The 288358-nt window shown below is 41.6% G+C and overlaps 3 protein-coding genes and 1 pseudogene across 13 annotated transcripts; 3 read left to right on the top strand and 1 right to left on the bottom strand.

Moving 5' to 3' along the window:
• Window positions 1-18140: 18140 nt before the first annotated feature.
• Window positions 18141-28479, bottom strand: CKAP4 (cytoskeleton associated protein 4). The gene is made up of 2 exons (XM_030939924.1): window positions 27704-28479; window positions 18141-20600 (listed from the first exon to the last, which is right to left on the bottom strand). The coding sequence occupies exons 1-2, from the start codon at window positions 28166-28168 to the stop codon at window positions 19275-19277; spliced, it is 1791 nt and encodes a 596-aa protein (XP_030795784.1). The 5' UTR covers window positions 28169-28479; the 3' UTR covers window positions 18141-19274.
• A 55575-nt stretch (window positions 28480-84054) lies between these two features.
• TCP11L2 (t-complex 11 like 2) lies at window positions 84055-126493 on the top strand. 10 transcript variants are annotated; one of them, XM_010367516.2, is made up of 12 exons: window positions 84118-84260; window positions 85405-85543; window positions 88638-88726; window positions 90531-90722; window positions 93823-93958; window positions 97493-97613; window positions 100345-100565; window positions 102371-102507; window positions 114848-115035; window positions 115239-115420; window positions 119979-120151; window positions 125743-126478. In XM_010367516.2, the coding sequence occupies exons 4-12, from the start codon at window positions 90566-90568 to the stop codon at window positions 125985-125987; spliced, it is 1560 nt and encodes a 519-aa protein (XP_010365818.1). In that variant the 5' UTR covers window positions 84118-84260; window positions 85405-85543; window positions 88638-88726; window positions 90531-90565; the 3' UTR covers window positions 125988-126478. The 10 variants fall into 10 exon arrangements, 9 of the variants coding, with proteins under 9 accessions (XP_010365817.1, XP_010365821.1, XP_010365818.1 ...); XR_004059764.1 differs by lacking the exon at window positions 84118-84260 and adding an exon at window positions 125312-125524 and having other exon boundaries at window positions 84268-85543; window positions 125743-125880; XM_030939920.1 differs by lacking the exon at window positions 84118-84260 and adding an exon at window positions 84268-84572.
• A 16954-nt stretch (window positions 126494-143447) lies between these two features.
• POLR3B (RNA polymerase III subunit B) lies at window positions 143448-287657 on the top strand. The gene is made up of 28 exons (XM_010367520.2): window positions 143448-143736; window positions 149721-149753; window positions 152424-152480; window positions 152566-152630; window positions 155508-155583; window positions 155818-155918; window positions 161762-161853; window positions 163683-163800; window positions 165427-165535; window positions 178344-178466; window positions 185010-185129; window positions 189988-190122; window positions 212849-213010; window positions 216252-216452; window positions 218301-218463; window positions 219702-219855; window positions 223031-223105; window positions 223650-223748; window positions 230741-230868; window positions 238633-238842; window positions 241258-241416; window positions 243375-243492; window positions 247609-247751; window positions 273589-273692; window positions 274280-274446; window positions 278793-278906; window positions 281555-281728; window positions 286881-287657. Exons 1-28 carry the CDS (start codon window positions 143665-143667, stop codon window positions 287008-287010), a joined length of 3402 nt encoding a protein of 1133 aa, XP_010365822.2. The 5' UTR covers window positions 143448-143664; the 3' UTR covers window positions 287011-287657.
• On the top strand, window positions 201602-202382 carry LOC104665628 (annotated as a pseudogene). Its single transcript, XR_748434.2, has one exon. The product of XR_748434.2 is annotated as a translationally-controlled tumor protein pseudogene (transcript).
• Window positions 287658-288358: the final 701 nt, after the last annotated feature.

Raw genomic sequence — 288358 nt, 5'->3', positions numbered from 1 at the left:
TCAAGTCTTGCTGTTACTTTATTGAGCAGGACCAGAGCAGTTTTGTTTGAGGCTAATTTTCCCTACATCTGAGTCCTCTGCCTAATGTACTGTGAAGTATGAGGTTTTGAGGTTTACACTTTTGCTGATGGGAACAGAATCCTAACCCTATGTGAGCTCTGAGAATTATGGCCTCTCATTCTTTGTTCGTTTGTTTGTTTGTTTTTGACACAGTCTTACTGTCACCCAGGCTGGAGTGCAGTGGTGAGATCCTGGCTCACTGCAACCTCCACCTCCCGGGTTCAAGTGATTCTCTTGCTTCAGCCTCTCAAGTAGCTGGGATTACAGGTGCATGCCACCATGCCCAGCTAATTTTTGTACTTTTAGTAGAGACAGGGTTTCACCATGTTGGCCAGGCTGGTCTTGAACTCCTAACTTCAAGTGATCTGCCTGCCTCAGCCTCCCAAAGTGCTGGGATTACAGGCATGAGCCACTGCGCCCAGCCTCTCATCCTTTTAAGTAGTTCTTTCTCCAGCCTCAGATAATTCTCTAAAACACATGTGCTGATGGGTACTTTATTGAAGATTGGAGGGAGACCATCTGCAGATCTCAGAGTTCTATCTCCTCTGCAGTTCTCTGTCTTGTAACCTCTAGCCATGTTGGCCTCACCAGGCTCCTGGCTTTGCCTCTTCAACTCAGGAAGACTACCAGAATCCACCTGGGATCTCCCTCCCTGCACCACAGCCTGGGTTGCCCAACTCTCCTCAGTTGGGCAACATATTCCTTTCCGGGCAACAAGCTAGGGCAGCTGTAGGACTCATTTCATTTGCTTCTCTTCTCTCAAGGATCGCTGTCCTTCATTGCCTAGTGATCAGTATCTTGAGAATCATTGTTTCATATATTTGATCCAATTTCTTAGTTTTTTCAGATGAGTGGATAAATCCAGTACTGTTATTCCACCTTGGCCAGAAGCAGAAGTCAAAATAATGAGTTTTTCATTTATTTTCTTCCGGAATTTTCTGGCATACACTCGTCTCTGTTACATATATATATATATTTAAACAAATCTTTACTGGGTGCTTGCTATGTGCCAGGCACTATAGTAGTGCTGGGGATAGAGTTCTCATCAAGACAGACACAACTTACAGCCTAGAAGATGAACTAGGCATACACATAACTATATAATTACCTTAGTTCATCAAATCTAAGATGCTTGCTCGTAAGTTGCACCATTAGTTTATATACCACTAAAAAAAACACTACCAATGACACTTCTGAGATGCCTTCAATTGTAAGATGCATCCCAACTTCAGAGATATTAGGTGTTTAGAAACATATACACATATCAGAAAGTCAAGGAAATACAGTAATAATTAATTGCAATTTTGATAAGAGCTGAGACAGAGAAATCCAAAATGCTAGCAGGCTATGTATTAGAAGAACCTGACTTAGCCTGGAGAATGAAGGAAGCCTTATTCACATACAGCATTTCAGCTGAGATCAAAAAGATGACCTGGTGTTAGCCAAGTGAAGGTGGTATTCTAGGCAGAGGGACTAGGTTGTGCCAAGATGCCAAGGTGGTAAGCAATTTTGCATTGGTGGGGAACTGAAAGTGTTTCTAGTATAAACTGAGGGACTGCAATGTGATTTTGAACTTTAACCTCAAAGCAACACAAGCCAGATTATAAACAAAGGAGTGATATACAGTCACGTATCACTTAACAATGGAGACACATCCTGAGAAATGTGATGTGTGGTTAAGTGATTTTGTCATTGTGAGAATATCACAGAGTTCATGCACAAACCTAGACAGCATAGCCTACTACACACCCAGGCTATATGTTACGGTCCATTGCTCCCAGACTACACCTATACAGCATGGGACTGTCCTGAATACTGTAGGCAATTGTAACAGAATGGGAAGTATTTCTGTATCAACATATCTCAACATATAAAAGGTACAGTAAAATATGGTATTATAATCCTGTAGGATCAACATCGTATATGCAGTCCATCACGGACTGAAATGTCATTAGGTGGCGCATGACCATAAGTAAATTTGTCCTGTTGAAACATCACTCCTGCTTCTGTGTGACGGGTGGACTGGGAGAAGCACAGACACTGGTTAAGAGGCAATTACAAGAGTCTGGGAAAGAGAGAATGATGGTTTGGACAAGAGTCATGACAGTGGATATCAGGAAAAGTTCTCAGGAAATATTTATAGACATGCAGCAATGGGATGACTGCCTGTGGACACTAAGGGAGAGGGAGGCGCAAGGACTCATGCTTCTGACATGAGAAATTAGATAGATGGAAAAGCCGTTTACTCCGATATGGTTCAATGGAGAAGGAGAAAGTTTCAGAGGAGTGGTCAATGAGCTCATTTGGAGCACAGTGAATTTAATAAGCTTGACCACTCATGGGTTTTTGTTGCAATCCACACAAAACACTCCTGAACATTGCCACCTCAACCCTAAATGCTGTTTCTTCAGTTTCAGTGTAAATAACTTCTGATCATCTCTGTGCCACAAAGATTCAAAGCTGTAGTCTGAGAGTGTGTAATTGGCTAAGAACTAGAAGAGATAATATCTGTACCCCCTCCCTAAAACAGAAAGGGTGTTTTAATGATGGAGAGTCCACTGAAGGATCTTTAAGCAAGCCTTGGAAGGATATCCAGTGGCTTACAACCAAGCCCTTAGGACTGGTGAAGGAAGAGATGCCTGCACAGCTCCCAGGAGGAAGTGGTCATCAGAAAGACTAGAGACCCAGGCACTGAAGTTATTCAGGCAGGAGGGAGGCGAAGTTCAGGTGAAAGCAGTCTGGTGTGAATGGTACTAGTGGCATCACCACACCTGGACATTTGCCACCTCAACCCTGGAGCCTCAATGTCTTCAGTTTCAGTATAAATAACCTCTGATCATCTCTGCCCCACAAAGGCTAGAAGATCCAGTCTGAGAGCACGTAATTGGCCGAGAACTAGAAGAGAGGATAGCTGAGCCCTTTCCCCCAAAGAGAAGGGGGGGGTTCTAATGACAGAGATCTGCTGACGGATCTTGGAATATCCAGGTAGAAATGACAAGTAGGCATTTGACCAGTGCTAGACTGGAACTCAGAAGAAAGGTCTGGACTGGAGATCAAACCTTAAGGTCCTCAGCCTGCGTAGGTAACCTGCATAATGTAGGCACAGATGGCATCACACAGGAGGAAAACATATAGAGCAAGAAGAGAGAACAGCTCACCTCCAAGCCCTTAGGTCTAGTGGAGAAAGAGAAGTCTGCACAGCTAGCAAGAGGAAGTGGCCAAGAAAGGAAGAAGAAAACCAGGAGCATGAAGTAGCAAGGACACCAAGGGAGGGAGTGGGCACCTGCAGTGAGCACGGATGAGAGGCTAAGCGAGATGGGAACAGGAAGACCTTGGATCTTGAAAACTACCGGCGACTTCAGCAAGAATCATCTTCATGACAAAGAGCAGAGTTCATGATACAGGGGATTGAAGAGTGAAGATGAGGACAGGTGACTCCTTGGAGCGTTTGTCTGTGGAGGGAAGGTAAGGGGAGAGATGGCACTGGAGCTTTTTTTTTCTTTTGTTTTGTTTTTCGATTTTCCAGAATAGGAGAGAGGCAAACATGTTTAAGACTGGACTGGATAAAGCCAGGAGAGGAGAGGTTGAAGAGACAGGAGAGGAGGAAGAGGATTGAAAGTATCTCCTTCTGGGTGGTTGGGGCCATTCATTCAACAAGTATCACTGAACCCTTAGCTACATGCTTGGGCATGATAGCACAGTGGTTCAGAGTACAACCTCTGGGCCAGGCACAGTGGCTCATGCCTGTAATCCCAGCACGTTGGGAGGCCAAGGCATGGATCACCTGAAATCAGGAGCTCGAGACCAGCCTGCCCAACATGGTAAAACCCCATCTCTACTAAAAATACAAAAATTAGCCAGGCGTGGTGGCGCATGCCTGTAATTTCAGCTGCTCGGGAGGCTGAGGCACGAGAATCACTTGAACCCGGGAGGCAGAGGTTGCCGTGAGCCAAGATCGCACTACTGCACTCTAGCCTGGGTGACAGAGTGAGACTCTGTCTCAAAAATAAAAAGTACATAGCCTCTGGAATGTCTGCATCTTGACTGGCTCTTACTAGCTAAGTGACCTGGTCAAGTCACATAAGCCATACGAAACTCAATTTCCTCAGCCGTAAATGGAACTAGTAATACAACCTGCTTCACACACTTGTGAGGGATAAATGAGTTAAACATGAAAATAATAATGGTAAACATTTGATGAGCACTTACTATGTGCTTATGATTTAGTTGTTTCAGACAGGTGGGTAATTCCAGTCCCTGTTACTCTACCTGGCCAGAAACAGAAGTAGAGATTTTTTTTTTTTTTAATGTATTTTCTTCTGAGATTTTTTTTGTCAGGATACATCAATCTGTGTAATACAGACATACACGTATATATTCAACAAGTCTTTGTTAGGTGCCTAATAATAATGCTCTAAGACTTTACAGATTTACTTCTCACAAATACTCTGAGGTAGGTACTATTATAATCACCTCATTTTCCAGGTGGGGAACTGAGGCAATAAGTTTAAGTGTTTGCCCCAAGTCACACACCCAGGTGGTCTAGCTTCAGAGCCTAAGTTTCTAGCCACGAGGCTATCCTGCCCCCACCAGCTCCAGGAATAAGTCCAAGGGTAATACCAGGACAGCGGATAAGAGGGCCACAACTACGGATGCAGGAATAGTCTGAAAAATGGGAAGTGTGGTAGGAGGACCCTGAAAAAGTCTCACCTACCCTATCCAGCTCTCACACTTCTGGTGCTGGCTTTGTGGTGCTGGGTGATTCTAGCAGGATCAGAGGCCAGTGGAGAAATAAATACCCAGAACCATCAAAAATACCCATTTGTCTGTTAATGATAAGCCTTTAGACCTTCAGAGCACCCACTGAAATGACTCCAATGGAAAGAGACTCCGCGCAGAGTCAGATGCTGGGGGGTGAGGGGACCGCCGATGGGGTTTCTGAAGGCATGTTCGGTGGCTGCCTGAGCAGAGCCAGAAAGGATTCGCCTGCTGACTTCACTTTTTCTCTCTGCCAAGGAGCACCCAAGGCCACCACAGACTCTGCATCAAGCCATTTCTGGAAGGCAGTTCCATCAAGAAAGAGAATAGGCTCTGCTATTACAAAATGCAGAGACGGGCAAACCACCAGTGTGTGCTGTCTGTAACTTTAATTGTTTCTTTGGGATTAAGCACTCCTCCAACAAGGGCCGGAGCAGGCTATAATATCATGCTGGATTCCAGTCGACTTGGGGTGGTTTGACAGGCTGCCCAACCTGAGCATGTGACCCCAGGGGAGGGAGCTGTTTTAAGACTTCCTCCTGCTGGACTCGCTTAGAGAGGTTTGAGCCCCCCAACAAAAGAAACTTCCCAGCCTCACTCACCTCCTCCCCCAGACCTTGCTTCTGGTTTCTTCCTTCTATAACCCACTTGGAATTCTTGGCTGAATCATTCCAATTCTCTCCTGATGGGATCGCAGAATGTCAGAGCTAGAAGAGGCCGTCAGGAAAAATTGGGCCAAGCTTCTTAATGGCAGGTCCCAGCTACTTCCAAGCAGTCTGGACTAGAACGCTCATCCACTGCAGCTGCTCCCTCCCGGGCCGCTGCACTACAGTGCCCTCTTCTGGGAGTGGGTGGAAATTACCTCTGAGTGACATCGGATTTTCAGGACTGTATTGTGGCTCCGACACCTCCTCGGCATAGACTTTCTCTGCAGAGGGGTTCTAGGGGTTGAGTGTGCAGGCTGCCTCTCTGCAGATTTTACTCCCTCTCTCCTGTGCCCCTCCTTATCTCAGCAAGCCCTGGTTCCTTCCCGTGAAGGCTAGGAGGAAAGTAGCCATCTGCAGAATAATGCGAAGAGGGCCTGCCATGGTGGGCTTTAGTTCTTGGCCAGAAGAGCCTCTGTTCTTGGTAAGAGAAGCCAAATTGCACAAGAAAACCCAAAGATCTTCTTTGATGTGCAAAGCCATGAAGTCACAGGCCTTAAAAGAGGTCGACAAAGAGCCCAAAGTTTCCATCAGGTTGACAATTTCCATGTAATTCATCTCACTCACTGCAAGGATCAAAACACCAAATGCTTCCAGGAGCCAGACAGGAGGCCTAAATGAATGGAGAAGCAGACACAAGTGAGTGGTGGGAAATGTGAGAATCTAGAGGCCACAGGCCCACCTGAAGGCACTCACAATCAAAATTCCAAGCTCAGCAGGGCGCAGTGGCTCATGCCTGTAATCCCAACACTTTGGCAGGCCGAGGTGCAAGGATTACTTAATCTCAGGAGTTTGATACCAGCCTAGGTAACATAGTGAGACCCCTGTCTCTATGAAAAAATCAAAACATGAGCCAGGTGTGGTGGTGTGCATCTGTGGTCCCAGCTACAAGGGAGGCTGAAGCGGGAGGATCACTTGAGCCTGGGGGTTCAAGGCTGCAAGTGAGCTATGACCATGCCACTGCACTCCAGCCTGGGCAATGCAGTGAGACCCTGCCAAAAAAAAATTCTAAACTCAACTTTTGCAGGCCAACTATAGGAGGGCTCATTTCACAAGCCCGGCATTTCAAATTCGCTGCATTTAGTCAATTTCTAAGCACTTCTATTGAGCACTGCACTGTCATGGCCACTGTCCTAAGATGTAGTAAGCCTCACAACAACCCTATGAAGTCGGCACTGTCGTTAGCATCGTTTGCATTTATAGGTGGGGAGACCGAGGCAGGGAGCACTTAAGTGACTTTCCCAATGTCAGACAGAACATGCCGTGGCTGGGAACTCAAATAGTAAGGCTCAAGAACCCAATTTATTCAATTGTTTATTTATTTATTTATTTATTTATTTATTTTATTTATTTATTTTTTTGAGACAGGGTCTCACTTGGGCTAGAGTGCAGTGCTGCCATCACGGGTCACTGCAGCCTCAACTTCCCATGCTCAAACAATCCAGCCTCAACTTCCCATGCTCAAGCAATCCAGCCTCGACTTCCCATGCTCAAGCAATCCTCCCACCTCAGCCTCCTGAATAGCTGGGTCTACAGACGTGCACCACCACACCTGGCTAATTTTTATAATTTTTGTAGACATGGGGTTTTGCCATGTTGCCCAGGCTGGTCTCAAACTCCTGGGCTCAAGCAATCCACCTGCCTTGGCCTCCCAAAGTGCTGGGATTACAGGCACAAGCCACTCCACCCGGCCAGAACCCAGTTTCTTAACCACCAGCATTATATACACAATGCAAGTACATAGTTGTATCCTGGGACATTATGGGAATCTGATTTTATTACTATGGGAAAGGGAGTATGGTTTTATGGACAAAAAGCAGGCTTTGTTAGAGACAAACAGAGTCTGAGTCCTACTGCTACCACAGACTGTGTTCTCCCAGAGCAAATTAATGACCATTTCTTAGCTGCAGTGGCTGATCAGTAAATCAGAGACAACCATTTTTACTCCCTGGGATAATCGTCAGGATAAGTGAGATGATAAATGTGTTCCACCTAAGGCATGACATCAAACACAAAACACAATTATGGGTGGCTATTATTTAAGTTAAGGACTAAGCATCCAACATTGGACTTGCCTGATTTAAAGGGTGCCACCTGCACTTCTTTTTTTTTTTTTTAGTAGAGTCTCGCTCTGTTTCCCAGGCCAGAGGGCAGTGGTGTGATCTCGGCTCACTGCAACCTCCACCTCCCAGGTTCAAGTGATTCTCCCGAGTAGCTGGGATGAGAGTGCCACCACGCCAAGCTAATTTTTTGCATTTTTAGTAGAGATGGGGTTTCACCATGTTAGCCAGGATAGTCTCGATCTCCTGACCTCGTGATCCGCCCGCCTCAACCTCCCAAAGTGCTGGGATTACAGGCGTGAGCCACTGCGCACTTCTTAACTAGCCGGACGTAGGAACAATGAAGGTCTTTAGGTATCTAAATTTCTAACAAAAGATTCGTATTAAACAAAACTCTTTATTATTATCTAAGTTTTCAAAAGAGGCTAATTAGTAGGATAGTATACATATTACAAAAGCATTCATGTCACAGACAAATAAACACATAGATCTTTTAAATAGTGGATTTTCCTGGTATTTTTAATGATACAATTGGATTTTATCCCTTTTCTGAAACAAGTGCTAAAAATGAAGAAATCATTCCTGTGATCCCTGACTCAGACACTAGATGGTGATAAATTCACACTTCAATTATGTTCCCTGGGTTCCTACTGACAGTCAGACCGATTTGGGGCTATTCCCCAGCTGAAAGTTCAGGGGCTTGACCTGCTTTGGATTTTTTACTGGTGCATCCCGGCATCTCCTGAAAGTGAAGTCTTCAAGTGAGGTTATCCAAGATGTCAGCCCGGCCCGGCCAACTCTCCCCATTTCACCCCAATAAATGAGAAAACATTAATTGTGACCCAATGTGTGCCAGCCCCCATGGGAGCCACGAATAGACCCTTGAGTAAGACAGAAGCCACCCTGGCCCCTAGAGATCTGCTCACCATCTAGTCCTTTTTCCCTTAGGCCTCCTCCTGCCCACCCGAGGCTCCAAAAGAATCTTGTGCAATGGCTAAAGTCAAGGAAAGTTAGATCTGGAAGAGAACATGAAGATGACTTTATCTCTCCTCGCTTTTCAGATAGGAAAACAGATGGAGGCCCAGAGAAAGAAAGTGAATTATCCCAGGCAGCATAGCCTAGCAGGCCAGCATTAGCATCAGAGTCCTGATTCCAGGTCACTCACTTCCTCCATCCCTGCTGTTCTTGCCACCCCACATGGGAACTCCCTCCTGGAGTGCAAACCAAGATCATACCAGTGAATGGAAGAAAACAAAATAGATCTAGGTTTCTGAGTTTCCATGAAGGACTCTGGGGGACAGGATGCGTCCTAACACCAGCAACCACACCCAACTGGTAATGCCTCTTTCAACACAACATCACTAGGTATTTGAACACAGATGGGCTGGGATTTCCCCACAGGCCCGTGACCCAACAGGTATTGCTCCTGAGTGTTCGCTGCCACCCGCGGAGGCTTGCACAGCAAGGCCAGGCTGCCACACCCCTTCCTGCCAAGAGTGGGTTTGACTGCCTACAGCAACTCAACTGCCCTGAGTTTTCGCTTACTTCTGAGCATTTTGGATCTGTGCTTAGGCCTGGAGTGGAGCCACAACAAATTGTGGGTGATAAGAGAAGAAATTAGCCCCTGTCTTCTTAGCCAGTTAGTGTTTGAGCTTGGGTGAACAACTTTCTGTCTCTGAGGCCCAGCCTCCCCATCTGTAAAACAACAGAATTAGATTAGAGCCTCCTCTCAGCCTTAGCTTTCTAAGGCCTGTCACACGGCTATTTAGCAATCATTACTATGAAAAGTAATTAATCATGCGTAAATGCAGCGCTTCATGTAATATATGTAGGCATCATTTGTTTTCTGATCTGTACTAGTTCTAACTATTAAAAGTATAAGCTTTTCTCTATGTGTTTCTTCCCCTTTAAAAAAAAAAAAGTTTAATTACAAAATATTTCTGACCTATGAAAAGATATCAGGAATATGGGGAGGCCAGGTATGGTGGCTCACACCTGTAATCCCAGCACTTTGGGAGGCCAAGGTAGGTGATCACTTAAGCCCAGGAATGCAAGACCAGCATGGGCAACAAGGCAAGATCTTGTCTCTACAAAAACACAAAAATTAGCCAGGTGTGGTGGTGCACGCCTGTTAGTCCCAGCTACTACTTGGGAGGCTGCAGCAGGAGAATCACTTGAGCCAGGGAGGTAGAGGCTACAGTGAGCCAAGATCAGCTACTGCACTGCATTCTGGGTGTATATATGTCACATATATGTACCATCTTCCCATATTTTTTTATTTTTCTGAACAGAGCAAGACATTGTTCAAAAAATTTTTTTTAATGGGGAGATGGATGTATATGTGATACACAAACATAGCAAAGTGTTCATTATAGTCTAAGTAGTAGATATATGAGTGTCTGCTGGACAATTCTTTCAACTTTGCTGTTTGAATTTTCAAAATAAAATATTGAAAGGAGAAAAAAAGTATTACGAATGATATCATGAATACTTAGGTAGCACCCACTCAGCCTAAGAAATCAAATTAATCTGAATTTGGATATTCAGTCTCCTAGTCACTTCTTGGTACTTTTACTACAATATATAGTATTATTTTACATGGTAAAAATGTCTTAGTTTTAAGAATTAAGGAATTTCTGATGTATCACACTGTGTATTTTGTCTGCAGCTTTTTTTTTCACTTGGCATTTCAGTTGTGAGATTCATCCCCAAGATATGTGAGATTAGGATTTCTTCCTTTTTGTTGTCATTTTGAGGTCTATTGCATGAACAAGTCATAGTGGATTTACTGATCTTGTAGCTACTTTCTCAATGTTTCCACTTTTCTTTCTTTGTAAGCAGCGCTGCTGTGCCCATTCTCTCCACGGCTCCATGTCGCCTTGTGCATGGAAAAGGAGGCACAGTGGTGTTCAGGTGCTCTGTGGAGAAACACATGGCCCCTAGCACAGGTGACCCAGGTGTTCAAACTATGTCCTCAGGAACCTGTATTTCGCCAACTCTTGGTTCTGTTTTCTTCTCTGCTGGCCTCATTCTCAGTGGCCTCTGCACATGTGGTGGCCTTTAGCAGCCCTGAGCATTTATACGGCCAGCCTGGCAGTCCTGGTGGGCAGAAGGCATCCCTTTCCAGAAAGTTCCAACAATAGTCAAGGGACCGCATGGCGACCTGTGTTCCTCCTGCACAAGTCAGACCAGATTTCTGATTGGCCAAACCTGGGTCATGCACTCAGCCCAGTCAGTCTCATAGAAGCCAAATGGACTTGGGAGTGGGGAAAGGGTGATTCCCTAACAGAAAACAGAGAAGTGGTCACCAAACGAAGGAGGACTGGATGCTGGGCAGGCAACAACAACACATGTCCAGGACCCAGCAGTCCTCATGTGGTCCCTTGACCGCTGCACAGGTCACCATGCATCTGATTATGGTGCCATTTACATGTCTGTGTCCCCTTTTCAGCTGGGAACCACTCAAAGAGGGAGACCTCATCTTTAATCTCATCTCCCCTGAGCAAATGCAGCTCAGTACCCGGTTTATAATAAATGACAGTGGGAGGAATCAATCCCCTGACCAAACACATCCTGAAGAGGGGGAAGGGCAATTCAACCTTCTGCCTCTGAGCTTTTAGTTCCTCCCTCTGCGAACCAAGTCAGAGGGGTAAGACGAAGAAAACATCCACTACACCTCACCCTCTCTTTTTCTCTCTGAGTTACTGACCATCAGGACAAATGCATTGTCCAGTTCAGAAGTCCATATGTTCTCAAACAGCTGCTCTTTATTGAACACCTACTATGTCCCACACATTTTGTTTACATATGGCAGGGCAAGATTCATTCAGATAGGAATGTTTCCAGCCTTCTGTGAATATGCTGGACACAACTGTACACCTTAATAGGGTGAATTTTATGGTATGTGACTTTTATCTCAGTAAAGCTGTCATTTTTTAAAAGAAATACCAAGTCTTATATGATTTCATCTCTATAAAATTCAAAAATGGGCAAAGTAGTCTACGGTGATAGCAGTCAGAATAGTGGTTAGGTTAGAGGATATTGACTGAGGGAGCCCCTGAGGTGCTGGAAAAGTTAAATATCTTGATCTGGTGGTGAGTACATGGAGATATTGTGTGCAGAAATTCATTCAGTCGTAGATTTCAGATGTGTGTGCCTTAAAGCACCAACGTTATACCTTAACAAAAAGTAGTCCCAAACAATGATGTCTTTTTAAGTGAAGAAAAGAAACCAGTTCTAGAGCAGTACAAAATTTTAATGGTTTACCATTAAAATGTAATGGTTTGCCATTACTATTTTTTTTTTTTTTTTTCCGAGACAGAGTCTCGCTCTGTCGCCCAGGCTGGAGTGCAGTGGCATGATCTCAGCTCACTGCAAGCTCCGCCTCCTGGGTTCACGCCATTCTCCTGCCTCAGCTGCCCAAGTAGCTGGGACTACAGGCGCCACCATGCCCAGCTAATTTTTTTTGTATTTTTAGTAGAGACGGGGTTTCACCGTGTTGGCCAGGATGGTCTCGATCTCCTGACCTTGTGATCTGCCCGCCTCGGCCTCCCAAAGTGCTAGGATTACAGGCATGAGCCACCGTGCTCGGCCCTGCCATTACTTTTAATGCAAAAAAAGCGATTACTTTTGATCCAACCTAATAACTCAAGCTATAGGGTTCTAAACCTGGCTACCCCACTTACTAGCTATAACTAGGAAGTACTTTGTCCAAGTTACTGAATCACTCTGTACCTCAGTTTCCCCATCAGTAAAATGGAGTGGCTAATAGTACCTACCCTTAGGACTATTATGATGATTGAATGAGATAATCTTTGTAAAACCTCTAGAGCAGTGTCTGGCACATAGTAAATGCTCAATAAACTTTAGTTTTTTTCTGTTATTATTGATGTGGGCCAAGCACAATGATCTCTGTGGATACAGAGATGAAAGAGCCTTATTCTCACGTGGAACACACCAGAAGCAAGCGGTTATGATACAGACAGAGGAACACTTTGACAAGAAGCCTGGAGTGTGGGCTCTCATGGGAGGAGCTCCCAAATTCAGCCTGTGGTTTGGGTTGAGGGATGCAGGGAACGTGCACAGGCACCAAGAGTGACAGAATCAGGGGCTGCATAAGGGGTGGTTAAGCAAATCAGGGCAGCTACAGAGTTCACAGAAGAGGAGGCTGGAGGGCAGGAAGACAGAGCAATGGAAAAGCTCCTTCTTGGCCACAACCTAGAGCCAGGCTGCTCCTGAGGCCAAGGGGAGAGCTGAGGGATTTAGTGGGGAGGGGACACAGGCAGATTTGCTTTTGAGAAAGAGAATGCTGGTCACCGTGGAGGATTTCCTGAATGGGAGCCAGGCTAGAGACAGGGAGACCAGTTAGGAGGTTGTACCCATTCCTCAAGCATATACTGCAGTCTGCATAATACATTGTCCCGTCTGTTTCTGAATGTCTCCTCCCCGCTGCATCATGAGCACCAGGAAGGCAGGAACCATATCTGTAAAGTCATCTCCTTAGTCTGGCAAAGTGTGTGTGCTCTGTGAATATTGTTGAATGGATACTGAGTGCATGGACTGCATTTCTGATCTCAGTTGACCAGCAGAGAGCACCGTGGGGAGAGGCTGCTGCTGGAACCCAAAAGGCTGGGAGGAGGGGACAGAGGTGGATGTGTCAAGGCTTCAACCCTAGGAAATGAGGAGGGAGGGGAAAGGGGAGAAACAGAGAAACAACGGATGACTCCTGAGCTTCTGACTTAAGCAGGGAAGGGGTCAACTGTGCCATTTACTTTGAGGGGAAACAACTTCAGTTTGGATCCCAGTGAGATTTCCGGGGGTGTGGCGGGTGCAGCAAGGTGTCCAGATGTTATTGGAAAAACAGATGAGTAGTTCAGAGGTATGGTCTAAACTAGGCAGAGGGATTTAGGAATTATTATTATCTAGGTGGCAAATTACATGAATGCATATAAAAGTCTAGAAAATGCCTGCATCGTTTTGGCATCTATGTTGAAATAAAAAGTGATTTAATGCATTCATTCATGCCCATCCTTGTTATGAAAAAAAATTTGAGATGGCACTCATAAATACACTTTTTATATTTCTTTTTAGGCTATAGCTTCTGGCTTTTTATATTTCTTTTTAGGCTATGGCTTCATTTTTTTCCCTCTAGGTAGAAATAAACACACCTGGCACCACAGAATTTTAGTCTTACTCTCTAATTCTAGCCTAGTGGTTCTCAAAGTGTAACCCCCTGACCAGCAGCATCAGAATTACCTGGAGCTTGTTACAGATGCAAATTCTTGGGTCTCTCCCCAGACCTCCTGACTTGGAAATTCTGGGACCTGCAATCAGTGTTTTGTTTTGTTTTTTGGTGGTTTTGTTTTGTTTTATGTTTTTTTTTGGAGATGGAGTCTCGCTCTCTTGCCCAGGCTGGAGTACAGTGGTATGATCTTGGCTCACTGCAACCTCTGTCTCCTGGGTTCAAGCAATTCTCTTGCCTCAACCTCCCAAATAGCTGAGAATACAGGCACGTGTCCCCATGCCCGGCTAATTTTTTTTTTTTTTTTTGTAGAGACAGGGTTTCACCGTGTTAGACAGGATGGTCTCGATCTCCTGACTTTGTGATCTACCCGCCTTGGCCTCCCAAAGTGCTAGGATTACAGGCATGAGCCACCATGCCCAGCCCAGTGTTTTCACAAGGTTTCAAGGTGACTCTGATACGTGTTACAATGCGAGAGTCACTAGTCTGGCCCAATGCCATCATTTTGCAGATAAGGAACATGCGACACAGAGAAATTAAAAGATGTACTTGCCTGACATCACACATTGGCCGTAACAGGACATGATCCAGACATCTGAAGAAAGACTAAGATCAAGCTACACAGCCTAAATAGAGGTAGCTACCTTCACTGCAGTGGTGATATCAGGAAGAAATGATGTCTTCAAGGGGTTGACTCTGCAAAGCCATCTCAAATCACTCAACTTCTTAGGTGTCTGCTGAAAGCCAGGCGCTATGTCAGTCTCAGAAGTAAGGCATGGGCATTGCTGGAAACCATGAAGGACAGCACATTTTCTTTATCAAAAAATGTCTCACCCATAGGAGGCCTTCTGTATGAGTTAGGGTCCCATCAGGAAACAGAAATTAAGTAATTGAATTAGGGGAATTTCAGCATGCAGAATTGTGACCTAGTGTGGTGAACTACTCAAGCCACTGGTCTCCTGGGCCTTTCCTTTCCTTACCATTACTCCCTATTCGTTTTCCTCCTCCCTCTCTGATCATTCTTTCATGGGTTCCTTTCCTTCACATCTCCTTTAAGTTATCTAAGCAATCTCATCCACTTCCTTAATTTAATAATAAGTATGGATGAGTAATTCTGAAAGCAGGCCTCTCAACTGAGCTCCAGACCTGGCCAGCCTATGGGCTCTGTCTGTACAGACCACATGAGCACAAGTCACCTTCTTATATCCTCTCCCAATCTGGGAGGGCCATTGTCTTGGAGGCTTCTCCCTTCCTCACCCCACAGGCATTCAGCAGCATCTAACCTGGCACATCTCTGACATCCATCTGCAACCCTCATCCTCAGGGCACATCGGACCCAGCCTGGACCACTACTTCCCAATGTCCACCTGCCCTCCTCTTGCTCTCCTCCAATCCTGCCAATGCAGGGGCACTCTAAAACCCAGTTCTGACCATGGTTACTTCCCCCGCCCCACTTAAACCCTTTTGTTTATTCCTCATAGTTCAGATCCAAAGTCTCAGGGATGACACGCAAGGCCTCCAGGTCCTGGCCCCATCAGCCCTCTGACCCCATCTCCACCCCACTGCCTACCTCTGCTTCCTCTATTCCAACAGCAAGAACTGTGCTCAGCCTCTCAACTCTCCTGACCGCTTCAAACCCAGTACCTTTTGCCTGGTACCTGACAACCCTACTTTTAGAACTGGGTTCAAGTTTTACCACCTCTTTATGTAGACACTTCTTTAAAACAAATCATACACACACACCAATTTTTGAGCTCACAAGGAAGGATAATTTCAAAATATGTAATCACTGGTAAAGTGTGGGCACCCACCCATCAGAACAAATGCAGGCCCTGGAGCTGGAGCAGAGTCTCATGGTCTCTGCTATACTAGAATATTAACCTATTAGATGTTGGGTTGTAAAGAGGTATAGTGGTCCAGAGAGAGGACATGCAGGGGGCTCAGGGCAGAAGCTCTTCACCAACTAGGACAAAAGTATTTCAATATTTTAACCTTTGGTATGATCCGTGCATGCATGATCACTGATGCACTTATGATGTGCCAGATTCTGTGCTAAGCTAACCCCTCTCAACACGCTACCTCATTGAGTCCTCACAACCACGCTGTACCATCACATCATTTTCATCACCACCACCGTCATCATCTCCATCTCCACCATCATCTCTATTAACACCATCACCATTCTAAGTGACTTGCCCAAGGCCACACTGTCAGTGGTATAGTAGTCTCCTCACCAGGGTGCTGTCAGTCCTGCCTGAGAAGTTTCACTGCAGCCTCTTATCCTGGTGCTGGATCTGCAATTCAACCAACATGTTCAGTAATTTGTATATATTATTTGTTCAAAGGGCAGAACAACCTGTTTCCTGAAGGTTCCCATTACTCATGAAAGCATTCCAAGGTACTTCCCCTATGCCTTCAAAAACCCATTCCAACCACCTCTAGACCAACCATGGCACTACTGGCCACTCCTTCCTCTTGGCCCAATACACCCAACTATAGCACATATGTTTATTTATAATACCTACCATTTTACATGACTGTCATCCCCACTGGGCTAGTCCTGTACATTTTAATTCACTGATACTTAGCAAAATGCCTGGCTATCGGCCCAATAAATGTTTGTTGAATGAATGAACACTATTGAATGAATGAACAAGACTGAGCTGCATTATTTGGTTTAAGAACTCTAACTGCCCCACCACCAGAAATACGTGAATTCCTAATATATTCCTTTTATTTATTTTCACCACTTGAATTTACATTTATCAGACACTTGTCAATGTTTTCATTTATAATATTAATGAGAATCTATTAAACCACTCCATAGTCAGAAATTAGCAACCGCAGAAATGATGGCAGGAGAAAGAGCAAGAACACACTCAATGCAACCAATTGGCCTGAGAAGGAAATGAATTTAATTTTTTCCATGCATGCGACTTTACGCTGTTCTGCACCCTCCCCAAGTGGGTGAAAGGAGCCATTTAAAGCACACATGTCAATACCTAAGACTTTAAAATAAAAAGTAAAATGGTTTTGAAATAAAAATAGAAATGATTTACAGAGCCTGTCCTGATTTGCTGACGGCTTTGGGGAAAACTTCCAGCTCCGAGTTGTGAAGCTTTGAGGGATCCAGAGTGCCTGACAGCAATCCAGAGATGAGGGGCCCTTCAGCCTGAAAGGGGGACAACAAGCCACAGGGCCTCAGGTCCTAGCCACCCTCTACTCCCTAGGTGGGAAAGAAGAAATCTCTTGCAGCCCCGGGCTCTGGAACAGGACAGATGTTCCACAGGCCAAATGGACCTGCACTGGTGTCAGTGGATGGTAGAGGATGCTGTCCCAGTTAAAGCAAGGATGAGGTACAAAGCTTAGCCCTGCCATTTCCTAATGAATGATCTTGTATGAAGCTTCTCAGCCTGCTGTCCCTCTGTGAAATATAGTCCTACCTCAGGGGACTATAAGGAGGAATAACAGGTTATTACACATGCTGCGCACGAGACCTGGCACACAGGTACTCAATAAACAGCATGTGGTTTTTATTGGGTGGAGGGTGGAAGGCAATCCAGGGAAGAAAACACGCCCAGGTGTGCACTAGGGCTGAAGGTCACTCAGATGGTCTGAGACACTGGTTCTCAACCGTGGCTGGACATCAGAATCAGAGAGGGAGCCTTTGAAATACTAGTGCTGGCTGGGTACGGTGGCTCACGCCTGTAATCCCAGCACTTTGGGAGGCCAAGGCGGGCGGATCACAAGGTCAGGAGATTGAGACCATCCTGGTTAACACGGTGAAACCCCGTCTCTACCAAAAATACAAAAAAAAGTAGCCGGGCATGGTGGCCGGTGCCTGTATTCCCAGCTACTCAGGAGGCTGAGGCAGAATGGCCAGAACCCGGGAGGCGGAGCTTGCAGTGAGCTGAGATTGCACCACTGCACTCTAGCCTGGATGACAGAGTGAGACTCTGTCTCAAAAAAAAAAAAAAAAAAAATGCCAGTGCCAGACTCTTTATGCCTATTCAATCGGCATCTGTTGGGGCAGGGCCCAGGCATTTTTTAAAGCTCCCAGGAAGATTCTAACAAGTAGTGAGGGTTGAGGTCCTATGCTTGAAGCTAAGAGCTGGAGACAAGTAATCATTGAACACACTTGCTAACAGTCCATCAAAGGAGGCCCCCAGCTCAAGAGTGAGGCCATCTTGGTTTCAGAATTAAAAGAAAAAACAGCTTTAAAATAGTAAACTTACCTATTTGCTAATTGTTTATACCACATGCTAAAAAAACACATCATAATTACGAAATTCTCAGAATGCAACCACTCTGGAAAAGTCATAACAAAGCTCAAGTGTTTATTAAGAATTAAAAATACTGTAAATAAGCCATACAGTTCATTTCACAGTAAACTAAACAAAACCTTTTTTTTTTTTGTACTTTTCAGGTTTTTTTTTTTTTTTTTTTTCAATTTTTTTGGAAGGGCAAGACAGCCATTAAAGAACAATACAGCTCAGAGGGAAGGGAGATACAGCAAACAATTACAGAAACGCAGTATGCACGCTTCTTGCTGACAGACAGGGCTGCCCAGGCAGCAAACCTCTTCATGGACATCATGTTAAAATAAAAGGACTTGGCCTACATTCCCCAGGGAGAACCCCCATTCCACTGTGGACAGCTCTCCTAACGCATTTTTTGGAAGTACCCAAGGACTCCCCTTTCTGGGAGTCTAAACCTCTGTGTTCCTTGGTGACCTCCCAAGAGAGAACACGGGCTGGCAGCGGGGACAGAGGACTGGTGTAGTGCTTCACATTCAGAACCGTCTGGATGCTTTGCATAGTTACCTCTGATATCATAAGATGCGTCAGGAAGAGAAATGACACACACACCACAGGGGAAGGCGGCCCTCAAGCAGCGGATTCCTTTCAAAGAAAGACCCAGGGGCTTCTCCCCTCCTCATTCAGAGCTGACAGCTATGAGCTTTAACCGGTTCAAAGTGGAAGACAAGTGAGAGATATCTCAAAAATTTTGGCCAGAAGTACAAAAAAAAAAAAAAAAAAAGTAAAATTAATTATCCTTAAAGACAACTGGAAATAAAAGTGTCCCCCAAAACCACCTTTTTTTACTTGAAATCTGCCAGCCAGACAGGATTTCTGAGGTTAATCTGCTTCTGTTAATCCTCAGTTGAAGCCTTTATCATTTTTCTCTGACTAGAGACATCCATGAAAAGCCACCTGTTATTCACAGCGGCTGCGCTTCAGGAAACTAACCAAACTCTGAAGCAGAGAACTTAAAACATTGTCAATAAATTAACTGGGCACGAAAATACAATGCCTTGGTGTTCAGGTGGTGACAACTGCTCTTTAAGAGGGGACAAGAAATTGGGGGCTGGGGGACACATGGGAGAAAACCACACATTTTTTGGTCATGAGAAATTGGACTTTAAATCCGTGCCCTGTACACACAACTCATTTAGACCTTTTCGTGAATCTTCTCCACTTTCACGAACAACCTATCCAGATCATTCCTCAGGTCATCTAGTAAACCCTTGGCTGATTCCAGGTTGTTCTCGTTGCTTTCTATTTTGACCGAGTATGCAACCAAACTGTCCACGGCAGTCCTGAGCATTTTCAAGTCTGCCTCCACTTGGCTGACTGAGGCTTTCAGGTTGTCTAAAGAAGAAAGTCTGTCCAGGAAGTCCTGAGGAGGCAGACGGGCGGCCTGGGCTTGGTCCTGACTGAGCAGCGTGTGCACCTGCTCCTGTACTTTCTGGAGTGATTCCACGGTGCTGGGGAGCTCACCCACACTCCTCTTCAGCTCCTCCACGTCGCCGTAGAGCACCAGCTGGGCCTCACCCAGGCTCCGCACCGTGCTGGCCAGGCCATCCTGGTCTGCCTCTGAGGACCCCAGGCCTTCCAGGCGCCCCTGCAGGGCGGCCAGGCGCTGCTCATGCTCCTGGCTCTTGGACAGGAGGGACTCCAGGCTCTCGGTCTGACGCGCAGAAGCCACCTGCATGGAGAGCACCCCATCCTCCACGTGCTGGAGCCTGGAGTCCAGTCCCTGACTCTTTTGCTGGAGCGCCTCAAAGGCTTCCGAGTGTCTGAAGCCTCCATCTTCCTTCGGCCTGTGGGAATCGGACTTCAGCTGGCGGAGCTCTTCCTCCAGTCTCCGGATCTCCTCCGGGAGGCGGGAGACGGACTCCTCGGACCTGAGAAGCTTCTCCGTGAGGGCCTGCAGGGCGAGCCGCTCCGTGTCGGCCGCCTCCTTGAAAGCCTGCTGCTCCTGCTTGAGGCTCACCAGCTCGCGGACCTCGGTGTAGACGTCGGACTCCATAGTCTGAAGGGTGCTTCTCAGGGCCTCCATGTCCCACTCTCTGGACTTGGCTGAGGTCTGTATCTCCTTCACAGCTTCCTTCAAGGCTTTCAAATCCTGCTTGTGCCCCTCGGATTCTTCCAGGGAGGCAACCTTTGCCTTCACATCGTTGATCTCCTTCTGGCTCCTCTTCTGGACTTCTGTGAAGATGGCGATGTTGTCGTTGATGGATTTGGTGAGCTCTGTCAGTCGCTCCTCCACCGTGTTCTCCAGGGATGTGAAGTCCCGCTCCCGGGCGTCCTTCACCACATGGATCCCATCCGAGAGGTCTTTGAGAATCTCATTCTGGAGTTTCTGCAGCACTTCACTGATCCGGCTGACCTCACTCTCCCCTTGCTTCACAGCTTTCTCTGTGAGGTCTTGTTTATGTTGGGAGCTTCTCAAGATGGACTCAAAAGTTCCAAATGTGGCTTGCAAAGACTGCACCTGTAATCAAAATCCAGACGTTAATTGCTGAGAAGACCTGATGAGTTTCACATGATAGAACTTTTTTTGTCTGTCCAGCTTCCAGGTCCTGTTTTTTCCAGAATGGCACCACAATTTTCCTTTGGAGAAACATCCTTCCACACATAGTCCATATGGTTTTGACGACCAACCCTAGGGCCCCCTTCTAGTGCTCCAGGGACGATTTATAACTCAGGCCTGACTAATCAGGCTGGACAGCACAATGATTAATAACATGGGTTTTAGCCTGATGTGGCACATGGTGCCACTTTTAATACTTTGTTGCAAAAAAAAAACAGAGAAAAGACAGAAAACAAAAACCTGACTCTGTCAAGTCCCTTGGTCTAACCATCACGCAGGAGAGACATGTCATGAGGATGCAATCAGCCGAACCCACAATGTGAAAAATTCTACAGGATAAAGAACCAGGATCTTCAACAACTAAGTGGTATTTTAAAAGAAGGAAAGACAGGAAACTTACAGGCCGAAAGAAATTTAGGAAAATTTTCAATCAAATGTAATGTGTGGATCTTACATAGATCCTGATTTGAACAAACCAACTGTTAAAAAAGACATCTTTGAGCTGGGCCTAGTGGTGTCCACCTGTAGTCCCAGCTACTTGGGAAGCTAAGGTGACAGGTTGCCTTGAGCCCAGGAGTTCAAGTCCAGCCTGGGCAACAGAGTGAGGTCCTGTGTCTAAAACAACACAAAAATTTAAAAATAAATAATTTTTTAAAGCCATTTTTGAAATAATCTAGGAACTGTGATTCTGGACTGGGTGTCAGATGATACTCAAGAAATACTGTAAACTTTGTTAGGTATGATATGCTGTGTTCTGTTAAAACAAACGGAAAGGAATAGAAAGGGAAGGAAAGGAAAGGAACCCTTATCAGTTGGAAATAAATCCTAAAATGCTTCGGGTAAACTAAGAATGTCAGCCAGGGATTCATTTTAAAACTAATTCCTAATTCACTATCCCCTGGATCTGCCAGGACAACACAGGCTCTTCAGAGGCCCTAGAGCTGAACTGCCAACATTTTCTGAAGCCCTGGACCCACTTCTGCCCAGTAAATTTTCTGGCTTCAGGACAGGAAAGCCTCTCTGCTTATGCTATGGCCATTCAACAGCAACAGCATCTGGAGAACAAGGGAGACCAGGTTAGGCACCCATAGGGCAAGAGAGTGGTTCAGAATCAGACTTCTAACTCCAGCCAAAAAAAAAAAAAGGCAGATGGCAGGGGTGCTGATGGAATGAAAAAAGAATGGCAAAACATCAGTAATTCTTGAAACTGGGGTTCATTATATTGCTCTTTTTTTGTTTATGCTTGAACACTGCCATGATAAAAAGTTAAAAAATAAAAAGAATCAGTCCACTGGCACGGACTCTTGAGCCAGACTGCCTAGGTTCAAATCCTAGCTTGAACACTTAATTCACTTAATTCACACTGCAGTGTGATCTCAGGGAAGTTATTTAGCCTATCTGTACCTTGGTTTCCTCAGTTGAAGGATAGGAAAACAGTACCAGACTCATATGATTGTCTGTATGAGGATTAAGTGAATTAATAATATATCAAATACTTAAACTGTGCCCAGAACATAGTGAACGCTCAATACATGGCAGCTATCATCATCGTGATTTCTCGTTTCTTCTAAAGTACCTGGTGAGTATGCAGATTCCTAGAACTATCCTCAGCCCAATGCCAAAAGGCAGGAGGATAAACTGAAACGGAATGTGAACAGCACACCTCGGCTCTTGTGCCAGCCCCACCAGTAACCAGCTCTGTAAGCACGAAGAGTCACATTCACTTTCCAAGTCCCAAGCTCATCATCCAGTAGCAAATAAGTCTCTAAAGTGTTGTCTAGCTCCATCGGTCTGTTTTAAGGCAGATTAGAATAAGGTTCTCAGGGGCTCCAGAATACTAGACAATTTCCCTGCCCAACCAAATACAACCCAAGTCTTAAAGGACACTCTGTGAAAGTACTGGAGAGAGCCCATCTTTGAAACTAGGTTACTAAATCACAGTGTCTGCCTGTTCTAAGCATAGCCCTCAGAACAGAGGTGTGAGCAGGTGAGCACGGTACCTTCAACATGGCAGGCTTTCATCCAGTGTTTTTTGATGGAATCACAAAATGAAGAAGTTCAAGCAAAGCCTGATGAGCTGGCCCATGTCTCCTCTGATCCCTGCCAGCCCTGACCTGGGCTGGCTCTTCACAAATGGTTAGGAAGGAGACTAGAACAGAAATTATACCTAACCCCCAACACTATAAAAAGAACATGGTGTTCCCCTACTGAGGGTACTATGAGTTGTGCATCCTTATGTGAAAATAACTCATTATAATCAATATGCATAGGAAATATCTGTTCCCCCAACAAATGTGGGATGCCCACTAAGTGGTGGGCAGCGGGCAAGATGCCAGAGATGAAATAATGGTTAGGATCCTTGCCCTCAAGGTTACACCATAGGGTGGGGGGACTGGGTGTTAGCAGTGGTTGACATTCAACCGGGCACTTACGATGGACCAATAACTATACAAAGGACTTCAGACACATTTCAGACACATCATCTCATTACACCCTCATTATCATCTCATGAGTTGGTGGCTCCCAATGATCTCCGTTTTACTAATGAGGAAACTGGTAAGTGGTAGGCTCAAATGTCAAAATCCCAAAATGCTTGATTTCAGAACCTGAGCTCTTAACCACTATGTGATATGCTCAGACAGGGGCAATGACTTCCAAGTGCCCTGAGTACCTGGAAGAGAGGCTGCCAATTCCTGATGCCCTGACTCCTTAGGCAGAGAATCTAGACAAGAAAACAAAGAAATACGAACAGGGAACTCACTCTTCCACAAATAGGTCCTCGTCTCATTAAACTGTCCCTACCAGGCCTAAGCCTACCACCACCATTCTTTTTTTTTTTTTTTTTTTTTTTTTTTTTTTTTTTTTTTTGAGATGGAGTCTAGCTCTGTCGCCCAGGCTGGAGTGCAGTGGTGCAATCTTGGCTTGCTGCAAGCTCTGCCTCATGGGTTCACACCATTCTCCTGCCTAAGCCTCCCGAGTAGCTGGGACAACAGGCACCCGCCACCACGCCTGGCTAGTTTTTTATATTTTTTTTAGTAGAGACGGGGTTTCACCGTGTTAGCCAGGATGGTCTCGATCTCTTGACCTCGTGATCCACCCACCTCAGCCTCCCAAAGTGCTGGGATTACAGGCGTGAGCCACCGCGCCCAGCCTACCATTCTTTATATCACGCTGGATCTGCCAGGGCAACACAGGCTCTTCAGAAGGTCTAGAGATGAACTGCCAACACTTTGTGAAGCCCAGGACTCACTTGTACCTGCTGAATCCTCTGGGTAAGGACAGGCCAGCCTCTCTGCCTGTGCTACAGTCATTCAGAAGATTTGAGCCATTCTCCAATAACAAGAATATCCGGAGGACAAGAGACAGGTGGGCACCCAACTCCAGCTACACCACTTATGGTCTGTGTGTGACCTTGAATGAGTGACACAGCCAGTCCTCAGCCGCCCCATCTGCAAAATGGTGCTACTAAATGATACCTGCCTCAGAGGGTGGCTGGAAGAACAGAAATCATGACTATAAAGCATTTAATAGCATGGCTGACTGACAGTGAACACTAATTATGAATACTGTAAGTATACTTCCCTGCTATGAACCAAACTCCACTCCCCAATAAGTCACCAAGAGTTATAAAGGGGTTCAAACTTAGGATGTCAGAGAACCAAACACAACTGGTTCCTCAATGCAAAATAATTATTTCCTGGTCAGCCCAAAGATGCAGACAGAGTGGCCACATTCTGTGGCAAATCCTAACACTGTTCTGGCCATGTTCTGAGTCTCAAGTCAATGAAACATTTATTGGGCACCTACTATGTACTAGGCTAAATAGTGGAGTGGTTAGTAGTGTTCTAGGAGTTAGACAACAGTTTGGATCCTAGCCCAGCCACTTACTCGCTATATAACCGCTCAGCCACTTAGCCTCACTTAGTCACTTTTCTCCTCTGTCAAAGAGGGCTGATAATAGTTCTTACCTCTTGGGGCTGTTGTGAGTCAGGAGATGATGCATTTTCAAATGCTTTGCATAGTGCCTGGCACGTAATAAGTGCACCACAAATATGACACATTAAATTATAGTTTTATTACACTACTAAATTAAAAGAAAAGTGGTCAGCCAGGTGCAGTGGCTCACATCTGTAGTCCCAGCACTTTGAGAGGCCAAGGCAGGAGGACCGCTTGAGCCCAGGAGTTTGAGACCAACCTGAGCAACACGGCAAGACCCTGACTCTACCAAAAATTTAAAAAATAAATAGCTGGACGTGCTTGTGTGTGCCTCTGGTCCCAGCTACTTGTGAGACTGAGGCAAGAGGAATACTTGAGGCCAGGAGCTCAAGGCTGCAGTGAGCTATGATCACACCACTATGCCCCAGCCTGGTGACACAGCGAGACCCTGTCTCTACGAAATATAAAATATGAAATAAAAAAAACAGAAGTCACTATTTCAACGATTTTAGAGCCATGAGGATTCTTAAAAGTCTGGATGGAGCCCTCTTCTCATTGTGTGGAAGGGAAAACTGAGCCCCAAAGAAGAAAGTGATCTATATACATAGCTGTGATGGAGACGAGGCGAAGAAGCAAAAAGAAGAGACTAAGGGAGGGGCAGGGAGAAGCACAGAGAATTAACCTGGATTCAAGACCTTCCCTATTTTGGCCTCAACTTCCAACGTCCCCTCTCTCACAATTTCCTAAATGTAACTCCGCCACTGGCACGGTAGCCACCTCCTCTCTCTCAAACATGCTCAAAAGAGTGCCCCTGCCACGGTGTTCGTCACACTTCTTCTCTCAACATTTATCGATCACCGGCTAGATGGCTGGTACTACCCTGGCCACCAGGATACAGGCGAAATTCCACACCCTCCCTCTTCTGAACTTTCATGGGAGTTACCCTCGACTGACACCTCCTTATGTGCTGTGCTGCACAAGTGATTCGTGTCTTTTGCTCCTTCTTACCCTCCCACAAAGCCTACACAGAGCCACGCAACTGTCAGACTTTAATAAATATTATGATTGATTAGTAAGTAGGTGGATAAAAGAGAAGAAACAGAGGCTAGTGATTATACTCCAGCAGTATGTCTATTTTTTAAGAATGGTTTGACATTCAGGATAGGCAAAGCAGCACTGCCTACTTAATTCCCTTAGAAAAGTCACCTCCCTTGGCCTGCAGCGTTTAGCAGGCTGACTCATTCCAGTTGTTCTGCCAGTCTTTTTTTTTTTTTTTTTTTTTTTTTTTTTTGAGACGGAGTCTCGCTCTATGGTTCAGGCTGGGGTGCACTGGCAGGATCTCTGCTCACTGCAACCTCTGCCTCCTGGGTTCAAGTAATTCTCCTGCCTCAGCCTCCTGAGTAGCTGGGACTACAGGCATGCGTCACCACGCCCCGCTAATTTTGGTATTTTTAGTAGACACGGGGTTTCACCATGTTGGCCAGGCTGCTCTCAAACTTCTGACCTCAGGTGATCCGCCCGCCTCGGCCTCCTAAAGCGCCGGGATTACAGGAATGAGCCACCACGCCCGGCCGTGCTCTGCCAGTCTTAAGAGGAAACTCCTAGCCCTGCACACTCAACAAAAGCAGAGAGCAACTTGGCAGGACAGACAGCATGCTGGGAAGAGGAGGCAGCGGCTCCGGGATCAGAAGTGGCGCGATTTTTTGTTTCAGTCTTGCAACCAACTTTCATTGAGCAATGACATAGTGAGGAGCGAATGAGAGAAAAGGGGCCGTACTTGGTATGGAAAAACCACAGAACGGCGGAAGCTAAGCACCTTCGCCTTGAGAGTTGGGTCCGTCCATACCTGAAATGAACCCCTGTGGACCCTTAACGAACAGGGCAGTGGACTAGACATTTGCATGTGTCTGCCACTCACCAGCTGGGGACTTTGTCAACTCACTGCTCTGTCTAAACCTCAATGTTCTGCTCTGGAAAATGAAATCAAAACTGTTAGTCCTCCCTCTCTCCCAGGGTGGCTATAAAAATTAGGTAATATGTGAGTAAGCATTCTAAACACCATATAAATGTGGCTACAAGTATTATTCACCAGTATGATCCAGTATTTTTGGCCCTTCCCTTCCCCTAAAACTGAACTAGGGCCGGGCGCAGTGGCTCACACCTGTAATCCAAGCATTCTGGGAGGCCGAGGCAGGCGGATCACTTGAGGTCAGAAGTTCGAAACCAGCCTGGCCAACATGGTGAAACCTTGTCTCTACTACTACTAAAAAATCAGCCAGACGTGGTGGCACATGCCTGTAATCCTGTAATCCCAGCTACTCAGGAGGCTGAAGGAGGAGAATCACTAGAACCTGGGAGGCAGAGGTTGCAGTGAGCTGAGATCGTACCACTGCACTCCAGCCTGGACGCCAGAGCCACACTCCCTCTCAAAAGAAAACCCAAAAAAAGCTGAAGTAGGACTACGACAAAGGCCTACCTGGGCAGGCTGGTCCAATACAGGACAAGGGACCTAAAGATAGATGGTATTTCATTTCATTCATTCATACTCATTTGCAAATGAGTAAGAATGCCAGTTCCGGGTCTATTAAAAACCCCGCTGGGATGTCTCCCACAGCCAGAGCTGAGGTGGGGCCTTGCCTGAGGCTTCCAGGGATGCGCTGGCTTCCCTTCCAACCTCCTTTTCAGACAACTCTGCCCATTCAGCGGTTCCTAATCCAGAAAGAATGGGCTCCCCGGAGCCTGCCGGCTTCCTTACAGGTCACCGCTAATGCCCTGTGACAGGCCCTTGGCCCACCCTGCCAGGCAAGCCTGGCCATCCTCGCGGCGGCCCATCCCTCGGGGCCGATTCCTCCGCAGCCATTAACAAAGGGGGTCTGGGGACTGCCTCAGAACTAGGGGGCCGCATGGAGGGGGTGTCTAGGCCAGGGCCCGCCAAGGAGGAGCGACCGGCTCCCGCCTCGGGGCCTGGGCAGACAGCGCTAGGGGCCGGTCAGGAAGCACGAAGGGGCCCGGCCGTGGGTCCGGAGGCCGCAGTCGATGGGGACAGTGGGGGGTCCGGGGGTACCCACCTTCTGCTCGACGCCCTGCAAGCCCTGGCCCAGCTCCTCCCTTTGCCGGGAGAAGTCCTGGTGGCTGCGCCTGACCTGCTGGACCTCCTCCAGGACGTGGTGGACGCACCAGCCCGAGAAAGCGGCCGCCGCCACCAGGGCGAGGTAGAAGAGAAAGTTGAGCGCCCTGCCGAGCCTGCGCGAGCAGGACGCCGAGGACGAGGCGGCGGCGGCCGAGGAGGAGGACGAGGAGGAGGACTTGCCGCCGCCGCCGCCGCCGCGGTGGCCGCCCTTGCCATGCGCCTGGTTCTGCGGGTGCTGCTGCGGGTGCTGCTGCGGGTGCGGCGCGGGCGGCGGCGGCTGCTGCGGCGCCGGAGGCGGCTTCTTCGCCACGTCATCCGCGCCGCCCGACGGGTGGGCACCCTTCTCCGAGGGGCTTGCGGCGCCGTGGCCGCCCTTGGAGCCCCTTTGTTTGGCCGAGGGCATGGCGGGCGCGGCGGCGGCTCAGGCCGCGGGCTGGGAGGCGAGCGAGCGCGGCGCGCGGCCCGGGAAACTTGCTGGGGCTCCCCCGGGACTGGGCGAGCGGCACGCGGGCGCTACTGGCGTCGGAGCGGCCGAGAGGACGCGCGGCCGGGGAAGGAGGCCGGGCCGAGGAGGCGGGAGGAGGGGGCCTGCCTCCGCCGCTGCGGCGCCGACCCCGCCTCCCGGTAAGGGAGGCCGAGCGAGCCGAGCCGGGAGAGCCTGCCACGCACGCCGGCCCGGCGGCCCCTCCTCCCCGTCGCCACGACCCCGGAGAGGGAGGGCCGGGCGGGGTCTACGGGGGCCGGGAAGCCGGCGCGGGGGCGGCCGGGCGCGGGGCGGGGCCCGGCGGGGTCTGCGGAGACTGCGGCGGGCGCCGATGTGGCCGCGAGGGGCGAGCAGAGGAGAGGAGCGGAGGGGAGGGGAGGGGAGGGGAGGGGAAGCGGCTGAGGTGGGGCTGGCGGCCGGGCGGGTTCCATGCAGGACGGGGATGGAGGGCCAGGTCGACCCCAGCCGGGGCGTGCGGGCCAGCAGGGTCGACGGGGGCCGGGGATGGGCGGCCAGGCGAGGTCAGAGGGACGAAAGCCGGGGGTGACCCTGCGCCGCGGGCTAAGCGCGACCCCCTCCCTTCCCGACCTGTGCGGAGAGGAGAGAATGAAGGGGGGCGCCCAAGGAGCCCTGGCCCCGGGAGTGGGAGTCAGCGGATGGGAACAGATCGCCCTTCCTTTCCGCCGGGAATTGGGGGAATCCCCCTGCTTTCACCCTCCCAGCCCGCCATGAGGTTGGGCTTTGTCCTTTGCCTTGGGTTTGAAGGCGGAGGCACAAAGGGCTGTCCAAAATCCAGCCAGCTTCGGAGGCATGTTTGGTGCGAGTTAGCAAAGATTCTCGACTGCGGTAAGTCTGTTCAAGGGGACGCATTCACCGAGCGTCCCCGTTAGCCAAGTTAGCCTGCTGTGGCCAGCTCTTTACTTTTTCCCCCCGAAGTCCCTTCAGCTCTGTTTTCCCTTTGGGGGTCATGAAGTTTGTCCACGGCCCCTACTCCGGGCAGCCTGTGGGATGGGTGCTGCAGAGCCAGCAGCAGCCGCACAGAAAGAGGCAGATCAGGGTTGTCACCCCTACTTTTGTAAAAGGAAATCTAGTATTGCCAGGCTGTGTGCTTAGCGACTCACATATGTTCTCGAAACCTCACAAAAGCCCTGTGAGGTGGAAATTATTTTACCCATTTTGTAGGAAGGAAATTGAGACTAAGTAAGCCGGCTTCGGATTGGCCCAAGGTCACATATAGTCATCATTCGAACCTCACTCAGTCCGCTTCTTTCTGAAGTCTATGCAGCTGAATCACTTCAGAATGGGAAGGAAACGGGAGCCCAGGGAAGTTAAGCAACTTGCCCACTCACTAAGTCTAGTAGGTGCCGGGGCAGGGACAGAACTCACTCAATTCCACTGCTTTCCCCAGTTCCTGGTGAGTGGTGTGTGCCTGGCCCGTGTGCACCTGGCACTGTGTGTGGTAGGAATGATGTTTCTTCTGTCTGTAACCTCCTCCCAGTTCTGTTAACAAAGACAAAACCATGCCCTGCCCTTAAAGCCTATAGGGTTCAAATGCCACCTCTTTGGTGGTACTTTCCCTATAACACCACTTGATACCTCTCATGGGACTTAGCAAGTAATTTCAACGAGAGGCATATATGTTGGTTCAATATAGCAAACCTTTGTTGAAGGCCCACTAAGTGCCAGGTATGTCTCCCCTCCTTGAGGACTGGAAGCAACCATAGTTTGTATTTCTCCTTCTTTCTCGCTTTATAAGTCACTACTAAAAGCCTCTAGTGAATGAACGAACACTTGTGTGCCTGCCCTCAAGGAGCCTGCATTACACTTGGAGAAATATACAAAAACCTGTTAAGGGCTAACTTAGGTTAATTGGGAATATAAATGTAAAGAGATTTGGAAAGCAAACCATTGGGCTGTACATGGGCAGGCTTTGGGGGCAGAAAGACCTTGAGCAATGCCTTGAAGAATGATTTGCATATGAGGAGAGCAGGGAGGATATTTCTGTGGCGGAAATGGGGTGAGCCCAGGACACCTGTTGGACATGAGGGTGTGTTCTACATGTAGAGAAGAAAGAGATGAACTGGGTGGAGCGGGTCCAGATTGCAGAAGGCTGTAAAAGCCAAGCTGGCAGATAGAAGAATCGCTATTAGTGTGGGAGGACAGAGTAAATTATAGCAGGTTCTGGACTAGAAATACAACCATCTGCCCCAGTCAGAGAGGAACATACCTACTTCAGCTAAATACCAGGAGCTATTGTAGGGGCGTCCTGGTTCAACAGGGCATAGGTCTCTGACCTGTGGGGCGGGGAGACAGCAGAGGAAATCAGAAGACTCACTCATCCCAAGAACCTTGTTTAAAAACTATTCAGCTAAGTTTGGGTTGTGTTGTTAAAATCTCTAGTGCACAAAAAGAGGTTATCTCCCTTCAAGCAGTTCTCCATGTTAGGGGCAGAGGCAGTAATAACTGGTAAAGCAGCTTGCTGCCAAGATCTGGCCTTGGAAGCAAGAGCCCTACTCCTTACTCCTTTAGTGCTACCACCAAAGTGTGTGACCTTGAGAAGTATCCCTAAACTCCTCTCTAGATTTCAGAGTCACCCTTTCTGTAAGTGCATCTTTAAGGACCTTTCTTATTATTAATCTGTTTCTTAGAGAAATAGTCATCTGATACTTATCAAAAATAATTCAGTGATATTTAAATTCTTAAAAATTGATCCAGGCCAAGTACAGTGCCTCACACCTATAATCCCAACTATGTGAGGCCAAGCCAGGAAGATCACTTGAGGCCAGGAGTTCAAGACCAGCCTGGATAACAGCAAGACCACAACTCGACCAAAAATAAAAATAAAAATTAGCTGGATGTGGTGGCACTCAGGAGGCTGAGACAGGAGGATCGCTTGAGCCGAGGAGTTCAAGGTTATAGTCAGCTATGATGACACCACTGTACTCCAGCCTGGGCAACAGAGCAAGACCCTGTCTCAGGAAGAAAAAAAAAAACACCCACACTGTAGGTCAGATATGAGAATGGACAGTTGCTCAATTTTTGCCTCTACTGAGCACTGAATGAATGGAGAGTAGGATGAGGGGACTGTTAGTATTTTCAGCATTTCCCTCTCTTTCTTTTCCTCTGGGAGATAGTACATATAATGGTTAAGACATAGGCTATAGAATAGACTGACTTGGGTTCCAATTCAGCTCCATGACTGACTTTGGAGTGTGATCTCTCTGAACCTCAGTATCTTCAGCTATAAGACAGGAATAATTGCTACCTCACTGGGCCAGGGTCGGTGGCTCAGTGAGGTAGTCCTCCCCAAATCCCAGGACTTGGGGAGGCCGAGGCAGGTGGATTACTTGAGCCCAGGAGTTCAAAACCAGCCTGGGCAACATGGCAAAACCCTGTCCCTACAAAAAATACAAAAACAAATCATCCAGGCATGGTGGAGTGTGACTGTAGTCCCAGCTACTTGGGGAGCTGAGGCGAGAGGATCACTTGGGCCTGGAAAGTCAAGGCTGCAGTGAGCCCTGTTCACTATTGCACTCCAGCCTAGGTGATAGAAAGACCCTGTCTCAAAAAAAAAAAAAAAAAAAAAAAACCTTGCTGTTATGACGATTAGACGAGAGACACCATATGATACTGGGCATGTGGCAATGCTTAGTGAATATTGGACAGCTAATACAATTTGCAGAGTCACTGAGGGAAAGTATAGCTTCACAGAGCTGCTGTGTCCAGATTCCAACGATTTTCTTTCATCATTATTTCTTGGGGCTCCCAGGACCATATGTGGCTTACAAACCACAGGCTAGGATGTGTTTAACGTTAAAAGCAAGCAGTGTGTTTCTCTGAAGTGTGGCTCCACCATGGTGTTCAGTTACACCCAGAGGAGGAGGCTGGTGGGCAGTCATGGAAGCACCTATTCCAGGGCAGGAAGGGATCAACAGCTCTTCCTGGAGACTTCCATTCTCCTACCTCAGTTTCTGAGCACAGCATGCCTCTAGGGGAGTTTCTTTTCTGCTTTTCCTCCCGGTTTTGTCTCCTCTATCCCTTTTCCTTGCTAAAGTGTGTTGGACGGTCAGGAATGTGGGCGGAGAAGAGGGAGAGCTGGAGACATCTCTTCCTTTCATCCAGCTTGTGTAAAAATGCCTTGGAACTCCCTCGTACCACATGCACCATAAATTACAAGGTCAAGCTTTGTAAGCCTGCAGCCCTCTTGGCTTTCTGCATGTTGGTTAGAATGCCTAAATAGAAAGCCCCCATTAATGTTGATTGCCTCTTCTCTGTTCCAGGTTGGCAAGGCCCCCAGTGGCCAAGGCATGAGCCTGGATGCCCTGCAAACTGAGTACGTGTTAGGGATAGGGGCCATTCTTTATAGTTTGGCTCTGGAGAGCTAGGACCACTTTTCCCAGCCTCAGGGGTGCACATCCTCAGGAGCTCCCTACTTCCAGATGTTGTACCTCCATGCAGAAGAGGAAGGGCCCAGCTGGGGCACCTCTTGGTTGAGGAATGAGTATGTGACATTTTCGTGTGGGTACATTTTGATGCTACTTTAAAAATAGGCCGAGCACAGTGGCTCACACCTGTAATTCCAGCACTTCGAGAGGCTGAGAGAGGTGGATCACCTGAGGTCAGGAGTTCGAGATCAGCCTGGCCAACATGAAGAAACCCTGCCTCTACTAAAAATACAAAAAATTAGCTGGGTGTGGTGGCACACACCTGTAATTCCAGCTACTCGGGAGGCTGAGGCAGGAGAATCGCTTGAATCTGGGAGGCGGAGGTTGCAGTGAGCCAAGATCACGCTACTACACTCCAGCCTACACTCGTATGATGAGGAGGAGGATAATGGTGGTGATTATGACAATGGTGACAGTGGGGATGGTCTCGCTCTGTCACAATCAGTCAATCAATACATAAACACCTTTCTAGTTGTTTTTGCAGTCCTAAGATAAGTGCTCAGTAGCATCCCTGCCCTTCTCATGTGAACTTGAGGGAGGGGTAAGACCCAGAGATGGCGTGGGGACGGGATAAGGAAGGCCTACTGTTCATATTACTTGCGAACATAAAATGGTTTTACATTTTGATGCCACTTCATTAAATTGACTGAACGATACGAACTGACCTTACACCCTCCTTTAAATTCCGGCTAACACATCCATGTGCTCAGGTGGTATCCGTTGATAATGCCCATGAAAATATTTTGTAAACTACAGGGTGCTAAACAATTGCTTACTTGTATTTTCTGTGGGGCACAGTTTGGCGCTATATACAAAGCAGCGAAGTCTCTACAAGAATGATGACGACTACAGTGAGCACAAAATAAAGTCTTTGGGGTGTTTTTTTTTTTTTTTTTAGGAAACAGGGTCTCGCTCTGTCACCCACGCTGGAGTGCAATGGTGCATAATCTCAGCTCACTGCATAATCTCAGCTCACTGCAACCTCCGCCCCCTGGGTTCAAGTGATTCTCCTGCCTCACCCTCCTGAGTAGCTGAGATTACAGGCCTGTGCCACCACACCCGGCTAAATTTTTTGTATTTTTAATAGAAATGGGGTTACATCATGTTAGCCAGGCTGGTCTTGAACTCCTGGCCTCATATGATCCTCCTGCATCAGCCTTCCAAAGTGCTGGCATTACAGGCGTGAGTGACTGCTCCTGGTACAAAATAAATGCCTAATAAAATAATACTAAAATTAATAGCAAACTTTTGTTGGGTCTTGCTTATGTGTGGTCATTGTACTAAGCACTCTGCATATGTTTTTAAACTTATTTTTTATTTCCATAGGTTTTTGGGTAACAGGTGGTATTTGGTTATGAATAAGTTCTTTAGTGGTGATTTCTGAAATTGTGGTGCACCCATTATATCTTTTAAACTTCACAACAGCCCTGTGAAGGACTTACTCTTCTCCCCATTTTACCGATGATAAAACAGAAGGGAAGCATAGAACAGTTAAGAAACCTGTCCTAGTTCCCGCAGCTAATAAGTGGTAAAACCAGGATTTGAACCCAGGTGGACTGACTCCAGAGCCCGTGCTCTTAGGCACCATTTAGCTGCTTACAATCCTAGCAGGCCCAGCCAGGGCTGAAATGGGTAAATAATGGTCACTGGGTGGCTAAGGATGGAGAAATCTTCTTGTCCAGAGTTGGAATGGAAATCAGACAGCTCAGTCCGAGGTGCCCTAACAGTCACTGAAGGTCATTCATTTTCAAGTTAATGAGTTAGAATTTCACTCACCAACCAAAACTTCACTGGCCAAAGGGATCTGGGGCCTCGTCCAGCTGGCATGAGTGATGTTAAATTTGGTGGTCTGGAAGGTGAGTGGCCTCCAGTGTTCTCTCTGGAGGAAGGGAAGCCTTCATGTGCATAAGTTTCACTCCTGTGGAGAAGAGGGACCTTTTTAGTTTGAGTGGGAGCCATAAGTGTAACCCTTGATGGTCAATGGTAAAGGTCTTGAGGCTAAGAGGTTGGTTGGAACCCGGGTCTAAGGAAGTCAAGACCAGGGCTTCTGTGAACTTGGCTTCGCTATAGGATTATAGAATCAGGGAGAGCTAGTTCAAATCTTGGCTCTTGCCACTTACGTGACCTTGAGCAAAATACTTCACTTTAGTGAGTCCCAGTTGTTATGGAAGATAACAATAGTACCTACTTTACAGGTACAATATGAGCATAAAATTGATTTTCTCCTCAACATCTGCTCACAGTCTTCCACATCCCAGCACATGCCAGTTCCATCTGTTCAGCTGCTCGGGAATCATGCTTGACTTGTCTCTTTCTCTCACTCCTGTTCCATATTTAATGCAGTATATTAGAAAATCCTGCTGGCTTTATCTTCAAAATATATCTAGCATCTCCCACTTCTCATGACCTCCACAGCTATTCCATTGATTCCAGCCACCAGCAGCTCACACTTGGGTTACTGAAATAAGCTAGACTGGCCTCTCTGCTGAAGTATTTGTCACCCTGTCTTTTGTTTTCAGCACAAAAGCCAAAGTGACTCCATTAGAATATAAGTCAGATCATGTTGCACCTCTTTCCAAAATCCTCTGATGACTTTCCAAGTCAATGAGAGTAAAGGCCAGAGTTTTTACAATGACCTGGTCCCCATGTTCTGCCCCCTGCTGCTTCTCTGATCTCATCCACTGTTACTCCTAGCTGTCATCCAGCCACGCTAGCCTCCTTTTTCCTCCTCACATGCCAGGCATGTTGCTGCCTGGGGGCCTTTATAATTTTGTTCCTGGCCTTTGCACCACCCCCCGCCAAGGTATCTATGTGGGGCCTCCTTCCCTTCCTCAATTCAAATGTCACCTCTAGATGAGCCTTCTTTAACCATCCCAAATAAAAATGGCAACTGCCCAACCCCAGAAACTTCTTTCCCTGCTTTATTTTTCTCGCCAGTATTAATTTTACTTTGACATACTACATAGTTCCTTGTAGTATGTCAGATTCTACAAGGACACATGTAGTATGTCAAAGGAAAATAAATGTCAATCCTTGTAGTATTGTGAATTCTCACTTGTGGAATTAGGCTAATGAGAAGAGACAGACATAGACATATTGTCTGTCTCTTCTCATTAGCCTAATTCCACAAGTGAGAATTTTATTTAGCTCACCCCTGTATCCTTTGTGCCCAGAAAAATGTCTGATGTATAGTAGGAGCCCAGTAAATGTTAGGAATATCACATCATAAAAATTTAGGTAGGGCCTTCTTTTTCATAAGACAACCACAAGGAAGAAGACTGGAAGCAAGGAACCCAGTGAGGAATGACCTCGGACAGCTTCGATATGATGAGGAGGAGGACGATGATGGTGGTGATTATGATGGAAATGGTGATGGTGATGATGACAATGGTGATAGTGGGGATGGGTATGGTGATGACGATGGCAATATGAGGATGATGATGGGATGGCAAGGATGATGACGGTGAAGACAATGATCACTATAATGACAGAATTTGATCACTAACTGTTCAGCTGCAGGGGAGGTGCAATGACACAGGCCCTTGTGATCTTTAACATTTAGTGAGCATTACTTTATGCCAAACACTATGCCAGGAGCTTTACACGCATTACCTCCTTTCATCCTCAGCGAATCTTTGATGTAGGCACCACAGTAGTATTGATCCAGTTTGCTGATGAGGGTGGACAGCTTATCCAAGGTGACCCAGCTTGAGAATGATAGGGGACAGAGTAGAATCCAGGCAGTTAATGCTAAAGCCTACACTCTCAACTAGCATACGAACAGGTAAGAGATAAGAACAGAAGGCCTAGTGTGATAAAGTGACAAAGCCAATATTATTCAGTCTTCAGATAAAATCCAGATTCTTACTAAGCATCATGAATCTCAAACTGTGAAGGGCAAGGCAGGGCCATATCTCAACCTGACACTGGTATTTCACCTCTGCAACTGTTCCCTCTCACCATGCTGTTGATGGACATGAGTCATCCCTTAGGTATGCTATAGGCAGAAAAAAAAATTACGAGGAACACTGCCTTAACATGACATTGAAAAAAAATCCCTTTCTCAATCCTTCTCTCTCTAGCCTCATTTCCCCCCAAGTCCCTTCCTACTATACATTTAGCCAGACTGAGCTTTCCTGCAATTGCCCTAATTTGCCATATTCTCTTAGGAACTCAGCTTCCTTGACCCTTTCCCTGCCTTCACCCCCAGCCTGGATAAGGTGTCCCTTCCTGGTACCTCTCCAACTCCCAGATGGGTCATGACACTTATCACAATGTATTGTAATTGCCTGTTTACCTACTGTCATCCACACTGGAACTTGCAGAGCAGAGACTGATCTGTTCCTTTTTTATCCCAACACTTTGCCTAGATTGTTGCCTAGATATGTTTCATAGGCACTCAACATATGATGGGTGGGTGGATGGATGGATGTGGGTAGGTGGATGGATGGATGGATGGGTGGATGGATAGATGTGGATGGGTGGATGGATGGATGTGGATGGATGGATGGATGTGGATGGATGGATGGATGGATGGATGGATTATATATTAGTTTGCTAGCACTCCCATAACAAAATACCACAGGCTGGGTGGCTTACACAACAGAAATTTATTTTCTCACAGTTCTAGAGTCTAGAAGTGAAAAATCAAGATATCTATCAGCAGGTGTGGTTGCTTCTAAGGGCTCTCTCCTTGGCTTCCACCTTCTCACTGTGTCCTCACATGGTCTTTCACCTCTGCAGATGCATCCTTGCTGTCTCTCTGTATGTCCAAATTTCTGCTTCTCATAAGGGTATCAGTCAAATTGGATTAGGGTTCACCCTAAAGACCTAATTTTAAGTTACCCCTTTAGCTATACATTTAGCCAGACTGACACTTCCTGCAGTTGCCCTAATTTGCCATATTCTCTTTGGAACTCACCTTCCTTGACCCTTTTCCTGCCTTCATCCCCAACCTGGATAAGGTGTCCCATCCTGGTACATCCCCAGCTCCCAGATGTGTCATGGTACTTATCACAATGTATTGTAATTGTGTTTACTGCTGTTTGCTTACTATCATCCACACTAGAACTTTCAGGGCAGAGACCAATCTGTTCCTTTTTTGTCCCAATATGAGGCACTTTGCCTAGATTGTTGCCTAGATATATTGCATATGCACTCAATATATGATAGATGAATGGCTAGATGTTTAGATGGATGGACAGATGGATGGATGGATGGATGGATACTATCTTTAATGATACTATCTCCAAATGCAGTCACATTATTACGTACCAGAGGGCTTCATCGTAAGGAATTTGGGGGTATACAATTCAGGCCATAACTGGTGAATGGGTAGATACGACTTAGAATGCTAGGCTTCTGGAGGAGGTGGAGCAAGATGGTGGAACAGAGGCCTCTGCTGATTGTCTTCCCCACAGGAACACCAAATCTGGCAACTAGCCACCCAAAACAGCACCTTCATAGGAACCAAAACTAAGGGGAGCACTCACAGTACCTGGTTTTAACTTCATTTACTGAAAGAGGCACTAAAGAAGGTAGAAAAGTTAGTCTTGAATTGTTGACTCCGTCTCTCCCTATTCCCCGGCAGTGCCCTTGTGGTGTGGAGAGAGAATCTGTGCACTTGAGGGAGGGGCAGCACAGCAATTAGGGAATTTTGCATTGGAACACAGTGCTGCCAACAATGGGCAGAAATCAGTTGATGCCCATGGAGGGAGCATATAGACAAGCCCCAGCCAGAGGGGACTCACCCACCTCAGTGGTCAGAACCTGAGTTCCAGCAAGTTTCGCGACCATGGGCCCAAGTGATGTGGGGTTCAAAATAAACTTGAAAAGCAGTCTAGGCCACAAGGACTGCAACTCCTAGGCAAGTCCTAGTGCTGTGCTGGGCTCAGAGACAGTGGACTTGGGGGACACGTGACCTAGTAAGACACCAGCTGGGGCAGCTAAAGGAGTGCTTGTGTCATCCCTCCCTAAATCCCAGGCAGCACAGCTTGCAGCTCCAAAAGAGAACTTCCTTCCGCTTGAGGAGAGAAGAGGTTAAAGTAAAGAGGACTTTGTTTTGCAACTTGGATACCAGCTCAGCCACAGTAAGACAGGGCACCAGGCAGAGTCATGAGGCCCCCATTTCAGGCTCTAGCTCCAAATAGCACACTCTGGACCAGAAAGGAACCTGCCACCTTGAAGGAAAGGACTCAGTCCTGGCAGGATTCATCACCTGCTGACAACAGAGCCCTTGGGCCCTGAATAATCAGCAGCAGTAACCAAGTAGTGCACACCGTGGGTCTTGGGTGAGACTCAGGGACACGCTGGCTTCCAGAGTGACCCATCATATTCATAGTTGTGGTGCCTATGAGGAGAGGTGCCTTCTACTTGAGAAAAGAAGAGGGAAAAATAAATGGGACTTTGTCTTGTAGTTTAGGTACTAGGCCAGCCATAGTGGGGAAGAGCACCAACCAGGCTCTTAGGGTCCACAAGTCCAGGCCTTGGCTCTTAGACAGCATTTCTGGGCCTACTCTGAACCAGAGGGGACCCCATTGCCCTGAAGGGTGAGTCCCATGCCTGGCAGCATTCACCACAAGCTGACTGAAGAGCCCAAGGGCCTTAATGAACAACGCTGGTGCCCTGCAGTAATCCCCATGGGTCTGTGGTGGTGGTGACATGGGGAGAGACTTCTCTGCCTGGGGAAAAGGGAAAGAGGAGTGGGAGGGACTTTGTCTTGAAGTTTTGGTGTCAGCTTAGCGACAAAACAATAGAGCACACCAGGTAGATTTCTAGGGTTTCCAACTCTAGGCTCTGGCTCCCGCACAGCATCTGTGGACCTTTCTGGGCCCCAGGGGAACTTGGCACTGTGCTGGTTTCAGGTCTGACCCAGCACAGTCCTAGTGGTGGTGGCCACGGGGGTGCTCGTGTCACCCTTACTCCAGGTCCAGGCAGCTCAGCACAGAGGGAAACAGACTCTATTTCCTTGGGAGAAAGTAGTGGAAGAGAACAAAAGCCTCTGCCTAGTAATTCAAAGAATTCTTCTAGATCTTATCTAAGACCACCAAAGTGGTACCTCTATGAGTCTGCAAGAATTACAGTAATACTGAGCTTGGAGTGCCCCGTAATGCAGTTATGGCTGCAGTGACCAAAAACTTAGATCACAAGACCCTGATCCCTTTGATTATCTGGAAAGCCTTCCCAAGAAAGATGGGTACAAACAAGCTCAGGCTGTAAAGACTACGATAAATCCCTAACTCTTAATGCCCACACACTGACAACTTTTTTTTTTTTTAGACAGAGTTTCACTCTTCTTGCCTAGCCTGGAGTGCAATGGTGTGATCTCGGCTCACCACAACCTCTGCCTCCTAGGTTTAAGTGATTCTCCTGCCTCAGCCTCCCGAGTAGCTGGGATTACAGGCATGTGTCACTATGCCCAGCTAATTTTGTATTTTTAGTAGAGACAGGGTTTCTCCATGTTGGTCAGGCTGGTCTCGAACTCCCCACCTAAGGTGATCCGCCCTCCTCGGCCTCCCAAAGTGCTGGAATTACAGGCATAAGCAACTACATCTGGCTCACACTGACAAATGTTTACAAGCATCAAGACCATCCAGGAAAGCATTACTGACCTCACAAAATATACTAAATTAGGCACCAGGGGCCAACCCTGGAAAGATAGAAGTATGAAACCTTTCACAGAGAGAATTCAAAATAGCTGTTTTGAGGAAACTCAAAGAAATTCAAGATAACACAGAGAATGAATTCAGACTCCTATAAGATAAAGTTAACAAAGAAATTAAAATAATTAAAAAGACTCAAACAGAAATTTTGGAGTTGAAAAATATAACTGACGGCCGGGCGCGGTGGCTCAAGCCTGTAATCCCAGCACTTTGGGAGGCCGAGACGGGCGGATCACAAGGTCAGGAGATCGAGACCATCCTGGCGAACACAGTGAAACCCCGTCTCTACTAAAAATACAAAAACTAGCCGGGCGAGGTGGCGGGCGCCTGTAGTCCCAGCTACTCGGGAGGCTGAGGCAGGAGAATGGCGGGAACCCGGGAGGCGGAGCTTGCAGTGAGCTGAGATCCGGCCACTGCACTCCAGCCTGGGTGACAGAGCAAGACTCCGCCTCCAAAAAAAAAAAAAAAAAAAAAAAAAGAAAAATACAACTGACATAATGGAGACTGCATCAGAGTCTCTTAATGGCAGCATTGATCAAGCAGAAAAAAGAATTAGTGAGATTGAAGACAGGCTATTTGAAAAGACACAGCCGGAGGAGACAAAAGAAAAAAGAATAAAAAGGAGTGAAACATGCTGACAAGATCTAGAAAATAGCCTCAAAGGGGCAAATCTCAGAAGTATCGGCCTTAACGAGGAGATAGAGAGAGAGATGGGGTAGAAAGTGTATTCAAAGGGATAACAATAGAGAACTTCCCCAACCTAGAGAAAGATATCAATATTGAAATACAAGAAGGTTATAGAACAGTAATCAGATTTAACCCAAATAAGACGACCTCAAGGCATTTAATAATCAAACTCCCAAAGGTCAAGGATAAAGAAAGGATCTTAAAATCAGCAAGAGACAGGAAACAAATAACATACAATGGAGTTTCATTATGTCTGGCAGCAGACTTTTCAGTGGAAACCAGGAGAGTGGCATGACATCTTTAAAGTGCTGAAGGAAAAAAACTTTTATCCTAGTATAATTTATCCTGTGAAAATATCCTTCAAACATGAAGAAGAAATAAGGAGCTTCCAGAAAAACAAAAGCTGAGGCATTTCATCAATACCAAGCCTGTCCTACAAGAAATGCTAAAAAGAGTTATTCAATCTGAAAGAAAAGGATGCTAATGAGCAACAGAAATCATCTGAAGGTACAAAACTCATTGGTTATAGTCAGGTCATAGAAAAACACAGAATATCGCAACACTGTAATTACTGTGTGGAAATTCATATCATAAGTAAATGAATCAATAAAAAATACAACTTTTCAAGACAGTAAAATAAGGTATAATTCAAACAACACAAAGTTAAAAAGCGGGGAGAAAAAATTAAAGCATAGAGCTGTTAGGAGTTTTTTTGCTTGTTTGTGTATGCAATCACTGTTAAGCTGTCATCAGTTTAAAATGATGAGTTATATTTTTTGCATACCTTATGGTAACATCAAATCTAAAAATATAAAATGGTTACACAAAAAATAAAAAGAAATTAAAAGATACCACCAGATAAAATCAACTTCACTAAAGAGAAGACAGGAAAGAATGAAGAGAAGACCACAAAACAACCGGAAACAAATGACAGGAATAAGCTTTTATTTATCAAGGGTAACATTGAATGTAAATAGACTAAATTGACCAATAAAAAGACATAGAGTAGCTGAATAGATTTGAAAAAACAATCTATTGCCTATAAGAAACACCCTACACCTATAAAGACATATATAGACTGAAAATAAAGGGATGAAAAAATTATTGTATGCCAGTGGAAACCAAAAAAAAAATAGTAGCAGCAATACTTACATCAGACAAAATAGATTTCAAGGCAAAAGCTGTAAAAACAGACAAAAAAGTTCATTATATAATGATAAAAGGGTCAATTCAGCAAGAGGATATAACAATTGTAACTATATATGCACCCCACACTGGAGCACCTAGATATACAAAGAAAATATTATTAGAGCCAAAGAGAGAGAGAGAGACCTCAATAAAATAATAGCTGGAGGCTTCAACGCCCCATTTTCAGCATCGAACAGATCATCCAGACAGAAAAGTAACAAAGAAACGTTGGACTTAATCTGCACTATAGACCACATGGATCTAACAAATATTTACAGAACTTTTCATCCAAAGGCCATAGAATACATATTCTACTCCTCAGCACATGGATCATTCTCAAAGACAGGCCACATGTTAAGCCACAAAAGAAGTCTCAAAACATTCCAAAAAAATGAAATAATATCAAATATCTTCTCTGACCACAATGGAATAGAACTGGAAGTCGATAACAAGAGAAATTTTAGAAACTATACAAACACCTTAAAATTAAACAACATGCTCCTGAATAACCAGTGGGTCAATGACGAGATTAAGATCGAAACTTAAAAATTTTTTGGAACAAATAATAATGGAAACACAACATACCAAAACCTATGGGATATGGTGAAAGCAATACTAAGAGAGATTTTATTATCATAAGTGTCTACATCAATCAAAATAGAAGAGAAACTTCAAATAAACAACCTAACGATGCATCTTAAAGAACTAGAACAGCAAGAAGAGTAAACCTAAAGCTAGTGGATGAAAAAAACGAATAATACTGGTCAGAGCAGAAATAAATGAAATTGAAACGAAGAAAGTAATACAAAAGATGAACAAAATGAAAAAGTTGGTTTTTTGAAAAGATGAACAGAATTAGCAAGCCTTTAGCCAGAGTAAGATAAAAAAAGAGAAAACCCAGATAGATAAAACCACAGATGAAAATGGAGACATTACAACCAATGCTGCAGAAATTTAAATAATTTTTAGAAGCAACTGTGAGCAATTATATGTCAATAAATTGGAAAAGCTAGAAGAAATGAATAAATTATCAGACATGTTCAACCTACCAAAATTGAACCATGAAGAAATCCAAAACCTGAACAGACCAATAATAAGTAACAGGATCAAAGCCATAATAAAAAATCTCCAAAGAAAAGCCTGAGACCTAATGGCTTCATTGCTGAATTTTACCAAACATTTGAAGAACTAATACCAATCCTACTCAAATTATTCAAAAAATAGAGGTGGAAAAAATACTTTTGAACTCATTTTACAAGGCCAGTATTACCCTCATTCCAAAACCAAACACATAAAAAAAAAAAAAAAAAAAAAAACTACAGGTTAATATCTCTGATGAACATTAATGTAAAAATCCTTAACAAAATACTAGCAAATCAAATTCAACAACACATTAAAAAGATAATTCATTATGACCAAGTGGGATTTATCACAGGGATGCAAGGATGGTTCAGCATACAAAAATCAATCAGTGTGATACATCAAATCAACAGAATGAAGGATAATAACTATATGACTCTTTTAATTGATGCCAAAAAAATTGATAAAATTCAACATCCTGTCATGATAAAAAACCCTCAAAAAATTGGGTATAGAGGGAACATACCTCAACATAATAAAAGTCACATACTGTAGGCCCACAGCTAGTATCATACTGAATGGGGAAAAACTGAAAGCCTTTCCTCTAAGATCTGGAACAAAACAAGGATGCTTACTTTTACCACTGTTATTCAACATAGAACTGGAAGTCCTAGCTAGAGCAATCAGACAAGATAAATAAATAAAGGGCATCTAAATTGGAAAGGAAAAAGTCAAATTTTCTTTATTTGCAGATGATATGATCTTACATTTGAAAAAACATAAAGACTCCACCAAAAAACTGTTAGAACTGATAAACAAATTCAGTAAAGTTGCAGGATACAAAATCAATATATAGGTCAGCCACAGTGGCTCATGCCTATAATCCCAGCACTTTGGGAGGCCAAGGTGGGCTGATCACCTGAGGTCAGGATTTCAAGACCAGCCTGGCCAACATGGCAAAACCACATCTCTACTAAAAAATACAAAAATTAGCCAGGCATGATGGAGGGCACCTGTAATCCCAGCTACTGGGGAGGCTGAGGCAGGAAGAATTGCTTGAACCTGGAAGGCGGAAGTTGCAGTGAGCCAAGACTGTCCACTGCACCCCACCCTGGGTGACAGAGCGAGACTCTGTCTCAAAAACAAACAAACAAACAAAATAAAACAAACAAAAGCATAAAACAAAATCAATGTATAAAAATAAATAGCATTTTTATATGCCAACAGCGAGCAATCTGAAAAAGAAATTGAGAAAGCAATCCTATTTACATTAGCTATGAATACAAGTAAATACCTAGGAATTAACCAAGATTTCTACTGTGAAAACTATTAAATATTGGTGAAAGAAATTGAGGAGGACATACATACAAAATGGATAGATATTCCATGTTCCTGGATTGGAAGAATAAATATTGTTAAAATCTCCATACCATCCAAAGCAATTTACAGATTCAGTGCAATCCCTATCAAAATACCAATGACATTATTCACAGAAATAGAAAAAAAAAATCCTGAAATTTATATGGAACCATGAAAGACCCAAAATAGTCAAAGCTATCCTGAGCAAAAAGAACAAAAGTGGATGAATCACATTACCTGACTTCAAATTACACTACAAAACTATAGTTACCAAAACAGCATGGTACTTGCATAAAAACAGACACATAGACCAATGGAACAGAATACAGAACCCAGAAACTAATCCATACATCTATAGTGAACTCATTTTTGACAAAGGTGCCAAGAACATACATTGGCGAAAGGACAGTCTCTTCAATAAATGGTGCTGGGAAAACTGAATGTCCTTATGCAGAAGACTGAAACTAGATCCCTCTCTCTCACCATATACAAAAATCAAATCAAAATGGATTAAAAACTTAAATTTAAGACCTCAAACTATGAAACTACTATAATAAAACATTGAGGGAACTCTTCTGGACAATGGACTGGGTAAACATTTCTTGAGTAATACCCCACAAGCATAGGCAATCAAAGCAAAAGTGAACAAATGGGATCACATCAAGTTTAAAAGCTTCTGCACAGCAAAGGAAACAATCACTAAAGTGAGGAGACAACCCTAGAATTGGTGAAAGTATTTCTAAACTATCCATCTGACAAGAGATTAATAACCAGAATATATAAGGAGCTCAAACAACTCTTTAAGAAAAAATCTAATAATCTGATTTTAAAATCGGCAAAAGATCTGAATAGACATTTTGCAAAAGGAGACATACAAATGGCAAACAGCTATATGAAAAGTTGCTCAACATCATTGATCATCAGAGAAATGCAAATCAAAACTATAATGGGATAGCATCTCACCCTGGTTAAAATGGCTTCCATCCAAAAGACAGTCAATAACAAAGGCTGGCAAGGATGTGGGGAAAAGGGAAGCCTCATACACCTTTGATGGAAATGGAAATTAGTACAACCCTACGGAGGACAGTTTGGAGGTTCCTCAAAAAACTAAAAATAGAGATGCCATATGATCCAGCAATCCTACTACTGGGTATACACCCAAAAGAAAGGAAATTAGTATATCAAAGAGATATCTGCACTCCCATGTGTGTTGCAGCACTGTTCACAATAGCTAAGATTTAGAAGCAACCTAAAAGCCCATCAAGAGATGAATGGATAAAGAAAATGTGTTATTTATATACAATGGAGTACTATTTAGACATAAAAAGGAATGTGATCTTGTCATTTGCAACAACATGGATAGATCTAGAGGTCATTATGTTAAGTAAAATAAGCCAGGCACAAAAAGGCAAACTTGGCATTTTCTCACTTACTTGTGGAAGCTAAAAATTAAAACTATTGAACTCATGGAGATACATGGTTACTAGAGGCTGGGAAGGGTATGGGATGGTGGGTGGGTGAGTAAGGGGGAAGTGGAGATGGTCAATGGTATGTTAGTCTGTTCTTACATTGCTGTAAAGAAATACCTGAGACTGAGTAATTTATAGGAAAAGAGGTTTAATTGGCTTATGGTTCTGCAGGCCACACAGGAAGCATAGTGCTGGCATCTGCTTCTAGGGAAGCCTCAGGAAGCTTACAATCATGGCAGAAGGTGAAGGGGGAGCAGGTATCTCACATAGCAGGAACAGGAGCAAGAGACAGTTGTGGGAAGATGCCACACATTTAAACAACCAGATCTTGTGAGTACTCACTTGCTACTGCAAGGACAGCACCAAGACATGAGGGATCTGCCCCGATAAGCCAAAACACCTCACACGAGGTTCCACCCCCAACATTGTGGATTACATTTCAACATGAGATTTGAGTAGGGACAAATATCCACACTACATCAAATGGGTACCAAAAAACAGTTTGAAAGAATGAATAAAACCTAGTATTTGATAGCACAATAGGGTGACTATGGTCAATAATAATTTAATTGTACATTGTAAAATAACTAAAAGAGTATGATTGGATTGTTTGTAACACAAAGCATAAATGCTTGAGGTGATGGATACCCCATTCCCCATGATGTGATTATGACACATGTCATGCCTGTATGAAAATATCTCATATACCCCATAAATATATATGCCTACTATGCACCCACGAAAATTAAAAATAAGAAAAATATTTATGAATGCTAGAGTTCTGATTCTCAGCATCCTGCATTGTCAGGCTTTTTTTTTTTTTTTTTTTTTTTTTTTTGAGATGTAGTCTCGCTCTGTTGCCCAGCCTGGAGTGCAGTGGGGGCAATCTCAGCTCATTTCAACCTCCATCCCCCGGGTTCAAGCAATTCTTCTACCTCAGCCTCCTGAGTAGCTGGGATTACAGGCATGCGCCACCATGCCTGCCTAATTTTTGTATTTCTAATAGAGATGGGGTTTCACCATGTTGGCCAGGCTGGTCTCGAACTGCTGACCTCGTGATCCATCTGTATCAGCCTCCCACAGTGCTGGGATTACAGGTGTGAGCCACTGTGCCCAGCCCAGAGTACCCATTCTTTAGGTGGACAGAATGTTGGGAAAGTCTCAAAGCTTTGAAAGTGGTTAGTAGAAGTGGGTATTATACACAAATGCAATGTTCTATGATAGGTTCAGATAATACATTATAAACATATGTTGCTAATTTAACCAAGAAAATAGAAGAGATGCACGGACATGATTGATTTCTAAATGAGTAGGATGAAAAAATAGCTGTAGAAGCCCTATTTCATCCTGCCCTTGCCTTGCTCAGGGATCTGCCATATCTCCTTATTAGAATCAAACCGTAATGGCCAGGAGTGTGTGTGGGGTTAGGGTTGGAAGTGTGGAAACTATGCCTCTTCACCCACCCAGGATTCTACTCACCCCACCACTCCCTGCCCTGCAGCCACGTGCAAGCCTTTGTCCATTGTTCAAGCTCTTCTCCCTAGTCCTACAACCTGTAAGTCCCAGTGGTCTCCTTCTCTAGAGGAATATAGTCCCTGACTACCCCTCCCTGTCCAACTAGTGCCCCCATCATTTGGATTCCTTATAATGGAGAAGAATTTTAAGGATACAGATTATCTCTGATGCCATCTAGAAGAGTTAGGAGGTGTGTGGCTCTGGTAAGTTATCCAACTTCTCTAAGCCTCAGTTTCCTCATTTATAAAGTAGGATAACTCTTAACAGTATTTATGGGAAGCAGTAAATACGAAAAAGGCCATTATAACTGTAGGTTACATATATAGTTATCATCAATACGTGCCAACAAAATAAGTCCATTCTCTCTCTAACTCAGAGGCTATCTGGGTATTTTCAACTGTAGAAAAACAAAGAGAGCATCTGTAAACTAGGGATTATAGTACCCACATCCTAGGGTTGTGGTAAGGTTTCAGTGACACGATATCAGCAAAGCACCCAGCATTGTCTATTTCAGGAGAATGGAGATTATTGTGTAGTTAGTTTGGTATCTTATCCTCAACAGGCCTTAGGCCTCTGGAGGGAACAACCTTGTCTGCCTTGTTCACTGCACTATCCTGGTGCTAATTGTTGGGTGGAGCACATAACTAAAACTAAGAAAGAATGTCTTTTATTCAATTCATGGAACAAATTTGAGCATCAGACCTAGGCCAAGGGACTACAGAAGCGAACAAAGCAGTCCAAAGTCCCTGCCCTCATGGAGCTCTCAGGCTAGCAAGGGAGACAGACAATAGTGCATTAGTAAAAGTCAGCATGGCCTGGCATGGTGGCTCACACCTGTAATCTCAGCACTTTGGGAAACTGAGGTGGGTGGATCACCTCAAGACAGGAGTTTGAGACCAGCTTGGCCAACATGGTGAAAACCCCATCTCTACTAAAAATACAAAAATCAGCCGGGTGTGGTGGCATGCGCCTGTAGTCCCAGCTACTCTACTCGGGAGGCTGAGGCAGGAGAATCGCTTGAACACAGGAGGTGGAGATTACAGTGAGCCAAGATTGTGCCACTGCACTCTGGAGATCACGGCACTGCACTCCAGCCTGGGCGACAGAGTGAGACTCCATCAAAAAAAACAAAAAAGTTAAAGGCAGCATCCTAGATACAGTAGTACTAAGTGCTAAAAGGAAAAAGTGAAGTGGAGAAATGGGAACAGAAAGGGCCTGGAATTGGGACAGGGGTTATAATTTTAGATTAAGTGTTCAGGGACCTCACTGAGAAGATGACATTGGAGGAAAGACCTGAAGGAGTGAGGAGCCAGCCAAGCAAATACATGGAAGAAGAGCCTTCCAGGCAGAACAAAAGAGCAAATGCAAAGGCCCTGAGGTGCATCCAAGAAACAGAAAGGAGGCCAGGAGAGCTGGTGCAAGCGAGCAATTCATTCAGCAAGTATTTATGTTGCCCTAACTGTTTATTGAATTAACAGATAAATTAGCACAATGCCCAGCACCTAATCAGCTCTTAGCACATGTGTGTTACCACTATTATCTCTGTATCTCTCTCATCACCATCACCATCACCCAGTACCCAGCACAAGACCTGCCACCTAGTAACAGCCCAGAAGCTTCTTAGTAAACTGAATCTCACTGTCCTGTGGAGGCTGCTGTCCCTAACCATTACCACTTGGTTATCCTTTGAGATTTAGCTGCATTGGAAGCTTACTATTTCCTTACATTGGGCTTTTTGCTCTAAAAAGTCATCAGGTCTTAAAGTGGTACCAGAATTGTACATAAATGCAGTAGTGTATTTATTTAGTTTAATTCCTCTACCTTCAAAATGATAGAGTCTAGTGTTTGGACTCTGACTTCCAATCAGTCCCCTGGATCCCTTCATTGTACAGGTCCATGACCAGGAGGATCCCTCGAGGGAAGGGCAAGTGCACCAGGCCCAGCATCCCCATGGCTTTGGAGTATCATGCAGGACCCAGCAGCCAGAATGAGGAGCTTGCTGTTTAAAATGCAGATTCACCTCTGAAGGGATTCTGCCAAAAAGAAGGTAGTTGAGAACGAGGGAACCAGAGCTCACCAGGAAACTTTCAACCACAGTGACATTGCAATAACTCAGTAGACATATCTAGGATGCTTAAGTCCTCACTTATCATTGTTCATAGGTTCTTGGAAATTGCAACTTTAAGCAAAATAACATATAACAAAACCAATTTGACCATAGGCTAATTGATATAAACAAGAGTTAAGTTTCCACACCCTATTCTGGTCACAAAAGTATCACCAAACAGGCCAGGCGTGGTGGCTCATGTGAGCCTGTAATCCCAGCAATTTGGGAGGCCAAGGCGGGCAGATTACCTGAGGTCAGGAGTTAGAGACCAGCCCAGCCAACATACTGAAACCCCATCTCTACTAAAAATACAAAAATTAGCTGGATGTGTTGGCATGCACTTGCAGTTCCAGCTACTTGGGAAGCTAAGGTAGGAGAATTGCTTGAACCAGGGAGGCAGAGGTTGCAGTGAGCCAAGATCATGCCACTGCACTCCAGCCTGGGCGACAGAGCAAGACTCTCTCAAAAAAAAAAAAAAAAAAAAAAGTGTCACCAAACTTCTAAAGACCAAAACACTTATCATAGTAAACACTGAAATACATGTGAGCTACACATACATTTAAGAAAGATTAATAAAAACAAGAAAGATAATTATTTACCCAATTATTCTAGTTCAAGGTTGTAGGTGGCAGAAGCCTCTCCCAGCAGCTCAGGGTACAAGACCGGAAACCACCTTGGACAGGATGCCATTTCATCACAGGGCACACTCACATGCACACCCATGCCCACACTCACTCATACTGGGACCATTGAGACATGCCAGTGAAACAGACTTGCAATCTTTGGGAGGAAACCAAAGTACCCAGAGAAAACCCACGCAGACATGGAGAGAACCTGCAAACTCCATACCAACAGTGGCCCAGCTGGGAATCCATTGTTTTTTTTTTCATCAACTTTAAACAATACCACATTGAATGAAAAGACATTATTCAAGACCTGCTGTACATGAAAGAGATTGAGAGTTGCTAAAGAACTCCCTTCTGAGCCTCTGCCAGCTGGGAGATTTCAAGTCTTAGACAGGAGACTCCTTGGTGAAGTAAGGTAATCTTGTACTTTTCTCACAGTGAGAAAGTCAGACTTAAGACTCTCTTGTTTCAATAAGCCTAGGTCTCCTCGTTCTTTCTGCAAGTGGAAAAAATGCCATCGGCAGTGCATGGTGGCTCACGCCTGTAATCCCAGCACTTTGGGAGGCTAAGGCGAGTGGATCACCTGAGGTCAGGAGTTTGATACTAGCCTAGCCAAACACAGTGAAACCCCGTCTCTACTGAAAATACAAAAAATTAGCCAGGCGTGGTGGCAGGAGCCTGTAATCCTAGCTACTGGGGAGGCTGAGGCTGGAGAGTCACTTGAACAGCCACAGGAGGCTGAGGTTGCAGTGAGCCGAGATCGCGCCATTGCACTACAGCCTGGGCCACAAGAGCGAAATTCCATCTCTCACACACACACACAAAAAGCCATCCTCTCTTGATCTATTTCTCTGACATCCAGTAAAAGCAGAGCAGAAGAGAACCCTCCATTCTTAGGAGGCTTTCAGTTCAGCTGCAAATTGTCTCAATGTGTTCATCCTCTGCAGCTCAAGCCCCACCATTGCCCAGGGACTTCCACAACACCCATTCTAAATCTGGGCTTTTGTGATCTGTGTATCAAGCAGAAGGGCTCTCCTTCCACTGTTCCAAAGTAACCTCTCATTGTTCCCAAATACACCTCCCTCTCCATTTATTGGGCAGGCTGGTTGTCTCTTTCTGTCCCTCTGGTACCTCACCAGTTCCCATCCTCTGGGATGAATGAGCTCTTTCCTCCTCTCCACCCAACCGAATGCCACTCTGAAGAAGAGAAAACTGGCTTTGGAGTGAGAAAGACATTGTTCTCATCTTAGAGAAAAATAAAGCTGAGTCAGAGTGTCTTCACAATTAGCCTAAAGTCACACAGCTTGTCCCTATCAAGAGTCAAGGTTTGAGACCATGCGTGTCTGATTTTAAATCTTTCTCCCTTTCTTCCAGTCACGGTACCTCTTGGTTAGGTGACCTCCAAGGAATGCTGATTAGTACCCAATCCCAAAATAAATATTTGGTATCAATTTATAATACAGGGAGGCATGGGAAATTGGTTTAAAATTATTACTGTATAGAGGCCAGTTCTAAAGTAGTTGTCAAACAGAAGTGACATCAATAAATATTTGTCAAATCACTGAATGAATATCAATGATACAAAGTTAAGGAGGGTGGATCTCCTGAGAAGGAATGGTATTTTCCATCTTCAAGAAAGGAGATTATTTGCTCTGAAAACAGATTTGAATGAGGAATTTTCTTTTATAAAAATGACTATGGCTGTGTTATTTTCATAACAGCTGACCTTGGTTCCCAGGCTAAGCTTCCCAGGGGCTAGGATTATCTTTGCAACTGAGCTGAGGTGCCTTGTAGTGGAGCCAAGTTTTGCCTTTGTCAAGCTATGAAGGCAAGGCCTTTGGGAGATTCAAAGCTTCTCTCCATTTCTCTAAGGAAGAAGAGTTCCTCTCTTAAAAGGCACAACCTCTTTGAAGGTTTTGGAAACCTCTGGGATTAAAAGACAACTTGGATCTCTTTCCATTTATCAATTTGACATGTATTCGCATGTTTTCTCTGGAAATGTCTTACATTAGTTCATCCCAAAGGCAACTATGAGGCAGGTCTGGCATAGACCAAAGGCTCATTCAAGAGGAAGAAGGCAGAATTCATTCATGCATCAGGTGCTGAGCCAGGTATTTTTATACTCGACTTCCCATTGACTCATCACAACCGGTTAAGCAGATATTATTAATTTTGTTCAAGGTGAGAAAAAGAAAGAAAAAAACAAGACTCTGAGAGAAGACCTGCAAGCTGGATAACATAGCCTGACATTGGTAAAAATATGATCGAAACCTCTATCTGCTTGAGCCCAAAGTCCATGCTTTTTCAGCTGTGCCCTCAACTAGATTCAGCTTGGCATCGCTATCTCTCTCAATCTGTTCCCTACTTATCAGACTAGCTTTATCTCCCACAGTTTCCCACATTAGTGGTGCCTGGGAAGCTTTTAAAAAACAGATGAGTTGGCTGGGCACGGTGGCTCACGCCTGTAATCCCAGTACTTTGGGAGGCCAAAGCAGGCGGATCACAAGGTCAGGAGTTCAAAACCAGCCTGACTAACATGGTGAAACCCTGTCTCTACTAAAAATACAAAAATTAGCCAGGCGTGGCGGCACGTGCCTGTAATCCCAGCTACTCAGGAGACTGAGGCAGGAAAATCACTTGAACTCAGGAGGCAGAACTTGCAGTGAGCTGAGATCACGCCACTGTGTTCCAGCCTGGGTGACAGAGTGAGACTCTGTCTAAAATAATAATAATAATAATAATAACAATAAATACACAAATAAATAACAGATGAGTTGGCCAGCAGTGGTGGCTCACGCCTGTAATCCCAGAACTTTGGGAGTCTGAGGCAGGAAGATCACTTGAGCCCAGGAATTCGAGACCAGCCTGAACACCATGGCAAAACCCTATCTCTACAAGCAATACAAAAAATTAGCTGGGCGTGGTGGCTCACACACCTGTAGTCACAGCTACTAGGGAGGCTGAGGTAGGAGAATCACCTGAGCCTGGGAAGTCGAAGCTGCAGTGAACAGTAATCGTGCCACTGTACTCCAGCCTGGGTGTCGGAGTGAGACCCTGTTTCAAAAAGATAAATAAATGAGTCCCAGTTCTACACTGAACCTCCTAATGGTAGAGCCCAGGCGTAAGGATGTCTTTAGAGCTCCCCAGTCAACAGGTTTGTCCATCCTTGGTTAAGAATCACTATAACATATGGACCTTTTATTCCAGACAAACTCTGCCTGCATTAATGCCTTGTGTGTATGCATTTCCTTGCCATTTCCCTTACCAGATTATCTAAACTGAGCAACTCCAATTGCCCTTCAACAACCCCCATCTCACTCTCCACTGATCAACGTTCTGTCTATTGTCATCTGTTCAAATCAATGAAAAAAGGTACAGTTCAGTAAGTGTTCAATGTTTGGAAAAAATAACCAGTGTAGATGCTCAGCTCACCCCATACACTATGATAAATTATAAATAAATTAAATAATTGAACACAAAAGTTTCATGACTAGGAAAATCAGAAATAACAAAAATGAATCATATCTTAAAATTTTGCTGAGGAAATGAAATTTCTAAGCATGGAAGAAAAATATTTTATTAAAAGGGGAAAGTAGGTCAGATTCAACCACATAAAAATGTAAAACTACTGTATGGAAGAATAAAAACAGCTTATAAGAAAAATATTCATTGTGAATATGACAAGCAAGACTTAGTATATTATTTTCTAAACAGGCCATACAAATAGAGGGTAAGTACCCTAAACATGGGAATGCTGTCTGCCTTGGTTACTATTATATTTTCTGCATCTATAAATGCTTGACCTATAACAGCAAATGAGTACATATTTGTTGAATAAAGAGATTTAAAAATAACTTGTCCATAAGGTAAATGAACAAAAGATCCAAACATTCACAAGAGAAGAAATACAATTACTTCACATTTAGGAACATATTGCTAACCTCACTTGTGATGTAAGAAATGAAAGTAGGCCAGACATGGTGGCTCCCTCATGCCTGCAATCCCAGCACTTTGGGAGGCCAAGGTGGGCGGATCACTTGAGGCCAGAAGTTCAACACCAGCCTGGCCAACATGGTGAAATCCCATCTCTGTGCAAAAGAAAACAAAAATTAGCCAGGCATGGTGGTGCATGCCTGTAGTCCCAACTACTCAGGAGTCTAAGGCAGGAGAATCACTTGAACCTGGGATGCAGACATTGCAGTGAGCAGAGATCACACCACTGTACTCTACCCGGGCAACAGAGTGAGACTCCATCAAAAAAAGAAAGAAGGAAGGAAGGAAGGGAGGGAGGGAGGGAGGGAGGGAGGGAGGAGAAGGAAGGAAGGAAGGAAGGAAGGAAGGAAGGAAGGAAGGAAGGAAGGAAGGAAGGAAGGAAGGAAGGAGAGAAAGAAAAGAAAAGAAAGAGAGAAGTACTTAAAATACCAATAGATTATTATTTTTGCCTATGAAATTAGCTGAGATCAAAAACAATAAAGAAAACGCCTGTAATCCCAGCACTTTGGGAGGCTGTGGTGGCAGCATGGCTTGAGCCCAGGAGTTCAAGGCTATAGTGAGCTATTATCTCACCGTGGCACTCCAGCCTGGGTGACAGAGTGAGACGATATCTCAAAAATAGAAAAGAAAACTGTGACATATAATGCCAAAACACAGGTGAAACAGCTCCTTCTATCCTTGATTCGGCCACTCTGGAGACTAGCAGAAATGGGAACGAGGTTCTGATGGCATTGAGATGGTCACTGTAATGGGAATTAGTGGTTTTTTCCCCGACCAGCAACCCTCCCTCCCCACCTCCTGACAGATCCTATGATCCTCAGGCAGTGCACCTACCCTCTGACCCCAGGGCAGCATACACAATTAAAGACTGACCAACCCAGCACTGGGATTTTTCAAACCAGCACCGAAGCCCTCCTTCTTCTCTGGTTGGCAATTGGTGAGGATGTAACTCTGGCAGTTGCTGGCACCCACGTCTCTTGAAACATGGAGAGAATGGATCTCTAGTCGGGAAAAACTAGGTTGGTTTGCAGACAGAACCCTACTGGCTTTCGTTTCCCTTGTTCTCTTCCTTCCTGAGGTCACATTCTGTGTCCCTGCTCTTTCTACATGTTGCAGAAGTGAGTGAATCATTTTCCTCTTTTTTACATTTTTCATTGAGTGTGGTAGAGTGGGCTTCTCTGGCTTGCAACAGCCTATTGTTAAATGTTCAGGAATTTTGTTAACTGAATATTAAATGGTTGGGAGCTTGAAATCAGCTCTGGTGGAAGTATTTACTCTCAGTCTACCGATGGGCGTTTCCAGCCCATGGAACTCTGCAAACACTACCCACTACAAATCAGGCCTTTTTTTTTCCCCCTGGCAAGTGAGTTGTTAAATATTTACTAACTTTCCTTAAGGTAACTGGGCTGCAGTTCTGTCACCAACAATCCAGAGTATTTTGGACGATGCAGCCAGAGATCCTGAGAACACCTAAATCCCACCTGAGACTTTCATTATCTTTAGTTTTCACAAATGAAGAAACATCCTCTAGGCAGTCCCAAAGGGAGGTGACACCCAAAGGGAGTCTTATTGTTAGCTGGGCTTTAGGCCCCAAACCCCAAAGCAAAATTCTGGTGCATGAAACTGTTCTGCACAGCCAAGGCTAGATATATAAAGGTTCAACTTCTCCCCTAACCTGAATCTTGGGTGGGCCGTTTTGCAGAGAAAAATGACACAGTGCACATTTATCAGAGCTGTATGCAATGAAGCCACAGAGAAAGAGACCTCAGCAGAAAGTGCATTTGCCTCTGAGCTTAGCAAGGATCTACCCAGGCAGGAGTCAGGCCTGCTTGCTGCATGGGAGAAAAGAGAGCCAAGGAAACGCCCAGGCTTCCTTTAGGGGTCCATGTTCTGGGTCAGTTTTCATCTGGGAATGCATTCAACAGATTGGCAGAAAAAGGAGACACTGTATTGTCTCCAGACTTCTTTCTGCTCAGTGACCCTGCCCACAGTAAAGGTAACCCAACAAGTGCCTGGGCCTCTGGTTAATCATATTCCTCCTCTTCCTCTTCCTCTTCCTTCACTTGGAAATGAAGAAAGAACAAAGGGGCTCAGAGAAGCAACAGGAGATAAAAGTCCCTTCTCCACATGCCTTCAGAATTATTTTGGCAACACTATGAACATTAAAATTGTCCATACTTCTTTATTTCTGGAAATCATTTCTAAAGGAATAATACAAAATAAAGGAAAATGTTTATGCACAGACTCGTTTGTTACTGAGGTTTTTAGACTAGGAAAAAAGTTGGAATCCACACAAAGGTCTAACAATAGGAGAATGATTAAGTAAATTACAATATATTAACTCAATGTAATGCATTGCAGTCATGAAAAATGTTTTGTAAAGGTTGTAATAAGATGAAAAATTCTTATGTTATCTAAATAAAAATTAGGATATAAATTTTGTATTCAGAATGACAGGTAACACAAAAAGGAAAGAAAGGCAAACTAGGCATTGACTGAAAACTGGAAAAAGATACTCAAAAATGTTAACTGTGGTTTTCTTCTTTGGGCGGTAGAACTATTGATGCCTTTCAGTTCTGCTTTTCTCCATGTTTTGCAAGTGGTGTTCAATAAACTTACATAAAAATGGATACCATTTTACTGAGCATGTACTACGTGCCAGGCCTTATGCTAGACACTTTTCATAGATTATTTTGTTTAACTCTCCCAGCAAGCTGGGTACAATGGCACATACCTGTAATCCCAGCTACTTTGGAGGCTGAGGCAGGAGGATCACTTGAGGCCAGGAGTTTGATGCTGCAGTGCATGATGATCTCACCTGTGAATGGCTACTGCACACCAGCCTGGGCAACAGAGTGAGAAGCTCTCTCTAAAAAAAAAAAAAAAAAATTAATCTCATAGCAACCCCATGAGTTGGATACTTTCATTATCTCCAGTTAACAAATGAGGCTCAGCGAGCTTAAGTAACTTGGCTAAAATCACACAGCTGATTAGTAGAGGAGCCAGGATTTAACAGCTGATCTGTTTGATTTCAGAACCAAAGCCTATTATCCACCCATCCCTCCCAACAAGAGAAAAAAATAGGTAAGTAATTTACATATGATTTTACATATAAAGAATTACATCTTAAAGAAAAAATAAACTTAAGCAGTAGATCCATCCTTCAAGGCTGGTTCTTGGGTGAGAACTTCTGCTCCTGTCCCTAAACCCTTGTGCTCCTGTTTGCTCCCTTCATTCATTCTTACATTGTCCTGTGTTGCTGACTCTCTTTTCTTATATATAGGATTTAGGCTATCAAATAACCAGAAAGCCTGAGGGTTTCCCAACAGACTAAATGGAACCTTTGTTGGCCAAGGTGATCCCAAAGAAACCTGAAAAACTAGTTAAGGCCATGACAAGAAGGTGGGGTTAGACGTGCCTGCTATACCCTCCTCCCTTTGGAGTTTAGGCCCAACTGACCAGCATTAACATTAAAATAGAGATCATAAAATAGAGAACTGACTGAAACAAACTCTTTGTAGGAGCAAGATACCCAGCTCCAACCTGACTCTGGCATAGCATCACATGACAGATAGCAGGCCCTGAAGGACATTAAAGTGTTTTACCCCAAAATATATTTCTTTGACATATTTTGGAATGGCCCTGCAAAGCAATCTCCAGTAGGAGAAATTGGCATTCTGTAGAGAATCTCCTTCCCTTACTAGTTCTTTACTTGAGAATCTGACACCTTTTAAGGTCCAATAAGAGACATTTATCATCTGTTATTTCGGAAACCTATTACTTAGAGGTTTCATCTACATGACAAGAATTTGGCTTCTACAACCCCCCTTATCTTAACTCAAGCATTTCTTCAGGCCAACTTCAACTCTTCAGGCATAGCTTAACTCTTTCAACCAATTGCCAATCAGAAAATCTTTAATCTACCTATGATCTGGAAGTCGCTCCACTTTCAAGATCTTCAAGATGTCCTGCCTTTCCAGGCTGAATCAATGTATACCTTACATATATTGATTTATGGCTTTGCCTGTAGCTTCTATCTCTCTAAAAATGTATAAAACCAAACTGTAACCCAACCATCTTTGGCACATATTCTCAGGATCTCCTAAGGCTGTCATGGGCCATAGGCCTCATATTTGGCTCAGAATAAACCTTTTCAAATATTTTATGGAGTCTGGCTTTTTTTTTTTATCAACAGTGGGAAGGGCATCTTCCCCTCACTCTATTCTTTCTACTTTCTTTTACACCCTTTCCTTCCTGTTGTATACTAGATGTCAGCGGCAATCTTACTACATCATATATAAAATGAGCTAGAAAATTCCAAATTCATGTCCTAGGCGGATGTTTAAATGCCTTACCGAAGACTTCCTCCAAATGCCCCACCCAAGACTTCCTCCAAATGCCCCAGGAGCTTGCTTTTTTATTTTCTTATAGCTTCTTCTGCTTCCAACGCCTAACACTCTACCAAGCTACTTCATTCATGAAAAGTCTCGTCTTTCTGTCTCTGACCCAGACGAAAACTCAACCCCTTCCTTGGTTTCTGTGGAAAGCCCACACTTACAAGGTAATTTGCATGTGCAGAATTTACTGAAGACATTGGAGGCCCAAGGAGGGGTTTACTCTGCTGAAATTCAAAGAACTTCAACATGAACTTTGACATCTTTGTAAAAACGAAATGAAACAAAACAAAACTCTTTGGCCACCCGGCCCTGAAGATGTATTAGGGCCACTTTGCTCTATGTAGTATCTCACTGGATCCCCACTCTCCCTCCCTCCCTGTGGTCTCCCCTGACCTTGCTGCTATACTTGAACTCCAAATTCTCTCCACTCTGCACAGCCATTCAGCTCACGCAAGCCCCAACCTCTAGACTCAGCTCCTAACCCTCCCAGGTGCCCAGTTGAATAAAAAGAGCTTTCACTGAAGTAGAACATACTCTTCTTACAAGGCAGCTGTTTGTGGATGGCAAACATTTTTATCTTTTTCTGTTATACTTAAATATATAAACTTAATTGAGACTCTTCTTTGTGCCAGATACTAGTGATATTCAAAAGTGAAAAGTACGCAAGCAACAATCCTTAAGAATGTAAACCTTAAGTTCCTTAGGAACTTGCAGCTTATGAAACAAGTAACCCCATGCCAGGTCACTGATGCTATAATAGAGACAGGGCAAATAACATGGGGCTCAAGGGGATGGGACAGCCTGTAGATTGGAACCTCTTAGAAATTCGAGAGACTGACATGCAGCTGTCTTGATTTCCTTTCTTTAGCCATGTGTTCAGCTGGTGTTCCTCATGTCTCCCTTTCAAAAGCTTCATTCTGGGTGTAGCTGCTGATGCAGGATTCTTCTTGGCTCCTTTCCTGGACTCGAAGCAGGGGGTACCTGGTCTACTAAGCCCACCATGCTCAGCCCCTTGCAGGAGGGAGCACATGAGGGAGTGAGTGTGGGGTTCGGCCAGCCACTCTGAGCACCAACACAGGAGCAAGCTTTGTGCAGGGCCAGTGCCCAGACCAGGCAGGTTACCCCAAGGGGAATGTGGCGATACCCAGGCTGGGATGCCTGCAACCCCAAAACCCCAGAGGGGGTGTTAGTGGGATAATTAGCTCTTTCAATTCTGCCATCCACAGCCTGACAGACGGCGGCATGTTAGTAGCTCAGTCGGCCCCTGGCCCCATCTCATGGGGTGGCTGTCCTCCGCCAGGGAGGGCAAAGGGCCACTGTGACCACCTTTCTGGGTATTTGCTCTTGGTGGGTCCTGAGCTCTTGTCTAGCATCCAAGAAAAATGAGGTCATGCTGATGATTGAAGGGTAATGATAGCAGATAATTTTATTGAGCAACAAAAACAGCTCTCAGCAGAGAGAGAGCTGGAGAGGGGATGAGAAGATAAGGTCATATTCCCTGAAGTCAGGTCGTCTCTTCCCCAAAGTCAGGTTGTCTGTGTCATTGTGGCCGAATCTGGGGTTTTTATAGGCACAGGATGGGGGTGAGACAGGCCGTAGGTAGTATTGGAAAAGGCAACATTTGATTGGTTAAAAGGCATTATTCAGAAAGAACCAATTGGGAAAGAGCAGACAAACAGGAATAGAAGTTCTTACTCTGGGCCATGGGTTTCAGGCTGTTTTTTTGGCTTGAAGGTAGGGTTTCACTGGGGACCCACCCCTGTTTCCCTAGAATTTGTCTGCCTTCTGCTCCTGTTACTGCCATGATTCTTTCCACTGCGTTATGTAATATACAGCATTTATGAATGACACTATCCCCAATAACACTAACTTGACAATAACTCCAATTTGAAACGTGTAAAACAGTAGGTCTGCACTACCTCTGAACCATCCTGCGGGGTACCATGAGCATCTGCAAGATCATTTGGTGGTTTGAGCAACAGAGGATATTGAGGGTTCTACAAAGAAAGCCAAAATATGCTAAGATGCTCAGTAAAGTCCATTTCAACCTCAGTTTCCTGTTCCTGTTTTTTTTGTTGTTGTTGTTTCCTCAAAACCAAATGCACACCAGAGCTTTTCTTTCAGAGTCTTTACAAATAAATGGGGGTAAGGGAGAGATCTCTGTTATCACAGAGGATGTTGCCTGCCTTAACAATGGTTTCAACAGTTCCTTTACAAAATGCTGTGACTGTGCTGTTTTTCACCGACCAGCTTGAATTTTGAGCATGCAGCAATTTGGTTGTCAAGACAATCAAACTGTCTTGTCATAGAAGCTCTAATATTTGTAGAGTACATACTACATGCTAGTTGTTGCGCTGACTGGTTAAATATAATATCAATTTAAACCTCAAAATGAACCTATGCAGTAAATGATATGTCAGATTTCTAAAAGAAGAAAATGGAAGCTCTTGCATTTTCTAGAATTACATATAAATAGAACCATTCATTGTGTACTATTTTGGGCCTTGCTTCTTGATGAATTCAAAAATGAATTTGCCCAAGATTGCACAGCTGATAAGTAAAAGAGCTGGAATTTGAAGCCAGGTTCATTTGAGTCTAAACTCATGATATCTCTCAAACGTAATAATCTATGGAAATAAAAATTGCATTGGTTTTGAGGTTATTTCTAATAATTTGAAGCCAGATGTTAAAATCAAATGTTTTATCTTTTAATGATATGATCAAGATTTGCCTTCACCTTAGCATAATACACTGCTAGTAAGTTTAAAGTTCAAATTGTAGTTATTGATGTCCTCTGGGTTGAGATATTTTAAATTGTTGTTTTTAAATATAAAAGAGATATATGTGCATTGTAAAATGCTATAACTTTATGGAAGTATAAAGCAAAATGCAAATGTCAATAGCCCACAAAAATTTGAATAGACACTTAACCAAAGAAGATCTATGGATGGCAAATAAGCATATGAAAAAACTGTACATCATCGTCAGTCATTAAAGAAATAAAACTTTCCCATTAGAAGACCTAAAATTTAAAAGTCTGATCATGTCAGATATTGGCAAGTATATAGAAAAACTGGAATACTCATATACGGCTACTGGGATGTAAAATGGTACAACTGCTTTGAAAAACAGCCTGGCAGCTTCTTAAAAAATTAAATACATACCTGCCATATGACCTAGCCATTCCACTCCTGGGTACATATTTACACAAGATAAATCAAAACGTGCAAATGCAAAGACTGGTACACAAATGTGCAGAGCAGCATTATTCATAATAGCCCCAAACCCTCAACAATCCAAACGTCCATCAGCAGATAAATGGAAAAGCAAATTGTGATACAACCATACAATGTAATGCAATTTAGCAACTAAAATGAATTAATTATTTATACCCTTAACAATGTGGATGAACCTCAAATTAATATTGCTGAATGAAAGACACAAGGCCAAAAATAGTACACATTGAATGATTCTATTTATACATAGCTCTAGAAAATGCAAACTGTTAGTGACAGAAAGCAGACCAGTGGCTGCCAGGGGATGGAGGACAGAAAAGAATGATAGGGAGGGTTTTCAAGGACAGTAAAGACACCTTTGGGGGTGATGGATATATTCATTATTGTGATTGTGGCAATGGTTTCACAGGTGTGTATATTTGTCAAAATGTATATTAAACCGCACACTTTAAATATATCCAGCATACTGTATGTCAACTATATTTTGACGAGATTCAACACACACGTGCACACACACACACAGCAAAGGACTAAATGCTTATGTTCCCCAAAAATGTGTATGTTGAATTCCTAACCCCCAGGTGATATCTGGAGTTGGGACCTTTGGGAAATAATTAGGTCAAGAGGATGGAGTCCTCATGAGTGGGATTAGTGCCCTTATAAAAGAGACTCATCAGCCCTTCTGCTATGTGAGGACACCACACGCAGGTGCCCTCTATGAACCAGGAAGTTGCCCTCACTGGATACCAAATCTTGGACTCCTCAGCCTCCAGAACTGTGACAAATAAGCTTCTAGCATTTATAAGTCACTAATATTCTGATATTTTGTTCTAGCAGCTCAAACAGACCAGGACAAATACACACACACACACACACACACACACTCAATGGCTCCAAAATCCTCTCCAACAGTTACCACTGATATCAATATTATGATCATCTTTCTAGACATTTACGCTACAGGGATCATAATGTACACAGTATTTTATAACTTGCTTTTGTCACTTGGACTTGTTTTCATCTGTATACGTACAGATCTACCTCGCTGGAACCTGGGAATTCAGTGCGTGAATGCTTTGTCATATTTAGTGGGTCCTCTATTTGTGAACCTTTAGGTGGCTTCTTGTTTGTGCTTCACTATGGATCTTTCCAGAGTTATGAACACCGATCTAAGAAGCTTCCTACTTATGCATCAGTCCCATGCTGGCGCTTTCTCCTACCCTATCCTTCCTCCTCACCCCAGCAGCCTGCAACCGAGCTGTCCTGGCCTACTTGCTCCACCTGGTGGTTAATGTGAGATACTACCTAGGTTTAGTATTTTTCTCTCTCCAGTCTCTTGGTCTCCAGTTTGCCCTTCTCAAATCCATCTTGTCCCTGGCAGCCGGAGTGATCTTTCTAAATACAGATCTGATCTCCTCACTCTCATGATGAAAACGCATCACCTAAAACAAACATAAACCTCTAAGCAGAGTATGCAAAGCAGGAATATTTTGACCCTTGCCCACCTCTCCAGCCTCAATTTTCTCCTCCTAGCACTTTGTACCCTAGCAATACATAACCAATCGCAGTTCGTTAAACACACAGTGCTGCTTCCTACATCCATATATTTGTACCTGTTGTTTTCTTTTCTTTAGATTTTTTCTGGTAAAAACTGGGAAACCTGCCACACAAATTGTAAAAGAGCTGTAACACCGCCACCTGCTATTTTCTCTCTCTGGAGTGTCACTCTGCCCACTCCCATTCCATGTTTGCCAGGCAAACTCCTATTCAGGTTTTAGAACCCTACTTAGCAGACCCCCCACCTCCTCTCTGCAGTTTTGCCTTTTCCCTCACATGGAGTTGATCACTCTTCTCTTCCTACTGTACCTCTAATACCAAACCTATAACATTTGATTATAATTATCTGTTTATATGTTTGTCTCCTGTACTAACTGGCTGCCTCCCTGAACCCCATCACTAAACCTGAGGACCAGAACTGTCTCTTGGTCATTATCCTCTCTCCAGCATCTTCCACAGTGCCCAGAACACAGTAAAGTAAGGTTTAATAAGCAGATACTGAAAGAAAAAGAGCTAACTACATCCACAGTCTCAAGGGTGTGGTACTGTGTGCTTCTTTTTTCCATGTTTATAGGGCCTGCCAGAGTTAGGAATGCTGTGGTCAAGGCACAAAGTTCAGGGGCTGAGACCAGTCAAAGGAAGCACACACTTTTTTTTTTTCAGATGGAGTTTCACTCTTGTTGTTGCCCAGGCTGGAGTACAATGACATGATCTCGGCTCACGGCAACCTCTGCCTCCCGGGTTCAAGCGATTCTCCTGCCTCAGCCTCCAGAGTAGCTGGGATTACAGGCATGTGCCACCACGCCTGGCTAATTTTTTATTTTTAGTAGAGACGGGGTTTTTCCATATTGGTCAGGCTGGTCTTGAACTCCCGACCTCAAGTGATCGCCCACCTCAGTCTCCCAAAGTGCTGGGATTACAGGCATGAGCCACTGTGCCCGGCCAGGAACCACACACTCTTTAATCTTAATCTTGATCAAATACATTTTCAAGTAACATCCACCACTTGGACAAACCTGAAGGTCATTTGAACCACCCTGAACCTGGTATTCCTCAATGAGTGGTTGGGGAACAAATGACAAAGGGGTTTGGTTTGCAGCTTACAGTCTTGTTCCTTTGGGGTCCATAAGGATATTGTTCCAATAAATGGAGAGTTTCCTTTTATCGAATTCCCCAGGGGAGAAATTGTAGGATCATGGTGACCCTCCTTTTTCCTCATTTGGGATCCAAAGGAAGATATTTCACCCTTTCACTCTTTCATTCAACAAACATTGAGTGTCAGACACTTTTCTAGGCACTTGGAATCCATTAGTGAACAAAACAATGATCTCTGCACTCATGGAACTTAATTCTAATGAAAATAAACAATACAGTACTAATAAACAGAATAAGTAAATACATTGCATCATATGCTAGAAGACAAGTGTTGGGAAAAAAAGAAAACATCGAGCAGGTTAGGGGGCTCTGTCTATAAAGAGATGCACATAAAAACGTTCAAGCGAGCAGAATCCCAGTTGAACTTCCTGGTTGAATCCTGCACTTCCGACTATGTGAGGTGATTTCCTCACTGTGGAAGCCAGTTTAGACTGGATTTCTGTTCCTTGAAGCTGAAAGTACCCTGACTAAACTGGGAGAGCCACCTTGGCATGCCTTCCTTAAGAGCAGTCTTTGTCGGCTGGGCGCGGTGGCTCAAGCCTGTAATCCCAGCACTTTGGGAGGCCGAGACGGGCGGATCACGAGGTCAGGAGATCAAGACCATCCTGGCTAACACGGTGAAACCCCGTCTCTACTAAAAAAATACAAAAAACTAGCCAGGCGACGTGGCGGGAGCCTGTAGCCCCAGCTACTGGGGAGGCTGAGGCAGGAGAATGGCGTAAACCCAGGAGGCGGAGCTTGCAGTGAGCTGAGATCCAGCCACTGCACTCCAGCCTGGGCGGCAGAGCGAGACTCCGTCTCAAAAAAAAAAAAAAAAAAAAAAAAAGAAGAGCAGTCGTTGTCATCCAGTCATCCCATCTGTTCCCTTGGCAAGGAAAAATAATTACAAGGAGATGCCAGAGTCTTCGTTTTCATTTGAGGGTTTTCCTGAGAGCCTCTGATGACACTATATTCTTTGTCACATACCAATCAATTATTTCCACTCCAGCTAATCTCCTTTTCATTGTCAAGCACGAGAGTCAGAAAGCTGCACCTCAAAGTGCACCCCCAGGATGGGATTCAAGAGGATCAACATGCAACTGCTGTTCAAGGGCATGCTCTGTCCACAGGGACAAGGCCACCTGCACAACCCCAGCTCAACCACCCTCATCTCCAGCCTGAATCGCTGCCACATCTTTCCAACTGGTCTCCTCACAGCAGCCAAGGTGATTCTTTTAAAAGAGTTATCACATCCTGTCATTTCCCTCCAATAATTTCCCATCACTTACAGACACCGCATGATCTGGCCCTGGGTTAGCTCCAGCTTCTCCTGCCAAACTTCTTCCTTACTCGCCATGCTTCAGTGACACTTGCCCGTGCTGGTTCCTTTAGGATGCCAGCTTCTTCCATTCCAGCCTTTGCACCTGCCATTCCTGCTACCTAGAACATTCTTTCACCAGACATCTGCAGGCTAACGCCCTCGCTTTGTTTAGATTTCTGCTCAAATGTAACTTCAGCGTTGCAGCCTTACCTGACCAAGCTACCTAAAATAGGCCCCCAAGCCCCTCTCTGTTGTCATAGTATTTGTCATATATGAAATTATCACGTGGATCAATTTCTTGGTTTCTCTGCCACCTGCCTCCCCTACTAAAATGTGAGCTCCCTGAGGACAAGAACTTTTCCTGTGTTGATCACTCTTGGGTTCTCCAGATTTAAGCACTGCTTGGCACCTAATAGGTGCTCAATAAATATTTTCTGAATGAATTGATGACAACCTGACAGACTCCACCTCACTCCATGGCCTAGCGAGGACATTCACACACAGACACACACCCTTTTAAAGCCTCTTCTTCCTTTTCTCCGCTCCTCTAATTCTCATATCTTTGGGAAAGCCTTGCTTCCAACTAACCTTTTCAGTCCCCTGATTTAAATATGTGTGTGTGTATATATATACGTTTATATATTTTTTATTTTTTTATTTTATTTTATATTATATATATATATATATATTTGGAGACGGAGTCTCGCTCTGTCGCTCAGGCTGGAGTGCAGTGGCACAATCTCAGCTCACTGCAAGCTCCGCCTCCTGGGTTCATGCCATTCTCCTGCCTCAGTCTCCCGAGTAGCTGGGACTACAGGCGCCTGCCAACACACCCGGCTAATTTTTTTTTTTTTTTTTTTTTGTATTTTTAGTAGAGACGGGGTTTCACTGTATTAGCCAGGATGGTCTCAATCTCCTGACCTCGTGATCCTCCCGCCTCGGCCTCCCAAAGTGCTGGGATTACAGGCGTGAGCCACCATGCCTGGCCTATAATATATATTTTATAGTATATTTTTATACATAATATATATACACACAATATATACACACACACATATATATAATTTTTCACAAAGCCATGTCTGATTAATAATCTGATAACTGCCAAAGTTCTTGGGCTAGACACTAACAGTGCTGTCTTCAGGAGGCTAAACTATGTTAGAACTGATTAAGGAAGACATCACGACGCTCCAAGCATAAGCAAATAGGAGTGAATACAGGGTCAGGGAGAGGACTGACTTCCCACTTCTGCACTGAGCCCAGCACAAGTTTTGGAAGCTATGGAAGTATCCAGAGATTGTCTGCCATGAGTCTTGGCTGTCCTGTTGCTCATAGTGGCAGAGGTGTCTAAGCATCTCTATGCACAGCAAACCTGTACATGCGAGAATCCAAGTAAGAGAGGACAAACAAGGTTAATGGCATGCAGTGTTTGTAAACTCAGAGGCATGCATGAGTGCTCAGAACTAACTGCGGGATGCTTTAAAGAAGACTAATTTCCAGCAATACAGCTAGTACGCACTCATGCCATCATAATTTGAATACAAAAAGGAAGTATGACCTCATTTTATACTCCCAAGGTTGTGTGGACTGAGACCAGGAGTAAAACATGAGTTGAAAATCTGAGTTAGATGTAAAAATGAACCAGGTAAATTAACTATCAAAATCATGGATGGGATCAAAGAGTCTTTAGTAAATGTACCTCCAAATTCTCCTGCTATGCTCTTATTTTTCTTTTCTTCAGTTTGCTTTCCCCTCAAACATCAACATGCTGAAGAAGTTCTTTCAAAAAACTATACTCACTGTTTTTCAGGTTTGTTTAATTACTGGCATTGCATCTTTTTTTTTTTTTTTTCATTGCAACTATTTGGTATTTCTTTTTTTTTTTTTTTTTTTTTTTTTTTTTTTTTTTTTTTTGAGATGGAGTCTCACTCTGTCGCTCAGGTTGAAGTGCAGTGGTGCTATCTCAGCTCACTGCAACCTCCACCTCCCAGGTTCAAGCAATTCTCTTGCCTCAGCCTCCTGAGCAGCTGGGATTACAGGCACACACCACCATGCCCGGACAATTTTTGTATTTTTCGTAGAGACGGGGTTTCACTATGTTTGGCAGGCTGGTCTCGAACTCCTGACCTCATGATTCACCTGCCTCAGCCTCCCAAAGTGCTGGGATTACAGGTGTGAGCCACCACGCCCAACTTAACTATTTGGTATTTCAAAGACATTGTTGCTTGAATCATGTTTTATGAGCCACCTAAGGAACTAAGTTTCCTATGTGTAACCAGGTATTCTTGCCAAGAATCCCTGAAAATTACTGGGACATCGTTTGTTTATAAATCATAAATTGGGCTGGGCATGATGGCTCACGCCTGTGATCTCAACATTTTGGGAGGTTGAGGTGGGTGGATCACTTGAGGCCAGGAGTTCAAAACCAGCCCAGCCAACATGGTAAAACCCTGTCTCTACTAAAAATACAAAAATCAGCCAGGCATGGTGGCAGGCACCTGTAATTCCAGCTACTCAGGAGGCTGAGGGAGGAGCATTGCTTGAACCCGGGGGGGCAGAGGTTGTAGTAAGCCAAGATCGTGCCACTACATTCCAGCCTGGGCAACAAAGAGAGATGCCATCTAAAAAAAAAAAAAAATCATAAATTGTTCAACAGTGGGTTGCTTTTTTTCAGTGCTGATATTGACTATACACAAAATGATCTTGATTCATCCGCTTGCTGTGGCCCAGAAATTTCTGCTTTTGCAGAAGAGAAAATAAGATAGATAAGGGGCTAGGAAGGGTGACTGAGAATGAGGCTACAACCTGTAATCCTTCACAGGTCTGTTTAGAACAATAGCATCAATCTTCTCCAGAAAAGTGGCTGCTGGTGGGAAGGCAACCATGATAAAGACTATTAATTCTGACCTGTGGCTTCATGTGGTTTCAGAGCATTTGGAGATCATCTCTTTGAACTGTTCCAACCTGCCTTGAACCAAATATTATCTGGTTAATAAAGAAATAGCAAATTAGTCAAATGTGCATTGCGGGGGGTATGTGTTGGGAGGTAGGTTTCTTCCTTTAACTGACTTTCTTTGAAGACCTACGAGGCCAAATCACTGCTGGAAGAACTAAAGGTTGGGCTGAGGGGTGATTACAGAGGTGAGTGAAATTCGGTCCCTGCCTTCCAGACATAAAAATCTAAAGGAGGAACACACATGAATAGAAATAAACAAACTCAAAAAGGATGTTCTCGGTAGCACTTAAGGTCACTTTCACACCTGAGATTGTATTATCCTATTCTATTTATCCATTCAACAAACATGTATTCAGGTCACCCAGAGGAAATTGAAACGGAGGTCTGTGGGGAGTACAGAGAGGGGCATAATTACTTCCAAAGGTGGAGCCGTGGAAGGTTATGATGCAGGTAGCGTGGTAGCATCTGAGCTGAATCTTAAATGGCAAGTAGAAATTTGGGAGACAGATGGATTTATGGGGTGAAAGATACTGCAAGAAAAGGGTAGTGTGTAAGTAAAACCAGGACCCCAAATTTAGGAATCCATGAGTGTATTAGCATTCCTAAAGTATGCCAAATATGGTGGGGTTTTGTGGTACGTAGTCCTTCCTAATCTGTGGCGGATACATTCCAAGACCCCTAATGGATGCCTGAAACCATGGATGGCACCAAACCCTATACAGACTATGTTTTTTCCTGTACATACATACCTATGATAAAGTTTAATTTATAAATTAGACACAGTAAAAGATTGACAATAATAACCAGTGATCAAATAGAATAATTATAACAATATGTGAGGATCACTACTCTTGTGCTTTGGGGCCATTACTAAATAAAATAAAGGTCACTTGAACACAAGCACTGCAATACTGTCACAGTCAATCTAATGGGTTACTGAGTGACTCACGGGTAGTGTATACAGTATGGATATGCTAGACAAAGGGATGATTCATGTTCTGGTCAGGTCGGAGCAAGATGGGGCGAGATTTCATCATGCTTCTCAGAACGGCACACAATTTAAAACTTATGAATTGCTTATTTCTGGAATTTTCCATTCAATAGTTTCAGACTGCGGTTGACAGTAAGTAACTGAAACCTTGTAAAGCGAAACCACAGATAAGGGGGAGCTGCTGTAGTTTTAAAGCATGTCTGCAAATTCTTTGACACTTCCTACAAAAGGTAGAGAATCTAATGCCCCTCCCTTCGAAAATGAGCCGACTCTAATGACAGGCTTCTAACTAAGAGAATGTAATGGAAATGCCACTTCACGGCTTCTGAAGCCAGGCTAGGAAAGGTGATAGAACTTCTACCTGGCATGCTCTCTCATGACATGTGCTTTGGGAACCCATGTGTGAGAATTCCCGCTACCCTGGAGCTACCCGGCTGGAGAGACCATGTGGAAAGGCCACATAGCAAGATGCAGAGATGCCCCAGAGGCCCAACTACTGGAGTCTTCCCAGCGTCAACCACCACATACAAGTGTGGAGATTTTCCAGTGACTCTTACTCTCCACTTTCAAGTCTTCTAGTTTAGGTGCCAGACATTGTGGGGCAGAGATAAGCCTTCCCTGCTGAATCCTGTTCAAATTCCTGATACACAAGAATCTGTGAGCATAATGAAAGGTTGTTTTGTGCCACTAAGTTTTGGGACTAATTTGTTACGCAATCATAATAACTAGAGAAAGCTTGCTAGAAGACAAGGTAGAAAGAATTGGTTGCTTCCCCATCAATGAAGGCCTTGAAGTTTAGGTTTTACTTGGGAGTAATGGGGAGCCACTGATGGTTTTTGAGTAGGTGTGTGACATGACGACATACGATGAGAGGAGGAAGAGAGCAAGATATGGAGTCCATGATCCAGGGAAGTGGTATGGACGCAGAAGCATTGGTCTCTGTGGCTTTCTCTCATCTCTTTGGGAAATCCTGGGAAATATGAAAACAGAAGCATGGTGGGCAGGAATATCTAAGATCTACCAAGGTATAAGACCACTGCTTCAGGACCTGAATATTAGACCAAAAGCTAGTTTTCTCTTTTCTTCCTCCCTTTTTTTCTTTTTTGAAACAGAGTCTTGCTCTATCACGCAGGCTGAAGTGCAGTGGCACGATCTTGGCTCACTGCAGCCTCCACCTCCTGGGTGCAAGTGATTCTCCTGCCTCAGCTTCCCGAGTATCTGGGGTTACAGGCATGAGCCACCATGCCCAGCTAATTTTTTTTGTAGTTTTATTAGTGACAGGGTTTCACTATGTTGGCCAGGCTGGTCTCAAACTCCTGACCTCAAGTGATCTGCCTGCCTCGGTCTCCCAAAGTGTTGGGATTACAGGCGTGAGCCACTGCGCCTGGCCTTTTTTCCCCTCGTTTTCAATGGGATTAAGAAAAAAATTGATTGGTGAGACTTATACAAGAAGAAATCAACTAAATAATGTGAAATGTATCATCACTCTTGCTCTTTAAGTCTGGCTTTTCCCCGCTAGGTACACACTGCCACTTCTCACCTCTTTGAGTTTTGTCATTCTGTCCCCTTACCTAGAACACTCTGACTCCCTTTCTTCTTCTAGCTAACTCACCCCTCAAGACTCAGCTTTGGGGTAGCTCATTCATTTATTTATTTACAAAATATTTACGAAGAACCAAATTTTGTACCAGATACCACACTGGGCACTAGAAAGGCAGTCATGAAGAAAATTCCCTATCTGCACAGGGTCCAGTGGGATGAACAGATGTAACCAGATATATAAAGGAAATAGTGATGGTATCGATTTTATTGGTACAATTTTATCCAGGACGCCCAGGTACAGTGGCTCACCTCTGTAATCCCAGCACTTTGAAAGGCTTGAGGCAGAAGAATCACTTGAGCTCAGCAGTTCGAGACCAGCCTGGGCAACAAAGCAAGACCGGGTCTCTACAAAACTAAACTAAACAAAAATAAAATAAATTAGCTGGACACAGTGGCATGTACCTGTAGTCCCGGCTTCTCAAGAGGCCAAGACAGGAGGATATCTTGAGCCCAGGAGTTCAAGATTGCAGTGAGCTATGATCGTGCCACTGCACTCCAGCCTGCGTGACAGAACGAGACCATGTCACACACAAAAAAAATGAATCTGGAGTCCCAAGAAAGTGAGTGAAAATCCATCCATCACTTCCCTCCTATTTCACTGGCCAGAATCCAGTAAATCCGGTAGTATGTCAATATCTAACCATAAGGGAGGCTATGTGACCAGCAGGTAAAGGAAGTAGATAAGTCACTCTCTGGCTCATAGCCTACATATGTTCGTTTCATTTTACTTTCACAGGATTCCCAATTAGTTAGGCCTGATCATTCTCATTTTATAGATAAGATAATTCAGACTTTGAAAGGTTAAGCAGCTTGCCTAAAATCCTTCAGTATTTAGGAAGGTTGATTTTTATAAAATAAATCTACCGTCTTTCCACTGCCTGTATGCTATTTTTCCTAACCCTGCAACTATTCCCCAAAAGAAATGTTTATATTGTTATGAGTCTTTGTAAATAATTATACAGTCATGCACCTCATAACTGTTTCAGTCAACGGTGGACTGTATATGTGTGATGGTGGTCCCATGAGATTACAGTCAGCTGCCCTAAATACATGTACCATAATTTATCTTTTACACCATATTTTTTCTGTACTTTTTCCATGTTTAGATATGTTTAGACACAGAAATACTTGCCATAGTGTTACTACAAGTCCCTGCAATATTCAGTATGGTAACACGCTGTACAGGTTTGTAACCTAGAAGCAATAGATTAGACCATCCTGCCTAGGTGTGTAGCAGGCTATGCCACCTGAGTTTGTGTAAGTACACTCTATGATGTTTGCACAAGGACCTAATGATGCCTTTCTCAGAGTGTATCCTGATTATTAAACAACTGTGACTGTAATTGTTTGAAACACTGCTTAATCACCGTACTTTGCAAAATTCTGGGTAGTCCTAAATGATTCTTCATCTTTCTTGGTTTGCCTGGGGTTTGTTTCAGCTTATCGCGTCTCCAGAAAAACTATCTAGATTTTCCTCAAGAGCCTCTGCGGTCATATAACTTTTGATTTTCTTTAGATGGACAGAAAGATCCCTTTGTAATTTAAGCAGAGATAAGGGAATATATTTGCTTCTTAATTTTCACGATTAGCTCTCTGACTGCTCTACCTTGTCTATTTCCTGGTTTTCAGGCGAAGCAGAAAGAAAGAAAAAAGGAAAAAGAAAGTTATAGTCAAAGTTTGTCAGAGTTAATTTCCCTCCTAATCAGTGATTGTCCCTGCCGACTAACTTCCTGCACTCCCAGCCAGTATTTAGAAGTGCACCTTTAATGTCCTCTTACCAATCAGTATATACAGCACTGAGAAACTACTATGTCACAGGCACTGTGCAAAAGAACATAGATTAATTTAAAGATGGATATAGGCCTGGCACCGTGGCTCCCACCTGTAATCCCAGCACTTTGGGAGGCCAAGGTGGACAGATCACCTGAGGTCGGGAGTTCGAGACCAACCTGGCCAATATGGGGAAACCCCATCTGTACTAAAAATACAAAAAATTAGCCAGGTGTGGTTGTGGGCGCCTGTAATCGCAGCTACTCTGGAGGCTGAGGCAGGAGAATCACTTGAACCTGGGAGGTAGAGGTTGCAGTGAGCCAAGATCATGCCATTGCACTCCAGCCTGGACACAACAGAGTGAGACTCTGTCTCAAATTAAAAAAAAAAATAAATGAATAAATAAAAAATAAAGAAAGAAAGATGGATATAAAGAGTTATCGTCTGAAAAAGGGTTTGGGGCAAACATAAGCAAGCATTGCTCACTGTAGGATCCAATGCACAGGCAGAAGTATCTCCTGTTCTCATTACCCACGACCAAGAGGTGCATTTGGGTTAGGGCATAGCTGCATGTGCCTCAGAGCTGTGCTCCAGAAGAGGAACTCCCATGCCTGTATTTTCCCCTTTTATGGAGCAAGTATGAGAATGACCTTGTCCAAAAGAGACATTGTGATGTCAGCCATCAGGTAGCCTGAGAATAAGAGGCAGCTATTGAGGGGAGTGTTGGTAAACACTACCTGCCCAGCATCTGGAGACTTTAGGTGCTCAGGAGAAGTTTAATTTTTGCACAACCCCTCCTGCTAAAAGGAAAAACAAAAAAAAACCCAAAAAAACCTGAAACCCTTGTTAGTCCAAAGTCAGGCAATTTGAGCCTCTGAGTTCAGCCTTTAAACAGTTAAGTTGCTTGTGTTCATGAGTAGAAGACATTCCTTGTACCCAAGGAACTATCTAGATTTTCCTCACAGTCTAAAGTGAGTGACTTTCATGTCCTCCAATAATCACAGGACATGTGTGACACATGCTGCACATTTAAAAGCTTTCCTGAGGTCTGCTTTTTTTTGTATCTAGTCATGCATAGCAGATTTCACAGGTGAAAACAATGCTAAGGGCCCTACTTCTCTTCATGGAGATGGCAAAAATGCTTAAAGAACTAGATGATTCATGTATGAAGTAGGCTACATATAAGAGAGGTGGGCTTGTGGCATTCAAATTCAAAGTCCACCTGTGGGCTGAAGGCCACTCATTGCAATGCCCTCTACACCAAGCTTATGGTTGAGCTCTGGGCTCCTGAAGAAATTGCGCAGAACCGTCTATGTAGATTTACAAAGTGAATTGAGTTCCTCACTTCATTTGGCAAGAATGGTGAATTTCCCACAGTTAGCATGTACCTGTGGTTCCAAAGTGAACTATCTGCTGCCATTTTTGAAAATTATAAAAGCAACACTGAAGCAGTTTAAATCAATCCAGATTTTTAGCTAAGCAGTTCAAATTTTCTTCCTTATCAGTTAAGCTCATATCAGCCTTATTTTTCAACCATGAATTTTACCTAAATACTGATTTAGAGGCCTGAGTCTGCTTTATTGAGATCACTTGAGAACTTCTTGTCCATGTCTCTGCTTGGCTACTCCTTTCTCTAAGAAGCCTACCTGGTGCTTGTCAGTTCTGGATTACATGCTCCTTCTACGTGGCCCCCTGGATTGACTTCTATTTGTCAAAATATAATTTTCAACAAGTTAAAAACATGACTTATACGAAATAGATCAAACACAGGCTTAAAAAAATATTTATTTCATCAATTAAAGAATTAGCCAGTAAAATGGTAAAGTTGACTTAAGGAGCATTTGAGAAATAGGGGTTTATATATCCCATCAAGAAATGCATTTTTAAAAATCTTACAATAAGATTTGTATCTTACTAGGTTAGATACAAAATTGGTTAATTTCTTACAAGGTAATAAATAGTAAGATTTTATCTTTTCTATAGAACAGAAATGATTTTACTTGTATTAGAAATGGACAAGAATAATTGGCACTGTTATCAATTTTTTGGTGTTTTGTTTTGTTTTGGGTTTTGGGTTTTGGTGTTTTGACCCACCGTCTCTGTCACCCAGGCTAAAGTGAGGTGCCATGATGATAGCTCACCGTAGCCTCGAACTCCTGGGCTCAAGAGACCCTCCCGCTCTAGCCTCCTAATTAGCTGGGACTACAGCCACATGCCACCATGCCCAGCTAATTTTTGTATTTTTTTTGTAGATACAGGATCTCTCTGTTACCCAGGCTGGTTGCCAACTCCTAGCCTCAAGCAATCTGCCCATCTTGGCCTCTCAAAGTGCTGGGATGACAGGCATGAGCCACTACACGGGGCCTTTGTTATCAGTTTTTAATTAAGTAACATTTGCCTTTACAAAGTTCTGAAATATCCGAACCAATAATGAATAGTAAGTCCAACAAAGGTACACAGTCCTAGATAATGCATGAATCCTTGCATGAGTCTGCTACTACACAGCACTACACAGCACCCTACTAAAAGGACATCCATCAGTCCCTTTTGCCTATTTCCAAGCCTTCGGATAACGTTTGGATAATTATCCAAGTTTTTGGATCATTGTTCTTAACACTATATAATGTTATATTATTTTCCTGAATGGATCCTGACTTACTGGCCTAATGAGTGGAGAATAGTAATCCTCATATTGACATATAAATACCGGGTGATGTGTTAGGCTCACTTGTTAGCTAAATAAATGACTCTCGTACCACTAACTTATTGGATTCAAATTTGCTCTTTGGCAGAATTTTAAATTATCACATGTCACAGACCTTTAAGTTGCCTAGGACCTGTCGAAGCTGTAAATATTAAATCATTAAAATAACTAGTATAATAACAGTAGTTACAGTTTGTTGATCCATACAATGTCCCTGGCACTCTGCTCAACTCTTCATATACATTATTCCTTTTAATTCTCCCACGGGTTATGGGGTATTTGTTCTAGGCAAGGTTCTTAGTGGCAAATAATACACCCTAGTCTGACTAGACCAGAAGGGTCTCCGTAGCTCATGGAACTGAGACCAGAGGGTCTTGGTAGCTCATGGAAGTAGCTAGTGAGTGACTCTAACATATTTTAAACTGAAGACCCAAGCTTGGGAAAGAACTAAAGGAAGCCAAGTATACCTAAGACCATGCTAAGGATGCCATAGCTGGTGTCATCAGCATTGGGCACCACCACTGTAGCTCTGTGAATCACTCTTACCTACCTGTGGTGGTCAGCATCTGATAGAACATGCGTAGGTCCCATGCCCATGCTACAGCCGCCGGGGTCTGGGAAGACAGAATGCCTTTCCAGCTCCAGCAGTAAAGTATGAATGAGATTAGCATATCATCCCCTCTCTGGCTTCTATAATAAATAACAATTTACCATTCGGGAAGCTGGATCACCAAAATGACAAATGGCTCCCACAACATTATTATCCCCGTTTTATGCCTGTAGGGATAAGGACATATGTATAATGAGTGGTGGAACTCAGTTGTCAACCCTCTGGTCTGTCTGAACCCAAAGCCCACCCTCTTTCCACCATACCACATTTCCTCATTATATACAATTATTTTGTACCTCAGTTGATTCTTTGAAAATTTTGATCTATGTAATGCTTGTAACTTTTAAAAAGCCATTTTTTAAAATGTCCATGTATAATCACAGAGGTTTTCCTTTAAATAAAGAATTTAGCTTGAGCATTAAAATTTATTTGTATAATTATACCGAGCTTTTTTTTTTTTTTTTTTTTTTTTTGAGGCTGAGTTTCACTCTGTCGCCCAGGCCAAAGTGTAGTGGTGCAATCTTGGCTCACTGCAGCCTCTGCCTCCCTGGTTCTCCTGCCTCAACCTCCCGAGTAGCTGGGACTACAGGAGTGTGCCACCATGCCTGGCTAATTTTTTGTATTTTTAATAGAGATGGGGTTTCACCATGTTGACCAGGCTGGTCTTAAACTCCTGACCTCAGGTGATCCGCCCACCTTGGCCTCCCAAAACGCTGGTAGTGTAGGAATGAGCCACTGCTCCTGGCCTATACTGAGCTTTTCAGGAACTTACTGATAATGTACATGCAGATGTACATGTACCATAAATAATGGCATTGCCTGGGATCGCTCTGAGGGAATTGGCCAGAAACATTTCGTGTGTGTGTGTGTGTGTGTGTGTGGTGAATATATATCTATGTAAACAGCTTTGTATTTTTGTATAAAGCAGCATTCCATTCTTGCTTTCTGGAAGGCACAGCCACCCCAGTATCTGGTCCAGGCACCCTTCAAGAGTAATGGAATGCGATTATAAATACTTTGGGCACTTAGTTGGTACACAGCTGGTATGCTTGTTGACATGTTGTTATGGAAATTAGATAATTATGCCAATGGGTAATACTTTGCATGTGACACTGCACGTGTGTATGTGTGTATTTGCGGAGAGAAGCCATGAAGTGAGTTCTTCTGGTTTCTATTCTTGACCTGCCAACTGAGTGAGTCACTGCTGAGTATCTCTTTAGTCAACATAAACCCTTAGTGCCCTAGTATACGACCTTCCTGTAGAATGCCCAGGAGCTCAGGTAAAAGCTACTGTACAGGCATCTGAATGTTCAGAGCTCTCAATTTTTTATCTTCAAAAGGTATGGCTGGATGTGGTGGCTCATGCCTGTAATCCCAGCACTTTGGGAGGCCAAGGGGCAGATCACTTGAGGTCAGGAGTTCGAGACCAACCTGGCCAACATGGTGAAACCCCATCTCTACTAAAAATACAAAATGTTAGCCAGGTGTGATGGCACACATCTGTGATTCCAGCCGCTCAGGAGGCTGAGGCAAGAGAATCACTTGAGCTCAGGAGGCAGAGGTTGCAGTGAGCCGAGATCATGCCACTGAACTGCAATCTGGCTGACCGAGTGAGATTCTGCCTCAAAAAAAAAAAAAAACAGAAAAGGTAGTGTAATTATTTAAGTCCCATATCACTTTGAGAAAGGACATTTGTCCAGTTTATCATCAAAGAAAGGGAAGGTTTTATAGGTCAGAGTTTGGGGCAAAAACATGTTTAAAATGAAAGCAAACTGCATGCACTTTGGCTATGGAAGAATAGGGCTTGAGGAAAAGAACTTAAAAAGTAAGGATCAATATTCCCCCACCCAGCATTAATAATTTTGACCTATCATAGTGAGGGACTTTTTGAAAATCTGTTCTTTTATATACTTTATATGAAAAGCTCCATTTGTTGTCATGGCTTTCTTAAATATGAATAAAAAAGAGATGGGAAATTTGCTTATTGTGCAGTATCATAGCCTATCTTCACTAAGGTATATTTAGGAGGACATACAGTGATAAGAGTAGTTGCATTGTATGGCAGTGTGAAATAGACTAGTGATATATGAATGACATTCTCATTGCAAAAGAAATAAGCTGTTTGAATGAATACGGAATAAACAAGGAACTAACTTGCCTAAGTAGCCTCCTAAACAGTTCAGTTTCTTTTTAGTCCATTTCTATGTATTTCATATATGCAGAATGCATATGTGCTGTCTCTAGTGTAAGCTCTCACTAGCATAAATCATGTCACTCCATAAGCAGTGTTCTGCAACTCATGTTTTCATGTTGAATCGTGTATCTAAAGAGTCACATTTCTTAATCCTTCCTTTATGTCTTCTGGAGATTGCATCTTATTTTAGTAGCTCTTCCTCATGCCCATTTGGCTATTTCATTTTATTTTAAAACTGAGGGCCTAAGTGTTCATCCATGAACACTTTAGCAAAGCAATCATTTAGAAAATGGTTGATTGCCTGCTGGCCTGGAGGTGGGCTAAAGAGAGTGACTGGCTTGGTCAGAGGTCTGAGCCATCACCTGTTTGGCCTCCCATAGGTGCTCCTTTGAGCTTCAACTCTCTTTGGCCCCTCCCACTTCCTGCCCCAGCGTTGTCTTCACTGCTTGTTCTCATTCTCTTTGTGCTTCCCAGGGGACAACAGTGGTGCTCAGGTAAGAGGAAGGGGCCCGGGGGGGATGTAGGGATTACTAAGAATATTTGTCTTTTTAGTATGTGACAGGGTCAGGGACTGGGCAGTGCCTAAATGTGAAAGTACAGGCAATTGAAATGAGAAATAACTGCTAATTTTTTTACTAATTCGGTTCAGTGGAGTCAAAAGAAAACTGGTTTTGGTGCTTTGGAAAATTGTTCAAGCATCAGTTAATAGTCAAAACTGGTCGATTGCCTAGATCTACCTTATCTTCCAAATAAAAGTATATAGAACAAAAAAATTTGCCTAAAAGGTGTGGTTAATTTTTTTTAATAGACCTTATTTTTAGAGCTCACAGTAGAACTGAGTAGGAGGTATGCAGTTAATTTTTGAACATTCAGGGCCTAATTCTCTAGTATGTGTATTAGCTAAATTCATTTTCTTCTTTTTGCTTTCTATCGTATTTTCCTCCTCACTGATTTTTGGCCTTTCTGTAGCACCTGAAGATGAACAGGGGAGAGAAAAAAGTGGGATTCCTTTAAAAAAAAATTAATTTAATTTTTAGTTTTTAATTTTTTTTGAGACAAAATCTCGCTGTGTTGCCCAGGCTGGAGTGCAATGGTGCAATCTCAGCTCACTGCAACCTCCGCCTCCCAGGTTCAAGCAATTCTCCTGCCTCAGCCTCTCAAGTAGCTGGGATTACAGGTGTGTGCCACCATGCCCAACTAACTTTTTGTATTTTTAGTAGAGACAAGGTTTTGCCATGTTGGTCAGGCTGGTCTCAAACTCCTGACCTCAAGTGATCCTCCTGCCTCAGCCTCCCAAACTGCTGGGATTACAGGTGTGAACCACCATGCCCAGCCATTATTTTTGAGACTGAGTTTCACTCTTGTTGCCCAGGCTGGAGTGCAATGGCACAATCTCGGCTCACTGCAACTTCTGCCTCCAGGGTTCTAGTGATTTTCCTGCCTCAGCCTCCCAAGTAGTTGGGATTACAGGTATGCACCACCATGCCTGGCTAATTTTTTGTATTTAGTAGAGACGGGGTTTCACCATGTTGGTCAGACTGGTCTCGAACTCATGACTTCAGATGATCCACCCACCTCAGCCTCCCAAAGTGCTGAGATTACAGGCATGAGCCACCATGCCCGGCCCATTTTTTTGTTTTGTTTTGTTTTTTCAATTACAATGGACTCACATCTTACATGAGGGATTAGGCTCTTAAGGAAGACCACGAGGTCAAAGTGCAGTGAAAATTACTCTTGAAAATTTTTTAATGAGCCATAAGACCTAGGATACACCAAGTTTTTGTTGTTTTTGTTTGTTTGGGGCTATTTCTTTTCTTCCAGCATTGAAACAGACATAAGTTTCTTCAACTGAGCACTGGTTGAAATAATTGATCGGCACTTAGGGGCAGGAAAATAAGTGTCTTTAACCACTAGACTCATATTCTGTGTGGGGAGATCAGGACCAGTTATACAATTTGCCAGGTCCAGTGCAAAATGAAAATGCAAGGCCCCTCTTTCAAAAAGCACAATATTAAGAATCTCAACATAACAGCAGCAAAGTGTTAAACCAAGCACAGGGCTCTTCCAAGGGTGGGACCTTGTGCGACTGCCCAGACTGCACGCCCATGAAGCCAGCCGTGGGAAAGAAGTTTGGAACATAATGAGAAGCTCAGAAACTCTGATCAACACAGGAAGAGAAGCCTCAAACTCCCATGGAGAGAAATAGGGGACAAGATCACTGGAAGTAATTCAGTTATTCTCTTGTGTTCCTCATATTCTGTCCTAGATGAGTCCCGTATAGCTAAATTTGCATTACATTAAATCAGTACAAGATGCAACTCCACTAGAAAAGTTATAAGGCTGAGAGGTTGCAAATCCAACTGTAAGTACATTTTTGGATTTTGGGCCATGATTTATTATAATTTAAAACTCAGATTTCAAATGTGTAAAAAGAAAATGAGTATTTCTATTTCTTCATAGAACAAAAATTTTGATCTGCCCTTAGTCTTTTGCCAAGAGTGATAGACCACATTTGGTCTACCGTGTAATTTATAGGGAGAAAACAAACTGTATTACTGTCAGTTCTCCAAGTGGTTCAAAAAAGGTAAGTTGGAAAAACTACGTGTAATAATATGTCTTCTTCAAATAAAATGCTACTTGTTTTACTTGCTAAAGAGGTTGCCTTTTCAGACTTTGGGTTGTTTGTTTGTTTGTTTGTTTGTTCTCAGAAAGTCATGAACATAACCTGAGCAGGGAAGATTTTATGTTATGACTGTCTGAGCCCTCTGAGCAACAATGTGATACAAGGCTCATTTTTGAGGGAACTGCTTTATATTTTACAGCACTCCATTTTTTCAGTGTTGTTTTTGTTTTGAAATAGAGTCTTGCTCTGTCGGCCAGGCTGGAGTGCAGTGGCGTGATCTTGGCTCACTGCAACCTCCACCTCCCAGGTTCAAACGATTCTCCTGCCTCAGCCTCTACAGTAGCTGGGATTACAGGCGCATGCCACCACACCCAGCTAATTTTTTGTATTTTTAGTAGAGACGGGATTTCACCATGTTAGCCAGGATGGTTCATCTCCTGACCTTGTGATCCACCCGCCTCGGCCTCCCAAAGTGCTTGGATTACAGGCCTGAGCCACCACACCTGGCCCAAAGTGCTTTTATACACAAGTCAGGCCAAGGGCAGTTGGTCAGGTAATTCACCAAAGGGTTTTCAGATAGCAAGTTATTGAACATTAAAGTAACAGAAGATAGTATTTCCAGCATCATTTCTTATCTCAGCTTGGGTTTCTGATGTTACCCCCACCACTTCCACATCAAGGCTTGTACCCCAGCACATGTTGAAACTTGCTTTGACAAAAGCTGCTTCCTGGTGGCTTTGAGAGCTACGTATCTGAACTTCAAAAGAAGTGTCATGCCTAAGGTCAGGCAGCTGGTCACTCAGGTATAAGGGACAACTACCCTGACTCATGGTCACCTGCTTCAACTTATGTCATAGCACAAAACAATACTTAAATCCTTACAAAGCTAACAAAGGAAGTAATGTTGCCATGTGTCATTGTCACAGAGTTACCAGAAGTTTGGGGGATTTGGGTGTTCATCTTTCTATTGTGGAGCTTTTAAGGTGGTGATGGCAGTTGTGTGGTGGCTGTCATTTGGCAAGAATTGAAATTGGAGGCTTCTGTCATCCTGATTATTTATCCAACAAATGACATAAACAAGGGTATGTTTGTAGGGAAGAACTCCGGTGGGGACAGCACCTTCTATTTAATCTCTGAACCTGTATTATTAGGTTGTATATTTTAGGAGAAGAGAGGAAAGTGGCAAAAGGAGGCACAGATACAAATTTATACAGATCACCAGCTAAGTTTGGCCACAGTGGTTTGCCAAATAGTTTCAATAGCTAATACTTATTGAGTGCTTATTGTGTACCCAGCTAAGCACTTCACAAGCTTTATTTCACTTTATCCTCACAATAACCCAATGAAATAGCTATCATTGTTATCCCCAGAGACCACGATCTCATGATAGTGAATGTCAGAGCCAGGATTGGAAAAACAGAGAAGTCTGTGTTGTAATTACTAAACAACTGACTTTCTACCCTGCTTTAAAATGTTGCCTGTTGTTTGTTGTTGTTGCTGTTGTTGTTGTTTTTGAACGGTGGTGGCCAATTTGCCTCCATAATCCAGACATAATTTCGGCACTAAACAGAAATACTTTAGTCTATACAAACTTCATGTAAGTAGCTCCTGCATGAAACTATTTCCCAAGTAATACAGCACCGATTTACACCTGGCAGAGGGCATGGTTTTGATGTGAGCAGTTGGGGGAAGCTTGTTTCTCTACACCCTCAAGCACGCCCACAGCAGGAGCTGAGCAGCAGGCCAGACGGCACAGAGCCCTCCTGGGACTGGTTATTTACATTAACCAAGGTCGAAATTTCTCCAGGAGATAGGTGCTGCCAAGAACCCCAGAGGAAGTAAGACGCTTTATCTTTTGCACGCACACCAAGTCTTCAGAGGGCCTGGATGGGTGTGACTCCCAGGAGCTAATAGTCCTGTGCAGGTGCAAATCTGAACCCGTGTTTATGTGGAGGTGTAGACGCAACTGGAGAAGACGCGATTAGTCGCTGACGTCCGTGGGAAAGCCCAGCAGCAGCGTTGTTAGTTGGGTTGTCTCTGTAAGTCTGGACAGTGTTGTGGTGGGCACCCAGTTTGGATCGCCCCGTCTAGACAGGGGTGTACGGGCACTCAATGTTCCACGCGCGGCTGGGAGCTCGCAGTGCAGTCCACGCCGGTGCCCCCGAAACCCCAGGTGATCCGTTCCGCGCTCCGCTGGAGGTTCGGCCGGCGGCTTCTCCCCGCCCCCAGAGCCCCTGCTTGGCCCCCCTACCCCAGCACCCCCGCATGGCCCCGCCCCCAGTGCACCGTCAAGCCCCGCCCCCAACGCCCGGCGCTCCCGTCGGTGCGGCGGCCTCAGTTCCGTAAACACTGCTCTCCCCGCCCCCGGCAGCCCGGACCGCACCACTTGCCGGGCGGGGAGACCGTGCCGTCTCCCATCCGAAACACCCTCCCATCCGAGCTATCCTCAGCCTCTCTGGTTTAAACATGACGAAGACTGTTTCTCTAATAGGTTCAGTCTGTGAGCGCTCGGCTATCGGAGCCTGCAGGGCCCTGGATCCCCTTGCCCCGTCGCGCCGTCGTCCCCTCGCTATCCGGTTTTGTGATGGCCGCGCCGTGGCTGCCTCCCTAGAGTCCCTCAGGGCCCTTTAAATACCGCGTTGCGGCGGGGACGCTGGGGTTGGGGGGGGTTGTTGGACTGGTGAGTTTTCGAGGTGATAGTGCTGTGCTCGGTGAGGGGACGCCCAGAGAGCCCTCACGCGGGATCACTCCGTCGCCGTTCTCCTCTTGTCTACGTGCTGGACCCGGTGCGTATCCTTCACGGGGAAGGCGTTGCCGGCTCGGAGGTGACCGGCCGGGGCCAACGGAGGGGACACTGCTGCAGCCTGAAGGCTCCTCCGCCCTATCTCGGAACTCCATGCTGGGACGGCGTGGCAGGGGCCATCAAGCTCGTCTCCTAGTTCTTGTCTCACCACTCCACGTCCCCTTGTTTGACCTCGAACTGCCGTCCCGCGTGGGAGCGGGGAGCGGGGCACCGAGTGGCCGCCCCGCGTGTCGGGGTGGACACAGACTTCGGGTCCTGGAGGCCGCTTCGCCGCTGTTTAAATCCTGCTGGACAGGTACCAGCGGCATCCGGCCATCAGGCACCCCCTTTCCCCGCACCCCCCGGCCGGGCTGGAGTGGGGAACTGAGCCAGGGTAGAGGCCGGGCGGGCCCGGCAGCGTGTGTTTGGAGCTTGTTGCCGTGGTTTCCCCGGCACTTGGCTTTGCCTCCGCCGTCCCCTCCCCCAAGGGTTTGTTTTGACAGGAAACGTGGTGCTGCTGGAGGGGAGGGGCGGCCAGAGGACGTGGGCGAGGTCGTGCAGACTGCTGCTGCGTCCCCTTGCTGGGACCTTTGGTTAAGGGGAAGAGGTGGAGAAATGCCGATTGGGCCTGGGCTGGAACGCTGAACCCTCAGGGGTTGCTTGTGCTTCCCAAAGCTGCTACTGTAGGTGGCACCAGTGGGGGTAATAGCAATGATTTAAGGTGGCACATGGATGAACATAGCTACTTGTTTTCGTTACTATTAAGAAAATCTGTTCCATTAAGTAAGCAGTTTCACAATGACAAAGTTTCCTTTTAAAATAAATACATTTAAATGCAAAAATCTAGCTAAGATAAAGAGACACGGTTAGTAAATTATAGTATAGGTAAGGAGGGAGATGTAGAAATAGTCATAAAGAGTGGTACTCAAATGACTGCAGTTTGGGAAAATCTTACATGGTTGTCCTGCTACCTTAACTGTGAAGAAACTGAACAAGTTGTCCTTGTCCCCAGTGGGTGTCTCAGCACCCATGGTCACCAGCCCAGTCAGGGACCTTGCTCTTCTTACCTGCCAACGGATAATGAGTTTATCTCAGTGGTTCCCACTTGAGGAGGCTCCCTTCTGTGGTCCTTTTCCTTTCTTCTCTAGGGATTTCATGCATCACCCTGACAGCCAGTGGAAGTTGCCTGATTTGAAGAGGCCCAGGGCCGAAGACACCCAGTCATGTGTGGAAGCAGCTTCAATGCCATTTTGTGAGAGGTTGAGGGCCCCAGAGGGGGAAGCACAGGTATTAACAGAAAACAGACCAGCAAGTGTGGGAGGAGTGCTTTCAAATATGAAAAGTGCCTAGGAATCCTTCTCCCTGATGCTGTAATGCCATGTGTAACGTGAACATCTGCTTTGTAGACAGTGACTGGCTTGTTGACTTTTATCTAGCTCTTTGTTGGTTCTAACTTGATGAAGACCAGTATTGTCTAGATGAATGGTGTAGGCCCCTATCCCTCTGCTCCATGGTTTTTGCTTTGCTGTGGATGAATAACTTTATTCTGCTCTATGGTTTTTGCTTTGCTGTGGATGAATAACTTTAGCACTGCTATTTGAGACTGATTCTAAAGCAGCATTTTGCAGAAGATGGAAATTTTTCACATCATCTGCAACTTTTTTCTTCAGAGCCCAGACTTAGTCCTCTGACTCCCTTCCCTTTACTACACATATGCGAAGGCTTGTCCTTGCATCTGACCTTGATCTGGTCTTAAAGGATGGTACCCACTAGATGTTTCTTGAAGTTTCTTTTTTGCATGAGCTAACCTTAACTGGATGGGTTCCATTCCTCAAGGCCCTGCTGGAGTGAATATTTCACTCCAAAATGTTTATGACTGTAAGCAGTTAACCTTTTTGCTAAAGTGGGGTTTAACTAGGGATTTTGTGGTGCATAAAGAATGGCTCCCTCCTAGAGGATTTTCTATCACTGTAGCGGGGTGGTGGAGAATTGTTTTGGGTGACGAACTCCTTCAGTGATGCCCTTCACAGAATGGCACTTGAGCAGCCATACCAGGATAAGATCAGCTTGCTACCACGTGTGCAAGGGTCCACATGGTGATGGGTAGATCGATTTGGCAGTGGGAGTGGAAAGAGTGAGCAGCACACCAAATTTTCTCCAGCCATCCTGGAGTGGTAGAGAGCATGGGTTTCAGGGATCTGCTTCCTGGATTTGAGTTGTGCCTCTACACTGCTGTGAACCACTGGGCAAGTAATGCAACCTCTCTGGGCCTCAGGATCTTACGATAAAATTGGGATAATAATGATACCTTAGCTAACAAGGTTATAATGAGGATTCAAGGAGATAAAATATATAAAGAACGTATCAGAGAGCAGTTATTGATTGCTTATTATTGAGGTAGTAATAAGCACTCAGTGACTGTTAGCTGTAATTGTTATTATTTGCTACACGTGAGTTTCTTTAAGCTCCTGGAACTGTGGGTCTTTGCTAGTTTGAATTTTCGGTGTCTTGCAAATGCATTGAAGTAGGCACTGGGAATTGGAGAGGAGAGTCACAGCTTCCACCAGCAGCTTAAAATCTAGTGGGAGACAGATATGCACACAAGTGTAGTACTGTAAGTGACTGCATAATGGGAATATGAGTAATGTGAGTGAGGCAGAAAAGAAGGAAAACTCAAGGTGTCTTATGAATAGGAGTATGGCGTAATTAGTTCATGCAACTATATTCATTGAGCTCCTGCTCTAGCCCAGGCAGTGTTCGAAGCTCTAGCTGGCTCATTTAGATGCAGTGAGTGTAGCTATCAGGGAAGGTTACTTCGAAGTTGGTGACATTAAATTTCAAATCTGAATGACAACGGGGAGCCAACCGCAAGGAGATCAGGGAGAGGAACATTTAAAGGGGAGAGAATAGCAGGTGTGAGTGCCCTGAAATAGGAAGTTTGGCGTGTCTGAGGAACCCAAAGAAGATCATGAGGGGTTAGTGGGAGAGCACTACAGAATGAGGTGGGCAGAGTTAAGATCATAGAGGGTCGTAAACCATGGCCCAGAGACTTAGGAAAAGGGAACCCACCTAGGGATGAACTCTTAAAAAGGATTATCTGTTTTGCCTGTTCTGGAGGGCTCTGGCCTATTTCCTGTTTGATTATTTAGGCACTGTTCAAGAAGGACATCAGGACAAGTTTGACTGTCTAGAGGAGTTCTTGTAATAGAGTGGTATTTAAGCTATCGCAGCGGTGGGCACAATCAAAATTTCAAAACTGCAAGAGGTTGGACTGTTCTGAATTTGAATCTTGAAGTTTCAGTTCAGCCCATCATCTTTTAATCTTTTTTTTGGAAATACTTTCAAACTTACAGATAAAGTTTTGAGAATAATACAAGGAATACCCTGTTGTGCACCTTTTGCTCAGATGCGCCTGTTAGCATTTTGCCCTATGTGCGTTATTATTTTTTCTCTTTCTCTTTCATTTGAATCGTTTGGGAAAAAGTTGTATTATGTCATGGCCCTTTATTCCTAAATAGAAAAGCACAGTGCGTTTCACCTTCAGTATATTTAACATTGGACAATAGACAATAGATTCAAATATTGTTAACAGTGTTATTGATTGACCGATACTGTCCTTTACAGCATTTTTGCTTCAGTACTGGATCCACTCTAGGATCACCTATTGCACTCAGTTATCAAGTATTTTTTTTTTTTTTTTTTCATCTGGAACATATTCTCAACCTTTCCTTGTTTTTTATGACATTACGTTTTCGGAACTTGTAACTTCTTTTGTAAGAATAAAATAATAGTTGACATCCGTCAGGCACTTACTAGGAGCTTAAGCACTTGACAGATACTATTTCAGTTAATCTTCACAACACTTCTACAAGGTGGATACTATTATTGTCTCCATTTTACAAATGGTAAGTTCTCTGTTTTTAGTCAGTAAATAATCAAGAGGAGCCAGGATTGAGAACCCAGTCCACCTAGCTCCAGAGGCAATGTTCTTAACGACTTCAGTGACGTGTATTATCATCAGTGTATCTTTGCAATCCTGAACCAGTGCAGAACTATTTGCAGATAGAGTTGCTGCAGAAAGGAAATAAGGAAGTAAAGCTGGACACAAGCTGAGGAATCACAAGCAAATTAAAAACCAATCTCCTCTCTATCTATAGTGAAATACAGCACTGGCCCCTTCAAATCCTTGTACCCATTCACACCTCTTGAATGTCAGTAGTCTTACTACCATTCATTTATTCAACAATAAATATTTGAATGCTTGCTGCATTCCAGTGATTGGTCTCAGAAGAAATGACATAATATTGTATTTATTATCACAAAGTGATGGAATAATACAATAAAAATGTGAATATGACAGTACTTAATTTTCTTTGAATAGTGACCTGCTATCGTGTTGGAGGCTTTGCTTGGAGTCATCTTCAGTCTTTTCTGTTGACTTTACCTTTGACCACTGATTAAATTCTCCAGGTATGATGAGATGTGATGTTTCTGAAACGTTGTTTGATTTACTTGTGAGTTGCAGTGGCAAAAGTTAGGTAGATCTAAGTTTGCATAAGGCGTATTACCTTTCTTAAAGAAACAGCCTGGTTTCATAATCATCAGTCTAAGGGAGAATCCAAAATAGTTTTTAAAGTAGTCTAAATATCCTCAGTGCCTTTTGAATCAAGTAGCTTTGTCCCCAGGTGACTTACTTGGAAACTCAAGACCGAGAAAGGTAAGAGCAGGTATGAAGGAACTTGCGGAAGAACATTCACACAGTGATGGGCCATTCACTCTTGGCTTTTGTCTGTCCAACAAGTGCCAAGAGTTCTGTTCCATGTTAACTACCAGCCTTGTTTGTCTGTTGAAGAACATGGTGTTATCCTGACCTAAAACTGTTCTTCCTTCCAGAGTGTTGAAGTCCTGAGGCAATGATATTAACAAGAAAAAGCAAATAATAGAAAACATTTGTATACTGTTTACTGTGTCAGTGACTGCTCCAAACACTCTGCATGTATTGAGTACCTGAAATCTCACACCAACCCTATGAATTAGGTATTCTTCATAAGCCTGTATGAGGAAACAGACAATTTTTTAATAGAGTAATAATGGACATTTTGGCTTCAAATACAGGCTTCTGCTTGGATACACTAAGGCCCAGTTGTAATGTGGAGGCATATACCCACTAAACAAGAGTTTCTAAACATTTTGAAGCTTTTAAATTTTCCATTGCAGCCCCTGTGTCAGGAACTCTACCTCCAGTGAATTGCTGGAAGAAAGTATAGTTGCAAGTATAGTTACACATTATTAAGCATGCCTGGCAGAAGCACATTTAATTTCCCAGAACTTCTAGTGATGCCTCATGGAACTCTGGGTTTGGAGCATCTTATATTCCTAGCTGAGGGAAACCTTGTAACTGGCCCAACCTCTCACAAAAGTGTGCATAAAGTCACACGGCACATTAATGACGAACCCAGGTCACAAACCCTGGACTCCTGACTCCCAATTATTTTAATCTTTGCACTTTTCTGCCTTGTTAAATACAATTAAGAAACCAAGTGTGCTATCCAGCTAAAGTAGAAAAATGAAATGGACAGTTAAAACTCTTAAGCTAGTTCATAAATTCTCATGGCTGGAAGCTCTTATTCACTTTCACTTGGAAAAGCAGCCAGAGCTCATTTGAGGCAACTGTAGTAGAGAAAAATTAAGAGCAGAGCATGCATAGCACAGTTGTTATATTACAGGGGAATAACTGGGGGAAAAAGAAACGACTTCAAGTGGAAACAAACTTTAAGATATTCAAATAAGAGCATGACAAGGAACTGGGAATTTTGACGTTTAATAAGATAGGCTTAAGCAGTAAATTCTCTGCTCTAGGGCTTGGGCTTTGGCAGTACCAGGCTGGTGAACGTGTCGTGATATCAGCTTGCAAATGTTCTGGTTGAAGCTTACCAAATGAGATTCAGGGATTCTGATTTAGCTGACACTGAATGAATACTTGTCATATACTTGGCACTGGTCGTGGACAAGACACAATCTCTGCTTTATTAAGGAGATTCAGAAGTAGCCATGGGAAGAAAATAACAAGGGACTAATATACAAGGAACTAAGTACTCACCTGGAGATGTAGGAGATGTGCTGCAGACATCCCAAGAGGAGTGCTATTCACTTTGGCTAAAAGCAAGGCCTCCTGGAGAAGGTAGCATTTGCAAGAAATGCCAACAGTGGGACATCAAATGTTGGCAAAGAGAGAAAGCAAACTAGAACATTGATGCAGGGTCTCTTTGTGCAGGTGCTACCTTTTTACCCACACTTCAGTGACACAAAATGCCCTTCAATGGCGAGAAGCAGTGTGTGGGAGAGGACCAGCCAAGCGATTCTGATTCTTCCCGGTTTTCCGAAAGCATGGCTTCGCTCAGTGACTATGAGTGCTCCAGGCAGAGCTTTACAAGTGACTCCTCCAGCAAATCCAGCTCTCCTACTTGTGAGCCAATGGGGGAGCAGGGGTTGAGGGTGGCGGGGCTACTTCTAGATATGTGTTGGATTTGAAAACTCAGAAATGCCTGAGAGCAACAGACTTCCCCTCCTTTCTAGATGCCCCAGAATAGCGCTGCAGAGGCACTGCAGCTTTCCTGGACACATTCTCAGACATAAATAGCCACTAAAGTTTACAACCTGCTGATTTTTATTTTGATCACTGCCTCCGATCTGCTTCGGTCTGACGATAAAGCAGGACTTCAACCTCGTCTGTCTTTTCTCCCAAATGGCAGAAAGCCATTCCTTGAGATTACTTCTTAGATCCCCGCTCAAGGATAAATTCAAATTGGGCTTTTCTGAGTATTCCTGATTTACACTGAAGGAAACTGGTCTTCATTGAAAGGGCAGGAAGGAAGTGAAATAATCTAAAGGGTTTCATGTTGATTTCAAAAAATATTGTGCAAATCACCCCAGGAAGGTACCCACAAGGAGAATTACTACATTAGGGGTGTGAGAAAGAGTTAAAAGAGAGGTCACAGCAAAAGGAGATATCTTTTTCCCGTTTTTGTGTGTAGAAACTAGAGATGTGTAAAGCAGATGTGTTTGCCTTTTTTTTAAATTGGCGCTTTATTTAGTAAGTATAACACCTTTAACTGGCAAAGCAAATGCAGGAAAAAGCAACTAATGTTTAATATGCTGAACTGTCCACTTCTTACAAATTGCTTCATTTGTATTTTAAATTTTTACATTTTTATTTTTTAAAACTTAGAAAATACGTAAGAATAGAGAAAAGAAAACATTGCCTGTGATATCACCCAAAGACGACAGCTGGCAGTGCTTTGCCGTGTCTTTATCCTTCACATAGACATATGTGTGTTTATGTGTGTGGACTCTTCTTGCTTAGTATTATAACTAAAACGTTTACTCATGATTACATGTTTTTGAAACACTGGTGTTATGAATACCTATTACTTCATCAAGTGAATATACGGTAAACTTAACCATTGATTCATCATTGGACGTTTAGTTAGTTTCCTTTTTTTTTTTTTTTTTTTGCTGTTACAAATAGTGCTTTATGAACATCTTAGTTCATGAAGCCTTTCTGGAAAGTCTTTTGGATATCACTGGATTATTGGACCAAAGTATATAAACATTTTTAAAGAGAATCTTGAGTCAGACCTGGCAAAAGAAATTAACAGCAGCCACCCCAGGTTTCTGTGCCTTTTCTCACTCTTTATACTGTATGTGGGGTTGGTACATCTGACACCAGGGTACCTAGACATCCTGAAGAAGGGTTTTACCAATTCTGTGCATCACCTTTCTTTTCTTGCTCCTCTTTCCCTGATCCTCCTCATCTTTTCCTAAATATTAGGTAGCCAGGCGCAGTGGCTCACACCTGTAATCCCAGCACTTTGAGAGGCTGAGGCAGGCGAATCACCTGAGGTCAGGAGTTCAAGACCACCTGGCCAACATGGTAAAACCCCATCTCTACTAAAAATACAAAAATAAGCTGAGCATGGTGGCATGCACCTCTAGTCCCAGCTACTCGGGAGGCTGAGGCAGAAAAATCACTTGAACCTGGGAGGCGAAGGTTGCAGTGAGTCAAGATTGCACCATTGCACTCCAGCCTGGGTGACAGAGCAAGACTCCATCTTGGGAAAAAATAACAAATTAGGTAGTAAAGTATTACCTGTCACTGCTGTTGTTTGACATTATGATTTTAGTTAAAAGCAGCTAAGATTTCCAACAGTGGTTTTAAAAAGACATGATTTATTAGAATAGTTTCTTAGTATAATCTTTAGAAATAACTCAAATTCTTAATTTACTACTTCCTACTGAGAAGTACAATATCCAGCTTCTCAGATTTATTCTATTTTACTTTTAATTATGTAAATCTATTGAGTTCTTACTATTTTCTTCACTTAAATTATCTCATTCAGTCACCTCAGGCCAACCCTGTGAGGAGGAAGGCTATGCCTCAGTGAAATCCATTGATAAATACCAATTGGCAATACTTAGAGTGAACCTAAGCATTTATACTATACTGCCTATACATTTAAAAATTACAGTTTTTGGCTGGGTGCGGTGGCTCACACCTGTAATCCCAGCACTTTGGCCAAGGCAGGTGAATCATCTGAGGTCAGGAGTTCGAGACCAGCCTGGCCAACATGGCAAAACACCATCTCTAATAAAAATACAAAAATTAGCCAGGCGTGGTGACACGTGCCTGTAATCCAGCTACTCGAGAGGCTGAGGCAGGAGAATTGCTTGACCCCAGGAGGTGGAGGTTGCAGTGAGCTGAGATTGCACCACTGCACTCCAGCCTGGCAACAGAGTGAGACTTCATCTCAAATAAATAAATAAATAAATAAATAAATAAATAAATAAAATTCTAAAAATCAGTTATTTCATATTGAGTCTACTTAATGAGACTTCTGAATTATAGAATAAAAATAATTTTATCAATTTCCTATATAATATATATAAGTGCAGGTTTCAGTGGGCACTAAAAATGAGGTAATTTTTTTTTCCTTTTTGACACAGAGTCTCCCACTGTCGCCCAGGCTGGGGTGCAGTGGCGCAATCTCGGCTTACTACAAGCTCCGCCTCCTGGGTTCACGCCATTCTCCTGCCTCAGCCTCCCGAGTAGCTGGGACTACAGGCACCCACCACCACACCCAGCTGATATTTTTCTATTTTTAGTGGAGATGGGGTTTTACCGTGTTAGCCAGGATGATCTCGATCTCCTGACCTCACGATACGCCAGCCTCAGCCTCCCAAAGTGCTGTGATTACAGGCGTGAGCCACTGCACCCGGCCTGGTAATTTAATTTTTGAGAGTAACTTATAATGGGCCTATATTAATAAGATGGTCTCAGAAATATTTGAGACAATGTTATCAAATATGGTAACTGAAGCTATTGAAAGAGTTCTTAAATTTTTGAAGCCTTTATTAAGCGAGGGAATTCACCTATTTTAATATATAGTCTCCTTATAAAACTTTCAAGTCTATACATTCTGATAAATTAAACCTTATCTGCATCAGGAGGCCTCGTTGGATGACAACTTTTCTTCCACAACATTAACTGCCTTTTTTTTTTCTTTCAGCAACAAGCCCTCCAAGAGTTGTAACATTTGACGAAGTGATGGCTGCAACAAGGAACTTATCAAACTTGACTCTTGCTCACGAGATTGCTGTAAATGAGAATTTTCAATTGAAACAAGAGGCCCTCCCAGAAAACAGGTAACCTGGGGACATTTGTTATACGTAAACTGTGCTGAAGATTGTGTGTGTGTGTGTGTGTATGAGAGAGAGAGAGAGAGACATATTCACACTGATTCCTGGAAGTTCTTGTATAATATCCTCAGGGGTAAACGTTTAGTTCTAACACAGTTCTTATACTTGTTTTAAAAAAATTCTGGCTGGGTGTGGTAGCTCACACCTGTAAACCCAGCACTTTGGGAGGTGGAGGCGGGAGGATTCCTTGAAGCCAGGAGTTTGAGACTGGCCTGGGCACCAAAGCAAGACCGCATCTCTACAAAAAATAAAAATAAAAATATTATCCGGCATGGTGGCGTGAGCCTGTAATTACAGCTACCCAAGAGAATGAGTCAAGAACATCATTTGAGCCCAGGAGTTCAGGGACTACAGTGAGCTCTCATCATGCCACTATACTCCAGCCTGGGTGACACAGCAAGACCCGGTCTCAAAAAAAAAAAATAAATAAATAAAAATCCTGTTTGTGACCAGCCTGGCCAACATGGTGAAACCTCATCTCTACTAAAAATACAAAAATTAGCCGGGCATGGTGGCGGGGCATCTGTAATCCCAGCTACTTGGGAGGCTGAGGCAGGAGAATTGCAAGAACCCAGGAGTTGGAGGTTTCAGTGAGCCGAGATTGCACCACTGCACCACAGCCTGGGCGACGGAGTGAGACTCCATCTCAAAAAAAAAAAAAATTCCCCTAGGGTACGTATTACCTATAATCTTTAGAACTCAGTTTATATGTCACTTCCTGAGGGAAACTTTCTGACATTCCTGAACCCCCTAGACTACAATTAATCCCTTTGCTAGAGACACCTGTAGCCCTTGCTGCCTCCCTTTTGTTAAGAGGTCTTATAATTTTGTTTGATGTCCATCTTCCCCACTTGATTGAAATGCGTCATTTATGGAGGAGCTATGTCTGTATTGTTTGTTGCTGTATCCTTATTGTCTAGCATAGTGCCGGACATACAGTATAGGCTCAAGAAATATTTGCAGATTGATTTATTGAAAACTGATATTCAGGTTCTGAAGAATAAATAAATGCACCTGAACGGTCAAAGTGTTAAAAGTAGGCAATCCAGAAATGTCTGGAGATGGGAGTCACAGCTGCAAGAGGCACTTCCTGGTTAACCTCGCCCTCGGACCTCTAGTTGGAGCCACCCCTTTGGATTCTACTTCAGCCTTTTTGGAGTCAGTGGCCCCCAGGTTTCCTGGGACAAAGAGGAGAAGAGGCTTGAGACTATTATTACAGATCAATCATCTTTAGAAGCAAAGTTGGTTCATGGATTGAATTTTCAGCCTCGCAGTACCAATGATAAATCCTGAGGCATTCGATCAATTAAGACAGCTGAGAATATTTGATCCCGTTCAGAACTTTTTCATTTGTTTTAAAGCAGGAAAAGTAAAGGAAGTCAATGTAATAATTTTTCTTCTTTAAAAAGTGGATCATAGTCCTCCTGGGGATGTTGTTCATATAATATGAACATTTTTTAAGCTTGCCATCTATCATGGGTATATCTGTTTGGTTTCCTTTGGTAACTGCGTTTCTCCATGACCCTTGATACCAGCTCTACTGCTGCAACCCTAGGCTAGGCCACCATCATCTCTGGCCTGGACCCTTTCAGTCCTAACTGGTTGCCCTGTCTCCGTTCTTAGCCCCCCAGAGTTCATCTTCCATATCCACACAGTAGCCTTAATGATCTTTTTAAAGAATAAGCTATATTAGATTATTTCTTTGCCAGAAACCCTTCAATGGTTTTCAATTACTCAGAGACTAAAAATCTAAGAGTTTCTGTATGGCCTGGATGGCCCCACTCTCCTGACCCTGTCTCAGTGCTGTCCCTCCTGCTTGCTGTGCTTCAGCCACGCTGGCTTCCTTTCTAACCTCAGGGTTCACCAACCTGGATCTTGTCTCAGAAACTCTGTTCCTCTGACTTCTCCTTTTTGAATGTTCTTTTCCCAGATATTAGGTGTTCAGTAAACTTTTATTGACTAATACAAATGAATTTTTTTTGAGACGGAGTCTCATTTTAAAGTTAAAATTTGTATTTTGTATGAAGTAAAGCAAAAGACAGGGCATATCTGTACTTTAAATTCAAAAGTGGCGGATACAGGCCATAGTGAAGGCACTTTAGGCTCAGACAGACCCTGGAGTTTGAATCCTGGCTTTGCTGAGAGTACCTGAACCTCATGCTTCCCAAGAATAAGGTGGGGGCTACACTACTCACTTCAGATGTATGCTCACTAGTATAAAAGTACCTTGCACATAAATACTTTGATACTATGGAAAATATTAATCTCTCTTACCTTCAGTTTCTGCCATGGCTAGAAAATGTGAGCAAGGGAAACCAAGTACAGAGTTAGGACACATTGCCTTTGTTTATTAAAGTCTTAGCCAGGTGTGGTGGCTCATACCCATAATCCCAGCACTTTGGGAGGCTGAGGCGGGCAGATCACCTGAGATCAGGAGTTCAAGACCAGCCTGCCCAATGTGGTGAAACCATGTCTCTACTAAAAATACAAAAATTAGCTGGGTGTGGTGGTGCACACCTGTAATCCCAGCTACTTGGGAGGCTAAGGCATGAGAATCACTTGGACCTGGGAGGCGGAGGCCACAGTAAGCTGAGATTGCGCCACTGCACTCCAGCCTGGGTGACAGAGTGAAACTCCGTCTCAAAAAAAAAAAAAAAGATACAATTATCAAATTATGAATTCATTCACCATGCATTTGTCAAGCACTCACTATATATCAGGCACTGTGCTAGGCACAGTAGTAAGTACCTACATGAAGGTCTTACGGCCTCTGCTTGGGAAAGGTATATAGCTCTGTGGGAAAACAGCCTCGTCAGTAATTACAGTGGAGGGACGTGGTTTTCTAAAAGCTGTTGCTAAATGGTATAGGAGTGAGGTAGGAATGTGTATTTTAATGTGCACCTATTTTAAGGGATTGACATAAGTGGTGAAGCAAGGTGGCCACTTATTCTATTGTGAGCTCTTCCTCGGAAGGCTTCTATTTCGGCAGTTTGGTCTGGCTAACTTTAAATGGGACACCTAAGCTGAAGTTGGCAGGCATTCAAATGCAAGTGCCCTTGGGGCCAATCTGTTCTATTCCATGCCATGAAATTTCAGCTGGTGAGGAAGAGCAACTTTGCCATCTCATCCCAAAAATGTAGAACAAGTCTAAAGATCTGTATAGAAGGGTAGCGACATAAATTATGAAATCTCTTTAGGACAGAATTTTATGAAGTTATTGAAAGCATTTTCAAGGTCTAGGGGAAACAGGACAGAATGTTAAATGAAAAGTATACATTTTGCATATATGTGCTTAGCTATGTTAAAATAATGCATTCAACAAAAAAAATATTAAAAGATTAATAATGGGATTAAGGACAATTCTGGTTTTGTTTTGTTTTTTTTTTTACATTGTATAAGATTTCTACAGTGAGGATATTTCTTTTATAATCAGGAAAAAATGATGCTTATTTTAAAAAACAATTCATTTTATTGCCATAGTTTGGCTGGTCGAGTGAAGCACATTGTTCATCAGGCCTTCTGGGACGTCTTGGATTCAGAACTAAATGCTGACCCTCCTGAGTTTGAACATGCCATCAAACTGTTTGAAGAAATCAGAGAGGCAAGTTGCTGTGTTGTCTGTGTCAGTTAGCGTCTTACTCCGGGTGGGCTGCTATAACAGACTGGCATAGCCTGGGTGGCTTATAAACAGTAGAAATTCACTTCTCACAGTACTGGAGGCTGGGAAGTCCAAGATCAAAGCACCAGCAGATTTGGCATCTGGTGAGGGCTCACTCCCTGATTCATAGATGGTGCCTTCTTGTTGTGTCCTCACATGGCAGAAAGTGCAGAGAAGCTCTTCAGGGTCTTTTTGTTGTTGTTTTGTTTTGAGACGGAGTCTTACTCTGTTGCCCAGGTTGGGGTGCGGTGGCACAATCTCAGCTAATTTTTAAAATATTTTTAGTAGAGATGGGGTTTCACTTTGTTAGCCAGGATGGTCTTGATCTCCTGACCTCATGATTTGCCCACCTTGGCCTCCCAAAGTGCTTGGGATTACAGGCGTGAGCCACCGCCCCCAGCCTAGGGTCTCTTTTATAAGGGTATAGTTCCATTCATATGGACCTTACCCTTATGACTTAATCACCTCCCAAAGGCCCCACCTTCTAATACCATTCCATTCGGATTGGGTTTCAACATATGAATTTGGGGACAGAGGAAAACACAAATATTGAAAGTATAGCAGTTTTTTTTCCCCCAAAGATTGCTGTATGTCCTTTAGTACTGGCCACTCTTTTTCAAAAAAAGATCAAGTTCACTGACAGGGTTTCCCCCTGCGCCTCCTGGAGTAGAGTGAAGGCTGGGAAAATAGTGCTGTGGACTCAGCTTAGGGTGATGCTAAAGTGTAGAGACTCTAGAGTTAGATTGTCGTCCTGGTTTAGTGATGGGTTCTCTCTTTAAGTCTCTCTTTCCTGAGTACTTCTAGGGTAGTCATAAGAACTAAATGAGGTAACAGTTGTAATGTTAGCTAACATTTACAAGGCACTTGTACTACATTGTTCATTTCTTATCAGAATGCTGTGCAGTAGTTGCTCCTGTTATTCTTACTTATTAAAAAACCAAGTTTTCTGACTCATGCAGGGTCACACAGCTTTGAGGGGTGGAGAGGGACTTGAACTGAGCCACACTGGCTCAGAGCGCAGGCTCCTAAGCATGTGCTGTGTGGATAAGCACAGTGTCCTCTGTTAACTGAATAATCAGTAAATAGGCTGCTCATATATAGTAAATATTCTATGTGTAAAATATACTTAATGGACCCCATGGGATATTTTCATCTATCCTTTTTTAAAGAGTTCTTTTGGAGCCATGATCTGCAACTTGTTCTTTCTTCCCTGAACTTTTACCTGTAGACGTTTTGAAATGTAGCAGATCCTCGCATCCTACTGATTTGTTCAATGTTTTTTCTTTATAATGTTGATAAGCAAAAAGATAGATTCTAGCCAGGCGGTGGCTCACCCTTGTAATCCCAGCACTTTTGGAGGCCCAGGTGGGCGGATCACAATGTCAGGGGATCGAGACCATCCTGGCCAACATGTTAACCCCATCTGTAACTAAAAATACAAAAATTAGCTGGCTATGGTGGTGCACACTTGTAATCCCAGCTACTCAGGAGGCTGAGGCAGGAGAATTGCTTGAACCTGGGAGTTGGAGATTGCAGTGAGCCGAGATCGTGCCACTGCACTGCAGCCTGATGACAGAGCGAGACTCCATCTCAAAAAAAAAGAAAGAAAAAGTAAAAAGATAGATTCCTAGCTGGGGCTGCCGTCTGTGTGAAGGTTGTATGATCTCCCCATGTCTACGGAGCTTTTCTTTGGGTACTCTGGTTTCCTCCCTCATCCCAAAGATATGCATGTTAAGTTCATTGACAAGTCTAAATGGTCTCAGTCTGAGTGAGTGTGGGTGTGTGAGTGAGTGCATCCTGCAGTGGGATGGCATCCTGTCCCGGGCTGGTTCCTGCCTTATGCTCTGAGCTGCCATGGTAGGCTCTGGCCACTTGCATCCCTGAACTGGAGTAAGCAGGATGGAAAATGAATGAATACAAGTTATTGTAACATAAAAATTCATAAAGTATTCGATAATTATACAGATGCACAACAATAAACAATGTGCTATGAAAGTGCTCAGTGAGCCTGTCATCATTATTATTTATTTTTGAACTGTGTGGTGGTAGGTGGTGTTCCTTAACAATTTTTGTTTGCAAACATTTCTTCCCCAATTTAACGTACCACCATGGCAGCTGTCACTCACTGATTCACCAAAAATTGGGTAAATCATTGTCTTGTTTTTATTAATTTTTCTTGTATGTATAGCTCACATTTATCTCAGTGTTTAATATTAGAAGTGTTTGGGGTCTTTATTTAGAAGTTTGGTGATTTTTTTGTGACCAGAAATATGCCATAGAAACTTAACCGTTGTTTATATCAATTAGCCTATGGTAAAACTGGTTTCATTATATATCATTTCACTTAAAGTTGCAATTTCCATGAACCTGTCAGCAATGTTAAGTAAGGACTTACTGTGCTTTCAGTAATCTTGCTTCCTTGCTAGCTGTTTTTGTTCTGACAGGAGCAGGAATTTCCCATGGTGGGGGCACTTTAATTCAGAAGATAGACCTTTCTTTTTAGGGTTGAGACACTGGAATGCTCCTCTGATCCACCATGCAGTCAGTGTCAACTTCTGTGGCATCTGAGGCACTAAAATGTGGGCAAAGGGCTTGGTCATCTAGACACTGAGGTGAAAAGTGACAGCTTTTATTCACATCATGACGCTGTTAATTTTTATTTCTTTCCCTGTAGATTCTTCTCTCTTTTCTGACTCCTGGTGGCAACCGGCTTCGTAACCAGATCTGTGAAGTTTTGGACACAGACCTCATTAGGCAGCAGGCTGAGCACAGTGCTGTTGACATCCAAGGCCTGGCCAACTATGTCATCAGTACGATGGGAAAGCTGTGTGCTCCCGTGCGAGATAACGATATCAGAGAGTTAAAGGCTACTGGCAACATCGTGGAGGTGCTGAGGTTAGCACTTTTGCTGTTTGCATTTCCTAGAATATCTTTGAGTTCATTCAGAAGGGAAGTTGGGCATCGGTGAACACAGAATAACAACTAGTACCCCAAATAAATTACTGACCCTAGAAGAAAACCATATAAGCAGAAACCGTGTCAATTATTTACTGTATGCAGCGAATTTTCACATAGAATGGTCTGACAAGGTTGTTAGTTGGCACGTAGTGGGCCCTGGAGATGCAGTGATGAAAAAGACAGATAAAATCCCTGACTCCAGGGAGTCTAATGGGGAGAGAGACCTTGAACAATTAATTACAGTTGTGATAAGTGGAAGGGGAAGTAGAGGGTCTTAACAGAGTCTCTGACAAGGGACCTAATCTGGTCGAGGCTTCTTTATTAGTTATGGTCACTAGCTGCTATAACATGTAAACCCTAAATTCTCAGTGGTTTATCCAATAAAAGTTTGTTTCTCCCTGATGTCGCAGTCCAATTCAGGGGTCCTTGATCAGACAACTCTCCACATCTCATCCAAGTACCCAACCTCCTTCTTTGCTTGGCTCTACCCTTGCTCAGGTCCTTAGAGTCCTCTCCTTTCAGCTGGCAAATGGGAAAGAGACCATAGGGGAGACATATGTAATGTATAGCCACCTCAGCCCCGAAGTGACACATTCCCTTTGACCATGACTAGTCACATGATCCCACCTAGATTGAAAGGGGAGTTGAGAAAAGTAGTTACAGCCTGGAAAGACTTTTCACAGCCACAAATCTGCACTGCGGGGAGGGAGCATGGGCCTTTAGTGGTCAGCCAGCCATGTCTGCTGGAGCTTCTCTGAGGAAGTGGGGTGCATATTATGTCACGAGGATTTCATCTGGCCACATAGATGACAACTTCTTTGTGATCCAAGAGGAAAGAAGATTCTGCAACACTTTTTGCCATTGAAGCGGACTTTTCTTCTTTTTTGTGTGTGGTGGCCACTTTGAGAATTGAGTTTGATATAAATGTTTTTGAAAGGTAGGAGAAAGACCAGTCTGCATGTAGTGAGTAATTTACTTTGCGATCTTGGGCAGGTTGATCGACTCTCAAAGTGACAGTCTCTGTCAAACGGGTGTTAATCCTTAGAGTCGTGCTTGGCTCTGGCAGATTGTAATTCCTCAGTTATGGGATCCTTGCTTCTAGTTGTCTTATTACCCTAGTACGATCTCAGATCTGTGATGTTCATCATGGTCATTTGTTGAGCACCTACTGGATGCCACTGCCACCTGCACTTTACGATCGTTATCTCATTGACTGTTCACAACATCCCTCCAAGGTTGAGGTTGTCCTCTTTCACAGATGAGGAAACTGAGGCTCAGAGAGACTGATGTACTTGTGTATATGCCCACAAATCTGGCCAGTTGCAAAGCTGGGTTTGAGCACAGAGCTGCCTAACTCTCCAAGGAAGTGGTTTTCCTCAGTGCCCCACTGCCTTGGCCTTTGTTTTTTCATTGTTCTTGTTCCCTAAGGAATAGAAGCCGTATGCCCCGTGTCCAGGCTCTTTAAAATTTCAGGGGCTTTCAAATGAAAATTCCTTCTTCAATTTTTCTTACATCATTAAGATGGTTTATGCTTCAAATAATTACTCTTGAGATCTGTGGAAGAACACATTTGCAGTACACACATATGACCTTCTATGAAACATGACCCTACCAAATGGCAGTTGAAACTTTAAAACCATTTTGGGGATATTTATTGTTTTTGGCCTGGAACATAGATCATTGTTAGTGAATTTCAGCTTCACTTCCTAATCATCTCTCCATTTTAATTCTAAAATTTTTAGACAAATATTCCATGTCCTGGACCTCATGAAAATGGACATGGCCAATTTTACAATTATGAGTCTCAGACCACACCTTCAACGCCAGTTAGTGGAATATGAGAGAACCAAGTTCCAGGAAATTTTGGAAGAAACTCCAAGTGAGTATAATATAATGTGTATTTATATTGAAATTAGGTTAAAATGTGATGTTTTCATTTTTGACATCATATATAGTATCACTAAAGAATTTTGCCCTTTCTATTAAACATTTTTTTACCTTCCAAAATTGACATCACAAACTTGCAGTTGTTTATTCTGTCCAGGAGCTGTGCTAAGCACTATTGTTTCTTCATTCATTCAAGATATATTTATTGAGTGCCTCCTGTGTTTCAGACACTGCCTAGGTGCAGTGGATACTGCAGAGAACAGAATGAAATACAGTTGCCGTCCCCAAGGAGCTGACATTCTAGTAGGCATGACAAACAAACAAACGTATTTATTTGTGCATAACTGGGCAAATAAATAAACATATATGGACAATATATATGGACAATATATATGGACATATTGTCCATATATGTTTAGTATTTGTGTATTAAGTGCTATGAAGAAAAATAGGATAAAGGGACAGTAATGGGTCAGAAGTGAGGACAGGCTGTTTTTTAGATGTGATGGACTGGGAAGGTCTCTGTAAGTAACATTTGAGTAAAGTTTGCAAAGAAATGAGGAAGGGGTATGTAAAGATGGGGAAAAGAATGTTCTAGCCTGAGGGACTGCAAGTACAAAGGCCCTGAAGCAGAAACTTGCTTATGAGTTTGACAAACACAGGGCAGACATTGTGACTGGAGTAGAGTAGGTAAGGGGAGAGTGGTAAGAGATGAGGCTGAAAAGGAGATAAAGGCAGGTCACTTAGAGCATTGTTAGTAAATGAGAGGAGTTTGGATTTCATTCCACCTGTGGTGGAAACTCATCAGAGAGTTTTAATCAGGGGAGCAACATCTGATTTTCATTTTTGAAGAATATTCTTGTTCCTGGCTACAGAATAAATCATGTAGGAACAAAGAGGGAAACAGAGGTACCAATTAGATCGCATTGCAGTTGCTCAGGCAAGAAATGGTGGTGGCTTGTTTCAGATGGTAGTGGTGGAAGGAGTGAGGAGAGACCAGATTCTGGATACATTTTGAAGGTGGAGTAATCAGATTTGCTGAAGGTTGGATAAGGGAGAAAAGAGTTGAGGATGACTAAGGTTTTTGGCTCGTACAACTGGGTGAATGGTGATACAGTTTGAGTGAAACTGGGGAGACTAGGGGAAAGAAGGTTGGGAGATGACATGGAATCAAGAGTTCAGTTTTGGTGATATGACCTTTTGAGATTTCATTTGACATCAATGTGGAAATGTGGAGATGTCAGGTAGGCATTTAGATATGAATGACGAGTTCAGAGGAATAATGGAAACTGTGTGTATACATTTGGGAATAATCGGTATATGTGATATAGAAAGCCATGGAACTGGGTACTAGTTAACACCTAAAAAATCCTTATCACATTCTAAGTACTTTACCTGTATGAACTAATTTAATCCTTGCAACAACTGTATGAAGTTACCCCCCATTCTATGGGTGCGGAAACTGAGGTACCTTGAGGTTAAGTCACTGGCCTGTATAACACAACTTGAAAGTATAGGGGTCCACCTAGGAAGGCAGCTTGGCTCCACAGTCCATGTTCCTATCCATTATATTACACTTGGTGAGACTACCTCGGGAGAGTGAGTATGGACTCTGAAAGAAACTGACATGGGGCAGTCAAGCAGCTAGAAGCTGCAGTTGAGGAGGAGGATCTAGCAATGGAGACTATGAGGAAGTAGCCAGAGAGGTAGTGTGACAGTCAGGAGAGGGGGGTGTCCTGTAAGAGATACGTGAAGAAGGTATTTGGAGAAGGAAGGCATGATTGGATATGACAAGCGTTGCTAAGTGGTCAAGAAAGACACAGGCCAACTTGACCATTGGATTTGACTGTATGATGATGGTCGGTAACCTTGATGAGAGTGGTTTCAGTGGATTTGTGTGCATTAAAACCAGACTGGGCAGGGCACGGTGGCTCATGCCTGTAATCCTAGCACTTTGGGAGCCGAGGTGGGCGGATCACCTGAGGTCCGGAGTTCAAGACCAGCCTGGCCAACATGGTGAAACCCCTTCTCTACTAAAATATAAAAATTAGCTGGGCATGATGGCGGGTGCCTGTAATCCCAGCTACTCAGGAGGCTGAGACGGGAGAATTGATTGAACCTGGGAGATGGCGGTTGCAGTGAGCCAAGATCACGTCACTGCACTCCAGTCTGGACAGCTGAGTGAGACTCCATCTCAAAAAACAGACAAACAAACAAACAAAAATACTAGACTGGAGGGGGGATCAAGGAAGAAATAGGAGTAGAAGAAATCTTAGCTCATCAAGTCTTCACAATTACTAGTTACCCAGTGAAGTAGGTACTGTTATTCCCTTTATCTTACAGGCAAGGAAACTGAGATGCCAGAGGTTACACAGCTGGCAAGAGGCTGGCTAACTGCTCATTGGCAAACTTTTGACACGAGCCTCTGGGGTTTAATTAATCACTATTTAAGGCTGAGTTAGGTGGTTTCTGCCCAAATAATCAACACAATGGCCTTATATAAAAAAGACAAAACAGGCGCTACATTTAAAGGGGCCCTGGCAGGCAGGAGCATGTCCAGGGGAGAACACATTGATCATGGAGGCCACATGAGGAACCGTCGAGGAAGCTGGGCATGTTCTGCTTGGTAACAAGGAGACTCAGGTGGGCCATGGCCCCACCCACCCTCCCTGTTGACAGCGACTCAGAGACTGGTGAAATTCTGTAGGGCAGACTAGGATTCATGAGAGGGAGGAAGCAGACAGCTGGTTTTGACCTTCCTGATAGTTGGAGCTGTTTTAACTTTGGAATGGGCCTATTTTAGCAGTAGTCAGTGTTAGCTAACATTTTGTATGAGCACTTACTACATGCTAAGTCCTTCCCGTACCACTTAAGTAGTCTATTCAAGCATCACACTAGCCCTATGAGGTTGGAACCCCTAATTACAACTGAGAGAAGTGAGGTTAAGGTACTTAGCCTAGATGACTACTAGTAAGGGGTAGAGCCTGGGTAACCCAGATGTGTCTCTGACTCAAAGCGTGTGCATTTAGATACTGTGAAACCCTGTCTCTTCAAAGAAGTTATCAGCTGTGGGGGTTATTGCAGAGGGATCTCTCACATCATCTGGCAGATGATGTAGTCATCTGGATAACCAGTTATCTAGTCAGATAACTTCTAAGTTTTGTTCTACAACCAAAACTCTATGACTCCAAGGACTGTGTTGTTTTAGCTTCAAAGGGGAGGGAGTAAAGTGAAGTAGAACGCTATGTCGAACCTGGATCTGAAACCTGAACTGTGGCAACTGTCCACAGCAGCATTTTCCTGAGACTTAGTGGTTGGTTTCATTTGTGTACCTGTGTATGTAAACACATGTGCAAATGCACGCCTATCTTTAATCAAGATAGCTTGAAATCTTGAGCAAATTCCCTAATAGGGTGAATTATGATTTTGTTCATCTCAAATTATTTGCCTCTTTTTTTTCTGTTGTTTGTTTGTTTGTTTGTCTTTAAGAGACAGAGTCTCACTCTATTGCCCAGGCTGGGGTGCAGTGGCATGATCATAACTTACTCTAGCCTCTAATTCTTGGACTCAAGGGATTCTCCTGTCTCAGCTTCCCAAGTAGCTAGGACTATAGGCATGTGCCACCACACCTGGCTAATTTTTAAAACATTTTTTGTAGAGACAGGGGTCTCACTGTGTTGCTCAGGCTGCTCTCTTAACTATTGGCTTCTTCCTGCCTCTCAAGTTGCTGGGATTACAGGCATGAGCCACTGCACCTGGCTTGCTTCTCTTTTTAAAACCCAGGCTTAGTGACCTGTAATCCATTTGCAACTTTTCTATTGACTCGGATATTTTCAGAGATTTAAGAATAGAGCAAACCCAGCTTTGCATATAGGTCACTATTGCTTAGCAAGAGAAATCAAGAGTCCCAGAAGCAGAGTGTAGGTCAGCTGTTAATTATGTCCCCAAGTCACTCTGCCAAAAGTTGGCCCCTGTGCCCTAATATCAAAATAAGAGTCTCATAGTATCATACAGAAGGACAAAAGTGTTGGATTTTTGTGTACACATGATTATATAAGAATTATTAGAAAATTAATACAGAGAAGTACTCTAGATTTCTGAATTGGCTGCAGGAAAATATTTTATTTTACCTAAGAGGAGATTTTATGTAATTGCCTATTTTAAATATAGGCAGGAAAACCTTAGGAATGATTATTTGTACTAAGTAAGTAGCAACAAGATAACATTAGATCCAACATGTAAATTATCTGTGAAAAGAGCAAGAGATTATCCCTAGGTGGGGGCCATAAGTAATTTTTAAGATACCCAGAAAGAAAGGCTTTTTTTAGACAATATCTTATGTCTGATCAAATGTTTTCATGAACTTTATTTCATATTATTCTTTAAAAAAATTCTGTGGGACATAAATATCTCTTTCAGAATATATGAAACTCTATTGTGATTCCCTTCATCTGTCACATGAGGCATTCAAAAAATATTTATGGAACATTTTAAAGAAGAGCAAACATGCTCAGTGATGACCTCCTTAGACTCAGTCATTCAGCTAAGTAAACAGTGGAGGCTGGGTGCAGTGGCTCACACCTGTAATCCCAGCACTTTGAGAGCCAAGGCGGGCAGATCATGAGTTCAGGTGATCGAGACTATCCTGGCCAACATGGTGAAAGCCCGTCTCTACTAAAAATACAAAAATTAGCCAGGTGTGGTGGCGCGTGCCTGTGATCCCAGCTACTGAGAGACTGAGGCAGGAGAATCACTTGAACCCGGGAGGCAGAGGCTAGAGTGAGCCAAGATTGCGCCACTGCACTCCAGCCTGGGCAACAGAGCGAGTCTCTGTCTCAAAAAAAAAAAAAAAAAAATCAAAAACAAAAACAGAAAAAACAGTGGAGCTAGGACTGGAAACCAGGTCTCCCAAATCCAAGTCCAGATTAAACCAAGCTGCTACTTTTTCAGCCTTCTTTGAATTTTTCAGTTTTGTGTTATATTGCAATACAACTGAGTTGTATTGCAAGCAACAGAAACCAACTGTAGCTGACTTAGCCAAAGGGAAGTGAATGGAAGGATGGAGGAAGTTCACAGAATCAAAGGAAAAGCCAAAATGTCAGAAATCAGAAGAATGTCACAAAGCTGGATAAGAATAACCAAGGGATAGCAAGTCTCCATTGTCACGATGGTTGATGTGGGCTGTAAACATGGGCCATCCTTGAACACTCTCACCACTCAGATCCCGGGAAGGAGTCCGCTCTGCTGGGCACGTGACTCTGCTCGGCCAGCCCCTGGTCAGGAAGATAGGGCCTCTGAATTGAGACTCACAAAAGAAAACAGAACCAGAGGAAATGGTTTCTCAGAGAAAACCAGCACCAAAAGAAGGGAAAGTGAGATGTTGCCAGGCAAAAAAGAGATGTCGTGGATAAGGAAACTACATTTTTCCAACTGAAAATTGGGGTAGAAGCACCTGTAATACCATTGCTTATTCTGGTGTCTGTCTCTCCCTCTTACCAGACTAGGAACTTCTTGAGTGCAGGGACTGTGCTTATTTACCTTTAAATCCCCAGTACTTGGTACAATACCTGGGCCTAAGTAGGTACCCAATAGTTTTCGTCAAATAAACGAATGAGTGGAAAAACTCTTAATCCTGTCCCCAGGAAAAGCCAAGGTTGCAGGTGCCTCATGAGGCTGACCTTGCTTTGGAGCCACAGAGAACAGTCACCGTGCCAGCCTGTGAGAGTGAAGTCTCTGCAGATCCCTGAGAGAAGAGCCAGTGTTTCACTCTAGACGCATGCTCCTTCTGCTTTACCAGTCGTTCTCAAGTCGGACTACAAATTAGAATCATCTGGGGCGTTTAAACGCAGAGGCCTGAGCCCTGCCTCAGACAGAATAAATTCAAGTCTCCAGGAGCTGTGCCCATGAACATTTTTTTGTTTTAAAGTTCCCCAGGTGATTCTAAAGTCAGCCAGGATTGAGAACCACTATGCCACACTGTTGATTTTGTTCAAGATAACTAAACGGGCTCTTAAATGTGTCAGCTGTAAATGATTAAACTTGCAGTATAAATGCTTATTACTGCCACATTGTAATTATATTCACATGATGATTTCCACTCGTGCTTTCTCAGTCGGATGTCTTAAATGAAAGACTGCAAGTCTTTTCCATCTTTATAAAACAGAACTAGCAAACCAAAAACATTTGCCAACTGAGGAGAAACAAGAGTTGCGAAATTCTGAGGGTGGTGTTGCTTTAGTGTGGCAAACAGAACTACTCATAAATTATCCCTACTCAAGTGCTGGGTCCGAGGAAGAATTTCAGTCTATTTCTTTCGCTCTCGCTCTCTCTCACTCTCACTCTCCCTCTCTAATCTGCACCTGTATTCAGGCTGTATTTCTTGGCAATTGTCACCTTATAAATTCTACCAAATATATAATTTTAAAAGAACTGTGGTATAAAAAGCAATTTGTTTCTAGTGGGAAACCTTAGAACTGGGTCTAAAGCAAAATAAGGTGAATTTTGCCCTAAGGCAGACAGGCCCAGTAGAGAATTCCTGCCTCCAAACTTTCAGCCTCCTGGAATAGCCTTGGCATGTCAAATTTCATTTAGTTCATGATGTAAGAGACATTTTATTCAAAGTTAGAAGAACTACTTATGAGCAAAAGTAAATAAACACTATTTGTCATCTAAGTCCATGATTCTCAACGTGGTTCTCTTAGGGGTGATTTTGCCACTGCCCCCGCCCCACAATATTTAGCCATGTCTGGAGACACTTGGCTGTCCCATCCTGACAGGGCAAGGTGGGAGGCTGAGGAAAGGCATCTAGTAGGTAGAGCTTAGGGATGCTGCTAAACATTGTATAGTGAACAGGACAGCACCCAACAATGGAGAATTACCCAGTTCAAAGTGTCAATAGTGCCGAGGTTGACACACCCTAAATAAAGAATCAGAATGAATCCATTTCATGATGACCCAAGGAACCATCTCATGCTCCAGGAAAATTTGGGCTTCAATAAGCAAGGAAGTCCAGTGGCTGTTGAGCACTTGGGAGTTGTTTTGTATTTGGAATCAGTCTCATTTCAGCTAGTCATGGCTGATGGTGGGTGCTTTCTTCTTCTTGCCTCCTTTCCATTGTCTAGAGGGAGCCGTTTCCACTTGCAGAAGCAAGCCCTTGCAGAGGCACCTTTTGGAGCAACTCTGTGTGAGTTGTTTCTCATAGAAACTGTTAATATCAAGGGAACTCTGCTAATAATAACTATTAGGCACCTGATAACCTATATTATAGTAATATTGAAGTGCCATATGCTTAAAAATGAAATGAATTCAAGTAAAAACCTCATTTCCAGTGATACATATTTTTTATCCAGAAGAACTAAACTTGATAAAGTTGTCTAAAGTGGAAGGACAATTGAACTGGACATTGTCTTTAAGGTCATAGTCTTTAAGGTCAAATTAAGTATGACACTAAAGTTCAGTGATTTCTTCCTTCCTCACTGCTTCCTTCTCCCTCTCCCATCTTGCCTTCTGGAATAACCCTTGCCAAATACCAGGGATCATACTGCATAAACTAGATTTTCAGTGTCTGCGTGTTTTCTAGATAACATCTCCTTTAAAGCATTGGCTTTTCTTTAAGGGGACCTGCCTAGATTCTGCTCCCTCATGCTAACACACTAACTGGTATTTACACACACAGAAAAAGTCAAGTTCCCAAAAAAGCTCATTTTAACCAACCCACTGCTTAGCCTACTCACTCTTCTTATTCCATGGGTGATCACTGTGTCTGAGGCAACTTCATTAATAAGGCAGCTGTTGTGTATCAGGCAGAGAACCTGACGAGCCCTCTAGAGACAATAATCCCCCTCCTTAAAGGTTTTTTACAGAGCTAAATGAGCTAATGTAACAATTGCTAACACTTAGGGGCATTTCCTTTGTGCCAGAAAGGGTTCCAAGTGTTTTGTATGTGCTAGTTTGTTGAATCTTTACCATAGCTTCAGGAGGAATACTATTATCCCCAGTTCACAGACAGAGGAAACTGAGGAGACATTAGGTAACCTGTCCAAGGCATACACCGAAGTTGAGACTGCTTGCCTCAGTCCCACGCTCCCAGCTACTGCACCGGCCGTTTACTCTGCATTGGGGGAGCCTAGCACAAGTTCTTAGTCACATGTTGATTGCTTTGATATTAGGTTGCACTAAGTTGAGATTCATTCATCTGCAATGCATAGGTTGCCCTAAGCTGAGATTCATTCATCTGCAATGCAAACTTGACTCCCCAGTCAAGCTGCTTCTTCATTCTGTCTTGCTTTCTAAATCCTGTTGCGGAACAGACTGTTGCTGATCAGCCTCTGCACTGCAACTTTTGTTTGTGTTCTTGTCAAATCTGTTTCAAGGAATAAATGTAAAAGACTTGTCTGCCCAATTATACTGGGCTCTGTTTGACAGATAATTGATTTTAGAAATGGACAGTGTCAGTGGTAGGCTGGAAGTGGTTGGTACAGACTTGGGAGCTATTTGCTATATTTGAAGGAATTTTGTGAGCTAGTAAACATACCCATTACTAAAAATTAAATTATATAAATTTACAATTAAATACATTATATTAAAAACAAAGGTAAAACTCTGGGAAATCATTAGGCAATTTCTTATTAAACACACTTACAACCTAGTAATTGCAATACTGAGTCTTTATCCCCAAGAATTGTAAACTGACATTCACACAGAAACCTGTACATAAATATTCATATCAGCCTTATTTGTAAAACCCCAAACTGAAAGAACCAAAATGACTTTCCACTGGTAAATGGATAAACAGACTGTGGTATATCCATACAATAGAATACGACTCAGTAATAAAAAGGAATGAACTATTGATACATAAACTTGGATGGATGCTTAGAAAACAAAGCCAATCTCAAAGGGTCATTTTACTGGTCTGCTCAGGCTGCCATAACAAAGTACCACAGACTGGGTAGCTTCAACAATATTAGTTTATTTTTCACAGTTCTCAAGGCTGAAAGTCCAAAATGAAAGTGCCAGCTGATTTGGTTCCTGATGAGGGCTTTCTTCCTGGCACTTACAGACATGCCTATTTCTCAGTGTGTGCGAATGGAAAGAGAGTATCCTCTTTTGTCTCTCTTTTAAGGGTATCAACCCTCATGACCTCATCTAACCCTAATTACCTCCCAAATTCTCCATCTCCAAATGTCATCACAGTGGAAGTTAGGGCTTCATGATAGGAATTTGGGTGGCAGGTGGACACAAACAGTCCATAACAGCTACATATTGTATGATTCTAGTTACATAACATTCTTGAAGTGACATAGTTATGGTGATCATTGGTTACGAGAAGTTAGGGTTGAGGTGAGAGTGTGACTACTGGGAGGTAACATGAGGAGATATTTTACGGTGATGAAATAGTTGAGTATCCTGATGGTTACAGGAATCCACATATGTAATAAAATTTCTTAGAACTACACACATAAAGAATGCATGTAAAAACTGGTAAAATCAGTATAAGTTAATGGTATTGTACCCATGTCAGTTTCCTGATTTTGACAATATACCATAGTTATTTAAGATGCTGTCCTTGGGGGCAGCTGGGTGAAGGGTATACAGGAACTGTCTGTACTATTTTCACAACTTTTTAAGTCTTTTATTTTGAAATAGTTTAAGCTATTTCAAAATTTAAAAGTTATTTTTAAAGCCCTAAAAAAGAATGAACTGTGATACATAAGACAATGTGGATAAATGTCAGAAACACTATGCTAGGTACTTTATGATTCCATTTATATGAATTTCTAGAAGGCAAACTAATTCATGCAGTTAGGAGTTAAAAGTAGTTGAGTGAGGTGCACATTGACTGGAAAGGGAGACGAGAGAACTTTCAGGGGTAATGGATATAGTCTATATCTTGTTTTAGGTGGTAGTTGCACAGGTACATAGAGTAGTCAAAACTCACCAAACTGAACACTTAAGAGGTGAACATTTTAGTGTACAAATTTATTATGTCTGTAAATATAAACATATTTATATGTGTGAAAAAACAAAATAATAATAATTATAAAAAGTAAAGGAAAACAAATACTAAAAACTCTTCACTTCCAAATTGTCTTACTATTGTCTATAGTCTTGACATTAAAGAATCTCAAGATGGTACATATAACAGGTATAAAGTACCTGTTATATCTGGATGGTGGAAACACTATGTAGCAGTGTACTATACTGGGCATCTCTGCTCAGCTTCATATTTAGTGACTCTCCTCCCACTTGCTCATTCTACAAATGAGGAAATCAAAAGCTCAGGAGAGAAGTGAGAGCTGGAGATACAGATTTGGGAGCCTTATGGGGTATGGGTGGAAATAGAAACCACAGAAATGAGTAAGATGGTCTAGTGAGATTGAAGAGTACCAAATCAATGGGGATTGGGTAGAGTGCTTAGAAGCATCAACATTTAAGGAACAGGCAGAGGAACATTTTCCTGTAATTGAAGGGAGATGCACCTATCTTCTCATCCTGTCTTCTCAACCCAGGTATGAAATGCAGAAGCACAGCTAGGGGAAACTAAGGAAGAGTGGTGTCAGAAAAGCCAGGAAAAGAGTTTCTGGAGGGCTGTACTAAGAGATGTCTGTATTACAGAGGTGTTTAAAAAAAAATAGGAGGCCGGGCGCGGTGGCTCAAGCCTGTAATCCCAGCACTTTGGGAGGCCGAGACGGGTGGATCACGAGGTCAGGAGATCGAGACCATCCTGGCTAACACTGTGAAACCCCGTCTCTACTAAAAAATACAAAAAAAAACTAGCCGGGCGAGGTGGCGGGCGCCTGTAGTCCCAGCTACGGGAGGCTGAGGCAGGAGAATGGCGTAAACCCGGGAGGCGGAGCTTGCAGTGAGCTGAGATCCGGCCACTGCACTCCAGCCCGGGCGACAGAGCGAGACTCCGTCTCAAAAAAAAAAAAAAAAAAAAAAAAAAAAATAGGAAGGACATGTTTATTGGATTTGACAACCAGGAGATTGGTGGTGGCCTTAGAAAGGTTATGGGAAGGATTTATTTCAGAACCTCTTTGGCCTATATTCTGTATCTTGGTAGATAGCACAGGCATTCATTCAGATGTCCAAGGTACAAATCTGGGAGTCATCCTAGAATACTTCTTTCCTACTCTCTACATGTAAGTGGTCACCAAGACCTATGGGTGCTCCCCCTAAATATTTGTCAATTTTCCCCTCCTTACCCCTCACTTCCACTGCCTTATCCATTCACTCTCTTGTCTGAACCTCTGCAACAATTTACTCTCCCTCCACTAATTCAGTCTTTCTTTCCAAGCAATTTTTCTAACATACATATCTGATCATATGGGTTCCATGTTGAAAATAATAATCATCATTTGGGTGCAGTGGCTCACGCCTGTAATCCCAACACTTTGGGAGGTCGAGGTGGGTGGATCATGAGGTCAGGAGATCAAGACCATCCTGGCCAGCATGGTGAAACCCCATCTGTACTAAAAATACAAAAATTATCTGGGTGTGGTAGCGCACTCCTATAGTTCCAGCTACTCAGGAGGCTGAGGCAGGAGAATCGCTTGAACCTGGGAGGTGGAGGTTGCAGTGAGCTGAGATCATGCCACTGCACTCCAGCCTGAGTGACAGAGCGAGACCCTGTCTGAAAAAAAAAAGAAAGAAAGAAAATAATACTATCCAAAACTCCCCATTCCCGTCGCTGGTGTTTGTAAACTGGGGACTATGAATCTGGTAAGAGAGAATGACAGTTGTTTGTGGACATGTGCACGTGAGTGTGCACGTTCACCTTGGGAAAGGCGTATCTCTAATTAGATATTAAAGGCAGTCTAAGACCCAAAAATGTGTAATAATTATACTCTGTTTTCAGATTATATAAATCTTTCACCTTTTACCAAAAATGTGTGAAAATTAATGACTTTACTCTAAATACCTTCTCTGCACAAACTCAAGGCTGGCTTCTAACCACCCATCCAATGCCATCTGCTACAACCCTCTTACCCCTAATTCTTTATGGACCAGCAATACAGATTTGTTTGTGGCATCCAGAATGTGGCATCTAGAATGTGCCATATGCTGTCTTTTCCAGAGCACTTACAGAGCTCTTCCTCTTAGATTATTTCCTGGACAGCCTCTTCTCCCACAATTACCAGCATTCATTGTACTGTGTTATAGTTGTTAGTTTATAGACCTGTTTTTCCATCTGGGTTATAAACTCCTTGAAGGGCATGGCTGTGTCTTTTCATTTATGCCCAGCATCCAACACAGCATCTGTGAAGTGGAATACACCAGTGAAGGGATCAATCAGCTGTAGAACAAATATGTGGCCTCTTCACTCTTAGGTGCTCTTGATCAGACTACAGAATGGATAAAAGAATCTGTAAATGAAGAATTATTTTCTCTTTCTGAGAGTGCTTTAACTCCTGGGGCCGAAAATACCTCCAAGCCAAGCCTGAGCCCTACTTTGGTGCTAAATAATAGTTACTTGAAACTGTTACAGTGGGATTATCAGAAAAAAGAATTACCAGAGGTGAGTGATTTTGTTCTTCCCCTACATTTCCCAGTATTTTAATTCTTAAGTTCTAACTGAATCATCTGGTCTGTGTTTCGTGTGGTTTAATGATTTTACAAAAATCAGATAAAAATGGGAATTTGGAAATGACATTGCCTATTTTGTATTTCCATGCTATTGAGCTACCCTTTTTATTTTTATATTTTAAATAAATATGTTAGACACTTACAACAGATGGAGCACGTCTTCAGGAACTGACAGAAAAGCTGAATCAATTGAAAATTATTGCCTGTCTGTCCCTAATTACCAACAACATGGTGGGTGCTATTACAGGAGGCCTGCCTGAGCTTGCAAACAGGTTAAAAAGGATTTCAGCTGTTCTACTTGAAGGCATGAACAAAGAGTAAGTTCCAAATTTTTGCATCTGCTCCCTCTTGTATTAAGGCTCTGCATGCGTCTCAGAGAACAAGAATGACCTTGGACATCTGGATATGAGATTCAGGACTGTGCTTTAGAGAAGCTTATCTTACACTTTCTTTTTCTAGAATTTCCTTTAATATCTCTGAAGGCTTAGATGTCCTCTCATAGGAAGGGAGAGGTGTTTTCCATGACAAGTGCCAGGGTGAGTGTAGTATTTCCACTTAAAATGAATTTGTACAACAGCTTTTCTTTGACAGTGCTTTGGAAGAAAAACAAACGAAACACAGAAATCTGCCAAGCTCAGTGTTTAGAATTGTGCAAATTGTTTTTGGAAAAAAAAAAAAGAGTCTCGCTTTGTCACCAGGCTGGAGTACAGTGGCGCAACCTGGGCTCACTGCAACCTCCGTGTCCTGGGTTTGAGCAATTCTCCTGCCTCAGCCTCCCGAGTAGCTGGGACTACAGACATGCACCACCATGCCTGGCGAATTTTTGTATTTTTAGTAGAGACAGGGTTTCACCATGTTGGCCAGGATGGGCTCGATCTCTTGACCTCATGATCCACCCACCTCAGCCTCCCTAGAATTGTGCTATTGCTTGTTCTGACTTCATCATTTTTCTGCAATGAATTGTTTACTGACTTCACAAATCCACCTTGCTATGAAGTCTTCAGAAGTGCTGACAATTCTGCCCTTCAGAGATGTGATACAAGTCCAGTGAAGATTTTGATTTTTGCTAAATTTATCTCCAGTATTACACCTTCATGAATGCTGGAATCCCATTTAGATTTTGCATTTACATCATCCAGTAAGAATTCCTATCCAAGTCAGAAAATTCTTAGTCTTGGTGAATGGCCAGATGGTTCTATGAGTCTCTTATGGGTCAGCTTCTCCTGCTGGTTCCCTTTCAGGTGTCTTCAGAGGCATGTCCTCTTTATTCCTGTAATTGAAGGGAGATGCACCTGTCTTCTCATCCTCCCACCTAGTATTCAGAGAGCATGTAAATTACTTGATGAAATCCTAGACTATTAACAGCCAAAAGGAGAACAAGTAGTTACAGAATCCAACTTCTCATTTTGAACTGAAGCTTAGAGATAGAGTAGAATTTGCCTTGGGCTGCACAGCTAGAAAAGGGCAGATCAAGGATTGAGCCCTGATCTGACCTTTCTCCTGATTCTGATGCTCATTAATATTCTAGGACCCAAGACCTATAATGAAAGGAAACCTCTGATTTTGCAGTTGGTCTTATCTTACCATTTCCCTGCATGGGTAATCATTACTTTCCAGAAACTTTGATTTATTAAGCCTTTAGAGAACACCCGGTGCTGCTGAAATGTTAATATAAAGTATACAGAAGGTGGTTACTAAGAAGACAGGCTTTCGGGTCAGACATACCAGGGTTTAAATCCCAGCTCTGCTATTGACTTATTATGAACACTTGAATAAGTTCTCAAATTACTATGAGCCTGACTTCCTCGCTTGTAAGAAGGGAATAATAATTGTATTAATATCTACCTTGGAGTCGTGAGAATTTAAGATGATTCATGTACAGGTGTGTGGCACATAATACGTACTCAATGAATGCTAGCTATTAATAACTAGCCATTAAATCATCCTCTTTATAATTGTGTCTGGTTGTTTTATTATTTAATTTTTTCCCTGGTGTTAGGAAATGAATACAATCAATTCTCAATTATCCTCATTATGGACGGGGCAATAGCATTCATAGTGTAAAAAAAGGGAGAGTACTAAATAGTAGACCAACATGTTGTTTATATTTGGTTTGATGATGCATCTTGAAAACTAGAAACAGTTTTCTCTCTTCATTGTGAGTAGAAGGCGTGGCTTATGCTGAGACAACTTTTTTTGAAGAGCTGAAAGAGGAGTTATTGATTGGTTGATTTTTAATTTTTTTCCCTTTTTCAACTTTTAGGTTTAGGGACACATGTACAGGTTTTTACATGGGTAAGTTGAGGGTCACTGGGGTTTGGTGTACCAGTGATTTCATCACCCAGGTAGTGAGCATAGTTTTTCAACCCTCAACCTCCTCCAGACCTCCATCTTTTAGGTATAGGACCCGGTATCTGTTGTTACCCTTTGTGTCCATGTTTACTCAGTATTTAGCTCCCACTTATAAGCGAGCACATGTGGTATTTGGTTTTGTTTCTGATAATTCACTTAGGATGATGGTTTCCAGTTTTACCCATGTTGCTGCAAAGAATGTAATCTTATTCTTTTTACAGCTGTATATTATTCCATGGTGTATATACCATGTTTTCTTTATCCGGTCCACCACTGATGGGCATCTAGGTTGATTCCATGTCTTTGCTGTTGTGAATAGTGCTGCAGTGAACATATGAGTACATGTGTCTTTTTGATAGAGTGATTTCTATTCCTTTAGGAATAAACCCAGTAATGGGATTGCTGAATTGAATGGTAGTTCTGTTTTAAGTTCTTTTAGAAATCTCCAAACTGCTTTCCACAGTGGCTGAACTAATTTACATTCCCATCAGAAGTGTATAAGCGCTCTCTTTTCTCTACAACCTTGCCAGAATCTGTTATTTTCTGACTTTTTAATAATAGCCATTCAGGCTGGGCACATTGGCTCACTGTTATCCCAGCATTCTAGGAGGCCGAGGCAGGCGGATCACTTGAGATCAGGAGTTCAAGACTAGCCTGCCGAAGATGGCAAAACCCTGTCTCATCAAAAAATAATTAGCCAAGCATGGTGGTGCATGCCTGTAGTTCCAGCTACTCAGGAAGCTGAGGCAGGAGAATCACTTGAACCTGGACAAGGCGGAGGTTGCAGTGAGCCGAGATTGCGCCACTACACTCCAGCCTGGGCAATGGAGTGAGACTCCATCTCAAAAAAGAAGGAAAAACAGCCATTCAGACTGGTACGAGATGGTATCTCACTGTGGTTTTGATTTGCATTTCTCTAATGATGAGTGATGTTGAGCATTTCTTCAGATGCTTGTTGGCTACATGTGAGTCTTCTTTTGAGAAGTATCTGTTCATGTCCTTTGCCCGTTTTTTAATGAGGTTGTTTTTTACTGGTTGTAAGTTCCTTTTAGATTCTAGATATTAGACCTTTGTTAAATGCATAGTTTGCAAATATTTTCTCCCATTTTGTAGGTTGTTTACTCTCTTGATAGTTTTTCTTGCTGTGCATAAGCTCTTTAGTTTAATTAGGTCCTACTTGTTTATTTTTGTTTTGGTTGCATTTGTTTTTGAATAATTCATCATGAAATGTTTGCCAAGGCCTATGTCCATAATGGTATTTCCTGGTTCTTCCTTTAGGGTTTTTAAAGGTCTTATAGTTAAGTCTTTAATCCATCTTGAGTTGATTTTTGTATCTGGTGAAAGGATGGGGTCCAGTATCAATTTTCTGCATATGGCCAGCCAGTTTCCCTTTAGCCTAAGAACTCACTGATTAAAAGCAAGAAAAAACTAGGGCAGTACATTGTAGTGGATACAAAGTCAGAAGGTAATAATTTTATTACAATCAGTCTATCCTTGGGTTACAGAATTCCAACATCAGGTCCAGTGTGGGCTTATAACAAATTCCAGTCAAGGCAGAACACCAAGAACTCATTTCTTATTGCTGTTAATGATGATCAACACGATAACCTATTTTTCTCTTTTCCTTCTTCCATGTGCCTGATAATCTGCTGAGAGCTAAATATTAGACACATAGAAGTTCAGTGGTAGAGCCAGGATTTGAACCCAGCTCCACAGGACACCATAGCTTATGTTCCAACTCATTCCATTATACTGCGTCCTATCATTGAGCCCTTCTCTCATCCTTTAATTGCCATTTTGCAGAGTTATCTTAAGGACCCTTTCTGGATCGTGAGATAGAATTTTCAGTCATCTTTCCCTAATAGTGCGGACCCAACAAATGCCTTTTCTAATTACCTATTTTTCCTTACCTACTAAATAACTCACTCTTTAATTACCTTTACAACTTTCTGGACTCTGTATATTGGAGATTATTTATCAGTTACTTGAATAATGGGAAGGAGCTTATTATCTTTGGTCATGATCAGCCAAGAGTTTTAGGTATTTGACCACTGAATATCTTTATTTATTGTTTTTGATTGGTGTTACAGATTTACTGCTTAGGCATAGATAAATGAATTCAGTCTACTTCATTTATCAAGTGCATTTTAAAAAATATGTGAATGAATCCACTCAGACCAACAAGTTTATTTTAAGAAGCAAATTGGTGTTTTCTGTCCCTTTCTGATAGTCCTATAATATAAATGGAGTTGCAGGTGCATTTTTGGGGACCATATTTTTCTGCTTATGCTTTTCTACTTAAACACTGCTACGCAATTTAATGATTTTAAGCATTTAAAAATCTGCTACCTAAGAAGGTTGGTGGTTGGGAGGAGTTACTATTTTATAAGTTCATTCTAATATAGGTTATTATTGTCTGTATAAGAGAAGATTGGTAGACATCTAAAACACGTCTGTATATTCAAAATAATAACTTGATGAACAAAAACTTTCTCTGGTGGAATTTCATTTTATGTTTCACAGGACCTTTAACTTGAAGGAAGTCCTGAATTCTATTGGTGTTCAGACTTGTGCCGAGGTTAACAAGACCCTGATGGAGAGAGGTTTACCCACTTTCAGTGCTGAGATTCAAGCTAATCTTATAGGTCAATTTTCAAGCATTGAAGAGGAGGACAATCCTATCTGGTCCTTGATTGGTGAGTCCTTTTATTGATTTCTGCTTCAATTCCAATTTGCTTTAACTTGCTGATTTTGACTAATTATTAAGTCAGTCAAATTTTTGTCTTAAACACATTACCCACTTTCAGAGGATAAGTATTGAAAATGTCAAGAAATAATAATGTTTTCAAGGGCCTGGGACTCATTGCTGCTTCTGTGTTTCGTGGAGTGGGGGGATGTTTCAGGGCCTATTATCTATTTAGCCAATAGATTTTATGACGAGAATAACAGAGTGCTGGAGTAATGTTAAAATCCTAGATCAGTGCAGTAATTCAAACCAGCTGGCAGTATGTTCACAGATAGTAGATATCAGTTCTGCTGTGAGCAGCTCTGAAGGAACTTGGTCAGACTTAAAGAGACAGACTGAAAACGCGTGAATCCAGGAGACATAGTGTGCAGGCTTTTTGTAATGGTCGGCCAGGAAATTGACTGTCTCAAAGTCAAGCTGTGTTGGTGAGTTGGGAAAATGGATAATGTATCAGTTAGGACTTTTCTGTTACCTGTGACAAGAATCTAAACTTCTAAACTAGCTTAAACAAAATGAGCATTTATTTTCTCGTCTAACTGAAAAGACCAGGGGTAGGGCTGGCTTCTGGTACAGCCTAATGAGAGTTCCAGCTGTCACTGGCACTAGTTTTCCTGCCTCCAACTCTCAACACTACCTTCTTCTGGGCCGGCTGCCTTCACAGGCAGACTTTTCTCATGACAGCAAGATGGTTTTAGCTCCAGCCTACAACCTTCCATATTTAAGTCAAGTGAAAAACAAGGAATCTGCCTCCCTGTTAGCTCAAACAGTGAATCCATCTTTGAGTCTCAGTGGCTCCAGTTAGCCTGACTATAGTTCATGTCCCATTCTTGAATTGGTCATGGTGGCCTGAGGGGAAGAAAGTTAAGCCTGAGACACGTATTCACCTCCTGGAGCCAAGGAGGAGTCAGTTTTCTCTGTAACACCTGATGAGAGTAGGGAGGAGATGGTTACACCGAAACAAAATCAGAGTATTGTGGCCATAAAGAAGGGGAGAAGCTGCTGTGTGGTACAAAGCAGTTGTTTACTACAGAGGTTCAAGGATGAAAACCAAAAGTAGAAGAGTGTAGAATTCGAATGTACTAACCTGCTAGGATTAATCTGCAAATTTTCAAAGTACAACATTGACTGCCCTAAGATACTATTAATTTGAGACTTTCAAATAGTGTTGTTCATCCTTATCCCTGGGGACACGGAATGCTGGGGATCCAGGCCACACAGGCTACTTCAGTGGTTCAAAGCTTCAACTTTGCCCCCAGAAAGGAACAGTGTCGGTGTATACAACACTGTGGGCTGCTGGGGAGGCTGCTCCTGAGAGGGGACAGTTGATAACAATAACAAACAGAGCATGACCATGATCACCTGTGACCAAGCCCTTATCTATATACCTTCACGTGCTGACATGTCTGTCCTCAGAGCATGCCGTCCCAGCTGAACAGGTAAAACCTGAGAGATGGTGTTCTAGGAGGAAGAGGGATAGAGTGGGGATTGAGACACTGTCCAGCAGTCTCTGCAGCAAACTGCCAAATCCCCAGTAGTGTGCAGTCCTCATGAGGACGGTGTGCAGGTTTGTTCACTGCTATATTCTTGTGCAATGCTGCACCCACACATATATTTAATAAATGTTTGTGAAATGGGTGAATGCATAGGAGACTTGGAGAGGTTAAGGAACTTTCACTCAAAGTCCCATAACAAGCTGGGGGCGGAGTAGGGATCCTTCCCCAGCCTGTCTGACTCCAGAGCTCATGTTCCTCACTGGCACTTCAGTCAGAGCTGGAGCCCTGCTGCTTGCTGGCAGAGTGGCCAGAGTGTCCGAGTGTACTCTGTGCCTTTTCTTTGGATAAGGGAAATGCTTGCAGTATCAGAAGGAAGAGGGAAGCTGAGGGCCAGGAGATGCCTCTTAAAATCTGATAAAGCAACTTTTGTCCACCCAGCTTTCCCCAGTCCAACTTGCCTGTCCTTTTGCAAATTGAAAGCATTTTAAATCTCATTCAAAGTACTGTTGCCCTAGCAACTTAAGTGACTCACTTGGGCGTCTCTCCTTCGACCCTGGAAGCCAAGGACACACCTTTGGCAGGGACTCCGTGTGGCTGCTCCTAACTGGACAAACACTCCTGTCACTTCAGCCTTTGCCTAAAAATGGACTCATCTGCAAATGAGGCAGGAGAGACAGAACCACTTGCTGACATAAGAACGATTTTGAAAGGGTTTCATTCTTTAAACCTTCTTAAGGGAAAGTGTTTGGATCATATCTGTGATGATATAGACCTGGGACTCTGAGGGTCAGGCAACTAGTCTAAAGGGAAAGTAGTATACAGTTAACTCTAAATGTATGCCTGCAGAGGAGTTAGAATAAATTAAACAGAGAGATTCCTGGAACATGAGAAGGGCTTCATCAGTGTTGGCCATGGTTTTCCTCTGCTCAGGGTACCCATAGTGTGCTTTCTTTTGTTCTCATTGATGTGCTATTTATTTACTGAAGGGATTACAATCCCAATTCCCATTACAATTCTTAACCCTTTGAAGATATTAGAAAGGGATTTTTCTTTCAAATACATACTAAGTAAAAATTATGGATTACCTGCTGTGTAAATTATTTGCATGCCTACATTTATTTCTTTTTCTGAGATGGAGTCTTGCTCTGTCGCCCAGGCTGGAGTGCAGTGGCGTGATCTTGGCTCACTGCAACCTCTGCCTTCTGGGTTCAAGCTATTCTTCTGCCCCAGCCTCCTGAGTAGCTGGGACTACAGGTGCACGCCACCACGCCCAGCTATTTTTTGAATTTTTAGTAGAGATGGGGTTTCACCATATTGGCCAGGCTGGTCTCAAACTCTTGACCTCATGATCTGCCCACCATGGCCTCCCAAAGTGCTGGGATTATAGGCATGAGCCACTGTACCCTGCCTGCCATCTACATTTTTAACAAGTAATTTCAGTTGTACAGGTGATACAGAATAATTTCTCCTTGTAGAAAAATTACAGACAAAGGCCAGGCACAGTGGCTCATGCCTGTCATCCCAGCACTTTGGGAGGCCGAAGCAGGAGGATGACTTGAGGCCAGGAGTTTGAGACTATCCTGGGCAACAGATGGAGACCCTGTCTATATAAAAAAAAGAACAAAGTTACAGATAAGGCTTAAGTCACCTTTGTTTGCCTTCTTCAGTCCCCATTTTCCTCTGGCTGCCATGGTTTTCAGTTTGTTATTTATCTTTATAGACCCTTTTCAGTCCATTCTCACTTAAGTTCAGTCAGCATTTACAATGTGTCTGTCACATGCCAGACCAAGAATATAAAGATAAAAAAGATATAATCCTCACGCTCAAAGAGTCCACTGTCCAAGAAGGGAGAGAGACACCTTCTCAACTGGCAATCATATGTCATGATAGTCTGATAACAGATGCTAAGGAAAGTCACAGAAAGGAGGTAACTTTTGGCACGACATTGAAGGATGCCTTTGATTCTGGGCAGAGATGGGATGGCATGGCGTGGCATGACATGGCATTCTAGTAAAAGGAAAGAATTCTTTTTTTTTTTTTTTTTGAGACAGAGTCTCGCTCTGTCACCCAGGCTGGAGTGCTGTGGCCAGATCTCAGCTCACTGCAAGCTCCGCCTCCCGGGTTTACGCCATTCTCCTGCCTCAGCCTCCCAGACAGCTGGGACTACAGGCGCTGCCACCTCGCCCAGCTAGTTTTTTGTAGTTTTTAGTAGAGACGGGGTTTCACCGTGTTAGCCAGGATGGTCTCGATCTCCTGACCTCGCGATCCGCCCGTCTCGGCCTCCCAAAGTACTAGGATTACAGGCTTGAGCCACCGCGCCCGGCCAAAAGGAAAGAATTCTAAGACATGGACATTTGAAACTAAGTTCTAGGTCACACCTAGCTGGAATATATGATCTTTGTGAGCATTCTTGGGTGATAGGAATTTCAGTAGTATCATAGTTGTCCATATTCAATGTGGCATATTTTCCTTAGTAAACCTTCTTATTGGTGAGGTTTCTATTCCCAAAGCCAGAGAAAGCCCTTGGAGCAGCCTGAGCTATAGCAGGTCTTTTCTGTCCAGTATTACTAATAGTTGTCCCATGCTATTGCAGCCTGATTTCCACATGCATTTCTGCGCTTTTGTGTAGTCGTGTCAAACTCAGGTACATCGAGGCAGTGATGCAGGAAGGGCGGGGAAGGTGGCACAATGGTGTGCTGGTTGGGGTGGCCCTTCCTCAGTGTCTCCTGATTCTTGGCCATGTGTGAAGTGCCCTGTAACTTATTTAGTATTAATTAATTATGTTTGAGATAGAGTCTCCCTCTGTTGCCCAGGCTGGAGTGCAGTGGCATGATCACAGTTCACTGCAGCCTCGTGAGCTCAGACAGTCCTCTCAACTCAGCCTCCTAAGTAGCTGGGACTACAGACACGCACCACCATGCCTGGCTAATTTTTAATTTTTTTTTGTAGAGACGAAGTTTCACTATATTGCCCAGGCTGGTCTCGAACTCCTGGGCTCAATAGATCCTCCCACTTCGGCCTCCCAAAGTGCTGGGATTACAGGTGTGAGCCACTACGCCTGGCACCATGTAATTTATTGTTCAACCAGGATACTTTTGAGAGTCTCTTTTTAAAATTATGCCGGGACAACAGGTGTAAATTTTGACTGTCCTGGGGAAACCTAGATGTGTGGTCCCCCTTGCCGTGTGGTAATTTGGGCCCCCAAGTTTGCCAGATCTCTAGATTTTTCAAGAGAAAGCAGAAATATGGATTTCTATGTAAAATCTTCTGATTTTAAATGGCTTCTGTTTTTAAAAAAGACACTGCATGAGCTAGACTGTTAATGCCAGTTTACAAACTCAGCTTTAGTGTATGTAATTACAATCATGAACATTTAGGATTAACTTTTGTAAAAGATTCCCCCCAAATAGGGCTCTGCATTTTTTATCAGTCAGCTATTGCTGCAAAACAAAATACCACAAAACTCCTGAGCTTAAAAAAAATAAGCATTTATTATTACTCACCAGTCTGTGAGGCGACCGGGTGACTCTTTTGGTCTTGCTCAATTCACTAATGTATTTGTGGGTCAGCTGTGGCTCAGGATGGAAGCTTTGCTGATCCTGGCTGGACTTTCTCAGGTGTTTGAATGCTGGTCGGCTATGCACCGGTCTAGGATGGCCTCCGATGGAACAGCTGGATTTCCCTCTCCTTGATCTCTCATCCTCCAGCAAGCCCAGGCTTATTCTCATGGCAGTAGTAGGTAGAGAGTGGACATGAACAAGAGTGTCCTCTTGAGGCCAAGGCATGAAACTGGTACTCTGGCATTTCCACCGCATTCTGTATTGGCCAAAGTAAGTCACGGAGCCAACCAGATAAAAAGGATGGGGAAAACCCTCCAGCCTTTGATAGGAGGAGCTGCAAAGCTACCTTGGAAAGGGGATGGGTACAGGGAGGGGTAAAGAATTGGGAACATTATTGCAGTCAACCTACTACAATTACTTGTTCTTGTTTTTTAAAAGTATGTACTTTAATAATGGACAGATAAAGGTATCTTTTTTTTCCCTTTCAGATAAACGAATTAAGCTTTACATGAAAAGCCTACTTTGTCTTCCAAGCCCTCAAAAATGCATGCCTCCTATGCCAGGAGGCCTAGCTGTCATTCAGCAGGAGCTAGAATCCCTAGGCTGTCAATATGCAAACATTGTGAATCTCAACAAACAAGTGTATGGACCATTTTATGCAAATATACTTCGAAAGCTGCTCTTCAATGAGGAAGCCATGGGGAAGGTAGATGCTTCACCTCCTACTAACTAAAGAAGAACTGACATTGGATGAGAGATTGGAAATCCAGCACTTTGGTGTCCAGTCCACTTCCATTGATGGCATTAGAGATCCAGCACATTCTCAGTACTGTGGTGCAGTATTAGCCCAAATCTGTGTAATGGGTAATATTAGCATTACAGAAGACACACACATCACATAGACCCTCAGAAGACACAAACATCACATAGACCCTATTTGTGCATCATCTTCAAGTTTAAAACAGACATTTGTAATGAACAGAAAACAATTTGTAATGAACAGAAAACAATTTGTAATGAACTATATTACCTATATAATACTTGTAAATGTTTTCTTAACCATTTATATTTGGCTTATGACATTCAACCCATAAGGAGCTGTTTTTCTCACTTGTCATTATCAGACCTAATGATTTTTAATTTTGGTACAACTTCTTAAAGGGTTGAAGGTTGTGAGAATAACTGAGGGAACTGATGTTCTGAATAAATGATGTGAAGTAAACATAATTGTATTTGAAATGTACAATTACATTTTATTAATGTGTTAACAGAAACTTACAAAGTAAGTCCTCAAATTACACAAATGTACCAAATCACACTTTATAATACCAATGATCAGTATTTATTTAGAATTTGAATGTATTAAGTACATTTTTATGCTACATACAAACTTTAGATAAAACCTCCCTTGTTTGTTTAGTGAAAATAGAAGCAACTCCCTTCTCAAAGTATTCTAGAAGTTTGTTTTTTCTTACAATTTATCCTGCTCTCCAAGAAAAACAATTTTTGCACAAATCTCTTAGTGAATGTCCTTGCATTTCTCAGGCCATTGATAAGGTTTATATAAGAATTTAATATTTCTATGTGAGGCAGGGCTCATTTGGTTTACTTGTAAGAAGAAGAAAGGCAGTCAATGATACCCATTCTCCATGAAGTTCATATCTGAAAAAGAAACAGTTAAACTTTGGATTTCTTACCCATATAACTTAACTAGCAGATGTCTTTTGTGCTGATGAAAGCTTTACTGTGTTATGATCAAGATGCTCTTCTAAGGATCATTATCATTTGCTTTTTTTTTTTTTTTTTTTTTTTGATACAGAGTCTCACTTTGTCACCCAGGCTGGAGTGCAGTGGTGTGATCTCAGCTCACTGCAACCTCTGCCGCCTGGGTTCAAGCAATTCTCCTGCCTTAGCCTCCCGAGTAGCTGGGACTACAGGCGCCTGCCACCAGGCCTGGCTAATTTCTGTATTTTTAATTTTTTTTTTTTTTTTTGAGACGGAGTCTCACTCTGTCGCCCAGGCTGGAGTGCAGTGGCCGGATCTCAGCTCACTGCAAGCTCCGCTTCCCGGGTTTACGCCATTCTCCTGCCTCAGCCTCCCAAGTAGCTGGGACTACAGGTGCCCACCACCTCGCCCGGCTAGTTTTTTGTATTTTTTTAGTAGAGACGGGGTTTCACCGTGTTAGCCAGGATGGTCTCGATCTCCTGACCTCGTGATCCGCCCGTCTCGGCCTCCCAAAGTGCTGGGATTACAGGCTTGAGCCACCGCGCCCGGTCTAATTTTTGTATTTTTAGTAGAGACAGGGTTTCATCATGTTGGCCAAGCTTGTCTTGAACTCCTGACCTTGTGATCCACCCGCCTCGGCCTCCCAAAGTACTGAGATTACAGGCATGAGCCACCGAGCCCGGCCTCATTTGCATTCTTGTTTTGTGGGTTTTGTTTGTTTGCTTATTTGTTTGAGATGGAGTCTCACTGTATTGCCCAGGCTGGAGTGCAATGGTGCAATCTCGGCTCACTGCAACCTCTGCCTCCTGGGTTCAAGTGATTCTCCTGCCTCAGCCTTCCAAGTAGCTGGGATTACAGGCATGCACCACCACACCCAGCTAATTTTTGTATTTTTACTAGAGACGGGGTTTCACCATGTTGGTGAGGCTGGTCTCGATCTCCTGACCTTGTGATCCGCCTGCCTCGGCATCCCAAAGTGCTGGGATTACAGGCATGAGCCACCGCGCCCGGCCTCATTTGCCATTCTTGAGCATTAAATCAAACCTTGCAAAGTTGGGTGCTAGTGATCACTGAGACTTTAGAGAAATCTGCTTATCCTGGAATTACTCTTCTTGGAGTGCTGAGGGAAGCACTACAGTTGGGAGGTACTTGGTCTGAAAGGAGCTTCATTTGCATAAAATACATTTTTGATTGTTTTGTTTGCTAAGGACTCAATTGAGCCCTAGTAATTTGGTGAGGTAGAGTGGGTAGAAAATAAAAAGGAGTATTCCTTTCTTCCCCAACCTTCATTTCCTCACTACAACCTTCACCATTACGGTGTTACTTCATTATTTTATGAAGTTTTAGGAAGTGATTGTGTGAATAAATTGTCTCCATTGTTTGTATTTGGGGAAATCTGCCAAAATTTGAGGAAATTATGAATGTCAGGTTTTTTTTTTCTCACAATGCCCAATACATCAGCCATTGTCTCCACGGAAGCTGCTGCATGCAAGTAGAGTTTTACTGAAGAGTACACCATTGGTCTTAGCTATTTTTTTCTCTTCCTGCAGTCTTCTTCTGCCCATGTTTTCCTATGCACAGAAACATAAGGTGCTGAAGACATTTGGTTTTCTCTTAAGCTGAAGGAGTTCTCAGCTGTTCTGTCTTTGGGGCATGGGCATCAGGGAGAATCTGACAGTAGAAAGGTAGTGTGATTTTTTTGTTGTTGCTTTCTGTATACTTAACAGGTGGTGTACTTTTTTATTACTGGATTTGAATCCAGCTGATCCTCTTTTATATACTCGATTATACTACAGTGGCCAGCAGGAAAACAATGTACAAACATTTTTTTAAAATGCATTTAAAATGAAGGGCATTCTGCTTTTTTATTATTTTTTTTTAGTGGCAAAGTAAATCTCAGTGTTTCAAGTCTGGATTTAGGCAACTACATTTACTAGGATTTTAAAAATTGTATCCCTTAGCATGTTGTTTATTTGGTTTTTACTTAAATGTTTACTTCTACTTTTAATGTTTTCCTAACATGGTCTCATTTTGTAATGTAAATTTGTATTAAATGTCATACACGCATTTTCATTCTTCTGCAAAAACATGTATTGTGTGCACTTACTAAATTTTAAAACATTAAAAATTATTTCGAGATAGCCAGTGTCTCTGTTTTTTAAACCACTTCTGGGTAGCCTGGGGCTGGAATATTGGATAGTCTTTATTGGAGAGTCTTTAGAATGATTCTTGTGCTGACCATCAGAGCCTTACAGACATCTAGTCATGTTTATTCACAATTCATTCATTGAGTCAACAAACAACTATTGAGCATGTGCTGCGTGCCTGCCAAGAAGTATCCCAGTGGTTGTGATACATAGAAGATAAAACACACTGTCTTCAAGAACTTTGTAATCTAGTGAGAAGGACAAACTTGTGAACAGTTACAATAAAATCTAATGAGGGTTAAAAAATAAAGCTGGGCGCAATGGCTCATGCCTGAATCCCAGCACTTTGGGAAGCCAAGGCAGATGCATCACTTGAGGCCAGGAGTTCGAGACAAGCCTGGCCAACCTGGCAAAACACCGTCTCTATTAAAAATACAAAAATCAGCTGGGTGTGGTGGCACACGCTTGTAATCCCAGCTACTTGGGAAGCTGAAGCAGGAGAATCCCTTGACCCTGGGAGGCAGAAGTTGCAGTGAGCCGAGAATGCACCACTGCACTCCAGCCTGGGTAACAGAGCAAGACCCTGTCTCCAAAAAAAAAGCATAGTGCTAGGGAGAACACGGTCAAACTCTATTTCATAAAGAAGATAATTCTTTAGCTAAAACACGAGAGATACATAGGAACTTGCCAAGAGGCCACAAAAGGAAAAAACACAACAGACCAAGTGCACAGTAAGTACAACAGTATGGAGAAATGGTGAGCCAGGGATCAGAGTAAGTTGGAAGAATGAAAGTGATGAATGAGAGGTGATCAGGCATGGTGGCTCACACCTGAAATCCCAGCACTTAAGGAAGCTGAGGCGGGTGGATCACTTGAGGTCAGGAGTTCGAGACCAGCCTGGCCAACATGGTAAAACCCCATCTCTCTACTAAAAATACAAAAATTAGCTGGACGTGGAGGCAGACACCTGTAATCCTAGCTACTCGGGAGACTGAGGCAGGAGAATCACTTGAACCCAGGAAGCGGAGGTTGCAGTGAGCTGAGATCATGCCACTGCGCTGCAGCCTGTGGACAGAGGGACACTTCGTCTTTAAAAACAAAGTGATGAGAGGTGAAACAAGAATGATGAAAAGGTTATCGGATGCCATGCTAAAATTTGGGTGGGGGGCAGGGGTTGTCCTGAAAAGGAAAAAGAATCATTGCATCTCTTGAAACAGGAGAAGGTCACAAACAAATGTATGCTTTTGAAAGATTGCCCTGACAACACTTGTTGATGCTAAAATATTCCTATGTCTAGTGTCTGTATGCTTACATGTACTCACACGTGAAGACATGATAGCAGCAATTGAAATGGACTCTGGTTAACTAAAGCAGAAAAGGAGTTTATTGGATGGGCATGAAGTACCTCACAGAATCTAGGTAATCAGAGAGGAACCAGGTTTGGAAAATGAACAGGAACCAAGGTGATGCAAGCTGCAGGAGTGCAGCCACGCTAGAATCAGTGCTGCAGCTTCAGAGATTGATTTCTCAACTGTCTTTCTTTCTTTGCCTCATTTGCTTAAGATCTAAAGTCCCACATATCAAAATTCAGTTGAGTGAGTCTTTAAGTCAAGTGCCCAGGCTCTAATTTGCAGGGAATGGAGTGAGGGAATTATGAGCCTTACACTCCCGTGGTCCCACCAAAGTCATCCAATTAGGGATTTCTCCCAAATTGAGAGGGCATGCTGAGAAGCAGAAAGAGAAAAATAAATCCACTGTAATGATCATTCATGAAATCTTTAAAATTTGTATGTGAGAAACGTGTGAGGAGACCACCCAAACCAGCAGTGCTTCTGAGAATTATACAAAAGATGATTTAAGGAAAGGCATAGTTACAAGAAGTCAACCTTTCTTAATAAGTGTAGGTGAACTGCTGAACAAACAGCCCCCAAGTCTCAGTGGTCTCATAAGCTAATTTCTCAAAGCATAGTTCAAAGCAGGGGGTAGGGTGGAGTTGGGGGATGGGTCTCCCACTTAGCCATCCAGAGACCCAACTTCCATTCATGTCATGACTCCACTGTCCTCTAAATCTTCATTCGCTCAGCTGATAGGGAAGGAAAAAGACTGCCCACTTCCACTCATGTTCTATTGGCCAGAATTCAATAATGTGGCCTCACCTTACTGCAAGGGAGGCTGGAAAAAGCGCCCAGGAGAAAGGCGATCATGGATATTGTTGGTAAGCATTAGCCATCTCCACTTCAGGTCCCTGACAGTGAACGTTCTCTTCATGAAAATAGGTTTAAAATCATGTGCCTGATCTTTCAGTGGTAACTCCCCAGAAAGGGGAGGATTTGAAAGCCAGACCCAGGAGAATCACTAATGAGTTCTGTGATTGTTTGGCTAAGTGTGCTATAGGAATGGGGAGTGCCTCCTTTGTGCAACATATTTTTACTTTTCAGTCGCATCTTTCTCAAGACTGAAGTTCAGCCTGTTCTACCTCTGGGGATGTTCAATTCCAAAAATTTTCCACTAATTGTTCTGTAAAAGCACGGGACTAAGAGTCATGAGAACTTAGTTTGAATTCACTCCTACTACTTCACAGCTATATGAACGCAAGCCAGTCTTTTAATCTCGCCAAACCTCAATTTTCCACCCTACTTCCCCACCCTACTATCTGCCTACCTCACAGTTATTGTAAAAATAAAATGAGACATATTTGAAATTGTCTGCAAACTCTAAAGCACAATGTAGCCAGAATACATTATAATAACTGTAATTTATGAGTCCTAAATCTCTTTCAAGCTTCAAGGGGTTTTAGTATTTGGAGATGTGATGATCAAGTACTTAAGTACATAAGAACAAAAGTTTTCATATCTCATCAGAACCATGGTTCATTAAGCCCAATATTGTCATTGGTGGAGAAACCCAAGGGTATGCAGAAGGCTCTGGTTATTGTCCTTGATGTCAACTTCAAAGGCTAGTGACAAAACCCAACATGTTCTAATTCCATTTAGTAATCAATTATGACATTATCCTCTATGATTTACTTTAATCTTTCGAAAGGTATATTTGTATTATCAACTTGTGTCCTCTTGTTCTGTTTTCAGAGTGAGGCTTTACCTTTTCATTTCTAAACTTACTATGTTAGCTTCTTTCAGATTTCAAGGGAAAGGAACAGAGGGATTTATTGTAAACTTTTATGAAGAAAAAAGGAAATCCAGGAATTTGTCTCAGCGGCTGTATTTGTAGATGTGGTGAACCTGAATATAGTCTTTTTTCTCTTTCAGAATATAATAAAAAAAATTAATAGCCACTGAGCACTTACCCTATGGCAGGGACTACCCGAAGCACTTTATGTAGATATCATATAACTGCACAGCACATTGGGAGGCAGGCTCCCTCATTTCCATATGTGGAAAATGAGAATCAGAGAGGCTAAGGAACTTGCCCAATGTCACAGAGCTGGTAAGTGTATTTGAATCCAAGGAGTCTAACTCTGGAATGTGTGCCATCCATCAAAAGTGTTTCTCAGGGCCACGGACCCGCTGGCTCACGCCTGTAATCCCAGCACTTTGGGAGGCTGAGGCAGGTGGATCACCTGAGGTCAGGAATTTGAGACCAGCCTGGCCAACATGGTAAAATCCCATCTCTACTAAAAATACAAAAATTAGCCAGGCGTGGTGGTACAGGTCTGTAATCCCGGTTACTTGGGAGGCTAAGGCACGCGAATCACTTGAACCTGGGAGGTGGAGGTTGCAGTGAGCCGAGATCGCGCCACTGTACTCCAGCCTGGGCGACAGAGTGAGACGCTGTCTCAAAAAAAAAAAAAAAAAAAAGAAAGAAAGAGAAAGAAAAAAAGAAAAGTATTTTTCAGGCCAGGCGCAATGGCTCACTCCTGTAATCCCAGCACTTTGGGAAGCCGAGGCAGGCAGATTGCTTGAGCCTGAGAGTTCAAGGCTGCAGTGAGCTAGGTGACAGAGCAAGACCCTATCTGAAAAAAACAAAAAAGGTATCTCTGTGGTGCTGATACCAAAGGCTGACTTGGCATTTACTTCTCAGCTTCTGTTGCTGCCCTCCCCTTTGGGGTGTCTTCATTAAATGTGTCCTGAGAGAGAATATGATTGAGTTTGCTCGCCATGCATCAGTTTAGATGACCCTCAAACCCCACGTTGGACAGGGTTCTCATGACAAGCCACTTCATCCCTTAAATCCAGCCCACACAGCTGTCTCGGGCAGGTACCTGGCCCTATTGGTTCTGACAGGATAATAAGATCACATGACACAAAGAAAGATCTGGGGGCATGGCAGGCAGCTCAAAGTTTTCGGACTATCCAGTCTTGCTTAAAATGCAGAATGTTCTCTGACTTCAAGGGTTCTCCCTCTGCTCTTGCCTTTTGAGACTGAAGAGTCCTTATTCTTTCTCTGACATTGTTTCTGGTCTTCTCTAGTTCTATTATGAATTAATTGAGACATAGAAATCAACCATATGTATCTTTTTTCCAGTCCGAATGCATCAAGGTGTCAAGAAGGGAGGATAATCTTTTCCTTTTGTTTCTGGCATCTTCATGTTGAAGCCTCTCAGAACACGGTCTAATTTCTTTTACAGGGCATAACAGTCCGTGATGGTACAGCTCCAGTGGATCTTTCTAGTGTCATCTACAGACACATCCCTTGAAAAGCCCTATGTGAGAACCACACTCAATTGACAGGATGTGGTATAATGTACTCTAATGCCCTCATGCCATTGCTCATGCTGTGTTTCTCTACTTGAAATGTTTTCTGCTACCCTATGCTTTTGGTATAGCATTATGATAGAGTGGTTAAAAGCATGGGTTCTGGGGTCAAATAATTATGGATTTAAATTCCAGCTCTGCTTGGGCAAGTTTCTTAACCCCTGTGAGCCTTAGTCTCTTTACCTGTCAAGTGGCAATAATCATACTTATCCCCTGGGGTTGAACACTCACTTAGCGAAGGCACATCAAGTGGTCATTGCAACGCCTGACAAAGAGTAAACACTCCATACACAGAAGTTCTCCCTAGTATTTCAGGGCCCAGATTGTACACCTCTCTCTGCCTTTCCTTTTTCCTTGCTCTCCCTTAAACAAGATCCCCTATTCCTCCATGACAATGGTCAATTTTTCATCTGGCTACCATAAGCCATTATACATTAAGTGATAAGATAGTATTCCAAGATGTTAACCATTTTTCCCTCTGTGATCTGATCTCTTTTTTTTTTTTTTTTTTTGAGACGGAGTTTAGTTCTTGTTGCCCAGCCTGGAGTGCAATGGCGCGATCTCAGCTCACTGCAACCTCTGCCTCCCAGATTCAAGCAATTCTCCTGCCTCAGCCTCCTGAGTAGCTGGGATTACAGGTGCGTGCCAACACCTCAGGCTAATTTTTGTATTTTTAGTAGAGACAGGGTTTCACCATGTTGGCCAGGCTGGTCTCAAACTCCTGACCTTGTGATCCACTGCTTCGGGCTCCCAAAGTGCTGGGATTACAGGCGTGAGCCCATGAGCCCAGCCTAGTGATCCCTTTTCCCTAATTTCCCACCCCTCTATTCAAACCACTGGTCTTTTTGCACTAATACCTCAGGAAAATGACATGGCAGCAGAAAACAAAGAAACCATGAGACTGTTCCTGGCTTCTTGGTTTCAAAACTCCAGTTCCTCAGGGTATCAGGAAGAAGTTATAGATGTGACCTGGCGGAAGGACTGTGAGGGGCTGTGGCAGCTATGGTCTAAGGGCCAACACCATTCAGCATTAGCCAATTGTTGCCATATAGGACTTTGGGACCATGGCTACAGGAGCCTCCTGCTTTTGAAGAGAAACTAGAAGCAATCTGGATTCTTAAAAAGTGAGTATAATATCAAACATCACCCATTGCAATTTTTTCTTTCAACTCACTTATTCTACACAAATATTTTCAGGAACAACTGATGGGTTAGAAGTTGGAAATACAAACACAAACAAGATAAGATAGTTCCTGTACCAAGAGCTCAGTCTGGATAATTAGACACATAAAAAGAGCATATGGCACTGAGTGGTAAGTCTTAGGTTAGTGATTTCCAAAGCATAATCACTGGAAAGCAGCAGCAGGGAACTTACTAAAAATGCAAATTTGCAGGCCGGGTGTGGTGGCTCATGCCTGTAATCCCAGCACTTTGGGAGGCCGAGGCAGGTGGATCACCTGAGGTCAGGAGTTCGAGACCAGCCTGGCCAACATGGTGAAACCCCATCTCTACTAAAAATAAAAGTTTAGCTGGGTGTGGTGGCGCATGCCTGTAGTCCCAGCTACTAAGGAGGCTGAGGCAGGAGAATCGCTTGAACCTTGGAGGCTGAGGTTGCAGTGAGCCAAGACCACACTAGCTCATGCTTGTAATCCCAGCACTTTGGGAGGCCAAGGCAGGTGGATCACCTGAAGTCAGGAGTTTGAGACCAGCCTGGCCAATATGATGAAACACCGTCTCTAATAAAAAAAAAAAAAAGAAAAAAATTACCTGGGTATGGTGGCACGCGCCTGTAATCCCTGCTACTTGGGAGGCTGAGGCAGGAGAATCGCTTGAACCTGGGAGGGTGCAGTGAGCCAAGGTCACGCCACGGCACTCCAGCCTGGACGACAGAGTAAGACTCCAACTCAAAAAAAAAAGCAAACTTTCAGCCCCAATTTACCAATCAGAAAGCTGAGATTGGTTTAACAAGCTCTCCAGGTGATTCTGATACACCCTAAAGTTGGAGAATCACCTTGATAATGGAAAGCAAAGACGACTTTGGCACAGACAACCAACACACTTGAGCCAACCTTGAGATCCTCTGCCATCTATAAATCACTTTCGCCATCCCTTCCAGGCTAGATGCTAAATTGGTTGCAATCTGGTAATTCACAAGGATGAGACACAAGTTGTATCTTGTCTCCGTAATAAGTAAATTGTAAGAACTTCAAAGGCAGGGTTGATTTTACTTTTGGTCTTTTTCCCATTATTCTCATATTTCAGATGTCAGTGCAACACTTAGAAAATACAAGTACTGAAATTTAAGTAGCTCTTTAGGAAACAAGAATAATTAACCTGGTGCAAGGGTTCTACCTTTATGAGGGAGAAATTGGAAAGCATACATGTACTTACAAATTTTCACAGCTTTTCTTATTGTTCTAAAATATACATAAAACGTAGCATTTTAACCCTTTAAAATGATGTACAGGTCAGCAGCATTAAATACGTTCACATTGTTGTGCAACCATCACCTCTATCCATTTACAGAATTTTTGCATCTTCCCAAATCGAAACTCCCTACCCATTAATTAATTGGTGCATTTTGCCTTGTTTTTTCTAATAGGATTTTTCTTTCTATTGATTTGTATGAGCTCATTGTAAATTAGAGAGACCAGCCCTTTGTCTTCTGCCAATTTATTTTTTTATTAATTCTATTCGTTGGCGATTTTAAAAATTCTGTTCAGAAAATTAAAAATTGGGGGCGGAGCAAGATGGCCGAATAGGAACAGCTCCAGTCTCCAACTCCCAGCGCGAGCGACACAGAAGACCGGTGATTTCTGCATTTTCAACTGAGGTACTGGGGTCATCTCACTAGAGAGTGCCGGACAATCGGTGCTGGTCAGCTGCTGCAGCCTGACCAGCGAGAGCTGAAGCAGGGCGAGGCATCGCCTCACCTGGAAGTGCAAGGGGGAAGGGAATCCATTTTCCTAGCAAGGGGAACTGAGACACACAACACCTGGAAAATCGGGTAACTCCCACCCCAATACTGCGCTTTAAGCAGACAGGCACACCAGGAGAATATATCCCACACCTGGCCGGGAGGGTCCCACGCCCACGGAGCCTCCCTCACTGCTAACACAGCAGTCTGCGGCGATCTATCCCCAAGGCAGCAGCGAGGCTGGGGGAGGGGCGCCCGCCATTGCTGAGGCTTAAGTAGGTAAACAAAGCCGCTGGGAAGCTCGAACTGGGTGGAACTCACAGCAGCTCAAGGAAGCCTGCCTATCTCTGTAGTCTCCACCTCTGGGGACAGCGCACAGCTGAAGACCAACAGGGGAAGCAGCGGGGGCCGGTGCAGACACGAACAACTCTGTCTGACAGCTTTGGGGAGAGCCGTGGATCTCCCAACGCGGAGGTTGAGATCTGAAAACGGACAGACTGCCTGCTCAGGTGGGTCCCTGACCCCTGAGTAGCCTAGCTGGGAGACATCCCCCACTAGGGGCAGTCTGACACCCCACACCTCACAGGGTGGAGTACACCCCTGAGAGGAAACTTCCAAAGGAAGAATCAGACAGGTACACTCGCTGTTCAGCAATATTCTATCTTCGGCAACCTCTGCTGCTGATACCCAGGCAAACAGGGTCTGGAGTGGACCTCAAGCAATCTCCAACAGACCAACAGACAGTCCTTCTGACTGTCAGAAGGAAAACTATCAAACAGGAAGGACACCTATACCAAAACCCCATCAGTACGTCACCATCATCAAAGACCAGAGACAGATAAAACCACAAAGATGGGGAAGAAGCAGGGCAGAAAAGCTGGAAATTCAAAAAATAAGAGCGCATCTCCCCCTGCAAAGGAGCGCAGCCCATCGCCAGCAACGGATCAAAGCTGGTCAGAGAATGACTTTGACGAGATGAGAGAAGAAGGCTTCAGTCCATCAAACTTCTCAGAGCTAAAGGAGGAATTACGTACCCAGCGCAAAGAAACTAAAAATCTTGAAAAAAGAGTGGAAGAATTGACAGCTAGACTAATTAATGCAGAGAAGATCATAAACGAAATGACAGAGATGAAAACCATGACACGAGAAATACGTGACAAATGCACAAGCTTCAGTAACCGACTCGATCAACTGGAAGAAAGAGTATCAGCGATTGAGGATCAAATGAATGAAATGAAGCGAGAAGAGAAACCAAAAGAAAAAAGAAGAAAAAGAAATGAACAAAGCCTGCAAGAAGTATGGGATTATGTAAAAAGACCAAATCTACGTCTGATTGGGGTGCCTGAAAGTGAGGGGGAAAACGGAACCAAGTTGGAAAACACTCTTCAGGATATCATCCAGGAGAACTCCCCCAACCTAGTAGGGCAGGCCAACATTCAAATTCAGGAAATACAGAGAACGCCACAAAGATACTCCTCCAGAAGAGCAACTCCAAGACACATAATTGCCAGATTCACCAAAGTTGAAATGAAGGAAAAAATCTTAAGGGCAGCCAGAGAGAAAGGTCGGGTTACCCACAAAGGGAAGCCCATCAGACTAACAGCAGATCTCTCGGCAGAAACTCTACAAGCCAGAAGAGACTGGGGGCCAATATTCAATGTTCTTAAAGAAAAGAATTTTAAACCCAAGATTTCATATCCAGCCAAACTAAGTTTCATCAGTGAAGGAGAAATAAAATCCTTTACAGATAAGCAAATGCTTAGAGATTTTGTCACCACCAGGCCTGCCTTACAAGAGACCCTGAAGGAAGCCCTAAACATGGAAAGGAACAACCGGTACCAGCCATTGCAAAAACATGCCAAAATGTAAAGACCATCGAGGCTAGGAAGAAAACTGGATCAACTAACGAGCAAAATAACCAGTTAATATCATAATGGCAGGATCAAGTTCACACATAACAATATTAACCTTAAATGTCAATGGACTAAATGCTCCAATTAAAAGACACAGACTGGCAAACTGGATAAAGAGTCAAGACCCATCAGTCTGCTGTATTCAGGAGACCCATCTCACATGCAGAGACATACATAGGCTCAAAATAAAGGGATGGAGGAAGATCTACCAAGCAAATGGAGAACAAAAAAAAGCAGGGGTTGCAATCCTAGTCTCTGATAAAACAGACTTTAAACCATCAAAGATCAAAAGAGACAAAGAAGGCCATTACATAATGGTAAAGGGATCAATTCAACAGGAAGAGCTAACTATCCTAAATATATATGCACCCAATACAGGAGCACCCAGATTCATAAAGCAAGTCCTTAGAGACTTACAAAGAGACTTAGACTCCCATACAATAATAATGGGAGACTTCAACACTCCACTGTCAACATTAGACAGATCAACGAGACAGAAAGTTAACAAGGATATCCAGGAATTGAACTCATCTCTGCACCAAGCGGACCTAATAGACATCTATAGAACTCTCCACCCCAAATCAACAGAATATACATTCTTCTCAGCACCACATCGCACTTATTCCAAAATTGACCACATAATTGGAAGTAAAGCACTCCTCAGCAAATGTACAAGAACAGAAATTATAACAAACTGTTTCTCAGACCACAGTGCAATCAAACTAGAACTCAGGACTAAGAAACTCAATCAAAACCGCTCAACTACATGGAAACTGAACAACCTGCTCCTGAATGACTACTGGGTACATAACGAAATGAAAGCAGAAATAAAGATGTTCTTTGAAACCAATGAGAACAAAGATACAACATACCAGAATCTCTGGGACACATTTAAAGCAGTGTGTAGAGGGAAATTTATAGCACTAAATGCCCACAAGAGAAAGCAGGAAAGATCTAAAATTGACACTCTAACATCACAATTAAAAGAACTAGAGAGGCAAGAGCAAACACATTCAAAAGCTAGCAGAAGGCAAGAAATAACTAAGATCAGAGCAGAACTGAAGGAGATAGAGACACAAAAAACCCTCCAAAAAATCAATGAATCCAGGAGTTGGTTTTTTGAAAAGATCAACAAAATTGACAGACCGCTAGCAAGACTAATAAAGAAGAAAAGAGAGAGGAATCAAATAGACGCAATAAAAAATGATAAAGGGGATATCACCACCGACCCCACAGAAATACAAACAACCATCAGAGAATACTATAAACGCCTCTACGCAAATCAACTAGAAAATCTAGAAGAAATGAATAATTTCCTGGACACTTACACTCTCCCAAGACTAAACCAGGAAGAAGTTGAATCCCTGAATAGACCAATAGCAGGCTCTGAAATTGAGGCAACAATTAATAGCCTACCCACCAAAAAAAGTCCAGGACCAGATGGATTCACAGCTGAATTCTACCAGAGGTACAAGGAGGAGCTGGTACCATTCCTTCTGAAACTATTCCAATCAATAGAAAAAGAGGGAATCCTCCCTAACTCATTTTATGAGGCCAACATCATCCTGATACCAAAGCCTGGCAGAGACACAACAAAAAAAGAGAATTTTAGACCAATATCCCTGATGAACATCGATGCAAAAATTCTCAATAAAATACTGGCAAACCGGATTCAGCAGCACATCAAAAAGCTTATCCACCATGATCAAGTGGGCTTCATCCCCGGGATGCAAGGCTGGTTCAACATTCGCAAATCAATAAACGTAATCCAGCATATAAACAGAACCAAAGACAAGAACCACATGATTATCTCAATAGATGCAGAAAAGGCTTTTGACAAAATTCAACAGCCCTTCATGCTAAAAACGCTCAATAAATTAGGTATTGATGGAACGTACCTCAAAATGATAAGAGCTATTTATGACAAACCCACAGCTAATATCATTCTGAATGGGCAAAAACTGGAAAAATTCCCTTTGAAAACTGGCACAAGACAGGGATGCCCTCTCTCACCACTCCTATTCAACATAGTGTTGGAAGTTCTGGCTAGGGCAATCAGGCAAGAGAAAGAAATCAATGGTATCCAGTTAGGAAAAGAAGAAGTCAAATTGTCCCTGTTTGCAGATGACATGATTGTATATTTAGAAAACCCCATTGTCTCAGCCCAAAATCTCCTTAAGCTGATAAGCAACTTCAGCAAAGTCTCAGGATACAAAATTAATGTTCAAAAATCACAAGCATTCTTATACACCAGTAACAGACAAGCAGAGAGCCAAATCAGGAATGAACTTCCATTCACAATTGCTTCGAAGAGAATAAAATACCTAGGAATCCAGCTTACAAGGGATGTAAAGGACTTCTTCAAGGAGAACTACAAACCACTGCTCAGTGAAATCAAAGAGGACACAAACAAATGGAAGAACATACCATGCTCATGGATAGGAAGAATCAATATTGTGAAAATGGCCATACTGCCCAAGGTTATTTATAGATTCAATGCCATCCCCATCAAGCTACCAATGAGTTTCTTCACAGAATTGGAAAAAACTGCTTTAAAGTTCATATGGAACCAAAAAAGAGCCCGCATTGCCAAGACAATCCTAAGTCAAAAGGACAAAGCTGGAGGCGTCACGCTACCTGACTTCAAACTATACTACAAGGCTACAGTAACCAAAACAGCATGGTACTGGTACCAAAACAGAGATATAGACCAATGGAACAGAACAGAGTCCTCAGAAATAATACCACACATCTACAGCCATCTGATCTTTGACAAACCTGAGAGAAACAAGAAATGGGGAAAGGATTCCCTATTTAATAAATGGTGCTGGGAAAATTGGCTAGTCATAAGTAGAAAGCTGAAACTGGATCCTTTCCTTACCCCTTATACGAAGATTAATTCAAGATGGATTAGAGACTTAAATGTTAGACCTAATACCATAAAAACCCTAGAAGAAAATCTAGGTAGTACCATTCAGGACATAGGCATGGGCAAGGACTTCATGTCTAAAACACCAAAAGCAACAGCAGCAAAAGCCAAAATTGACAAATGGGATCTAATTAAACTAAAGAGCTTTTGCACAGCAAAAGAAACTACCATCAGAGTGAACAGGCAACCTACAGAATGGGAGAAAATTTTTGCAACCTACTCATCTGACAAAGGGCTAATATCCAGAATCTACAAAGAACTCAAACAAATATACAAGAAAAAAGCAAACAACCCCATCAAAAAGTGGGCAAAGGATATGAACAGACATTTCTCAAAAGAAGACATTCATACAGCCAACAGACACATGAAAAAATGCTCATCATCACTGGCCATCAGAGAAATGCAAATCAAAACCACAATGAGATACCATCTCACACCAGTTAGAATGGCAATCATTAAGAAGTCAGGAAACAACAGGTGTTGGAGAGGATGTGGAGAAATAGGAACGCTTTTACACTGTTGGTGGGATTGTAAACTAGTTCAACCATTATGGAAAACAGTATGGCAATTCCTCAAGGATCTAGAACTAGATGTACCATATGACCCAGCCATCCCACTACTGGGTATATACCCAAAGGATTATAAATTATTCTACTACAAAGACACATGCACACGTATGTTTATTGCGGCACTATTCACAATAGCAAAGACTTGGAATCAACCCAAATGTCCATCTGTGACAGACTGGATTAAGAAAATGTGGCACATATACACCATGGAATACTATGCAGCCATAAAAAAGGATGAGTTTGCGTCCTTTGTAGGGACATGGATGCAGCTGGAAACCATCATTCTTAGCAAACTATCACAAGAAGAGAAAACCAAACACCGCATGTTCTCACTCATAGGTGGGAACTGAACAATGAGATCACTTGGACTCGGGAAGGGGATCATCACACACTGGGGCCTATCATGGGGAGGGGGGAGGAGGGAGGGATTGCATTGGGGAGTTATACATGATATAAATGATGAATTGATGGGTGCTGACGAGTTGGTGGGTGCAGCACACCAACATGGCATAAGTATACATATGTAACAAACCTGCACGTTATGCACATGTACCCTAGAACTTAAAGTATAATAAAAAAAAAAAATAGTACCAAGAGACAGTGAAATAGATAAAATAAATCTATATTAACCATTAAAAAAAAAAGAAAAGAAAATTAAAAATTTTCCGTAGAATCATAAAATCGTGTTTAGAATTATATTATGAAATCCTTTATGATATGACTGTTGCCGTCTTGAAAACTTTCATCATCTCAATGTTATGAATATCTGCACTTACATTTTCTTCTAAGTTTTTGTTAACATTTCAATATTTAATCCATAAAGGTTTCACTTACATGTATTTTCCCCAAATGGGTAATCAGCTCTTCAAACATTATTTACTGGACAGGCCATCCTTCCCCTACTAACGTAAATGTCATCTTTTCATACTAAATTTCTCCATACGCTGGTATTTACTCCTACATCTTCCAACTAGTGCTTTTGAGAATTTTGAACACTCTTCCAATACACGCATGTACCATCATTTATTTAATCTATCTCCTATTAGTAGGCATTTGGGACGTTTCCTGCTCTTCCATACTAAACAACGCATATAATTTTGGACTACATTAAACAATTCTCTGCCTCAGTGGTTCAAGTTGGGTAAATTATGCGTTTACACTTTTCTTCGGATTACTTTTAAAATGACAACCACTAAGTTTTCCTGGTCTCAATTATCAGAGAATTGGCAAGAAACCTGACAGCTGGGGCTTAGGATTCCCCGCGCCAGACCTCTGAGCTACACCAGGGGGCGTAGTTTCCCTACTCGGCCTCGGCCACATCCGGGTTCCACCGCAGATTCGGGCAGGGAGCAGGCGGAACCTTTCTGCCGCGTCTCTAGCTAACACGGCGGGGATAGTTTAGGCCTCCGCGCACCGTTCTCCGGGGTCTTGCAGTTCGCTCGGTGCAGGAAGGGCGGGCGCGGAGGTTCTATCTGCTTCTTCCTCCTTCGTGAGCAGCATGGACGTGCTAGCGGAGGAGTTTGGGAACCTGACTCCAGAGCAGCTGGCTGCGCCGATCCCGACTGTAGAGGTGAGTTCCAGGTACTCATGGAGCGTCAGGCACCTGGATGCTCCCTGAGGGGGCGTTGCCCGGAGTGCCGGGCCTCTAAGGGGGCGGGCTGGAGATTTGTGCGCATGCGCCGGGCATCTGCGCATGCTCAGAGCGTCTGGCGTGCCAGTCTTTTTCCAGAGCTGGCATCCGCGTGCGCGAGTGAAGGCTGAGCCCAGAGGAGCTGTCAGTCGCTGCGGGGGTCGAGAAGCCCCGCGGCTGGCTCTCGGGTTGGAGCTCTTCCAGCATAGGTGTGCGTGGGGAGGACTGGCCCTCGCACTTACTGTGGGGGACGTATTGCATGTTTGCAGTCTTACAAAGGACACTGGGGGCCAGGGAGCTCAGGCCGCTTGCATGAGGCACCACAGCTGACTGTGGGGGTAAAACCAGATCGTCTGAATTCCAAGCTAGTCATCTTTCCTTTTAACCTGAAATTCAAGTTTGGGTTACAGGGGAATTTTAAACGCCCTGAATATTTACTAAAGAATTTGCCTGTGTGTTTTCTCAGGGAGAGACTCCATAGCTTTCATCAGATTCTCAGAAGTTAAGGACAGCTGTCCCACAGCGAGCTGCCCAATGAAGTACGGCTGTCGACATGTTTTGTTATCTGATAAGGCACATATTATAACCTCTCTGAGCCTCAAAATCTACACTGACATGGAATAGGGAAGTGGAGACGTGGCCGGAGAAGATAGCAAAGGAGAGATTTCAGGGAGAGAGAACAAGATACTTGAAACCTCCTCGGCAAGACCATTGAATGTTTTTGAGGAAGGAAAGTAAATCCAGTAGTATTAGAGTGAAGAAAAATAGAGGAGGAGAGATAAACGACAGGGTTAAGTAAAGGTCCTGATTATGAAAAGTTTCAATAAACATCTGACAGAGCTTGGACTTTGTCTTGGAGCAGAGCTTTTGAAGGGTTTAAGCAGGAAAGTGATATGATCAGTAAATCTATCGGATTATAAGAACCTCCTTGGCTAGGCGTGGTGACTCACTGCTGTAATACCAGCAGTTTGGGAGGCCAAGGTGGGCGGATCACTTGGGCTCAAGAGTTTGAGACCAGCGTGGGCGACATGGCAAAACCCTATCTCTGCAAAAAATACAAAAATTACCCGTGTGTGGTGCTGTGCACTTCTTGTCCCAGCAACTCAGGAGGCCGAGGTGGGAGGATCACTTGAGCCTGGAAGGTCGAGGCTGCAGTGAGCTGTGATTGTGCTACTGCACTCCAGCCTTAGTGACTGAAAGAGACCTTGTCTCGAGGAAAAGAAAACAAAACCTCTTTATAGTAATTTGACAAGTTAAGGAAGTTGGATTAGCAGTTCGTCAGATTCAGTCTATGAGTGCATGCAATAGGCTGCTGATCTTCATCAGGCAAAACTGTGTGTGTGTGTGTGTGTGTGTGTGTGTGTGTGTGTGTGTGTGTGTGTTTTGAGGCAGAGTCTCGCTCTGTCACCCAGGCTGGAGTGCAGTGGTGAGATCTCAGCTCACTGCAAGCTCCACCTCCCAGGTTCATGCCATTCTCCTGCCTCAGCCTCCCGAGTAGCTGGGATTACAGATGCCCGCCATCATCCCCAGCTAATTTTTGTATTTTTAGTAGAGAAGGGGTTTCACTGTGTTAGCCAGGCTGGTCTCGAACTCCTGACCTCGTGATCCGCCACCTCGGCCTCCCAAAGTGCTGGGATTACAGGCGTGAGCCACCGCGCTTGGCCGCAAAACTGTATTTTAACCGTGAAAAGTAAATATCAAGGAGCCAGCATTCCCTGAGCACTTGCTAATGTACCAGGCTCTGTTTAACCATAACATGCGTTATGTTATTTAATCCTCTGAAATAAGTGCTATTTTCACCCCCCTTTTGCCAGAGAGGCCCAGAGGTGTGAAGTAAATAGCCTTGCATTAGAAGCCTGGTAAGTGGCTAATCTGACTCTTGTCAGTCTGACTCTAGTCTTCATCCCTAACTGCTGATCGGACTGCTTCTCCAGAGAGCTGAAAAAATAAGCCTGGGAGAGTTCTATTTATTATGTGAATTTACACAGCTATGAAGTGATCAGTGCTATAATTCCAGCCTTCTGATTCAAGAATAACAGTTCCTCTTCCTGTATTCTGCATCCAGTCCACCATCACCTCTAAAAAGTCTTGAGTTCTTAATCTATGCATATCTGAAACTTCATTCCCACTGTTTTCCAGCCCAGAACCACTCTCCTCTCTTACATCCTAACTCTCTTACCTGGCACCTGACTTGTCCCAATCCAGTCTGTTCCTTGCTCTGCAGCCAGAGCTGTCCGTTTAAACACACAAACATGGTTATGTTGATCCCTTGGTTAAAATTCTTCAATCTCTGTTGCTTTTAGGGCAAAATCTAGTGTTTACCATGCTTGTAATAAATTTCCTCAGTCTGACCAGTGCTTACTTCTCTAGCCTCTTTTCCCATGATTCTCCCCTCTCCCTCCCTTGAGATCTTTCTACTCTGCTCATACAGTTTCTTCTGGATCACTCTCCCATTCCTATTTGTAAATTAAATCCCACATATCTATGATACAACTTGCCTAGGAAGGCCTTTCCTGATTCTCCTAGAAGTTGGTAGATCTCTGCTACTTGCTGCCATTTCCTTTTAAATTGAGATATTAAAATATTTTCTTAAACTTTCCAACTTCAGTTTTAAAAAGTTTCTTAAACTTTCCAAGTTTCTCTGAAACTTTTTCTAGATAGGAGCTCAGTTTTACTTGAACTGGCCATGCCTGGTATTTTTTTGTGCTTATGGTAGCACAGCAGCATGGTAGTATGGTAGAAATAACACAAGCTTTGGAGCCAATTAATCAGTTACTTGTTGAATAAATATCTATCAGTATTACCGAGTACTTACCTGGTGGTGTATTATTCACAGGGTTTATAAAAGTTCAAAAAATGTGTTTCCTGCCTCCCAGTGTGTTATAGACTTATAAACAGAGACATGTAAGCAGGTGGAATAACATGCAATAGGTACTGTGATACAAGTGGGTGAGGGGTATATTAGTATTACAAATGGTAGCTGGGATGTGATGCCTGAACTGAGTTTGCCAGATGTGGATGAAGTGTGGTGGTGGGGAAGCATTCCAGATAGAAGGAGGAGGCGTGGGCACAAGTACAGCTGCAAGCACAGCATATGATGTATGCCTCACTGTGGGCTCAAGACATGGTGAAGAGGGTGGGGAGGCACTGAAGAGGTGTAGAGAATGAGATGCTCAGCTGTGCACATGAGGACATGCACACTGGCTTTAGTGTTTAGCATTGAAAGGGACGAGCAGAAAGATTAGAAAGGAAGTATGGCCACAGTCCAGATTATGAGGGCCTCAACTGGCACAGGAGCAGAGGATAAATGTGAGGAAGGTTGCAAGGAGGTCGACTCCGTAGAATTTTTGTTTTCCTGTCGATTAAGAGGAGTCAGAAAGTTAGGACTACCGGGTATCTAATTTGCGATTGACTGGGATAAATGGTGATATTCACTGAGATTGGGAATGGAGCTGGGGGAAGATTAATTTTGGACATACTGAGTTTAAGTAGCCTCTGAGGCTGTAAGGTATCGCTGCCCAGTCAATAGTTGGAGGGGACAGGCCCATACCCAGTAGCTTACTGCAGCAGTGATATTCACTCACTCATTTGTTTATTCATTCAGTATTTATTGGAGTCTTTTATGTGCCAGGCACTGTGGTAAACAGGATAGACAGGTTCACTGCCTTTGAAAGCCCACATTTGGAACTAGGGGGCTGTGGGATGAGATGGGGGAAGGAAAACAACACTTTCAAACAGTGTTGTTTGAAATCCTCCATTCCCAACCCTACTTGAGAATGGGAAAAGACATCTCCAGGGATAGAACTTTGAAGAACAACAATGTTTACAGGTTGGCAGACGAAAAGAGACGTGAGAAGGCCCGGCCAGAGGAAGGAAAGACATAAGAGAATGATGTCACAGGGTGTTGTAAGACAGTGATTGGCATGGCCAGATACTGTGGAAAGGGAATGTGAAGGGGCATCAAGGGAGGTCTTTTGAAGTCGCAGCCTTGGTGACCTCTGTCGAGCTGTTTCACTGGCAGGTAGGTCAGAGTCCTGACTATAATGGAATGAAGGAGTGGGAAGTGAGGAACGAGAAGCTAAATATGGCGTAATTTGGGAGAGGTTGTAAGCTGAAGGGCAGAGAAGAAAGTAGTCAGAGGAGCTGCTGGGTCTTAAATTTTTTTTTGTTCTTTTTAAATGGGAAGATTTGAATACTTTACTAGTTTTAAATAGAACAGATTGAATATCAAGGACCGAACTGGGGCAAAGTTTACAGTCTTCAGGAGAAGGTTGGCAGGATTGTGTTCATGGCAGAAGGGTTAGACTTAGACCAAGGAATGGATGGTCCTTCCTTTGAAATGGGAGGAAGCGAGCATGAGAAGGGGTGTAGAGAAAGGAATTTGAAGACGTGGGAGTATTAGCTCATAGGGCTGCCATAACATAGTAACCACAAACTATGTGGCTTAAACAACAGAAATTTGTTTTCTCCTAATTCTGGAGGTTAGAAGTCTGAGATCAGGGTGACAGCAGAGCCGGCTCCTTCTGAGGGCTATGAGAGAGGATCTGCTCTGTGTTCTCCCCCACTATAGGTGTTTAAAACTCTGGCAATCTTTGGCATCCCCTGGCTTGCAGAAGCTTCACCAAGACTTCTACCTTCATCTTCACATGACATTGACTTGTGTGCATCTCTATGTCCAATTTCTCTTTTTTATGAGGACACCAGTTGTATTGGATTAGGGCTTACCCTAATGACTCATTTTACTTAATCACCTTTGTCAAGACCCCATCTTCAAAAGCAGTCACATTCTGAGATACTTGGGGTTAGGACTTTAGCATGTGAATTTTGAGAGGGACACAATTCAACCTGTATCATTGTCATTCTTCTATTTTTAAATTTAGGTATAATTTATATAATAAAAGGTATGGATGCTAGATATTCAGTTACATTGGTTTTATAGTTATGTGCTATATGTGGACATTTGCATCACCCCAGAAAGTTCCCTTATGACCCTTTTCAGTCTATCCCCCCAACCACCTTTTGATTTCTGTCATCATAGATTAGCTTTGCCTGCCTCCCTTCTGGAAAATGTTTTTGACTATATCCAGGTGTCTGCCACCCTGCCTGGCCACTCCTCGGTCTCCTTTGCTGGAGCTGCCTTCTGCTCTTCCTCTCTAATTGTTGGATGTTCTTGATTGGTCTCACTTTATGGAACTCTTCTCATCTACACTGCATAGGTGATCTCATCCATCACATGCCTTTAATTACCATCCACTTGTTAATCTCTCTCTAGTTTATATCTCCCGGCCACTCCATTCCCGAATTCCAGTCTCATTTGTTGCCTCCTTGACATTTCCACCTGAATGTCTAATGCAAGTTTAACACACCCAAACCAAACTTCTGGTAGCCCCTCCACACCTAAACCTGCTGTTCCTACAGTGTTCCTCGTCTCCATCAATTGTAACTTTGTCCCTCTAGTTGCTCAGGCAGTGTAGGAAGCAATCACCATATGTGCCATCCTTCTGTAGCCCTGAGATGAGCTCTGACCAGACAGTAGTTGAGAGAGAGTGGGAGGGAGACAGAACTCCCTTTGGGTCTTGAGAACCAGCTCTCCTACCAGACTCTCTGAGCCTTTTTTTCCTTTTCTCAGACTGGCAGACTTCACTTAGGAAGTGTCGTGAGCATAAAAGAAAGGATTGAAAAGTGCTTAAAATGTTGAGTCATCAAGAAGGGATTAAGTTATATTCTGTTTAAGAAATCTGTAGTGTATGTATGTATGTGTATACATATTTATATGCATATGCACACATGCATTTCCATAAAAATGTTAAAATTGTTCTTTTTGTTTTGACTTACTTTCCTTTGCTTATTTTGGTACATTAAAATAACTTATGAAAGTACTGTTGCTGGTAGAGTTCTGATATTCTTCTTGTTTTGGCTCACAGGAGAAATGGAGGCTGCTTCCAGCGTTTTTAAAGGTAATTGTTTCGCATTTAATAATAATTGGTTATTTTTCAGATGAAAAGGTCAAGAAATAAGCCATTTTTTAAAGATTAAATTTTTGTCATCAACATTTTTTGATTTTGTGTAGCTGTGTTGCTAGGTTTTGGAAATACAAGGAATTATAAGGTAAAATCCCTGCCTGAAAGGTGCTGGTTTGGGGAATGGTAGTCTAATTTTAGAGAGAAGTAGTAGTACATGCATAGTAGCATGGCACATGATTAAAAACCAAAGTGCTATCAGCAAAAGAGCGATGGTCAGAGAGAGCCACCCAAATGAAGTGAGACATAAACCACATCTTAAGAGAAGAAGGTTTAAGCTGAAAGCTGGGTGCAGAGAGTGTGGCTCAATCAAGGTGTTCAAGAGGAGCCTCCACAGGGTCTGCAGGAAACAGCGACCAGTCAAGAGGAGTTGCTGAATGTGATACGACGTGGTGTCGGGCTTCAATTCAATTTCCAAGAGCTTATGCTAAGAAGTAGTGAGTACCACAGCGAGAGACCACTTGGTACCCGCTAGGATAGCTATAATCAAAATAGAATGTTAATAAGGGTGTGGAGGAATGGGAACTGTCCACTGGTAGGAACGTAAAGTGTTTAACCACTTGGGAAAACAGGCTGGCAGTTTCTCAAATGGTTAAACAAAAAGTTACCACATCCTCCAGCAATTCTACTCCTAGATATCTGCCCAAGAGAAGTGAAAACGTGTCCATGCAGAAACCTGTACACAAATGCTCATAACAGTATTATTCATAACAGCCAAGAGTGGAAACAACCCAAATGGACATCAGTTGCTGGATGGATACACAAAATGCGATATATCTGTACAACAGAGTATTATTTGGCAATAAAAATAAATTGAGTACTGTTACCTGCTGCAACATGGGCGAATCTTGAAAGCATTGTGCTAAGTGAAAGAATGGAGACTTGAAAAATGAGGGTGGTTGCGGTGGATCATGCCTGTAATCCCAGCACTTTGGGAGGCTGAGGTGGGCGGATCACGAGGTCAGGAGTTTGAGACCACCCTGGCCAATATAGTGAAACATCATCTCTACTAAAGATACAAAAAATTAGCTGGGCATGGTGGCGGGCCCCTGTAATCCCAGCTACTTGGGAGGCTGAGGCAGGAGAATCGCTCGAACCTGGGAGGCAGAGGTTGCAGTGAGCCGAGATCGCACCACTGCAGTCCAGCCTGGTGACAGTGTGAGACTCCGTCTCAAAAAAAGAAAAATGAGTAGAGTTTTGTCTCTACTCATTTTGAACTCTACTCTAGAATTCAGTTGGGTGTTATGGGCAGAGGGGAGAGTCCTGGGAAATGAGGCTGGGAAAGTTGTCGGGGCCAGATTCCTGATCAGATTTGAAAGCCAAGTTAAGGATTTCGCTTTTCTTCTAAAAGCCATAGGAAGCTATTGAGGAGTTTCTAAGTAGTGGATTGACCGAGTAACCTGTTTACTTTCTCTTTCTATTTGTTTAGGTGAAAGGCCTTGTGAAACAGCATATAGATTCATTTAACTATTTCATAGTTAAATGGTCGACCAATAAAATGGTCGTAAGGTCAATAAATTTTTTTTTTTCCCCTAGGAGACCAGGTCTTGCTACATTGCCCAGGCTGGATTTAAACTCTTGAGTTTGATCCTCCTGCCTCTGCCTCCTGAGTAGCTGTGACTGTAGGAATGTGACACCTTGCCCGGCCTTTTTGTTATTTTTTAAAAGGAGCTGCACATAAATGGAGAAGAAGGTGCTGGGCACAGTGGTTCACGCCTATAATCCCAGCACTTTGGGAGGACGAGACAAGGCGGATCATTTGAGGTTGGGAGTTTGAGATTGACTAGCCTGGCCAACATGGTGAAACCCTGTTTCTACTAAAAATACAAAAATTAGTAGGGCATGGTGGCGGGCACCTGTAATCCCAGCTACTCAGAAAGCTGAGGCACCTGAACCACTTGATGCAGGGAGGCGGACTTTGCAGTGAGCCAAGATCGCACCACTGTACTCCAGCCTGGGCAATAGAGCGAGACTGTCTCCAAAAAAAATTTTTATTTTTTTGTTAAAAACTAAGATACAAATACACACATTAGCCCAGGCCAGAATCATCAGTATCACTGTCTTCCACCTCCGTGCCTTGTCCCACTGGAGGGTCTTTATGGACAATAACACACATGGAGCTATCATCTTCTAGGATAACGATGCTTACTTCTAGAGTACTTCCTGAGGGGTCCGCAGGAGGCTCTTCTTGAGGAGGGGGGTCACTCTTTTCAGAAATACACGCTATGAAATCAAATCAAGTCGTAAGTCATTAGGCGACAGGAATTTTTCAGCTCCATTATAATCTTTATAGGACTGCTGTCAGATATATGCTCCGTAGTTGAATGAAATGTTATGTGGCACATGACCATATATTCACATACTCATATTTTGATTTCCGAAAGTCAGATTGCTTTTCAAGGAGGAAAACTGTCAAGGATATACTAGTAAGATGATGCAGAAATGGAATGAGAACACACTAATGAAAAAATTTACTAAATAAAATTCATGGATTTTTTTTCTCACTTTGGTTTTGATAAAAATTTGATGTTCACCTATTATTAGATTCCATTATATGATTTATTATTTTGTTGCTAACCTGTTTACTTTCTCTTTCTATTTGTTTAGGTGAAAGGCCTTGTGAAACAGCATATAGATTCATTTAACTATTTCATTAATGTAGAGGTAAGCATCAGACATTAGAAATAGACATAAACTAAGGATTAATTGGAAGCCAGAGTCTTTACTAATGTTGCATTTTCCACTGCAGATAAAGAAGATAATGAAAGCCAATGAAAAGGTTACAAGTGATGCTGACCCTATGTGGTACTTAAAGTAAGGAACCAACTATTCTTAATTTGCTATGTGGGTTACATCTGACATTTTTTAAAGTGAGTGAAGTTACTATCAAAACTCTTTTAAAATCATCGTCTTGGCCAGGTGCAGTGGCTTATGCCTGTAATACCCAGCACTTTGGGAGGCCAAGGTGGGCAGATCACCTGGGGTCAGGAGTTCGAGACCAGCCTGGCCAACATGGTGAAACCCTGTCTCTACTAAAAATACAAAATTAGCTAGGCGTGGTGGTACACATCTGTAATTCCAGATACTCAGGAGGCTGAGGCAGGGGAATCACTTGAATCTGGGACAGGGAGATTGCAGTGAGCTGAGACTGTGCCACTGCATTCCAACTCGGGCGACAGAGCAAGACTCCGACTCAAAAAAAAAAAAAGAAAAAATAAATCATTGTCTTTTATTAACTATAAAGTGCTCAAATTAAATTTTTAACTGGCAAATTATAATGAGTTATGGTTGGGAAATTTTTGAAACTATTAGATTTTAAATATTTAAATTTTTATTTTGAAATAATGTTAAGCTTAAAAGAAGAACTGCAAAAATAGTACAAAGAGTTCTTCAATATTCTTCACCAAGCCTTCACTGATACTAACATCTTACGTAACCATAGCACAATGATCAAAACCAGGAAGTCAGCACTGATAATGATGTGGTCTACTAATCTGTAGACCTTATTTGATGTTTTCTCACAAATATTCTTTTCCTGGTGTAGGAATCAGTTCAGAGCTCCGTGTTATGTTTAGTTGTCTTGTATCCTTAGTCTCCTCAATTTTTGACAGTCCCTCAATCTTTCTTGGTCTTTCATGACATTGACACTTTTGAACAATCTAGTCAGTATTTGTAGAAGTTCCTTTAATTTGAGTTTGTATGACATGTGATCATTATTAGATTGGGTTTTACATTTTTGGCAAGAATACCACAGAGGCAATGTTTTATGTTGTTCTCACTGATTCGTATTGGGGTTACAGATGCCAGTATGTTTTATTACTGATGATTTTAACTTTGTTCACTTGGTTAAGGTAGAATCTTCCAGATTTCTCCACTGAAAAGTTACTATTTTTCCTTTTGTAGTTAATAAGTGTCTTATAGGGAGATTCTTTGAGACTATGCAACTACCCTTTCTCATCATAATTTCACCAACAATTTTAGCATACATTGATGATTCTTATAACAGTTATTATTGTGGGCTTACCTCATGGTGAACCTTTATTTTGATCATTCCTTCTGCATTGATACTGGAATTCTATACGGAACAGTTTCCTCTTCCCCTCACTTATCTCTCTATATATTAATTTATATCAATTTGGACTTATGGATGTTTTATTTTATTCTTTTTTTTTTTTTTTTTTTTTTTTTTTGAGACGGAGTCTCGCTCTGTCGCTCGGGCTGGAGTGCAGTGGCTGGATCTCAACTCACTGCAAGCTCCGGCTCCCGGGTTTACGCCATTCTCCTGCCTCAGCCTCCCGAGTAGCTGGGACTACAGGCGCCCGCCACCTCGCCCGGCTAGTTTTTTGTATTTTTTAGTAGAGACGGGGTTTCACAGTGTTAGCCAGGATGGTCTCCATCTCCTGACCTCGTGATCCGCCCGTCTCGGCCTCCCAAAGTGCTGGGATTACAGGCTTGAGCCACCTCGCCCGGCCTGTTTTATTTTATTCTATGAGTACTATCATATATATATCCAGTACTGTCATTTTTCTGTTGTTCAGACTGTTTCAGCTTTGACCATAGGGAGACCCTTCAGATTGACTCCTGTGTCCTTTCATGATGCCACCATTATTTTTTGAGCACTCCTTTGCTTTCTCACACTGTAAGATGTAGTTCATTTGGTATGCCCCTGTCCTAGATTGGGAATCAAGGAGCCCTAGAGTCTCCCTTTTATTGGAGAATAGTACTTAGAATCCAAGATATGGACACTAAGATTTCAGCAGGCAGAGCTCAGAAATATGTATATGTATATGAGCACATACATGCAGACACATCTGTATTTCTTTATCCTATCCATTTTTGCATATATTAAAAACCATGCAGACTGATACCTCCAATTTCAGTTCAGCACTGCAGGACTCATTCTAACCTTTTCCCTTTCCTTATTTAACTTTTATCCCAATAATGAGAAATCTGGCTCCCATTATCTGCAATATTAAAAAATTTTTTTTTCAATCCTAGACTATACATAAAGTTTCAGAATTGTTAACTCATGTCTCTGTGAGATAAAATTTACTAGAGTATAAGATCTGTGCACTGTCCTTTTTATCTTTAGCCTCTCAATGTCCAATCACAATATTGTCTCCCAATGTTACTTACTTTAGTTCTTTTCTTTGTTTTTTCAGTATGTGAAACATTATTATGGTTTAAGAGTTAGACTTGCACAAAAAAGTATATTCAGAAAATAGTTGTTCCACTTCCAGTTCTTTCCACCCTGTTCCCAGCCACTCTCCATAGGTAACCAATCTCATTAGTTTTCGCTTTATCCTTTTTATCCTTCTTTTGCACAAATGAGCGTATTTATTTTTTTTGCCTTTATGGCCTCTTCTTTCTTTTACAAATGATAGCGGATCATCAGTACTCTTTGCACTTTGCTTTTTCATGAAGTATCGTTTTTAGGGAGCTGTATGTGCAGTATTTTTGTAAAGAGATTTGTAGTATTTTTTAAAAGATACTTTGATAATATTTCCCTTCTTTGTAAAGCTATATGTACTATCACTTCAAGAAGATCTCCAATTTTAATATTTAATTTGTCATCCTTAGCAAGATAAGCATTTATCAAAACATAATCTTTGTATTTGGAAGGAAAATAGCTTGTTTGCTTTTATGATCTTTGAAGAAGTATAATTCGTACTACACTAATTTGCTTTTCAGATATCTTAATATCTATGTTGGGCTTCCTGATGTTGAAGAAAGCTTCAATGTAACTAGACCAGTGTCCCCTCATGAGGTAATTACGAACCTTACTTTAATTGGACTTGTTTGCTTTAACTCAGAGTCTGCCCTTAATATATACTCTTAAAAGATCATTTAAAAACAGGAGGGGGGAGACATTCTTTTGAGAAAAAGGGATTAAAGTTCAATGTGGGCCATACTTCTCCTACAGAAGGAGCACTTTGAAGTGATCAGGACCCTGTTGCAGAGAGAAGGAGCAGTAACTATCAAATTCCTGATTCTCTTTCAGTGCCGTTTGAGAGACATGACATACTCTGCCCCTATTACAGTGGATATTGAATATACCCGAGGCAGCCAGAGGATCATCCGCAATGCCTTACCCATCGGCAGGTAAGAAATGAAATCTGTATTAGAGCCACACTGCCTGGATTCCAGTCCCATGATGTGACCCCATTTCCTCATCTGAAAAATGCAAGAAATGCTGCCTGTTTCATAGGTCCAATGAGTCAGCATGTGTAAAGCACTTAGAATAATGTCCAGCATATAGTCATGGTTGTTACTATTTACTAATTGTAAAACCTTTTCTAAAAAGTTGAGGAAAATGTTTCCCTTTCCTACTATAACTCTAAGCTGCTAGGGAAACACTAGGTACGATAGCATTTCCGTGAACTCTCTTGGACAGGCCTTGGTGGATTCCAGGTATATTCTGAGATTGAGTTTTCCTGGAGTTTAACTTTTTCTCATCTGCAAGTATTTAAGGGGAGAAATTACTTATTTGCCTGGTACAAGTTTGGAAATGATAGCATCCACTTGCGTTTTTGCAATCTGCCTTTCCTGATTAGGGAAATATATTGACTCTCCTTTTAGAGATGGACAAAACCCACAATATTATGAGGTCAATAATGATATTAGACTTTAAACTTAGTCCACATAATTTCTGTTCAAGTGTTTTTCCCCCTCTCAAAAGTGCTAAGAGCACTTTTGAACAAATATCCATTTGTTCAATAAATATATACCAACTGCCTATCACTTCTTATGTATGATGCTGAGTACTTAGGTGAGTAAAAGATACACAAAATATGGTTCCTATTGGCTACCTTCATTCACAGCTGTCAGGGAAGACTGGCATATGTAATTATGGCATCATTTGGTAAGGGGTCTAGAAGTCCAGAGTTTTATGGGAACATGCAGGTTTAACAAATCCTTCTACACTTCCCTCAAAGGAAGGGGTAATTTGTATTGTTTCTCTCCTCATTCTTCAATTAGAAAAATAAGTAAGATATTAAAATATTCACCTTGGTTTTAGCAGGACTGTTTATCAGTGTTCTTGTTCTTGTTTTTGTTTTTGTTTTTTTGAGACAGAGTCTTACTCTGTTACCGAGGCTGGAGTGCAGTGGCGTGACCTCAGCTTATTACAACCTCTGCCTCCCGGGTTCAAATAATTGGCCAGCCTAAGCCTCCTGAGTAGCTGGGATTATAGGCATGTGCCACCATACTCAGCTAATTTTTGTATTTTTTAGTAGAGATGGGGTTTCGCCATGTTGGCCAGGCTAGTCTTGAACTTCTGACCTCAGGCGATCTGCCCGCCTCGACTTCTCAGAGTGCTGGGATTACAGGTGTGAGCCACCGCACCCGGCCTATCAGCGTTAAGATAAGAACGTCTCTCTTTCTTATATATGGACCATACTAGTGTCCAGTTAAATTTTGGACCATAGCTAAATTATAAACTAGATTGACTGTTGTGAAGAAAAGGCAAGAGAAACTGGAGGAAAACATAAATTCGTAAGATTGATGATTTAAATCCTGGTTTAAAGAGGGGGCTTATAACTAGCATTTGTTTAATACCTGCTTTGTGCCATACTATGATAGGCAATGTTGTTTGGTAGCCCCGCATTCATAAAAATGACCTCTAGTCATTAGAATGCTTATGTGTACTGTGCATTATCTAAATTACATATAGAATCTCATTTATTTTTTGGAGTAAAAAGATTTTAGTTTAATCCAAATTATAGTTGTACTTGGTTAGAAATCGAACAGTACATAAAAACATTTGATTCAAAACAGTAACCTCCCTTCCCTTCCTCACCTTTCATCCCATTCCCAACTTCATGACTATTTCTGTTATTTTTTTCTGGGGGTTATTACATCCATAACTTTATTTTGTGTGTGTGTGTGTGTGTGTGTGTGTGTGTGTGTGTGTGTGTGTGTGTTGCTGGGCGGTGGGGGGGTTGTTTGTTTTTTTTTGAGACGGAGTCTCACTCTGTTGCCCAGGCTGGAGTACAGTGGCATGATCTCTGCTCTCTACAGCCTCTGCCCCCCAGGTTCAAGTGATTCACCCACCTCTACCTCCTGAGTAGCTGGGATTACAGGTGCCTGCCACCAAGCCTGGCTAATTTTTTCTTACTTTTAGTAGAGACGGGTTTCACCATGTTGGTTAGGCTGGTCACAAACCCCTGACCTCATGTGATCCACTCGCCTCGGCCTCCCAAAGTGCTGAGATTACAGGCATGAGCCACCATGCATGGCCAATATCCGTAACTTTAAATGCGATGCTTTGACCTCTATTTCTTGATACGTTAACTGTAAACATTATGTTTTGCCTCCTGATATATGGGATGTGGCTTAGCTTACCTGTGTCACCTACTTTGCTTCTCCCTTCCTCTTCCAAATTTTCCTTCTTGTTTTTAATTCTCTTTTTGGTTACTGTAGTAACTGTAATATTCTTATATCTTCATGTCGTATTACATAACTTTAGTCAGTGTGTTCATTTCCCTTGATGTAAAATGACAGTATTCTTATTTCTATCTTCCCATTACTATTTCCTTTTGAACCTAAGTTATTTTGAAGACTTAAGATTTCCCAATTGGTGCTTTATGTCAGTTTTTGGAACTTTGTAGAGACCTGTTTCTATACATGTTTCGTGTTTATTTGGAAACAAGGGGTGTTCTCCAGTTGTTTTGTGCCATTGTCTGTGTTTTTCCTTCAGATCAGACTTGTTAATTGTGTTGTTTAGATGTTTTGTATCTGCGTTGCTTTTTGATTTGTTTGTTCTATCAGTTACTGCAATAGGTATGTTAAAATCTCCCTCTGTGATGGTGGATTTGTCCATTTTCCTTATGGTTTTGTGTATTTTTGCTTTTTTGAAGCTATGATATTAGGTGCATAGTTTAGAATTGTTAAGTCTTCCTAGTAAATTGAACCTTTGATTATTATACATTTATCTTCTTTATCTCTTGTAATATTCTTTGCCTTGAATCTTATTTTGTCTGCTCTTAGCATAGCCACGTTTGCTTTCTTTTGGTTATATTTATGGCATATCATTAAAAAAATTATTGTCTATTTAATCTTTTATATGGGCTGGGCACAGTGGCTCACACCTGTAATCCCAGCACTTTGGGAAGCTGAGGTGGGCAGATCTCCTGAGGTTGGGAGTTCGAGACCAGCCTGGCCAACATGGTGAAACTCCACCTCTACTAAAAATACAAAAATTGGCTGGGTGTGGTGGTGCACATCTATAATCCCAGCTACTTGAGAGACTGAGGCATGAGAATTGCTTGAACCCGGAAGGCAGAGGTTGCAGTGAGCCGAGATTGTGCCACTGTACTCCGGCCTAGGCAACAGAGCGAGACTCCATCTCAAAAAAAAAAATCCTTAAATGTCCTTATGTTTTGAGTTTAGTTGAAGTAAACTGCATATGGCTACATTTTTTAAAAAATTGTCTTGAGAATTTAGTTCATTTATATTTGCTATATATATAATACATATATACATATATATTTCAATGTGTATCTGTCAACTTATTCTATATTTTAAAGCTGTCTAGCTTTTCATGTTTCAAGTTTTTTCCATTTTTGTTTTTGGGTAATGGAAGATTTTTTTTTCTCACCCTTCCCCAATTGATTTAAAAGTCATATACAGTATTTCTGATTGTTTATGTTTATCTTAGAAATTTTGAAATATATACTTAACAAAGCTTAAAAATAAACAATATCTTTATTCTCCTCCTGGCAAGAACAAAGACTTTAGAAAGCTTTTAAGTTGGATCAAATCAATCACTTTGACTTACATGCTTTTGTTGTATCAAATTTTTGATCTATCTTGTTTTGTTTTGGTCTTTTTGAGACGGTCTCACTCTGTCACCCAGGCAGGAGTGCAATAGTACACTCATTGAGTGTACTCATTGAGGCTCATTGCAGCCTTAACCTCCTGGGCTCAAGTGATCCTCCCACCTCCACCCTCCCCGGTAACTGGGACTGTAAGTGCACCACCACACCTGGCTAATTTTTGTATTTTTTGTAGGGACAGGGTTTTGCCATGTCGCCCAGGCTGGTCTCGAGCTCCTGGGCTCAAGTGATCCACCCGCCTCGGTCTCCCAAAGCATTGGAAATTGCAGGCATGAGCCACCATTCGTGGCATGTTTTTTTTTTTTTTTTTTTTTTTTTTTTTGAGATGGAGTCTCGCTCTGTTGCCCAGGCTGGAGTGCAGTGGCGCGATCTTGGCTCATTGCACCCTCCGCCTCCCAGGTTCAAGCAATTCTCCTGCCCCATCCTCCTGAGTAGCTGGGACTGCAGGCGCGCACCACCACACCCAGCCAATATTTTTTATGTTTTTAGTAGAGACGGGGTTTCACCACGTTGGCCAGGGTGGTCTCGATTCCCTTGACCTTGTTATCCGCCCACCTCGGCCTCCCAAAGTGCTGGGATTACAGGCGTGAGCCACTGCGCCCAGCCTCCCTGTCATGTTTTTTAACCTATGAATTAGAAATGGTTATTGTCTTATGAAGTTAATATTTGTTTATATCCGCACACGTTAGTTTCCATTTTCTTTGCTCACCATATATTTTTACACGTCAGACTTTTGGTTAGTGTTTATTTTCCATCTTCCTGAAGATGATATTTTTAACAAATTTATTAGCGAGGGCCTATTAGTACATTAGTAACTTCTCTCAGTTTTTGTCTGGAAATGTCTTTATGTTGACCTCATTCTGAGTGAATACTTAGCAGAATACACAAATCGAGGTTGGCAGTTACTTTCTCTGAGCACTTTGAGCACATTGCTCTGTGTCATTGGTTGTTGTGAAGTTATTGTGTATCTTTCCTTTTTGGTAGCCTCCCTTTTTTTCTGGCTGGGTTTTAAATCTTACCTAATTTTGGTGTTTAGTATCTTGACTGTGATATGCTTAGGTGTAGCTTTCCTTTTATTTATCTTGTGCAGGTGTTACTGTGAGGATTTGTGTCTTTCATGTATCTTTAAAACTTTACAGCTATTATCTCTTTGAATAGGACTTCTCACCCATTCTGTGTATTTTCGCCATCTAGAAGTCTGGTTAGATGTTTATTAGTCACTCTCTGTCTATCCTTCCCTGACTCTTAAACTCTCTTTCATATCTTCCATCTCTATGTCTTTCTGAAATACATTCTCAGTAATTTCTTCAGATGTCTTTTCCAGCCCAGTAATTATATCTTCAGCAATATCAAATCTGTTATTATCCAACCTGTTTCTACATTTTTAAGTCAGTGCTTAAAATTTCCATTTCTAGTAAGTTTTGCTTCGTTCTTTTTCCAGACTGCCTGGTTAGTTTTCATAGCCTGTTGTTACTTACACTTGGATGCGTTGTGCTATTGCCAAGTAACCGATGAAAATCACTTTGTCTTCCGTGAAGGAAGTATTGCTGTCATTTCTGACTCTAACTAAAGCTGTATGCAAAGTTTAAACCAAACATTTGAGGTTTTTGGTTTTTTGTTTTGTTTTTTGAGAGAGCCTCGCTCTGGAGTGCAGTGGTGCGATCCCGGCTCATGGCAACTTCCACCTCCAAGTTCAAGCGATTCTCCTGTCTCAGCCTCCTGAGTAGCTGGGACTACAGGCACACACCACCACACCCAGCTAATTTTTTGTATTTTTAGTAGAGATGGGGTTTCACCATGTTGGCCAGGCTGCTCTCGAACTCCTGGCCTCATATGATCCACCCACCTTGGCCTCCCAAAGTGCTGGGATTACAGGAATGAGCCTCTGCACCCAACCTGAGTTTTTATCGTCTGTACTAGACAAGCAGCATGCCTGAGAAAATACTTCGTTTTGCTTGGCTTCCATGCAGTTGCTATTTCTCTGCCTTTTCTAACATGGTGCATAGACAGACCCTTGGTGAGGTGTGTGCACTGCATGATTTGTATTTTTTGCAGCTTTTACCATTGGCAGCCTACATGTGATATTTTCTTTTGTTTTATTTTATACAGAATGCCCATAATGCTACGTAGTTCAAACTGTGTTCTTACCGGAAAAACGCCAGCAGAATTTGCCAAACTGAATGAATGTCCTTTAGATCCAGGTATGTGTGAAGTCTTGGATTTGCCCCACTTTCCTTATTCTTTGATTCTGCTGCTGCTGTCGTTTTAACATTTTGTCTCAAAAACAGTGCCAGCTTTTCTACTTTATGGTGAACTTGTTCACAAAACACCCAGAAATTTGTCTCTAGCTTTATCTAGCATTATGCTATTAGTCTGTATTTCTTTTTTTTTTTTTTTTTTCCTTTTTTTTTTTTGAGACAATGTCTCACTCTGTCACCTAAGCTAGAGTGCAGTGGTGGGATCTCAAGCAGTCCTCCCACCTCAGCTTCACAAATAGCTGGGACTACAGGCTTGTGCCACCATGCCCAGCTCATTTTTGTATTTTTAGTAGAGATGGTGTTTTGCTATGTCATCCTGGCTGATCTCCTGGACTCATCCACCTTAGCTTCCCAAAATGCTGGTATTACAGGTGTGAACCACTGTGCCCAGCCCTATTAGTCTGTATTTCTCAAAGACATACTGTTTCCTCTTTTATTTCAGACTTAAGACTTTAATATGCCACATTCTTGTTTATTGCCATGATTTGTCAGTCTTTTCTATCTTTGCCCAGCAGTTTCTTTTGGTATGCCTAAATATTCAAGAATAATCTTCCATAGTTACTGGCCTTGCCTGGTTGAAAAAAAATCAAGTATCTCACTTCAGGCTCAAGTATTTCACTTCAGGCTGTTTTAAATGCAGTAAAGCCTAGGGGAGATGAAAGTATTTTTTTGTTTACATTTTTAAAAATTGTATTTTTGTGCCTATTTCTAGGCAATTTCTTTTGTAAAATTTCAAACTTAGAACTTAACAGGAAGTTTCTCTTAATTCGGAAGTTTCTCTTAATTCTTTAACTCATATTTCACATTGATTTATTTGAACTTATAGTTGCTTTAATCTTATTCCTGTAAAGTTACATTGTTGTAGAATCCCAGAAGTTTTGGAAAGAAGTTAATGAAGAACATGACTTTTCTAGACTATAACAGAATGTTGCATAAGTCGAATATGTTATATTGTTTTTGCTTATATTCTGCAGGTATAAAATGAAGTATTACTTTATCCTACTCTGAATTGTGTGCAAAAAAAATACATGATGATGCATGAATTTTTTCGAATATGCAATATTATTTGGAAACCTAATCTTAATCTACCATTATCACTGATTTGTTAGAAAACTTAGAGTAAATTTCAGTTTACACTGAAAATTGTCAGTTACACTTGTACTTAAGAGCTCTGACAACTAATTTTTTTAACTTGTTTTTTCATTCACTTTCTACATATGTTAGGGGCTGGTGATTTTTCATAGACCAATAAGATATATTTCCTGTCCTCAAGATTTTATACAAATATAGCTTATTTGTATAAAATCATATACTGATCTTCAGTCCATAAAACAATATCAGATGGGCACAATGGCTCATACCTATGATCCCAGCGCTTTGAGAGGCTGAGGCGGGAGGATAGCTTAAGACAGCGAGTCAGCCTGAGAAGCACAGTGAGACCCTGTTGTTGGAAAAAATTTAAAAATTAGCTAGGCGTGGTGGCACATGCCTGTAGTCCTAGCTACTCGGGAGACTGGGGCGGGCGAATCACTTGAGGTTAGGAGTTCAAGGTTGCAGTGAGCTATGATTGTGCCACTGCACTCCAACCTGGGCAACAGAGGGAGATCCTTTCTCAAAAAATAAAATAAAATCAGCAAACCCCTTTGAATCAAGCATTAGCCAGTGCCATGAAGCAGTAGAAAAGGTAATCTGATTCACAAGATTCCTGTCATTACTAAATCAGCACTGGTTGAGGAATAAATGATGAAATTTTTCTTGTTTCCTTTGGGTAGGTGGCTACTTCATTGTTAAAGGAGTAGAAAAAGTTATTCTTATCCAAGAGCAGCTGTCTAAGAACAGGATCATCGTGGAGGCTGATAGAAAAGGGGCCGTTGGAGCTTCAGTTACGAGGTATGAAAAGCAGAGATGGTGTCCTTAAAAAATATTGGTCATTCAATTAGTCCTAAATGGCTATCTTTCAATACAGAGGGAGCCAGTTATTACCCTCTAAAAGCAGGCATTGTAATATTTAAGCTATCTGCATTCAATTTATTATGAAAGTCTGGAAGCATAGGGTATTGATTTTAAAATTTCAGTGATGGGAGTCTGAGACATCATTTGAAAAGTCACTGTTTAAGCTGAATTTTATCTTAGCTTATAGAACATGAAAGGAGATTTTTAAAGAGAAAAAATATAAAACAACTCTTCAGTTTTTCATGCTCCTTTTTAGCCTTTTACCATTTACTTGTGTATTCCTGCAGCAGTATGATCAGGGACTATTTGACCCCTAATACTGAATGACCTATATTATGGACTTAGCACCCTATTGTTAGTTTTCTAGACCAGCCTCTCTCACAGTGTACTCATTTTTACAACAGTGTCCCTTTCGAGGCTTCTTTAACTTTTTATTTTCATGTGTAATTTGAAATGTGGAGGTTAATGAGTTCTGGGAATAGAAAGATTTGTGGCATAGATAGGATGTCAGAGTGTAGTAGTTTCCCGTTTGATAACCTACAACGAACTGATTAACCCAGAGTTAACTTTTCTTTCTGATGGAGAGGCAGTTAACAATGATGGTCATTCGTTAAGTACTTACTAGCAGCCAGGCAAAATACTAGACATATTATTTGTCACCTCAGTCTTCCAAGATAAGTGGTCCTGTTAACATCTCCATTTTACAACTAACAGGCCTTAAACTCAGGGGTACCTTGACCGTAAGGGGTAGATAGCCTTTGAACCCAGATACAGTTAATTCTACAGTCCATGTCTTCCCACTATCTATAACTTTGGAGCCAGGGCAATTTCAATTTGAATTTGAATCCTAAAGCCTTTGTTTTCTAGATATGAGGCACTGGAACGTGCAGTTACTTAACTTCTCTAAGTCTTGGTTTCCTCCTATGTGATTTTGAGAGAATACTTCAAAGTTTGACTATGTAGAAGATTAGAGCTAATATAAGTAATGTGGGTAACAATGCATGGTAGCAGGTAATCTGTGTGTGTTACTAATGTGGTTGATTAGAGCTTTTAAAATGCTTTGAAATCCATTAGAAATTTTATAACTAACATAGATACCAATAGAAGGATATTCCTTTCTTTTGACTTTACTATATACCAAGACTGTGGGTATGTTTTGTTGAATTACTAGTTTAAAAACTCACATAAATTCATTTCTTTTTAATTTCCTCTTTATGGTTAAGGCCCATATTATAAAATTGGCCTTGTATATATGCTCTACACTGGATCAAAGTAATTCAGGTGGAGTCAAAGTGAAGTTGGTCAGAAAGTAATTGTCACTCATTCACACACAGAACTTCCATCATAATCTCAAAGTCAAAGAAAAATGTATCGTGTTTTTAAATGTTCACAGAAGTGGCAGCTGGGCAGGAAAGGGATTGTCTTTTTAAAGTACTTACTAGAAAGGACCTTGTCATTGTTGTTGATCAGTTGACCCTTGTTGATTAATGATCATTGCTATTGCATGTTATTAGCTTGAAACTAAGTGGGGATGCAGTTTAACCAACTTGTATTTACTCATAGCTCTACCCATGAGAAAAAAAGCAGAACCAATATGGCTGTGAAACAAGGACGGTTTTATTTGAGGCATAATACTTTGTCAGAAGATATACCCATTGTCATCATATTTAAGGTAAAGCTGCAGCTCTCTTCTGAAAATTATAAGAATTCTTTCTCTGGTTTATTTACATATATAATTAGAGATTTGGAAGGTAAGGAATTCTTGGAGTAGAAAGATTTGTGATATAAGTTGTCAGTCATATGATGTATTTTAAATTGAAAGCTGGCTGGGCATGGTAGCTCATGTCTGAAATCCCAACATTTTGGGAGGCCAAGATGGGCAGACTGCCTGAGCCCAGGAGTTTGAGACCAACTTGGGCAACATGGTGAAACCCCCATCTCTACCAAAAAAATATATATATATATCTGGGTGTGGTGGTGTGCACCTCTACTCCCAGCCACCCAGGAGGCTGAGGTGGGAGGATGGCTTGAGCCTGGGAGGCAAAGATTGCAGTGAGCTGAGATTGTGCCACTCTGCTCCAGCCTGGACAACATAGTGAGACCTCATCTCTACAAATAATAAAAACATTAGCCAAGCTTGGTGGCGTGTGCCTATAGTTTCAGCTATTTGGGTTGCTGAGATGGGAGGATCACACAAGCCCAGGAAGTCAAGGCTGCAATGAGCCGTGATCATGCCACTGCACTCCAGCCTGGGCAACATAGCAAGGCCCTGTCTCAAAACCAAAGAAAAAAATCAGCTTATTTGTGAATTGTTGGCCTAGAACGCAGAAGACATTTTCCATAGAAACAATATTGAAATGGATACAGAGATACTGCTGGTTTTGTTCCAGACCACCACAATAAAGCTAATATCACAGTAAAGTGAGTCACACAAATATTTTACTTTCCCAGTGTATACAAAAGTTATGTGTATACTATACTATAGTCTGTTAAGTGTACAATAGCATTATGTATAAAAAATACATGCCTCAATTAAAATATACTTTTTTGCTAAAAAATTCTAACAATTATCTGAGTCATAGTCTTTCAGTGAGTTATAATCTTTTTACTGGTAGAGGGTCTTGCCTCAGTGTTGGTGGCTACTGACTAATCAGGGTGGTGGTTGCTGAAGGTGGCTATGGCATTTTCTTAAAATAAGACATCAGTGAAGTTTGCCACAGCTATTGACTCTTACTTCGTGAAAGATTTCTCTGTAGCACACAATGCTGTTTGATAACATTTTACCCACAGTAGAACTTCTTTCAAAAATTGTAGTCAGTTGTCTTAAGCCCCGCTGCTGCTTTGTCAGTGAAGTGTACGTAATATTCTACATCCTTTTTTGTTATTCCAACAACGTATACAGCCTCTTCACCAGTATTAGATTCCATTTCAAGAAATCACTTTCTCTGCTCATCATTAAGAAGCAACTCCTCACCTGTTCAAGTTATATCATGAGATTACACCAATTCAGTCACATCTTCGGGCTCCACTTCTACTTCTAGTTCTCTTGCTATTCCCACCACATCTGCAGCTTCTTTCTTCACTAAAGTCTTAAACCCTCAAAATCATCCTTGAGGATGGGAAGCAGCTTCTTTCAAACTTTTGTTAATGTTGATATTTTGACCTCTTCTCGTGAGTCACAGATATACAGACATTCTTTTTTTTTTTTTATTTTTAAGGTGAAAGCAAGTTTAATAAGAAAGTAAAGAAACGAAAGAATAGCTACTCCATAGGCAGAGCAACCCCAAGGGCTGCTGGTTGCCCATTTTAATGGTTATTTCTTGATTATATGCTAAACAAGGGGTGGATTATTCATGAGTTTTCTGGGAAAGGGGTAGGGAGTTCCCAGTACTGAAGTTTCCTCCTCCTTTTAGACCATATAGGGTAACTTCCTGACGTTGACATGGCATTTGTAAACTATCATGGTGCTGGTGGGAGTGTGAGGACAACCAGAGGTCACTCTCATTGCCATCTTGGTTTTAGTGGGTTTTGGCTGGCTTCCTTACTGCAGTCTGTTTTATCAGCAAGGTCTTTATGACTTGTATCTTGTGCCAACCTCCTGTCTCGTCCTGTGACTAAGAGTGCCTTAACCTCCTTGAAATGCAGCCCAGTTGGTCTCAGCCCCTGTTCAAGAGAGAGTCACTGTGGTTCGAACACCTCTGACATATTTCCCTGTTTCCCTTTTATAAGACAACCCTAGTCTTAAGGTTTATAGAAGGATGAAGACCCATCTTCCATAACTTCTTCAGGCTGAATAGGAATGATGATATTCCTGCCTAACTATTAGGGTCTCTCGTATTCAGGGGAATCACAGATATTCTTATTGGCATCTAGAAAAGAGTGAATCCTTTCCAGAAGGTTTCCAGTTTACTTTGTCCAGATCCATCAAAGGAATCACTCTCTATGGCAGCTATAGCCATAAGACTTGAAAGTTGAAATTACTTCTTTATTCATGGGCTGCAGGATGGATGTTGTGTTAGCAAGCACAAAAACATTAATCTTGTACATCTCTATCAGAACTGTTGGTGACTGAGTTCATTATCAATGAGCAGTAATGTTTCTAAAGGATCTTTTTTTCTTAGCAGTTGTTCTCAACAGTAGACATAAAGTATTCAGTGAACTATACTGTCAACTGATGCGCTGTCATCCAGACTTTGTTGCTTCATTGGTAGAGCACAGGCAGAGTAGATATAGCATAATTCTTAAGGGCCTTACGATTTTCAGAATGGTCAATGAGCACTGATTTGAACTTTTTCTAGACCCTCACAAGAAAGTCAGCCTGTCCTTTGAAGCTTTGAAGCCAGGCATTGACCTCTCCTGCTGTCAAAGTCCTAGACAGCATGTTCTTTCAATAGAAGTCTGTTTCATCTACATTGAAAATCTGTTGTTTAGTGTAGACACCTTCATCAGTGATCTTAGCCAAATCTTCTGGATAACTTGCCGCAGCTTCTCCATCAGCACTTGCTGCTTCACCTTGCACTTTTGTGTTGTGGAGATGGCTTCTTTCCTTAAATCTCATGAACCAGCCTCTGCTAGTTTCCAACTTTTCTTCTGCCCTTTCCTCCCCTCTCTCAGCCTTCATAGAACTGAAGAGAGTTAGGCCCTTACTCAGGATTATGCTTTAACTTATTGTGACTGGTTTGCTCTTCTATCCAGACCACTAAAACCGTCTACATATCAGCAATAAGCCTGTTTCCCTTTCTTATCATTGATATGTTCACTGGAATAGCACTTTTAATTTCTTTCAAGAACTTTTCCTTTGTGTTCACAACTAGGCTAATTGGTGCAAGAGGCCTAGTTTTTGGCCTGTCTCAGCTTTTGACACGCCTTTCTTTCTAAACTTAATCATTTCTACCTTTTGATTTATGGTGACAGATATGCAACCCTTTTTTTTACTTGCATACTTAAGAAGCCATTCTAGGATTATTAATTGGCCTAATTTCACTGTTGTTGTGTCTCAAGGAATAAGGAGGCTCAAGAAGGGAGAGAGATGGGGGAATAGCTAGTTGGTGGAGCAGTCACAACACACACATTTATCGATTAAATTTTTCATCTCTTATGAGCACAGTTTGTGGCACCCCCAAACAGTTACAATAGTAACATCAAAGAACGCTGATCAGCTGGATGCAATGGCTCATGCCTATAATCCCAGCACTTTGGAAGGCTGAGGTGGGGATCATTTGAGGTCGGGAGTTTCAGACCAGCCTGACCAACATGGTGAAATCCCATCTCTACTAAAAATACAAAAATTAGTCGGGTGTGGTGGTACACGTCTGTAACCTCAGCTACTTTGGGAGGCTGAGGGAGGATGATTGCTTGAACCTGGGAGGTGGAGGTTGCTGTGAGCCTAGATTGTGCCACTGTATTCCAGCCTGGGCAACAGAGTGAGACTCCGTCTCAAAAAAAAGAGAGAAAAAAAAAGATCGTTGATCACAGGTCCCCATAACAGTGAAAAAGTTTGAAATATGGCAAGAATTTACCAAAATGTGACACAGGGATATGAAGTGAGCACATGCTGTTGGAAAAATAACACCAATAGACTTGCCTGAAGCAGGATCAGTCTGCAAGCAGGGACAAACCTTCAATTTGGAAAAAACACAATATCTACAAAGCCCAATAAAGCAAAGCGTGATAAAATGATATGTACCTGTAGTGACACAGAGACCCATTTAACCTGCTCTAAGACATAAATACTATATACATTCAGTGAACAGTTAAGTTGTCGTATTAGTTATCAAGCAAAATAAAAAAATAGTTGGCATTGTGTGATACAGTTAGTTGATCCTCAGTATTTGCAAATTCCCTGTTTGTGAATTCACTTACTTGCTAAAATTTATACATAACCCAAAATCAATACTTGCGGTGCTTATATGCACTGACATAGAGTGGTAAAAACTTAAGGCACCCAGCGCACATATTCCCAGCTGAGATTGAACAAGGCGACACTCCGCCTTCTTGTTTCAGCCCTCATGTTGTAACCAAGTGTCCATTTTGCAGTCTATTTAGTGCCGTATTTTTTGTATTTTTGTGCTTTGTTGATTTGCAGTGTAAGATGGCCCCCTAGTGTAATGCTAAAGTTCCGTCGAGGTGTTCCAAAGGACAAACAGGCTGTGATGTGCCTTCTGGAGGAAATACGTGTTAGATAAGCTTTGTTCAGGCATGAGTTATAGTGCTGTTGGCTGACTTCAAAGTTAATGAATCAATGATAAATATCTTTTTTTTTTTGAGATGGAGTCTTGCTCTTTCACCTAGGCTAGTGTGTAATGGCGCGACCTCGGCTCACTGCAACCTCCCTTCCAGTTTTAAGTGATTCTCCTGCCTCAGCCTCCCGAGTAGCTTAGGATTACAGGTGCCCTCCACCACGCCCAGCTAATTTTTGTATTTTTAGTAGAGATGGGGTTTCACCATGTTGGCTAGGCTGGTCTCGAACTCCTGACCCTGTGATCCTCCCGCCTTGGCCTCCCAAAGTGCTGGAATTACAGGTATGAGTCACTGCGCCCAGCCCACTTCATAGTTTCAAAGTGACTTTCCTTATAGGGTTAAAACAAACGCAACTTTCTTATCATGTTGGCTCAGGTAAACTGGACCCCTTCTGATTGGTTGCTATGAATCTGTATTTTTTTGCCCTGTATTTTTCCTGGAACAATGGTTCAGTGTTTACTATTCAGTATTTGGCATAATTCAGCAACTTGATAGAACATAACTGCTGTGAATAATGATAACCGATTATATATAGGTACAAAATGAACCTCGATAACCAGTTTAGTTGAAATGAAGAGCTCAGATTATTTGAGGAGATACTGGATGCTTCAGATAATTTTAGAAATTTATAATATTTATTCAGTTTCAATAGTTATGATAGTGGAAATAATTTTTGAGTCAAAATTAGAGAAAACAAAGGAAGAGAGCCTCTGAGATTGAAGTAAGTTGATTAAAACGGAAAAGTATTTTGGGTATAAACCTCAGAGGAGTAAGAAAGAAAGGATTGAGTCTTTACTGTTAAAGTTGTAACCAGGTGACAGAGGGTAGGAGTCAGGGAGGAAAGTAGCCCTCAAATCAATCTGATGATGGGGATTTAGGGAGAGAACCCCTGATGGTTCATGAGTATTGAATGGATGTTGACAAGTCAGGTTCTTTAACTCAGGAAGCATCCATATTCTAAATGCAATTGTGTGAAGGAAGTTTTAGGAAATTTAAAAATGTTTATTGTAGCCTAATGTGCTTTTGAGTTCTATAAATGAGATGGAGCCATTTTCTTTTCAGGATGATGATAATGATAGTCATAGTAGCAGTACCATATCAGAGGGCCCAGGAAGAATTCTTAAATATACTTTTTCTTTCCTTTCTTCGGGGTTTGCATTTTTTAAGCACAAAAGTAATTTTGCTTTTCTTATAGGGATCCCATAGTGCCCAATGCAGTGTTTTATGTACAGAGTGATGAATATTGAAAATTTTTTCTAACGGGGCTGGGCACAGTGGCTCATGCCTACGATCCCATCACTTGGGGAGGCCAAGGCAGGTGGATCACTTGAGGTCAGGAGTTTGAGACCAGCCTGGCTAACATGGTGAAACGCCATCTCTGCTAAAAATACAAAAACCAGCTGGGCATGGTAGCTCATGCCTGCCCCAGCTTCTTGGGAGGCTGAGGCAGGAGAATTGCTTGAACTCAGGAAGCAGAGATTGCAGTGAAGCGAAATCACATCACTGTATGCCAGCCTGGGCAACAGAGGGAGACTCCGTCTCAAAAAAAAAAAAAAAGAAAATTTTATCTAATGGTATAGAATTACATCTCCAGCAGAGGGCAGTATGTTCCCATGCATCCAAAGGACTTTTTTTTTTTTTTTTTAGAAGGTTTTATAGACCCTTGAAGATGCATAGTACTGCTTTCTTTCTACCAGAAATTATAAATTAATTATAATGCATATAATCTTCTATCACTCATGGAAAATGCGTGACTAGACCCATGCATACATTAAAATCAGAAAACATATTAAGTACTGCTTTTTGGCTAGGTGATGAGTTTAGTAAGACAGTTTTGCCAGGCGCAGTGGCTCAGGCCTGTAATCCCAGCACTTTGGGAGGCCGGGGTGGGCGGATCCCAAGGTCAGGAGATGGAGACCATCTTGGCTAACACGGTGAAACCACGTCTCTACTAAAAATACAAAAAATTAGCTGGGTGTGGTGGCGGGTGCCTGTAGTCCCGGCTACTCAGGAGGCTGAGGCAGGAGAATGGCATGAACCTGGCAGGTGGAGCGTGCAGTGAGCCAAGATCACACCACTGGACTCCATCCAGCCTGGGCAACAGAGCGAGACTCCGTCTCAAAAAAAAAAAGACACTTTCTTCTGTCAAGTTCGTTTAACATTTATATTGTACATCTATATACACATTTGCTTACATACACACAACTGACTTAAATCCTTTTTAGAATAGGGCTGTAAATTAACACTTTGCATATTTATGTAACCAGTAGTTGTGGTTTCAGACTTCTCCCTTTCTGATTATAAAGGCATTCCTTGCATTATTTACATTTAGAAAACCACTTAAAAGTATATCTACATTTTTGGATATATTTTTCGAGATCATTTTCCTGTGCTTCTGTGATATACACATAAATTTTTATTTTTTTCACTAACAGTGCATTATGAATAGCTTTCCCTGTTATGGATCTGCATCATGATTTTTAGTGACTGTTGTGTAGAAGTTGCATACTTGTGGTGGAATTGACTTAACCACTTTCCTCTAGTGGGGTATTTAGGTGTCATTTTTTTCCCCAAGGCTTTACTCTTAAATACAACCGTAGGATGACTGTTATACGTACCTGTTTATGCACGTTGCTGATTGTTTTGTGAGACTTTATTCCTAAGATTGGAATTTTTTTAAAAAAAACTTGGTACATGTTGCCAATTATTTTCCTGAAACGTATCCACTACATTCTAATCAGTAAATATTTTAAAATTTTTAGTTTGGATAAATGAGCTAAATATTTTGGTCATGAATGATCACTTTTATTGGTCTCCCACAATAGGTATGTTTTAATAAATTGATGGGACTTTATTTGATAACCACTGTTTAGACTTTTCCATCTGGGAGGCCGCATAGAGTATTGGATATCTTAGAATCAGACAGATTTAGGTTGAATCCCAGCATCTGCACTTATTAGCTATGTGACCTTGGGCATAATTTCCAGCCTCTTTGAAGCTTGGATAACTCATCGATTAAGGTGAGAAGTTTGAGAGAGTTGCCGTGAAGAGCAAACAGGATCATGTATTTTTTGAAAAGTCCTAGAAGGGGAGTGCCCTTTTTCTTTCCTTACTTCTCTTTAGTCAGAAACCCTGGGAAGACAAACGGGGATACCAGAAAAGACACATCATTTCTCTTTGAGTGTTGTGTGGCCCTAACACAGACCTTGACAGTCATTAGGACTTGATGGTTGTTGATTGTAACCAACAATTGGCTGAAAGTGACAGGAACAGCAGGGTTTCTAGATTCCATGCTGAGTCTGAATATGACGGAGAAAGCTTTTAAGACATAGATCAGCCTTATTTATGGACTTGAATCACTACAAAGGTTCTCCTGCCCATGAATCTTCCCCACTTTACATTTTGTATTCCCAAGTATGCAGCCTGCACTTATGATGGCATCTGTAGTTAGAAAGATTTTGCAGAAAAGAAGATCAGATTTCAAGGGTGCTTGGCAGTGTTTCCTGGAAACTAACTTATATGGTAATTAATATTTTTTTTTTTTGAGATGGAGTCTCACTCTGTGGCCAGGCTGGAGTACAGTGGCACGATCTCGGCTCAGTACAACCTCCGACTCCCTGGTTCAAGCGATTCTCCTGCCTCAGCCTCTCAAGTAGCTGGGATTACAGGCATGCACCACCACGCCCAGCTAATTTTTGTATTTTTAGTAGAGACGAGGTTTCTCCATGTTGACCAGATGGTCTTGATCTCCTGACCTGGTGATCCGCCCGCCTTAGCCTCCCAAAGTGCTGGGATTACAGGCGTGAGCCAATGTTCCTGGCCAAAATTTATCTTCTTTAAAGTGAAACAGTCACAAAGTTAGAGAGGGCCGTCACAGTTCTCTTATTACCTGCTGGGACTACTGTGAGTAGTAATAGATTGATTTTGGTCTGCTTTAAAGAAACATTAGAGATTTCTGAATAGTAGATATTTTAAGAAGTTATTTCCTTTCCCACCTTCACACAGTATATTTCAACCTGTTACCATTAGTGTGTGTATCAGTCACTTCTGCTCATTAGTATTCTTTGTTTTTGTCTTTAAAAGTCACACTTTGTAGATATCTAAGAAGACCTCATGCCACTTTTTATAGTGCACCTCCCCTTATTTTTGTTCAGTGGTATTGCTGATTTCTAGAGTGTAGGGGACCTGCTGAAATGTATTATCTCTGCTGTGTTTTCGTAAGGTTATTATGTAGGATTCTCTTTTGACTTATTAGGAAAAATGATTTCAGATATCTGGAGTACAAAGAAGTCCATATAAAGTCAGTTTTCAGATGTCTAAATTATGTCTTTAAAGTAAAATGGTTCAGCATTTTGCTGTCGTTTCCATAGCAATATGTCATTTATTTGTGGCTGTGACTACTGAAGGCTAAATAGTCATAAAGTCAGTTCGGTCTTTGCAGCTGGTGTGCTTTGATGATAACTTGACTGAGTTATCGCCCCTGTATTTAGTGACTTGATATAGGAAGAGTTTAGTGCTTTTAGAGCAAAGCTTTGGCAGTAATCATGCTTTCTGCACATATGGTGTCATTTACCATGTGCTTGGCATATCTTTGTTTCATAGCTTAGAAATATTTGAAAGGCCTAAGCAGTCTGTTTAGATTCCTGTTAAGACATTTGAGAATTTTATGCAGTTATAAAATTATCACTTAGGTTCAGCACCAGGACAACTTGAAGTGGCAATCCATATGTCAAATGAGGAAAGACCTTTTCATTACAGGTTAAGCGTCCCTTATCTGAAATGCTTGGGACCAGCAGTGTTTAGGATTTCAGGGTTTTTTAAAATTTTGGAATGTTGGCATTATCCTTATCCTTATGGTTGAGCATCTCAAATCCAGAAATCCAAAATCTGAAATGCGCTAATGAGTATTTCCTCTGAATGTCATGTCTGTACTCAGAAAGTTTCAGATTTTGAAAGCTGATCATGGTGGCCTGTGCCTATAGTACCAGCTACTTTAGAGGGTAAGGTAGGAAGATTGCTTGAGCCCAAAAGTTTGAGGCGATAGCGTGCACTGCAGTTGTGACTGTGAGTGGCCTCTGCACCCCAGCCTGGGCAACACAGTGAGACCGTGTCTTTTAAAAAAGTTGGCTGGGTGCGGTGGCTTTGGCCAGGTGTGGTGGCTTATACCTGCAATCCCAGCACTTTGGGAGACTGAGGCGGGTGGATCACTTGCAGCCAGGAATTTGAGACCAGCCTGGCCAACATGGCAAAACCCCATCTGTACTAAAAAAATACAAAAATTAGCTGGGCGTGGTGGCAGATGCCTGTAGTCCCAGCTACTTGGGAGGCCGAGACAAGAGAGTCACTTGAATCTAAGAGACAGAGGTTGCACTGAGTTGAGATTGCACCGCTGTACCCCAGCGTGGGCGACAGAGTAAGACTCTGTCTCCAAAAAAAGCAAGCAAACAAAAAAACAACCAAAAAAACTCTCTCCCCCTAATTTTTTTTTTTTTTTAAGTTTCAAATTTTAGAGCATTTTGGATTTTCAGATTAGGGAAACAACCTGTGTTATTTAAACACCAAAGAAAGGAATTCTGTTCTAATATTTGTGACTGGCTACTTGCAGACCATAGAGAAAGTGTAGATGGTTTTACATATATGCCATCACCATCAAAGTAAATGCAAGTCAGTGTGCTTGAGCTAAGAATAATCTAGTTTTGTTTGTTTGTTTAAAAATTAGAACCGATAATTTTTTTTAGGATGGCTATCTTTTAATCCATGGAAGGCTAAGTGTTTTAATGAAATTGTGTAATTTTTAAATAGTGGAGCTTATTTCTAGTATCCATTTGAATAAATGTTTCCATATCAAATTGGAGGTTAAAAAAAAAAGTCTGCAAAAACTATAGGAAAAGGGTTTGCATCCCGAGAACTTGTTTGCTAAAAAAAAAACAAAAAAATAACAAAAAAAGGAACAAAACAAGTTGTACATTTAAACGAATTGTTTTAAATTCAGATAGTGAATTTAATTCCATTAGTTATCTGTGCTGTGTAACAAATTATAGCACAGCTTCTGTTAGTTGGGAATTTAAGACTTGCTTGGCTGGGTGGTTCTGGCTTAGGGTCTTTCATGAGCCAGGATGTCAGCCACAAGCCAAGCATAGTGGCATGTGCCTGTAGTCACAGTTACTCAGGAGGCTGAGGTGGGAGGTTCACTTAAGCCCAGGAGCCTGAGGCTGTAAAGCACCGTGATTGCACCTGTGAATACCCACCTACTTCAGCCAGGGCAACATAAGCAAGACCCCTTCTCCCAAGAGGAAAAAAGAAAAGATATCAGCCAGGGCTGCAGTTATCTGAAGGCCGAACTGAAGTGGGCTGGAGGATCTCCTTCCAGGATAACTCACCCCCATGGCAGTTGACAGAAAACTGCAGGTCCTCATTGGCTGTTGGTAAGAGGACATAGTTCCTCACCACTGGACCTTGCCACAGACTGCTTGTGTGTTTCCATGACATGGTAGCAATCTTCCCCCAGAGAGAGCACTCTCAGAGCAAGCAGGCAGCTGTAGTGCCTTTTATGACCAGTCCTTCAAAGTCATCATACGTGCCACCTTCACATTTTTTCTATGGAGGTGAAGCATTGAGCTTAGCCTACACTTGGAGTAGAGAATTAGTCTCCACCTTTTGAAGGGAGTGTCAAAGAATCTATGAAGGTTTTTAAAACCACTGTAGTTGGCCTAAAAGGGACATGGGATCTATTCAGATTCCCCCCAAATCTTCAAAACTTTCTATAAGTTTACATCGGATCCTAAAGTATCCAAATCAAATTTATAGAATGCAGATCACTGAAGGTCAGATGTAGAATCACAGAATTTTGAGCTGGAAGGGATCTGGTTTTTCATTTATGCAAATGAGAAAACAGGCGAAGAGGTTGCATGACAGTGGTAGTGGTAATGTCTGTGTCTGTTGTTGGTGTTATATTAGGACGAACACCTCAGATCTCTGGACTTTTAGATAGATGACTCTGTTGTACTCAGGATAATGTCCTGGATGTTCTGCACTGGAACTTGGGATTTAATTTTCCCTTCCTTTCTCTTTTGTGTGGAGAACTGAGAACTAGGGCATCAACACTAACTAGACAATTATCCTCTGGTTTTGTCTTCTCTACAGCTGAAGGAAGAATTTTAATGCAAACATAACTTTTCCCCTCACTTCTAAGAAGTAGACTTTTACTCTTCCAAGGGAGATTTAGTGAGATTATGCTGTGTTCCTTGATATGGCAAAATTCCAGGCAAATGTGTGAAGGAGTGAGCCCTAGTACCATATGGAATCTACAAAGACCTACGTTGCTGCTGCCACCTTGAAACACTTAACTTGGTTTCTGAAACCTCTTAAGTGCGTTCCTACTTTTTTTTTTTTTTGAGACGGAGTTTTGTTCTTGTTGCCCAGGCTGGAGTACAGTGGTGCAATTTTAGCTCACTGCAACCTCCACCGCCCGAATTCAAGCGATTCTGCTGCCTCAGCCTCCCAAGTAGCTGGGATTACGGGCACATGCCAACACGTCTGGCTAATTTTTGTGTTTTTAGTAGAGATGAGGTTTTGCCACATTGGCCAGGCTGGTCTTGAACTCCTGACCTCAGGTGATCCACCTGCCTCGGCCTCCCAAAGTGCTAGGATTACAGGCATGAGCCACCATGCCCAGCCCATGTGCTCCAACTTTTTAAAAGTCTCCTTTGAAACCTGCATGAAGTTTGGTTCGATATCTCTAGGATAGTGAGGTAAAACATGTTTTAGGAAGAATTCTTTTAGCCTAAATATGAGTGATTTGACAGTGCTCAGAAAAATTAATTTTGTGACAAGACTGATTGGGGTTCTGCTTATTTTCAGCAATGCATCTTTTCTGATTCACTGCCTTTTGGCTGTTTGTCTTTACAGTTTGCCTTTGTAGTCATGACCAGTTGTCTTTACCATACCTCCCAGCCTCCTTTTTTTGTGATGAAACTCTTAGAATATTTAAAAATTTTAGCAGATAGTACACACGCAAAAAATGTTTGAGAATGTTTGTTTTCCACTTTCTAATCAAAATATCTGTTTCAGGTTTTTCTGCAGCTTGGGCATGGCTGCCAATGCCAGATGGCACCGTTTCTGAGAGAAGAGCTAGCTTTTGCTTAGAAGTAATACCCACAAACAATGCCAAATTAGCATAAGCAAATGTCAGTGAGTTAACACAAAGCCAACACTCTTTCTATCTTTTCTTTCCTTCCTAGGCCATGGGTGTTGAGAGTGACCAGGAAATTGTGCAGATGATTGGAACAGAGGAGCACGTGATGGCTGCATTTGGGCCCAGTCTGGAAGAGTGCCAGAAAGCTCAGATTTTCACACAGATGCAGGTGTGTCTTTTCATGTCGTCCTTTGCTATGAAATGGAGTTAGAGACTTAATGCCGCTCATTGATAAAGCTCGTCGGATGTGATGGCTTTGGGCTCATGGATGTGGGAAAGGTACTGGGGAGATGGGAAGAGTGAAGTTTCTTTAACTCACTTTTGTCAGGATTGGAGGAGGAGTTTCCTCAGACAAATTAGGAGCCTATGGTGCCTAACTTAGAATAGGGATATATGGCCAAGAGGTGTTTATTTTGATATAATAGCAAGTACTATTTTTCCTTATTTGCCTGAGTGATAATATATTTTTTTTAAACTATGGCAACTCTCGTGTACAGGGTGTGTGTGTGTGCATGCATTTCTCTTTCATATCTTTTTTTATGCCCTACTTCAGTTGCTTTAGGCATTCAGTTGTATGTGGTTTCTATTTCTTTTCCTGAATTCCCAGTGCTACTTTGGACGGCAAGGAAAACCCGGAATCAGTCCATTTTACTGCTGCAGAGCCTTCATTGACCTGCTCAGGCACTCCTGGTTGGACCCTGGGAATTTTAGGACAATTTTCTCAATCTTCAAAGATGAAGATTGAGAAATACACGCGCGCGCGCACACACACACACACACACACACACCCCATAATAAAAATAATTGCACTTCCCTTCCCACATGGAGGAAGCCCTAGCAGCCATACTTAGGATTTTAGTCCCATATTTGCAAGTGCTTTCCTAAGTATAAATCAAAGGTAACATCCCTCATAGCCATCCTGGGAGGTGGGAATTCCCTACTATAGAATCACAGTAAACAGTTCTTACCTATCCACATGTACATTGTCTGTTCTGTGGATTACGTATGACATACGTAAACTCCAGCCTGCTTTTTTTCTCTTCACCCAGGATGTTTGTAGAGAAAGCATTTCCCGCTTATATCTGTTAATATGTATTCTGAAATCAAATCAGTATTGATATTTTTGTAGACTACACTAGATATTTAGAAAGATTGAAATAGGTCAGTAGATATATAATTCCAAAGCACAAATCAGTAAGGATTATTCTCATCACTGCCTTCCTCTTTTTCTACAGTTAATTAATAGTTGACTGCAGTTACAGGGCAGGCAGCACCAGGAAGCATGGTTTGGATTTAGGAGATTCTATTTTTGGCCATTATCAAAAATGAAATATTTGGTAGGCATGAATCTTTGTTATACACTGAAGTTATATTGTCCAAGGGTTCCAAGAACATGAAGAGAAAACATTAAGAAATATCCAGGAGGCAGAAAATGTAGAATCTACCCTGCAAACAGGAGTATTTGGTTCCATTTTGGGAGATACCCTATTTTTTAATGCTGTGTAGTACCCTACAAGAGCAGTTTACCTTAATGGTTTCCCAGTGGCTTCAATGAAATCCATTATGCATTTTATTTCAAACATCATCATTGGGGTCAGATAACCCTAGCATTGTAAAGCTGAGCAGAGCCCAAACAGTAGGTTGGACAATCATTCATTTATTTCTGTTAAATAGGTTCTGACAGAAAATTTCAGCTAATTAAATCAGATCAGATTAGTGAAAAGATGGCAGGAAAAGATGGAGGGAAGTTAACATAAAAAGACAAATGTTCCTTTTCCTCGAAAGGGAAGTATAACTTTGAAAGTGCTTGTACTCTGTATGCTGGATTAAGGCACGTATTAGCTATTGAAACTGATAAAAGGATATAGAGATGCAAGTAATCCAAAATAGTTGGTATGTAGAACATACATTACCAGTTACGAAAACATGAATATTCTATGCTATTCTAAATGAAAATGTAGTAAGTACACTTTGTATTAGTCTGTTCTCACATTGCTATAAAGAAACACCTGATCAGCCTGGATAGCATGGTAAGACCCCATCTCTACAAACAATAAAAATAAATTAGCCAGGCGTGGTGGCATGCACCGGTGGTCCCAGCTACTTGGGAGACTGAGGCAGGAGGATCACTTGAGCCTGAGAGGTCAAGGCGGCAGTGAGCCATGATTTTGCCACCCCAGCCTGTGCGACAGAGTGAGACGTTGCCTCAGAAAAAGAAATACCTGAGACTGGGTAATTTGTAAAGAAAAGAGGTTTAATTGGCTCATGGTTTTGCAGCCTGTGCAGGAACCATAGCGGCCTCTGCTTCTGGGGAGACCTCAAGAAGCTTCCAGTCATGGCAGAAGGCAAAGGAAGGGGCAAGGCGTCTCATATGGTGGGAATGAGAGCAAGAGAGCTTTTAAACAACCAGATTGGGAAAACTCACTATCAGGAGGACAGCACCAAGGGAATGGTGCTAAACCAGTCATGAGAAACCCATCCCCATGATCCAGCCACCACCCACCAGGCCCCACCTCCAACGTTGGGCACTAAAATTTGACATGAGATTTGGTGGGGACACAGATGCAAACCATATCACACTTTGTTTTGTATAATAGAACTTTGGAAGATGTGGCACTTTAATGGATTGCTTAAAACCTGTGGGGTTTTGTGTTTTTGGCCGGGCATGGTGGCTTATGCCTGTAATCCCAGCACTTTGGGAGGCCGAGGTGGGTGGATCATTTGAGGTCAGGAGTTCAAGACCCAGCCTGGCCAATATGGTGAAAACCCGACTCTACTAAAAATACAAAAATTAGCTGGGCATGGTGGTGGGTGCCTGTAATCCCAGCTACTCGGGAGGCTGAGTCAGGAGAATTGCTTGAACCCAGGAGGCAGAGGTTGCAGTGAGCCAAGATTGTGCCACTACATTCCAGCCTGGCTGACAGAGTGAGACTCCGTTTTTTATGCCTCCCTTTGTAGTCTCTCTCACATTTCTTCTGTTCCTGAAGCCTTCTTTCTGTGTTGTTCATGTATGTTTTATTTACACCATCGTTGTCTTGGGCTCTAATATATAGAGAAGAAAGTATTAGCTGTAGTGAGGGATAAGAGGCACTAGGCGTGTCATCTTGACCTATGCATCACAAGGGATACCCTCCTCACCTGTGTTCCTCTATTTCCCCCTCAAACAAGTGAAAAATTGTAGCCTTTTTCACAAGGAAACTAGAAGGTCAATCTTTATTGAAGACAGCTTAGTTTGGGGAAAACTGAACTGCCTGTCTACTCACGGTTCCTGCCAACTGACCTACTTTCTTCCTTTACTTAGTTACTACTTACTACTAGGTCACTGCAGCAAGCATTTTCAGGGTTTTAATTTATCTTATACTCTAATGGCCTTTTAATGGGAAAGATTTAGATTTGAAGTCCAAATCTTATCATGGGATGGAGTTTCATTCAATTCCAAACACTGTACTAATCACTGGGAGTCAAAGAAAAAGATGACGGAATTCCCACCCACCAAGTCTAGTAGGAAAAACATACATGTAAATAGATCATTAAAACATAATGTGATATGAACATGAATTAAAATATGCAATCCTGAATGCATAAGGAATTAAAACTGCAGAGAAAGAGGAGTGGGGTTAGGAAAGCCTTCGGAGAGGAAGTGATATCTGATCTAGGTTTTGAAGCATGAGAAAGGAATACCCCAAGCAGGTAATTGGGCAGGAATTCCAAAATAATCAAAGATCCCAGCCTTTTCTTCTGTTAAACTGAAAGTCTCTTTTATTTATTTATTTATTTTTAAGTTCATTCTTGGCCAGGCACAGTGGGTCACACCTATTATACTGCCACTTTGGGAGGCCAAGGCAGGATGATCACTTGAGGCTGGGAGTTTGAGACCAGCCTAGGCAACATAATGAGACCCTGTCTCTACCAAAGGTTTTTTGTTGTTGTTGTTGTTGTTGTTGTTGTTGTTGTTTTAGTTAGCTGGGCATGGTGGCATGTGCCTGTAGTTCTGCTACTTTGGAGGCTGAGTGAGGTGGGAGGATTGCCTGAGCCCAGGAGATTGAGGCTGCAGTGAACTGACATCACACCACTGCACTCCAGCCTGGGCAACAGAGTGAGACCTTGTCTCAAAAAAAAAAAAAAAGGTACATCGTTGTTCCAAAATAATAAGAACCACATACTCCTCTTCTTTAAACACTGTTGATTAGGAAAAATTTCAACATATATAAAGTGCAAATAATAGTGTTATAAATGCTCATGTATCCAATGCCTACCTTCGGAAGTTGTCAGCACCCTTACTTGGTTATTTTAAGTAAATTTATGTACACTAAAATATACAAATCTTAATTGTATGACTTTACAAGATACAGAATATTTCCTTATCACACAAAGTTCCCTCATGCCCCTTCCTGGTCAATCTTCACCTCTACTCTCTGATTTTTTTCCCCACTATTCTGATTTTTACACTGTAGATTAGTTTTGCCAATTACAGAACTTCATTTATGGAATTAGGCATCATAAATTAGTGATTTTTGCACCATAAGTTAGTTTTACCTATTTTAGAGCTATATATATGGAATTAGGCCGTATATATGCTTTCGTGTCTAGCTTCTTTTGCTGAGCTTATTGTCTGAGATTCATCCAAGTTGTTTCTTTTTGTTCCTTTTTATCTCAGTTATCCGTGTAGTTCATTTCTTTTTATTTCAACATAGTATTTCATTGTTTAAATATACCACAGTTTATCTGTTTTCCTATTGATAGACACTTGGTGTGTTTTTCAGTCTTTAGCAATTATGAATAAGACTATAAACAAATCTTTATGTGGATGTGTGGACATGTTTCATTTCTCATGAATGAGTACCAAAGAATAGAATTGTTGAATCAGAGAGCAGATATATATGTAACTTTTATATATACCTTGTTCCAAAATGATTGTAACATTTTGCATTTACACCAGCAGTGTATGAGAGTTCTTTTTTTTTTTTTTTTTTTGAGACGGAACCTCACTCTGTCACCCAGGCTGGAGTATAGTGGCATGATCTCCGCTCACTGCATTCTCTACTTCCTGGGTTCAAGTGATTCTCCTGCCTCAGCCTCCCAAGTAGCTGGGACCACAGGTGTGCGCCACCATGCCCGGCTAATCTTTTTGTATTTTTAGTAGAGACAGAGTTTCACCATGTTGGCCAGGCTAGTCTCAGACTCCTTACTTCAGGTGATCTGCCTGCCTGATTACAGGCATGGGCCACCACGCCCAGCCTGATAGAAAGTTCTGATTGCTTCATGTCCTCATAATATCTGGTGTTGTCAGTCTTTTTAATTTTAGCCGCTGTAATGGGTATATAGTGGTATCTCATTGTGGTTTTAGTTCTTATTTTTATGATAACAAATGATGTTGAACCTTTATGTGTTTTTTGGCTATTTGTATTTTCTTCTCTGTGAAGTGTGAGCCAAATGCTCATTTTCCTTAGTGAATTTTCTTGTTGTTGAGTTTAAGAGTCCTTTGAAAAACAAATCCTGGATGTAACTAACTTCCTTGTCAGCATTATGTATTTTCTCCCAGTCCATTCCCTCCCTATTTGTTTGCTTAATTCTATTTTTAATTTTGAAAAAACTTAGGGTTTTTTTTTATATGTTTCACTTTTATATTTATTGCTCTCTGTTTAAAGAAATCTTGCCTACCCCAAGGTTAGGAATATATTCTTCAATGTTTTCTACTTGAAGCTTTATAGTTTTACTAATAGTTTTTATGGTTAGATCTAAAATCCCTCTTAAACTAATTTTGTATTTGTTGTGAGGTAGGGGTCGAGATTAATTTTTCACTTTATGGATAGTTGTTTCAACAACTTTTATTGAGAAGACTTTTCCTTCCTCATTGAATTGCTGTGGTACTTTCATCAAAAGTCAACTGATCTTTTAGTATGTGTTTATTTCTGGACTTTTTATTCTCTTTCATTGATTTGTCTATCCTTGTGCCAGTATCACACTATTTTGATTACTTAGCTTTATAGTTAAAATCAGGTAATATAATACTCCAACTTTTTTCTTTCAATATTGTTTTAGCTACTCCAGGTCCTTTGCATTTCCATGTAAATTTTAGAATCTAAAATTTTAGAATCTAGAAGTTTAGAATTAGTCAGTTTTTGCTTTTTAAGCCTGCTAAGGGTATAATTAACAATTATGAATGTATTGGTCAGTTTGGAGAGAATTTTAACACTAAGCCACTTTTAATACCATTGAATCATCCAATCCACGAACATGTCATGACCCTTAATTTATTTAGGTTTTGTTTTCTCTCAGCACTGTTTTGTAGCTTTCAGTGTAGAGGTGTTCCATGGTATGATTCATTTTTGAGAGGAAAAAAGTACTACTATAAAATTTACCTGTGGTTTTCTCTGGGTGAAAGACTGATGACTGCTGTATGTCTATACACACACACACACACACACACATATTTTACTTGTGTCTGTATTTTCTAAATTTCCTACAATGACAATGTATCAATTTTTTTAGTAAGAAAACAAAAAATAAAAAGGGAACCAGTGTATTAGGCAGTGTGCTATGCTTTTTGTCACTGATTTACGATACATGTAGATTTTGGACTAGACCCAGTATAGCTTTCTCTATAACCAGGGTCTTTATCTCTTTTGCTCATAGTGTACGTGTGGTTAGGTGCTTACTAAACTACCTCCAATGATGTTATTCAAACGTTATTACAATCTGTTTTTTATAGGCATTAAAATACATAGGCAACAAAGTAAGAAGGCAAAGGATGTGGGGAGGTGGACCAAAGAAAACCAAAATAGAAGAAGCAAGAGAGCTCCTGGCTTCCACCATTCTGACCCATGTCCCAGTGAGTAACACTGTTACTGTGAATAAGGACTGTGAGATCTGTGAATTCCTGTTAAAGAACTGTGATAAGAGTTTACCTCATTTAAAGTCTAATTCCTCAAGAGAAAATTCTAAAGAGGACTGTACTGCCCCACCAGAAATAACCTTCTGTTATCAGCAGTTTATTTATACTCGGAGAATGTTAGCTGTATCGGCATCATCATGTTTATTCTCTTGTGGTTATTCTTTCAGTCTTAAAATATTGTTATTTTATGTTCATACATATATTAGTACTAGATTTCTACTGCTACTAGATTTCATGGTTTTGAAGGACAAAGATGATGTCTTACATGTTTTATAAATAAATTAAAATAAGCATATAGTGCCTTGTCCATACCTATTTTTTATTGTATGGTAAAATTGCTTATGTAAAATATGCTTATGCTTATTGTGTAGTAAAATATGCTTCATGGTAAAATATGCATAACATAAAGTTTACCTTTTTACATGTACAATTTTCTGGAGTTAAGTACATTCACACTATTGTACAACCATCACCACAGCAGATAGGTTTAAAAATGCTTACTGAATGAGTTCATCTTCTAGACCTTGAATTTTAAAGTTCACATTATCCAGCCTCCTTCACTTACTATGAAGATTCTCTGATCCAAGCATGCTAGATGAGTTGCGTTGTCACCCAGCTGGTTAGCGGTAAGAGTAAGGGCTAGAACCTATCTTCTGACCTTGGACTAGTATGTAGTATTTACTTTTTATTAACTTATTAAACAGAGATCAACCATATTGGCATGTGGGGTGTTGGCAAGAGGCAACCCTCAATTTTCTTCCCATTTAATGTATATGTTTTACTAAGTTATAGAGTTATTATTTGTTAGACTGTCTTGTTAACTAAATAGTCTGGTTTGTAATGAGTTACCACGTGTTCCATCCATGAATAATCTTATTCAAGGGTTGCAAACATGACCTTCAGGGGCTGACTGTAAAATAATGGAAGGTCAAGGGATCTGTGGAAGTCGAGAGTAACTACCTGAATGCATCCAGATCCGATTTTCCTGTATTAAAACACCCTTCAATCCAAATAATACAGGTCTCTCATTCTGCCCCTTGGCTACCATTTGTGCATGTCATTGATTTAATCTAAAGAATTAGAGAATTTTGAATGTTAAAGCTAGGTCTGAACTGAATTTTAAGCTCTTTTGGATGATTGGAAAGAGTCTGAAACTTAAAATAGCAAAAGTGAATAGTAGAAACAACAAGGGCTTTTGGAGTCTGAGATGTAATTGTTCAAATCCTGGTTTCTTACATCCTCACTGATGGACTTTGGACAAATCTGAACTTTTCTAAGCTTCAGTTTTCTCATCTGTATAATAAAAGTAATTCCCCCTTTCTCGCAGGGTTCTTATGATGATTCAAAGATATAATATACGTAAAGCTCTGTATTTTCCACAGCTCCCCATGTAGCTATTAGGAGCTACGCTTACCTTCATCCTATAACAGAGAAGAATGTTGGGTTAATTAAAGAGCTTTAGTTGATAGAGTCCTGCCGATATCAACGCTTGTTTAGTTAGACTAATAAAGACACACCGGGCGCAGTGGCTCACACCTGTAATCCCAGCACTTTGGGAGGCCGAGGCAGGCAGATCACCTGAGCTCAGGAGTTCAAGACCAGCCTGACCAATATTGAGAAACCCCATCTCTACTGAAAACACAAAATTAGCCAGGCATGGTGGCACATGCCTGTAATCCCAGCTACTCCGGAGACTGAGGCAGGAGAATCACTTGAACCTGGGAGGCGTAGGTTGCGATGAGCCAAGATCATGCCATTGCACTCCCACCTGGGCAACAAGAGTGAAACTCCGACTAAAAAAAAAAAAAAAAACAAAATTCATACTTTTCTGTGGTTGCATGGAACCTAAATGACTGTTTTAAAAGCTTGGTTATACATAATCCAGGGAGGAATAAAGTCAGAATAGATGGATCAGGAAAAAGATCTTCGTTTTCCAGAATTGTTTTGGACAGTATTTACCTAAGTATGATATAAAGGATGATTTTCGTGATACAGGGTCATTTTTTTATGTGAGTAATTATGTACTTACTAGAAAGAATACAACTAGCATCAAATCCATTGGTGTGGTGTATGTGATTTTATGGTATTATTGCATAGGATGAAACTTAGCTTAAAATTGGTTGTTTAAAGATGATTAAACATGTTACATAAATATGTATAACAGAGATATTTGTGAGGGTGGAACTTGAATTACTATCATTTGGAAAGTATTGTTTAGGTGTGTCTGTGTAGAGGGAAAAGCATGGGCAGATACTCAGTAGTTCTCAGTGCTTGTCCTTGGGGGCGGGCCTCCAGAGGCCTTTGTCTTGGTATCCTGGCCTTTCAGTTCCTTGGGGTCTGTGGTTCCCAAAGAGCATTCCATGGACTAGTAGCATTGGCCTCACAGGGGACTTGTGAGAAATACTTAAACTCTACCCTAGACCTACTGAATCAGAAACCCTAGGAGTGGGTCCCAGTAATCTGTGTCTTCACAAGCCCTCCAGATGATTATGCATGCTAAAGTTTAGAAACCACTGCTCTAAGGGTGATTAGGCTCCAAGACGCCTAAGTTCCAGACCACTCTTTCCTCTAATGTAGTATTAAAAGGTCTCCAGAGTTCTGAAACAGGCAACAATTCTGTTTCATCATTCCGAGTTCATTTGTTAGTCCTCTTTTCTCCCCCTCTTTCAGATAATCCACAGGTTAGTATCCCACAAAGGAGTATCTGAACTACTCTAAGCATTCTCCCAGAAAGTGTTACCAGCTGCTGAATTGAGAGGATCCCCACTCACCATATGACTGTGGGAACAGTGCTAAGTATTAACTCATTTCAATTTAGACCTAGGGTTTTGCTTTCTAGCATATAGTCATTAAAAAGGGGAGTGAAGTAAATTAGGGTTCAGTCCCAAGGGGGTGATGGACTGCACTTCTAGTCAAGAAGTGGCATTATACAGTTCAGTAGGGGCATTTTCCACAAATATCCATATTTATTTCTACTTATAAATGTCTTGGGAGAATCTGCCAGTATTTATGCAAAAGGAAAATGTGAAATGGGTTTTGTTGAAAATTGAAAATTTTGTTAAAGAAAGTTTGCTTTATTTTTCTCATTAACAAGAAAAATAACTACAACTAGAAGAGTTAGATGTTCCATGTAACTTACCACGTTAAGATTAGAACAATAAAATGTAAATTAGATGTGCTTAAATGGAGGACCACACAGCTTTCGAAATAGCAATTGAAAATGTAAATTACTTATAGCTGCCCAGACACTGAGTTTTTCTGCTTGGTATTGTAGTAACTGGTGTTATGATTGTAGAGGTTTTTATTTTTGAGGATGGACAAGAGACTTTTCTTTTTAAATACCTTCTTATTGATGGACAAGAGACTTTTCTTTTTAAATACCTTCTTATTGATGTAATTGTTTTGTGGGTACAAGATAACAAAGTAGCTTTTAGGGCTACTTTTTCTTTTACCACATTCAAACACATTTCTTTTAACATATTCCAAAGTTCTCAGTAATAGAAAGAAAGTAAATTGACCTAGAGGAGAAATAAAACTTCCTTTGAAAGAAAATGGAGTTTTTGAAACACATACGGAATTCTAACATCCTACATTATTTAGTGGAATTACTTAGCAGCAACAACAAAATGTATGAAGGAGAATGCCTACTTTTTTTTTTTAATGCAATCTATTGATTTTTTGTCATAGTGATAAACTTAATAAAAGAGATTTCATTGGGATTTTACTAAATGATTAAGGTAAGTAAAAAGGAAATTTTGTAATAGTATGTATCATCTGTGGAAAAGCCTATAAATACTCCTTGGAATTGGCAGAAGCTCAGGCTACATTCTCAAAATTTGCCCTTTTAGATGTAGTGAAAGGATCTACTTCAGGTTTTTTGCCTCTCCAAACAAACCAGTGCAATTATTTTATCAGTTCTGAGTCAACTTACTGATTGAGCCATTCATTCATATGAGTTTCAGTGTTTCTGCTAGAGAAGATTGACTGGAACATTTGCTACAAATTCATTTCTCTGTTCATTCATTCAGCAGGTATTTGTTGCACGCCAGACAACATTGTAGTACGGTTCTTATCACTGCATAATAAACAATTCTAAAACGTAATGGCTTAATGTAACTGTTTATTGTATATCTCATGATTCTGTGGTTTGACTGAGCTTAACTTAAGGTGGAGGAGGGAGTTCACATTTCAGGTCTCCTACGAAGTTGCAGACAGACAGCAGCTGAGGTTAGAGTCATCTGGAAGGTCACCTGGGCTGGGCATTCCAGATGGCATCTTCACTCATATCTCTGACCCCTTCTTGGTTTTCCATTTCATTGGGATTTTACTAAATGAAATGTAGCCTCTGTCTCTGCACAACAGAGTGTTTTGGACTTCTCATGTAGTGTCTCAGGACTCTAAGAGAAAGGAAAAGGAAATTGCCAGTTGACTTAAAGGTTAATTCCGGAATTGGCCTGGTATCATTTCTGCTGTATTCTCTTGGTTAAACTAATTATAGGCCAATCCCAAGGGAGTGACAGATTCCACTTTTAATGAAGAAATGGCATAAAGTTTATAGGAAGGGAAGAAGTTGATAGTAGTCATCTTTGACACAAAGGTACTCACAGGTACTGAGGACAACGATGAAAAGTCATCTCAACTCAGTAAGTTTCCAGACTACTTGAATTTATTTGAATGGAGAGAATCATAACAATTCAGTATTTTCTTAAATGTTATAATATTGATACTTTTCTTGAGGTACATTAAATTTTAGTGTCCATTTTCTTAAAATTTTTCTCCAATTTCTGACTTACAGGTTAAGGAATTCAATTTCCGAGCCAAATGTATCTATACTGCAGTGATGGTGCGAAGAGTAATTCTGGCCCAAGGAGATAATAAAGTTGATGACAGAGATTATTATGGGAACAAGCGACTGGAATTGGCAGGACAGGTGATTTAATTATTTTATGTCAAAAATCTTTCTTTAATGAAGGTTAATTTGGTTTTCGTTTCACGTAAGAGGAAGAAACATCTGAATGCAATATAGTTTGCATGTTTGAAGGCAAACATTTCATGCCTGACTTCTTATCTCTTACAATTCCTTTAACTGTAAAAACATTAATTCTTTTTCTTTTCTTTTCCTTTTTTTTTTTTTTTTTTGAGACAGAGTTTCACTCTTGTTGCCCAGGCTAGAGGGCAATGGTGCGATATTGGCTCACTGCAACCTCCGTCTCCTGGGTTCAAGCGATTCTCCTGCCTCAGCCTCCTGAGTAGCTGGGATTACAGGCATGTGCCACTATGCCCGGTTAATTTTGTATTTTTAGTAGAGATGGGGTTTCTCCATGTTGGTCAGGCTGGTCTTGAACTGCTGACCCCAGGTGATCCACCTGTCTTGGCCTCCCAAAGTGCCAGAATTATAGGTGTGAGCCACCACGCCCGGTCTAATTCTTTAAATGTTAATAGTACATGAGCTATATCTTTTGTTGGTATGTTTACCCTCATTCTGTATAATATACAAAGTGAAGTATGACTTTAAGTAATATCATTTATTTAGTTAACAAATATTTACTAAACACCTATTATGTTCTAGGCATACTCCTAAGTACTAGTTATATTAGAGGAAGTGAGACAGACAAAAGCCTCTTTTCTCTTACTCCTTGTAGTCTCAGTGGGAGGGAGAGAGACAATAATCAAGGAAACAATTCCCTGATTGTTTTGGTGACATGGTAGAGGTAGGTTAGTGAGGACATCGCTAATCTCATTTTAAGTCTTAGCTGATAAATGACATTTTATTTCAAGAGTGTGTATATCTTTCAACTGGCTAACAAGCATCCACAAATCTTTGCTTGGCAAGTGTCTAAAATGCTCCAGAAATAGTTTGCAATTATTTTCTCCTATTCTGTAGGTTGCTTTTTCACTTTCTTGACAGTGTCCTTTGATGCACAACAGTTTTTAATTTTGAAATAGTCCTATTTGTCTATTATTTTCTCTTGTTTCCAGTGCTTTTGGTGTCATATTCATGAAATTATAGACAAATTCAGTGTCAAGAAGATTTCCCGAATGTTTTCTTCTAAAAGTTTTATAGTGTTAGCTCTTAAGTTTAGGCCTTAGTTTAGGTGAGAGTTTTGTTAGATGTACATTTCTAGATTGATATTTATTATCTCTCACCATTTACTAGTTTATTTGTTTTTGTTTTTTTACTTTAGGCAAATATTTCACCTCCTTCTGCCTCAGGTTCCCTGTCTATAAAAATGGGGTTCATGCCATGTACCTTATAGGATTGTTATGGGGTTAGATGAATGATGTATACCATACCTTGAATGGCACAGAACCATTGTAATTCCTTCATAGGTGTTCTGTCTTATCTGTCTAGGTGCTTTTAAGATCTTCTCTTGACTTTTGTTATTCTGCAGTTTTCTTTATGATATGCCTTGGTGTGAATTTCTTTTATTTATTTTGCTTGGTATGTGCGTGTTCCTGTTATCCCTGGATTAATGTCTTTAATCAATTCAGAAAAATTCTCAGCTATTATCTCTTCAAATATTGCCTATCCTCCCTTCTTTCTATTCTCTTTTTCAGATTTTCCAATTAAATGTGCTTTAAACTCTCATTTTTTTCCATATCTCTTAACCTCCATTTTCTTTTTTCTGTTATCTTTGTTCCTTTACTGCATTCTATGTGATTGTTTTTCTAATGTAGCTCTTAGTTCATTTTCTATCCAGCCATGTTCAGTAATTGAGTTTTTTGTTGTTTACTTTTATAGAAGGCTTTTTCATATATTTTTGGTAATTTGTTGGTTTTACATTTTATGATGAAAATTCTCAAACATTCAGAAAAGTTAGAATGATTTTGTGGTTATTTTTATCATCTTATTTTGTGTATATTTTTTATTTCTCCATTGATTTACATAGCTTTTTTATTTCATATCAGAAAACTATATTTTAGCATCTAGAATCTATTAATTATAAGGTGGACCACTATTTTTATTTACACTAAGAAACAAAACACATCACCAGTTAAATTATGACACAGTGCTAAGTGTTAAGATGTATCCCATGTTCAGAAAAAAAAAAAAAATTTCCAATTAGTGAAATATAGTTATTCCAGTACCTAATGTTCTAAAGCTGCTGAGTTAGTTGTTTTTGATTACTCTTAAGGTAGATTGGTTCCTTGTGAGTTCAACGATCTTTATTTATGAACTCATAATTAATTGAGCTCAGATTCTGGGTGCTATACTAGGGATATTTTCTTTTGGGGATATGTATTTTCTTTTGCAGGGAATAGTGCTGACGTGGAACTTCTAAGTCTTCTTACATGATTCTGAGGATTTTGACTTTCAGGCTCACTCCTTCATCTTGTCACTGAACTTTGATTTAGTCTCCAGGTCCCTAAAGCTGATATCAGTAATTATTCTCAGGGCAACTCTGCCATTTGGATTTGCTTATTGCTCCCTACTCCCTACTGTGGCTTCACCTCATTTTTTAATCTCGTGACTCTTGGAGCTAGGGGTGGTTAGCAGAGAGGGTACCTTGGAATTTTCTTATTCTTCCTGCAAGCCCAGCAGTATGTGAGAAGCATGTTTTATCCAGAATCTAGTCATATTTTAGTAACCAGACTCCTCAGAGAATCTAACCCAGTATGCTCCAAGCAGCAGAGGTCCTTTCATTTTCACGGTAGACTTGAAGCTTCATGAGGACAGAGACTGCATCTTTCTTGTTCATCTTACTAAACTTTGCAGCTAATAAGATGCCCCAGATATAGTGTCATCACATATTTGTTGTAGTAATGAATCAGTTAATTACATGTTCTAAAATAGTTTACTTTAAAGCTCCTTTGAATTCTGATATTCTTTCTTCATTGCTGTCTTAATCAGTTAGCAGTGCCATCTACCCATGCTGCTGAGCTAGGAACCTCTGTGTCACTCCAGACTCTTCCTGTTCCTTCAGTCTACACATCAGGTTTGTCAAATCATCAAATCCTGCTTGTGCCATTTCCTAAATGCATCTCTAATTTATCTCCAGTGTAACTGTTAGAGCACAGGCCTTCAACTTCAGTGTAACCTCCTAATGAGCCTCTCTGTTCTTAGCTTCACCCCAACTCCATTCATCTTCCACAGTGCTAATAAAATTATTTCAACACAAATACGATCTTCTCACTCTTGTGCTTAGGCTATTTGAATGGCTCCCTCTGAAAGCAGTGAGGTCACTACAGTGAGATGTGATGTGGTTAATGGAAGATGCCAAGTTAGGGAATGTGTCAGCCAAATCATCTTTTAGGAATTTAGAGACTGTTGTTGGTGACAATTCTTAGGAGATCAGTCTGTGTGGTTGTCACAGAGGGATGATGGTATGGTTGATAAGAAGAGGATGCCAAGTTTCCATAATAACTAAAGATATGGTAACTTAGGGATATGGTTGTATAAAGCACTGACATGCTCTTAATTAGAGGTACTACTTCCTGAGTCCCCTGGAATTTTCCCAGGAGATATATATCTGTGAATGATACCACCCAGCCTAGAATGAGGTTTTGCAGAGCCCAAGACACTTCTTTTGTTATTCTGATGGTTATTCATTTATTTTACCAATTTAAACAAATATCTTGGAATAGGAACAGCTCCAGTCTCCAACTCCCAGTGCGAGCGACACAGAAGACCGGTGATTTCTGCATTTTCAACTGAAGTACTGGGGTCATCTCACTAGGGAGTGCGGGACAATCAGTGCTGGTCAGCTGCTGCAGCCCGACCAGTGAGAGCTGAAACAGGGCGAGGCATTGCTTCACCTGGGAAGCGCAAGGGGGAAGGGAATCCCTTTTCCTAGCCAGGGAAACTAAGACACACAACACCTGGAAAATCGGGTAACTCCCACCCCAATACCGCGCTTTAAGCAAACGGGCACACCAGGAGATTATACCCACACCTGGCCGGGAGGGTCCCATGGCCACGGAGCCTCCCTCATTGCTAGCACAGCAGTCTGCGATCTAACCGCAAGGCAGCAGGGAGGCTGGGGGAGGGGCGCCCGCCATTGCTGAGGCTTAAGTAGGTAAACAAAGCCGCTGGGAAGCTCAAACTGGGTGGAGCTCACAGCAGCTCAAGGAAACCTGCCTGTCTCTGTAGAATTCACCTCTGGGGACAGGGCACAGCTAAACAACAACAACAAAAAAGCAGCAGAACCCTGTGCAGACGCAAACGACTCTGTCTGACAGCTTTGAAGAGAGCAGTGGATCTCCCAACACGGAGGTTGAGATCTGAGAACGGACAGACTGCCTGCTCAAGTGGGTCCCTGACCCCTGAGTAGCCTAACTGGGAGACATCCCCCACCAGGGGCAGTCTGACACCCCACACCTCACAGGGTGGAGTACACCCCTGAGAGGAAGCTTCCAAAGTAAGAATCAGACAGGTACACTCGCTGTTCAGCAATATTCTATCTTTTGCAACCTCTGCTGCTGATACCCAGGCAAACAGGGTCTGGAGTGGACCTCAAGCAATCTCCAACAGACCTACAGCTGAGGGTCCTGACTATTAGAAGGAAAACTATCAAACAGGAAGGACACCTATACCAAAATCCCATCAGTACGTCACCATCATCAAAGACCAGAGGCAGATGAAACCACAAAGATTGGGAAAAAGCAGGGCAGAAAAGCTGGAAATTCAAAAAATAAGAGCACATCTCCCCCTGCAAAGGAGCACAGCTCATCGCCAGCAACGGATCAAAGCTGGTCAGAGAATGACTTTGACGAGATGAGAGAAGAAGGCTTCAGTCCATCAAACTTCTCAGAGCTAAAGGAGGAATTACGTACCCAGCGCAAAGAAACTAAAAATCTTGAAAACAGAGTGGAAGAATTGATAGCTAGAATAATTAATGCAGAGAAGATCATAAACGAAATGACAGAGATGAAAACCATGACACGAGAAATACGTGACAAATCCACAAGCTTCAGTAACCAACTCGATCAACTGGAAGAAAGTATCAGCGATTGAGGATCAAATGAATGAAATGAAGCGAGAAGAGAAACCAAAAGAAAAAAGAAGAAAAAGAAATGAACAAAGCCTGCAAGAAGTATGGGATTATGTAAAAAGACCAAATCTACGTCTGATTGGGGTGCCTGAAAGTGAGGGGGGAAACGGAACCAAGTTGGAAAACACTCTTCAGGATATCATCCAGGAGAACTTCCCCAACCTAGTAGGGCAGGCCAACATTCAAATTCAGGAAATACAGAGAACACCACAAAGATACTCCTTGAGAAGAGCAACTCCAAGTACCCACAAAGGGAAGCCCATCAGACTAACAGCAGACCTCTCAGCAGAAACTCTACAAGCCAGAAGAGAGTGGGGGCCAATATTCAACATTCTTAAAGAAAAGAATTTTCAACCCAGAATTTCATATCCAGCCAAACTAAGTTTCATAAGTGAAGGAGAAATGAAATCCTTTACAGATAAGCAAAAGCTTAGAGATTTTGTCACCACCAGGCCTGCCTTACAAGAGACCCTGAAGGAAGCCCTAAATGTGGAAAGGAACAACCAGTTCCAGCCATTGCAAAAACATGCCAAAATGTAAAGACTATCGAGGCTAGGAAGAAACTGCATCAACTAACGAGCAAAATAGCCAGTTAATATCATAATGGCAGGATCAAGTTCACACATAACAATATTAACCCTAAATGTAAATGGACTAAATGCTCCAATTAAAAGACACAGACTGGCAAACTGGATAAAGAGTCAAGACCCATCAGTCTGCTGTATTCAGGAGACCCATCTCACATGCAGAGACATACATAGGCTCAAAATAAAGGGATGGAGGAAGATCTACCAAGCAAATGGAGAACAAAAAAAAGCAGGGGTTGCAATCCTAGTCTCTGATAAAACAGACTTTAAACCATCAAAGATCAAAAGAGACAAAGAAGGCCATTACATAATGGTAAAGGGATCAATTCAACAGGAAGAGCTAACTATCCTAAATATATATGCACCCAATACAGGAGCACCCAGATTCATAAAGCAAGTCCTTAGAGACTTACAAAGAGACTTAGACTCCCATACAATAATAATGGGAGACTTCAACACTCCACTGTCAACATTAGACAGATCAATGAGACAGAAAGTTAACAAGGATATCCAGGAATTGAACTCATCTCTGCACCAAGCGGACCTAATAGACATCTATAGAACTCTCCACCCCGAATCAACAGAATATACATTCTTCTCAGCACCACATCGCACTTATTCCAAAATTGACCACATAATTGGAAGTAAAGCACTCCTTAGCAAATGTAAAAGAACAGAAATTATAACAAACTGTCTCTCAGACCACAGTGCAATCAAACTAGAACTCAGGACTAAGAAACTCAATCAAAACCGCTCAACTACATGGAAACTGAACAACCTGCTCCTGAATGACTACTGGGTACATAACGAAATGAAAGCAGAAATAAAGATGTTCTTTGAAACCAATGAGAACAAAGATACAACATACCAGAATCTCTGGGACACATTTAAAGCAGTGTGTAGAGGGAAATTTATAGCACTAAATGCCCACAAGAGAAAGCAGGAAAGATCTAAAATTGACACTCTAACATCACAATTAAAAGAACTAGAGAGGCAAGAGCAAACACATTCAAAAGCTAGCAGAAGGCAAGAAATAACTAAGATCAGAGCAGAACTGAAGGAGATAGAGACACAAAAAACCCTCCAAAAAATCAATGAATCCAGGAGTTGGTTTTTTGAAAAGATCAACAAAATTGACAGACCGCTAGCAAGACTAATAAAGAAGAAAAGAGAGAGGAATCAAATAGACGCAATAAAAAATGATAAAGGGGATATCACCACCGACCCCACAGAAATACAAACAACCATCAGAGAATACTATAAACGCCTCTACGCAAATCAACTAGAAAATCTAGAAGAAATGAATAATTTCCTGGACACTTACACTCTCCCAAGACTAAACCAGGAAGAAGTTGAATCCCTGAATAGACCAATAGCAGGCTCTGAAATTGAGGCAACAATTAATAGCCTACCAACCAAAAAAAGTCCAGGACCAGATGGATTCACAGCTGAATTCTATCAGAGGTACAAGGAGGAGCTGGTACCATTCCTTCTGAAGCTATTCCAATCAATAGAAAAAGAGGGAATCCTCCCTAACTCATTTTATGAGGCCAACATCATCCTGATACCAAAGCCTGGCAGAGACACAACAAAAAAAGAAAATTTTAGACCAATATCCCTGATTAATATCCGTGCAAAAATCCTCAATAAAATACTGGCAAACCGGATTCAGCAGCACATCAAAAAGCTTATCCACCATGATCAAGTGGGCTTCATCCCTGGGATGCAAGGCTGGTTCAACATTCGCAAATCAATAAACATAATCCAGCATATAAACAGAACCAAAGACAAGAACCACATGATTATCTCAATAGATGCAGAAAAGGCTTTTGACAAAATTCAACAGCCCTTCATGCTAAAAACGCTCAATAAATTCAGTATTGATGGAACGTACCTCAAAATAGTAAGAGCTATTTATGACAAACCCACAGCCAATATCATACTGAATGGGCAAAAACTGGAAAAATTCCCTTTGAAAACTGGCACAAGACAGGGATGCCCTCTCTCACCACTCCTATTCAACATAGTGTTGGAAGTTCTGGCTAGGGCAATCAGGCAAGAGAAAGAAATAAAGGGTATCCAGTTAGGAAAAGAAGAAGTCAAATTGTCCCTGTTTGCAGATGACATGATTGTATATTTAGAAAACCCCATTGTCTCAGCCCAAAATCTCCTTAAGCTGATAAGCAACTTCAGCAAAGTCTCAGGATACAAAATTAATGTGCAAAAATCACAAGCATTCTTATACACCAGTAACAGACAAACAGAGAGCCAAATCATGAATGAACTTCCATTCACAATTGCTTCAAAGAGAATAAAATACCTAGGAATCCAACTTACAAGGGATGTAAAGGACCTCTTCAAGGAGAACTACAAACCACTGCTCAGTGAAATAAAAGAGGACACAAACAAATGGAAGAACATACCATGCTCATGGATAGGAAGAATCAATATCGTGAAAATGGCCATACTGCCCAAGGTTATTTATAGATTCAATGCCATCCCCATCAAGCTACCAATGAGTTTCTTCACAGAATTGGAAAAAACTGCTTTAAAGTTCATATGGAACCAAAAAAGAGCCCGCATTGCCAAGACAATCCTAAGTCAAAAGAACAAAGCTGGAGGCGTCACGCTACCTGACTTCAAACTATACTACAAGGCTACAGTAACCAAAACAGCATGGTACTGGTACCAAAACAGAGCTATAGACCAATGGAACAGAACAGAGTCCTCAGAAATAATACCACACATCTACAGCCATCTGATCTTTGACAAACCTGAGAGGAACAAGAAATGGGGAAAGGATTCCCTATTTAATAAATGGTGCTGGGAAAATTGGCTAGCCATATGTAGAAAGCTGAAACTGGATCCTTTCCTTACTCCTTATACGAAAATTAATTCAAGATGGATTAGAGACTTAAATGTTAGACCTAATACCATAAAAACCCTAGAAGAAAACCTAGGTAGTACCATTCAGGACATAGGCATGGGCAAGGACTTCATGTCTAAAACACCAAAAGCAACGGCAGCAAAAGCCACAATTGACAAATGGGATCTAATTAAACTAAAGAGCTTCTGCACAGCAAAAGAAACTACCGTCAGAGTGAACAGGCAACCTACAGAATGGGAGAAAATTTTTGCAATCTACTCATCTGACAAAGGGCTAATATCCAGAACCTACAAAGAACTCAAACAAATTTACAAGAAAAAAACAACCCCATCAAAAAGTGGGCAAAGGATATGAACAGACATTTCACAAAAGAAGACATTCATGCAGCCAACAGACACATGAAAAAATGCTCATCATCACTGGCCATCAGAGAAATGCAAATCAAAACCACAATGAGATACCATCTCACACCAGTTAGAATGGCAATCATTAAAAAGTCAGGAAACAACAGGTGCTGGAGAGGATGTGGAGAAATGGGAACACTTTTACACTGTTGGTGGGATTGTAAACTAGTTCAACCATTATGGAAAACAGTATGGCAATTCCTCAAGGATCTAGAACTAGATGTACCATATGACCCAGCCATCCCACTACTGGGTATATACCCAAAGGATTATAAATCATGCTGCTATAAAGACACATGCACATGTATGTTTATTGCGGCACTATTCACAATAGCAAAGACTTGGAATCAACCCAAATGTCCATCTGTGACAGACTGGATTAAGAAAATGTGGCACATATACACCATGGAGTATTATGCAGCCATAAAAAAGGATGAGTTTGCGTCCTTTGTAGGGACATGGATGCAGCTGGAAACCATCATTCTTAGCAAACTATCACAAGAAGAGAAAACCAAACACCGCATGTTCTCACTCATAGGTGGGAACTGAACAATGAGATCACTTGGACTCGGGAAGGGGAACATCACACATCGGGCCTATCATGGGGAGGGGGGAGGGGGGAAGGATTGCATTGGGAGTTATACCTGATATAAATGACGAATTGATGGGTGCTGACGAGTTGATGGGTGCAGCACACCAACATGGCACAAGTATACATATGTAACAAACCTGCACGTTATGCACATGTACCCTAGAACTTAAAGTATAATAATAAAAAAAAATCTTTAATTTTTTTAAAAAAAGTGTTATGATTTTTAAAAAATAATGTTGTCAGTAAAAATAATAAACAGTAAAATAGCAGAAGTCATTCTTAGCAAACATTTTTTTAAAAAATAGCATAGCAAAAAGAATTTTAAACAAAAAGGTTTGCAGTGAAAAGTGACCCATCTCTGACCCTCCTTTCCATCTGACTGAATTCCCCAGTTCTCCTTTCCAGAAAGTCACTTTTCCTATACTTTCCTCTATCCTTCCAGAGACACTCTATGCATATACAAATATCTTTATTAACTGGCATTTTAAAGTTAAACCATTGGAAACTCTTGCCCTGAAAACTATTCAGGCCTCTGTGTGAATTTATGCTTAGTGGGGCTTCCTTGAGGACCTTTGTCATGGGCAAGTTTGGAGTCAAGTTTTGCAAGTTCAGAAGAAATTATATAAAGGAACAGTTTGCTCTCATTAGTTTGAAACAGATTTTCAAACCAGTAATGTCTGAGAATGTTATTTGACCATTACTGCCAAGCCCTTTGACTTAAGGGGGAATTTAATCAGTTAAGTGTGTCTGTTGCTACAGAAATTGACATATACCTGCTTGTGTATGTACTTTTTAGTTATGAAAAATTGCGTACACACCACTATATATAATGTGTGCCTTAAGTCTGATAAAGTAAATACTTATATATTCCCATTCAATTTAAGAATGAATACAACATCAATACATTTGAATCCTCCATGTGCCTTCTCTTGTTCTTGGCTGTCCCTCCCATCTGTCTGTCTGGAGGCTCTGGCCATGTGCCTGCCTATTCACTTGGTACCAAGCAATCCCAACACATTCCTGAGCATTCTCTGTGTGATTACGTGAAGCACAGGTCCTTTTCCCAGGAGCATCCGCAGCGGACCTGAGCTTCAGATGTGTGTTTCAAAGTTTTTCAAGCCTGAACTCTTAGTTGGAATCCCAATATTAAAACAGATAAAAGTTGAGCCTTTCTGGTTGAGGTGGGACAGAGGAGTTCTCTGCCTCCTTCCCCTTCCCCTGAAACTCCTCCGTGGAATTCATAAGCACACTCTCCTCTGTAGAAGGATATTTAGATACTTTCACAGAGCCTGCAGGATCCTCGATGATCGTGCCCCTCTGTGCCTTTCCAGCCTCATCTCATGCCAAAGTGAGCCACTTACATCTTCTCAAACATACCATAATGCTCTTCTATCACTCCATTCCTTTGAGTTGTGCCTTTTACCGAAGCTGCCCCTCCCTCATATCCCTTTCACCCTCTCTCTAAAGAGGAACTCCTCCTTATTCATCATTTGAGCCCTCTCTGAAACTGTAACTGAAAACTCCTAGGTGCAGTTAGCTGCTCTGTCTTCCTTAGGCCAGTAGCAATTTATTCAAGTGTTTATTTGCATGCTAAATTGACGTGTAATTCTTTACTTCCATGCTTCTTCCCCCTTTTGGGTTGTAAGCTCATTGAGGACAGGAACCATTTATATTCATCTTGTTACTTCCACATATGTGCAGGCTGATATTTGAATAAGGAGAAGTTGCTCTCATGCAGCCTTGCAAACTGCATTCCAGCAAGAGACACAACCAAGTTCACATCTCCTAAGGCAGGAATGAGTTTAGGGACTGGAGGAACTGATAGAGGGTCAGTGGGACTGGAGTGAGTGAGGTGTCAGGATGGTAAGAAATGACACTGGAGACCATGTGGAGGCCGGATTATCTGGGGCCCTGTGTGTCATGAAAAGAGACTTGGATTTAGTCCTGCTAAGCTAGCGCCGCCGTCGTCTGCTTTCAGTCGCCGTCATGATTATCTACCGGGACCTCATCAGCCACGATGAGATGTTCTCCGACATCTACAAGATCCGGGAGATCGCGGACGGGCTGTGCCTGGAGGTGGAGGGGAAGATGGTCAGTAGGACAGAAGGTAACGTTGATGACTCGCTCATTGGTGGAAATGCCTCCGCTGAAGGCCCAGAGGGCAAAGGTACCGAAAGCACAGTAATCACTGGTGTCGATATTGTCATGAACCATCACCTGCAGGAAACAAGTTTCACAAAAGAAGCCTACAAGAAGTACATCAAAGATTACATGAAATCAATCAAAGGCAAACTTGAAGAACAGAGACCAGAAAGAGTAAATCCTTTTATGACAGGGGCGGCAGAACAAATCAAGCACATCCTTGCTAATTTCAAAAACTACCAGTTCTTTATTGGTGAAAACATGAATCCAGATGGCATGGTTGCTCTATTGGACTACCGTGAGGATGGTGTTACCCCATATATGATTTTCTTTAAGGATGGTTTAGAAATGGAAAAATGTTAACAAATTTGGCAATTACTTTGGATCTATCACCTGTCATCGTAACTGGCTTCTGCTTGTCATCCACACAACACCAAGACTTAAGACAAATGGGACTGATGTCATCTTGAGCTCTTCATTTATTTTGACCGTGATTTATTTGGAGTGGAGGCATTGTTTTTAAGAAAAACATGTCATGTAGGTTGTCTAAAAATAAAATGCATTTAAACTCAAAAAAAAAAAAAAAGAGAGAGACTTGGATTTAATTCTACATGCAGCAGAAGACTATTGAAGGGTTTTAGTCAGGGAAGTGACATGATCTGATTTTTAGTTTAGAAAGATCTGATGTGGAGATGAACAGGCCAAGAGTGGACCGGCTAGAAACTGTAGCGGTTTTCCAGATGAGAGATAGTGGGGCTGGGATGGTCACAGCAGATAGTACCACAACTAAAATTTAAAAACTAGAATTCTGAAATTATAGTAATTTTAGGTTTTGGGAAAAAAAAATTAGTATCTGGACTACTGAGGAAGCTCTGTTTGGTTAATGGCCACAACTTAGCAGTTAGGTTTTTGGCCACCTTCAGATTGACCACTGTGCAAGGAATTATGGGTATCCTCACCATCAATCCCGTTTTTACTATTTTTCACTTGGGAAAAATCATGGTGTTAAATGAGTCCATTAAAAAAAGTTGATTGTTTAGAGGAATAAGGAATGGAATAACAAGGGGGGAAAGGAGAGCTGATCCTGTTGCTTAAAAAATTAGAATTAAAAAGAGGGTTCCCATGTGCAAGAAAACATAGCTTTATAAACAATGTAAAGACACAAAAGACATTGTGTTGGCAAAAATGTGTAAAAACAATAGCTGCTAATTTCACACCCCATGGGATGAGGGAGCATAAATGTGCTTCAGCTTTAGATAACAGAGTTGTCTCCACTGGCCAAGCAGGTTCACAGAGCTTTCCCTCAGTCTTGCTGCCACAAGAGGGTTGGCAGGCCAGCCGCCAGTAGAGGTGTTAGCAAAACCTACCGATTTCAGGCTTAATCTTTCACCTACCTTTTCTTTTTCGGTAATGTGTTCATTATTTGCTGAGCATTACTCTATTCTTTGTCTGCAAAATTTTTGTTTCTAATGCAGCTTGCTTTGTATGGGTGAGATATGGAATGGCACCAAAATCCGGCACCCTGGAAAGCCAGGGATTTCCACCCTATGACAAAAGAATGCCGTCTTGACTTCAGAGATTGCCTAATCCCAGCTGTTCTGATAATGTAATTAAGGCTGCCTAATGTCTTTAATTTTGCAACCAGTTTGTGTGAAAAGGAGAATTTGGCACTCTGAAGGCTTAAACACTAAATAGCAATCTCAAGACGCCTAATTAGAATTCTCTGACATTAAGCTAATTGGTGAAACTGTATTTCAGCAGCTTAACTTCTTTATTAATTTTTTTAAGCATTTTCATTGAAAATCAATTGATGAGCTGTCAGCATTTTTCGCTGAAATATGATTTGCTCTTTACTGCTCCTGTCTTAAACAGGCTGAAAGGCCTTATACTAGCAAGGTATTGAATATTATCACCAGCATTCCTTCCCTTTTAGTCATTTTACTTTTGACCCAAATAATGTGGTTTATTGTGTGGATGGCCTTGTGGTTTCTCACTGATCTGTGAACTTGGACAGCATTTTTTCTTTTAAACAGAAATTTTAGGAGTGGGGAAATTTAATAATGAGGCAGTATTTCTGTTGACTGTGCTCTTACTTTTTACTTGTTTAGTACCAGAACGTTTCCTTGTGTTTGAATCAAGGGGCTACAATAAATTCAGCTGGGATCCAAAAAAACTTTGTCATAATTTGAGACAAAAGTGTCTAAGTGTAAGGGGCTAATTAAAATAGAGCTGAGCTTTTGTTGTTTAGGTTAAGGGCATTCGATTCTGTTCAGGATGCTTATTCAAGTTCCTTTTGCCAGTTTCCACAGGAAGTTGCTGGAATGGGCTTCTTCATCCCCTCTCACCCCTCTGCACCTGCTTCCATTCCCATATTCTTTCTTTCCAAGAGTGAAACTGCTGGATCTCACTGTAAGAAAGGATTAAGCTCTCAGAGGAGGAAGTTTTCTCTTTAGAACACTTCTGACATAGTAAATTCAAATTCAAGATCCAGTCTTTTCTATCTGAAAAGTTGGTCTTAGTAGAAAAGTGGAAGGACATGTCTTAACTTTAAAGAAGGAAAAGCATGAAATCCAATTCCACTTAGGAAATTCCTTCTTTGGCACTAGCTAGAGGAGAAGATTCATTTGCTTTGAATACCTCCTTCATTCTGAGTCAAAAAACTACCTATCAGAAACATGCAGGAATATAGTCAGTATGGAATTTGGAAAATCTTGCTTAAACATATTTCACTGAACCTCAGAATTCTTTAAGAAATTAATTAGTATAAATATGCCCCCCATATTACTTTAATGTTTTGTTATTTAACTTAAATCACAAATATATTGGGCTTTTTTTCTTCCACTGCAAAGAAAAAAGATGTGTACAAAGGGAAAAATTTTATAGGGGTATTTAGTATTCATAATATCTGTTATATTATTGCAGAATTCTGCCTGTTTTTTATTTGTAGTGAGCCAGCTATTTAGTTTTGCTTTTTTATTTTTTATGAACTTGATATAACTGGCATTCTGGTTATGTTACTCTATTACATGCTATCTAAAAACAGTGGCTTAAAACAACCATTTTATTATACATACCTCACAGTTTTGTGGGTCAAGAACTCAGGCGGGACTTGGCTATTTGATTCTTCTGTTTCACATGGTGTTGATGGAGGTTGGTTGGTTGATGTTCTGCTAGAGGATGGTGGGAAGGGCTGGAAAGCTAGGCGCAGGCTTTTCCAGAGTTGTCACATTGATGGAGGTTGGTTGGTTGGTGTTCTGCTAGAGGATGGTGGGAAGGGCTGGAAAGCTAGACTCAGGTGTTTCCAGAGTTGTCACATTCGGTGGCTCAGGAATCCAAGAGTGTTTCCCGTAGAGAAGAAACTGTGTGAGCTTAATGACCTAGACTGAAAGTCACAACATCACTTATGTTTATTCTATTGGTCAAATAGTCCCCACCCAGATGTGGGGCAGTGGGGCGCAGGGGAGGGGTGGGCATGGGCCACACCGCTCAATGTTTAGTTCAGGGATCAGCCAGATATTTGGGCGAACTTTATATATATAATTTAGAGTTTTCTTCCTTGCATTCTCTCCTTTATGGAATTCCCCTTCACCTTCCAGCTACTCAAATCCAGTAGTTCAGATCTTTTTCTTCTGTTTCTCCAATCCAGTAAGACTGCTGGTCTTTCTCTGAGTTTCAGCTTCCCAATGTGGCTTGGACTCTTTTTATTAATGTGGCCTACCCTTAGGTGAAAAGCCTTAAAAATGAAACATGTACCCAGTGCCATTCGCTCTCAGTGTCCTGCTTTTCGACACTCCCTAGTGCCTTCAAAAAGTTTTTAAATGTTTTGTCCAGAATTTATAATTATTATCTGCAGATAAATCCATCTGGTAGGACCTACTCTACCAATTCAGGAAACAGAGCCACCTAGTCTGTTTTCATGAGTCACACTGTTCCATCCCATTGATTTGGCTTCCATAATCTTACTGTTTTAAAATATCACTGTGGTTTAATAGCATTTATAGGTAATTTTTAACATAAAAATGAAAATGTTACATTTATATGTTATGAAGGGTACAAATAAAATGAACATCCTCAAGGCCACTACTTAACAACTAGACTATTACCAATACCATTTCATTTACATATGTACCCCCTACTCCGTTCTTCACTTTCCCCTACTGTCCTGAACTTTTGCATTTTTTTATTTCTTGATTTATTATATTATTTACATTTTTAATTATAAAGCTTTAAAATTATTTATTACAGTATAAGCTTTGCTTACTTTTGAGCTTTATAGAAATAGATCCCTACCATATAATTTCTCTGCAATTTTTGTCTTCTTTCAACATTAAGATGTATCTATATTGTTGCATGTCACTGTAGTTCATTTTCATTTCTGTTTTCCATTGTGTCAAGATGTGATACAGTATGATGAATACCACTTTATTCATTCTACTGATCAAGGACTTGGTATTGTTTCTCCTCATTTGACATTTAAAAAAAAAGAAAAAAAAAAAAAAAACACAGGAGCACTGGCGTTCTTATTTATATCTCCTGGTTTCCATATGCAAGAGTTTCTCTGAGGAGGATTACCTAGTCATGGAGTCAGAGTCAAGTTAAATTTTTACCTGAACTGGAGAATGTCAAACTAGTTTCCCAAGTATTTCTACGTTACATTGTATATGAATTTCTGATGATCTCCATCCCATGACTTAGTATCAAAAACTTTTAAGTTTTTGTCTAATAGGTGCAAAGTGGCTTCTCCTTGTGGTCTTAATTTGCATTTTCTACATTACTAATGAGGTTGAGCCCCTTTTTGTGTACTTATTGATTATTCCTGTTTTCTTTGAAATGTCTTTTGAGTTGTTCCTATTTTTGTTATTGATTTCAAGGAGATTTTTGTGTATTTTGCATCCTAATTTTTTGTTATATGTGTTACAGATATCCTCTTCCAGTCTACATTCTTTTTTAAATAAATTTATATATATATATACACGTTTTTTTTTTGGAGACAGAGTCTGGCTCTGTTACCCAGGCTGGAATGCAGTGGCATGATCTCTGCTCACTGCAACCTCCACCTCCTGGGTTCGGGCAATCCTCCTGCCTCAGCCTCCCAGGTAGCTGGGATTACAGGCGTGCACCACCACACTCAGCTAATTTTTGTATTTTTAGTAGAGATGGGGTTTTGCCATGTTGGCCAGGCTGGTCTCGAACTCCTGACCTCAAGTGATCCACCCGTCTCTGCCTCCCAAAGTGCTAGGATTACAGGCATGAGCCGCAGCACCCGGCCAACTTTATAGTATTTTAAAGTGCTACTAATTTGTGCTTTTAGTTGCAGTCATTTGTCAACTTATTTTCCTTTTAATAGTGCTTGATATGGTTTGAATCTGTGTCCCCACCCAAATCTCATGTTGACATGTAATCCCTGATGCTGGAGTTGGGGCCTGGTGGGAGGTGATTGGATCATGAGGGTGGTTTTTAATGGTTTAGCACCATCCTTCTAGTGCCATTCTCTTGATAGAATTCTCATGAGATCTGGTTGCTTAAAAATGTGTAGCATCGACCCCTTCTCCCTCTTCTTCCTGCTCTGACCATATAAGACATGCTTGCTTCCCCTTTGCCTTCTGCCATAATTGTAAGTTTCCTGAGGCCTCCCCAGAAACTGAGCAGATGGCCAGCATCATGCTTCCTATACAGCCTGCTGAACCATGAATCAATTAAACCTCTTTTCTTTATAAAGTACACAGTCTCAGTTGTTTCTTTATAGCAAGGCAAGAACAGACTAATACAGTGCTCTTTATTTTTTAAACTTGTGTGTTTAGTATTTGTTCTTTTGTTCATCTGTAATGAAGTAAGGAATCCAATTTCATTTGTTTTCCAGATGGATAACTGGTTGTCCCAGCTCCATTTATTGTATAGTCTTTCATTTCCTCACTGATCCAAAGTGTATCTCTATCATATAACAAGTTTTATTATATGTGCAGATCTTTTCTGGACTCTTTGGTCTATCCATTGGTCAGGTTGTCTATGTATGCATTAGTACCTTTACGTTTTTTAGGAGTGTCTTGGCTATTTCAGGGTCTTAGCTTTTCCATATAAATTTTAGAGTTATTTTGTCAATTTTCATCAAAATAAATCTTCTAGGGATTCTAATTGGCGTTGCATTGGAACTATAGATCAATTTGGAAAAGATTCCTAATCTTAAAATATGTAGACTTTTATCCATGAATATTTTCCTTTCATTATTTTGGTTTTCTTTGGTGTTTTTCAATAAGGATTTATAATTTTATTCATGAAGGTCTTGCACCTCTTTCAGATTTATTTCTGTTTTTTAAGGGTTTTTAGTTAACATTTTAAATAAAAATATTAATAACATTTTCCAAAATACACAAAAATAGAATAGTAAAATTAACTCCCATATATCCATCACAGACCTTCAACTGTTATAAGTGGAAGGCAATCTTGTTTCATCTATACCCTTCTCAACTCTTTCCTCTCCCCTTATTCCCCAAATTGTGTTGTTTAAACAAATTGTAGCCATCAAATCATTTCATTATCTCAGCTGTCAAATAACATTCTGTAAATACTTAAAAATATGTCTCTAAAAGACATGACTAAAATTTTTCACACCTTAAAATTTTTCATACGTTTTCACATGTTAAAATTTTTTAGATAGATGGATAGATAAGATAGCAAAGAATTTATTATGAGAATTGGCACTTCTGATTATGGAGACAGAGAGTCCCACAATGTGCTGTCTGCAATCTGGAGAACCAGAGAAGCTAGGGTATAGTTTAGTCAAAGTCCAAGGGCCTGAGAACCAGGGAGGTGATGGTCTTTACTCTCAGACTGAGGCTGAACGACTGAGAACCTAGAGTTCTGATGTCCAAGGCCAGGAGAAGATGGGTGTCTCAGCTCCAGAAGAGATAGTAAATTTGCCTTTTTCTGATTTTTTGTTCTGTGTCCTCAAAAGTTTGGATGATGCCCACTCACATTGGTTGAGGGCAGATCTTCCTTACTCAGCCCACTGATTGAAATGTCAGTCTTTTCCAGAAACACCCCCAGAGACACACCCAGAAATAATGCTTTACCAACCTTCTGGGCATTCCTTAACCCAGTCAAGTCGACACCTAAAAATAACTATCACGTATCTTTATGGTGTTTTCTTTTTTTTTTTTTTTTTTTTTTTGAGACGGAGTCTTACTCTGTCGCCCAGGCTGGAGTGCAGTGGTACAATCTCGGCTCATTGCAACCTCTGCCTCCCGGGTTCAAGTAATTCTCCTACCTTGGCCTCCTGAGTAACTGGGATTATAGGCACCCGCCACCACACCCGGCTAATTTTTGTATTTTTAGTAGAGATGGGGTTTCACCATGTTGGTGAGGCTGGTCTCAAACTCCTGACCTCATGATCTGCCCGCCTTGGCCTCCCAAAGTGCTGGGATTACAGGTGTGAGCCACCGTGCCCAGCCCTCATGATGTCTTTTAACATATATATATATATTCCTCTCCCTCCTAAATTTCTTATAAACCAGGAGTTAAATCTAGAGGATAAATGGTATTCCGGTTTTGGTTTGGTTTGGTTTGGGACTAGAACACTTCATGGGTGGTGGGGGTATATCCTATCCTGTATGTCTATTTTATCCACTTTTTGTGCGATGGAAATTGATCATTGGGTTTAGGTGTTTGGATCCCTGATTCATCCATTAAGCTCCCCATCAACTTTTCTCCTGATAGTTTTATTTAGCATCTGATGATGATCATTTCCTTTATTCATTATCTCATTAGGGCATGCAAAATAATGATATTCTAACATTTTCATCCTAGTCCATTTATTAGCTGGAATTTTTTAATAAAGAGTACTTTCATTGTCATCCCCTTCGTTACCCTGAAACATAATTTATGTGGGAAAGGCGGGGTAAATGCTTGCTACATTTTTTTTTAAGCCTGTTTGCAGAATAATGATTTAGTTCTCTAATTTCCTTCAGAAGTGAATAGTGAAGGTTTTTTTTTTTTCTGAGTATTATTATAAACTTAGGAATTTTAACATTTGTACTTAAGTTTTAGAATTAGCTTCTCCATTTTCACAAATAAATAAAAGCCTGCAAGCTTTTTCATTGAGATTGCATTTGAATTTGTAGGTCAGTTTGGGGAGAACTGATACCTAAATAATATTTAGCTTTCCAAACATATCATCTCACCTATTGAAGTTTTCTTTAATTTCTTTCAGTAATTTTTAGTTGCTTTGTGTTTATTGGCCTTGTATCTTGCAAACTTGCTAAACACATCTACTATTTCTATTAAGGCTTTTTCTTAGATTCTTTTGGATTTTCTATGTGGATGAACATATTATCTGCAAGTAAAGACAGTTTTATTGCTTCTTTTCCAATATTTATATCTTTTATTTCTTTATTTTGTCCTATGGAACTGAATGGCACCTCCAATACAATGTTGAACAGGAGTGATGAGAATGGGCAATCTTTTCTTTTTCCCCCATTTTCTAAAGGAAAGATTTCAGTTTCCTGCCCCTTCCCTGTAGTATCTGGCCCCTGCTGTGCATCAGTGCAGGATCTTTGCCCAACCAGGTTTCCTGCTCCTCCCCTAGGGAAAGATGCTTCTCCCTTCTCTTCCCTCTGGCATTGCACCTTTTCCTGAAATCGGAGGGTTTACTGGACCTCTTCCAGGGGGAGACTGTTGTTGCTAGTTGCTGTAGGTGCAGAGCTTGTTGGGAGAGCAGGAGTGATTAGGGACAGATAGCTTTTGCTTCTATCCCTCTCTGACAGGAGGTTATTTTTGCCTCCTGGGACTTTGCTAGGCAGGAGGGGGTCCTGCCCTCTTTCCAGGGACTTAGGTGTTGCTTCCTATGCAAGAAAGTCCAGGGAAGTAGGTAGGTAGGGTTTTATTGCCTGTGTTCCAACAAACGTGTCTTTCTCAGGTCTTCTGCCTCACTGCAGCCTTTCATGAGCACGCCACAGAAAGGAACTCATGAGTGGGTATGGACACTTCTTGTGCCTGGGCTTCAAAAGAACTCTGAACTTGTGTGGCAGTCCACATTTGGCCTCTAAGAAGTCCTTAAAATTTTAGCTGATTCCTTCTATTACACTATTTGCATCCTAACTTTTCTTTAAAGTGTAACCACCTAATTGTACCTTCCTAAACAATATAATGTAGTTGTGCTGGGTTTTGAACCTTATATAAATGGAATCGTGCCATATGTATATTGTTTTATGTCTGGTTTCTTTTGCTTCGTATTTATTTTTAATACTCAGCCATGATTGTGGTTAGTGATTTTTTGTTCATTTTCATTGTTTTATAGTGTTTCATTATATGAGTATACCACAGTTTGTCTACATATTATCTGTATGGTTTCCAGATTTTAGCTGCTACAAATAGCTAGTATAAGTATCGAGTGCCCTCCTCCTGCCAGCAGCACTGGCATCTCCTGGGAGCTGCTTAGACATTCATATTTGTGGGCACTACCTTAGACCTACTGAGCTGGAAACTGTAAGGGTAGGGCCTGCAATTTGTATGTATGTGTGGTTTTTGGTTTTTTGTTTTTTTTTTTTTGAGGTGGAGTCGCGCTCTGTCGCCCAGGCTGGAGTGCACGGGCGCGATCTCAGCTCACCGCAACCTCTGCCTCCCGGGTTCACGCCATTCTCCTGCCTCAGCTTACTGAGTAGCTGGGACTACAGGCGCCCACCACCACACCTGGCTAATTTTTTGTATTTTTAGTAGAGATGGGGTTTCACCATGGTCTCGATCTCCTGACCTCGTGATCCGCCCGCCTCAGCCTCCCAAAGTGCTGGGATTACAGGCATGAGCCACTGTGCCCAGCCTTTTTTTTTTTTTTTTTTAGACGGAGTCTCACTCTGTTACCCAGGCTGGAGTGCAGTGGCGCAATCTTGGCTCACTGCAACCTCTGCCTCCTGGGTTCAAGCAGTTCTCTGCCTCAGCTTCCCAAATAGCTGGGATTATAGGCGCCCACCACCACGCCTGGCTAATTTTTGTATTTTTAGTAGAGACAGGATTTCACCATCTTGGCCAGGCTGGTCTTGAACTCCTGACCTCGTGATCAACTCACCTACCTCCCAAAGTGATGGGATTACAGGCGTGAGCCACCGTACCCAGCTGCAATTTGTGTTTTAACAATCCCTCAGAGTGATTACTGTACATGCTAAAGTTTGAGAACTGCTTCTATAGCAGGTATACCTAGGAGAGGAACTGTTGGGCATAGGGATGGGTAGATAATGGCAAACTGTTTCCTAAGTGATTTTACCAATTTACACCTTTACCAGTGATACAGGAAACATCTTGGGCATCTTCAGAGTTTTTATTTTATTTTTTATTTTTTATTTATTTATTTTTTTTTGAGACGGAGTCTCGCTCTGTCGCCCAGGCTGAAGTGCAGTGGCGCGATCTCGATTCACTGCAAGCTCCGCCTCCCGGGTTTACGCCATTCTCCTGCCTCAGCCTCCCGAGTAGCTGGGACTACAGGCGCCCGCCATCTCGCCTGGCTAGTTTTTTGTATTTTTTAGTAGAGACGGGGTTTCACCGTGTAGACCAGGATGGTCTCGTATTTTTTAGTAGAGACGGGGTTTCACCGTGTAGACCAGGATGGTCTCGATCTCCTGACCTCGTGATCCACCCGTCTCGGCCTCCCAAAGTGCTGGAATTACAGGCTTGAGCCACAGCGCCCGGCCCAGAGTTTTTAATAGTAATTCTTCTCCCTCCGCATCCTGTTTGGTTTTAATGCATAACTTTATCTGTAAAATTAAAAATTAGGTCATTGGTCAATGAAATCTGAAAGTCTAGAAGTGACTGGTCTAAAGGAAATGTCTTTGAATGCAGTGAGTATGTCATCATCTTTGCTCTCATTTAAATGCCTAGCACAGTGTTAAGCACATAGAAAATTATGTACATATCTGTCAAACTGAATTTGAAAATACCAATTTTTTTTCTGTTTTAAGCAGTTCCTCCATCTTATTTTTTAAAAATCTTAAGACCTAAAGTTTATTAAAATGATCTAGCAGTGCTTTTTGAAAAATCACCATATACCTTTTTTTTTTTTTTTTTTAGCTTTTATCTCTTCTTTTTGAAGACTTGTTCAAAAAATTTAATTCTGAAATGAAAAAGATTGCCGACCAGGTGATTCCTAAGCAAAGAGCAGCCCAGTTTGATGTTGTCAAACACATGCGCCAAGACCAGATCACCAATGGCATGGTGAATGCTATTTCTACCGTAAGTCTTCAGTCACTCTTTTAGGGTCTTGTAATTTAGTTGTAAATCTATTTGGTAGAAGAAAAACTTAAAGCACTTTGAGAATCCAGGTGAAATATAGAAAGGAATGTTTACAAAGCACAAATTTCTACTTTGAAAGGAAGTCTGAAGTGTTTATTGCTATAACTTTCCTGCCAAATTATAGTTCCTGTTATATGAGGCAGTAAGAAAATAGATACTCTTACACAGAGGAAAAATCTTCATTTAACTGTTAATAACCATTCTTTTAAAGAATACTTTCCCCCATTTTCTTATGTAGTAAAATTGACACATTTCAGGCAGGTTTATTAATTATCAACCTTTTGTCCAAAGTAATACAAAATGTTTCATTTCACAGGAGGTTTATATTCTTTGAAGACCTGTCAGCTGTTCCTCACATAAGCAATGAATTCTGTGCTGGATGAATTCAGTTCTCGGTAGCAGCTGTGTAGTCAGGGTCTCGGGCTATTCAGAAAAGGTTATCAGATGGGTTTTTGCTTCCTTTCTTAAAGCGTAACAACTATAGGTCTATCTGATGAGGTCTGGTTCATGTTTTGCATGCCAGACATAAAATTAGTTTTATGGATGAGATTTTGCCCCAACAAAGCATAGTATAATCTACCATGTTGATTCCCTTAATGATGAAAGAGTGCAGACTTGCTTCAATACTTGACTTTAGAACTTTATAGTGGGTCTATGTGAGTGGCCTATACAGTGACAGCTACATCTAAATTTGAGATGAACCAGGCCTTTGTCCCTATTTAGGCACATAAACTCTAGTGGCCCAAACTTGTCTGAGGTCGATCCCTGAGTATTTGAAGAGAATCCTCCAAAGACTGCTTGAACACACTTCTGTTAGAATTACTTTTCCTTGCTTCCTTGCCCATGATTTTCAGGTCAAAAGAGCTATTTTGAGTACTTCTTTTACCCCTAGAGGAAACTGCTTTACCTCCCTGACAGAACTGCTTATTACAAAAATCAGTAGCAGGCCTAGTTACAGGTGTGCCCCACTCTAGACAACAGAAAAAGATCAACCTTTAAAATTCTTAGTGTTGCTATTAGCAGAATGCTTTTACCAAATACATTTTTCTCAAAGGAGCATTTTTAGCCCTCTTGTCTGTTTCTCGTCTCTCCCTTTTGTAATACTCCTACAGAATACAAGAACAAATTCTCTTGCTGAACATCTTGGCTTCACTCCCATCTACTTGCTACTTGCCAACAGCTGCTGCCTTATTTTAGCTGTGTGCTGAATACTTATTTACCTTATTTACTCTTCCTCTGTGGGCATAAGTCAGTTTACTAGATTCATTCTGCCTCCAAGGATAAAAGGAGTTAATGAAATAAGTGATAATATGAGAGGTTAATTTGTGGGATATATATAGTTGCTCTGTTTCTTTGCCTTTTAATAGGGTTTCTTAGAGTTTAGCTGTTTCCCACGTTTCAGAAACTCAAGGTTCCAAAGTGATCGATCTTCACTATAGTAGTGAGCAAACTGTACTTTGTGAGGGAGCTCCCCCAAAGTTACACATTTTCATGCAAACAGATCACCTTATCTTTTCCCGAAACCCTAGCAGTTTTTCTGCTACAAGAGTTTTTAACCTGGGATCCACAAGAGTCCAAAAATGAGTGTAAAATTTTTATTCTTGTTTCTATGTGCATTTTTCTCAAGAGAACATTCCTAGCTTTTATTGGGTCCTCTGAGGAAGAATGAAGAACCACGGCAGGTGCAGTTTTTCTCTTTAGAATTAGAAAACTTGGCCGGGCGCGGTGGCTCAAGCCTGTAATCCCAGCACTTTGGGAGGCCGAGGCGGGCGGATCACGAGGTCAGGAGATGGAGACCCTCCTGGCTAACACGGTGAAACCCCGTCTCTACTAAAAATACAAAAAACTAGCCCGGCGCGGTGGCGGGCGCCTGTAGTCCCAGCGGAGGCTGAGGCAGGAGAATGGCGGGAACCCGGGAGGCGGAGCTTGCAGTGAGCCGAGATCGCGCCACTGCACTCCAGCCTGGGCGACACAGCGAGACTCCGTCTCAAAAAAAAAAAAAAAAAAAAAAAAGAATTAGAAAACTTGAGTCAACAATTTTGTTCACATCTTATTGTCTGCTTTTTTTTTTTTTTTTTTTTTTGAGACAGCGTCTTACTCCCAGGCTGGAGTACAGTGGTGTGATCTCAGCTCCCTGCAGCCCCTGCCTTTTGGGCTCAAGTGATCCTCCCACCTCAGCCTCCCAAGTAGCTGGAAATACAGATGTGCACCACCACACCCAACTAGTTTTTGTATTCTTAGTAGAGATGAGGTTTTGCCATGTTGGCAGGCTGGTCTCAAACTCCTGACCTCAAGTGATCCACCCACCTCGGTCTCCCAAAGTGCTGGAATTATGGGTGTGAGCCACCATGCCCGGCCTGCTTTGCTTTTTGGATGAATACTGTTTTCTACTGTTAATTAATGTTACCATGAATTTAAATTTCAAAAATTTCTAATCTTAATCTTTAAATTATTCTTGAGAATATTTTTAATGTATACAATTAATACAACTACAAAATAATACAACATATTTCATGCATAAGAAGATAAAGTAAATTTAATGTTCAAGATTTAGTTGATATGAATCTATTTTAATAATGACACAGTGGCCACGGAGAATATGTTTCTTAATATGAATATATATACTATTTTTAGATTCCTTAAAACTTAACTAAGAAGCCTTGAGTTTGTTCATTATCCTAAGTAAATGATACCTGAGTTATTTTTCTGTTGCTGCATTTTCCTTTTCTTAAGACTAACTTTGGAAAACATCCAAATAGCACATTCCAACATGAAATGATCTCTTTGAGCTTCAAACTAGTTTTCCCTTAAATGTGTATAGAAATTGCTGGTGTTTTATCAGTTAGCTTATGACTTCCCGTGGAAATCTGTGGATGAACTGGCTCTTCATTATAGAATTAGTTCCTGAGAAGGTGATGGCTCTGGTGTGGTAAGTTTATACATTGAACAATTCTGAGATGGTTGCTAGATACAGTAATGTTCATTATCTTCCTAGAAAACCCCAGCAAGTGACTTGACTAAATTTTCATTTTAATTGTGACACTTTGATTTCTGAATATGTGTCATGGTTCTAATTTCGTAAGCATGAAGATCTTGTCATGAACTTCTTGGAGTGACTGCACAGTATCAGACAACATAGGATTGGGTTAGGAATAGTCTTACGTCTTTCATCTCCCTACAGGGAAATTGGTCTCTAAAGAGATTTAAAATGGACCGCCAGGGTGTAACCCAAGTGCTGTCTCGCTTGTCATATATATCTGCACTGGGCATGATGACAAGAATCTCTTCCCAGTTTGAAAAAACAAGAAAAGTGAGTGGTCCTCGCTCCCTCCAGCCATCTCAGTGGGGAATGCTTTGTCCTTCGGACACTCCTGAAGGAGAGGTAAGGAATCTGAGGGGTCTTGATGCTGTGTCAGAGGCGATACGTATGTCTGTGCATGGGGTGGGGTGGGGGCTTCTGCTTCTGTTCCCATCTCCAGGCCATATCCTTTCTTTTGTCCGTCATTTATCTGGCAAAGAAATATTGACATGCTTGGGAGACTACTTTCGTATGATTCCAAAACTAGGACCTGCAGAAGCATTTGATTCTGTGTGTTAGCTAAAAGTAATACAGTCCATGTTTCTCTTGCTTATTTTAGTTTATCCCAAAATCAAACCATGCACAGAGGGGATAAGACTGTGAAGGCAGATTGAAAGACCTATCCCCTCTCATGCTCATGAGGGGCTCTTTTTGAGCAGCTCCTTATTGACCTTAGTTAGGCTCAGTCACAGCCAATTAGGAGTATACAGTCCATGACCTAATACGGATTCTAACTCACTTATATTGGAAACACAAGCAATTGCCTAAACACCAAGCCAGGGAGTTTACATTGTTTTACTTCTGTAGCACCCACTACTCCCTGTGTCAGGGTCCTTTCTCCCTTGTGTTAACATTGTGAGTTTCACTTGATTCTATTCCTTCTAAATTGTAAAATTCTGGAGAAAGGAAGGTTCACCGTTGTATCTCAAGCTCCTAACATAGAGCCTTAGTTAGAGTAGAGGCCCCATGAATATATGCTGAATTAATAATTATGACAAGTAAAAGATGTAGGTTCCAAAGTGTAGGAATTTATCATTATTTGGAAAAGATGAAAATAGGAGTCTATATAGAGCTGTGATTTTTAGAAACTATTTATCTAATTTATCTTAAACCATATGGAAATTGACACTAAAATTATCCAGTTTGTCAAATTTTGTATAATTTATACAACTTTGAAACATTTCATTTCCCAGAGATTGCTTCAGCTAACTTAAAAAAAAAAAAGTAGCTATTTTGTACCTTACTGCAGCAGATGGTTTTAAGACTTGAAGATACAATCTTACAAGTCACCTGTCTTAAGTATTTTTTTTCTATTTACTATATTCTGTCCTTGTTGGTATTGTTGTTTTAGAACTGTACTGGGTTGCATAGATGTTTAAAAAGATTTATTTTCTTTTCATTTTGAAGTAATTTTAGATGTACAAAAAAGTGATGAAACTGGTACAAAGATTTTCCACAATCTTTCATCTTGATTCCCAACTGTGAACATCTTATGTAACCATAGCACTGTTATCAACCTCATGACATTGAACACTACTATAATCTATGGATCTTATTCAAATTTTGCCAGTTGTCCCACTGTTGTCTTTTTTCCATTCCAGAATCACACATTATTTTTAGTTGTCATGCCTCCTTGTCTCTTTTAATCTGAAAGAATTTTTCAGTCTTTATTTACCTTTAATGACCAAGAAACTTAAGGGTACTGGCCAGTTATTTTATACAGTCTCTCATTTCAGGCCAGAAATTTTATATTTTTATGTAGCTGCATTTATTAATGTTTTCCTTTACTTATTTTATACAGTGTCATCATAATGACTGTAATGTTCCGTTGTCTGGGAGTAATTGTTAATGTAGTCAATTTTGTTGGGCATTTATGATGCTGTCAGCATTTACAATTACAAAGAGTACTGTGCTGGGCATTTCTGTAGCTAAATTTATTTTATATCCTTGCTTGTTATGAAGATAAATTCCTCTGGGTTAAGGGATATATATATATATTTTAAAGACATTTGTGTGAATCACCACAGTATCCCCTACAAAGTTGTACTGCTTTGCACTGCCGCCAGCAAAGTAGTGAGCTATTTTCAGATGCAAACTGTACTTTGTATTACTAATGTTCATTCTTAGAAATGACTGTCTTTTGTTTTTTAGGCATGTGGTTTGGTTAAAAACTTGGCCCTTATGACACACATCACAACTGATATGGAAGATGGACCCATTGTTAAATTAGCCAGTAACTTGGGAGTAGAAGATGTGAATTTATTATGTGGGGAAGAGCTCTCTTACCCAAATGTGTTTCTTGTCTTTCTTAATGGTGGGTATATTATGGAGACATCTTGGCCCTAGATAGTTTGTGAAGAGGGGGAGGGAATCCATTATTATCCTGGTATTTAAAGCACAGATAGACTTTAATTTTGGGCCCAGGTTGACCTTCACTTAAAGGTAGAAAATACAGTGATAACAGAAATAGTTACTTTGTTGGCTGGGTTATCCAAGGTTCTGAGAGGATGTAGCCATCAGAGCTAAAGGGTAACATTGCAGAAAGCGGCTGCTGTCTGCCCTTTTGCAGTTGTTGACATATCCATAGTGGAATAAGGTTCAACATGGTATCTTTAAGTACAAGTTAAATATTGGAGTCATTCTGCAAAAATTATCAGATCAGCTCTTATAATGAATTGACTTTGTCTAGCCATCTAATAATCAGTATGTCAGCAGCCTGTAGTAAGAGGATCCCTCTCCTCTGGCTCACACTCCAGTTACTTCTTTCATATACCTCTTCCTACCTCCTTCAAAGTCTTCCAGAGACTCAGCAGGAAGTGTGCTCTCTTCCTTTCTGCTTTTGATTTATTGCTGTGTGTGCCTGTCCTCTCACTAGTATGCTCCATGAGCTTATCCCTTATCACTTGTCTGTCCTCTCTTCCTCTCCCCCTTCTGCTCATTCTAGGAGGCATTAACTCTTTTTTATATGGGCTGGTGAGGAAGGGGTCAGAGCCTCAGCAGGGCTGTTAACTGACTACCTCATTCATTGTATCCCAGAGGCTAACACTGAGTGAGCTTTTATTCCACACTTTACCCAGTGCCTATTTGAATCCTCCCGCTAACCTTGGGAAGCAAAGTTCGTTTTCCCCATTTCACAGATGATGATTACAACAAGAAGCAGTTTAATAGTAGCAGTTAGTAGGTGCTAAGCAGAATTCTCAGTACTTTAAATGATCAGCTCGTTTAATCTTTACTGTCACCCTGTGGAAGTGATGGAGCCAGTGTTCAAACCCAAGTGGTTTGGACCCAAGTTCATGCCCCAGCACTGTGCTGAAAGATGAGGAAAATGAAGCTGACTTTTCCAGTATTCCTCAGCCAGCATCTGGAAGGACTGGCCCTTAACCATTCTTCCTTTGTTGCTTCCCTGCAACCTTGTGGACTGGCTGCAGGTGTTAATAACAGTGTTTTCAAATAACTGCTTAGTGCTGCTTACTATTTTTATTGGTTGGATTTATTAAATCAGGTTGGGTTTATTTTTTATTTCTGCCTTACCCATTCTTTCTTTTTGCCTAGGTAACATCTTGGGTGTCATTCGCGACCACAAAAAGCTGGTGAATACATTTCGACTCATGAGAAGAGCAGGATATATCAATGAATTTGTTTCCATCTCAACAAATCTTACAGATCGATGTGTCTATATTTCTTCTGATGGAGGAAGGCTATGCAGGTATATGTTACTAAAAAGAGTTTTTAAGAATCTCTTTATATTTATTCTTGAAAGAAATAGACTGGTTTTTATTTATGAAACTGTTTTAATCGCTTTCATTGTGAAGATAAATTTAATTCCATGAGCAAACACTTTATGAATATGCATATTAGGTACTGAGGTGCAAATTAATATGGGAGACAGAGTCTGCCCTCAGAGAGCTCAGTCTGCCAGGAAAGGCAGAAAAAATGATTAATAACAATCATCTGTGCTAGTAGTTAATGCTAGCCACTATTTGTCATTTTAATGGAGGCACTATATGTGTAAGGCTTTAACTCCATTCAACCCTATGAGGTTGGATTATTCTTGTCGTTTAACAAATGAGGAAACTGAGGTTCAGTGAGGCTGAGTAACTTATTGAAAACTAAAGAGTGGTGGAGTCTGTTTTTTATTTGAAAGTCCTTAGGATTCGTTTGATGCATGATTTTGCCCACTATAGTCTGTTGCTACAAACTGAGCTTTAAAGGATGAGTAGGATTGTGTTAACTTGGAGGTAGGTGGGGAGGAGAAAGGCTGAAACAAGGCAAGAATGAAAACATGGAGACATGAAGAAATAAAATAACACTAGATCCAATGGAAAAGTAGATTCCTTTTATTCATTCAGTAAGTATTTATTAAGGGCCTATTATGCACAGGTACTATCTAGGAGCTGGAGGTACAAAGATGAATGTGACATAGTGTCTGGTTTGAGGGGATATGCAGAGACATCAGCTGAGGACATTGCTTTGTTTCACAAGCCTTTTCTAGCATTACCGTAGTTATTCTGTGTATACCTCGGGTTGAGTTGAAGCACGAGGCAGTGAGCTAGCAGTAGCTGGAAGTCTGTCAGAGCTGGGAGAGTGACTGTCCAGCATCCATTCCTCCTTCATATGATACTACCTCATTTTCCTTTGAGGACTGCCCCTCCCCATTGGCAGGCTTCTTGGGATGGTCAGTCCAGTGCCCTCTTCTCTTCAGCCAGGGGTTGGGCATATGACCCAAATGAGGCCAGTCATACCCCCTCATCAGAGAATTTGAATCCCAGGTAAAATCAATCAAGGGAGGGAAGTGCTTGGACCTGATTCATTCTCCCAGTGCTGCATGCAAGAGACTGCCGGTTACACCTCATTTTCTGGATCCTTGGAATTGCTTTAGTTCCTTTTCTTTCTGAGGCTGAGCATTTCAGTTTTTTCGTTGATTCTTATCCTTCCATTAACTCTTTTTTATTTTTTTTTGAGACAGAGTCTCAGTTTGTCACCCAGGCTGGAGTGCAGTGGTACAATATTGTCTCACTGCACCCTCCGCCTCCCAGGTTCAAGCAATTCTTATGCCTCAGCTCCCCTCCCACCCCTGCCCCCCCGAGTAGCTGGGATGACAGGCACACACCACTGCCTCTGGCTAATTTTTTGTGTTATTAGTAGAGATGGGGTTTCACTGTGTTGGCCAGGCTGGTCTCGAACTCCTGGCCTCAAGTGATCCACCAACGTCAGCTTCCCAAAGTGCTGGGATTACAGGTGTGATCCATCGCACCCAGCACCGGTAAATTCTTAATGCCTCCAGTAAACTTCATTTTTGCTTAAATTAGCCAGAATTGGTTTCTCTTCTTTGCAACCAAAGAATGGTTAGCTGATGATATACCTGCGTTTGAATCCTAACTTCCCACTTACTGAGTTGTGTGACTCTGAGTGTACTACTTCAGTCTCTCAGCCTTGGTTTCACTGGCTATAAAATGGAAACAAGAATGCCTGCCTAAGATTGTCTTGAGAAGTAGTTGATATAAGGTGTGGTAAGTGCTCTGTAGAGTGCCAGGCACACATTAGGTGCTTATTTATAACTATTAATAGCATGGTCCAGTTAAGAGCAGGAATAACAGTGACAATTTCTAGGTTACTCTTTTTTAGGATTTCATTACATCCAACATAATACATATTCGAAAAGAAAACTCTTTTATAGAAGCAACTTTATAATGGCATGACAGATCTAGCAGGAAAAAATAGTAGAATGTGTTGAGTTAACGTAAGGATAACTGAGGCAGCTAAATGTGATCCCCTCCCTCTCCTCCGCCGGTTTCTGTCGTCTCATCTGAGGCTTAACCTGAATCCACTGCAGCGCTCAAATGAGGCATTAGTGGGCTCTGCTTTCCTACCAAGAAGGAGCCAGAATTTTGAGGTACTGTGGATTTCCATGAAAAGCTCACCCAGTTCATTTTTCAACAACTTGTGTTCCGCTTTTGTAATTGTGCAGCTCCTGTTCTTAACTGTTGAAAAGTGCTCATTAGTCCTCAAATAGTTATTTGGACTTTAGGGTAGCGCATACAAGTGTCTGGTGGTTACTTGCTCCTCTCTGTAAGAGCTGCTTATCCAAATAGCAACAGCCCTTGACGTTTCAGTGCCGCATGCCATCCTTTGTGTCGGGGTTTCCTCATGGTGGCAAAGCCCTCCGAGGCAAGTCCCCACTGACAGTTACAGGTTAATCTGCCAGAATGCCTTCTCCACCTTCCACCCATTATGTTGCTGAAAACCACAAAGTAAGAAAGCTTTATTCTCTGCCAACTTTCAGCCACTCTCTTTGGTCACTTGTAGCTTTAAGTATCTTGCTAACCTAGCTCAGTGATGTTTAGACTAAATCAAACTACTCTAAACGTCTGGATATTCATCAGAACCTCATAATGCAATGCCACTTATTACCCTAGGTGACAGTGCTTCTTTGACTGTTAACTCCGTGAGTAGTATGCAAAATATTTCCAATGTGAAATCAGGGGATGTTTTTAGATTGATACATTACACCGTTTTAAAAAATATGACATTAAAGGTTTTGTTTCCTTTGCAGACTTTGAGTATCATTTTTGTGTTGCCTTTTCGTTCAAAACCAAATGTTTCCTAAGATACTTGCAGGAAGCACTGTGTGTGTGCATGAATATGTGTACACATACTCACATGTGCACATGGGCTTGGGTATGTATGTGTGTATATGTGAGAGAGAACATAGGCCCCTACACCATGCTCTTGCATACAAAAAATACCTGGTGTACTCAGCAATCCAGGAATAGGTTTGGTCGTATTTATATCTTCCTTCATCTCACTTTGGTAAACTTAACTTGCCTGTGTAATTTTTCCCTGGAACTGCTATTAATTTGGTTTTGCTGTTTCCGTTCTAGACCCTACATAATTGTCAAGAAACAGAAGCCAGCAGTCACAAATAAACATATGGAAGAGCTGGCCCAAGGGTACAGGTAAGTAGCCAAAAGTAAAACTTACCAATCTCCTTAATACCCACATACATGATTTAAGAAAAGTGTATTTTCATTTTAGTGTTTTAATTTCTTTCCATCAAATTACCAGCCTGTTAAAAACCTATTTTGCTCCATGTGAACTTGCTTGGACATTGTAAAATATTCATCAATTTAGATCATGAGGCTTACATAGTCTTGAAGTCAGTTAGTACACAAGTGTTTCTGGTAAGAAAAGGACTTACATCATGTGTCAGTGTAGACACTGTGGGTCTCATCATGAGGTTTCTAAGGTCAGAATTTTTTTCTAAGAAGTGGGGACTAGGTTGACAAGAGTTACAGACAGACACTTTGCTGTTTTTATTTCAGCAATTTGTGGTTACTGTGTGAGCCAAGAATAACATGTTTCAGGTATCTCAATGTAATGATATCCTCTGGGAGAGAAAGGTGCTTTGGGCCTAAATGAAAGCCAGTATCTCCTGTTGTTATATAAAATACTGCAGAAAAATGCTTTTTAATGATGTCTCTTTCACCAATATTTTCCCAGGAATTTTGAAGATTTCTTACATGAGAGTCTGGTTGAATATTTAGATGTGAATGAAGAAAATGATTGTAACATTGCACTGTACGAACACACAATTAATAAGTAAGTAGAATCCATAGCAACCGTAATTAAAACCTGTTCTGACTATAGAAACTAACTTCTTTTAACAGGAACTGTTAGAAATATACAATCTTTTTTTTTTTTTTTTTTTGAACGTGCAGGTTTGTTATGTAGGTAAATGTGGGCCGTGGTGGTTTGCTGTACCTATCAACCTATCACCTAGGTTTTAAGCCCAGCATGCATTAGCTATTTATCTTGATGCTCTCCCTCCCCCAACCCCCTAAGAGGCCCCTCGCTGTGTGTTGTGCCCCTCCCTGTGTCCCTGTGTTCTCGTTGTTCAGCTTCCACCTATGAGTGAGAACATGCGGTGTTTGGTTTTCTGTTCCTGTGTTAGTTTGCTGAGGATGGCTTCCAGCTTCATCCACGTAACTGCAAAGGACATGCTCTTGTTCCTTTTTATGGCTGCATAGTATTTCATGGTATATATGTATATTGTGTATTTCTGTGTGTACCATATAGAAATATACAATTTTATAGCAAAGTATAACCCATCATTTATCCCAGTGAAGAGTATTACAAAGCAGCTAACAAGTCGTCTTTATATTTCATTATCCTTCCTATTCGTGTGATAGTTTATATATACACACACACGCATACATACATAGAGAGAGATATATCCATATACATAGATAGATAAATATATATACACACACACACACATATTATATATATATGGTTGGTTTTTTTGTTTTGTTTTGTTTTGTTTTTTGAGACAGGGTCTTGCTCTGTCACCCAGAAGGAGTACAGTGGCACAACATAGCTCAGTGAAGCTTAAAACTCCTGATCTCAAGCGATCCTCCCACTTCAGTGTCCTGAGTAGTTGGTATTACAAGCGTGAGCCACCATGTCCAGCCTTAATGTATATTTTTTAAAGGGAGTTGCTTCTCTGATTTTAATACTTGATAACTGCCAAAATTGAACTAATGAGTTAAGCTGTATAAAAATATACTTACCTCTTTTAGAGATGATTTTGTCCATGGACATCTGAATTCTTGTCAGTACAGGAATTCTCTACATAGTCTGTTCAAAAACTATCTCTAAGTTTACACTTAGAGTACACTTGAATTGATAGTATGTTCACAATATTTCTTGAACAGTATTTTTAGAAGCGTCTGTGTTCCATTTGGAGTACATTAAAGAACATCTATATAACCTGCTGTCTGATGCATGTGACTGATGTGCCATTTACCTGAAATTGGAATTCTTGCAGATATATTGCTAGAGAGTTTAATACTACCACCTGATAACTATTTATGTCTTCAATCAAGAATAAGTACTTTTCTGACCAGTGTAGCGGCTCACCCCTGTAATCCCAGTGCTTTGGGAGGCTGAGGCAGGAGAATCGCCTAAGGCCAAGAGTTTGAGACCAGCCTGGACAACATAGCAAGACCCTATGTCTGAAAAAATAAAATAAAAATAAAAAATTAACCAGACGCAGTGGCATACACCTGTAGTCCTAGCTACTCGGGAGGCTGAGTGGAAGGATCACTTGAGCCCAGGAGTTATGGGTTACATTGAGTTATGATGGTGCCACTGTACTCCAGCCTGGCTGAGAACCTGTGTCTTAAAACAGGAAAAAGAAAAACTTTTCTGTTTTCTGCTACCAAATGAAATATATTACTTTTTAAAAGATTATAATTTATGAGCCTGGGTAACATGGCAAGACCCCGTCTCTACAAAACCCTTAAAAATTAACCAGATGTGGTGGTGCAGGCCTGTAGTCCCAGTAACTCAAGGAGCTGAGGCTGGAGGATTGCATGAGTCCAGGAGGTGGAGGCTCTGTGAGCCATGTTCATGCCACTGCACTCCAGCCTGGGTGACAGAGCAAGACCCTGCTGCTGTTATATATATTGCAAATATATATATTTTTTGCACTTTGTAAATAGTGCTTTTTAGTCAGAATTTTTCTTCCTTAAAGATGTGAATCTCTCAAAGTACTATTTTGTACCCCTCATTTCAAAATGGACTGAGGGCCAGGTGTGGTGGGTCACACCTATAATCCCAGCACTTTGGGAGGCTAAGGCAGGAGGATTGCTTGAGCTCAGGAGTTGGAGATCAGCCTGGCCAACACGGTGAGACCTCATCTCCACTAAAAATAAAAAAAAGTTAGCTGAGTGTTGTGGTGCGCACCTATGATCCCAGCTCTTGGGAGGCTGAGGTGGAAGGATCACTGGAGTCCACTTTGAGGCTTCAGTGAGCTATACTTGGAACACCACTGCATTCCAGCTTGGGCAACAGAGTGGGACCCTGACTTAAAAAATATATAGATATAGATACATATCCTGAGTATAAAATAGAACTATTTTATAGTAGCCCCATAAGTGACAGTTCCATCCTTGTATTACTCAAGCCAACAAAACCCTCTATTCCATCCTGACCCTTTTTCTCTGTATCGACATCAATCCCTAGTTCATCATGTGAGCCTTCCAAATACATCTGGAATCTGAACTGTTTTTCACTACCTCAATCCATCACCTAGTCCAGGCCATTTCTATTTCTCACCTGGATTTTTGCAAAAGCCTCCTATTTTGACACCTGTTCCCATACAGTCTTTTCCTAATAGAGCAGAGGGGGCATGTCCGTTCTCTTCTCAAATCCCTCAGGGGCTTTCCATCTCCCTCAGAAGTCCTTACGGAGGCCTTCCAGTTCCTGCACAATCTGCCCACTCCCATTTCTACCGCTCCCCGCTCCCTGTTTCAACCACACTGGCCTCTTCTCCAAATATTCCAGGCATGCCTCTGCCTTAGCACCTTTGCACTGGCTGCTTCCTCTGCCTGGAGCACTCTCTCACATACCTATATGGCTCACTGCTTCACCTCCTCCAGGTCTTCACTCAGGTGTCTCCTTCTCGTGAGACTTTTCTGACCACTCTATTGAAAATAGAAACTCTTATCTCTATCCACTCCTCTTTACTACTTTTTTTTTCCTTCTTGTGCCTATTACCATAGAGTAAAATTGGTATTTTACTGATGTATCTATGTATTGTCTATCTCCCCTCACTAGAAGCTTCATGAAAGCAGGGATTTTCATCTGGTTTTTCATTGATGTAAATGAATATAACTCTCAGCATTACCCAATTACCAAGCTATTCTATACATCAAATTAATTTCATTTTAAAAATCTAGAAGTTTTTGTTTTAATTCATACTTAACATTTTTTAAAATGTAGAAATGCATGAAGCACAAAGAATGAACCCCCTTCCTTTCCCATCCCACCAGACTCTACCCTCCAGAAGTCACCAGTGTTAATAATTTCTTATGTGTTATTCTAGATTTTTTTTTCTGAGTACAAACATACACACATGATTCCACACAATGTGTGTATATAAAACAGTGAAAACATTTCCAGTGCCTTGATTTTGAAACTTAACCAGTATACTCTGGACATTTTCCATATTAGTATATATATTTATATACATATATATTTGTATATACAGTCATATGTCACTTAATGACGGGGATGCATTCTGAGAAGTTTGTTGTCAGGTGATTTCATTTTGTGAATATAATAGTGTACTTAAACAAACCTAGATGGTGTCTGTCACCCACATCACCTACTACACACATAGACTATATGCTAAAGCCTGTTGCTTCTAGACTACAAACCTGTACAGCATATTACTCTACTGAACATTGTAGGCAGTTGTAACACAATGGTAAGTATTTGTGTATCTAAACAAAGAAAGGGTATAGTAAAAATGCAGTGTTATAATCTTTTGGAACCACCATCATTTATGCAGTCTGTTGTAGACCAAAATGTTATGTGGTGTGTGACTGTATACATATAAATATATAAATATATATATATATATATATATTTTTTTTTTTTTTTTTTTTTTTTTGAGACGGAGTCTCGCTCTGTCGCCCAGGCTGGAGTGCAGTGGCCAGATCTCAGCTCACTGCAAGCTCCGCCTCCCGGGTTTACGCCATTCTCCTGCCTCAGCCTCCCGAGTAGCTGGGACTACAGGCGCTCGCCACTACGCCCAGCTAGTTTTTTTGTATTTTTTTAGTAGAGACGGGGTTTCACTGTGTTAGCCAGGATGGTCTTGATCTCCTGACCTCGTGATCCGCCCGTCTCGGCCTCCCACAGTGCTGGGATTACAGGCTTGAGCCACCGCGCCCGGCCATAAATATATATTTTTTAAATTGCCGTTTGTTATTACATTATCTACCTACACATATTTAGTTTATTAACTAGTTTCCTACTGTTGAATATTTAGATAGTTTCCAATTGTTCTACTGTTATAAACAACAGGTTACTTAGTTTTCATTCTAACTAAATATAAGTGCTTTATATACAGTGAATAAGAAATCTTGGCTGAGTGCAGTGGCTCATGCCTGTAATCCCAACACTGTGGGAGGCCAAGGCAGGTGGATCACCTGAGGTTGGGAGTTTGAGACCAGCCTGACCAACATGGAGAAACCCCATCTCTACTAAAAATACAAAATTAGTCGGATGTGGTGGTGCATGTCTGTAATCCCAGCTACTCGGGAGGCCGAGGTGGAAGAATTGCTTGAACCCGGGAGGCGGAGGTTGCAGTGAGCCGAGATCACACCATTGCAGTCCAGCCTGGGCAACAAGAGCGAAATTTCATCTCAGAAAAAAAAAAAGAAATCTCCCAATTCCTGTTCAGTTTCTAAACTGATGCTTTTCAAGAGAATGATTTTCTTTTTTCTAAAATCAGAATCTAGAGTGTTTGGACATCCAGTAATTATTAGATACTATATGAGTTTATGCATGTTGTCACCATAAAAGAAAAAAACTTCAGATGTTTCTTTTCATTTTTCAACTCAATCCAATCTTAACATGTGAAAAAGTAGTTTCTACTTAGATGGAGAATGTCAACTTGGCCAATATTTAAACAAAGCAGTATATTTAAAAGAAAATCTGTTAGCTATAAGCTGATGTTCTTTAAAGAAAAAAGCAAAACAAAACCTAGAGTCTTTTCCCTTCCTGCTTGACAAAGGAAGTCTTTTCCCTTCCTGCTTGTCTGAGAGGATTGGGGTTCTGCTAAGTCGTAAGGTGAAAACAGTACTCATCAAGAACTACATGGAAGGCACCTTCTCTCACCAAACTAGGGATATAATTTAATACATGTGTTTTGGGAAAAAAAATAGATGAAAAACTGGATAAATGGGAGATCTTTTACTAGGTACATTCCATTGATGGGTTGGGATCTGGTTTCTTGGACATCACTTCGGTCCACAGGTGCTGTAAACCACTGACATTTTTAAGGTTACACTTCACAAACGCTTGAGGGAAAAATAGTAGGTCCATAGAGATCACAGATCCTGGATAACATATCTGGTACTTTCCACAAATACCTATAATTAATCTGAGTACTCTTTCCTATTAACGCAACTGAGTTGCTTCATCATTTGGCCAAAAAACTGAATTTTCTGCAGAAATATATTATGAAAGTAACCAAGATTCTGACATCTACTGGGTAAAATCTTACTTTGTGTCCAATACTACCCATAGCAGAGCTGTCCAGTAAAATAAAATGCAAGCCACCCTATACAACCTCAGACTTTCTAATAGCCACATTAAAAAGGTAAAAAGAAACTTGTAAAATTATTTTAAATACTAGTTTTATTTGTGAGTATATCCAGAATATTATCATGTCAACAGGTAATTAATATAAAACTAATGAGCTACTTTACACTTTTTTTCCTACTATAAGTCCTCAAAATCTGGTGTGCATTTACAGCACATTTCAATTTGGATGCCAATTTTTTATCAGAAATACTAGATCTCATTTCATAACATTTATACTTTTAAAAGATTCATAAATGTGAGTTGTTCCAAGATAAAAGGTTTTGTGTAACTGAATTGAGTTATTTAAATTTCAATTTGAGTTTTAAATTTTAAAGTAATTAAAATTAAGTAAAATAAAAAAATTCAGTTTCTCAGTCACACTAGTCTGGCATTTCAAGTGCTCAGTAGCCACAGTTATCTAGTGTCTAGTGGCTATGGTATTGGTCCCTGTAGGTCTGTAGTAGCTATTCTTTTTTTTTTTTTTTTTTTTTTTTTTGAGACAGAGTCTTGCTCTGTTGCCCAGGCTGGAATGCAATGGCAAGATCTTGGCTCACTGCAACCTCCATCTCCTGGGTTCAAGCAATTCTCCTGCCTCAGCCTCCAGAGTATCTGGGATTACAGGTGCCCACCACCATGCGTGGCTAATTTTTTGTGTTTTTTAAGTAGAGACAGGGTTTCACTGTATTGGCCAGGCTGGTCTTGACCTCCTGACCTCAAGTGATCCACCTGCCTAGGCCTCCCAAACTGCTGGGATTATAGGCTTGAGCCACTACACCCGGCCTATAGTAACTACTCTTTTTTTTTTTTTTTTTTTTTTGAGACGGAATCTCACTGTCTCGCCAGGCTGGAGTGCAGTGGCATGATCTCGGCTCACTGCAACCTCCGCCTCCCGGGTTCAAGCAATTCTCCTGCCTCAGCCTCCCAAGTAGCTGGGGCTACAGGTTCGCGCTACCACACCCAGCTAATTTGTATTTTTAGTAGAGACAGGGTTTTACCATGTTGGCCAGGGTGGTCTCGATCTCTTGACCTCATGATCTACCTGCCTCGGCCTCTCAAAGTGCTGGAATTACAGGCGTGAGCCACTGTGCCCAGCTAGTAACTATTCTTAAAGGATATATATTCCACTCTTAAATGGTGATACAATGTGCTCATTGATATATGTTAGAAGAATGAGGAAAACCAGGCTACTCATCCATGTGGATATTGTTGATGTATTTCTATATGTTGACTATAGTAATATATGTGTTAATTACAAGTTCTTACGTTTTATTGTATTTTATTTAAGTATGTTTTTATTTTACCAGTTTTACTAGCATCAAATTTTATTGACATATAAATCCCCTGAGGACGTAAATAACAATATTTTTATACCCTTTAAGAGAAATTTATTTTTGTACTTGATGCTTAAGATATGTGATTTTTACTTAACTTGTTAGAGACACCACCCACTTGGAGATTGAACCCTTCACTCTTCTCGGCGTGTGTGCTGGACTGATCCCATACCCTCACCATAACCAGTCACCAAGAAACACTTATCAGTGTGCCATGGGGAAACAAGCCATGGGTAAGATTTCCTTCTTGAAAGTTGGTTCTAAATACTTGGAAATACTTTTGGAAAAAATCTTACACCTTTATTCCTGCTTCACCAGTATTATATGTTTAAACAAATCAGGCACTGGGAACACCGGAGGGTTACTAAGCCCAGGGAGTTGCATATGGAACTCTGCAAGGCTTGGTGCCCTGCCATGTCTAAAGCTTAAACAAAAATGGAGAAAACCTCTCTAAACTTGCTTCCTTCACCAAACAAAGCAATATATAATTAGTGTCACAGAATTCAGAGGGATAAATATAAAGAGAAAAGCCCTGTAAAACGTAACTTGTTAACCTTGAGAGATGTGAGAAAGGGCAGAAAAACTCAAGCTTAAGGAGGAAGAGGGAGAAAAAAACAGATAAAGATGTACGATGTCTATTCCAATGTACCTAGTAATTGCCTGGTTGACAATCCCCAAACCCATTATACCCTTGCAATTGCTAATGTATCTCCTAAAACTTATCCAATTCATGTCACACTGATTTCTGAGTTTATTTTCCTTCCTCTTTCTCTTTTTCTTCTCTTTCATATATTTATTTATTCATTTGTAACATTTATTGAGCGTAACTGTAGACTAGACATGAGGCTGGAGCCTGAAAATAGAGAGATGAGGCAGAGTCCTGTGCTCAGGGAGTTCTGGGTCTAGTAGAAGAGACCAACAAATAAAACAGTAACCCAATCTAGTGTAATAAATGCTGTAATTGACAACCAAAATCTAAGAAAATTAGAGGAGGAAGGTCACTTAAAGTGAGAGTGGGTTGTTTCTGAAGGGCAGAGCTGAGCTGAGTCTTGGAAGACTGAGTATATTTGAAGGTATGGAAGTGTGGGCAAGTATAGCATAAGAGGTCTCAGTTCTTTGGTGTGGCTGCCTAGTGTAGCATGGTACAGAGGCGTTAAAGGGAAGTGCCATATGTTGAGGAGTTTGAGTTTTATCTTGAAGGTAATACAGAGAGAATACCGGTGCCCCCTTACCCGCCACAAAAAAAAAGGTTTACTTATAAAGCTTTTTGAAATGTTTTTTAAAATCATTTAAATCCTAATATATTTAATACATTTTATTTTCGTATATGCCCATGACACCAGTATGATTGCCATCTCTGATTTAAAGTATGATGCAAGGAACTTCATAAAGAAACTGTAAAAATGTAGAGAGGGAGGCATTACATTGCCTTTGGGTAACAACCGGAATGCATTTAGCTCCTCCGTTACCGACAACCAGCTGCAACTGACCATAGCTTGGCAATTAAGAAACCCTATTTCTTCATTATGGATAGAGAGTAGATATATTTCTTTTCAAGTTTTTATATTGCCCTCTGGTTAGCTACAAAGAAATAAAAAGCATTTTATCCTGCTACTATTTACCTGAATGATGTAATGCCTGGACAGTTGAGAATCATTCCCAGTGGGAAAATCTAAACAGCAGCTCATCAATTTAGCCTTTCCCATTCATCCTCAGCAGCGGTGTAGGCTGATTTCCCGCTTGTGCTTCTGACTTGCTAACAAGTTGAAATATACAGTACTGAACCCTGTGTGTCATGAAAGGGCTATCACTTCTATTGGGTTTACCAAACCATTTTGTTTCATGATGTGAATCCCAGCTGAAACAATACACCTTTTGTGTGGAACCTTCAGCAGAATTAACGGAAGACTAATCACTTCATCGCTAATGCCACTCTTTAGTGTGTTTGAAGATCGAAACAGAAAGAGCTGCAGCTATCTCCATGTAGTGAAGCTTTTTTAAAAAATAAAGAATAGACTTGAAAGAAAGAAAGAAATAATATTTTTATTTTTATAACTTCGCTCCCCACAAAAAAAGAAAAAGAAAAGAAAAGAAAAACCCTTTATATGTGGCCATGAGTATCTGAAACGTTTGGTTAGTTACCACACACAGTTAAGCAGGATCAGTGTGTACAGAAAGCCAATTCAGTGTCTGTAGAGTTCTTTTGTAGTTTTCTGTGTGAAGGTTTTTTTTCTCGTTTTGTTTTGAGTGTCATTTGCAATTCATTGTCTGTGTTTTCTGAGGTTGGTGTATTCAGCTGCTCTGACCCTGGGTCCTGCACATTTAGCTCCTTGGATACAATCCTCTGACGTTACTGCTGACGCTAGGAAGACAAAAGCCACTGAATATCTTAAGTAATAAAAAAAAGCCTTTGTTACTATTTGTTATTATAAAACACCTGACTGGAAAGAAAAGCAGCGAGATAAAAGTACATTTAGAGTTGGCATATAACACGGCAGCATTTCTCTGTGGACACTGAAATAGCTGCAGAAGTATTGAGCAAAGTCTGCTTGAAAAACGACAAAAGGAAAAAGGTCGGCAGAGGGAGAAAACCCACAGCAGATACCCAGGTCTATAATGCAGACTTCGCACTTTAAGTAGGACTTCTCTGGATCGTTTTAATTCCTTGCAGTCTTGACAGCTGATAACTAAAACTCACACTGTATCCCGTTTTTACTATGAGCCATTGCTGAAGATTATTTAAATTCAGAGATTCTATGTGGATTTTCTAAAATAATATTTTAGTTGCTATTCCTCTGTCTGCTGGTCCGGTCCATGTATAACATGGAAGATAGTAGCTTAGAATTAATTCACTAAATATTCTGGCCAGTCTGGAAAATTTGCTCTCTACCATTCCCTACTATCCCTCCCACTACTCCGCAAGAGAGTGAAGAAATGAGAGAAAGTCATTTTCTATCACTATGAAGGAGACCCACAAACCACAGAGATGGAAAGCCTTACCTTGTATGTGAAAGGGAGCTAATCCACGATAAAACACCAGCAGAGGGTGTTCTCCAATCTTAGGTGCTTTAAGTTATTAATAAAGTTCGAGTTCCCACACAGCATCTTACTGTGCCACTGAGAAGCACTTCTCCATGGATATGGCTGTGTGTGTATTGTGACATGGCTCAGAGCAAGAAAGTCAGGTGGACATCTGGAAATGGCTGGATCTCCAGGTCACTCAGCACTACCAGGAAGGGCTGTGTGTTGGAGCCACCTTTTGTGTCATCTCATTGGCACCCGATGCCTAGTTCACATGAGCCACACTTTCATATCCTGCCTGTTTATTAGTTGGTAATCCTCTAGTGGAACACTTTCTCCTGTGTAAAAGGATCATTCAGTTACTATCAGCTCAATTAATGAATATGCAGCACAGACCTTCCCAGACCTCAACAGTGGCTCCTTCTCACTATCCCTTCCCGCTTCAACTGCAAACTACTGGGACTTTTTTCTAAGCTCAGGAGTGAATGCAGCTTCTGTTTTTGTGTTTGTTTTCAATAGATTCTATTCCTAAGTCGATAGTTTCTTCCTTTCTGTTCCCCACTTTACAGTAGGCTGAGATGTACTAGAAATAGGCTGGAGGATTTTGAGACACTAAAAACACAATATACAAAGATCCTCATAAAATATTGTTTCATCCTACACCTTCTCCCCCTTTCTGTTTGATTTGATTTTTAGCATATTTATTTTTTGTCCGTTTGAGGGTACAAAATGCAAAAAATGTTTTGGCCAAATTACCCTGGAAATTATTTTTCAAATTCTGCTATTGGTTAAAGTTTTTTTTAATTATTGTAGCTATTTTAGGTATAAGCTTATGTGGTATTTTCTAAGACTAGAATGTTAGCAATGAATATATACGGAGGTACAGTTGAGTACTCTAAGTTTAGTATGTAGCCTTGAGTGGGAGGTAGAATGAATGATATAGGGTAATAAGATGTATTTTTATTATTACTAATATTGTTAATATTGATTATAAATAATGTTGCCACTTACTGAGTATCCAAATTCTTTACATACATTATTTCTTTTTTTTTTTTTTTGAGATGGAGTCTTGCTGTCACCCAGGCTGGAGTACAGTGGCACTATCACAACTCACTGCAACCTCCACTTCCTGGGTTCAAGGAATTCTCCTGCCTTAGCCTCCTGAGTAGCTGGGACTGCAGACGCACTCCACCATGCCCAGCTAATTTTTGTGTGTGTGTGTGTGTGTCTGTTTTTAGTAGAGACAGGGTTTCACCATGTTGGCTAGGCTGGTCTCGCACTCCTGACCTCATGTGATCTGCCTGCCTTGACTTCCCAAAGTGCTGGGATTACAGGTGTGAGCCACCATGCCCAGCCCTTTTTTTTTTAATCACAATAATAATCCTTTGAAATATAATACATACTTTTTTTTGTTCTGACAAGGAAGCTGAATCCCAGTTTTGTTGAGTAACATATAAAAGATTTTCTATGTCTTCTATGTAATGTTACCTATAAAGCTTACTGAAATTCTTCTCAACCAAAACTAACTTCTTTTCTCATTTTTTTCCTGTCCATTGTGGATCACGATCAGGCTGCCTTTTCTGGTAGAATGTAAATTATAAGCCCCTTGAAGTCAGGAGCTCTGTTATTTATTACAGGTTGAATATCCCTTACCTGAAATGCTTAGGACCAGGAGTGTTTCAGATTTTGGATTTTTTTGGATTTTGAAATATTTGCATATACATAATAAGATATCTTGGGGATGGGACCCAAGTCTAAACATGAAATCCGTTTAAGTTTCATATACACTTTATACACGTAGCCTAAAGGTAATTTATAAGATACTTTTAATAATTTTGTACATGAGGCAAAGTTTGACTAAGTTTTGACTGCAACCCATCACATGAGGTCAGGTGTGGAGTTTTCCACTTGTGGCGGCATGTTGGTGCTCAAAATGTTTCTGATTTAGGAGCATTTTGGACTTTGGATTTTTGACTAAGGATGCTCAACCAGTGTTGCAGTTGACTCTTGAACAACACAGGGGTTAGGAGCATCAACTCCTCTCACAGTTAAACATCCATGTATTATTTTTGACTCCCCTAAAGCTGATTACTAATAGCCTACTGTTAACTGAAAGTCTTACCAATAACATAGTCAATTAACACTTACTTTGTATGTGATATGTGTTATATACTATATTCTTACAATTCAAATAAGCTAGATAAAAGAAAGTGTTATTAAGAAAATTATAAGGAAGAGCAAATATATTTATTATTCTTTAAGTGGAAATGGATTATCATAAAGGTCTTTTTCCTCGTCGTCTTCACACTGAGTAGGCTGAGGTGTAGAGGAAGGGAGAGATTGGTCTTGCTGTCTCAGGGCCAGTAGAGGGAAAAGAAAATCCATATATGAGTGGTCTCCCTTTTTAAGGAAACTGAAAATAGTAATAGGGGAATCAAAGTTTGAGCATGTGCTGCACACAGACAAGCCCTATCATTTGCTTGCCTATTGCTTCTTGGCAAAATGGTTAGTCAGCCATTCATTATTTTTATAAAAATTTGGGAATCTGATAGCATTTTGAAGTTTTATGACATAGAATAGTTTATAAATCCTATTTAACATTTTAACTTACAAACCCATAATCAGTGCTGCTAAAAATGCACGTACATGTATACTCTCACAAGTTCTTTGAAAAGCCTTTAGAGAAAACTTTTTGATGTCATAAGCACTAAACATTTGCTAAACTATTTTGTTGTTCATCCATTCAGTGGTCAGTTGTAATGCCTGAGAATTATGTTCTGGGCCTGGTAGCACAATTTATAGCAGGATCCAGTCTCTTTCACCATTGTTTAGAGGTGCAGCCATTTATGTTTCCCTGCTGCATAATAATGCATGTCTCGGGTTTCAGAAGACATGTTTGGCAGCCTGGTGGGACATTGCCTGAACCCTTGTCTCCAGCTGAGTAAAGTATACAATTGGAACTGAAATCTCAACATAAATTTTAAGTGCTTTCATATAAAAGGACAAACTTATTGTCAGTGAACTCTACCATAATCCCAGCAGTAGTAATCTTATTTCTAAAACAGTAAGTGATCTATTGCCAGGTATCCTGCCCAGTTTATTAGTTGGCACTAAAATAGCATAAATTAATTGGCAATTTATAGTGCAAACTCGATAAAAAGTTCATGAGGTTCAGTTTGACTTGTTTTTCAGCTGAATCCTGTTAAGTTTTAGAGATTTAAGCACATACTGGCATAAAAAGTATAATGGGATTCTTCAATTTAATTCACTTGACATTTATTGAGCATCTATAATCTATATAATAAGCATGGCACTGTCACTGTACTAGATATTCCCTACATATTTACTATTTATTTCAATAGTAATTGTCAAGGAGTACCGTATCATTTTTGCTGCTTCGTTTATTTTCTTTTTCTTTTCTCCTTCTTCTTCTTTTTTTTTTTTTTTTTTTTTTGAGACAGGGTCTTGCTCTGTTGGCCAGGCTTGAGTATAGTGATATGATCGTAGCTCACTGCAACCTTTACTTTCTGAGCTCAAGTGCTTCTCATGCCTCAGCCACCCAAGTAGCTGGGACTACAGGCACACACCACCTTGCCCAGTTAATTTTTGCATTTTTAGTAGAGACATGGTTTTGTCATGTTGCCCAGTCTGGTCTTGAACTCCTGAGCTCAAGCAATCCACCCACATTGACCTCCCAAAGTGCTGGGATGACAGGCATGAGCCACCACGCCCAGCCTGAATAGCTTATTTTCATCCCCAAAATGAAATCATCATTGATTTAATGACATGAGTATGGAGAAAAAGTTAAAGGAAATGAATATTGAGTTTTGGTGTCTGCACACCCTAGGGTATAACTCTGTGAAATGGCACTTAGGTACTTTGGAGTGTGTGTGTGGTGTGTGTGTTGTGTATATGTCACTATGGAAGCATGTGCAAGAGAGAGAGGCTTAAAGCTACCTTCTTTTTTCTAACACTAACATCTGTTCTTAGCTATTCACGGGGGAAGAAAAAGAGATACCTAGGAGAAGTTAAAGAGGCTCTGTAGCCCACACTCAAGCTCAACGGTAGAGCAAGCCTGAGTTTTCCAAATTTAACGTCTCTGTGTAGCATCAGTTCTGTGCCCACAAGCCCAGGAGACTAAAAGACTTTTCTTCAGACAGGTCCATGAACCCCAGTGTGTTTATGAGGGGAAATGAGAGAAAGGGTTAACCTTCTGATTTCATGTTCAGTTGACAATGACCCAATAACACCCTTCTGAGGAATAATCAGGTGGAAGACTGATTGCTAAGGAGGGAAGAGCCCACCCCTGATTGGGCTGTACCCTAGATTTCTTAAGGAAGGGACCATGCCTTTTCCCATTTTATCTCCAGTGTTTGGCACAGAGTAGGTGTTTATTAACTGCTTAATAAGTGAATCATCAAATAAATGAATAATCCCCTCTTCCTTGCTCTCACTTGAATTCCTCTTTGTTCATTCTTTTTCTTCCCTTCTCTTCTGTATTCTTTTTCATTTAGAACTTTTGTAATTGTTTATTTCTTTTTATGGAATATACCTGTTTTTCCATTTTATAAGCTCCTTGGAAGTGAACACTGGGTGTTATCTTACATTACCTCTCCCCAGCAGGCCTGGAACACGATAGAAACAAATAAAGAATTTTTCATTGTGAAGTTAACCAGTGGAAACTAAATCCCTTAAATGGGTTAATATAAATCCAAAAAGTCTAAATTATTTAGATTAAAATATACTCTGAGTATATTTTTCCTTCTTTGTAGGACTTTAAAACTTTAAATATTAGTGAGAAAAGTTGCTTTTACAAGTTGTTAAGCCACCATGAGAGTATTGCTTTTGAAATGTTGAACCTGAAGAGTTTCTTCATTTTGATTAGTGATGTTAATGTATTTATCTCTATATTCTTTACTACCTTATTATTTCGCATAATAGAATGTTGTATTTTGTTTTCTTCAATATCAATGCAGGTACTATAGGGTACAACCAGCGAAACAGAATTGATACTCTCATGTATCTACTAGCATATCCACAAAAACCCATGGTTAAGACAAAAACTATTGAATTGATAGAATTTGAGAAACTGCCAGCTGGACAGAATGCAACAGTTGCTGTGATGAGCTATAGTGGCTATGATATTGAAGATGCTCTTGTTTTAAACAAGGCCTCTTTAGACAGAGGTAAGTGAATTTCCAAAACTAACGCCACAGGTGCTTTTTGCAGAATTAGATATAGGGATGATTAATGTAGAGATCACTTGGTTAATGTCATTTCAAGTTATTTGAATTTTATGATATAGAAACAGGAGGTGGTTGGGTTTTGATGTTGGCTTTCTTGTCATTTTTAATGAATAGTATATTGAGATAATTTGTTAAACGTACTACTACAGAATATTTTTCTTCTTTGTTATTTTATTGGTTACGTGAGACAGTCCTTCAAAGAGAAAAAAATGTAAGAATGTGTTTGTTTTCCAGCAGGAATTACAATATATGAAATATGTGTTTTCACTGTATCTAGCGATATATATTGTTAACAAACCTGTTTGAGAGGGCAGTAGCAATATCTGGATGTAAAAGGCTGTTTCTTATTTGTGTAACCTCATAATTTGGTACCTTCTTTGGCCAAGTGACGAAAGTTAAAAATATATGGCCGCAAACTCTGGCATGGAGTTTTTCTGCTTTTCTTTCTGTTTTTGACAATTACTTTCGCAAGTCACCACTTCGTGATTTGTTAGACATCACCTGATCTGAAGTCTGACTTCTCTATTCATAATCTCCATTTCTCTTTTTCCTTTCTGGCATACCCACTATGCCTTCCCCTTCCCTCTTTGTAGTTGCTAGGCAGCCATAATAGTACTCCTAGACATGTGTCTTTGGCATTAATGTTGGCCACACTTAATTTATGCCTCTTTTTTTCCTCCAAATGACAACAGCCATGCTTTAAAACTAGATGTTTTCCTTTCTGATTAACTGGTAACATTTATGTGGAAATCTGAAGACTTTGTGATGTCTGTCAGAAACTCTGCAACCCAATTTAATGATCTGAGTTTACTGTCCGCTAGCTCTTAAGCTATCACCTGTAAATAAAATGTCTATTTACACTTTGAAGAAAACAGTTCTTGATTTCATGCAGTTAAGATTCACGTTACACTCCAGCATGTTGCAGTTAATGGCTACTGTATGAAATTTCAAGATCATGTAATGTTTCCAAACCAGCTGGCATTCTGAGCCCAGTTTATTATGGCCATACACAATTTCCTAGGAGCCATGATGACTACGGCCTTGCTTAAAGACACAAATGTCTTCATCTGACGTCCAGTTGTAGAAATTCGTTACTTCATCTCACAGTCACCTTCATATTTAAAAAATTACATTACAGCCCTGAGATTTTATTTATAAATCCACTTTTACCTGATTGATTTCTAAAGTCACATTCTTAGATTTCTGCTTTTGGTGGAAAATTGTTAAGTGAAGGATTTTATAGCCATGCATTTATTTCATCAGTAATAACTGGCATTGAATCCCGAGACATTTTCTTATTTAAGTGAACTCTGGCATGGCTCAATATATCCTGAGGAGATTAGTAAGATAATCTAGTTTAAAATAACTGCTTGGCCAAAGGGGAAAAAGAAAGAAATGCAGCCACAGAATCTTAGGAAATTATAGTGTTGAAGGAATGACAGCTGTTTTGGGTAACTCTACAACTCATGGATTTTTTCTTTTAGGGATTCAGTGGTTGAGTTTTTTTGCCCCACCCAGAGGTTTTTCTTCTGTCCTTTTTGCTTATTTTTCTTCCTTTTATTTTTCTGATCTATTGGTAGACAGCTTATTTTTCTTGATGTTCAGATTGTTAGTTGACTTCACAGCTTTTCCCTCATCCACTAGATAAATGCAATCTAAAAATGTAATTAAACTCCAATCTTTAGGGCAGAGGAGAACTATTTTTCCCATTGAAATAATTTGATTGTTCTTTTTTCATTCTGTCTCTTCTCTGGAGAAAAATTAATGTTTTTACTTGCTGGCTTAGAACTTGCTCTAAATGCCAAATTTTAAAAAGGAAAACTTTCCAGGGAAGGTTAGCAGAAGTTGTGCACCAAAAGGATGTGTGTCCTGGCTCAGGAGTCAGTGGACTTGTGCTGTTTAACACAATCCTCAACTCTGCTGCCAACTTGCTAGATGACCTTGGCCACTTAATTTCTCTGGACCTCACTCCTAGTGCCTGTGAAAGAGATAGGTTAAGCAGGTAATTTCTAAGGCCCTTTCCAATTCTAATATTCTATGGCTCTGTCCTCTGAAAGAATCACAGTGCCAGTCTTAGATTTCTCTCACCCTTCTCCAGTTTGACAAGGTGTATTCCGTGCAGAAAATGGTTGTAGAGATTCCAGTGTTTACACAGACAGTAGGTAGGGGACAAGTCCTGTGCCACTTCTTCAGATTATCAGATTTTTATTTGGTTTGTACTATGTCCCAGATACAGAGAAGTTTTGGGATTTGGGGGAGAGTGAGGTGGAGGGGATTGTTGAGTAGCACAAATCCATGTTTTCTTATAGCTTTGGATTACTGGTGGTTCTAATGCCCATTTTGGTTTCATTTTAGGCTTTGGGCGCTGCCTTGTATATAAAAATGCTAAATGTACATTGAAACGATACACCAATCAGACTTTTGATAAAGTGATGGGGCCCATGTTGGATGCTGCTACAAGGAAACCTATCTGGCGACATGAAATCTTAGATGCAGATGGTATTTGTTCTCCAGGTAAAAGCCTTTTAAAAGAAAAATTTTTAATATATACCTTTGAAATCATATGTTATTCAACAATATTTCTGAATATTTGACAAAAAGGGCAGAAAAACGTAACAACCTATAAAACCACTATCCAAACTCAACCAATGAGGTCATTTTTGATGAATTTCCTTCCAGTTTGTTTTTCTGTACACTATGTTTTTACCTATCAGTAATCTATGCTAACTATAATTTTTTAGTTATAATTTTGAATAATAGAAAAGCCACTTTAAGGAAATATTTAGAGTAGTTCGTGTCCCTGCATCTACACTGGTATTTCTTCATTTACGCATTTAGCTTACAGACTACTTTAGAATTTTGTCCCCCTGCAAAGGTATGACTCCATTATAATTACAAACTTGTAATGCATTTTGTTGATGAAACAAATAGTCCTTGCCCTTATGGGTCTCACAGACCGGTACAGGAGACTGACATTGATCAGAGGATCATGCACAAACGCAGGTTAAGGAATCATATAGGTAGCTATGAGGCCATTTTATAGCAAGAGGATTTGACCTAGTTAGGAAGATCAGCATGGCCTTCCCCAAGGAAGTGAGCTGGAATCTGAAGGATAGGGAAGAGTTAACTAAACAAGAGGGTCAGGGAGCGTGTTCTAAGTAGTAAGAAAAGCTTGTGCAAGGGTCCCGGAGCTTGGTAGTTAAAAGATCTGAAAGAAGACCAGTGCGGGTAACAAGAAGAGAGTGCAGGGAAGCATGGTGCGCATGAGTTGGTGGGTGACGCGCGGGGTAGGGGCCAGAGTAAGCAAGTCTTTGCAACTGTGTTAGTATTGTCTTTATTTTATTAATTTTATTTTTGAGACAGGGTCTCAGTCTGTCACCGAGGCTAGAGTGCAGTGGCACAATCTCAGCTCACTGCAACCTCTGCCTCCTGGATTCAAGCGATTCTCCCACTTCAGCCTCCTGGATAGCTGGGACCCATAGGTGCATGCCACCGTGCCTGACTAGTTTTTTGTATTTTTTGTAGAGATGAGGTCTTACCATCTTGCCTAGGCTGGTCTCGAACTCCTGGGCTCAAGTTCTCCACCCACCTCGGCTTCCCAAAGTGCTGGGATTATAGGCGTGAGCTACCATGCTGAGCCCATGATACTATTTTCATTATGATCCTAAAAGCAGTGATATATTCAGATACGTGTTTTGAAATGATCATTCTGACTACAGTGTAGAAAAAGGATTAGAAGGGCACTGAAATAGAAGGTAGACCTGGTACCAGGAGCTGTGGTGAAGGTAGAGAGAACCCAGTTGTTAGGAGGAAAATCCACATGACTTTGTCATGGTTGGCCTGTGGGTGGTGAATGCTTTATCAAGCTGTGATTCCAAAGAGACACAGAATACGTGACTTCTCCTCCCTCTGTCTGCCTTTGTTTCTTGGAGGATTTTTCTCATCCTAACACTGGTCAGTATGGCTTGGAAAATATGCGCTATGACAGTACTACAGGTAGTTGGTCTTTGAGCTTACCAGGAAGAGATACAAAGCAAAAATGGGAATAACAGCAAAACCAAAGAAATATTTTGATTTCCTCATTGCCCAAGTTGAATTGGTGGTGGCTTATTACTGGTTGAAATAACTGTAAATAAAAATAAGTGATGAAAACTTAACATCCTAAGAGATATATAAAATTGCTATTTACTGAGATGATATTTCTTATGTTAACATAGTACTCTGAATTATTTTCTTTATTTTATATACACTATGATGTGTGTGTGTGTGTGTGTGTGTCTCATTCTGTTGCCCAGGCTGGAGTGCAGTGGCATGGTCATAGCTCACTGCAGCCTCAACCTGGGCTCAAGCAGTCCTCCTACCTCAGCCTCCTAAGTAGTTGGGACTATAGGCATGTTCATCTGTGCCTAGTTCGTAATCTTTATTCCACACAGATGATAACAATATGCCTAACACTTTTCTTTTCTTCTCAGGTGAGAAAGTAGAAAACAAACAAGTGCTTGTAAATAAGTCCATGCCCACGGTGACTCAGATTCCGTTGGAAGGAAGTAATGTACCACAGCAACCACAGTACAAAGATGTACCCATAACGTATGTATTGGTTGTGCCTTGATAATACGTAGAAAGGTTAGAAAAAGAGAAGGAATGGGAGAAATTAGAAGGTAGGTCTTCGTGTGTTGGAGAACTACAAATAGCAATTTGGGGTAACATTACTTGTCATGAAAAAAGCATGGTATAGAATATAAAATAGTCTATGGAATCATATAGACCCTAAACTGGGTTTGAGGTGTGGACCACATAGGCAGGGGTTCCTGGTGGAATTAACAACAGGATGAAGGGTACATGGCGTAATAGTGCCTGGGTTTTGGAGGATCAGTGCAGCTTGCTGGGGCTAGTCTGTGAAAGAGTTGGGAATTGATACTGCAGAGAGGGACATGATAAGAGTCATATTTTTAAACAGTGAAACACACTGGCCACAGCATGGCATCACAGTATACTAGAACACAGCCCAGCTCTCGTACAGGTTGTCTTGTGTATCTTACGTGAGTAAAGCATTTAAATTCTGTTAGCTTCAGTTTTTTCATTTGTATAATACAATGAAAGAGTTAGACTTATTAATATCTAAATTTCTTCTAAGCTCTAACATTTAATAAAGTATGAACCTAGTGAGAAGGGCCAATGATAGTCACCACATTGTAATATAAAAACCAAACTAGAAGAGACATTTGACCTAGCCAAGGTGAACTAAGCTAACTGAGTTTAGGAGGTGGCAGTGATGGTGACATAGGAGAACTGGATTCTTGAGCTGTGATGGCAGTTTTACAAATGTATTCAATACACAGTAGCTGAGGCCTGCTGTGTGCCAGCCACCCTGCCTCTTGTGCCAGCGATATAGAGCTGAAATAAGCCATAAGCCTTGCCTGCAAGAAGTCGTATTTAGTTGGCAAAGACCCCCACACAAAAAAAGTGCGGTAATGACCGTGATCATAATAGCTTATTGGGAATTTATACTGTACCAGTTACTGTTCTGGACATTTTACATGTGTTAACTCAGTTAATCCTACCACCACCCTAGGAGCTGTGTTCTCTTCGTGGCTCATTAGAAAGATAAGATGGAAGCAAGGAGAAGTTAAGTAACTTACCAAGGTCACACAGCAATAAGGGGCAGCACCAGGATTTGAAGTCATGTCAGAGTGCTTCTCTTGACCATTGTGCTAAACACAGCAAGAGAGTCATCTCGGGTGCCATGGATTTGTCTCTGGAGGAGGAGCACCAAGGAGAAAATGGGCAGCTATGCTTAGGGGATGGGTCCAGACTCTTACACTGACTTCTACAGGATGAACAGCTATTTTACAGTTACAGAGGTGGCTATGCTGGTTGGCTCTCTTCCTGTCTTGAAGGAGGATATCTCTTTTTCTGTGCAAAGTTCATCTCTCCTTTTGGTTTCTTAATTTTATTCACTCTTTTCAGAGACCTTTTTCTGTCATCTTCTCTTTTATCCTCCCATATTTTCAATCTGTTTCCTATTGATTCCTTCTTTACAGGTTAGAAAATGTGCTCAGATACTTTTTACCTTTAAAGGAAAATAAAAGTTTTTCTGGTCTTTGTGTCCCTTTCTAGCTGCCACTGTATTCCTCTTCCTTTGACTGTGAATCTCCTCAGAGCAGTCGTTTGTCATCTCCATTTCTACTTTGTTACCTTCTGCTCACTCCCTAACCCTTGGAACTGGCCTCTTACCTACCTCGTCATTCTCCTGAAACAGCTCCAGAAGAGGTCACCAAAGACATCCTATATGTTCATTTCATTCAAGAAATACTTTTGTTTTTGAGACAGAGTCTTGCACTGTCACCTGGGCTAGAGTGCAATGGCACTATCTCGGCTCACTGCAACCTCCACCTCCCAGTTCAAGCGATTCTCCTGCCTCAGCCTCCCGAGTAGCTGGGACTACAGGTGCACACCACCACACCCGGCTGATTTTTTGTATTTTTACAAAAATAAAAAATACAATATGTTGTCCAGACTGGTCTCGAACTCCGCCTCATGATCCGCCCACCTCGGCCTCCCAAAGTGCTGGGAGTCATAAGTCATGGCACCCAGCCCTTAAGAAATACTTTCTGAGCATTAACAGTATGCCAGGAACTATTCCGGGCACATGGGATAGTGCAGGGAGGAAAACCAGCAGTACCTGTCTTTGTGGGAATCACACCCCAGTGCGGGAAGACAGGAAGTAAAGAAATAAGCAAAACCCACGTGTAGTCGAATTTGCCAAATCAGACAGACTCTTCAATCGGAATCTTCTTGCAGACTGGGACTTTGTCTCTTCTTTTCACCTTGTACCCCCTAGTGTCTGGCATAGTACCTAGCACATAGTGGGTATAGTGGGTATTCATTCAGTAAATAGTTACCGTGTGAATGAATGAATTTCATGTGACCCTTCTATAGCATTTGACGCCACTGACCTCTCCCTTCCCTTGGTGTTGTGACACTGCTCTCACCTGGCCCTCCCTATCGGTCTAATCACTCACTCTTAGCCCCCCATCCTTCCTGGCCTTGTGGTGACTTCACCCTGGCCGGGATGATTCTTGAGCCTCATCCGGACAAGCTCCCCAATTCTCAGCACTCCAGTCACCCTCTTTTTGCTGATGACTCCCATAGAGACATCTGCCCGGTGTCAGCTTCCTATCAGCACTTGGGCAGCTTTACAGTGGCCCCAAACAGGCTTCTCCTCCTGGATCTCTGTCTTGGTAAATTGCATCAGCTGCCAGCAGCCAGCCAGTCACCAGCACAATCTGACTCCTTTCCTTTACCTGCCACACACACCAATCCTGTAGTTCCTGTCATCTTAGCAGCTCTCTTCTCTCCTTCCTGCTGCAGTGTCTGTGCTGTGGCCCTCTGCTCTGCCTGGAGTTCTTGTTCACTGTCCATCTGCCTCCAGGCTGGTACCTCTCAGGTTCTCTCTGCATCACTGCTAGGGTGATTTTTTCTTTTTGAGACAGAGACTCGCTCTGTCGTCCAGGCTGGAGTGCAGTGGCGCAATCTTGTCTCACTGCAACCTCCACATCCTGGATTCAAGCAGTTCTCTTGCCTCAGCCTCCTGAGTAGCTGGGATTACAGGGGCATGCCACTACGCCCAGCTAATTTTTATATTTTTAGTAGAGATAGGGTTTCACATGTTAGGCTGGTCTCGATCTCCTGACCTCATGATCCGTCCGCTTTTGCCTCCCAAAGTGCTGGGATTACAGGTGTGAGCCACTGTGCCTGGCTGGGTGATTTTCTAAACTACTCCTCTGGCCATGTTACTCTGTTGGATAAATAGAGTGAAACTTGAGTAAGTTAAGTGAAAGTATGAATGACAGGGGCACCTTTGGGAAAGGCGTCCTCAGCACACCTCCCTGGCCTCCCCTTCACACACTAAGCTGTATGTTTCTAGGAAATCACCTCTTATTATCCAAAATGTGCCATCCTAATTCAATTAGGCCTTGTGCAATCGCTCAGGCTGCCACTCTGCCAGTGACCCACTCTGGTCAGGTCTCAAGTTGAAGGTTACCTCTTCTGTGGCAGGTCTTGACAGCCTGCCACTCCCTGCCACCACTGTCATCCCCCACTCCCAGCAGAATTGACTATCTCCCTTGAGCCTCTCCTATTCTTCACACCAGATGTCATTACTGCACTTACCTGTCTCCTCCTTGATTGGATTGTGAGCTCCTTTGGTGCAGTAACTGTGTCTACTTAATTGTTAGGTGTCCAAAGGCTACCAGGATCTGATACATGGTAGATTTCTAATAATGTTTGTTATGTGAAAAAAAATTAATAATTGAAAAGCTGAGTAAGTAAAAGTACTATTACTGTTAAGAACTAGGAGTTGAGTCTGAAATCCCAGTTCCGCTTTGTATGAGTCATGTGCCCTTGGACAAGTTACTTAACTCCTCTAAGCATCAGTTTTCCTCATCTATAATGGAATAACAGTATGGACTGTTGTGAGGATTAAATTGCACTGTGCCTTCCTCATAATAAATGTGTAGTGTTGTAAAAGGGAAATTGTGAAATTTGAATTTAATGTTAAAAAAAATGGAAGTCATTTTTCAGAGCCCAAGATGAAAATGTCAAAGTACTCTATGGTAGGCATGAAATGAAATATAACATGGGTGAGAAGGTCGCAAAGGGCAGTTTGAAAACTCTGTTTTAGTGACTTTCTCTTAACACCAGCTATAAAGGAGCCACAGATTCATACATTGAAAAAGTGATGATATCTTCAAATGCTGAAGATGCTTTTCTGATCAAAATGCTGCTGAGACAGACAAGGCGTCCAGAAATTGGAGACAAATTCAGCAGTCGTCATGGGCAAAAAGGTAAATTGTATCATTTCTCAACTTGATTATAAAACAATATATGAATGATTTGTTAACCCCTTACATAAAATTACCCCATTTATAAAATTTACTTTGGAAAAGTATTACATTGTTATAAAAATTCTTGTTTTATTTCTTAGATTAACCTGTTTATATTTTAATGGCATTTAAAAATATATGGTAGACCTGCTCCTCTGTGCTGTCTATTTCATTCTCCTGCAGTTGCTATGCCCAGAATTATAATTATAACTACATTCTAGGTGAGGCACCTGTTGAGATACATGTAGCTGTTCAAAAAATAAATAGTGGTGCCCTTTTTTTTTTTCTGAAAGGTACATCTTTAAACTACTACATGTTCTGTTGGGTCATAGTATCATAAGATGTCAGCACTAGAAGACACCTCAGAGTTATCCGTCCCCTTGTTTACAGATGAGGAAGTTTAGTCCCCGCATTTTCAGTGGCCAGTCAAGAATATGCAGCTGCTTGGTTGTTGAACTGGTGTTAGAACCTGGGTCTCCTGACCCCAAGGCAGTGCTTTGTGTGTCTCCCACATCTAATCCCATTGGCAAGCCTCACTCATTCCTTTGATGGTTACTGCACAGTTTTCATCTATTTGTAGCTTTGTTTATTTTCAAGAAACACAGCACTGTATCACTGTTAATTAACTCATTTATTAGTAAGCTCTTGTTTAGTCAATATACACAGTCTTTAAAGTGGAAAGTTTGTCCTGGGGTTTGAATTTTAGCTCTGCCTGCTGCTTAGCTTTAAGAACAACAGCAGCTAACACTTTTGTAGCACTAACTGTGTGCCTGGCTGCGTTCTCAGCACTTGACAGGTGGTAACTCATTTGATTCTCACACAGTTCTGAGAGGGAGGTAGCATCATTATCCATATTTTATAGATGAGGAAATAGAGGCATAGAGAGATTAATAGCTTGCTCAAGGTCACACAGTTGATGGGAGAACTGGCATTTGAACCTTGGCAGCTTGGCTCCACAGACCTAGCTCTTAATTACTAGGCCACACTGACTGTTAAGCAGTTAGCAATGTGCCTGGCACATAGTAAGTGCTCAAGAAGACCATCATTCTTTTGATATATACTTAAAATACATCACTTCTACTTTTCTACCTTGACTCTCACATTTGCTTATAAATTACTAGTGCGATATCTTCTTATTTTTAATTGGTTTGAAGATAACTGCACATTGTGTTTCTGCTGATTTTAAGTTTCTTTGCCAAGCAAGTATATCCATGTTCCAGTTCTCTTGGTCAAGTATACCCAGCCTTAGTTATCATTCTGCCAGTGAAATTATGTCAGACTAAGATATTCATTCATCAAAATCATTTTTAGTTCTGTTGACAGTAGCTAGATTATTTTAGCCTGTCAATATTGTTAAGAAATAATTGGTTCCATCTGTTAATGTGAATTTGACACCTGTAATTCATATAGTTCCCTGAGATACTAAATCTTAATGCCCTTTGAGTGTTTTTTAAAGTATCTTGAGTTTCTAACGTTTTATATGGCTTGACAGTAAAAAATCAAATTCTGTATATTGAAACTATTTCCCCTTTTCTCTTGGTCTTAACAGTTGCTGAGTCAATTATGGGGTAACCTTAACCTCATTTGTTAGGTCATTGTGGGGTAACCTTAACCTCATTTGTAGTCTCTATCTTACTTGGCCCCCTACTTGGACAAAAGCAAAGTTGATACTCTTCTTGTAAAATATTGACACTGGAAGCTTCACAAGAATGCACACCATAAGAGAATATCCCTTCTGAATCACTTTACAAGACTAAGGTACCCCAAATCCTTATGTCTTTATCCCATCAGGGTATTATGCAAAGAGTTGCAGACTAGCAGATATTTCAGTGGCTATGCAATGCGTTCTAACTCCACTAAACTTTTTTTTTTTCAAGTTCTGGATTACATGTGCAGAATGTGCAGTTTTGTTACATAGGTATACACGTGCCATGGTGGTTTGCTGCACCCATCAACTCATCACCTACATTAGGTATTTCTCCTAATGTTATCCGTCCCCTAGCCTCCCACCCCCAGCAGGCCCCAGTGTGTGATGTTCCCCTCCCTGTGTCCAAGTGTTCTCACCTGTGTCATAGTGCTCTCCCACCTATGAGTGAGAACATGCGGTGTTTGGTTTTCTGATCTTGTGACAGTTTGCTGAGAATGATGGTTTCCAGCTTCATCCATGCCCCTGCAAAGGACACGAACTCATCCATTTTTATGGCTGCATAGTATTCCATGGTGTATATGTGCCACATTTTCTTAACCTAGTCTATCATTGATGAACATTTGGGTTGGTTCCAAGTTGCTATTGTGAATAGTGCTGCAATAAACACACATGTGCATGTATCTTTATGGTAGAATAATGTATAATCCTTTGGGTATATGCCCAGTAATGGGATGGCTGGGTCAAATGGTATTTCTAGTTCTAGATGCTTGAGGAATCGCCACACTGTCTTCCGTAATGGCTGAACTAATTTACACTCCCACCAACAGTGTAAAAGTGTTCCTATTTTTCCACAACCACTCCAGCATCTGTTGTTTCCTTACTTTTTAATGATTGCCATTCTAACTGACATGAGATGGTATCTCATTGTGGTTTTGATTTGCATTTCACTAATGACCAGTGATGATGAGCATTTTTTCATGTGTCTGTTGGCTGCATAAATGTCTTCTTTTGAAAAGTGTCTGTTCATATCCTTTGCCCATTTTTTGATGGGGGTTGTTTGCTTTTTTCTTGTAAATTTGTTTAAGTCCTTTATAGATTCTGGATATTAGCCCTTTGTCAGATGGATAGATTGCAAACATTTTCTCCCATTCTGTAGTTTACCTGTTCATTCTGATGATAGTTTCTTTTGCTGTGCAGAAGCTGTTTAGTTTAATTAGGTCCCATTTGTCAATTTTGGCTTTTGTTGCCATTGCTTTTGGTGTTTTAGACATGAAATCTTTGCCCGTGCCTGTGTCCTGAATGGTATTGCCCAGGTTTTCTTCTAGGATTTTTATGGTCCTAGGTCTTACGTTTAGGTCTATGATCCATCTTGAGTTGATTTTCGTATAAGGTTTAAGGAAGGGGTACAGTTTCAGTTTTCTGCATATAGCTAGCCAGTTTTCCCAACACCGTTTATTAAATAGGGACTTTTCCCCATTGCTTGTACGTGTCAGGTTTGTCAAAGATCAGATGGTGGTAGATGTGTGGTGTTATTTCCGAGGACTCCATTCTGTTCCATTGGTCTAAATCTCTGTTTTGGTACTAGTACCATGCTGTTTTGGTTACTGTAGCCTTGTAGTATAGTTTGAAGTCAGGTAGCATGATGCCTTCAGCTTTGTTCTTCTTGCCCAGGATTGTCTTGGCTACGTGGGCTCTTTTTTGGTTCCATATGAATTTTAAAGTAGTTTTTTCCAGTTCTGTGAAGAAAGTCATTGGTAGCTTGAGGCGGGGGGCAGGGATAGTATTGAATCTATAAATTACTTTGGGCAGTAAGACCATTTTCCTGATATTGGTTCTTCCTATCCATGAGCATGAAATGTCTTTCCATTTGTTTGTGTCCTCTCTTATTTCCTTGAGCAGTGTTTTGTAGTTCTCCTTGAAGAGGTCCTTCACATCCCTTGGAAGTTATATTCCTAGGTATTTTATTATCTTAGTAGCAATTGTGAGTGGGAGTTCACTCATGATTTGGCTCTCTGTCTGTTATTGTTGTATAGAAATGCTTGTGATTTTTGCACAGTGATTTTGTATCCTGAGACTTTGCTGAAGGTTCTTATCAGCTTAAGGAGATTTTGGGCTGAGATGGGGTTTTCTAAATATAAAGTCATGTCATCCGCAAACAAAGAAAATTTGACTTCCTCTCTTCCTATCTGAATATACTTTGTTGCTTTCTCTTGCCTGATTGCCCTGGCCAGAACTTCCAATACTATGTTGAATAGGAGTGGTGAGAGAGGGCATCCTTGTGCCAGTTTTCAAAGGGAATGCTTCCAGTTTTTGGCCATTCAGTATATTGGCTGTGGGTTTGTCATAAATAGCTCTTATTATTTTGAGATATGTTCCATCAATACCTGGTTTATTGAGAGTTTTTAGCATGAAAGGCTGCTGAATTTTGTCGAAGGCCTTTTCTGCATCTATTGAGATAATCATGTGGTTTTTGTCATTGGATCTGTTTATGTGATGGCTTACGTTTATTGATTTGCGTATGTTGAACCAGCCTTGCATCCTAGGGGTGAAGCCAGCTTGATCGTGGTGGACAAGCTTTTTCACGTGCTGCTGGATTCGGTTTGCCAATATTTCGTTGAGGATTTTCGCATCAATGTTCATTGGGGATATTGGCCTGAAATTCTCTTTTTTTGTTGTGTCTCTGCCAGGCTTTGGTATCAGGATGATGCTGGCCTCATAAAATGAGTTAGGGAGGATTCCCTGTTTTTCTGTTGATTGGAATAGTTTCAGAAGGAATGGTACCAGCTCCTCTTTGCAACTCTGGTAGAATTTGGCTGTGAATCTGTCTGGTCCTGGACTTTTTTTGGTTGGTAGGCTATTAATTATTGCCTCAATTTCAGAACCTGTTATTGGTCTATTCAGAGATTCAGCTTCTTCCTGGTTTAGTCTTGGGAGGGTGTTTGTGTCCAGGAATCTATCCATTTCTTCTAGATTTTCTAGTTTATTTGCTTAGAGGTGTTTATAGTATTCTCTGATGGTAGTTTGTATTTCTGTGGGATGGGTGGTGATATCCCCTTTACCATTTTTTATTGCATGTATTTTATTCTTCTCTCTTTTCTTCTTATTAGTCTTGCTAGCGATCTATCTATTTGGTTGATCTTTTCAAAATACCAGGTCCTGGATTCATTGATTTTTTTTTGACGGCTTTTTTGTGTCTCTATCATCTTCAGTTCTTTCTGATCTTAGTTATTTCTTGCCTTCTGCTAGCTTTTGAATTTGTTTGCTCTCGCTTCTCTAGTTCTTTTAATTGTGATGTTAGGGTGTCGATTTTAGATCTCTCCTGCTTTCTCTTGTGGGCATTTAGTGCTATAAATTTACCTCTACACACTGCTTTAAATGTATCCCAGAGATTCTGGTACATTGTGTCTTTGTTCTCATTGGTTTCAAAGAACATCTTTATTTCTGCCTTCATTTCGTTATTTACCCAGTAGTCATTCAGGAGCAGGTTGTTCAGTTTCCATGTAGTTGTGCGGTCTTGAGTGAGTTTCTTAATCCTGAGTTCTAATTTGATTGCCCTGTGGTCTGAGAGACAGTTTGTTGTGATTTCTGTTCTTTTACATTTACTGAGGAGTGTTTTACTCCCTATTATGTGGTCAGTTTTAGAATAAGTGTGATGTGGTGCTGAGAAGAATGTATATTCTGTTGATTTGGGGTGGAGAGTTCTGTAGATATCTATTGGGTCCATTTGGTCCAGAGCTGAGTTCAAGGCCTGGATATCCTTGTTAAGTTTCTGTCTCATTAATCTGTCTAATATTGACAGTGGGGTGGTAGTCTCCCATTATTATTGTGTGGGAGTCTAAGTCTCTTTGTAGGTCTCTAAGAACTTGCTTTATGAATCTGGGTGCTCCTGTATTGGGTGCATATATATTTAGGATAGTTAGCTCTTCTTGTTGAATTGACCCCTTCACCATTATGTAATGGTCTTCTTTGTCTCTTTGATTTTTGTTTGTTTAAAGTCTGTTTTATCAGAGACCAGGATTGCAACCCCTGCTTTTTTTTGCTTTTCATTTGCTTGGTAGATCTTCCTCCATCCCTTTATTTTGAGCCTATGTGTGTCCTTGCATGCGAGATGGGTCTCCTGAATACAGCACACTGATGGGTCTTGACTCTATCCAGTCTGCCAGTCTGTATATTTTAACTGGGGCATTTAGCCCCAGCATTTAATGTTAATATTGTTATGTGTGAATTTGATCCTGTCATTATGATGCTCACTGGTTATTTCACCCGTTAATTGATGCAGTTTCTTCCTAGCATCGATGCTCTTTACAATTTGGCATGTTTTTGCAGTGGCTGGTACCGGTTGTTCCTTTCCTTGTTGAGTGCTTCCTTCAGGAGCTCTTGTAAGCAGGCCTGTTGGTCACAAAATCTCTCAGCGTTTGCTTGTCTGTAAAGGATTTTATTTCTCCTTCACTTATGAAGCTTAGTCTGGCTGGATATGAAATTCTGGGTTGAAAATTCTTTCCTTTAAGAATGTTGAATATTGGCCCCTACTCTCTTCTGGTCTGTAGGGTTTCTGCAGAGAGATCTGCTCTTAGTCTTATGGGCTTCCCTTTGTGGGTAACCTGACCTTTCTCTCTGGCTGCCCTTAACACTTTTTGCTTCATTTCAACCTTGGTGAATATGACAGTTATGTGTCTTGGGGTTGCTCTTCTCAAGGAGTATCTTTGTGGTGTTCTCTGTATTTCCTGAATTTGAATGTTGGCCTGCCTTGCTAGGTTGGGGAAGTTCTCCTGGATAATATCCCGAAGAGTGTTTTCTAACTTGGTTCCCTTCTCCCCATCACTTTCAGATACACCAATCAAACGTAGATTTGGTCTTTTCACATAGTCTCATATTTCTTGGAGGCTTTGTTCGTTTCTTGTCACTCTTTTTTCTCTAATCTTGTCTTCTTGCTTTATTTCATTAATTTGATCTTCAGTCACTGATATCCTTTCTTCTGCTTGATCGAATTGGCTATTGAAGCTTGTGCATGAGTCACGAAGTTCTCATACTGTGGTTTTTAGCTGCATCAGGTCATTTAAGCTCTTCTCTACACTGGTTGTTCTAGTTAGCCATTTGTCTAATCTTTTTTCAGGTTTTTAGGTTCCTTGTGATGGGTTAGAACTTCCTCCTTTAGCTCGGAGAAGTTTGTTATTACCGACCTTCTGAAGCCTACTTCTGTCAACTCGTCAAACTCATTCTCCATCCAGCTTTGTTCCCTTGCTGGTGAGGAGTTGTGTTCCTTTGGAGGAGAAGAGGTGTTCTGGTTTTTGGAATTTTCAGCCTTTCTGCTCTGGTTTCTCCCCATCTTTATGGTTTTATCTACCTTCAGTCTTTGATGTTGGTGACCTACGGGTGGGGTTTTGGTCTCGATGTCCTTTTTGTTGATGTTGATGCTATTCCTTTCTGTTTGTTAGTTTTCTTTCTAACAGTCAGGTCCCTCAGCTGCAGGTCTGTTGGAGTTTACTGGAGGTCCACTCCAGACACTGTTTGCCTGGGTATCACCAGTGGAGGCTACAGAACAGCAAATACTGCTGCCTGATCCTTCCTCTGGAGGCTTCGTCCCAGCGGGGCACCTGCCTGTATGAGGTGTCTGTCAGCCCCTCCTGGGAGGTGTCTCCCAGTCAGGCTACATGGGGCTGAGGGACCTACTTGAGGAGGCAGTCTGTCCGTTATCAGCTCAAACACCATGCTGGGAGAACCACTGCTCTCTTCAAAGTTGTCAGGCAGTGATGTTTAAGTCTGGAGAAGCTGTCTGCTGCCTTTTGTTCAGATGTGCCTTGCCCTCAGAGGTGGAATCTAGAAAGGCAGTAGGCCTTGCTGAGCTGCGGTGGGCTCCACCCAGTTTGAGCTTCCCTGCCGCTTTGTTTACACTGTGAGCATAGAACTGCCTCCTCAAGCCTCAGCTATTGTGGATGACCCTCCCCACTCCTCGCTCCACAGTCCCAGATCAATCTCAGACTGCTGCACTAGCAGTGAGCAAGGCTTCGTGGGCATGGGACCTGCCAAGCCAGGCATGAGAGGGGATCTCCTGATCTGCTGGCTGCGAAGACCATGGGGAAAGCGCAGTATTTGGGCAGGAGTATACCGCTCCTCCAGGTACAGTTACTCATGGCTTCCCTTGGCTAGGAAAGGGAAATTCCCTGACCCCTTGCGCTTCCTGGGTGAGGTGACGCCCCACCCTGCTTCAGCTCACCCTCCGTGAGTTGCACCCACTGTCCAGCAAGTCCCAGTGAGATGAACCAGGTACCTCAGTTGGAAATGCAGAAATCACCCATCTTCTGTGTCAGTCTCACTGGGAGCTGTAGACTGGAGCTGTTCCTATTTGGCCATCTTGGACACAACCAGTCTGCATTAAACTTCTTAAAGACAGAGACTATGTCTTTGTATGCTCCATAAAGCCCAATAAGGCCTTTCTCATACATGACACTTAATAGATAGTAGATAATAGGTGAGTTCACAATGTTTATGAATGAATGAGTGAATGAATTAATAAATTGGAGGTAGGGAAGTGATGGGGGTAGATTCTCTACTGTTGATGGATTGATTTTATTCAGGTTTTAATCTGTCCACTATGTGTGAGTACGTGTATGTGTATAGACAAAGCAGTGCTTTTTTTTTTTTTTTTTTTTTGAGACAGAGTCTCACTATCACCTAGGCTGGAGTGCAGTGGCTCAATCTCAGCTCACTGCAGCTTCCACCTCCCGGGTTCAAGTGATTCTTCTGCCTCAGCATCCCCCATTAGCTGGGACTATAGGCATGCGCTACCATGGCTGGCTAATTTTTAGTATTTTTAATAGAGATGGAGTTTCACCATATTGCCCAGGCTGGTCCCAAATTCCTCAGCTCAGGCAGTCCATCTACCTCAGCCTCCCCAAGTGCTGGAATTACAGACGTGAGCTACTGTGCCCGGCCAAAGCAGTGCTTTTAAAAGTGAAAACGACACACCTACTTCGTAAGCTCCTGAAAATACAGATGTCTAGGTAAAATGTCAGGAAGGTCTTTGTGCTATATAGCATTTTTTTAGACTGTTAATATGATTGGTATAATGTTCATTAACAGGCATGCTTTCTAATTTGCAGTGATCTGAAACAGCAGATTTTAGAGAGCTGTTCAGTCTCAGGGGAGCTTTGACTTGTATGTCTCTTTACAAAACTGAAAGAGTCCTCCTGGGTCTAGCTGACCTTTCCCTTGTAGTGAGGAGTTTGTCTTGCTACTTTTTTTTTCCAGATGGCTTTTAATCCAAGGGTAAAAACCTTCTGATTAGCCTAGATTCCCTTAATAGTCCCTTCTCTTACAGCTTCATCAAATTTATGTTAAAGATTGGGGAAAAAACAAGCAAACAAACAAAAAGTAGGTGGTGTAAACTTTAACAGAGTAATAGAAGGATTGACATGGGACTCGTAACTGGACATAATTTTTATTTCTCTTAAGTATAATTTTATTATTAAATAATAAATGCACATTGTTTTAAAAGGTCAAACAGAACAAGAAGGGGTTCTTTGTACAAAAAAACCCATCAGTCCTTGTCTCTCCTCCTGACCCAACTTTGGTTAGGTATAAAATTCTAGGTTGAAAATTGTTTTCCCTAAGGATTTTGGTGGCCTTGCCACATCATCATCTAGATTCCACGTAAATTGTAATGTCACTCTTCTTCCTGGTTTTTTTGTGCCCTGTTTCTCTTTTTCCCTGCTTACCTCTCTCCTACTTTATTCCTTTCTCTCTGGAAACTTTTACTGTCTTCTTCCCTTCCTGAAATTCTGAAATTTCTTAGGCCCTTTTTTCATTCCTTGTGCTGGGAAATTGGACACCCTCGCATTCTGGAGGTTTAAGTTCCTTTAGTTCTAGGACATTTTCTTATATTTATTTAGTTAATAATTTCCTCTTCCTCATTTTCCCCATACCCTTTCTGGTTTTCTTAGTGGTCAAATATTGGAACTTCCAGATTGATGCTCCAGTTTTCTTATCTTTTTGCCCTCTTCTTGTTTTTCTTTTAGGAGATTTGATCAATGTTATTTTTCAGATTTTTTAAACCTATCATATTTTAAATTTCTAATTAAATGTTTAAAGTTAATTTATATTCTTATAGCAAGAAATATGTAATTTTAGTTGTCTCTGAATTTTAGTTTTTTGGTTTTTCTTTTTAGTTTTCTTCTGTTTCTAATCTTCTTTCTTTCCTTTTTTCTTTCTCTCTCTCACTCTTTCTTTTTCTTTCTTTCTTTCGCAGTATCTTGCTCTGCTCTGTCACCCAGGATGGAGTGCAGTGGCACGATCACAGCTCACTGCATCCTCAACCTCCTGGGCTCAAGCGATCCTTCCATCTCAGCCTCCGGAGTAGCTGGACTACAGGCATGCACCACCATGCCTGGCTAATTTTTGGGTTTTTTTTTTTTTTTTTTGGCTTTTTGTTTTTTATTTATAGAGACTGGGTATTGCCGTATTACCCAGGCTGGTCTCGAACTCCTAGGCTCAAGCAATCCACCTGCCTCAGCTTCCCAAAGTGGCATTTGAACCTTGGGATTACAGGTGTGAGATTACAGGCATGAGCCACTGTGCCTGGCCATTTCTATCTTTCGATAGGATTTTCCTCCCCTATTTGTTTTAGTGTCTGATTTGTTGTTGTTGGAGGCTTTCCTCTAATACCTGGAATACCCCTGAACCCTAGAAAGCATTTGAAAGCTCTATGTGGATAGAACTTGTTGACTAGTGAATATCATTGTAGGGTGGTCAGGTAGTGAACCTCTTTATTGTTGGTGCCATTCAGTTTCAACATACTAGGATCTTTGTACCTCCTGCCTGAAGGTTGGAGCTGGAATGAGGGTGGGGACAGTGCTTAAGTCTGTCAGCTGACCTCCAGGAGTCAGGCAGGGGCAGGGACTGGAGCTTACTCTTCAGTGTATGGACTTTTAATTCCTCTGTATCAAGCTTTTGACCAGCCCGCCCTCTGCTGTACTTGCTACCCTTGGGTCTCAGATCAAGTACTCAAGTAGTGGTTACTCAAGTAAGAGTTGGGGGAGAAGTGTAGTTTCCTGGCTGTATGGGCTAGGGAATACAGAGAACTGACAATTTCTTATATAGACATTTATTTATACAAATATTTGTTAAGTCTGGTACTATTCTAGGCTCTGGTGACAGGCAGTAAAGAAAATAGATTAAAGTTCCAACCGTTGTGGAGCTTGTGTTCTTGTGGGCAAGAAGGAAAATAGTAAGTGCTGAGGGAATGATGTGTCATGAGATAAGAAAAGATTGAAAGCTGGGAAGGGGGATGGGAATCATGTTGGGGGAGGGCATGTGGTTAGTGATTCAGAGTTTAGGCAGAGTGGTTGGGGAACAACAGCATGTTGAAAAGATGGCATTGAGTAAAGCCCTGAGAGAAGTAAGGGGGTGAGCCCTCTCTGGCTGAAGAGCATTTGAGGTGAAGGCTTTGCGGCTGTAGCTCACCTAACAGAAAACCAGCAAGGAGGCCCCATGGCTGGAGCAGAGTGAGAGGTGAGGAGGCAGCCATGAGGCTCATAGGTCACAGCAGGAACTTTGGCTTTTATTCTGAGGGAGAGGGAAGCCACTGGAGAAGGGGTTTGAGCTGGTGAGAGATAATCTGACTGACACTGGCTGCTGTGTTCAAAGAAACTGCAGTGGTGCCAGTTCAAAAGCTACGTGAGAGTTGGAGGTGGGCTGGGAAAGCATAACGATGAGGAATTGGTGAGAAAGGATCAGAGTCTGGACACATTTTGAAAGTAGAGTCTCCTGGAATTGCTGATGGATTGGTCGGCTTTGACTCAGTCCTCTTGCTTTCAGCTTCGCACCTCACACTGCCTTTTGCAATACTAGTACTTCGTGTCTGTGTCTTCTGAGCCTTCCCAGGAATCGGGTGGGTGAGTGGGGGTTGCACCAAAGGCCGCATCAGCTCACCTCTTCACACCTCATCTGCAGGGACTTAGGATTACTCTTCTGTTACTTTTCTTTCCTCTCTTTATCAGCTTTCAAAGTTGTAAAATTATCTCATGCCCACTGATAACTGTGCCTATTCTTTCTCCTTACACGTAGGTTTACACCTTAAGTTTTAAAAACTCAGTGAGGTATAGAGAAGCGGTGTTGATAAACACGTGTTTCATCTGTCATGTTTAACTAGAAATCTGTTTATCATTTGAGAATATTCAACACAAGAATGTTTAGTGAATGTGCTTGATTTTTTTCAATGCAATTTATAGAACTGAAAATTATTTTAATAAAAGATGAGAAGGATTTTCAGGGCACTAACCTTTTGTTTCCTGACCAGAGTCTTGCCTCTAAGACTTCTTCGGTCTTTTTTTTTTGTTTACTTTAATCATTTCTAGATTGAAAATTAATTTTAAAATGTTTAAAGCTCACACCCTGAGAATTATGATATAAATGCTAACAATCATGAGAGAAGCATTAATCATAGTTTGTCAGCTCTTATCTGAAAATAACTTATCTTTTTTCTGGATCATTTTTGTAACTAAGGTCTACAACTTTGATCCTCTTCTTGAATGTCACCCATCTGAAGCCAGAGGCGTGACAGTAGCAAAAGTCTATTTTTTGAAATTTTATTAATAAAATTCTAAAGATTCAAAGATACCAATAGTTTTATTAAAATAAATGTATATGTTGTTAAATATCCAGAATACCTTGTTGGCTAACTTAGTGTATTCCATTTTCACACTGCTATAAAGAAATACCTCAGACTGCATAATTTATAAAGAAAAGAGGTTTAACTGGCTCACAACTCTGCAGGCTGTACAGGAAGCATGGCTGGGAAGGCCTCAGGAAAGTTATAATCATGGCAGAAAGCAACAGGGAAGCAGGCACATCTTACACAGCAAGAGCAGGAGGAAGAGAGAGAAGAGGGAGGTGCTACACACTTTCAAACAACCAGTTCCCGTGAGAACTCACTCACTATCATGAGAACAGCAAGCGGGAAATCCACCCCACGATCCAATCTCCTCCCACCAGGTCCCTCCTCCAACACTGGGGATTTGACACGAGATTTGGGTGGGGACACAAATCTAAACCATATCACTTAGGTAAGTATACTTTAGGTTCATTGAGAGTAGGAAACATGCCCTGCTGATTTACTTAACCCCAAAGCACCCAGCATAGCACTTCGCATATAACATGGTATCCACTTATGGTGTTTGAGGAATCCTTTATTAAATAAAGGATTTTACATATTCTTTGGCCTTATTGGAAATTGTACTGACATAACAAGCCAAACTCATTACTCCCAGAATAAGTGTAATTTATTCTTCCTAGTAAATACCAGAAATGAGATGCCTCATTTTTATCTAAACTGGCACCAGGAGTTTCGATACTTGAGACTCGTAGCTTCCCAACCCTAACTGGTCACACAGGCTCACTAAAGCTTCTTCAACCATAATAACTAAATATAGTCATCCCTCAGTATATGCTGGGAATTGGTTCCAGGACCCCTGCACATATTCAAGTCCCACAGTTGGACCTGTAGAACCCAAATATATGAAAAGTTGTCTCTCTGTGTAGAAGGGCTCACATTCCACAAATGCTGTATTTTCTATTCACATTTCATTGAAGAAAAATCCCCATATAAGTGGAGCTACACAGTTAAGACCTGTGTTATTCAAGGGTCAACTGTGTACATGCCCCCCCACGTCCACCAGGGGCACAAATGAGAACCTGCCTTGACAGCCCCAGGGAAACCTATTCGGTCATATTTAAGTCACTGTTGTGGGCTCAAAACTGTGTGGGGCACCTTAGGGGATAGAAAGGAAATGAATCCCTTGACTAATGCCCATGAGGAGTTGACTGACACCTGAAGCAAAAAGATCAATATGAAGGATTACATAGTTAAATGCTAAATTATATGGGAGAAACCACTAAAAATATAGAGGTTTAGAGTTTAGTATAGATAGGAATAGAATCTTAGAGTTTGAAAAGTCCTTTTAGAAGTCCAGTCTAAATCCATCTTCTAGTATAAGAGTTCTTTTTAGATTATCTTTGGCAGATGGTTTTCCATGTTCATTGTGGCCTGTGAAGAGAGGCCCTTGCTATTTTCTGAGGCAGCCTCTTCTATAGTAGCACTGTGCTGATGGTTTTCTTGAGTCAGAAGTGCTCAAGAGTTAGTAAGAGTGCTGAAGAGTCTATAAGTTACTGCAGTTAGTCCTGCCTTGTCTTGTGGGCCATACTGAATGAACACATTACCTTTTCATCACAACCACCCTCTGTTCAGTATTTAAAGAAAGCCCTTGGATTGAGGAAAAGTATAGCAGAGAGAGAAAGGTCTTGAATTCTAACTAGGTGAGCTATTTTGTCCCTTTATGCCTTGGCCTCCTTGATACTAATATGTAAAAGCAGGGAACACAGTGCCTGATGCACAGGCAGCAGGCCGTAAAGGTGAGCTGCGGGCAGGTCTGTCTTGGGTCTTCCTTTGCAGGCTGCTTGCAAAGGAAGGCTTCAGATACTAGATGGGGTTCAGGCTTAGAGGGCTTTGATAAAGATGTGAAAGAAAAACGGGACAGCAGAGAAGAACAAATCAATGGACTTGACTGACTGAAATAAAGACAGCATAAAGAAGAAAAACCACAGGGACTGTGGTTTTAAATCCTGGTAAATGATGGCACCAATCACAAAGCATTTGTGTCTCATTGACTTGAGATGATGAGATGATGGAAAATCACCTCAAGTGCTTATATTGTTGATTAATTCATCCATTTATTGAGCTTTCACTGTGTACCAAGTACTGTTCTAGATATTGGAAATACAGAGGTAAACAAGACTGATGGGGTCTCCGTTCTCCCAGGGTTTGTGTTCTCCTGGAGGAGAAAACAGACAGAAAAGAAGTAAACAAAAATATAAACCCCAGCTACTCAGAAGGCTGAGGCAGGAGGATCACTTGATCCCAGGAGTTTGAGACCAGCCTGGGCAGTATAACAAGACTCCATTTCAAGAAAAAAAAATGTGTAAACAAAAATATAAACAGGATAATTTAAGGTAATGATAAGTGCCATATATGAAGAATGATGTAAAAGAATGGATGGTTTAGATGTGGAGGTGTGTACTTTAGATTATGATAAGGAACAGCCTCTTGCAGGAAGCGACACTGAGCTGAGACATGAAGGATACAAAGGAGCCAGCCAAGCAAAAGTCTGGGAGGATTTAGTTGTAGGCAGAGAGAACCATTAGGGTAAGAGTTCTGAGGCACAAATGAGCTTGGTATATTCAAGGAATAGAAAAAAGGCCAGTCTGGTCAGGCATATGCCTGACAAGGAGTGTAGTATGAGACTTGTGGAGTGAGAGGATGAGGATGGTGGCATATCCTGTAGGGCCTTTTGGCTAAAAGAAAGGAGATTGGACTTTACTCCAGATATGCTGGGAACCAATAGAACTGTTGGATGGTGGGTATCTTGGTCCATTTTCTGCTGCTATGACAAAATACCACTGACTGGATAATTTATAAATAAAAAAAGTTTATTCGGCTTATGGTTCTAAAGACTTGGAAGTTGAGGAGCATGGCACCAGCATCTGGAGAGGATCATCCCGTGGCAGACAGGCAGAGGGGCAGGAGAGCTTGCTTTTTTAACAAAACCAGTCCTGAGATAACTAACCCACATCTGTAATAATGGCATTAATCCATTCATGGGAATGGAGTCCTTATGACCTAACCACCTCTTAAAGGCCACGTATCAATTAAATCTCAACATGAGTTTTGGTGGGTATGTACAAACCATAGCAATGAATGTAAGCAAAGGAGTGACAAGATCTAACTTACAACTTCTAGAGCTCACTGTGGATTCTATATGAAAAGTGGATTGGAAGGGGCAAGGAAGGGGGCAGGGAGACCATTGCAGGGGTCCAGGCAAGAAAGGCTGGTGACTTGGACTAGGACAGCAGCAGTGGAGAAATAGAGAGAAGTGACTGGATTCTGGACATACCCTGGAGATAGAGCCAACAGGACTCGCTTACAGCTTGGATGGATGTTGCGAGAGGAAAATACAGGATTTAAGGATGAAGTTTGTGGCCTGAGCAACTGATAATGCTGTTTACCAAGATGGGATCGATTGGGTAAAGAATAGTTTTTTGGCATTAGACAAGGGTAGAGGTTGCGAGTTTGGGCCTCAGGTTGAAACGCCTGTCTTCTCCAAGTGAAGATATTAGGTTGGCAACTGGGTATAGAGTCTAGAGCTCCAGGGAGAGATTTGGGCTAGAGAAAAAATTGAGGAATCATTTGCATGCTGTTTATCTCCACATTTATAATATTCTACTTTTTGCATATTGATCATTTATAAGCACTTTTATCTATATTTCATCCTTTAACTGGTACAGTTCCAGTTTGTGTTGTTATTCCTACTATAAAGAGTAAGGAGACTGAGGCTCAGGGAGGTGAGTAGCATGCCTCCTATAGCTTGGTGCTGGCAGAGCCTGCATTTGAATCCAGGGTTTTGATTCCAAGTATATTGCCCATTTGGTTAAATCTGGTTAAAGGTGGCTCTTTTCTCTTCTTATATCTTACTCTGCTCCTGAGATTGCCATATACGCAGAGATTTCTCATTGGAAAGACACCACCTTTCCTGAGGATGAATTCTGCTGTTTCTTAGTATTATTTTCTGTCTCCTCCTTAAGATGGGCATCTTCTCAAAATTCCCATTCTTCCTGGATAAGCAGCTTTACAGCTGCCACAAATCCAGAATAAATACTACTCTCATACAGCGTGTCACAGAAATGCCTGCCAAGGCCCCATATTAAGATGTACTCCTAAAATAAAGCTGTATTTTCTGGTGTCCCTTTCCTTCTAAACTCAGCTTATTGTAAAACACTATCCCCACTCCCTTCTTTAACTGGTCCTCTGGTCAGGCTTTAGTGGCCTTGTGTAAAATTCAAAATCTATCAGGATTTTAAACAGATGTAAAAGGAAGTCAGTTTTTGAGCCCTCAACTTTGACAGTTCTCCCGATTTATTTGGCTAGATGTGATAGTTAAAGCCACAAAAGAGGGCACTTGAAGAAAATGTTTTGGCCACAGTGATTGCAGTTAGTGCACTTGGAACCTTCAGATGCACAGATGGCAGGTGTCTGTAAGGAGCCACACAATAACCCAGCCCTTAGTGTGGGCCCAAAGGGGGACTGCATCAGGCCTAAAGGAGTTGGATATTGGCAAGTAAAATGTGAGCGAAACAGAAAATGTAGTCCACAACATCAGCTATGCTATTTGTAGTTGTCATGAAATGAGCTGATAAAAATTTCAAAGTGTTGAGTTTTCAGGGTACATGTGTCACACCACGATTCCTGCAGAGATTTGTTTGTTTGTTTATTTGTTTCTGTTTGGGTCCGGATACATGCCAGAATAAAAGCAGTGGTTAGTTGAACTTCGTTCTTAATCCTGAGATGTAGAATTGTTTGGAAATCCTGTTTTTTATTTTGTAGCATGTCCTGCAAGTTGACGCATATGTATTATATATGAGAAAATTTTAAAATTATTTTGATTTAATATACCTTTGTGCACATTCTTTTTCTCTCTCCATTTAGAGCATTAAATGTATTGTTCTGGGTGTTCAGAAAGTAACATGGCCCTGCAGATTGTCTGATTTTTGTCTTTTCTTAAAAGTTTACTTTAACAAAGCTGTCGTTAGGCATTCTTTTTTTACATTAATTGTGTGTAGATCACATTTCTGTGCCCAATGTCTCTTCAGATACCCTCTCTAACAATTAAAGGAGACTTGAAAGTTTAGTTTCACAGAACATGTGCATCTGTCCTGCTCAAGCCTGATCACTTCAAAGGTGGTAGGATAATTAGTAGCTAAATGAAACAAACATGAAGAGGAAGCGGAACAGTGGTAGTTATGTGCCGCATGTGATCACAGAGCTCATGGAGAAGACTGAAGGGAGCAGAATGCATGGATAAACTGGAATAAGGGAGTCAATACTGAGTACCTGGGAATCAACATCAGTGCTGCATGATAAGCAAAGATTGAATGCAGTTGGTCAGAGAAGGCCCACTGGAGAAGTGAAAATGTTTTATCAGTTACAGATGGACAGAGTCAATAAGCAGCATCACCTTCTGTAACCTCAAAAGTGGAGGAGGACTAAGCAGAGAACCAAGTAATGAGGAACCATATTTTGTAAAGAAGGTGGCATCACAATTAACATAGACTACTGTGGGCTCAGAAGCAGGCAGGATTCATTCACAATGTACTTTTTCGATGAGGGCATTTCAATACAGTCTTCTACTGAGACTTTCAAAGAATCTTAATGAAGTACAACCTTCCTTTGGGCATTGTGAGGTCAGTTATATACCTTATCAGTAAATGTACAATGAGTCGGCACCCCCCAAAAGAGCTGGACCTTTGATCAAGAATCTCTAGAGTCGTTCATCCTTTAGTAGTATGCAAAATGCTGTCCAAAATGAAATTATTTAGTAATAACCTTCTATACTCCAAAGTTGTGAATTTGTTGTCTGTTTATTTACAAAGGAAGGAAAGTTTAGTTTTGTTTTAAATTTATTTGGGAAGAAATATGTAAACCCTGAAGTCTTGAGCTCCTTTCCCAAGTGGTCTAGACTTCTAGGTATTTTTGAGTGAAGCCATGACTTATCTGGTTGAGGCATAATGATGTTCCAAAGGGAAAAGAGAGCTGAACATGGGTGTGGAATGTTCTGTGTGTCGCTGTATATTCTAATCATTTTTATAGGTAGAGTTAAAGATAGGAAGAGACATTCACATATGCCGATTGAAATTATGTTTGGAATTAGACTATTAAAATCAAAATAACATATGTAAGCCTCTTCAACTGTGTTGTAAATTCTAATGGAGGGAACTCATCAAGGGCAAGTATTTTTATGTTGAACCTTGTTTTCTCTGGTGATTAGTGCATTTATTAGAAGATTGACTACTCCTTTTTAAAAAAATTCTTCAACAAAAATTATCTGACAGCCCAAGGAATTCTCAAGTTAAGTTCCATTTCAGTGTTCTGGCAAATCAAATTATTATATTTCCAGATTTCCTCTTCTTTTGCTGCCATTCACAATGAAGGAGGAAAAAGCGGACTCCTTTGATGTGGAGAGAAAAAAAAAAAAAAAGCAATATATCACTTTCCTGAAAGAACATTTCTCAGTCTCTCATGTGAAAAAGGATTAGCACCTCCAACAAAGGTCCTGTGGATCACAGCATCGGGCAGCAATACCAAGCAGTACTCCTAAGAAGAGGAAAAACTGTATTTGAGCAAGAGTGTTTGTCCTGGCAAACAGAAGCTTTTTAATAACTGCAAATCTGAGATAATGGCATACGCTCCCTAAATCCTTAAGGACCAGACAGCTAGTTTAAATGGAGTGAAGTCAACTTTTGTTTTACAATAGAAGTCTAGTCTCATAAAAATATAGTTTTTTCACTTAATGATTTAGTCTGCCTATCTGTGATTGATAAGGATTATGCGTATATGGATAAAATCGTTTGGAAGATTCATCTTTGACCCTCTCTTTTACAAAAAAAGTTCCATTATAAGGTCACTTGCTTCCATTTTGCCCTAATAAGTTATTCAATAACCTGCTGAATTAATTTATTAAGATTTTGATTGAATGTTTCTTAGAAGAAAAGAAAACCTGCTCTGAGTTTCCAACACATTAAGGAATCCTTTTACAGTAGATATAAAGAGGCTGTGGGAAGTAAGAAAATGGTAATTCATGTGTGACAGAAAAGCCAAGGAAAAAGTTTATCTGTTAAACAAGGTTTGGTTTAAAAGTTTGGTTTTGCTAGACCTTCATTTGTTAGTCCTTTTTTCTGTATTATGCTTTCTAAAACTGAGAAAGTGAAAAGAACCTGATTTAAAGTAAGAATAATAATAATACCTTGTACTCATGTAGTACTTGAGCCTGTCTAAAATCCTCTCTGCAAGTCCACAGCTTTAAACAGTCTGGATAGCTTTGGCTCTCTACATTGCTTGATCCTGCTTGAATGGAAGTTTCTAAGTGGGAGGGGAGAAGGAGGCTGGTAGTGCTCACAGTATGAGCCCCATCGTAAGGTGTATGATGCCAAACGATCCATCAGAGTTTCAGTCCAAAACCAAAACTTCAGCAGCTCTTACTTTAATGTTAGAAATCAGGGTTTCTTCTTCCACACAGGTACCTTATTATAAGAAGACTTTATCGAATTGGCTTTTTTAGGAACAAATTTTGGTCTTCAGTAGCTCGCCAGTAACCCTCTGACCTTTCAGTAAATATCCAACTAAAGCTTTGAAATTAGGGTATTTAGTGTTTTATGGCCCAGAATAAAAATCTCCAATTCTGTTTCCAAATAGTGTAGCCTCAACACATTTTATTAAGCTCTTGACACATTCAGCCGTGTGTATTTTGTAAAGTTCCTATGGTTATTGTTTTACAATAGCTGCTTGCAAAAGCATTGTAAGGGTTTCAATTAATCAGCCCTTTGTGCGCTTCAGACTATGCAAATTTATCACATCAAACCATTCAACTGCTCATGGGAAAGCCGTGTAAAAACTGTATTGTCTTCTAGCGCCTCCTCTCATTTAGAGTGATGTTTTAATAAGAAAGCTAATCAAGTTTTCTTATGCATTATTTATCTGTTAACATGTAAGGAAGAGCCGAATTAAAATTATGTCAACCGGGATATGGCAAGTGATGTGATAGATCTGGAAATGATTCAACAACAGAACAAAGCCAATATGATTCAACAGTTTTTGTCTACTCCCCTCCCTCTGGGGATTATTTAAGGTGGTGGTGTGAAAAATAAAAGGAGGTTAATTCGATAGCTGGAAAAGGGGAGGAGAAGAAAGGAATAACCACCTGTGTTAGCCTTAACATTTTGATTTAGAGATTTCGTTTCTGAATGTATAATGGCTCATTGAGATGAGTTTACTCAAAGCAAACCATTTCTTAATAGGAACAGTCAAACTTGAAAGCATTCCTACTGCTTCTTTGGCCCCATTTACCACCATGTTCATCAGCGGTAAACTATTCCCCAATAGATACCTGCAACCCCAGGTCTCGTGAAAGTTATCAGGAGACAGTGTCTTGATGATGTTAAATGACCTGCACAACCCAGGAAGGAGTCATCTGCTTTTCTGCCTCTCCAGCCAAAGTTAGTGCAACTGCAACTGCTCCTTCTATTCATTAAGTTGGTCTCCTTTGCTTTGCTAGTTTGCTTCCTGCTGAGAGTAATTAGGTTTCTTATATAATAATAATTCCTTGTATTTAGATGCAGCCTTTCTTTAAGGACCTTAAAGTACCTCTCAGACATTAGCTCATCTGTTCTTCTAACACAATTGCCTCATGAGATAGGTGCTAATTATTCCCGTTGCAAAGAGCAAACAACTAAGGCTCACCAGAAAGTGGTGCTTCCCCCGCACCCCCAAGGTAACACATCAGTGGAAAAGCATTGAGTCAAATTAAAGTCACCCAATTCCTCGATCGCCTGCTCTACATAGGTCTAAGAGTCCAAGGGGTGATGAATTCTTTACAGACGGCATTTCGCCCACATTTATAAAGCTCACTAATACTGGGCACTGGTTGAGTGTCCATCCCTTACTAAACGCGGCTGTCTTCTTGCACTGTGACTGATGGAGAAAATCCACAGCATCATTTCATCATTCAGTGTAAAGAGTGTAAAACTGTGCAGAATAAATAGTCTTGTCCAATGGCTGAGTATCTGCGGAAAGTAAAAGGAGGTAATTTAGACTTTGATTGGGATTATTTCAGCAGACCATTCTGCCAGATGTGCTTCACATCATTTAGAGCATTAGAAAGTGGCAAGCTGAATTGTATAAATGTATACAATATGTTTATGAAGTTTTCAATATTCACTCAGATGACTCGACATAAGCTACTCCGCCTATCTGGAGTTGAGGCCCTGAACCTCTACTTCCCCAGCAGTTGAGGGAAATGATTCTTTTTCTCTTTCCTCAATCAGAAAAGGAAGAGTAATAATATATATTAACCTCAGAGAGGTAAATTTAATTCAAATGTGATTCCACTTAGAAGGTAGACTTGCTAAATAAATATGTAAAAATTAAAGCAGACTGTGATATTAAAATGAGAACTGGCCATCAACAAAATTGAAACAATTTACTAATCAGGTCTCAACATATTGAAGTCACATCAAAAACATCTCTTGAATTAGAGATGGCATTACAGTTGTCTTCTGCAGTTGCCATTTGCTTTTCTGTCTTCATATGCTACTAGAATGCATTAATTTTTCTTACTATTTTCTCTTTTCTTACCTTTCTTTTTTTCCTCTTTGAGTTAAGGTAGTCCATTACACAGAGACAGTACACTAAAACCAGTATTTTTTAAAGGCCAAAAATGACTTTTGAATAAGTCAGTTGCTGTTTAGAATTAGGAATACTTTTTAAGCCAGACATGGTGGCTCACACCTCTCATCCCAGCCCTTTGACTTGAGTCCAAGAACTCGAGACCAGCCTGGGCAACATAGTGAGACCTCATCTCTACAAAAATAAAAATAAAAATTAGCTGGACATGGTGGCACACAGCTGGATGTGATAGTCCCAGCTACTAGGGAGGCTGAGGTGGAAGGATCACTTGAGTGAGCCATGATTGCCCACTGCACTCTAGCCTGGGCAGGAGAGTGAGACCCTGTCCATGAAAAGAAAAAAGAAATATTTTTAAAGACAACCAAATGATTCCTGAGATTAACTCGACTTTTCCTGAGCAAACCTATTCTTAAATGATTACTGTGTTGTTCTGTGAAGCCTTGGAAATAGAAATAACAAATTGGTGTAGGAGCCAGCAGTGTCTGCAGCATGATACAGAGAGCTGTGACAGGGGATGTCAGAAGTGCCTCTCCTGAGTGGATCGGCAGTCAGATTTAGACTCCCTAAATTTCTTCCCTTTACAAGTAGACATTAAGATGGATGGTGATGGAATAATATTTTGTTGATTGGGGTATCGGCAGTTCCTTTCTGCTCTAACTTTCTGTGATTCTATTTTTCTTTGTTTCTTACTATCTATTTGCATTTGTTAAAAGTTCTATACTGTAGTCTGTGGTCCAATTCCCATTCGGCCCTCCTGAGTGCATTAAATGTTCCTGAGCATGTTAAACTGGTGTATTTGCATTTTATTGCCAGGAGGTTGTGCTGTAAACAATGGGGTTGAGACACCAGCTTGAGCCAGGGGATGAAATTTTATTTTAAAATCTGAAATGCTGTGTAAGCATTTAAGGTATGAATTGGTAATTGTTTCACAACAGCTTCCATTAGATATGGTTTATTTGTAGTCCGTCCTCTTTTCAAGGATCCAGGGGGGTGTTAACACACTGAAGCGCACCGCATATCATTTACATTTTAAACCAGTGTGAAGGGAAAATGACCATAACTTTTAACACTTCTAAATATTGGAATGGACTTTATGCCTCTGTCCCTGGAGAAAACAGTTTTAATCTTTCATTTGAAAATAAGAAAAGAAACCTTCCTGCTGTGATTAAGGATTTGAATAATTCTGAAACAGAGAAATACTGTTAGAAAAGTCTGGTTCTAAGATTGAGAACTCTCTTTCTACCCCTAATGAATTCAGTAAAATACAAACTTTTAAAAATCATCTGTCTAATTTGAGATTCGAGATCATCAAATTCTGTCTAAATATTTTGTTTTAACTTCTAAGCTCATTATGGTCTCTTTGTGTTAACTTGTATTAAAATCTGTCAGCTATGACTGGTCTCATAAGCACAGTCAGCGGACCAGAATAAGTTAATTATTTACTTGTGTCACTAGTGCTCTTCATCTAATGAAATGCACAGCTGTGTTAGATCTGCAGTTGGATGTGTAGCTTCCATTGTTCCTCAAGTCAGCAGAGGGTAGAAGCCGCAATGATGGAGAGCCCTCAGTTCTTTCTGCTGTTCTGGCTTTCTGTGTCGATTTCATGGATCTTTTATCATTCACTTTCACACAAAACAAACAACACAGGGCTGTCTGCTATGGGAACCATCTTGGCATATAAAAGGGTTTTCAGGGCCTAAAGTAATTTTAAGTCAGCTAAGATTTAATTTTTGACTTACAGGTGCCCTTGGTGCAGATATTGCCAAAGCAGTTCCTGTAATGGAAGGAAAAAGATCCAAAAGCTACTTATGTGTATTTTTTTAACAAAATGTCAGAAGAGGGCTGATAAGAAAACAACTTCCCCAGAAGGAAGCTCTGCACTAAATATTATTAATCAGATTTCAAGCATTTAGAGATTCACATTTCAGTGGAACGAGCACTTTTCTCATTTTAATAACATAATGTTTAATTTGCTTAATTAAATGTGTCAGTTCAAACTGTAAACACAAAATGTAAGTCATCTCTCTCCTTACCCACCCCCAATATAAGTACGTCATGCTTCCTTGGTCAGTTTCTGCACCTCCTGCCCCTCACTCCCACCTTCTCTTGATGGAGGGTGGACAGGCAGCTTCCTCCTGAGCAGACGCCGGCCTCCTCCTGCGAACTGCTGCTTAAGGGGTGCTGAGGTTTCTCTTTGGTTTTGTTTTTTCAGGGGTATAGCTGAACTCTGCATCTCCTCACCAGCCAAAATTCCATTCTCACTTGAGCTGGTCCCAGAACCGGCCCCTTTAGGGATTGCCGTTTTTAACATTTTGTTCACCGCTGAACAATGTTGTTGTCGGTGCACCTAGATTTACAATTTGATCTCTTTCAAAGTAGATTTCCCAGTAGCCCTAGGGTTTTGTCAGATAATTTCAGTGTGGATAAGATGGATTTTTGGAAGGAAGAAAGAAGGGTCACACACTCTGCTTGATTGAGATTCTAACACGTTGTAGCTGAATTTGAAATAAAGTGAACTGAATGATTGTTTCTATTCTTCCTGTAGGAAAGCATATATTTATAATAAACAATACCATTTTAACCCAAAAGCCAATTTAAACTAACTACATGCTCTAGGATTCAACTCCACAAACTTAATATCCATATTGTGGGCAGCTACAAGAAATCAGAATATTAATAACCAATATTACATAGGCAAATGGCGTTCTTTTTTCTTTTGACTTTAGCTCCTGGTGATTATAACAAATCACAAACTATTAAAATAGTTTGAATAATTACATACAGTCAAATTGAATGAAATATTTGAGAACAGTTTCTTTGCAATAGGGGCAGATAGTGGATAACTTTATACACAGAGAAAAGGAATTTTATCTTTTACTACAAATGTAAAAGCGTTTGTTTTCTTAATCCAATGTCACTGTACACTAGTTTTCTGATTCTAAATTATGAAGGTTGTAGTTAACAATCTAAATTCTATTCCTACTCCTCTTCCCAAGAAAAAGAAATCAGAGGAATGAAAAACTATTTAGCAACAAAATCCCCTATAGGTTAGAATAATATTAAGGGAACTAATTTAAGAGAATATTAGTAGTGCATAGAGTTGGTAGATTTTTGTTTTGTTGTTTTCATTCTTAGAATTCCATTTCTAATTCTAGCCTTTTTTTTCCAAGAACGATTTGGCATTTAATTTTCTTGTTCAACTTTACAAGTTCAATCAAAGATCACTTTCCTAATGGGTTGTAAGCTATAGGAATTAAAATTCCTTTGGGCAGTTTAGACTCAGCCAGGGAAGCCCTGGCAAAAATCAGCCAACCCGCCAGAGCACTGCAGCCTATATATAGGTAAACCTGTTAGCACATCAGCCACACACAGGTACTTCTTGTTAACTGTTTTTTAAAACCACATTGTAAGCACACCCCTCATCCAATCATTTCTGTGTTTGGGGTCAGAGAACTTGGATTTGTTTAACTTGGGTGCAGAACCCAGCAGATCACAAACTAGCTGATAAGGAGCAAAACTGCTGCTGACTTAAAGCTTCAGGGATGGCCACAGGCCTGGGGTCCAGTGAAGCCACTGTTCTTCAGTCTCTGTGGCACAGGAGGGTGGGCAGGCAGCCTGACAGCACCATTGTGTGCCATGCCAGCAGCACAGTCCACCGGCTGCAGTGCCTTTCGCAAGGAGAGTCGTTTTTGAACTGTTTGTCCAGCAGGATTGTTGAAAATTGCTTTTGTTACTCTTGGTAGAGGCCATGGGGAAGATTTTAGAGCAGTGGAAATAGAAATAGCAGCGGGGAAATCCCAATTAAATACTGTATTCTTCCTTTCTGCCGATTTGCTTTATGTGGCATGAAATCTTCTCTCCCCCAGGTGTTTGTGGCTTGATTGTCCCTCAGGAAGACATGCCATTTTGTGATTCTGGCATCTGTCCGGATATCATCATGAACCCACACGGCTTCCCATCACGAATGACGGTCAGTGACCTGTAGGTTTTTCAGAGGCACTGCCTTTAAGGAAGAAGCAGGCAGTTAGTTTAATTAGAATGGAGGTGACAAGGACTCTGAAGCTGTTTTTTCAGGTAGAGCTCTTTTGCCCCTTGCCGGATAAACAGGCTTCCAGCCCCTGATGATTCTGGGCCACTCTCCTGTACAGAAAGAATGAGGAGCATGTCTGTACCTCCCTTTGAGAGTGGAGTCTTCTGAGTGATGAATTTGCCCCTCAGCAAAAGAGAACTCCTTGTATTGAACCTAAATGGATCTCCCTTTCAGTGATTATTTTTGGTGATCCTGGCTCCACCTCTTACCAGCTGTGTGGCCTTGGACAAGTTGCTTATCCTCCCCATACTTCAGTTTCTTCATCTGTAAAATGAAGAAATATAGGACCAACTCATAGGGTATTGAGAGTCATAAAATTAGATCACACATGTCAAGCTTAAATACTGCTTCTGTTAATTTATCACTGTTATTAATAGTGGTCGTGGGGAAATAAGCTGGAGATAAATAAGCAGAGAGAGTGCTTGTGCCACAGGGAGGTGCTCACTTAATTTGTTCACATCCCACAGGTGGGGAAGCTCATTGAGCTGCTGGCTGGCAAGGCTGGTGTGCTAGACGGCAGATTCCACTACGGCACTGCGTTTGGAGGCAGTAAAGTGAAGGATGTGTGTGAGGACCTCGTTCGCCATGGTTATAACTACTTGGGGAAAGACTATGTTACATCGGGCATCACAGGGTAAGCATGCGATTGAGCTATTTTAAAGAAAAAGAATGGTTTTACTAGGATAGGGGAGACAAAGCTTTCAGGTGTACCCTATTAAGTATACTTTCAGGCAAGCTTGTATAGCCCGTGGGCGGCATGTGGCCCAGGACAGCTTTGAATGTGGTCTGACACAAATTTGTAAACTTTGTTTAAAAACATTATAAGAGTTTTTCATGATTTAAAGAAAATTTTAGCTCACCAGCTATCGTTAGTGTTAGTGTATTTTATGTGTGGCCCAAGACAGTTCTTCTTCCAGTACGTCCCAGGGAAGCCAAAAGATCGGACACCCCACCTTAAAGTGTAAGCGTTAAAGCTATATGCCTTGAGCTTTATTTTTTTAAGAAACTGGATACCAGAAAATCTAAATTTAGAAAACTAACAATTGTGGAGTGCTGTTTGTACTAGTAAGATTATAATTTAGAAAGTAGAAAAGATTTTTGGGAGGCTAAGGCAGGTATATCGCCCAGGAGTTTGAGACTAGCCTGGGCAATGTAGTGAGACTTCATCTCAAAAAAATAAAGTAGAAAAGATTTAATTTACCATAATATGATTTCTACTCTATGCCTACTTTTAAGGAACATATCAATTACATATAATACAAAGTTTTCTTTTAACTCTTGAACTTTCCCTGCATTTATGTGATGAGTATCAGAATAATAAATGCTTTGACAGGTAGACCAAGGCCTAACATTTGTGCATGTGTTCACTAAAGATGTACTAAGCACCTATCTAATATGTGCTAGGCACTGAGTATATACCAATAAATATAGTAGACAGGTCCCAGTTCTATGGAGCTGACCATGTAGGTGTGTTGCTAGACATTAAAAAATAACAGACACAAGGTAACTTCTCAGTAGGGCCTACTGTGACCATCTTATTGAAAACTATAACCCCGTACTGCCCATTTGCTGCTTTATTTTCCCTGTAGCACTCACCATTTTCAAATACACTACATAATAATACTATTGCCTGTCTCCCCAACTAGAACGTAACCTCCATGAAAGCAGAGCTGGTCTGTTTTGTTTACTATTCTATTTCCAGGGCATAGCACAGGGCCTGACATACAGCAGGCACTCCATAAACATTTATTGAAAAAAGGAATGCAGACAAATAAATACAAGTACATATAGCTCTCACCAAAATGGAGACAGAGTGGGTGAGAAGGCCCCTGTGAGGAGTTGGATATGATATTTCAGCTGAGAGATAAAGGGTGAGAAGGATAGGGCATTCGAAGAATGTTTGATGGAGAGGAAAAGTTATGTTTAACACTTTGCTAGGGAAAGAGCTTGGTAAGTTCAGGGAACAGGAAGAGGCCAGCCTGGCTGCAGTGCAGTGAAGAGGCAGTGCTGGCGGCCCGAGGTGAGGGCGGAGGGGAGGAAGAGCCAGGCAACCAGGCTTGGGAGCTTGTGTTAACCTGTGAGAAGCAGATCCCTGCAATGATCATGAATGACAAGGTTCTGAAGCTGGAATCACCGTGGTTTTAAAGGATCAAATTAGTTGCCTAAATTAAGACACACTTATGTATTTTATGCCAGATAAAACTCCAGGACCTAGGGTTTATAGTGTTCTTCTAGGTGTTGTTTTTTGTTTGGTTGGTTTTGGGTTTTTTTTGGGTTTTTGGGGGGGGGGAGGTTTGAGATAGAACTTCACTCTTGTTGCCCAGGCTGGAGTGCAATGCCATTGTCTCAGCTCACTGCAACCTCTGCTTCCCCGAGGGGTTCAAGCGATTCTCCTGCCTCAGCCTCCCAAGTAGTTGGGACTACAGGCACGCACCACCATGCCTGGCTAATTTTTTGTATTTTGAGTAGAGATGAGGTTTTGCCACGTTGGCCAGGCTGCTCTTGAACTCCTTACCTCAAGTGATCCACCCACCTTGGCCTCCCAAAGTGCTGGGATTACAGGCGTGAGCCACTGTGCCCTGAGGTTTTAAACTACTTGAACACTAGTGAAACTCAGCATGGAAGCATGTGTGAGAACAGAGCTTGATTTTAGTGCTGTAGATAGACTCTCCAGATGTGATTGAAATGGTTGGAGTGCTTTTAAAAATTGCCTGTTAAGACTATAATAATATGGATTTCTTAGGTGTATCATTCCTGAGATGTTATAGAAAATCACATTACAGGAAAAGACCAATGGACCATTTCAGAAATGGTTCAATAAAATAATTGTGACCATTTCAGAAAACATAGTTGTCATTGCTAAATTCATTAACCTTCTCTTCACTTCTCCACCCAGAAATAAGGCACATTTTTGGCCATATGTTGACCAGAAAGTGCAAAACCATAAGATCAATTTGGTGGACCTTCATGAAAATAATTTGTACTGAAAGAATTGGATGGGTTATATCCTGCTTGCCATAGATAATGGTTAGTCTATATCCCAGTCCACACTGCCTTCCCGTATGGCCCCAGCCAGAGTTTTCATTTCTTTGCCATTTATTTCAGTGACAAAATCTGAGAAGCACTGTTTAGTTAAAAATTCCCGAGGGCATTTAAACATATCACCACCAGCTTTCACCTTTTGTTCATTCTTGAACATAGGTAGGAGGAAAAATTGCATATGGCTTTACTCTATGGATGATGGAATAGCATTGAGTAACTGAGTGTCATAAATTCTACCATGAGCGACCCTACCATTGAGGAATAGAATCATTCACTGTTAGAGCTGGAAAGAATCTTGTTCTGACCGCCTTCTTGTACAACTAAGAATGCTCAGCTAGAGAGGTCATGTAATTACTGTGTGACAAAACTGAGACAAGGACAGGGTCTCTTGATACCCTCTCCATTGTGCCTTCCACTCTATTCTGTGTCTTCCAAGAACCAGGTTGTGCTGAAGTCAGCAGAATGGCCTGATGACTGCAAAAGCCCTGGCTTAGGATGCTGAGAATGTGATCAGGGACACGGAGCAAGCAGGGGCCAAGCTTTTTCTTTGCCTCTCTGCTGTGTCTGTTGTTTCCTTTGCTTTTTCTACTTTTACATCATGCTGTAGCCCAGAGTTTACTTGTTCCAAATCAGACCAGTGTTGCAGGGAGAGCCCTGGATTTGAATCCCCACTGCACTACTCACCAGCTCTTATCTGACCTCTCGGGCTGTCTGTGTCCATTTCTTCATCTTCAAAATAGAGGTGACAGTTCTTCCTCCCTGGATCATTGTATGGATTAAGTAGTGCATGGTAGATGCTTCCTTCCCTTTGAAGAAGGAAGTTTGAGGCAGTTAAAAAAAATTTTTTAAGACATCAGTGCTCTGGTTGTTCTTGCTCCAAACTAATGAGAAAAGGTTTCTTCTGTCAAAGTACATGTATATTCACCCTCTTCTTAAACTCTTATTACAGCCTTTCTAAAGATTCATTGAATCAGTTATGTAATAGACATTTTTTGAGTACGAGTTGCGTGCCAGGCAGGGTCACAGGTGCTGGAGCCACCGTGACAAAGGAGACAAAGTGCTTATCCTTGCAGAGTTACTTCTTGTGGGGAAGACAGGCAATAATCTGAGAGATAATAAATGTACACCACGGTATCAAAAGGGGGAAGTGCACCAAAGGGTCAGGTTGAGACGGGGCCGGAGTGGCGATGTCAGGTGGGAGGAGAACTTCTTTAGATATTCAGGGAAAGTCTCTCTGAGCAGGTGAAATGTCTGACAGAGCCATGTGAGTACCTGGTGGGAGAGTGTTTCAGGCAAAGGAAACAGTAAGTCAGAGGCCCCAAGAGAGGAACAGGCTTGCTCCATTTGAGGAGTAATGAAGAGGCCAGTGTTGCTGGAGTAGCGTGAGTGTCGGGACACGGGAATAGGAATAGTGAGGTGTGCAGGAACTGGAGTATGTCTCACCATAGGGCCATAATATAGAATGTTGGCAGTACAGATTCCGAGTATGATAGGAAGCCATTGGTGAGTTGAGGACAGAAGAATGACCTATTGTGATTTACATTTTAGAAAGAGTCCCCTGACTTTTTATGCAAAGAATAGATTGTTGAGGGATTAGAGTGGAAGCAGGGAGATTAAATAGAAGATTGTCTGTGGCAGCCCAAGCAAGAAGGGATGGTGGCCTGACCAGGGAGGTCACCCTGAAGGAGGGATCATCCCATACACACTGTTTCCCAACCTGTTTAAGTGTCTATTTCTTTGTAAAACCATTTATCTTTGAATATAGCTATGGTACTTTTCATATTTTTAGAACTAGTCTTTTCATTCACTACAGACTGAAAATCGTTCTTATCCAGTCAGTCATAAATGAGTAAGGACCTGCCAGTGATGGGTCCAGAGGCTGTCTCTTGTTAGCCCAAACTTAGTTTCTTAACCCACAACACTTGATCTTTCTTTCAGTGAGCCCTTAGAAGCATACATATATTTTGGCCCCGTGTACTATCAGAAGCTGAAACACATGGTGCTGGATAAAATGCATGCCCGGGCCCGGGGCCCACGAGCTGTCCTTACCAGGTAAGAGAAAAGTACTTACAAAAAGAATTGATAATGCAGTCAAGCCCACCTTGTATTTTTCAGATATGGCAAAAAACAGACTCAACAAAGTTTCTATTTTCCTGAGATGTCAAAATTTGGCAAGTTTGACTTTAAGAAAATCATATATGTATGATTAACATAAAAAAGTAGCAGCCAATTAAAAAATAGTTCACAAGTGCAAGAGCAAACCCACCATAGGTCTTGCCAGTGGACTCCTAACACAACTATTCACTGTGTAAATGTCTGCAAATATGGTCCTATTTATAAAGGTTCATATAAGAAGATGTGTATGTATATACCCACATACACATTGATATGCCCCTGTGTACACAGAAGACACATGCATACATTATTCGTTAGCATAAACCACAATTGGAGTTTTTTAAAACTAATGTTATTGAAACATAAGGCACCTCCACTTGCAGACTTATTTGAGTAAGCTAGAGGAGGTTAGGGGCCACCTACATCCCATACAGGTATACCCTCGATCCCAAGCACAGTGTCTGTGTGTTAATGAATGGATAAATTTCTTGGGAAAGAGAATTACAGCTACTAAGTTTCACACGTTCTTAGTGCTATTTTTTCCAGTTGGAAATGCATAGTCGAGGGCAGTGGTTCTCAGCCAGGGATGATTTTGCCTCCCAGGGGACATTTAACAACATCTGGAAACATTTTCAGATGTCCCAACTTGGGGTTGGGGAAGTAGCTACTGGCATCTAGTAGGGAGAGGCCAGGGATGCTATAGGGACAGCCCCCCACAACAAAGAGTCACCCAGCTCAGTATGTCAGCAGTGCCAAGGTTGAGGAACCCTGGGCTAAGGGAGGGAACCCAGGCCTTGGAGTCAGACGGACAAGGCTATGCTCTCATCTCCACCTTTTCGTTCCATCACAAGCCTTGGACAGATCACTGATGACCACTGTCTGATGAAATGCTCAGCTTCAGCATTTCTCATATTTAAAGTGGAGACAATATACCTACTTAACAGGTGCCAGTGAATGTCGAGAGTGTGAATACAGAATGTATACAATGCCCATCCACAGGTGGCATCGGCAAGCATCCGGTTCCCTCCCCACTTTCACTGAGCACAGCCTGGATGTGACAATGTGGAGAGGGGGCAAGGATGAGGCAGCTCATGCTGGAGGTTTTACTTTTTTTTTAAACCAAGGGAGAGGTGTAGATGACTCAACTCCTTGACCATTTAAAACTGAGCACTTGCACATGTCTGTTGAAATGATAGACATATGTGGGCTTAAAACTGCAAAGAGGGAGGAGAAGTTGAGATTCTCAAGACGATAATCACTTCAGCAATGGGACCCTCATTGGGTTAGATGTGTTTCTCCCCTAAATGCTGTCCCCTCCTAAACTTCCATTTCAGTTACAAGATCCAAAAACTATTTCAGAGTAACATAAATGTCAAAGCAGTTATTTCCTATATTTTGCTTTGTTGTGTAGAAAAAGTTATTACTTTGGTATTACTTTTGTGCCTTCCATATGAAGACTGCCTCGAGTGCATTTGTCTGTAGTCAGTTATCTTAGTTGGTTAAAATCCAAGTATTGGATTCTGTCCACATGTGGTCTGTTTACCTTTACCTTGTTCACTGACCTCAGGTGGAGGGAGCAACTACCCATGCATGTTTCTACCGGCAGATAAAAATGTATCAATGTGCTCAGTTATGAAGTTTCCACTATAATGTGTTTATTTAGACCTATTTGTAAGTTATTCATGTGCATATTTCCTTTCAACAAGTGTTCTACAACTTCTTTGATTTCACATTGAAACTTAAAATCACAACAATTCTAAAAATCGTAAAAGTTTGGTATGTGTTGGCATACCCTGTGTTCACCTTCTTAATTCTTTGGGAGATGGCAGCAACAACAAAGATTAAAAGATGCTATGGAATACAGCAAACAAGGGGTGCATGGTCACCCCTGATCACAGATTACCTTTAAGAAGCCTGCCAGGAAGCTTGCTTTTTTTTTCCCCAAATAATTTGTGCGATCCATACCTACATGGGGTTACCTAAATTGTTCAGATCCCCCTGATTTTACCTACATCTCTGGGTCCTGGATTCTGAACCTTTTAAAGTATTCTCAAGCCCAGCATATACACAAACCACAGGGAATCCATTCAAGAGCTCTGGCCGCAACTACTGGAGGATCCAGGTTCCCCACCCCCGACCCCCGTCTGTTCTGCTTAGTTTTTCTGCTTTTAAATAATAGAATACTGAGATATCTTTGAAAATACTCAAAGACATTGTTTCCTGATTTGAAAACTCTGCTAAGTTCTAATAATAATGATAGTGATGGTAATAGTAATGGTGTTTTCTGTGATTATATATTAATACGTTATTATATCATATGATATTATGTAATTATATATTAATTTCATTTAACCATAACAACCATCAGTATTACATCTTTTCTCAATTGAGGCTGTTTGGGATAGGTGTGCTTATGCACTTTTACAGATGAGGCTGAGTAGCATGTTCAAGGTCACTGTCCAGTTATTGATTTGGATCCAGGTGAGCCCTGCTCCAAAGCCTCGTGCTCTCTGCCAGCATGTGATGCTGCTTCTTTATTTGTTTAACAGAATAATAACACATTTGTCTAATAACTTGTTTCAAAGGCAACCCACTGAAGGACGGTCTCGTGATGGTGGCTTGCGTCTTGGGGAAATGGAACGTGACTGTTTAATCGGTTATGGAGCCAGTATGCTTTTGCTAGAGAGACTAATGATTTCAAGTGATGCCTTTGAGGTTGATGTCTGTGGGCAGTGTGGACTTCTGGGGTATTCTGGCTGGTAAGTGGATACCATATGTCTCTCATACCACACCTCTTGCCTCTTAAATCACAGCTCAAGAATTGACCCTGGATCCTATCCGCATATTCTCCAGCCTCTGTCTGTGATCACTAACATACCCTCCCTCATGCATGTATTCCTGTCATTGGGGATACTCTGTGTACATGTCTCATTTGTCTGCATCGTGATCTACTTCCTACACAGCTAGAGGCTCAGCTCCCAAGGAGTACCCAAGGAGTACAAACTTTATCTTCTTTTAATTATTATCTCAGGTACTTTTTATAACACTATTTGCCTGTGAAAATCCTAGCAGATGCATTGTTGGATGTTAGAATCACAGTGTGTTAAAGAAACCTCTTTAGGGAAGATTACATCGAATGCTTTCATTTGTAACTTCAGACCCAAAGAGCCAGGGATGCTGCCCCAGGTCTTCTAGCAAATTGGTGACAGAGCCAAGAGCCAAGACCAAGACGACCTAGTACCCTGCCCCCTTGTCTGTACTCTCTCTGCCAAGGCTAGCTGCTTCACATTTGTACGGTAGATTCTGTGAGGGCAGAAACCGGGTCTGTCTCAGTAATTTATTCAGCAAACATTTAGTAAGTATCTGCCAAGTGTCAGACACTGTTCTAGGCCCCAGAAATGCAGCAGTGAACAAGACAGATGATGGCTGCTCCCAAGGAGCTTATCTTCTACTTTATTCTCATTGCATCCTGTCATGTTTACCCTCATTTCTCCAGCCTGGGACCTGATAGATGCTTCATAAAAAAATACTGGTTGAATGATACCCTGCATTTGTAGGATTGCCAATAAGTAAATCATGTCGTTTGTAAAGTTTATAATTTCTGTGTAGAGTTTGGTACACAAAGGTCACCTTAAAAGATGACGCTAGATTTTTTTTTTCTGTGCAGTTGCACCACCTTTCCTATTTGTAATGATTCCACTCTGTCGCCAAAGAACAAAAAGCTCGCTTAGGGTTATTCCTAAAACACTCCTGTAGGCAAGAGAATCCATAGTTCCCCAGAAGCGAGGGGTTTTTTTATTTTGTTTTTGTTTTTTTTTTTTGTTTCGAGACAGAGAGTCTCACTCTGTCACCCAGGCTGGAGTGCAATGGTGTGATCTCGGCTCACTGCAGCCTCAACCTCCCAGGCTCAAGCGATCCTCTCACCTCAGTCTCCTGAGTAGCTGGGACTACAGGCTCACACCACCACGCCTGACTAACTTTTGTACGTTTTGTAGAGGCAGGGTTTCACCATGTTGCCCAGCTTGTCTCAAACTCCTGGGCTCAAGTGATCCCTCCCACAGTGCTGGGATTTACAGGCATGAGCCACCACGCCCAGCCAAAAGTGAGTTCTTTACTTAACTTTTCAATCAGAGGCAAGGTCCAACAAGATCTAAGGCAGAAGCTACAGAGCTTCCAGCCTCACCCCCTCATTGCCCCTCACCTGCCCTCCCTAGAGTGCCTTTTCTCTAGATAGGGGTCATCCCCAAGATATAGTTAGGCCCAAATAACATTCATTGCTGGAATTTGAGGAATTTGTGGGCCACCTTTTCCCCATTGAGTCCCCACCGTAGTTTCCTTCCAGACAGAGTCTCAACGTCTTGCCATCCTGAGCTACTAATTTCTAAGTTGAAAAAAGCCAATCACAAGTTGAACAAGTGGGCTTCTTAGAACACAGTGTATCCCTTGCCAGATAAATGTCGAAACCTTTTAGCCAGTTATTTCATGATTTTGGTGTAGAAGACTCTTTGTGAAGAGATCATTTCACTTTAAAAACTAACAGAAGAGGTGGCCATTTGCAGTTCATCTTTCATAAGGTTACAGAGAAGAAGTGACATGATTCCAAGGATAAGCCTTGGCTGTTTCTTATATGAATGAGATGAGGGTTTGCTTCAGTCCTGAGATGTCTGTTTGTCTTTTGAAATGCATATTGAGCTTGCTTTTTATAGTCTGCGCTGTGCAACCAAAAAGAAAAAAAAGAAAAGAAATCATGTAATAGGAAGATGCCTGAGTCTTCGTTCCACTATGCTTAAATCTTCAAATTTGACACAAGCGTTTTTAAATAATTTACTTCGAAAGGATGGTACAGAAGAATCATGTCATTGAAAATAGAGGTCATGGAACTTCAAAAAGAGTTTCCTTTTCTTTTCCTCCCCCTTGCATTCTTCCTCCCTCTCCCCACCCCCAAAGAAAAAAGAAAACAGTCAACCCAATTCACTTATGCACTTTGAGAACCTTCCCCTCTCCGCCACTGGTTACCCAGGGAAGGTAATGTAAGCAAGAAGACCTGTAAGCAGTGATTGATCCTCAACATTATTCTGCTAAATGTGTATCTTCTTTCCTGCTTCATTTCTGTCTCATTTAGAGAGCATCTGATGGCAGTGTCTGATTTTGAAGCGTATGTGTTCAGTGTGCATTGTATTTGAAATCCTTTGAAAGAGAACTAAATCAGGTTATACACTTTGAGGGTCTTTACTGTAATTAAACAGACCTCAATATATACCGTATGTCTGATTTTGAGTGGCCTACTTATACCCTTGTTGCCAACAGAAAAAAATCCTAATCCATTCTAGTAGTCTAGCCGCCGCCTCGGGTGCTGCTTTCTGGCTGAGGAGCATAATGATGCTGTCATTTTTCCCATCATTACCTGATCATATGTGCTGGGCTGAGTGGGAGGGAGCATGGGCGTCGTTGGAGGAAGTTGCTCTTTAATGAGCGGCACAATGGAGGCTGGGTAATTAGAGCAGTTCGGAACCTTGAAACTGGCCTTTTGTCAGGGATTTGCACATTAGTGAGGCATTGCTATGGGGATGTTTACAGCACGACTGTTGTTCTACAGAAGACACTAAGGGTATAAGTCACAAAAGCGAGGTCCAAAAGGAAGACTTCAGGAAAAAGAAAATCCCTGTTAAGATAATTAGCTCCTAGAGGATGTTTCACTGGACAGTCATTTCTCATGTGAAGCCACAGCCTCTCCTTTTTGCTATCTTTGCCCTAAAAAAATCCGTTCATTTTATTGTTGTTCAGGTCAAGTTTCTACCTTTGCAAATTGTTCAGATACAAGGTAAGGTAAGGTTTTATACACACACATGCACACTGGAACATTTTAAATGATGGAGAAATACTTAATAATAGAGAAGATTCAAGGGCTTTCTGGAATATGAATCAGTACATATGGAAATGTAAAATAGATTAGCTTGGATTGGAGTCATTGGGTAATGTACTAGTCAGGAGAAGAAGAGAAAAGTTACCCCTGTTAAATCCATTTCCCCAATTTAATGAAAGCATGAACATGTTTCCTAGATAGATTACATCAACCCAAGCACATTAAAAAGATAATTTTAAAACTCAAATGTATTAAATAGGTCTTTAATCTTTTAAGAAAAAGTAACTCGCCAAGTTTATATTTGTACTGTTGATGGATCAAATACAGGTTAAGCACCCTGCATCACCTCGTCATAGCATCAATTGTGCATTTGTGAGGGTTAGTCTTCTCTCATTCTCCTCCTCAGGAAACTGTCTGCATGGTACCACCGCTGCGTGCACATTCTGAGCCTCAGTGCTTGCTTTTCTTTTCTGAAATAATACAAGCTTTATTTTACTGATTGCAAAAATGATCCCTGCTCATTGTAAAACATTCAAAAGTTACCACAAATATAAAGCGAGTCACATGAATTCCCACCACCCAGAGATGACCACTGTTAACATTTTGGTGACTCTTTCAAGATTCTGATAGGAGAAGAAAGATACAAATATACACACAAAAAATTTAAAATTTTACATATGATTTTGGGGGCTCCATACACTTACAAAACCTGTTTGAGGGCCCCCTTGGGACCATGCTGATTAACAAACTGCTTTTTTCACTTCACAGTTTGTCCTGGACACCTTCCATTTCAATAAATGTGATGGCTTCACAGTCTTCTATGTAAATGTCCCAGTGGACATGTGCATAGTCTCACATTCTGCTGTTATAAATAGTGTGGCTGTCAACATTCTTGTACACATCCTTTTGTCACTTTTGGGATTACAGAATCAAAGAATATGCACATTTACATTTTTACACACACTGTCTTACTGCCCTCCAGAATGGCCAATCCTTTGTTCACTAAGGAATCCTCCTCCAGTTCCTGGTCAGCACCAGATCTTCCAAGCCTCAGTTGCTATTCTTCTTGGACTCATTTTCCTCCTCGTTAACTGTGAGGACCTAGTGTTCTACCTGTTAAGAGTCAGGATTTGTACTAGATACCTACTGTCCCAGCTGCTGCAGACCCTTGAGGAGTAGAGCAAGGTCCTATTTTGATCTGAAACCTGAAAGAATAATTCACTTTCTCCCCAGGGACCCTTCTACAGTTGTAGCCATTGATTAAGAACTAAGTTCGGTTTACCAGCTCTTCCGGAAAGAAGAGAAAATAAAGTCCTAATTGGAATATGAGGCAAATTGGTTAGGAACATGGGCTGTTGTTGTTAGGGTTAAGTGGGAATATATATGCACATACTCACATACATACATTTCTTAATTTCGCACGAGGGACAACATGTTGTAAGTATAGTACCTTCCAACACTCACAGAAATAACCAAGCCTGAAGAGCACTAGAAAAGTTACCATTTGATTGAATACCACTGTCCTATTCAGAAGTCTTGTCTTTTCCATCAGACTTTATGTATCTCAATGACAGAAACCAAGTTATAATTGTTGAGCACCTTGCCTAGAATAATATGCTGCTTGTATAGTAGATGCTTATCAAATACATGGAAATTGATTGAATTAGTTTAAAACTCCTTAAACAATGAAAAAAAATTAAATTTGGGTAAATTTCCCAATGGTTCAGATTTCTGGAGCTCTTTCAAAACAAGTATATAGGCAGATGTTTTACATTTTAAGGAGAAAGGGCTAGATGTGTGGTAACAACTGACTCAACTTGCATGCTTTAAACACTGGAGGGAATGGTGTTTGTTTCATTTTTTCTTTTGCTGCCTTGGATGTTTCTTTTTTTCTGGGTACATATGTACTTATAGTGCAACTGAACACTTAGGAACAGAAAGATAATTTGATAGAATGATAATAGAACTTTATAGAGACCGTTTTCACTTCCTGCATGGAGGCCTTTGTTTCCGAGTTGCTGTCTAACACTTGCTGACTTGGGTTTCAGGTGCCATTACTGCAAGTCATCCTGCCACGTGTCTTCCCTCCGTATTCCATATGCCTGCAAGCTGCTCTTCCAGGAACTACAGTCTATGAACATTATCCCCAGGTTAAAACTGTCCAAGTACAATGAATGAGGATAGAAAAAAATGATTATTAAAGAGAACAAGCAATACATCCAATACAATGGAAAGCAGAAGGGATTTAGGACTACTACTCCTCCTGTGAAGAATTCCCTTGCGTATTCTGTCACTAAAACAAACAAACAAACAAAAAAAATGGAGAGGCTTTTGATATACTACAAGACTGGATAAACAACCTTGATCAGTGAGCCTTGAGCCATGGGAGAGATGCTGACCATGTGGACTGCAAGGCAGCTTGATTCACAGATGGATGTGACCTATAGGAGAAATCAACCATTACTTATGTGCTGATATCTTGACATTCACTCATTAGAAGACCTTACTCCTTCAAGAGAATGTTTGGGGTCAAATTTACCATATCCTCTGGCTAACGATGTTCAGGGTTCTTCTGGAAACTTGGAAGATGTAAAGAATCCGTTTGGTCAGCCTGGCTTTTGTGGCTGGCTCTGATAAATTTTCCCAACAATTAAATCTTGACTTTATACACCCAAACTTTGTAATTTTAGTCTTGGTGAAATATAATGAATTTGTTCCTACCTTGTCAAGCAAGAATGTCATCTTCCCTTATGGACTCAATTGCTATTATTTTGAACCTCCATGATCGTACCATGCAACAATAGTCATTAAACATCTGAATCTAACCCTGTAGCTGCTTTGTCATACTCTGTCCCTTCCATACCTGCCAGGATGCTAGCTGTCCATTTTCTTTTTAATCTGACAGGCTTCCTTACTCATTTCTAATTTGTTTTCAACTGCTGCCCTGAAGCCAAACATTTGTGTTAAGAATTGTTTGTAAAATCAGGGTCAGAAATGCTTTGAGTCGTGGCCTAAGGCTTCATTCCCAGCATGTCACACTGAAGATGTCCCACAGAATATTAATAGGTATCATATACCAAGAAGAATCAAGCTTCTGTGTTAAACTAAGGTTGAGAAACTGGGGTAACCAAGTTAAACATTCCACAGGACTTTTTCAAAGCCTTTAAAGATCCCAAGCTAATGTGTACTGGGTTTCAAAAGAGGGATGTCCCAGGGACCCAGGCTAGTCATTGACTTGAGAACTCAACCTCACTTCTTTTTCTTCACAATAAAAAATCTCTAACACGTAGGTGCAGCATGAGGGATCAGTGAAAGCAGAATGAAGGACACTGCAGGCGAGCAGGCCTTCCTCAGCCCTCATGGCAGGAACTCAATAGGTATCTTTTTTATTTTTTTTTCTTTTCGGACAGGGTCTCACTCTGTCACCCAGGCTGGAGTGCAGTGGCAAGATCACGGCTCACTGCAGCCTCAACCTCCCGGGCTCAGGCTATCCTCCCACCTCAGCCTCCTAAGTTGTTGGGACTAC

This window comes from Rhinopithecus roxellana, chromosome 10 (genome assembly GCF_007565055.1).
Source record: "Rhinopithecus roxellana isolate Shanxi Qingling chromosome 10, ASM756505v1, whole genome shotgun sequence".
NCBI classification, from domain to species: domain Eukaryota; kingdom Metazoa; phylum Chordata; class Mammalia; order Primates; family Cercopithecidae; genus Rhinopithecus; species Rhinopithecus roxellana.
The sequence above is the reverse complement of the archived record's forward strand: the minus strand, read 5'-3'. Positions and strand labels throughout refer to the sequence as shown.

Excerpts from the sequence above, each read along its gene's own strand:
- CKAP4 (XM_030939924.1), bottom strand. The coding sequence starts at position 28,168 with ATGCCCTCGGCCAAACAAAGGGGCTCCAAGGGCGGCCACGGCGCCGCA. Across the intron at positions 20,601-27,703 it reads TGCAGGGCGTCGAGCAGAAG|GTGCAGTCTTTGCAAGCCAC; the intron begins GTGGGTACCCCC and ends TTTTGATTACAG.
- TCP11L2 (XM_010367515.2), top strand. The coding sequence starts at position 90,566 with ATGCCCTTCAATGGCGAGAAGCAGTGTGTGGGAGAGGACCAGCCAAGC. Across the intron at positions 90,723-93,822 it reads CAAATCCAGCTCTCCTACTT|CAACAAGCCCTCCAAGAGTT; the intron begins GTGAGCCAATGG and ends TTTTTCTTTCAG. Across the intron at positions 100,566-102,370 it reads AACATCGTGGAGGTGCTGAG|ACAAATATTCCATGTCCTGG; the intron begins GTTAGCACTTTT and ends TAAAATTTTTAG.
- POLR3B (XM_010367520.2), top strand. The coding sequence starts at position 143,665 with ATGGACGTGCTAGCGGAGGAGTTTGGGAACCTGACTCCAGAGCAGCTG. Across the intron at positions 223,106-223,649 it reads GAGCTGGCCCAAGGGTACAG|GAATTTTGAAGATTTCTTAC; the intron begins GTAAGTAGCCAA and ends ATATTTTCCCAG. Across the intron at positions 247,752-273,588 it reads CAGTCGTCATGGGCAAAAAG|GTGTTTGTGGCTTGATTGTC; the intron begins GTAAATTGTATC and ends TCTCTCCCCCAG.